This window comes from Carassius gibelio, chromosome A12 (assembly GCF_023724105.1).
Source record: "Carassius gibelio isolate Cgi1373 ecotype wild population from Czech Republic chromosome A12, carGib1.2-hapl.c, whole genome shotgun sequence".
NCBI classification, from domain to species: domain Eukaryota; kingdom Metazoa; phylum Chordata; class Actinopteri; order Cypriniformes; family Cyprinidae; genus Carassius; species Carassius gibelio.
The window spans coordinates 10756015-11044372 of record NC_068382.1 but is presented as its reverse complement, the minus strand read 5'-3'; the positions used below and the strand labels follow the sequence as shown (position 1 = coordinate 11044372).

The window sequence follows — 288358 nt, the reverse complement described above, 5'->3', positions numbered from 1 at the left end:
TGTATTTCAGAAGGAAACCGACTGTACTTCGTACATTTTCGATTTCATTTTCATTTCATCTTGCATGTAATGCTTAATAGGGTAGCTGTTACCGGAGAAACCTCTATCTCTCCTGCTTTTAAAGCACCTCCTGCAGGCAGAAAATGAATTTGCATACATATGTATATATGGGGGTGCCACCACAAATAGAGTGTAAGGCTGTGGGAAACACTGGTAGACCATGTGAGATCCTCAATGATGTGAACGCTGAGGAACTTAAAGCTGTTTACCTGCTCCACAGGTCTCTTGTGGATGGTGATGGGTGTGTGTTCTCTTCTCTGTCTCCTGAAATTGACCACAAGCTCCTTGGTCTTGTCAATGTTGAGTGAGAGGTGGTTCCCTTTCGAAAGCTACAGTCGATGCTGAGCTGCTCAGCGCATTGGGAAACGTCTTACTCGTGACCAGCTGTGAATAATGGGTATAGCCTCGGTTGATGACGTCATTGGAGCGCGCCAGCAACACGGGGCTATAAATAGATAAGCCACAGGTGCATCAACAGGTCTTTTGTTTTCAGATCATTCTGTGCATGTATGCGTCAGAAAGATTATTTTGTCAGCTACAGATCTTCGTAGGATGAGTCAACGAAACTGTAAGTGTTGTGTTCCTCCATGCTCTCGTCCTATGAATGAGGTGGATACACATGATTACTGTTTTGTTTGTTTGGGGGAAGAGCACGCGGTTCTGGCTTTAGAGACAGGCGAGTGCGAGCACTGTGAACTGCTCTCAGTGAAGATGCTTCGCTCTCATCTGAACTATTTCCAGACCGCACCCACCTTTTCATCGAGGGGCTCTTGTGGGGATCTGCATGACGAGCGAGTGACAGGCCAGTCCCTTTCGCTTGCTGTGTCACCCGATCCACACATCCTCTCTCGTGATCTTGAACTGCGCTCCTGTGCTTCTTCGGTTTACGAGTAGGATGATAAATCTCTTGGGTCTTCGGACCACGAGCAGCCCACCTCTGAGCGTTCCTCTCACGAGAGAAAATCGCTCACGGAACTGCTCGAGGTGGTTACTCGCGTGGTGGACAGGTTGCAGCTTGTCTGGCAACGCGAACAAGAGACCCCCAAACGTAGTAAGCTGGAGGATAGGTTTCTGTCAGGTGGTAGGGGAGAGAGACCACAACAGCAGTCTCTTCCCGTTTTCGAGGACATCCATGATGAGATCTCGAAGTCATGGAGTAAACCGTATACTTCTCACATCTTTTTTCCCTCGACGTTGACTTTTTCACCTATCATAGATGCAAAGTCACGGGAGTATTCGGAGATGGCTCGGGTTGAAGAGACGCTCGCAAGCTATCTTTCGCCCGAATCTGTATCCTCGATTAAGAAACCTACTCTGCCCACTAAACCTTGTAGAATAACATCATCGCTAGGGGGTAAAGCTGACCAAGCTACAGGTCAGGCTGGTGCTGCGCTGCACACTATGGCAGTGTTACAGGCATACCAGGCTGACCTGTTGAAGGATTTGAGTGTGGGCAGTACAATCGACGAGGAAGCGTTCGCTGAGCTTCATCGAGCCACAGATTTGTCTCTCCGTGTGACCAAGCAGATGGCTCATGCCATTGGCCGTTCTGTAAGCTTTAGTCAGCATGGAGAGGAACCTGTGGCTTAATTTGACAGGCATTAAAAGGAAAGAACGTTTGTTTCTTTTAGACTCTCCATCTGGCCTGTTTGCAGATTCGGTTAATACGGTTGTCAACAGGTCTAAGGAAGTAAAGAAACATGAAGAAGTGTTCGTTCAGTTCCTTCCTCACCGCACTCAAGGGGAGGGGCAATCAGCCACTCAGCCTCGCCCCGGTTCTTCAAAAACCAGGGAGGTTAAAAAGCAGAGCGTGGCAGACCGTATTCCCCCTCGTAGAGATTGGGGACAGGTTCGCCGTGTTCAGCAACCTCCCAAGCCAGACCTCATGACTATTATTAACAAGCAGAGAAAGTCCTGACGCTCTAGCACCCGTGCTGGTGGGGGTAGTCCCTCACGGGGTGGTGCGTGGTCGAGAGCTTTTCGGCCCGCCCCGTCACCCTCACAAAAACCCTCCATCCCCGCCACTTTTTGTGCTTTGGGGGGCAGTGGTTTCCAGTGAGATATTAGATGTTCCAGTGTTTCCTGCTGTCATTCAGGACATGGAACATCTAACATCCCCTCAAAAGCAAGTGTTAAAATTGGAACCACTCTCAAAGAATCAAGAGAAATTTCTGCATGGGTATTAAGCACAGTACGGATAGGATACAGGATCCAATTTATTCGTCATCCTCCACGTTTCAACAGCATGGTCTCCACTTCCATGAAACCAGACCTGATGCAGGTACTGTCGCAAGAGCTACAAATTACAAACGTGATTGTTTTATCACGATCGATCTGAAGGACACATATTTTCATATAGAAAATTTGCCACAACACAGGAAATTCAGTCCCGGGGGCAAAGCTTACCAATTTTGGGTTCTTCCATTCGGCCTAGCCTTATCCCCCCGCACGTACACATAAATGGTAGGGTCATCAGCTCGATTGGCACATCAATTGTCTGGATGGCTTTTAAATATTTAATTCATCAATTGAGGGGCTGTCATGTCCTAGTACAGGTGGACAACACAGCAACAGTCTCTTATATAAATGCTTATCTAATTCAATCTGAACAAAATAGCGAGGCAGATTTTTCTTTGGGCCCAGGACAAGTTCCTGTCACTCAGAGCAGTTTACATTCCAGGGCGTTTGAATGTGGGAGCAGATTTAATATCCAGAGAAACACTACCGGGAATGGAAACTCCACCCAGAGGTAGTGAAACTGATGTGGAGAAAATTTTACGAAGCGGAGGTGGACTTCTTCGGCTCCCATCAGACAGCGCAATGTCCCCTCTACTCCTCTCTGAGTCACCCAGCCCCCCTGGGTCTGGATGCGATGATGCACACATGGCCCAAAATGCGCCTGTATGCGTTTACTCCAGTTTCTCTGCTCCTGGGAGTCCTAGCCAGAGTTCGCTAACAAACGGCCATGCTGGCCGAACAAAGTGTGGTTCTCGGATATATTATTTCTCCTCGACGGCTTGGCATGGACGATTCCAGGAGAGGAGGGACCTTCTGTCTCAGGCAGGGGGCACGATATTCCATCCCAGGCCCGACCTGTGGAATCTTCATGTTTTGCCCCTGATGGGTACCAACTGAGGAACACAGCACTAAGAATGGTATCAATAATATCCATCAAAAGCCCTAAGACTTCCTCCACCAGACAGAGTTATGCCAGTAAATGGGGTTTCTTTGAGAGTTGGTGTGTGGTACACAATGTGGATCCAGTCAAATGCCATATTGCTTCAGTTATGGACTTCATGCAAGAGAAATTATCAACAGGCACATGCCCTGCCACTCTTAAGGTTTATGTGGCCACTCTTTCGGCTTGCCACGCCCTGATTGATGGGATGCCACTCGGGAGACACCCTCTGCTCTCACTCCCTTCGTGGGGCCAGACGACTGAGGCCTACAGTAAAAACCAAGATGCCTTCTTGGGACTTACTTATAGTTCTTGAGGGTCTGGTTGAAACCCCCTTTGAACCTTTAGAATTAGCGTCTGATAAACTTCTGACTCTAAAAATGTTTTTTTTTTCTCATGGCAATAACTTTTTTGAAGAGAATTGGGGATATGCAGGCTTTGTCTATCTCACTATCATGCTTAGACTTTGCCCCAGAGATGGTGAAAGTGATTTTGCATCCTCATCCTGATTACCTGCCTAAGGTACATCCGGTCATTCTAGAGGCCTTCTGCCCTCCGCCGTTCACAACACCAGAGCAGGAGAAATCTTATAGACTGTGTCCAGTCCGTGCTCTCCAGATCTTATGTCCACCGCACTAGCCAGTGGCGTAAGTTGGAGCAACTGTTCATCTGTTATGGTGGTGGTAACAGAGGAGCAGCTGCCACCAGGCAGACCATGTCTCATTGGGTCAGGGATGCTATTGCTTTGGCTTATGAGAGTTAAAGACACAGAATCTGTTTGTGTGAGGAGTCACAGACTGTATGAGGAGGAGGAGGTGTTCTCAGCTTCTTCTGAAGAGAGGGACATACGGGTTTAAGGTGAGTAAACTTGAGAATTCTATCATTATCTTTCTATTACTAAGACTAAAATAATGTTTGTTTTTGTAGACGTTAAAAATCCAGAGACAAGATAACTTCATTCTTTTGAGACTGGTGTGTTTTTTTTTATTTTTTTTTTATTAATGTTTCTTTTGTGTCCTCCCTTTTACCTTCACATTTTGATGCAACAACAGTGTGATTACATGTTTATATTTTATTGAAACCATTGATGTCCCTCTTTGCAGAACTCAAATTAACTTAGGAGTTAAAGGGGGGGTGAAATGCTCGTTTTCACTCAATATCATGTTAATCTTGAGTACCTATAGAGTAGTACTGCATCCTTCATAACTCCAAAAAGTCTTTAGTTTTATTATATTCATAAGAGAAAGATAGTCTGTACCGATTTTTCCCAGAAAAACACGAGTGGCTGGAGGCGTGACGTGTGGGCGGAGCTAAAGAATCACGAGCGCCAGTAAGCTTTGTTGAGCGCGTCTGGAAACTGTGAGACTGTGAGGACAAAACCAACCAGAACAAACCATGGCTAACAGTCAGATTCAGCATATATTTATGATCCAGAATCAGATACAGAGGCTGAAATTGAACAAGAGCAGCATCAGCAATCAGTCTCTATGTGGTATGTACTGAAACTGTATATATTTGCTTAGCGGTTTTGGAAAATGACTAAGTTCCACTTTGTCGTCTTTTTTTTTTTTTTTAAGATGTACTTGTGGAAAGTGCAGTTTGATGACAACATCGCATGTTGTTTACTTGATGTGCTTACGGGCCGATAGCTAAGTTAACAACACAGAGATATTTGAAGCAGTTTTACTCGTGCAGTTTGATGACAACATCGCATGTTGTTTACTTGATGTGCTTATGCGCCGATAGCTAAGTTAACAACACAGAGATATTTGAAGCAGTATTACTCACCACCTGCGGTTCCAACACACGATCGAGATCCTTTTTCGTTGAAATTGCATTATCCTTAAGAAATAAACGATGTGCAAATCCGGCGTCAAACTGGACCACCTTGTTTGTAAAACAAGCATTTTCGAAATGCAGGGGAACAAACACTTGCACAACTCCGTGGATGCTCTGTAAAAATAAACTCCATCCACTGGTCCCTTAATGCTGTTTCTCTTTTGGTAATCTGTGCAGGGTTGTCTTGCCCTGGCAACCAAAAACACACTCCTTTTGTGACATTTCGCGACGGACTCGCTCTGATCAGTGAAGTCTGTTGTGCTCTCATTGCTCTGCTATACGGGAGCGCGCGCTCTTCCGGCAGACGCGCCCTCAGGACCCATATAAGGAAATTCCGCTCCATCTAACGTCACACAGAGCCATAATCGAAAAAAACTTTCCGAAACTTGTGACAAACCGGAAGTAGTATTTTTGGAACCGAAATACTCCTTCAAACGTACAACTTAATTTTTGAAACTTTGTCCATGTTTAGCATGGGAATCGAACTCTTTAACAGTGTAAAAAACTCAGTATGCTTGAAATAGCATTTCACCCCCCCTTTAAGGACACAGAAGTCTGCTTGTGTTAGGTGGAGGTGGTTTTCTCAGCTTCTTTGGAAGAGAGGGAAAGATAGTTAAAAGCAAATAAACTTCATAATTTCATGTTATCAGTTATTTTTATTTATTTATTTATTTTTGTACTAAGAGTAAAATAATGTTTTTTTTTTTTTTTTTTTTTTTTTGTATATCTTATAAGCCAAAAACATAGGAGAGCATTATTCCTTTGAGATTTTATGTAAGTTATTTTAAGAAAATAAATTTTTCTGTTGTCTCCTGCCTGTTTACTTCACATGATGCAACAACAGTGTGATTACGTGCTCATTTCATTAAAACCATTGATGTCTGTGTTGTTCATTGCAGAACTCAAACCAACTTTGGAGTTGTCTTATTTGGACAGTCATCATTCTTGGTCTTCCCTCTTAAAGGTAAAGTTCACACAAAAAAATTATTTAATTGCCCTCATGTCATTCCAAACCTGTAAGACTTGTGTCTGTCTTTACAACACAAATAAATATATTTAAAATGTTCTCATAATTTTGTCAATCCATTTATTTTCAAGCCTCATAAATACAGAGTTATTGTAGAAGTAATTAATTCCAATATTTATATATTAATAAATCTTAAAAGACCGTCACAGTCTGGAACAGCATGAGGGAGAGTAAAGTATGACCATATTTATTTTTTAGTGAAGTAACCCTTTGAAGAGCAGCCCTCCACGTACATGAACAATTTTGAGGTATGTTAATGTCATGTCTGTTTTAATGTTTCAGTAAAGAAGTAGCTTTCTAGGTACTGCGTTTGAGCTCCGTCACTATATTCTTTTCATTGACTATTTTTTTACTTAAAAATCAATTTTATACATCATCGTTTCCGTTTATATAACGCGTGAATATATCCTCTATTGTATTCTACAACAAAAACAATCAGAGCACCTCGCTATCACTAGTTTTATTTTGATCTCCCGGGTCCGCTATTAGCTTTTAGCCAGTTAGCATCAGCAAGCGTGGTTGCTGCTAACTGCGCTTACATTGCTAATACTCTATTCACACACATTACCACTGCTGTACTCACTGTTACTTGCTTTAATGGCGGATGAATGTCTCCACTCTGTGCAGCTCGCGGGGAAGCAGATTCACGACCTGGAGGTGAGGCAGGCCGAGCTGAGAGAGCCGCGCTGGAATCATCCCGGGCTGACGCTCACAAGTCCGGGGTAAGTATACAGCGTGCTGTTAACAGTGCCACCACGTCTACTCCGTGTGTTTCTCTGCGCAGGCCCGGTGCACCCAGAACGCGATCTTCCCAGATGTCCTTCACTGCAACGCCGGGACACCACGGACCCTGGGTGCATCCACAGCAGAGGACGCGAGCTGGGTCCCGGGCGACGACTTCTCCCCCTCCTGCCTTCGAGATCTCCATCCAGAACTGCTTCGCTCCCCTCCGCGAGACAGGACGCGACGCTGTGATCATCGGAGACTCCATCGTCCGACACGTAAGTGCTACTTTAGCCGAAGGTAAAGTGCACACTTATTGTTTGCCTGGTGCTCGTGTTCTCGATGTTTCTGCGCAGATACCCGCGATCCTGAAGGACGGCGAGAGCCCCAGAGCGGTCGTGCTTCACGCCGGGGTTAACGACACCACGCTGCGGCAGATGGAGACGCTGAAGAGGGACTTCAGGAGCCTGATCGAGACGGTTCGCAGCACGACGCCCGCAGCGACGATCATCGTGTCAGGACCACTGCCCACGTATTGACGTGGACACGAAAGGTTCAGTAGACTTTTTGCTTTAAATGAATGATTGTTGTCATGGTGTAAAGAACAGACACTGCTATTTGTTAATAACTGGAATCTTTTCTGGGAGCGTCCTAGACTGTTTCGCGCTGATGGATTACACCCCAGCAGATTTGGAGCGGAGCTTCTCTCCGACAACATCTCCAGGACACTTCACTCCATGTGACTAGTAAGACAATTCTCAAATAACCATTATGATGAGTTTTGTTCCAACCGCTTAAATGCTAAAAGTACTTGCGCTGTAAAACCTATTAAGACTGTGTCTGTTCCCCGAATAGTGAGGTCAAAATATAAATATAAATATAATGTAGGATCTAGAAAAAATCTTATCGTAATTAAACCAGAAAAATGTAAAGTAAATGAACAAAAACAATTTTTAAAGTTTGGGCTCATAAATATTAGATCACTCACACCAAAAGTAGTTATTGTAAATGAAATGATCACAGATAATAGTTTTGATTTACTCTGCTTGGCTGAAACCTGGCTAAAACCAAATGATTATTTTGGTCTAAATGAGTCTACTCCACCAAACTACTGTTATAAGCATGAGCCCCGTCAGACTGGTCGTGGCGGGGGTGTTGCAACAATATATAGTGATATTCTCAATGTTACCCAGAAAACAGGATACAGGTTTAACTCTTTTGAAATACTTCTGCTAAATGTTACTCTGTCAGACATGCAAAAGAAATCTAATGTATCTCTTGCTCTGGCTACTGTGTATAGACCACCAGGGCCGTATACAGAATTCCTAAAAGAATTTGCAGATTTCCTCTCAGACCTTCTAGTTACAGTTGATAAGGCGCTAATCATGGGAGATTTTAATATTCACGTTGATAATGCAAATGATACATTAGGACTTGCGTTTACTGACCTAATAAACTCCTTTGGAGTCAAGCAAAATGTCACCGGGCCCACTCATCGTTTTAATCATACACTAGATTTAATTATATCGCATGGACTCGATCTTACTGCTATAGATATCGTACCTCAAAGTGATGATATTACAGACCATTTCCTTGTATCGTGCATGCTGCGTATAACTGATATAACTATATGTCGCAGCGTTACCGTCTGGGCAGAACTATTGTTCCAGCCACCAAAGAAAGATTCGCAAATAACCTGCCTGATCTATCTCAACTGCTAATTATACCCAAAAATACACACGAATTAGACGAAATTATTGACAACATGGGCACTATTTTCTCTAATACATTAGAAGCTGTTGCCCCAATCAAATTGAAAAAAGTTAGAGAAAAACGTACTGTACCATGGTATAACAGTAATACTCACTCTCTCAAGAAATTAACTCGTAGTCTTGAACGCAAATGGAGAAAAACTAACTTAGAAGTTTTTAGAATTGCATGGAAAAACAGTATGTCCAGCTATAGACAGGCTCTAAAAACTGCTAGGGCAGAGCATATACACAAACTCATTGAAAATAACCAAAACAATCCAAGGTTTTTATTTAGCACAGTGGCTAAGTTAACAAATTACCAGACGCCACCTGATTCAAATATTCCACCAACGTTAAATAGTAATGACTTTATGAATTTCTTCACTGATAAAATAGATAACATTAGAAATACAATAGCGAATGTAGATTCTACAGCGTCTAACACTTCAGTTTCATCCATCGCACCCAAAGATAAACTGCAGTGCTTTACAACCATAGGACAGGAAGAGCTAAATAAACTTATCACTGTATCTAAACCAACAACATGTTTATTAGATCCTGTACCCTCTAAATTACTGAAAGAGCTGTTACCTGTAGCCGAAGAACCGCTTCTCAATATCATAAACTCGTCGTTAACTTTAGGACACGTCCCAAAACCATTCAAGCTGGCGGTTATCAAGCCTCTTATTAAGAAACCAAAACTAGATCCTAGTGTACTGGCAAATTATAGGCCTATTTCAAATCTTCCATTTATGTCTAAAATTTTAGAGAAAGTTGTGTCTGCTCAATTGAGCACCTTCCTGCATAAAAATGATCTGTATGAAGAATTTCAGTCAGGTTTCAGGCCCCACCATAGCACAGAAACTGCACTTGTTAAAATTACAAATGACCTGCTCCTTGCGTCAGACCAAGGCTGCATCTCATTTCTAGTCTTACTTGATCTTAGTGCTGCGTTCGACACCATAGATCATGACATACTCATAGATCAATTACAAAACTATACAGGTATTCAAGGGCAGGCTCTAAGATGGTTTAGATCCTACCTGTCCGATCGCTACCATTTTGTTTACTTAAATGGGGAGTCATCTCATTTATCATCAGTAAAATATGGAATGCCACAAGGATCCGTCCTAGGTCCCCTTCTATTTTCAATATATATGTTGCCCCTTGGTAATATTATTAGAAAATACGGAATTAGCTTCCACTGTTATGCTGATGATACTCAGCTATATATCTCAATGAGACCAGATGAAACTTCCCAATTATCTAAGCTAACAGAGTGTGTTAAAAATGTAAAAGATTGGATGACACACAATTTTCTCCAATTAAATTCGGATAAGACAGAGATACTAATTATTGGACCAAAAAACACTACACAGAATCTTGTAGATTACAATCTGCAACTAGACGGATGTACTGTTACTTCCTCTACAGTCAGAAATCTGGGTGTTATATTAGACAGCAATTTGTCTTTTGAAAATCATATTTCCAATGTTACAAAAACTGCATTCTTCCATCTTAGAAACATTGCCAAGCTACGAAACATGTTATCTGTTTCTGATGCAGAAAAGCTAGTTCATGCATTCATGACCTCTAGACTGGACTATTGTAATGCACTTCTAGGTGGTTGTCCTGCTTCGTCATTAAACAAGCTACAGGTCGTCCAAAATGCAGCAGCTAGGGTCCTTACCAGGTCAAGAAAATATGATCATATTACCCCAATTTTACAGTCTCTGCACTGGCTACCTATTAAGTTCCGTATCAGTTACAAATTATCATTACTTACCTATAAGGCCCTAAATGGTTTAGCTCCAGCGTACCTAACTAGCCTTCTACCACGTTACAACCCATCACGCACCCTAAGGTCACAAAACGCTGGACTTTTGGTCGTTCCTAGGATAGCAAAATCCACTAAAGGAGGTAGAGCTTTCTCACATTTGGCTCCCAAACTCTGGAATAGCCTTCCTGATAATGTTTGGGGTTCAGACACACTCTCTCTGTTTAAATCTAGATTAAAAACACATCTCTTTCGCCAAGCATTCGAATAATGTATCTTTGTAACTGTGAGTGTAGTTGCATCTGTTCAAAGGTGCATTTTTATTCATTAACTTGGGTTAAACTAATTTTACTTTGTTGGATCAGCAGCTATGCTAATGATGTCTGTATTTTGTTTCTATGTTTCGCCACGGGATTTACATCCCGTGGTAACTAGGATTTAAACAAGCTCCAGTCTGGATCCAGAACACCTGAGAAGAGATGATGCTGACCCTCAGAGGACCCCAGATGATGCTACCTTGAATCAACAAACAGAACTAACAATTATTGCTAAATGTGTCACTGAATCATATAATAACTTAATTAATAATATTGATAGTTCATCGTCTAGCTGACTACGTCTTATATTATTATTATTATTATTTTTTCTAAAATCCTGTCAAATGTGCACAAACTACTAGCTACTACTAAATATTGTAGAAACATAATTTTCTGTAAAGTTGCTTTGTAACGATTTATTTTGTAAAAAGCGCTATACAAATAAACTTGAATTGAATTGAATTGAATTGTTTTAATCATACACTTGATTTAATTATATCGAATGGAATCGATCTTACTGCTATAGATATTGTACCTCAAAGTGATGATATTACAGACCATTTCCTTGTATCGTGCATGCTGCGTATAACTGATATTAACTATATGTCTCAGCGTTACCGTCTGGGCAGAACTATTGTTCCAGCCACCAAAGAAAGATTCGCAAATAACCTACCTGATCTATCTCAACTGCTATTTGTACCCAAAAATACACATGAATTAGACGAAATTACTGACAACATGGGCACTATTTTCTCTAATACATTAGAAGTTGTTGCCCCAATCAAATTGAAAAAAGTTAGAGAAAAACGTACTGTACCATGGTATAACAGTAATACTCACTCTCTCAAGAAAGTAACTCGTAGTCTTGAACGCAAATGGAGAAAAACTAACTTAGAAGTTTTTATAATTGCATGGAAAAACAGTATGTCCAGCTATAGACAGGCTCTAAATTACTGAAAGAGCTGTTACCTGTAGCCGAAGAACCGCTTCTCAATAACATAAACTCGTCGTTATCTTTAGGACACATCCCAAAACCATTCAAGCTGGCGGTTATCAAGCCTCTTATTAAGAAACCAAAACTAGATCCTAGTGTACTGGCAAATTATAGGCCTATTTCAAATCTTCCATTTATGTCTAAAATTTTAGAAAAAGTTGTGTCTGCTCAATTGAGCACCTTCCTGCATAAAAATGATCTGTATGAAGAATTTCAGTCAGGTTTTAGGCCCCACCATAGCACAGAAACTGCACTTGTTAAAATTACAAATGACCTGCACCTTGCGTCAGACCAAGGCTGCATCTCATTTCTAGTCTTACTTGATCTTAGTGCTGCGTTCGATACCATAGATCATGACATACTCATAGATCGATTACAAAACTATACAGGTATTCAAGGGCAGGCTCTAAGATGGTTTAGATCCTACCTGTCCGATCGCTACCATTTTGTTTACTTAAATGGGGAGTCATCTCATTTATCATCAGTAAAATATGGAGTGCCACAAGGATCCGTCCTAGGTCCCCTTCTATTTTCAATATATATGTTGCCCCTTGGTAATATTATTAGAAAATACGGAATTAGCTTCCACTGTTATGCTGATGATACTCAGCTATATATCTCAACGAGACCAGATGAAACTTCCCAATTATCTAAGCTAACAGTGTGTGTTAAAAATGTAAAAGATTGGATGACACACAATTTTCTCCAATTAAATTTGGATAAGACAGAGATACTAATCATTGGACCAAAAAACACTACACAGAATCTTATAGATTACAATCTGCAACTAGACGGATGTACTGTTACTTCCTCTACAGTCAGAAATCTGGGTGTTATATTAGACAGCAATTTGTCTTTTGAAAATCATATTTCCAATGTTACAAAAACTGCATTCTTCCATCTTAGAAACATTGCCAAGCTACGAAACATGTTATCTGTTTCTGATGCAGAAAAGCTAGTTCATGCATTCATGACCTCTAGACTGGACTATTGTAATGCACTTCTAGGTGGTTGTCCTGCTTCGTCAATAAACAAGCTACAGGTAGTCCAAAATGCAGCAGCTAGAGTCCTTACCAGGTCAAGAAAATATGATCATATTACCCCAATTTTACAGTCTCTGCACTGGCTACCTATTAAGTTCCGTATCAGTTACAAATTATCATTACTTACCTATAAGGCCCTAAATGGTTTAGCTCCAGCATACCTAACTAGCCTTCTACCACGTTACAACCCATCACGCACCCTAAGGTCACAAAACGCTGGACTTTTGGTCGTTCCTAGGATAGCAAAGTCCACTAACGGAGGTAGAGCTTTCTCACATTTGGCTCCCAAACTCTGGAATAGCCTTCCTGATAATGTTCGGGGTTCAGACACACTCTCTCTGTTTAAATCTAGATTAAAAACACATCTCTTTCGCCAAGCATTCAAATAATGTTTTAATTTTTAATTGTGAGTGTAGTTGCATCTGATCAAAGGTGCATTTTTATTCATTAGCTTGGGTTAAACTAATTTTACTTTGTTGGATCAGCAGCTATGCTAATGATGTCTGTATTTTGTTTCTATGTTTCGCCACAGGATTTACATCCCGTGGTAACTAGGATTTACACAAGCTCCAGTCTGGATCCAGAACACCTGAGAAGAGATGATGCTGACCCTCAGAGGACCTCAGATGATGCTAACCCTGAATCAACAAACAGAGCTAACAATTATTGCTAAATGTGTGACTGAATCATATAATAACTTAATTATTAATATTGATAGTTCATCGTCTAGCTGACTACGTCTTTTATTATTATTATTTTAATTTTTTCTAAAATCCTGTCAAACTACTAGCTACTACTTAATATTGTAGAAACATAGTTTTCTGTAAAGTTGCTTTGTAACGATTTGTTTTGTAAAAAGCGCTATACAAATAAACTTGAATTGAATTGAATTGAATTTCTGAAAGCAATATATTTATTTAAACAATATCACATGCCCTCACACTAGTGCTGCCATTATTGCATTCTAGAGCGCTGTGGTAGACGGAGACATTAAACAACCACACAAAGTGTTGAAACTTTAAAACCGATTATTTACCTATCCTTACGAATGTGAATACACCTCTATCTGAAAATGGATGGTTTAATTAAAGTTTTCTTTTTTCAAATGTGTTTCTCTTTTTAGGCCACTGATGAAGAGCAGGTGGTGACTGGGAGGAATGCTGGTCAAAGAAGATATTGTCCTTTCCCTAAACTGATGCAGCGGTTTTAAAGGAGGACACTTCCCTGGATTATTTAGAACACACATACTGTGCTGATGGGGCTTCTTCATGACTACATCAATTATGCTAAAGAGATCATGAAAGTTGACATTGATGCATGATCTGAATTCATGGACTATAAAACAAACTGTAAGTGTATAATTTGTAAAAACAATGTTAAAGATCCAGTAAGATGAAAATTCTAAGCTTCCTATCACTGTTTAAAAGTCCTGTACAATAGGTTTAAATCCATCCAAGGTTAAAAAAACATTGTCATTTTCTCAAAATATCATTTTAAAATTAACTCAGTTCTCAGAGATCCCCAAACGGTTCGCGCTAAGCTGTTCAAAAGATTCAGTTTCCTTAAACCCCACCTTTCGGTAGCATACTGTGTTCTGATTGGTCAACTAACATAACCAGTTTGGATTGGTTATTCCGCACACACCTCCATGGTAAACTATGCGTTAGTATCGGTTTGGGGTGAATTAGGTCTTATTCCTCTCCCCGCGAAGCAAACAGTAAAATAAAAAACTTGAACAGTCTCGCAGTTTGAATCTGAATAGCGCGTTCAGCGCTGGGGCGTGGTCACATTGGATATAACGAAGGGAGAAATGAAAAACAGACATTGCGTTGTTTTCATATGGATTACTTTATCACAGAATATCTGTTAGAAGCACTTATTTAGTTTTAAAGTAGACATGTCGAGCTTTCTATAGATATCTCTCTCATGTCTCTTCTTTGAGTATTCACAGAGTTACACTTCATTTTAATGACGTGTTTGTACATGACGATCAGCACAAACAAAGGCTGCAGACAGCACACATACTGATAAGACGCTCGGGAGAAAACAGACACATAATAAAAAATTCATAATCATACTTCGCGTTGTGATTCGGAGATGCTCGTTGTTCTAAATAAAGTTTGTATAGAACCATCTTTTATGGCCAAACGCTTTGAAAATCCCGCTGTACTCACCGAGATTAGAAAAGCAGTCATCAGTGAAATGTTGTGAACACAACAAAAGGGATTTGTTGTACTGCTCTGGTATTGTGGTGAAAATGAATTTTAGCCATTGGTTCTTCTGATCTTCATTCTTTGGCAGTGAAAATAAAACAAACTTGCCTTTACAATTAAAAACACACTGTCTCCTCGACATGATGCTCTCACACCAAACAGAGCGTCTGTGTGGGGGGGTGGGGCAGGTCAGAGTTCCGTTTCTACCAACACGGTAGGTGGAGACTATTATGCAAAGTGCTCCTAGTGACGTACATAGAGATGGGCAAAAGATTTGAAATCTATAACGACTCGTTTCAGCGATTCAGAGTCGACTCCTTACTTTAGAAACCAATAACTTTATAAATTGTGTACTTTTTGGTTTAATTATTTGCACATTGTTTACACAGATGGACAGCTACATCATACACTGTAATACAGGTAATTTTTGATTTCCCATCTGTGTGGCTCTTTAAATGCTTGTTCTGTGTTGTTTAGTAGAAGAGTTTACACTCCTTCATTCATACACATGCTCACATTCTTTCATAAACATGTCTGTTAAATGTTATAATATCAATGTTAATGTTGTGGTTTATTTGTGAACTGTCATGCCAGAATAGTTGGTAAAGAACCTAACTAATTGTACATTTATTGTATAATAGGGTTTTTCGTATATTTTATACAACATATAAAATTTAACAAAATCCAATTTGATCTTAATTATATTCAACAAATGTTTAATGTTTTATTTATGAACTCTGTAGCTGTAAATGCCATAATTTTCTGCATTTCTTCTTAAGTTACTTTTTGACTTTCCTCTTGTTTCTAATAAATATTTTTCTTTTAATAATTATTATTTGTGTGTAAAAGTAATATTTAAAGTGAACAAGATTTGTAGGTTTAATGCCTTGCTCAATTATAGTTCATTTTAGCCTAAGAATGCAGTATTTCCCACATCCTTACACTCAATTGGTGGCGGCACTCCGCAAGTTAATTTTTTGCCAGCAGGAATGCGCTAAGAGCGGGAGAGGTAGGAGTTTCTCCAGTAATGGCTGCAGAGCAGCGCTGAGCTCATAAACACTGCCTTATCAAGCATTAAATGCTAAATGAATTAGAACATTTTCTAAATACAGTAGTTTTCCTTCTGAAATACAGTGATAAAAAACACCCACTCTGGTTTTTGAAACCCTGCAATGTAGTAATTTTAAACTATAAAAAAGCAACCCAGCATGCTGGGTTAAACGTAATAACCCAACTGGTTGGGTTAAAATAACCCAGCGTTTGGTTCGTCCCTTTTTGACCCAGCGCTGGGTTGCCAAAATAACCCAAATTGGGGTTTTAGAGTGTAAGCTTAATGTTAAGTGTTAGCATGGTTTTAGGTCAGATAGCATTTTTCTAGGAAAACTGCTGGTCTTTGATCGTTTTAGAATACCATTCAGGTACTAAAGTTATCTTATATTTTATTCAGTTACTAAATCACTTTGACTCGCTTTGATTTTTTATTTTTTTTTAAATTATTAATTAAGTTTATTTTAACAAAGTTTAGGAGAAACATTTTTAAGATAATCCAACCAATTAGCATCAGAGGAAGTCTATATATTGCTGCTTTTTTCACCTCCATTCCCAGACAACAGCAGGCCAAATTCAGATTCAAGTGAAAGAACATGGACAACACAGTTGGTCCATGTACGTTTTGATTATAAAAATGTGTGCATTACAAATCGGTTTATGGCTTCAAGATTTTATTTGCACTTATCGGCAGTGCCGAAAAGCTGCTTTCATCTGATTGGTCGCTCCACCTTCAGCACGGCTCTTTCATTCACTCATTTGTATGAATATTGTCCCACTAATAAATAAAGTGCAAATAGTTCTGTCTCCTTGAATAAAAATGAAGAGTAAATAAAAATCAGTAATAGACTGAACATTTCCATGATAATATGTCTGTAACATTTACCACTCTCATCTTTTAAGTCAAAGGGTGGTAGGTATGTGTTACAGGTTAGCTGGTGTGTAATGAAGGGTGCATGAGGAAGACGATATACAAAAGGGTACTTTTAATAATCACAAAGAGGAACTCAAAAGACAGGAGGTGCTTTCCATTAGACAGGGTGCTACACAGTGTTCACTGATCGCTACTCCCTGAGCACGGTATATCAGTTGAAGTGGACTTCACTGACAATAACCGCTCATTTGGAACGCCCTGCAAACGTCATCAAAGAAAGTCACTGATGGGGTACCGCAGATTATGATATAAATATATAAGATTACATTCATATTTTAATTTTTATTTACAATCACATTTAAAATATGTACACTATACAATAAAAAAAATCATTGAGTACTATATAATGAAAAATGTATGTTTGTTATACACTTTAATTGACAATTGCTGCTATTACTTGACTATTAGCAGAATTTAAGCCATGCTGTCATGCAAATATGAAAATAAACTTTTATTTGGTTAACTGTATAGCCAATATGTGTTTTTAATAAATGGTCATATAATTGAATAGCGGTCTTGTGCGCCTTCTTCCCGCGCACAGCCGTATAGTAAACCCTGAGGTAAATGAAGTAAAATAAAGAAAAATGGCAGAGCCTCGTCTGCTTCTAGTCACTTTTACATAATCATACCTTTTTACAATCCGTAATGAATATGAACAAAGACAGCGAAGACGGCCGTTCTGACTGGTGATGACGTGCTGCGCGCAATGACAGTTGGGGGATAATCGCTCTCCACTTCCTGTGAAGTGATGTATCGATGTTCCCTTATTCCCTGTGCAGTGCGCAGTGCCCTTCGAACTGAACATGTTCGCTCCCTTCGGATTGGAATCTCACTTAAGATGGCGGAATACCCTGTGAAGTCCACTTCGCAGTACACTTACGGTTGAACGGAACGTACCTAGGGTATTTAAACACAAAGGAGAAATCACGTGAATGGAGACAGGTGGGGATTAATCAATTAAGCAAACAAGAAAAGGAAGATGACCAAATAAGGAACAGAAAGTCACTGAATGTAACAGTATGTGTGTGTGACATTAATAAATAATTGTGAAAATTAATATAGTTACATTTATGAAATAAATGAGTAATATTTGTTTTATTACATACTAAATTTAATTATGTTTCTCTACTCAGTCTTCTTTGTTGGTCTTGAGAAAGCCAACATATATTGGAACATTATTATTATTTACCATGAGAGTAATTGACACCCACTAAAACTTTAATGTTTCACCAAATTCAGCTCAGATCTTCAGACTTGTCTGTATGTGTGAAAGGGGCTAAACTAAATTTTGAATTCCTTAATGTTCATCTAGAAAATCAGTGTGCATTAGGCTCACAGATTTTTTCTCACTAGATTTGCAATGTAAATTATTTATAAAACTTTGCCAATACAGGAGAATACATCAAATTAATTCTAAATAAGTCATCGCTGTCCCGCCCTGCCCCCGGAAAAAAAGATCAGGCTCAGGATTTCTTTTTATTTTTTTTTTATATATTTTTTTTTACAGGGAACCCATGTAGTATAAATTTTTCATTTGTTTCAAGATATTTTTTTTATCAGTTTAATGATTTACTGTTAGTGTCTGTGTTTGCAAAATATTTAAAATGTTTTTCTCAATCTAAATGATGTCACAGTCCTGCTGAGTTTTTTTTTTTTTTAATGATATTTGCAGTCCTGTTAAATGTTAGAAGTCTAGCATTTGCTAAAAAATAAAAACTGAGTTTTGTGGATGCCTAGTTGTGTTAGTGGCTTTGTTGACAATTTCTATGACACGTTTTTGTTTAGAAGGCCCATAGCATTTAACACCACTTTTCATGCAGTGTTAAAGTTTAGTTCCCCTCAACCCACTTTGAAAATGCCTCCTGCACCCTCGTGTACTATAGCAACACCTGAGTGACCAATCAAACTTCATGGACTATATTATATTGCAAAGATGCCCAGCCATGCAGACAGCCACTATACATAAAAAAAAAAAAATTGTGAACACCAACTGCTCAAGATCAGACTGAAGTAATAAAGTTCGACACAGAACAGGAATAACTCATATAAGCCAATTCAGAACAGGATGTCTGTCCAGTGTTGTTGTCCAGTATTGTTGGGGGGTTCTCTCCACATTTTGCTACTATTCCAAGGAAGTCTACTGAACAAGGCCACCTGAACATGCAGCCATCAGCTTTAATAATAATAATAATAATAATAATAATGATAATAATAATAATAATAATAAATAAGCTGTAAATAACTAAATACACGAATAAGGTTTGTAATTGACTTAATAAGAATGTATAACACATATTATGTTTTGGAACAGTGCAAGATAAAGCCTACTGTGCTCCATTGCAATCTGAAATAGGACTATGATAGATTCACAAGCTTTGAGAGCAGTCTCAATGCTGAAACTGTATTCTACAACCATTTGCTCTCGATTGCCCCCATTCTCTTCCTGTTAGCCTCTGGGCAAAATGGCACTTGGGAGCATGAATCATCAAATCAGTGCTAATGACTCTTTCTGTTCAAATGTCGTTAGACAATCAGAGCAGAGAGTGAGTTCTGACAGAACAGAAATGTTGTGTATAAAATGCAATAGAACATGGAGGACAGATGCATAAAGTAATTCAGTTGGCCTAGATAATATAGCCTTTGGTTAAACTGATGTGAACTACTGAAAGTGAAATATAGATTGAAAAAAGACCCACATCAGTGTCTTGTGGTTTTATGTAATATAAAAAATTAATCATGGGGTCTTCCCTCATAGAATATGTCTTCTGGCCCAGATCCGGGCCACACAATGACTTTTCCCTCGGCCCAAGTACGGCAAAGAATGATGGCCTGGAAATGGCCCAGAACTGGATTAAAGACTCTGGCCACACATGGGCCATAGCCCGAATCTCAGCCAGTTGATCAACCATAGCTGGCTCTGGTCTGGGCCAAAACAGGTTTTATTATTGGTGCCAATTCTCAGCTTTACATAAACCAGAATCCCCAAATCTGAGCCACACCTGAGCCTTTTATAGCCCAGACCCAACCCAGACAGCAAGCAGTGTCGACCCAGATCCGGCCCGAATGGATTTCACACGGGCCAGATCTGGACCTACACTTGCTGTCTGGGAATTTTAATATTTCATATTATTAACTTGTATATTACTATGATCACAATTATTCATTCTGTGACATGATTTAATGTAGACAAAAACTATGCCAATATAGTACGTTAAACTGAATAGAAAATCAGACTTAAAACCCACACATCATGTAACTGTGCATTGTTTTTTCTATTTATTTTTATAAAGAACAAATCAACCAATAAAGAGTGAGTGTATAAAGTATACAGTCTATAAGAGAAACGTAACAGATAGACACATGTAACTTAATCATAATAATTTATTACAAATGTGACAGAGCAGTACAACAGTAGTCCAAATTATGATGCATTACAGTTGCAGTCCCCTCTGGCAGAATATAATAGTAGTGTGAGGTGCAGGGCATAATTTAAGTGGTTAAACACTGAAAATACGATCCCGATCCACTCCCTCAAGGCGCGGGTTTCTCATTCAAAACACGCATCACCAGAAACACGGCATGTCGCAATCTCTGTCGAAACCGACGAGAGCCAATGAGCATTTGATATTGGCAGTGTTGGGCAAGCTACTTGGAAAATGTAGTGAGCTAAGCTACCAGTTACTCAACAGTATATTAAGCTTCACTACACTGAATCTACTCCCCTGGGAAATGTAGCAATCTTAGCTACATCAACAGTAGCTTGCTACATCTAAGCTACTTTTAAAATTCTATTTTTATGTTGAATACGTTTTATTACAAGTCAATGCAATCTCAGTGCTCAAAACTGTCAGTCAAACAGTTAGGCAGGTGTAATTGTTTAGTTCAATTGTTTATTGTGTTCCTTATCAATTCGGCAACAAAGACAATCAAAATACATGTAATCCACCTAATAATGTACGCACAAGTATGTGGCAAAATACAAGTTAATTCAAACTCAAGCTCAAACTACAGTAGCACAAAGTGTTGTGTGTGTGTGTGTGTGTGTGTGTGTGTGTGTGTGTGTGTGTGTGTGTGTGTGTGTGTGTGTGTGTGTGTTTGTGTGTGTGTGTGTGTGTGTGTGTGTGTGTGTGTGAGTGAATGTACGAGATTACCACATGTAGGATAAGGCCAGGCTGGACACTGATAATTTTTATAATTTTAAATTAGGTTTCATGTTATTTTATGAATTTGTATGATTGAATGCTAAAAATAGTTTAATTATGTGTGAGATGTAGTTGTACATAATATGTTGCAATACTATCTGCATATGTATTTGCACATTTAACCCCTTTTTCACTAACAACAGGCCATGCCACAACCATGCAGATAAAACTTTATTAGGATCAAGTCAATAGGTTAGAGTAAATAGGATGAGAAAGGGTGTAATGATTCTTCTGAACTGGCTAACCAGGGTGTCTTGTTAGGGAGACTCAGAGTGGGGACTTTGTCTCTGTAGATAATGCGTTAGGTTAATAGAAGACCCCCCCCCCGGATGCAGCCGGGGAATACAGTGTGGGATATAAGGAGGGGGCGGGGGGAGTGGGGTGAATGTACTGTATGTGTTAGAAGGGGAAGGGTGGGGGGACGAGAAACTGAGTCAACAGTTCAGAGAAGGTCGGTCTCAGATAAATAGCTGACGGGGGACGAGCTGATTGGTTGAGGCGTGGCCTGGTCCAGGGCCAGCGGGGCCCTGGTGAAGGTTGTACCAGTGGGCCCTGTTTGAAATTGTTTAATTTGTATGTTGTTGTTGTTTTTTTTGTTTTGTTTTTTTGTGCTATTTACACAATGTTTAAGTTTTTTTCAAGTTTGTAGGTGTCAGGTACAGAAACCAAATAATTAAATGTAAACTAGCCAAATAATTAAATGTAAACTAGCACTGGATAGTCTTCAATGTAAAAATGAAATATACAATCAAACCTACATTTATTCAGACACCTTCAACATTTCTCACATTATTACAGTTTTGCTGTAATCATATCTGGTGTCTGAATAATTTTTGGTTTGACTGTTAAAACTACAAAGTAATTCAGTCAAGAGCAGTGAGTGACTTTCATTTTCATTTTCTTGGATTAACATTACAGCAGCCAGTAGCTAAATTAGGCGCGATCTCTTTAAGAGACAGCACATACATACAGAGAATTGAAATTGCGTTACTCCCAGACCCTTGGTGCATACATAATACAGTAATAGTAGACCATAAAAATACAGATAAAAACAGGCTAAATATAAAATACAACTATACAAATAAGATAAATAAAAAAAAAAAATACAGTTGAATAAAGCAGAACAAGGCACATGGCATATAATGTGCAAACCAGTGAAGTAAACAAGCAGTGAAGATAAAATGATTGTAGTGCAAAAGAGCTTATTTAGATTGATTTAAGGCAAGGCAAGGCAAATTTATTTACGAATACACAATGGTAATTCAAAGTGCTTATAATAAAAGAAAGTAGAATAATCATGAAGAAAAATAATAACAAAAATAAAAACAAGCAATTTTTAATTTATTTGATTCATCTGATTTATTTAAAATGAATTTAAAACAGTTAAAAAAATGATTTTACATAAAATACAGTGCAATCAGTTCTGACATCGCACAGTGCTCATTCAATAAATGCACAGCTAAACAGGTGAGTTTTGAGGGGCATAGTAACTAAAGACGGACTCCCCTTGTTTTGTGTGAACCCTTGGTATTTCTAACTGACTCGATCCTAATGATCTGAGTGGTCTGTTAGGTATATCATAACCAGACATGGGCAGTATTTCAATTAAATGTATTTTAAATATGTATTTAATTACTTTAGTGTATTTTGTAATTTGTATTTTGCAGGTGTGGAAAAAATAAAATGTAGTTTGTAACTAAATATTTTGAGGGAGTGTATTTAGAGTATTTCAAATACTTAAATACTTCAGAAAAATCACCATATGCTTATCACCATAGTAAATGATTTTGCCATATTTTCGGTCCGATTTTGGCAATGGCAATGTCCAGGTTAGATGCACGAAAATCACGTGACACCCAGACCGGGCTCCCTCCAATAAGAGAATGAGTTTTGAACACAGGAGAAGAAGTGGCGCTGCTCCTCTTAAAAACGGCATTACGGTAAAGTGTTTTGTGATGTGAAAAATTATACAGTCTACACACACATATTGCACACTGAACGGCATTATAGAGAAAATAATTGTGCCTTATGAAATCAATGCACTGTGTTGTCATTAATAAAAGGACATCAAACCTATTATGAAACAGCGCCAGCGCGACTGCCGTAACTCCACTGAACGCTCCATGCTAAGCAAGCGTTCACAATATAACATCCATCTGCAGTTTTTACACTTTTTTTAAATGTAATACATATGAAATATATTGATATTCTGTCTGATTTTATATAAAATAATCATCAATCCTATTGTTTTTCAATAATTGCGCACGCAGCGCAATTCTAATTCGCAATATGATGTTTTATAACAAAGTTGGGGAGGAGCAGTCACAGTTCATTAACCCACACATATTATGATTAATATGATTTATCGTATATATTATGATTAAAATGGAACTTTGATTTTGTGATGAAAATTCTCGGTCTGTTATTTTTTCCCCCTGGAGTACTAGCTTATCCCCAACATTTTCTGCAGTAATACATTATTTCTCTACTGATCTGAGCTAATGAGCTGATTACCTAGTGAGGTAGGGGTCCCGGGAGAATAATATATACTACCACTCTCAAAACCTATTTTAAAGGTCAGGCTATAGGCCTACTTTAGTAGGCTTAAAGGCATTAATTTAATGTACATTCAGTAAAGCAATATGGTGTGCATTTTCCTGTAGTAATTATGAAGAAGTAATTGATTTGAAGTGAATAGATTTCATTCTGGCAAAAAAATTTATTAATAGAGCTTACTCTTTGGTGTGTAGTAATTTGAATTATGGCTGTGTAAATTGCAACTGCTACTATTTCTGTTATTGACCTTTCAATAAAGTTTTGCTATTAAGGGCAGCCTACCACACCATTGATGTGAACTCAGCTATACATGCCATTTACGTCAGAGGAAGCTATGTCAGGCCCTGTTGAGATTTAGAGAAATGCCCATGCTTTTTTATTTTGCTTTTTTATTTTTATTTTGAATTTACACATTTCTCATATTTGTGTTATTGCTACTATTTGTGTTATTGACCTTTCAGTAATAAAAAAAGACATATTAAGATTATTGTGAGAGTATTTTTGTATTTTCAAAATACTAATTACTTGTATTTTATTTAAATACATTTTTCACATCAGTATTTTGTATTTTATTTTGTTATATTTCATGAGCCAGTATTTGTAGTTTGTAACAAAATAGTTTTTGATGTATTTGTGCCCACCTCTGATCATTTACATTACATTTACATTTATTCATTTAGCAGACGCTTTTATCCAAAGCGACTTACAGATGAAGACAGTGGAAGCAATCAAAAACAACAAAAAGAGCAATGATATATAAGTGCTACAACAAGTCTCAGTTAGGTTAACACAGTACACGTAGCATGGGATTTTAACTAATATAATAAAGAAAAAGAAAACAGATGGAATACAAAAAGATTAGAAAGGTAGTTCGATTTTTTAAAGAATAGAATTAGAATAGTGAGTGTTAAAGTTAGAGGGTCAAATAAAGATGGAAGAGATGTGTTTTAAGCCGATTCTTGAAGATGGTTAAGGACTCAGCTGCTCGGATTGAGTTGGGGAGTTCATTCCACCAGAAGGGAATATTTAATTTAAAAGTCCGTAAAAGTGACTTTGTGCTTCTTTGGGATGGCACAATCAAGCGACGTTCACTTGCAGAACGCAAGCTTCTAGAGGGCACATAAGTCTGAAGTAACGAATTTAGGTAAATGGGTGCAGAGCCAGTGGTAGTTTTGTAGGCAAACATCAATGCCTTGAATTTTATGCGAGCAGCTATTGGAAGCCAGTGTAAATTGATAAACAGAGGTGTGACATGTATTCTTTTTGGCTCATTGAAAATTAATCTTGCTGCCGTGTTCTGAATTAATTGTAAAGGTTTGATAGAATTGGCTGGAAGACCTGCCAAGAGGGCATTGCAATAGTCCAGCCTGGACAGAACAAGAGCTTGAACAAGGAGTTGTGCAGCATGTTCCGAAAGAAAGGGCTTGATCTTCTTGATGTTGAATAAAGCAAATCTGCAGGATCGGACAGTTTTAGCAATGTGGTCTGAGAAAGTCAGCTGATCATCAATCATAACTCCAAGGCTTCTAGCTGTTTTTGAAGGAGTTATGGTTGATGTGCCTAACTTGATGGTAAAATTGTGATGGAACGATGGGTTTGCTGGAATCACAAGCAGTTCTGTCATGGCAAGGTTGAGTTGAAGGTGATGGTCCATCATCCAGGAAGAAATGTCAGTTAGACAAGCTGAGATGCGAATAGCTACCGTCGGATCATCAGGATGGAATGAGAGGTAAAGTTGAGTGTCATCAGCATAGCAGTGGTATGAAAAGTGTTTTTGAATGACAGAACCTAATGATGACATGTAGACAGAGAAGAGAAGTGGTCCAAGAACTGAGCCCTGAGGCACCCCAGTAGTTAGATGTTGAGACTTGGACACCTCACCTCTCCAAGATACTTTGAAGGACCTATCTGATAGGTAAGACTCAAACCATTGAAGTGTTGTTCCTGAGATGCCTTTCGCCAGTAGCGTTGATAGGAGGATCTGGTGGTTAACTGTGTCAAAAGCAGCGGACAGATCAAGCAGGATAAGTACTGAAGATTTGGATTCTGCTCTTGCCTGTCTTAGAGCTTCAACAACTGAGAGCAAGGCCGTCTCAGTTGAATGTCCACTTCTGTAGCCAGATTGGTTGCTGTCAAGGAGATTGCTGTTTGTGAGAAATGTAGAGACTTGTTTGAACACAGCTCGTTCAAGTGTTTTTGCAATAAAAGGAAGAAGTGAAACTGGTCTGTAGTTCTCTAAAAGAGATGGGTTGAGGTTGGGTTTCTTAAGTAGTGGAGTTATACGTGCCTGTCTAAATGATGAGGGGAAAACACCAGTGTGGAGGGAAGTGTTGATGATGTGAGTGAGTGCAGGTACAACTTCAAGAGAAATGGCTTGAAGGAGATGAAATGGAATTAGATCAAGTGGGCAAGTTGTAGGGTGATTAGAAAGGATTAGTTTTGACACTTCTGCCTCAGAGAGTGAAGAGAAGGATGTAAATGAGTGTAAGTTTGCTGGTGATATGAGCTTGACTGATTGTGGTGTGGAAAATTGTGCACTAATGTGTTTAATTTTATTAATGAAAAACGTTGCAAAGTCGTCAGCTATTAGAGATGAAGCAGGAGGAGGAGGAGGAGGAAAAAGAAGTGAGGAATTTTTTTTTAAAAGCATACGAGAGTTAGATGAATTGTTAATTTTGTTATGGTAGTATGTCCTTTTTAGCAGAGGAGACATTAGCAGAGAAAGAAGATAGGAGTGACTGATACACAATAAGATCAGTAGTATTTTTGGACTTGCGCCACACCCTTTCAGAAGCTCTAAGCATCCAAAGATGCATCCAAAGATGCAAACAGTTTAGGGGAAGGAAGTGAAGATGAAACCATTGCAGATAGCCGGGAGGGTGAAAGTGTGCGTAGGTTACGTCGAAAGATGACATGTGGAGGGGTAAGTGATGTGTCAGGGATCATGTTGAGGTTAAGAGTGAGGAGGAAGTGATCCGACGTGTGCAGTGGAGTAACTAGAACATGATCAGTAGAGCAGTTTCGTGTATAAATAAGGTCATAACATATCTGCAATATATTTCAGTCCTAGGTCGAGTGATTTATAAACCAATAATTTAAAATCAATCCTAAATGTAACTGGAAGCCAGTGTAAGGATCTGAGGACTGGTGTGATGTGCTCAGATTTTCTGGTTCTAGTCAGAATCCTGGCAGCAGCATTCTGGATAAGCTGCAGATGTCTAATGGTCCTTTTGGGAAGGCCGGTGAGGAGCCCATTACAATAGTCCACCCTGCTGGTGATGAAGGCATGAACAAGTTTCTCCAAGTCTTGAATGGAAACAAAAAATCTAATCCTTGCAATGTTTTTGAGATGATAGTATGCTGATTTAGTTACTGCTTTGACATGACTACTGAAGCTAAGTTCTGTCTCCAGAATCACACCAAGATTCCTGACTTGATTTTTAGTTGTTTGACCCCTAGAGTCAAGGTATGCATTCACCTGAAAACTTCATCTTTGTTTTTTCCTTGTTTACCTGAAGAAAGTTCTGGCACATCCCACTATTAAAGCTGCAGTAGGTAACTTTTGTAAAAATATATTTTTACATATTTGTTAAACCTGTCATTTTGTCCTGACAGTAGAATATGAGAAATCAAGCTCCTCTGGCTCCTCCCAGTGGTCCTATTGCCATTTGCAGAAAGTCATGCGCTCCCGGTAAGAAACAACCAATCAGAGCTGCGGTCCGTAACTTTGTTTGTGTTCAAAATGTAGAAAAATTTATATAATAAGCGAGTACACCATGAATCAATTTTCCAAACCGTGTTTTTAGCTTGTCCTGAATCACTAGGGTGCACCTATAATAAGTATTTATATTCGGACTATTTTAGATTCGGGGGCGTAACCCAGTACCTTTTTGATTCTTCATAGACATAAACAGAGAGAAGTAGTTCCGGCTACGATGTTCTACCGCAAGACGCAAGCAGTTCTGTTTATTAACAGCTAAAGCGTCAGAAGTTACCTACCGCAGCTTTAATTTCACCAATACATTGGAAGAGGGAGTCAATGGGGCTGTATTCATTTGGAGATAACTCTAGGTAAATCTGGGTATCATCAGCATAGCTGTGATAGGCAATTTGGTTCTTTCTCATTATTTGACTTATTGGGAGCATATACAGGCTAAACAAGAGTGGTGCAAGAATTGATCCTTGTGGGACTCCACATGTAATGGACATCCAATTAGACTTATACTCTCCTAGACTCACATAATAGCCTCTCCCTTCTAAGTATGACCTGAACCATTTGAGTACCATCCCAGAAAGCCTGACCCAGTTTTCCAGTCTCTCTAGTAGTATGTTATGATTGACAGTGTCAAATGCAGCACTGAGATCTAGCAATACCAGCACTGATATTTTGCTAGAGTCAGAATTTAAGCGAATATCAGTTATTATCTAAATCAGTGCTGTCTCTGTGCTGTGATGTGGTCAGAAACCAGATTGAAAATTGTCCAGGTATCCATTTGAGTTCAAGGGCAGGGCTCTGAACCGGTTCAAGGAACGAAAACGAAAATGGAAACAAACTAAATTTTGACAGGAACAGAACCAGAAACAGAAACAAAATCAAATTTTATAGTTCCAGACAGAATCAAAAATTTGAAATGGCCATTAACCGGTAAATAATGTTATTTTATTGTTCCAGTTCATGAATTCCAGTAGTATGTCCTATGCAAATGTGTCGCTGAAGCCAGGAGTGAAATGTCCGCTCAGCTGTGAACTCATCATGGTCAAGTCACAATGGCAATGCACCGCCCTTAGAATTTATCTGAGGATTGGTGAAATGAATTCAACAGATCACACACCTGCAGCACTTCTGTGAATGGAGAAAACTGAAAAACTAAACCCTATAGGCATGTAAACGAAATATATTTAACAAATCATATTGACAGATTAACGAAATGAAAGAAAAAGTGTGCTAAATTACGGTTCATTGTGACATGTTCAAAAGTTTTCGGAAAGGAAAACGAAAACTGCAGAGAGAAGTTTTCTTTATTTTGCAAAAGCTTACAGCTTTGAATAATGTCTTGCTTCTATATAAGCTTTGGTATGACCATCGCGCTGACACAACATCATTTTGCTTTATTAAAGCCTGTACATTAACAAAATAAAATAGAGTTAAAGAAACAAATAAAAAATTAGACTGCTCCGTTGTACAACATGTTGCGTTTAGCGTGACCGCGCCTCACTGTGCTGATAAAGCCGATTTGAAGGATGATGTTTCATGTAGATAAAAAGTACAAACACTAGCCTATATAAGGAACGATGTTTATATTATGATTATATATAAAAATCCAATGTTTTTGGATTGACATTTTAATAGCCTAAACTTGTTTTGTTTTCGAGAGAAACGAATAGCTTTTTTTCATAATGTTTGTAAACATTTAGCTTTAGATTACAGGCATTTTAGCCTTCATTATTTCATAAAGTAAAAGGGCTAATACAATGCCATACCGCAACTTTAGTTTTTTTTTTTCTTACTTTCAAAATTTCACTTGCAATCTTTCTTCCTTTTTTTTTTTTTTTTTTTTTACAATGCAGCAAATATTTTTAAATATCTTAAAAAAAACGTTGATGTTTTTAAAGTATTGATAGATTTTTTTTTTTTTAGTAGCCTACATTTGGCCAAAATCTTGAAAAGATGACTATAACCACAGCGGGTTATTGACTAATGTTAGATCTCTATTTTTTCTTTTTCTTTTTGAGTAAATAAAATGCTGGTCTTCATTATTAATATATTACTATTATTGTAGGGAGTGAAATTTAAGGGTAAAATTTATGTTCTATAACTTTAACTAATATATAAAGGTAATATCGTGACAACAGAGACCCGCGATTTGAATCGTAGGAGAGAATAGTCTGTGTGCAATTATTTGAGGTAGAGAGAGAGAGAGAGAGAGAGAGAGAGAGAGAGAGAGAGAGGGAGAGAGATGACACACACTCTGTAAACAGATGTGGCTAATTCCTGATGTTCACCCCTTTATGTTTAATAAATCAAGTGTTATGATCTGCCAAGCTCCCTGTCTGTGTCCCCCTTCCAACAAAGCCAACGAGCTAGCACGCGGTAAGAACGGTAAAGACTGCATATAGAAATGATGTGCGTTACATTATTATTAGGCAAATTATAGACACATAACGTTATTTTTTCCTCCCGAACCGGTTTCGGAATGGTAATAATTCAGAGGAACGCAGGAACAGAAACGTTAAAAAATATAGATTCTACTCGGAGTGAACCGATTGAATTTTCTTTTCGTTTTTAAGCCCTGGTTAAGGGTGCAGAACAACCACCCAATAAAGCATTAAAATAATCCAACTTTGAGGTCATAAACGCATGGATTCACATTTCTGCATTTGACATTGAGAGCATAGGTCATAATTGAGATATATTTTTGAGAGGGAAAAATGCAGTTTTACAAATGCAAGAAACATGGATTTCTAAGGAAAGATTCCTATCAAATAGCACAGATAGGCTCCTAACTGACGACAAAGAATTGACAGAGCAGCCATAAAGTCTTAAGACAGCTTTCTAGGTTATTACATGCATAATTTTTAGGTCCTATAATTAACACCTCTGCTTTTTCATAATTTAGCATAAAGGAATTACTGGATACCTATTTTTTTATATTGACTATGCATTCCGAAGTTCAAATTGGTATGTTTCACCAGGCAGTGAAGAAATATAGAGCAGAGTATCATCATCATAACAGTGAAAGCTAACACTGTGTTTCCTGATAATATCTCCCAAGGTTAACATGTAAAGCGTGAAAAGTGACGGTCCTAGTACTGAGCCTTGAGGTACTCCCTTTTGCACTTGTGATAGATATGATATCTCTTCGTTCGCTGGTACGAATTGATGGTGATCAGATGAATATGATTTGAAACACGCTAATGCACTTCCACTAATGACAACAAAGTATTGTAGTCTATTCAAAATAATGTTGCCGTCAATAGTGTCAAACCCAGCACTGAGATTCAGTAGCACTAATACAGAGATACAATCACGATCATATGATAACAACAGGTCATTTGTAACTCTAATGAGAGCAGTCTTGGTAATATGATACGGTCTAAATTTTGACTGGAAATCCTTACAGATAGATTTTTTTTTTCTTTAAGAAGGAATATTATTGTGAGGATACATTTTCTAGTATCTTTGACAGAAAAGGGAGATTCGAGATCAGTCTGAAATTGACTAGTTCTTTGGGGTCAAGTTTTGTTTTTTTAATGAGAGGTTTAATAACAGCCAGTTTGAAGGTTTTTGGGGACATATCCTAATGATAATAATGAATTAATAATAGTCAGAAGAGGATTTATAACTTCTGGAAATACCTCTTTTAGGAGCTTAGATGGAATAGGTTCACACATACATGTTGGTTTAGGTGATTTAACAAGTTTATACATTTCTTCCTCTCCTATAGTAGAGAATGTGTGGAACTGTTCCACAGGGGATCTATAGAGCACTGTCTGATGCGATACTGTAGCTTACGGCTGCATGGTTGCAATTTTATCTCTAATAGTATCGATCTTGGAAGTAAAGTAGCTCATAAAGTCATTACTGCTGTGCTGTTGGGAAATGTCAACACTTGTTGATGCTTTATGTTTCATTAATTTAGCCACTGTATTGAATAAATACTTGGGGTTATGGTTATTTTCTTCTAAAAGAAATGAAAAGTAACAAGATCTAGCAGTTTTTAATGTTTTTTCTGTAGGATAGTTTACTTTCCCTACTAGCAATACAAAATAACTCTAGTTTTGTTTTCCTCCAGCTGTGCTCCATTTTCCGGGCTGCTCTCTTTAGGGTGCGAGTGTGCTCATAATACCACGGTGTCAGACTGTTTTCCTTAATCTTCCTTAAGTGTAAAGGGGCAACTGTATGTGGTGATGCGCTCCATGACAATGATTAGGGGCGGACCAGGTATGCGCGGCAGATATAAAAAGGGGGACGGGAATGACGCTTAAGCGAGGACTGTAAACTCATTGATAAAGTATCCGTGATGGCAAGCCCGTAATTCGCACCCTATTGAGTACATTGAGCGGTGTGATTCACTATTTACCGGTGAGTCATACTCAGGTCAATGTTAAGTTCATGAGATCATAAATGTATAAATTACAATTATTGTGTGTTATATATTCTTTTAGTAATACAGGGGTGGTGTTACAGCAGGCTTGGTGGGAGTAGCTGGGCTTAGTGACGACCGATTGGATTGTGTTTCCCCTTGCCAGAAACTCCTCGACCATTTCTCAGTGACTCTTACTTGAACAGCACATTTGTTGTGATCATCTGACTAACACGTTCTCTTGTCTCTCATCCATCTTGAGACGGCCGGAACAATAGCGCATTTTCGGCCGTAGTTACGCTTTCTAAATCTAGCAAATTCAGTGCTGATCTTTGGGCTGGTGTACAGCGGCGAATAACTGGGTTGTCATTTCTATTTTGCTCTTTCAGCAGAAACATTGTCATTTAAACTATTTACGTTTGTAAAGTTGTTATTGTCTGTTTTTGAATGTCTTATATGTATTTCTAAATCCTACCTGAGAAGGGTGCACTTTTAAAATACTGTAATCATCGGGCGACGCCGTGTTGGAAAGCTATTAATGAGCGTTTGCCGGTGAGTAGTTGTTTTAATTTTTTTGTGTAAACAACTGATTCAATCTGTCCACATGTGATAAGGGTTCAACCAAGAGACTATTGCGTGGAAAGTGTGTGTGTGTGTGTTTGTTTATGGCTGCTTGTGTGGTGGTGGTGTGCTTCTCGCATGCTGTGTTCACAGAGGGTGATTGGGTGCTGTGTGGTGAGAGCAGTAGTTGCAGTGTTTACCGGGCGGGTGAACTGAATCCCCAATACTGAAATGGATAAGTGTTCTGGTTGACATATTTATTCTTATGTGTGTTTGTATTGTGCCTTTTGGTATTTTTCTTATGTGCACTTAATAAACAATTTGAAACGTCTCCTTGTTGTCTGTCATCTGACCCAGTCACTGCGTATCTGTGTGCTTTGCACTTGATGTACAAACGGGTCCCCGGCCCATTTTTACGGGGTGGCGTAGTTTATTTTGTGCCATAATTGGTATTGTATTGCGCTTAAGAGAGCGAACTGCCACATGTATTTAAAATTCTAGAAAAGAGAGAGTCTGTTACATCACCAAGTTGTTCTGAGGTTTTGTAAATGCTATGGAATTGGGGTACATCAGGAAGATTACTTACAAAACAGTCTTTTGTGGTAGAATTGAAAGTTGAGTGGAAGTAAAATGTGTGGAAGAACAAGATGCACAACTAAACGAGAGAACAGCAGAATTATGAGGATTGGCAAGCAAAATAAATTAAAGAATTTGAGTGAACTTCACAAGGAATGGACTGAGGCTGGGGTCAAGGCATCAAGGGCCACCACACACAGACGCGTCAAGGAATTTCCTGAACCACAGACAACATCAGACGCATCTTACCTGGGCTAAGGAGAAGAAGAACTGGACTGTTCCCCAGTGGTACAAAGTCCTCTTTTCAGATTAGAGCAAATTTTGTAATTCATTTGGAAACCAAGGTCCTAGAGACTGGAGGAAGGTTGAAGAAGCTCATAGCCCAAGTTGCATGAAGTCCAGTGTTATGTTTCAACAGTATCTCATGATTTGGGATGCAATGTCATCTGCTGGTGTTGGCCCATTGTGTTTTTTGGTCAGCAAACTCACCAGACCTGTATTGTCAAGAGGAAAATGAGAAACAAGAGACCCAAAAATGCAGATGAGATTTCAAGCCGAAATGAGGCAGAAATTAAAACAAAAGGAGCCCCTACCAAGTATTGAGTACATGTACAGGAAAGCCAACAAGTCACAAATTATTTTTATTTGATTTTATTTGTCATGATCCTGACTCTTTCCTTGTCTTTTCTCATCCCTTGCCTCCCTCTGCTGGTTTTATGTCCTACTTTCACTCTTACCCACTATCTACCCCTCATTACCGTCAGCTTGATCTCATTCTCTCATCATCACACCTGTTCTCTATCTGCCTCTTTTGCCTTGCCTATATCTAGCTCTCTTTTTCGTGTCTGTGTTGTTGGATTATTGTTTAACCTAGATGCACGGAGCTGAGTGTAACCGTGACTTCTCTGTAGTTGTGTCTTGTCCTGTCTAGTCTAGACCAGTCCTGTCTAAGCAGTGTTACACATAGAGCCTCAGTATTGCTGTTGTGTTTACCTCTTCTGTGCTGTACCCAGCGGTCTTCGTTGAGGGTTGCAGAGAACTTCTCATCTCGACAGTACCCCCGATCTTGCCGCTCAAGAGCAGCCCGGATCTTCAGCTGAAATCCTCTGTTACCATTTTGAAGAAGCTGTCAAGCACTCTGAGTTACTTTTGTGAACTTTCAGTTCTGTTAGTCAGCCTTGCGGCGCATCCTTATTTACTCATTAAACAAGACTGTACCCGCTATTTTCTCTGGACCCCTTTGTTTCATTACATTATTGGTCTTATGAAGTATTCTAAATCAATATATATATATATATATATATATATATATATATATATATATATATACACACACACAGGTGCTGGTCATAAAATTAGAATATCATCAAAAAGTTGATTTCACTAATTCCATTAAAAAAGTGAAACTTGTATATTCTATTTATTCATTAAACACAGACTGATATATTTCAAATGTTTATTTCTTGTAATTTTGATGATTATAACTGCCAAATATAGCTGCAAGCAGCGATACTGGGGCCAAGCCCTGAAGGGCTGTAGCCAGAGCAACGAGCAGGACGAAGCAAAATGGCCGAAACGGAACGTATGTCAGCACAACAGATCGGTTCAGAATTAGAGAAGTTTGAAATTGAAAAGAACTACAGATGAGAAAGACCAAAAACAATTTTGATTTAATGCGAACACATGCAGAAAATCCAATGGTTTGAACAGAAGCAACATTAACTGCCCTTGATTCGAACCCAAGAACTCAGAAACAACATTACGTACACTGGTTTTCGAACCCAGGACCTCAGAATTGCAGACGCAGAGGCTTAACAGAGTGCACCACTGAGCTACTACACATCCAACATGATGCAGAAGAAACGTTAAGATGTGCGAATGATGTCACTAAAGAAAGCAGCCTAGCATTTTAAGCAGCGTAATATGGAAAGTTAAGTACATCGTAGTTCAGTCTTCTGAGGTACATGCGGGACATGGTGTTAATTATACCTACCGATTATTGTAAAAATCGTTCCATGTGTTGAAAAGATATAGCTTATAGCTTATAGCTTAACAAAATTCTTAATGTCAGACAGTTAGTTCAGTCAATCCTGACACAATTTGCATCCACGGATTCGGCATGACCCAGGGAATATAAATGACACCATGATTTTGATCATGAAGATCATGATTTTCCAACAAATTGTTTAAAAGCTTCACAGCATCATACCTTTATTTTGTGACAGTCAATCGAAGTATGGCAGAGATACAGCCTGTGAAACAATTTCCATTCAACTCTGTTAACTTCACAGCATCAAACCTTTATTTTGTGCCAGTCAATCGAAGTATGGCAGAGATACAGCCTGTCAAACAATTTCCATTCGACTCTGTTAACTACACAGCATCATACCTTTATTTGTTGACCTGTAGGACATCAGAAGTAACTTCAACCCGGTGCCTCATGGGTTTGGAAGCAGTGCCTTTACAGAGTGAGCCACTTTAGTTGACACATTTGACAAGTCACAGAAGTGAGGTTAAGTTGTGAGAATGAACACAAAGCCTGAATTAGAATTTTAGCCAGATTAGCATGCTAAGCTAAAAAATGATAACAAAGCTTAAAGTTAATCGGATAGCTCAAGAGACCCATTTGAAGGAATAGAAACGTTTTAGCATGTTAGCTAATTAGCATGCTAAGCTAAGCACACATCTAGCACAGGCACGGTCAACTTAAGAGCTGTAGATATCGGGAAAGGGAGTGAATATCAAAAATCTGTTCAGTCATTTCTGTCCGAATTGGTCTGAAGATCATCTGATACAATTTTGAAGAAAATTGAGCAAGCTTTCAGGGAGGAGTAACGAAAAAACAGTTTTTCATTCAATTCAATATGGCGGACAGACGCCATTTTGGAAAATGACAAATGAGACATCATCAGATTCGGCATAACCCACGGAATAAAATGACATAAGACTAACAAAAATGTATGAATGTTTTCAAAAGTTATAAGGGTTTTTGCAAGAATCGTTTTATCTCTTGAACACTAGGTGGCGCAGTCTTCAAACTTCCGGGGCATGGTGTTGATTATGCCTATCAATTTTTTGTGCAGATTTGTCCAGTAGTTCAAAAGATATTGCAATTTATGACAAATGTCAAAATGGTGGACAGGTGGTCCAGGTGGTCTTGACAAAATTATAAATTATATAATGACATCCACAGATTTGGAATGACCCAAAGAATCCATAGATACCAAGATCAGAATTTTCTGACTGATTGTTCGGAAGTTATAAGCAAAAATGTGTTTTTTCGGTATCTCAACACCCATAGGTGGCGCTGTTCCCAACTTTGGTATGGACCCTCAGATCATGGTGTAGATGAAGTATACCAAGTTTGGTTTCGATTGATTAAAGTGTGGCCGAGATACAGCCTCTGAACCAATTTCAGGTTGTCCACTGTTAACTTCAAAGCCTCATAACTTTTTTTTTTTTTTGACCAGTAGGCACGAAAATTCTGTTCAGTCATTTCAATGCATCTTGGTCCGAAGATTACGTCAGCAAAATTTGAGAAGAATTAGGCCAAATTTGAAGGAGGAGTAGCGTTTAAACGGAATACTGTACTTTTCAAAATGGCCGCTACTGTAATGGGTGGAGCCTTAATGTAAGGTATGTATTAGAATCTCTATGAAGAGAGTAATCAGATGTTCTAAGTTTTATTTTCATAGAATTTAATGGTTCAAGAGTTATTAACATTTGGTAGTGGTGGCACTATGGAGTTGGTCCTAGAGACCCCAAAGTTGGTCAGATTGCTAATCATGGCCATCTCTATAAGTGTGCCAAATTTTATCATTTTCCCATGTTCCCTTCATAGGGCTGCCATAGACTCCCATTGGCCAAGAAGAAGAAGAAGAAAAATAAAAAATCCTACCGAAACAATAGGGGCTACATCCCTTCGGGCTTGGCCCCTAACTACATTGTTTCATCTCCCTATCTGATTTGAGCATAAGTACTGGAACAAATGCCTCACATGTCTTTCTAAGTGTTCAGCTGTATCCTGTTGCATTAATTCTTCAGATATTAAAAGCATGGAATGTGTCTTAGCCGTTATATGCATTGCTTCTGCATTCTAAGTCTTTCATTCGATGATGACACACACAAACCAGAATGAAGACAATGAAGACGAGGAAGCCGACTCTGAAAGAAAAGCAAGCAATTTGGAATGCTTAAAGAAAATAAGAAGTCAATTAGAACTGTAGGAAAAACAAAAGGCAGAAGTTTTTTGTGAGGTATAGATTTAGGTGTAGGTCAATAGAAAATATAGTTTGTACAATAGAAAAAAAAATTACTCCTATGGCAAGTCCCTGTAAACCACATATGCAAGAAAGTGTGTGTGAGAGTTCCACAGTGTTGTTTCCACTGGTATCATGTTCGGATAAAAAGGTGCTCAGGCATCAGATTGGCTGTGGTTGTTGTGGTTTCTCTGGGTGCTCAGAAGGGGGCTCTAGGGGCTGGTGATGTGTGACAGTAAAAGCTCTCAACAGGATAAAGATACAGTAGCCTAGCTAAGAGATTGACATCACTGACAGCCACTTACACTCAACAGAGCTGAGCCGACCAAACCACTCCGCACCTTGACTTAAAACACTAAACTGGCAATAATATTTATTAACCAGTGCTTCAACTGAAGACATGGGTATGTAGCCTACACTGTAAAAAATATTCCCTAAAATATACGGTAAAAAAATGGCAGCTGTGGTTGCCAGAATCATACCATAAAAAATATGGTAACACTGTTTTTTGTTGAGCGGTTTTATACCATAAAAAATACAGCAACACCGTTTTAGGTTTAACGGTTTTACCTTAAATTTACAGTTTCATACTGTAATTTAACAGTAATGATATAATATTAACCCTCTCAAGGCAGGTGTTGCTGATTTGCAACAGTTAAAAACTAACTACCTTATTACTCCAGATACATATTTATGTATCTGGAGTACTACAATTTTTTTACTAAAACTTAATTTGAGCCTGAGAGGGTTAATATACCAACTTATTGAAGTAATGAAATCTGTTTTGTACCTTTGTATTAAACTGGTAACCACCAACAGCAGATGGTGATGAGAAAGTCAAGTGATGAAACATAGCCCATCACAAGCAGCTTTTAAATAATAAGATACATAGAAGGTGCAGAGTGTCATTCAAGTCAAGTCACCTTTATTTATATAGCGCTTTAAACAAAATGCATTTCGTCAAAGCAAAAGAAGCAACACTCATTAGGAAAACAGTGTGTCAATAATGCAAAATGATAGTTAAAGGCAGTTCATGATTGAATTCAGTGATGTCATCTCTGTTCAGTTAAATAGTGTCTGTGCATTTATTTGCAATCAAGTCAACGATATCGCTGTAAATGAAGTGACCCCAACTAAGCAAGCAAGAGGCGACAGCGGCAAGGAACCGAAACTCCATCGGTGACAGAATGTAGAAAAAAACCTTGAGAGAAACCAGGCTCAGTGGGGGGGCCAGTTCTCCTCTGACCAGACGAAACCAGTATTTCAATTCCAGGCTGCAGCAAAGTCAGATTGTGCAGAAGAATCATCGGTTTCCTGTGGTCTTGTCCTGGTGGTCCTCTGAGACAAGGTCTTTACAGGGGATCTGTATCTGGGGGCTCTAGTTGTCCTGGTCTCCGCTGTCTTTCAGAGCAGTAGAGGTCCTTTCTAGGTGCTGATCCACCATCTGGTTTGGATACGTACTGGATCCGGGTGACTGCAGTGATCCTCTGATCTGGATACAGACTGGATCTGGTGGCTACGGTGACCTTGGATAAGAGAGAAACAGACAAATATTAGCGTAGATGCCATTCTTCTAATGATGTAGCAAGTACATAGGGTGTTATGGGAAGTGTTCCCGGTTCCGGTTTACCTAATTAATGCAGCCTAAAAATCCATTTGGATATTAAAAGCATATTAGTAAGTTATGTGTAAGCCAGGTTAAATAGATGGGTCTTTAATCTAGATTTATACTGCAAGAGTGTGTCTGCCTCCCGAACAATGTTAGGTAGGTTATTCCAGAGTTTAGGCGCCAAATAGGAAAAGGATCTGCCACCCACAGTTGATTTTGATATTCTATGTATTATCAAATTGCCTGAGTTTTGAGAATGTAGTGGATGTGGAGGATTATAATTATTATTCACACAGACACTAAATACCATCATGGTGAGACTGATTGATCTGAAATATGCAATAAACATTAATTTAACAAATAACCTAATAAACATAACAGATAAGAAAAAAATAAATAAAAATAAGAAGAAACATGGTTATTTCAAAGAAAAAATATCAAATATTTTTTTTTTAAATGCAACGCAGAGAATTCTGGGAATGTAAGTTTAAGGTTTTTTTTATTATTATTTTTTTATTTTATTTTTTTTACAGTGAAGTTTCTTAACCTTTTGCTGCCTGATAAATTTCTGGACAATATCTCATTTTCAAAACAGCATTTTAAAGTGTCATTAGTTTTTCCCCAAAATATGCTGCCTAAAATATGATGCCTGTGTTTACATTCTAAAGCAGCATGGCATGTAGCTATCCATATGCTCAGTGAAAATATTCTCTATACTTTCTAAAATACTTGATTCTGAGTGGTCAGTCACAACATTCTTAGATGACTTATAAAGTGGTGCAGGAATGCACTGGAGGATCATTAGCATAGCAACATGCTAACAGCAACCTATATTGAAATCTTTTGTCAGCTAAATCTGAACATAAAACATAAATAGATTGTAGAAACTATATAACCAATACAACAAACTACAACTACAAAACCAATAACTATACCATTTTGGTGTTGCCTAAGAATTCAGCAGAACATGTAGTTTACTAGGTTTTGATACTGAATATGTGTGTTGTATATTTTGTGGGCTGCACAGTGGTTATGCATGTTTTAGACGTCTTACACCATAATAGCTAATTGGTTTTCCCAACTAAAGTGCTAACCAAATTTGTTAATCTTCTAGGACCAACAGGTAATTAAGCCAAACAGTCCATTTAATTCTAAATTATTCTGTGTATTTAGACACTTACAAACATACCCATAAATTATTTAAATGGACATTTACTTTTTAATTTTATTGTTCCACTTTTCTCCCCTTAAGACAAAAACAATTTCATGGCATAGTTTAATACAGAAAATAGATGTTATCCAGAGATGCTCACAAGTCTCTGAGCTAGAGTACAAATCAAGTCTCAAGTCTCTGAGCTAGAGTCCAAGTCAAGTCTCAAGTCTCTGAGCTAGAGTCCAAGTCAAGTCTCAAGTCTCTGAGCTAGAGTCCAAGTCAAGTCTCAAGTCTCTTTATTATATTAAGTCTCTGGTTATAATAAATGTTGCATCACGTACAGCGCCCCATCCAAGCTGCTTAGAACACTGCATAGCTATATATAAGGAATTCAAAGCATGTAATATGTTATTATGACAACTCCATTTATTAGCATACAATATCAACTTTGATTTTGGTATATAATCAGTGTAAACAGGCTATTGCAACATGACAAAAACACCAAGAATGCTTTACTTTTAAGTTAATATGTTTTAATAGTTAATATTTTGCATTTATGGATTCAGTAATGGCCTTGTGTCTGTCCTGGCTGTATAGCTGCACACCTCTTGTCTGGCTTAAGAATGAACAAAGCTACGCTGACTTATGTTATTCATACAATACCTACTCACAAATAAACATCAAAAACAAAGCCGGCTGCAATGAATTTCTGTGCAAAACAGCTTTTACTACAAACACTTCAACACAAGAACATTGTTATCACACAATAACATTTTGATAGAGAACCAAAAATATTTAAAGTAGATAAAATTAGAATAAATAAAATGGAAATGTCTACATACTATTACTACTGTAAACTTTGCAAATAGGACATCAGCCCCTTCAAGTCAATGAACAATAACAAAGTGGGCTGCAATGAATATCTGTGCAAAACGTCATGGCTCCGCTCCTACCCAATGACAGAGGCACGCAGGTTTTTTTCCACTGGAGTACTCACGTGAAGGATGCGTGCACAACTAATAACTGATATCATCACGCTATAAAGGGTTGGCCTGCGCTGGGTGCGCCCCTCCCCCTATAACTGTTCTGTCTCGCGGAGGAGCTCATTTGTGTGCATCTGTGTGAAACACGCGCTCTGAAACACGCATAGGAAAAAAGAGCGACAGAAAGAACGGCTCCCCTCCAGCCGTGACTCGGCTCCCATCGTTCATGTTTATGAGCCGTTCAAAAGAATCGGTTCGTTCGCGAACGTCACAACTCTAACAGCGAGCTCATCTGACGTTTACTAAAAATTAACATTGTTCACGAGTCCCGGAGCTCGAGTCCGAGTCGAGTCTGAAGTCTTTCGAGGACGAGTCTCAAGTCGAGTCTGAAGTCACTGTTTGTGCGACTTAAGTCGCACTCGAGTCCGAGTCTCAAACTCGAGTCCCCATCTCTGATGTTATCTGATCATGCTTAACTTCAAAGCTTCAAACTATTATTTTTAACAGGGCTTAATATAATTAGTTAGTGGTTGTCACACACCTCTCCAGACCTTTACTGAATCCATAGACATAAATGAAACCTTTGGCTAATGACTGAAACACTATGGGTGCTGGAAGCACACGTCTGTGGATGACTGTTGTGAGTGCTCAATAATGAGTACAATGCGTAGGTGGAGGCTGCAATTTCATACCTGTGTCCAAAACAGAATGAGATCCATCACAGAGAGAGATGAATGATAGAGACTGGAGAGGGAGAATTATTTAGGTGGGGTGAAAAGCACTGCATGAGCTCCTCGCTGTGTTTACTCCATGGAAATAATGAACATACTGTTTACAGAAAGCTCTACAGTGGTTTGTAAAGTGTTGTTGATCATCTCTCCCACTGATAGTGTGAGTGTTTTTGGTCCTTACCTAGCTCCTCTGACCTGTCTCTTCTCCCTCATCACTCACCCACCCTCTCTTCACAGCTAAAGCAGATGGATGATAGAACAGAAGAGGGCTTGTAATAGGTGTATAAAAGCTAGACGAGGCTGTTGCAATTCACTCCTGCTATCTTTAATAAAGCTATTCAGTTTTAATTCTAAAGCCAGGAAGAATTTGTAACATTTTGTGTTTGGTAATACATAAATATATGTGTTTTGATATCCCCCCAAGATATTCACTGTTGTGTTTATCTGTCAAAAGTAAATTGTGTCGACATTTAGAGGTACATTAGTATTTAGATGACTTTAACACAGACTAAAATGCTTTAATTTTATGGGTTTAATAAAGGTTTCAAAATTCATGTTTGACATTTAACTGTGAGTAATTTATGTTGTAGAACAAAACCAATCTTAAATCTCCTTTTTCTGTCTATTCTATCATATTCTAGAAAGGACAGTATCTTCTCTGCAGTGTTCCCTCTTAGAAAGAAATGGTCAGGATTAGTCCGTATAACAGTACTATTATCGCAAAATCACATGGGGAATATATTGGAATATATTGTCACCTCGACAACCACTGGCACAAGACCACTGGAACCAGACAAGTCCTCTGCACCTGTGTTGCAACCTGGAATTAAACCACACCATGCTGGTTTCATCTGGTCAGAGGAGAACTAGTCCCCCGACTGAGCCTGGTTTTTCTCCCAAGGTTTTTTTTTTTTTCATTTCTGTCATCGATTGAGTTTTGGTTCTTTGCCATTTTCGCCTTTTGCATCCTTAGTTGGGGACCCTTGACTGACTGATTGCACAGACACTACTGGAAGATAGCTGAACTGGGCTGCGTTTCCCAAAAGCATTGTAAGCCTAAGTTGATCGTAAAAACGATCGTACGATTGATCTTAATATTATGGTCTGTTTCCCAAAAGCATCGTAGCTTAAGTAGCACTTGAAAATCTTCGTAGATCTGTGAGTGCTCTGGAGTAATCGTACATCCCCAAGTGCATCGTAAGAAGACAGATTTATGAGGACACCTGCAGGACAACTGGCAGATTACACTTTTATCTAGATTTAACACACTGCAACGCGAGTAATATAATAATATTTTGATTGTACTTTATTGTACACTTTATTGTACTCGTTTTTTTGTTTACATGAATTTATAAATGTAATAAATAAAAAGGGGAAAACAAGATAAAAAAACACATCTAAATTAAATGAATGAACAAAAAAAAAATCATAGAAGTAATGTGGGAAATTTGCTTCAAAGACGGGGCAAAATAGGAATGAATTAAAAAAAATCTGTCAATGACTTGCTGACATGCACGAAAACCAGCCATGTATTGGGCATTTCTTGGTTGGCCATGTGGTCCTATGCCATCTTAGTCCTCCACATCCCCCTCCTCCTCCTCCTCCACCTCTTCATCTTCCTCCCTGTTAAGTAAGGGCACTCTCATCTGCACTGCAATGTTGTGCAGCATAGCTGTTACTATTGTTACTGCACAGCACTTTTGTGGAGCAAACAAAAGACCACCGCTGGACTGGTGAATTGCCCAAAAGCGCATCTTCCACCTCCCTATTGTGCATTCCACAATACTACGTGCAACACGTTGTGCTTCGTTGAAATTTGTCTCCCTGTTATTCATAGGATTAGCCACAGGCGTGAAGAGATATGGCCTCAGTGGGTAACCACTGTCCCCAAGCAGCCTCCACTGTCCCTGTAAGTTTTGTGCCTCCTGACCAACAGATGAATTGGTGAACATGAAGCAGTCGTGTGTGCTTCCGGGCCACCTTGCCACAATGTCTGTAATCAAACCCTTATGGTCACAGATCACCTGGCAGTTGATAGCTGCATAGCCTTTGCAGCATATATATACATGGCCATCCACAGATGGTGTAAGGATAGGGATCAAGGTACCATCGATAACTCCAATGACCTGTGAGATGTGATGATGTGTTAAAAAATACTGTTGTATTTCTGTGATGTCCTGTCTTGATGCTGGAAATTAAATGTGTTCCACAGTAAGTGGAAGTAATGCATTGGTGACCGCTTGAACAGCTCTTGAAACTGATGCCTTACTTAGTCCAAGCCCATCACCAAGTACCTGGAGAAAACTGCCTGTTGCATAAAATCTCAAGGCTGATATGAGTTGGATTTCAGGGGACAAGGCAAAATTTCTCCTGGTGGCACGCAACAGCTGAGGTCCAATGCTATTTAGCAATTGGGATATTTGTCCTCTTGGCAGACGGTATCGCCTTATTATAGCCATGTCATCAAGGATATCCAAGGGGGTTTGATGCTGTCTGATGAAGGCATTTAAAGTCACCAGTCTACTTCATGGTCGTCTCTGTCTTTGTCTTTCTCTGACCCTCAATTGAAGAACACACTGTAGTGCAGCCATGATTTCCTCTGCAAGTCTAGTGAGGTGTAAACTCTATACTAATCCTAGCTTAATTGAAGAAACCATGTGAAGGTCATCAGGCTGTGATAATGTTCACATATCCCACTGCCTATCATCAATTTCAGTAATGACATTAGGCCCTACCTTGAAGAAAGTGAAGGTGTGGCATGCTTTGAAACTATATAGATTACATATTATATTCCTTTAATCTATCCTCTGTTCATAATGATGAAAAGTTGTGCTTATTATAAAAATGTATACATAAAACAGTACTGGTAAAAAATGTTGTTGGTTTTTTGTCTATACCTGTAGAAATGTATTGGGTAGATGAAGTATTGTATATATATTTGTGTTATCTGTCACGCCAAATATATAGACTTTATATTAATAATATTGAAACTTACATTTACATTCACATTTATTCATTTATCAGACGCTTTTATCCAAAGCAACTTAGTGATGAAGACAGTGGAAGCAATCAAAAACAACAAAAAGAGCAATGATATATAAGTGCATTAACAAGTCTCAGTTAGGTTAACACAGTACACGTAGCATGGGATTTTAACTAATATAATAAATAAAAGAAAACCGATAGAATAAAAAAATAAAAGAATAGAGCAAGCTAGTTAGAGGTCTTTACACATACACATACATATACAATTGCATAATAAATGAAAAGAAAATAGAATACAAAAAGATTAGAAATGTAGTTAGATTTTTTAAAGAATATAATTAGAATAGTGAGTGTTAAAGTTAGAGGGTCAAATAAGGATGGAAGAGATGTGTTTTAAGCCGATTCTTGAAGATGGCTAAGGACTCAGCTGCTCGGATTGAGTTGGGGAGTTCATTCCTCCAGAAGGGAACATTAAACTATGTATTTAATTTTATATATTACTATTTAATTATGAACTTAAATGCTTATGTCTGAAAATAATCATCAACCATTAGCCATTTACTTCAGAAACATTTGGAAGAACTCATAACAATTATTATATTATTTCATATGGTCTTAGGCCTCGTGTGCATGGTTCAACAAACACATGGACATCAAAAACACTGCATATAGCTTTATTAATAAAAAACATTGCATAGTTTTATTAATTTGGGTTATTCAGTTCCCCACAACCTGCAAAATACATTGTACAGTGAGATGAGTCATAACTACATATAGAAAACATTTCACATTGCACAAATTACTGAAAAAATAGATCACATTACCTCTGTCTTCTGGCAAGATAATTGGCACAGAAATTGAGGGCCTTGCAAAACTCATCTCATCTAGTGCAAGACTCAGTTTGGCCTTGTTGAGCTCAATGAGCTGCTGTTGGAAGTTGTTGTCTCTCTCATTGGCTTCTTGAAGGCATTGCCTAATGTCTTTCAAGACATCTAGTTTCTCTCTCTCTCTCCAGCTGCACTAGGTCCTGACTACAGCTACAGACATTCTCAAACTGCTGAGTTGTTGTGGATGCAGTCTGGACCACTGAAGATGGAGGCTATGGCCTGGGAGGGTTTTTTGGAGGACTAGGAGATGGTAGGTGCTCGGAGATGGCAGATGAAACTGATGGTTCCTCTGAGCATGAAGGACCTGACTCAGGTTCAGGCTCAGGCTCAGGTTGAGTTATCCCTACTCCTCCATGGATGTCAATACCACCACTAATTCCATCTGAAGCACTTGTGCCAAGTATTGACAATGCCTTTTCTTCCTCGGCTGTAAGAAGGGGGGACTCATTGGTCCCACCACCTGTTTTTTTAATTGCAGTCCTCTGCAGTGCCCTCTTCCTTTTTGCCAGGCTTGCAAAATCCTGCCACTTCTTTCGGACCTCCTTCCCTGACCTTTGAACACCCCTGGTTGCAGTTAGTTTGGTAGCAATATCCTCCCAGATGTTTTGTTTTTCTTTATTAGTATGGTGTCCTTTAAATCTGGTAAAAATCACATCTTTGTTTTTCTCTATCTCTTCTAAGAGGACATTAATTTCATCCTTTTGAAAGGTATCTTTTCTTTTTTTTTTTTGTTCAGCCATTTTGTCAGTGTCTCTGCCTGTATGTAGGTGCTTTATATAGACTTGATTGTCTTGATTGGTAATCCAAAACAGATGACAATTATTAGGTTAAACGTTCAGAATACGATTCCATATAAGGTTAAATTTCAGCACTTCATGAAAGGACAGCGACTCGTAAGTAGCACGTAGAGCGCATTCTCGCGCATTCATGTTAAGTGCATTTTTGGGAAACACTCGTGGAATTGCTGCGAGCGTTCGTAAGTTTGCACATAGAAAACACTCTTAAGAGCTAAGATACATCGTTATCGGGAAACCCGGCCCTGGATGATGACATCATTGAATCATAAATTAACTGACTTTAGCAGCTTCTTGCATTATTGAGAAACTATGTTCCTCCTTTCCTTTACTTAAATACAAAACCTTTAAAAACTTCCTTAAGGAAACCATGGTAGTATAGTCTTCCAGGTTGGCATACAAATTTACGTCATGAATGAACCATTCAAGTCTACAATTGTGTCAATTTTTCATTGTACACTACAGTTTAAACTACAGTTTAAAAAAAGTTCCACAAGGGTGTTTTGTACTGTATTAACTTCTATAACTGAATCCATCAAGCCCTTAATCTTAACTGGGTCTTGCAAATGATTCACCTTTTCTTGTTTGAACAAGTACAGATGTTATACGGTGTTTGTTTTGAGCATATGCTCAAATTCAACTTTCATCAAGAACAGCTCAGATTGCATTACTCCTGCATCAGAGTCTTGAGCTCCAGAAGGCAGTAGACAAAGACAAATCAAAAAGAGAAATGTCTCAAAGTGTGAAATCTTCCCATAAAAATGTAAAGGGCTATGCTTCCTCTGAATTTTTTCACTGTGCTTTGTTGATCTCTTGATTCTCTGTGAATGACTGCGTGTTTAAATATTCATTAGTGTTTGTGATATATGCGATGAGGGACCTCCAGGGCCACTTGTTTGAGAGTGCTAGACACAGACTAAACAAACAACTGCACACAGTGAGATTATCAGTAGTACAAGGATATTGTTCTCTATAACACATTATTCCTCCAGTCTTCTCAGCGGGTTTGTTTGAAAATCGAGGTTGATGTTTCAGGAGCTCAGCGGGACCACACAGGTTAAACAGGTGCATTGCACTATGGGGGATACTGGGGACTAAATTAATTTTCCACTACTTGACAAATGACACTGTCATTCTGGAGAGAGCCACCATTATATAGAAGTGCCCTTCAAGAGTGAATTACCTTGCCATAATGTCTTTTATTTGTAGATACAGTTGCATACAACTTACAATCCTGTAATTTAATAATTTATATTTAATCAATTAAATTAATAAATTACTGGCTCCAACCCTAATCAAACACACCTGCCTTTAATTTTTAAGTAAGCCTGAATACCTTAATTAGTTGCTTCTGGTGTGTTTGATTAGGATTGGAGCTAAACTTTGCAGGACAGTCGATCGCCAGGAGCAGGGTTGGGCACCCCTGGTCTAGACTATCTTCCAGATGAACATGCACTTTAAATAAATGCCTCCGTGAAATAGTTAGACTACTAACATTCTAAGAAACTTAATGTGGCTCAATGTACTTTATTACACAGGGCCAAATTCAGCACACATCTTCTTAATAAAGCATACTATTTGCAGACAAGCAGCATAGCTCAGATATGAATGCAACACTCTAAATTAGGCAACCGTTATAAGCTAAATAAAACCTTAATGTGGCTTAATAGTCAATGTAAAATATCAAATCTAGTGTACATACTATTCAAAATATATATTAGGCTATGTACAGGCAAGCATGAGCCCAGAATAAGAACGCAATGTGCAAAGTTAAGTTAAGTTAAGCATTTTCTCACCATATTGAAAACCATTATATAGCTAGAAAACACTTAATGTTGCTTAAATGATGAAAACAGTGATAAAACTATTATTGAAATATACTATCTATAGGCCAGCATATAAACTCACTGAACTGCATGTTAATGAGAGTTTGCGTGTAATGTTAGATTCTGCTGGTCATATTTGCTCCCCTATACATCTATATCTATAATATATTGTATAGAAAAATTGCCCTTTTTACATCACTGTCTTCATCCGTTACGCCTCATTTCTATACGACTCTTATACATGTATTGGTTTTGTATTCAGGTCCCATGATGTGATTTTATTTTTTATTTATTTTTTATTTTTTTCTGAGTTGTACTTATATTGTTAGTATGATTTTAACATAATAAAATTTAGAAATAAAATGCATTTTTATATCCTGATTTTAGTCCTCTATAATAAATGTGATTTTAGTCTTTAGTCCAATGTAGTCTGTTACTACCCAACTCTGAGGACATACAGGGCTTGGTTTACACCTATCAAAATTTCTAGCCACTGGGGGACAATAGACAGGCTAGGGGAACTCATATTAATGTTAGAAAAACCTCATAAAGTGAAATCTTCATGTCATGGGACCTTTAACATGTATCTTAGCAAGTTAACTCATATTCAGAGCTATTCTGCTTGTCTGTAAATAGTAAGCCTATGTTTTATTAATAAGGACTGCACTCAGGTCAGTGTCATTGTTTTAATGCGTTTGTCACATCCACACAAGGAGAGGAGGAGATGGGTAAGTGTTTACGTGAAGCTTTATTAACATAGGACTTTTAACAGAGCAAGTAAGTGTGGTCACAGACGAAGAATCTTCAAGCACTGATCACATAGGTGAGTTCAAGCACAAGGCTAGGCCAGACAACAAAGAGTCACTTCCCTTAATCCCTGTGTCTGAATCTCCACAGAGTCACAATATGATCCACAAGAAGCGGGTAGAAGATCCATAAGAGCGTCCATGCAATCTCGATTCCAGCCGGTGAGTGAACGAGTGAGGTGAGTATTTAAAGGTGTGGTAATTGCTGGTGCAGGTGCAGGTAATCAGTATTCAGGTGACGGTTCACGTGAGCGGTGCATGGGAGATTGAGTGGATGGTGACTGGCAATGGTGACTGGGGCTGAGGGAATGAGCTGAGGGTGTGACACTACCCCCCCCCCCCCCCCACGGGTGACTCCAGGCATCCTAGAGCGACGACGGGGACGACCACGACCTCTGGGAGCCGGGCGGTCTGGGTGTTGTCGGTGGAAATCTTCGAGGAGAGCCGGATCCAGGATGTCATTGCGTGGTACCCACGACCTCTCTTCGGGACCGAACCCCTCCCAATCTATGAGGTATTCCAGGTGGCCGTCCCGCCGCCGGGAGTCGAGGATCTCTTGGACCTGGTAGATGTTGTCTCCGAGGATCTCGGGTTGGTCTGGAGGGGGAGGCGGTTCTGGTTCTGTGGAGGAAGGAGAAACTGGATCAGTGTGACGTTTTAGCAGTGAGACGTGAAACGTGGGTGAGATCCGGTAACGTGGTGGTAGGTCCAGGCAGTAGGTGACGGGATTTATCTGAGAATGGATGGTGAACGGCCCTATGTAGCGGGGACTCAGCTTTTTGCAGGGCAGTCGGAGGCGGATATCCCGAGTGGAGAGCCAAACCTTGTCTCCAGGTAGATAGACGGGATTAGGCGATCTGCGTCGGTTAGCGGTCTCTGTATGCCTCCGAACTGCCCGTTGGAGATGGATGTGAGCTGAGTCCCACACCCTCTCGCTCTCCTGGAACCAGTGATCTACCGCGGGCACTTCAGAGACTTCTCCTGACCAGGGAAACAGCGGTGGTTGATAGCCTAAAACACATTGAAAAGGGGTTAAGCCTGTAGTGGTTTGACGAAGGGAGTTTTGGGCATACTCAGCCCACGGCAGATACTGGCTCCAGGTATCCTGGTGTTGGGAGCAGTAAGTACGGAGGTACCGTGAGATCTCTTGAATCTTCCGCTCGGTCTGGCCGTTGGTCTGAGGATGATATCCAGAAGATAAAGTGACGGATGTTCCGAGGAGTTGGAAGAACGCTCGCCAGACCCTGGAGACAAACTGAGGTCCTCTGTCCGAGACAATGTCCTCTGGAGTGCCATAATTCCGGAACACGTTGGTGAAGAGGGCTTCGGCGGTCTCGAACGCTGTGGGAAGACCCTTTAATGGGATTAGTTTGCAGAATTTAGAAAAACGATCAACAACAACTAGAATGGTAGTGTACCCCCTTGAGGGGGGAAGGTCTGTGGCGAAATCCACCCCTAGATGGGTCCAGGGTCGGCGAGGAATGGGCAGTGGTTGTAATTTACCCACGGGAAGTTGACGAGGTGTGGTGGTAACGGCGCAGACCGAGCATCCGAGGATGTACCGGGTAACGTCACGAACCATGTTAGGCCACCAGTACTTCTGCTGGATGAGCGAGAGGGTTCGCCTGCTGCCAGGGTGTCCTGAGCCAGGTGACGTGTGCGTACTTTCCAGTAGGGGGAGTCGCTGGTTGGTGGGCACGTACATTAGACCCGTGGGTACCTCCGGAGGTGCAGGCTCCTCGAGGGTGGCGGCTCGAATTTCCTCGTCGATCTGCCAGAGGATAGGCGCGAGGAAAACGGAGGGTGGTAGAATTGAATCAGGCTTGTTGGTGTCTGGATCTGGTGAGTACATACGGGACAGGGCATCTGCTTTTGTGTTCTTGTGACCGGGCTGATATGTGATCTGGAAATTAAAGCGAGCAAAGAAGAGTGACCACCGAGCCTGACGAGCATTGAGTCTTTTGGCATTCTGCAGATATTGGAGATTTTTGTGGTCGGTGACAACAGTGAATGGGAACTGAGCTCCCTCTAGCCAGTGCCGCCACTCCTCAAGGGCGAGTTTAATGGCCAACAACTCACGGTCTCCGATTCCATAATTGCATTCGGCAGGAGAGAGTTTCTTAGAGAAGTACGCACACGGATGGAGTGAGCAAGGTTCACCAGACCTTTGGGATAGCACGGCTCCAATGCCGTGATTGGCCGCATCCACCTCTACGACGAAAGGCTTGGACGGGTCAGGATGTCGAAGAATGGGCGCTGAGGTGAAGAGGTGTTTAAGATGGCTGAAGGCTTCTCGAGCTTGGGGTGTCCAGCGCAGCCGGCGCTGACCTCCTTTTAGGAGGGATGTTAGAGGAGCAGAGTGCAGGCTGTAGTTCTTGATAAAGCGCCGATAGAAATTGGCAAAGCCAAGGAAACGCTGGAGTTCTTTCACCGTTGTGGGCTCCGCCCAGTTGGTCACAGCATCTACTTTGGCTGACTCCATCTGAACTCCCTCCGCAGAGATCACATATCCGAGGAAGGAGACGGTAGTGCAGTGAAACTCACACTTCTCAGCTTTTAGGTAGAGGTGGTGGTCTCGGAGTCGTTGTAAGACGTGGCGGACATGGGTTTGGTGTTCTTCTATGTTCCGGGAGTAGATCAGGATATCGTCTATGTAGACAATGACGAATTGGTGGAGATAATCACGGAATATTTCGTTCATGAAACTCTGGAAGATGGATGGACTGTTAGCAAGCCCATAGGGCATAACCGGATATTCGTAGTGCCCGGCAGGGGTGATGAAAGCCGTCTTCCACTCGTCTCCCTCTCGGATACGGATCAGATTGTAGGCACTGCGGAGGTCGAGTTTGGTGAACACCTTGGCTTCACGCAGTTCCTCCAGAGCCGCCGGAACGAGTGGTAATGGGTAGGCGAACTTGCTGAACACATCGGAGTAGGAGGAGTAAAGGGCAGGTCTTCCTATGGAGGTGGAGTGCAATTGAAGGTGCGGTGGCTCGGACTGTGAACTCTGGACTGGTGAACGGTGAATGTGACTCTGGCATCCCGGATCCCATGCCTGGATCTCCCCTGTGCTCCAGTTGATTCGTGGGTTATGTTGGGCCAGCCACGGCCTACCCAGGACGACGTAAACGGTAGCGCGAGGAAGTACGAGGAGGGCCAGTTGTTCCCGGTGTCCGTGGGGCAGAACGGGTTCCAGCTCGTGTGTCCTTCTAGTTATTTTGCCTCCCCCTAACGGTGATCCTTGGATGGTAGTGATACGGTAGGTGGTCTCATTCTGGGTGATGGGTATACGGTGCTTGGTTACGAAGTGAGATGAGATGAAGTTGCTTGCGGCTCCGGAATCCACCAGGACATGGATGGGAAGATTACGTGAGTTAATTGTTATCTGGGCTTTGATATGAGGTATGTGAGATACAGATGGGGTAATGGAAACTGTACTCACCATTGGGCGAGGCGGACGGACCGGGCAGGCGTGGATCAGGTGAGTGGCCTCGCCACAGTATAAACACAGCCGCTGCTGGATGCGGCGTCTCCGTTCAGAGGCATCTAGGCGGTAGGAGTCGGTGATCATGGGTTCCTCCTGGTTTCGTTGAGGCGAGGGCGTTCTGGCTGATGGAGAGATGGTATATGAAGCCGGGGAGGCACAAGCCGAGAGGTGCTGAGCAACATTTATAGTTTTTCTGATGAATGTCTCGAGATCGACATTATCGTCGTAAATGACCATTTGCTTTCTGATCTGGGGCTTTAAACCTTTACGGTATGCAGCTAGTAGGGCAGTTTGGTTCCAACCACTGGTGGCGGCTAATGTCCGGAAACGGAGAGTGTAGTCGTGAATTTCCGTGGCTCCCTGGCGGAGATTTAAGAGTTCATCATGGGTTGAAAGAGGAGTTAGAGCCACCCGAACACTTCCTGGAGGTGGGTGGCGAAGGCATCGAATGAGGATAGAACCGGACTCTGGGAGTTCCAAAGAGCCTCCGCCCATTGTAGCGCTCGTCCGGTGAGGAGAGAGATCACAAAGGCGACTTTGGTGGCCTCATTGGGGAATTTACTGGTATTCGCGTTGACGAACAGTGAGCACTGCAGAATAAACCCACTGCAGCCACTCGGTTCACCCGCATAGCACGCGGGACGTGCAAGGGGCGTGCTGTTGGTGGTGGAAGCACTAGTTTCGGTGGGTGGTGAAACTGACTGTAATACTTGGCGGAGGGCAGTCACCATTTCAGTGAACGGGTCCGAAGCCGCTCCCTGAGCAGCAGCGTTAACATCCATGGGAGATATGAAGTTCTGTTTTATGGGCTGGAATCCTGTCACATCCACACAAGGAGAGGAGGAGATGGGTAAGTGTTTACGTGAAGCTTTATTAACATAGGACTTTTAACAGAGCAAGTAAGTGTGGTCACAGACGAAGAATCTTCAAGCACTGATCACATAGGTGAGTTCAAGCACAAGGCTAGGCCAGACAACAAAGAGTCACTTCCCTTAATCGCTGTGTCTGAATCTCCACAGAGTCACAATATGATCCACAAGAAGCGGGTAGAACATCCATAAGAGCGTCCATGCAATCTCGATTCCAGCCGGTGAGTGAACGAGTGAGGTGAGTATTTAAAGGTGTGGTAATTGCTGGTGCAGGTGCAGGTAATCAGTATTCAGGTGACGGTTCACGTGAGCGGTGCATGGGAGATTGAGTGGATGGTGACTGGCAATGGTGACTGGGGCTGAGGGAACGAGCTGAGGGTGTGACAGCGTTAAGAATTTTTAAAATTAAGTGTTTTTTTGTTTTTTTTTGTCCCATCCTATACATTTTATGATGACGTTACAATCTAACTGTTTTAGTTGTAGTAATGCCTTTGGTTAATTTTTTTTCGAAAAGGACGTATATCCAACTAAAAATACAATATATTTCTTCAGTAATCCATCGGATGTTTCTACTGTTGAGCACAGGCAGGCATCATTTGTTACCATGGTAACCACTTTAGCGGTACATGAAGAGTTCTCATATCATTCATAAGTACAGTATGGAGTGCCACAATGTAACCAAGTCTTAAAACGAAGTCTTGGCATAATAATCCCTTTCTTAAAGTTAATTGAGTCTTGAGATAAATGTTTTAAGCTAATTAATCAAAGTACATTTTCTATGTATTAGATAAAAAAAAGAAAAAAACATCATCTACAATAAGTGATCAAACGCATAAGAAGATAGAAAAAGAGCGATTTTCTCCTTGAAAAAACAGTTCGCACTACAATTCCCATGCTCCTTTTTGTGAGGAGCTGACCAATCACTGAGCTCCAAAGCTTCAGGCAATGGAGCAATTAATGCTGCTAATGTAAGTCTAGCTATCCTGCTAGCTTGGGTGTTCAGTGCTATATGCTCTTGCAAAAATGGATTTATTTCCAGTTGGGTTTGCAAAAGATGCTGTTTTCTATATAAATTTGTTTAAATATGTTTTATATGTGTGTAAAAGGAAAAAAAAGTGTTAAAGTATATGTATGTGAATTTCTTGTCAGTGATTTAAGAGGTCAAATTTTTTAGTGCATTCCCTCAATGTTACCGGTGCAGGAAGGGATGATTAAGCACGCTTAGCCTTACTAGTACCTCCTAGATCTCTATGAATGTTCTTGCATTATTTGTTTTGCACAAATTGTAGCTTTTATTTTTATAGTATTTGTATTGTGAGTTGTTACTAACTTGAATAGCAATAACAATTAATACTTGAAATTGGGTTTGTTTAAAATGAATGAACATGGATGTAAAAGCACTTTAGGATATATTTATAGTTCACTACTATAAACATTTGGATTTGATACGTGATATATTATTGTCATGCGACTGAACCTTCTTGAGAACATGATTTGAACCAGTTGATATAAAGTGAAATGTTATTGATTGGTGATAATTCATGAGATAGACAGAATATGAATGTAATGAGCTTTTGGATTTCCTCTGGCCAACCCATAGGTCAGGTTTTTTTTTGCCAGATTCATTCCAGTGACGCACATGGATTGGAAGTCACGCTCGACCTGGAGTTGAAGCCTTCCGGTTGAATTGGGATTGGATGTTCGTACCCTGAAACCCCGAAAGATTCCCAGCGTACGTTGGGTGGCGAGCCACGGACCCACGGGCATAAGTCTATGCGCAGTTTCACTTTCCCTTCTTCACGGATTGTGTGGTAGGATCCATGAGCACTGGCATACTGATACTGTCACGACACTGATTCAACCGAAGAAAAAAAGGGCCCCAACGAGCAATAAAACTATTTTTGGAACTGGGTTTTATTTCTTTTGTTTTTAAGGGAAACTTATGCCGGCTTTATTATTTTCTTATTTCTTTATGTACATTCTCTGAACTAAATTGTTACACTGTTTGTTATTGTTCCTGTTGTTAAACAAAGAGTGATCACAATAACACAAATTACTGTTTCCTGTCTTTATTGATGTCAAACCACTGGCTCTTAAAGATTTAGCATCTTCTGTTACTGGTCCAAATACTGTTAAAGATAACTAATTACCTGTTACCCTGTTACTATATCGTAAGAAGGGTTACAACAAGGCTCAGTACTAGGACCATTGCTTTTCGCACTGTACATGTTACCCTTGGGAGATATCACCAAGAAACATGGTGTTAGCTGTAATGCTGTTATGCTGATGATACTCAGCTCTATATTTCTTTGCAGTGCGCTGAAAACTGTACATTTGCAAAACTAACAGAATGCATAGCTGATAATTTTTTTTTTTTTTAAATACAATTTAAAAAAACCTGGATGACTAGTAATTTCTTACTGCTAAATTCTGAGAAAAACTGAGGTTTTAATTATTGGACCAAAAACCTCATGTAATAACCTAAAACACTATGTAAAACTTGATGGCTGCTATTTTAACTCCTCAACATCAGTTAGGAACCTATTACTTTTATACTATTATAAATTTGATTGCAATCTTTCATTTTAAAACCATGTTTCTAGCATTTGTAAAACTGCATTTTTTCCATATTAATTTTTTTTTTATCTAAATTATGATCTGTGCTCTCAAATTCAAATGCATTAACATTAATTCATGTATTCATGACCTCAAGGTTAGATTATTGTAATGCTTTATTGGGTGGTTGATCTGTGTGCTTAATAAACAAACTACAGCTGGTTCAAAATGCAGCAGCAAGAGTTGTTACTAGATCCAGGAAGTAGGACCACATTAACCTGGTTTTGTCAACTTTGCACTGGCTCCCTATTGAACAATAAATACATTTTAAAATCTTGCTAATTATTATTATTCTTATTATTAATATTATTATTATATTACTATAAAGCCCTGAATGGGTTAGCTCCTCAATATTTGAGTGAGCTCATTTCACATTATAGTCCTTAATGTCCACTGCAGTCTCAAAACTGGGCATTTGATAATACCTAGAATATCAAAATCAACTGTGGGTGGCAGATCATTTTCCTATTTAGCGCCCAACCTCTGGAACAATCTAGCATTGTTCGGGAGGCAGACACACTCCGTTAGTTAAAATCTAGATTAAATCGTATTTCTTTCATTCAAATCTATTAAAGGATTGTTAGGCTGAATTAATTAGGCCAGATGGAACTGCCGGGAACACTTCCCGTAGCACCCAATGTACTCGCTACATCATAAGAAGAATGACATCTACGATAATCTTAGTCTGCATCCAGATCAGAAGGTGGATGAGCACCTAGAGACAACCTCTACTGCCCTGGATGTCAGCGGAGAACATGTCAGCTACTGTAGATGCGCTCAAGAGACAGATCCCCTATAAAGACCTCATCACCTCGACAGCCATCAGCACAAGACCACGGGAACCAGAGTCCCAAGTCCTTTGCACCTGCGTTGTAGGCTAGAATGCTGGTTTCATCTGGCCAGAGGAGAACTTCCACTCCCAATGTTGTTGTTAATTTATTTTTTTATTTTTTTCTGTCACCGATGGAGTTTTGGTTCCTTGCCACTGTCACCTTTGGCTTGCTTAGTTGGGGATGCTTGACTAATTGCACAGACTAAACTGGATGATGACATCACTGAATCATCAATGAATTGACTTTAGTTTAAAAAATAAATAAAATAATATTAATAATAATAATAATAATAACTCTGTTATTCCCTTCTTGACAATCTATTTTCCTATTTAACACAGTAAAGATGCTTTGACACAATCAGTATTGTATAAAGCGCTATATGAATAAAGGTGACTTAATTTGACCACTTTCTGTTTCTGTAACACACCTTCTCATGCTCATAGAAGAGTATGGAAGAAATACTGAGAATTTATCACTACTGTTATTTAATGATATTATAAACTGAACTTTGTCGATCACAGACTTGACAAAAAGCAACTGTTTTCATGACTGGGCTGTGCTCTTGCATTACACAGCAATGGTATGAGCGGATGTATACATCAAGGGTGACATCCACTGTTCAATATAGAGAATGTATAGAGAAGCACCTAGACTATAGTGCAAGTGCATAATGGGAGTTTCCGGTAAGTGGTGCAGTTTTCCCTCATTATCATTCACTCTACCGACCTCAGTCCATTCCGACAGCTCTTGGCTTTGGTGAACAGCTTGATGCTCCTCCACCTCCTGGCAGACAGTGATGGCACCTCTGGTTGAGAGCAGCCAGCAGCTTGTCCCCCATTCCTTTCTCCTCCCAAACATGGTGGACGGCAACAGGCTTCAGATTCCTGGCGAACGGCACTAACTACTATGCTCCCGCTTGGATGGCAGCTACCCCTCCTCGACCCAGGAGTGCGACAGCGAGCTCTCCATCCCACCTTATCTTCCATCGCTCCAGCATCACTGTCTCGGGCAGCCACTGCCGGTCTCTGCTTCTTCCTCATGCCTGATCTCCTCAGCACCGTGATCCCCCTCAGCAAGGAGAGCTCTCTGACAGAGTGTCCCTCCTTTCTCCTGGGTTTCGGCACCAATGTAACAAAGTTCACAGAATGGGAAGAAGGAGGCAGGAACAGGCACACATTTAAATATAAAACTTTAATAAATAAACAAAAAATGAAAGTAACAAAGCGGCAGCCTCTCACAGACAACTGCCATATAAAACAACAACATGAAGTCCAGGCCTGTTCCTCTCTCATCCTTCACTGTAATTACTCCTCCTTTTATCCTTCTGGAGCTCCTCCAAGGGAGTGGTGCAAGTGTCTCTCATTATCATTTACTCCACTGGGCTGGCTCCATTCCCACGGCTGTCGGACCCGTCCCAATTGTAACATTATTTCAAGAAAGTGTCTTATTATTATGAGAAAGATTTATCGTTATTTAGTGAAAGCGTGTCGTTATTTTTAGAAGGTTTCTCTCCATTTCAATAAAGTTTCTTATTATTTCAGGAAAGTTTCTCATTAATACGAGATGTTAAGTCATTATTACGAGAAAGTTTCTCAATATAATAAGATATCAAGTCATACAGTGGGTACGGAAAGTATTCAGACCCCCTTACATTTTTCACTCTTTGTTATATTGCAGTCATTTGTTAAAATCATTTAAGTATTTTTTTCCCCCTAATTAATATACACGCAGCACCCCATATTGACAGAAAAACACAGAATTGTTGACATTTTTGCAGATTTATTAAAAAAGTAAAACTGAAATATCACGTGGTCCTAAGTATTCAGACCCTTTGCTGTGACACTCATATATTTAACTCAGGTGCTGTCCATTTCTTCTGATCATCCTTGAGATGGTTCTAAACCTTCATTTGAGTCTGGCTATGTTTGATTATACTTATTGGACTTGATTAGGGAAGTTGTAGAAAGTCAATCATCAATGCAGCCCTTCACCAGTCATGGCTACATGGAGCTTGATAAAAAAAACATCTGATGGACTCTGTTCTGATGAGACCAAGATAGAACTTTTCAGCCTTAATTCTAAGCGGTATGTGTGGAGAAAACCAGGCACTGCTCATCACCTGTCCAATACACACGCAACAGTGAAGCATGGTGGTGGCAGCATCATTTGGGGGTGTTTTTCAGCTGCAGGGACAGGACGACTGGTTGCAATCAAAGGGGAAGGTGAATGTGGTCAAATACAGAGATATCCTGGATGAAAACCCTCTCCAGATTGCTCAGGACCTCAGACTGGGTCGAATGGTTCACCTTCCAACAAGATAATGCTTTTTAGCACACAGCTAAAATAACGAAGGAGTGGCTTCATGACAACTCTGTGACTGTTCTTGAATTGCCCAGCCAGAGCCCTGACTTAAACCCAATTGATCATCTCTGGAGAGACCTGAAAATGCCTGTCCACCAATGTTTCAATATAACCCAAGATAACAGGACTTAACAACTACAGACCTGTGGTTCTAACATCTGTCGTCATGAAGTTGTTTGAAAAACTGGTTCTGGCTTATCTGAAGGACATCACTGGACCCTTACTGGACCCCCTGCAGTTTGCTTACCGAGCAAACAGGTCCGTGAAAGATGCAATCAACATGGGATTGCACTTCATCCTGCAACATCTGGATAAAACAGGGACTTATGTGAGGATCCTGTTTGTGGACTTTAGTTCAGCTTTCAACACCATCATCCCAACAGCCCTCCAGACCAAACTGACCCAGCTTTCTGACAGATAGGCAACAGTTAGTGAGACGGGGGAATTCATGTCAAACAGCCGCTCCACCAACACTGGTGCTCCTCAGGGATGTGTTCTCTCTCCTCTGGTCTTCTCCCTGTACACCAACGACTGCACCTCTAAAGACCCCTCTGTCAAGCTCCTGAAGTTTACAGACGACACTACAGTAATCGGCCCCATCCATGATGGAGACAAGTTTGCTTACAGACAAGAGGTTGAGCAGCTGGCTGTCTGGTGCAGTCTTAACAACCTGGAGCTGAACACGCTCAAAACAGTGGAGATGACCGTGGACTTTAGGAGACCCTCCATCCTGGTTACATCCCTGCATCTTACTCAATCCTATTCCATTATCATTTATAGCACAAATGTTTATACACTTATTGATATAAAATGCTTTAACTGGTAGTTCGGTGCCTTCGCGTTGTTATCACCCTCTTCTATGTGGATTCCATCTGATCTTGCACACACCACAACTCACTGTTGCAAAATCATCTCCACTGTTGCAAAACCTCAACTGTGCGCATGCGTCTGTGGAACCAGATCATAGGCTTAAATGTTTCCCGGCTTAACTGTTAAAAGCAGATGATTGGCTTTCCAGCAGGAGGTGTGGAGGTGCATACAACCAGAATTGCAATTACAGGTTTTCCTTACATAGTTGAATGGAGAATTGAGGAAGTGGCATGTCTCTTATAAACTGTCTCTGACGCGGCTGACGGCTGAGTGCAAATGATCATAACTGATGGACGACTATGCCTGGGAAAAGACAACAGTAGTCCGGCACCGAGATAAGGAAAAGAAAAAAATCCCAAGATGAGGCCCGTGCATCACTTTTAGGTACTTTTATAATCCTGTTAAACTTGGATTTTGATAACATTAAGTTAATAGTGTGTTTTAATGTCGGCCACATCTGCCTTAATATTCTCTGAGTTTACATATTCCCTTTCGAAAATTAACCATAATTTTACTATGAAAAAAAGAAGACATGGTTCTTGTAGCAATGGTAAATACAAATTAACCATGGCTTTGATACTTTGATACATTGCTTTAAATAATAATTTACGAATTGTTCAGATATTTTTTGTGGTAATAAAAACAGACTTAAGCGAACAACAATCTTTTTAAAAAGCCATAAAATGCATTATATAAAAACAACGAGGCAATAATTATTGGATAATTAATAATAATTGAATAACACAGCACATTATATCAATTGAATAATTCATAACACATTATGAATTTTTTTACAATAAAATGCATAATGTAACACAAAATAAACAATTTATGTACAATACATAGAATACAAATGCCTGCAAAGGGCGCTAAAAGACCTGATAACTGCTGTTGTAACATGATGATCAAATACTTGTTTAAGTTATTATAACTTAATCAAAACAACCCAACTGCAGTTTGATTGATGTTGCTTGGAGGGTGCAAAAAAAAAAAAAAAAGACAAAAAAATCTCACACACACACACACACACAAATGTATGTGACTGCAACAGAGAGCATTTTTACAGAAATTGGCGAATAAAATAAACATAACTGGCATAAATCTAAAAATAATTACATTTAAATCAAGGTCTGGTCCTAGAGCATAAACACAAAATGGAATGAACTTTCTGTCTCATACACTCTCTCACACACACGCACGCACAGAGAGAGAGAGAAAGAAAGAAAGAAAGAGAGGTAAAAGGTCCTTCTCTCTCTCTCTGTGTGTGTGTGTGTGTGTGTGTGTGTATGAGATATTTATTCATGCTTTATACTATAAATCTATGTATAATAATTTGCAAAATCAGACAAACAAATATATCAGACAACAACAAATTCTAACTTTGACCAAAATACAGATTTGTCTATGTATTTCAGAATGTTTAAATATATATTCACAAAATATATATCATAAAGTTGTGAGGAGAAGTTGAAATGAAAATTAAAAGAAAAGAAGTGAAAATTAAATGAGTCCTTATGGACCTCTATTGGATATATGTTGTCATTGCACTTCCTTTCTTTAATTATAATTTTTAAAGTGTTTACACAAACTAACAGATGCCAGTATTCTATCCCTAACACATAGAGCAATGTCCAAAAACAATTTTGAAAATCATTTTCAAATTATAAAAATAATTTAAATAATTTAAATAATAACCAAAAACGTTATCCTTTTTGAACACTGATTAAAGGATATACATATAAAATGTTCATACACAGCTTGAGTAGCAAGATTGTGTTCAGTTTTAACTATTTCTTCCATTTTGTATTTTTGGGTAAGAAAAGAAGCACTTCTTCCTGTACTAGTGTCTTGTATTCCAACATAAGAAAATATTTCTGGAATCTACATCTGAAATTGCATGTATTTAAAGTTTATGTAACCTATCTCAGAGTGTAGGGGACATGGATCCATTTAAACTTCAGACACAAATGTATAAATAGAACTAATGTTTTGTTTTTAACATAAAACATTGAATACTGATATTTGAAATTATTTAAAACATGAAAAAAGTTAGAAAATAGAAAAATAGTCGAAATGTGAAATTAAAACCGCCAGTAGGTGACAGCAAGATAATTTTAATGAGTGAGTCATTGAGATTCAACCGATTCATTAGAACCGACTGATTCATCCAGAAAATTTGACCATGTTAATGAGTGAATCACTGAATGTGAATGCTGACAACTGTGGGATAGCCAGGTCAGATAAAGCCAAAGGTCACATATAGACCATGTTTTGTTCAGGCTCCCAGTCAAGGTTTTACTGCTAGTTTATATCCTGAAGTAGAGCAGAATCAAATCACCCAGCACAAATAATTCATACAAGCATAGTGAAGAGCTTTGCATGACTGAACGAACAGATACAATTTCCTGTTAATAGGTTGTTCTAGACAATAATGCATTAATGTGTAGATGTGTACCTTTAGAGTCTTATAAACTATTTAGGTCCAATGTAAGCTGTGTTGACAAAAAGTAGGTCTAGTCTGTATTTGCACATTTTCGTCTTCACTTTAATTTATAATTATAGATGAGTCATGCCCATTAAAACTACTATTTTGCACAAAAAATAAAATAAAAAATAATAATATATATATATATATTAGTTACATAAAATGCATGATCAATATCTGCTAAGTTGCAGTTTATTAAATAAAATAATGATTTGTTTTTTCAAGAAGGTCAGGTTTTTAACATCAGCCTGTAAGCTAAATTAAAAAGCCTTTTACATTTATTTAGAGTACTGCTGATGATAACACCAAGTGAGCGAGGACCAGTCCTGTAAATGGCCATCATCTATTTTTCCTGTTTTTAAATGCTATTTATATATATACATTTATACAATACATTTTAATGTTCCATGTAAAGGTAAGACATGTTTGCAAGATAAATGTATTGAACTGTTGAGCAAAGCACTGTGTGTTGGCTGTGTGTGTGATTTTGTTTCGCAGCTTACCTGCAGATGTGGCTCATTGGCTGGAAGTCATAATTGGCCAGTCGCTCAGAACAGCTGCCCACTCATGTAACCCAACAGAGGCCTGTCTACTTATGTAATGTCAATATTAGCTTTTCTCATTAACAGCTAGCACACACTGAATTATCGGAAACCAATGATGTGAATAGACACCCACACATTTTTAGGCAAAGCTCCTTACAAGGTCACTCATTTGTTCCAACTTGCATAGTATACAGCATGTATACAAAAGGAATTAATTAAATAATTTAACAACACTATCTGTCGTCACATGTCACCATTTTTACATGCCATTTAAAGCAAACAAAGAGTGACTCATCTTTTCTGAATTATTAAAATATTAGTGTTTGTGATGCTATAGCATGAGCCCAGGAACTAGTGCAACCCAGGAAAAGCTTTGCTTAAATGTGTGATATCAATATAGCTTTCATAAATGCCCACTGAGTATTCTCAACTGAAATGAGTAGAGGCTTGGACCCAGAAACTGTTTTCCTTACGTCACGTCAAACACAACAAGCAGATTGTGTTTGCACAACACCAAGTGTATTGCACCTGTTCAATAGTTGAGTTTACTTAGCCCTTTTCATCAGGGTTTTAAACTACCTGTTGTGTTCAAATGATGAATTTAATTCAGTGGTCAAATGCTGCCCCTACACAACTTCACAACTTTCAAAGTTGTTGGGTTGCTGTTCTTTTCACAACTCTCAGCTGTTGCCAATATAATTTTACACAACAAAACTGAAGACAGATATATATTAGATATATAACCTGCTAAATATGTCTCAGGCATCTGCAACACATCTTGCTTTGAAACTTCAATCTTTGTGATTGTCTCTCATGAATGAGCACTGATTTGCCTCTTATTTTGGCCTTTTGTCATTGGTCTGCATGAACTGTTTGCATAGTCATGTAGTTTAATGTAATCATTTTATAGGCGGGAGGCACAGATGCCCAATATAGCAAGCACCACACCAATAAATCCTGTTTTTGGTTTGTTTTAAAAGTATTTTCTCCATGTTGCGTTTATATTTAATTCGAACCGCACCAGTGTTCATTTGGAAGTTGACCGAGACCCATCCTTTTAGTGGTCTCTGTCCGATTGTTTGGTGTGCCCCAGAGTTCGGATGGCAGCATTAAGCAGTTAAAACAGAGTTTGTTTTTTTCGACAAACATGACAAGTATGAACACACCCTAAAAATTTGGGGTCATTAATATTTTTTATGCTTTAAAGTAGTCTCTTTTGTTCACCAAGGCTGCATTTATTTGATTAAAAATACAGTAAAAACAGGAAATTTGTTAAATATATTTAGAAAAATGCTAAATTCTCAGCAGCCATTACAGTATTCAGGGTCAGATGATCCTTCAGAAATTATCCTGACATGCGAATTTGGTACTCTTATAAAAACAGCTGAAACTAACTTGTACTTCTTAATATTTTAGTGGAAACCATTTCATTTATGTCTCATTTAGTTTTACATTTTAACACTGCATTTGTTTATGACCATTTAACACAACATTCATAGTGTGGTCACTGCTCTGCCTATTGTTGTGTTTTAAATTTGATAGACTTGTTTTATCTATTATTATTTCTAAGTTTTTATTCTAATCTGTACAGCACTTTGGTCATTTTTTTAATGTGCTTTATAAATAAATATTGTATTGCATTGTATTGTTATGTAATTGTAAAACTAAAAAATAAACTAAAAAATCTCACTGATTTCAAATTTTTTAATGGTGTATGTTCCAGTTACATGAATGCATCATTAAAGCCCATAACAATTAAAAAGTAAAGCCCATAAAAAAAATTAATTCTTGGGAGCAATTAAATAACAGGCCAAATAATAATAATACTAATAATTGATTAAATTTTAAACAGTGTGAGACTAAGATTTTTGTCAATATGTGTGATGTTTGGTATTACAATTAACTAGAGGCAAGTTAATTTGCAATATCATGAAAGATGTCATTAAATATGTTTTGCCTTTCATATTTTAACATACCAAAACTCTCTGTGTCTCTGCTATTTTACTTATTGTTATATCAGTTGGGAAAGGGGAAACAAAAAGGCTATGGAGTTATATAAAATATATATTATAATAAATATATATATATTTGAAACAAAACTTAGACGCATATGAAATACAACCTTACTGCAAGATTTCTTAACACCCCAGTGGCAAATTTAATTTATGACGGTGAGCGATTTTATGCCTGAGCTCTTGGGCTTGGTGGATTGCTGCTCAGCAAGACATAAAATGCATTTATATATTTAGAAAATGTCAGAAAGATCTTGCAACCTATTTGATGAACATTTGTATGCTGGCTAAAGCTACACTCAGCTGTTCTTTCAGATCATGCTCATGGGCTTTGATGGTTATAGTTTTACCCACAGGGTGTTGTGTTGTGCAGTTTGGAGATTTTAGAAGGAAACAAAAAAACTGTAAAAAAAAACAGTTGTATTATTAAATGTATTATTGATTTTAAATCAAGCATTGTTCCGTCAGGCTATAAAATGACTCGTCTCTGATGAGCTGCAGTGCCTGGTGGAGGTTATATTCATTCTTTTAGTCTGTGTTCCAGTCTTTTTGTATTTGTCTTAGACTCATATGGAAGTATTGACAGGTATTTCTGTTTACTGTGCAGATACAACTTTAATTGAGCTATTATTATTGTTCCATGCTGAAATATTTTAGAGGAGGTGATTAAACTCCTGCTCAAATGCATAACATTGGTCGATGTAATTATTTTTCATTGTTATGAGAGATCTTTCCTTGCTAGCTCTTTTATTTGTCACATATTCTAGCTCTGGTGCTGGAAAAAACTTACTGCGTGTATTTTTAAAAAGATCTTGCATTATTAAACTGTCAATTCTGTTTACAGATTTGGTTCAGTCGGACTGAATTCATTCCAATTGATGAATCTGAATTTTTTTACATAAATGCCAAATAATATACATTTATACAACACTTTATTTAAAAAGAAGAGCTGTTCGTTCCGCGCGTCATATGTCATAACGCTATTTCTGTGTCATTGCAGATGCACAGTCCTTTCTGTTTCTGCGTTCAATCCATTCGAGTATTTACATGCTCTCTCTCAATCGTATTAGAAAAATTATAAACCACTCCTTTCAATCCGATCGAAATTTCATTCAAATCGAGCTCAATCCAAAGGATTTTCAGTCCGATTGAGCCTTTAATACGATTACAGACAGATTATTTGGTTGCATGTAAATGTAGCCACTGTCACTTCTGTTGTTTCTCCAAAGTCTCTGGCTTTACTAAAGATTGTGTGATGCAAACTTTTATCTGTAATATAGGAGGCAAAAAAGGCAGAGGCTCCAAATGCAGCAAGTATTAATTGCAAAAGACAAGGACATTGGAAAAAACAGAGCAGAAATCTGGAGACCAGGGTCTCGTTTCAATAAGAAGGTTCAACCAACTCTGAGTTAAAACTTGAACTCTGAGTTGACTTACTCTGAGATAGGAAACTCAGAGTTTTCAGGTTCAGAACAGCTGAATTGCGTAAGTTCAGTCAACTCTGAGTAGGTTGAATCTGAGTTTAGCGCATGCACCATGACTATGAAAAGCCATGAGCAATGAAGCTCCGATATAACGATTCACCATGGCAACAGCTCTCGAAAAGACGCCTGCATACTTCAGACTCAGTACAAGTTTAATTCTTATGACTGTTATAATATCACAGGTAAAACTGGCAGAATGTAGGTTATTGAACTAATAGGCTATTTGTTTCCATAGTCTCATGGGCAAAAAAAATATAAAATAATAATAATAATTTAAGTGCATTTTTCTTATTTTACAATTGATCTGTCAAACAGGGTAAGAATTTACGGCAGCGGCTATTTACACTAAGTGGAATTAACCTGTTAGCCAGAACCCGCAATTATGTACTTCACAGCTGAAAGTGCCCTACCTAACTTAAAATTGTAACAGTTTCTTACTTCAGTGTGTTACACACATAATTTTGGTGTCTTTGCAAATAATACCCTTTGGGCTTTACTTTCTATTAACCAGATTTGATAATGCTCAAAATTATTAAAAGTTATGCACACTGAAGTGCATTTAAATTTATTTTACCACACTGAATTTTGTTTTATTCTTATTTGATATAAAAACACATGAAATCAGCCATGGAGCAATCTAGAAAAGTAATGAGTTGAAAGTCTCATGAGTTTCTATTTCAAATCTGAAGATGATGTCATGAAAAATTTGATTCCTGCAAATATTTTTGAGACTATGATGGCCAGTTATAAAGATGGTAATCATAGAGTTGCGCCATAAAGTCAATAAACCACTCTCTCTATTCATAGAGATTCATAGAGCATTCATCTATAGCTGTGATAGCTGTGATTATACAGTAATAGCGAACTGATTTGCGCTGATTTGTACTCAAACAGATGGTAATCATGCAGATACAGGCATATTCAACATAAAACACACTCACACATATATGAAAACTGTTGAAAAATAAAACAAATAAAGAAAAAGGCGAGTTAAAGTTCATCAACTGACAGGTGTGTCAAAGCGCTGGTCATGAGCCGTCACGAGAGAGTGCCAGAATTCAAATAAATATTTTTTCGCCAATCTTTCACTTTTTTTGTGGATTGTCTCATTCTGTTTGTGACACTGTATGCTACAAAACCATGCTGTTTGTTTTACTACCAAGACACAGTTTCTTAGCATAAGTCATTCCATAACAGACATAGAGAATAAGTGTTGTGCTAGTTACTAAGAAATAGTAACTAGTTACAGTTTACTAGTTACTTCATTCAAAAAGTAACTCAATTACTTTGTTGATTACTTACACCAAAAAGTAATGCATTACTGTTAAAAGTAACTTTTTAGTAAGAACATTCTTTAATGTTCCCATTGATGCCCTTTTATGCATAATGGTCTATACAAACACAAAACTGACTTAAACGGAAAGTAATTTTTTATACACTATTTTGATTAAGTCAGACCAGCACAAACTGAATATTGTATATCACAAGGATTTCTGAAATAAATAACAAAACACCTGAATAATATATTCAGAATCAAAAACTAAAGTGGCTTCTGCATCATAAAAGCTGTTGTGTTGAGCCCTTAACAATGTTCCTTTCACAGCTTAAGCATGAAAACTATCAACAATGTACAACATAACACAAAACATTTTGAAATAAATAAATGAAAGCAATCTGAATTATTCAGAATCAATTTCCAGAAACTCGGCACAAAAAAATATAATAATTTATAATATATATATATATATATATATATATATATATATATATATATATATATATATATATATATATATATATATATATATTATTGACAACTATACATTATATACAATAAAAAGAAAACATAAAAAAATATAAATGTTGTTTAAAAATGAAATCTATGTTATCATGCTAACGAGCTGCCTGAAAAGCCGGCGACTCCACAGTAGAGACAGGCTGCATGTTTTCAGCAATGTTTCACCTATAGGAGAAAAAACATACAATCCGTTTCAACGGTATTGCAATCCGTCCCCTTAGTTTATAAACCGTGGTTAAGAATTCTTAAACCGTTCCATCGGTTAAACACATTTTCAATCCGTGCGCTCAGAGTATTGAATCCGTACCTACGAATTCATTATCCGTGCGCAGATTTCACAATCCCATCCCTCGGATTTGTAAACTCACGGTTTTGTGGCTCCGCCCCCACCGGCAGATTAATTTCTGTTTAATAAACATTATTTTTTCATAGTGTCATATGAGACAATGATCATCTTTTTAACGTTTATTTTACATTTATCACCAATAGGATAAGGCACCACCGTCTGTGTTTTATAGCCTAAAATAAAAGCTAAAAGAAGAAGAAAAATAGTAAAAAAGCAATACAAAACAAATAATGTGCCGGTTATGTTGTCATTTCTTTTCTAACTGAATGTAATGTTATAATAGGCCTTATTATTTAATAATAACATTAACAGTGAAGCATGCATCTAACTCTGTTTGGAGCTCAACAAAATAAGTCTTAATGTTAAGAAAGAACAGTACACAAACATTTCCAAAACTGTAAAAGGTTATTCCATTAATTATTTTATGACAAACATTTTTACTGTCTTAAGTGCACTCATTGATTAAGCCTATAAATTAAAATAATCATAATAAAAATAACTATTATTTTTATCATTATTATATGTTATTATACAGTTTATGCATAATAAACTTTTATCCAAAACAACTTACAAAAGAGGAACAAATTACTCCAGAGTCAGTCAGTCACAATGCCAGGTTTATTTTATAATAATAATCAAGTGCTAAGATTATCACAAATTAAAGATTAAATTAGAAGAAATTAAGATTTTGATGCACATCTTTCTTATTAAATCGTTGTATTCCACCTCTTACTACACTTGAAAGAGAATTACTTAAGACTCTTTGCTGTAAACCTATTCCACATAATAATATTCATTAAAACTGTACAGTATGTAAACACGTAAGAGCTTGCTGCATGCATCCGTGTGTACAGTTTACAAATCCGAGGAAACGGATTGCGAAAGCGTACACATGGATAATGAATTTGTGGGTACAGATTCTAAAACCAAGGGTACGGTTTACAAAATATGAGCCCACGGTTTGGAAATTTGTGGGCACAATTTGTTAAACCGAGGGAACAGTTTATGAATTTGTGAGTACGGTTCATGAACTAACAGGACGGATTGCAAAACCGTTGCCACGGAATGATTTTTTTTTCTCCTACAGGAGACGTGCGGGGCTCTGTGAATTCGAACCAGAAAGACACAGCTCACATTTGACTAAAAGGTTTTTGTCTTTATGTTCAACTAAAGTTAAAAAATGAGCATATGTCCAATTTGAGAAACTCGTGTTGCTCTCGCCTTTACTCGCCATGACTGCCGCACATACTTGAATAAACGGAGACACGCCCACAGTGCGTCTTCGTGTTTACAGTGGTTGGCATCCACCAATTCTACAATGCGTCGCTGCTGCAAACAGGTTAGGCTGTAGGCTGCACCTCAGCCAAAATTAATTAATTAAAAAAGTAACGGACAATCCACCATGTGGTAACGTTAACAGAGTTAATTTATTTAAAAAGTAATGCGTTACAATATTAGTTACTGTCAAAAGTAACTGTGTTACAGTGCTGATAACGCGTAACTGCCCAACACTGCAGACAATACTGTCTCTGAAGAACTCAAATGTAAAAAAAGGAATTATCAGCCATATTACAATGCTATTGCTTCGTTGGACTAAACGTGCTCCATGAGATTCCATTCAGTGGACCCTTACCTTCCTAACTAAACCGGGAGCTATGTACAGCTATGTATGTGTTTATTACTCGTTAATACGACGAATCTGGTATGTACTGCGTTTTCATTCTTAATGTCAAATACATTCTTTATAAGCTTTCCGTTGATTAACAGTGATCTGTCATCGATGTTAGATATTTATAATGATATATAGTTTGTCAAGATTACATTTGTCCCGTGTCATTTAATCTATTCGTAAACATTGACACGTGCGAGTTGAGGGGTGTTGAGGACGCCCGTATCGGTGTGCAGGCTTCCAAGTTCATTTAGATCCCCCCAGGAAACAAGACAAGATATAAGATGGTGGCGCGTCCACACGCAGCAGCTTCTCTCTCTCTAATGATGCCAAACAATTTGTTTGAAAGTCAGCTTTGATTGTTTCTAATAAACTGTTTAACTGCTCCCCCAAGTGGATATTTAATTATGTTGTGGGATAATTAAACATATTCTTAATAAACTACAAACATAAAATTATATACTTTTATTTTGTTCTCACATTCTTTCTTGTAACTCCTCACTCACAGTGGCACAGCTGAATGAGAGGCTCATTATGCAGCTCATTATGCAGGCCTTTGTCTTCTCAGGTGTAAATCACAATGATATTCATGATAGTTGACGCCTACTCGCATATGACTTTTACCAACAAAAAGTGTCTTCTAAAATTTTAATCAATATATTGTTTTCTGTGAGTGAGTAAACAAGATGATTTTCACAAAATTTAGAAAGAAAAATTCTAGGCTACAAGCTCCAGTTCTCAAAAATCCCGGGAACCATTGTTCTTTATGTGTTTTATGGCCTTTTCAAGTGTTTTAACATTTTTAGTTTTTCACGAACCACGCAAAATATTTTTTTTTTCAAAAATACAATCATGTACAGTATTGTTCAAAATAATAGCAGTACAATGTGACTAACCAGAATAATCAAGGTTTTTCGTATATTTTTTTATTGCTACGTGGCAAACAAGTTACCAGTAGGTTCAGTAGATTCTCAGAAAACAAACAAGACCCAGCATTCATGATATGCACGCTCTTAAGGCTGTGCAATTGGGCAATTAGTTGAATTAGTTGAAAGGGGTGTGTTCAAAAAAATAGCAGTGTGGCATTCAATCACTGAGGTCATCAATTTTGTGAAGAAACAGGTGTGAATCAGGTGGCCCCTATTTAAGGATGAAGCCAACACTTGTTGAACATGAATTTGAAAGCTGAGGAAAATGGGTCGTTCAAGGCATTGTTCAGAAGAACAGCGTACTTTGATTAAAAAGTTGATTAGAGAGGGGAAAACCTATAAAGAGGTGCAAAAAATGATAGGCTGTTCAGCTAAAATGATCTCCAATGCCTTAAAATGGAGAGCAAAACCAGAGAGACGTGGAAGAAAACGGAAGACAACCATCAAAATGGATAGAAGAATAACCAGAATGGCAAAGGCTCAGCCAATGATCACCTCCAGGATGATCAAAGACAGTCTGGAGTTACCTGTAAGTACTGTGACAGTTAGAAGATGTCTGTGTGAAGCTAATCTATTTTCAAGAATCCCCCGCAAAGTCCCTCTGTTAAAAAAAAGGCATGTGCAGAAGAGGTTACAATTTGCCAAAGAACACATCAACTGGCCTAAAGAGAAATGGAGGAACATTTTGTGGACTGATGAGAGTAAAATTGTTCTTTTTGGGTCCAAGGGCCACAGGCAGTTTGTGAGACGACCCCCAAACTCTGAATTCAAGCCACAGTACACAGTGAAGACAGTGAAGCATGGAGGTGCAAGCATCATGATATGGGCATGTTTCTCCTACTATGGTGTTGGGCCTATTTATCGCATACCAGGGATCATGGATCAGTTTGCATATGTTAAAATACTTGAAGAGGTCATGTTGCCCTATGCTGAAGAGGACATGCCCTTGAAATGGTTGTTTCAACAAGACAATGACCCAAAACACACTAGTAAACGGGCAAAGTCTTGGTTCCAAACCAACAAAATTAATGTTATGGAGTGGCCAGCCCAATCTCCAGACCTTAATCCAATTGAGAACTTGTGGGGTGATATCAAAAATGCTGTTTCTGAAGCAAAACCAAGAAATGTGAATGAATTGTGGAATGTTGTTAAAGAATCATGGAGTGGAATAACAGCTGAGATGTGCCACAAGTTGGTTGACTCCATGCCACACAGATGTCAAGCAGTTTTAAAAAACTGTGGTCATACAACTAAATATTAGTTTAGTGATTCACAGGATTGCTAAATCCCAGAAAAAAAAAATGTTTGTACAAAATAGTTTTGAGTTTGTACAGTCAAAGGTAGACACTGCTATTTTTTGAACACACCCCTTTCAACTAATTGCCCAATTGCACAGCCTTAAGAGCGTGCATATCATGAATGCTGGGTCTTGTTTGTTTTCTGACAATCTACTGAACCTACTGGTAACTTGTTTGCCACGTAGCAATAAAAAATATACTAAAAACCTTGATTATTCTGGTTAGTCACATTGTACTGCTATTATTTTGAACAATACTGTACATATATGCATTTAACATATTATTATAGCCCATTTTGTGCTGATTACAGTGAGATTAACAGAGGTTAACCCTCTGAGGTCTAAGGGGGTTTTGGGGGTCTGGAAAAGATTTTTCAGTTGCTTATAAACATATACATGGCTAAAGTCTGAAAACACTGTATTTAGTACAAACTAGGGGTGTTAGAAAATATTTATACACGTATCAAAATATTTTGTTTGGTAATTCTGTATCGATTCTCAAAAATGGAATGAATATCTGTATTTTTAAAAAAAGAATCATACAAGATTCATGCTAGTTGTTTAGTTTTGAGTTCGTCTCCCGACTGCTAGATAGCAATCTTCATCACTGACTACGTTTACATGCAGCAAATAACCCGTTCAAAACCGGGATATTAGCAATAACCTGGTCGCGCACAGCCATGTAAACACCGGCAAAACCCCGGATATGCTCATATCCCGGTTTTTAAAAACCGGGATATTATACCTGGGGTACCCCTTTTCTAACCCAAATATTTGGTCTTGTAAACGCGTTTCGGCATATCCCCATCAAAATGTGTGTTCTGCGCATGTTCTATTCGCAAGGAATCTTGATCTTTTGAGTCTTTGGATACAGGAAAAATAATCGGAAATGACGCATATTGCGTCTTGCGTCTAGACGCTAACCGTGCGTCGCCGTTTACATCGGGATATTGGCGACTGATTACACATTCCATTTATACAGGTGTAACTCTCTCTGGTCACGCATGTTAACGGGTTATCTCGAATGTTTCAGAAACCCGAATAGTGACCTTAACCCGACCATAACCTGAATTTTAATAGCTTGTAAACTGAGTCACTGAACTTAAACAGTGACATGAAATACTAGCATTAAGGCACACCACTAGTGTTAATATAGTTAATATAGCTTTCTCTCGTGGTGGGGGGCGTTTTGTGTAGTTGGGCAGTGCTCGCTTTGCGGTCTCTGAAATTCCACGCGGAACATAAATACAAAGTGAAAAAACCTATGAAATCCAAGTTGAAAAGTTCTGAGAATGTTCAACATCTGTATTTATTTTATTGTTTTACAATGGTTTTGTTTGCTTTAGGAATCCTGAAAGAACATTATTTTTCATTGTTATTAAGCAGATGTAATTTTTTGTTAAGATCAAAATGACATTGTCACAACTGTAAACTTAAACTGTGAACCCTTAAAGCAGGGTCTAAATATATATATGGTCTTTATATAAAATAAATTGTATACATATACATTTAACTAAAGAATCCTACAAGCACTTGAGTTTTAACCCAATTTACTTATACTGCACAAAATGTATTTCAATAACAATAATGTATACAGGGACTGATTATTGCAAATGCAGATCCCAGTGTGTTCTGGTTAAACAATTGTTATTTCATTATTTATTGCTAAGGTTTGCATATAGAGGTCTGTTCCCAATAACACATCCTGTAAAAAATATATCCTATTTCTAAAATAAGAAATATCCCAATGTATCGCCTTGCTTACAGTATAGCTATATATCGTATTATAACCCCTGTATCGTGATACGTATTGTATTGCCAGATTCTTGCACAGACACAGCCCTAGCACAAACTGGGCTACAATAATATGTAAATAGCATGTAAGTACATGGTTGTTGTTGTTGTTGTTGTTGTTGTTGTTGTTTTGAGAAAACAATGTTTATGCGTAGTTAGAAAAAAAAAACTAAAACTTTGAAGTTACTGAAATAAGGCCATAAAAAACATACAAAACATTTGTTAACAAGACTGTCAAACGATAGATTGATTTACATTTTCTAAGACACTTTTGTTTCTAAAGGGCATATACGAGTAGCCATGATTGACCATGAATATTAGTGTGATTTACACCTGAGAAGACAATGGTCTGCATAATAAGTTGCATAATGAGCCTTTCAGTCAGGTGTGTGACTGAGAAGGAAGAGTTACCTGAAAGAATGTGAGGACAAAATAAATGTATATATTTTTATGTTTGTATTTTATTTAGAATATATTTATCCCAAAAAATAACTTGAGATTCACTTGCAAGTGAAGTTAAACAGTTTATTTAGAACAATCAAAGCTGACTTTCAAAGCAGAATTTGTTTAGCATAATTACTCCAGTTACATGATCCTTCAGAAATCCTTCTAATATTCAGATTTTCTACTATTTTTATTATTATTATTATTATTATTATTATTATTAATGTTGTAAAGAGTTGAGAATTTTTCTTTTCAGGTTTTTTTTTTTTTTTTTGATGAATTGAAAGAACAACATCGTTTGTAAAATGATTATTGTACACTCACCTAAAGGATTATTAGTAACACCTGTTCAATTTATCATTAATGCAATTATCTAATCAACCAATCACATGGCAGTTGCTTCAATGCATTTAGGGGTGTGGTTCTGGTCAAGACAATCTCCTGAATTCCAAACTGAATGTAAGAATGGGAAAGATAGGTGATTTAAGCAGTTTTGAGCGTGGCATGGTTGTTGGTGCCAAACGGGCCGGTCCGAGTATTTCACAATCTGCTCAGTTACTGGGATTTTCACACACAACCATTTCTAGGGTTAACAAAGAATGATGTGAAAAGGGAAAAAACATCCAGTATGCGGCAGTCCTGTGGGCGAAAATGCCTTATTGATGTTAGAGGTCAGAGGAGAATGGGCCGACTGATTCAAGCTGATAGAAGAGCAACTTTGACTGAAATAACCACTTGTTACAACCGAGGTATGCAGCAAAGCATTTGTGAAGCCACAACATGCACAACCTTGAGGCGGATGGGCTACAACAGCAGAAGACCCCACCGGGTACCACTCATCTCCACTACAAATAGGAAAAAGAGTCTACAATTTGCACGAGCTCACCAAAATTGGACAGTTAAAGACTGGAAAAAATGTAGACATTAAGATGGTAGAGTCAGAATTTGGCATAAGCAGAATGAGAACATCATGCCTTGTTACCACTCTGCAGGCTGCTGGTGTTGGTGGTGTAATGGTGTGGGGGATGTTTTCTTGGCACACTTTAGGCCCCTTATTGCCCACTGGGCATTGTTTAAACTCCACAGCCAACCTGAGCATTGTTTCTGACCATGTCCATCTCTTTATGACCACCATGTACCCATCCTCTGATGGCTACTTCCAGCAGGATAATGCACCATTTCACAAAGCTCGAATCATTTCAAATTGTTTTCTTGAACATTACAATGAGTTCACTGTGCTAAAATGGCCCCCACAGTCACCAGATCTCAACCCAATAGAGCATCTTTGGGATGTGGTGCAACGGGAGCTTCGTGCCCTGGATGTGCATCCCACAAATCTCCATCAACTGCAAGATGCTATCCTACCAATATGGGCCAACATTTCTAAAGAACGCTTTTAGCACCTTTTTGAATCAATGCCACGTAGAATTAAGGCAGTTCTGAAGGCGAAATGGGGTCAAACACAGTATTAGTATGGTGTTCCTAGTAATCCTTTATCATCACTTGTGTGCTAAATAAAAGTTTTAATTACTCCAAGCTTTTGAATGTTATAGTGTATATTGTTACACTTGGAGTAAGACTGGTTGCTGAAAATTTTTGCTTTTATCACAGGAATAAATTACACTCTAAAATATATTCATATAGAAAGCAGTTATTTTGAATAGTAAAAATACTGAACAATATCACTGCAATATCACGAACTGGTATTGCCTGGTATTGTGTATTGTTGAAATATATAAATGAACATAACTAGCATTTCCAAAGTGTATATTGTTTATGTGCTCTCAAATAATCTAAATGATCAACTACATAATTAATATTATTTGGATGATCACTGATACTAGTAGTACAGTAGAACATTTAGATGATGTGAATGAAACTTTATAATGTTTCACTTGATTATACATTTAGTCAGGAATTATAGTTTGGAAAAAGTCTAACTAGTAAAATGTGAAAATGTTGTGTGAAAACTAATACAAAAAGACTTACTCATGTGTATAATCTCTGCTGGTTCAAGTGCTTGATTCTTTTTTTAGAGGAAATCCAAAACTCAAATCCTGAGGTAATCCTCTGCACATCTTCTTGGGGTGAATTATGTCTTATTCCTCTCAGCGTGAAGCGAAGTGTAAAATAAAAAAAATAAAAACTTGAACAGCAGCCTCCCTTCTTTTTTTGCTGTTATGGGGGCATTTACATGTTACGAACTACACATCGTTTATTATAATATCAGCGCATTCAGCACAAGACCATGGTCGCATTAGGTATAATGAAGGGAGGCGTGAAAGACGGGACATTGCATAGTTTTCGTATGGATTACTTAATCACAAAATATTTGTTTTCACTTGCGTATTTTAAAAATAGACATGACAAGCTTTCTATAGATATATCTCACCTGCCTGTTTGTTGAGTATTTGCTGAGTTCTAGTTCATTTTAACGAGGTATTTCTAAGTGAAGATCACCGCAGACCGCAACAAGTTTTGTTGTTATTATGTGTGGATACAAATAAAAGTAGACCCTTTAACGATTCGATTGAGGTGTTGCACTTATCTGTAAAATCAAAACTGAAAGTTTTATTGAAGTTATTTTCGGTTTTATCAGGAGAAGATAACACAAAACACGTATCCGCGTTAATAGAAAGTCTGTATCCAGGTCAGATGATCACTGCAGTCACCTGGATCCAGTACATATCCAGCCCCAGATGGTGGATCAGCACCTAGAAAGGACCTCTACAGCCTTGAAACACAGCGGAGACCAGGACAACTAGATGAGCCCCAGATACAGATGCCCTGTAAAGACCTTGTCTAAGACATCCTCCGGGACAAGACCACAGGAAAAATATGATTCTTCTGCAGAATCTGACTTTGCTGCAGTCTGGAAATGAACTTCTAATTTCGCCTGGCCAATAGAAGAACTGGCCCCCTGACTGAGCCTGGTTGCTCCCAAGTTTTTTTCTCCATTCTGTCACAGATGGAGTTTTGGTTCCTTGCCACTGTCGCCTCTGCCTTGCTTAGTTGGGGACACTTCATTTACAGCGATATCGTTGACTTGATTGCACAGATACTATTTAAACTGAACTGAGCTGGATGATGACATCACTGAATTCAATGATGAACTGCCTTTAACTGTAATTTTGCATTACTGACACACTTTTTTTTCTAATTAATTTTGTTCAGTTTGATTTGACACAATCCGTTTTGTTTAAAGCGCTATATAAATAAAGATGACTTGATTTGACTTTTCCTTTTCCAGAAGATGTCTGAGTGTGCTGACTCCGGCTTCAGTCCACGCCTTATGAAGCTCTTCCGAGGTCTTGAATCAGCTTTTCGTTACAATCTTCCCAAAGCTGTGGTCAGCCCTGTTGCTTGTGCACCATTTCCTACCACACTTTTTCCTTCCAGTCAACTTTCTATGAATTTATTTCGATACAGCACTCTGTGAACAGCCAGCCCTTTCAGCAATTACCTTCTTTGGCTTACCCTCCTTGTGGAGGGTGTTGATGATGGTCTTCTGGACAACTTGTTAAGTCAGTAGTATTTCTCATAATTGTGGTTGCATGTTTTAAACTAGCTCAAGAGGTAACCAGAATTTGTACTCAAAATGTTTAAAATTAATCAAGCTAAAAAAAATTGAGGTACTGAATTTGCTGTAAGTCGTAACCATCAGAATTATGTATAGACTGGAAGTTTTTTTTTGCTGGTTTCCAAACATCTGGGCTGGGTATTTAGGAATAGGGTGTCTTGGTCCTTCATCTGGTTTTTGGCTCAAATCCATAGGCCTCTTAACACTTGACCTTGTGTTGCTAATTTGAATGGAACTTGAAGTTGTACTAGCTGCCGTCTCTGCATCAGCAGCAAATGTCTACGGACTCCTCCATGTCAGAAAAATAAACATTTGAACTGATATCTTCATCCTCAGGCAGAGGTACATTTATGTTCTCATTTTCACTTGGAACGAAATTATATGAGATTGCTTATATTATTTAACTTATATTATTATGAGATCACTTACTCTTCAAAAGGAACTGCTCTATTTATTTTTTTAATGAAATGCTAATACATTATTGTAAAATGCAACCGTGCAGCTACTTAACGTGATGCATCACGCCACATATCAGCTACGCACACACGTGAGAAAAATGTTTTTATTTGATTTGTCATTTTAAAATACTTATTTATGTATTAATAACAATATAGACTGCATACAATAGCTTCCAGGAAAAAATGTTTGGAGGTGTTTTGGTCTTTCTTGGGGGTGCTGAAGCATCTGCTGTCCCCTCCGTAGTGTCGCCTATGCTTTGGAGACAATATTGATTAGATACTTGAAATGTTTTGCATTGTCTGTTGAAGAATGTGGTTCAAGACTTGTTTTGATGTGGAACATGAGCTGTTTTTTTCCCTGAGGTTTGTTTTGCTCTTGACATTCTACCTGCATGAATTATTCTCAGTCAGTTAGCACTTCAAGGCCATGACTGCATTTCATTACAGGATGTTCAGAATATTTTCTTTGTTTCTTTTACTGTTTGTTATATTCAGTCATCAAAGAAGAAATATCTTATTTTTTAACTCCGTGCATCTAGAATGGATTGGCAAAACAAGAGCTTTTGCTTTTGTTTGTGAAGCTTTGACGCACATTACAAAGTTATAATGTTGATAACATTCTAGGGAATAAAACTACATCAGTTTGTCACAAAGGCATTACCTGTGGCTCGTGTCTTAAAGGGATACTCCACATGTCATTAATCACTTACCCCCATGTTGTTCCAAACATGTAAAAGCTTAATTCGTTTTTGAAACACAATTTAAGATATTCTGGATGAAAACTGGAAGGTTTGTGACTGTAACATTGCCTAAAAGTAAAAGTAAAATACACCGTCCAGAAAAGTATGAAAAACATAGTCAGAATAGTCCATCTGCCATCAGACGTTCTAATGTAACGTTATGAAGTGACGAGAATACTTTTTGTACAAGAGGAAAACTAAAATAAAGACTTCTCTATCTCTACCCACATCAAGTACCCCATTTTGAAGAATATGAGCTGACGCAGGCAGCTTATGCTCTTTTGTCTCAGCTGCGCCACAAGGATGCACTGTTTTCTTTCATATCAATGCATAAATACACATAGATGATGGTGCTGAAATTATGCAGCCAAGCGATAATAACTCAGATCATTATCTAGTCTTGTGCAAACTTCATATAGCTAAAACTGTAAATCTAATCTTCTAATCCTTGTTATAAATATGGTAGAACCATAATTTGTACCACAAAAGATCATTTTGTAAGTAATATTTCTGATTTATCTCAGGCCCTCAGCATATCCAAAATGGACTCTCTCTTTTCTAGCATTTTAGATAAGTTTGCTCCTTTACGCTTAAGGAACCCTTACGAAAAATAACCATGGTTTTATTATAGTAAAACTGTAGTAACCCATGGTTTTTTGGCGTATTGACTGCCATTTGTAAAACCACAGATTTACTACAAATACCATGGTTAAACTATGGTTAATATAGCAAAACCATGGTTAATTTGTGGTTACCATGGTTTAACTACAGTAACCATGGTTTTTTGGTTTTATTTGTGGTAAAACCATGGTTAATTTTCGTAAGGGAAGATTAGGGAAACAGTCTGACATCGTGGTATAATGAGTACACTTGCACCCTAAAGAGAGCAGCCCGGAAAATTGAAGAAATAGCAGCTGAAGAAAAAAAAAATTGAGGTAATTTGTATTGCTTGGCGAGAAAGTACCCTATCCTACAGAAAATAATAAAAAACTGCTAGATATGATTATTCGTCGTCTCTTTTGGAAGTAAACAAACATAACCCCAGGAATGTATTCAATACAGTGGCTAAATTAATGGAAAAATAAAGAGAAAAATAAAGCATCAACAGGTGTTGACATTTCCTATCAGCACAGCAGTAAACACTTTATGAACTTCTTTACTTCCAAGATCGATACTATTAGAGATAAAATTGCAATGTATCTGTCAGCTATATATCACATCAGATAGTGCCCTACAGATCCACTGAGGAACAATTCCACTAATTCTCTACTATAGAAGAGAAAGAATTGTATAAATTGTTAAATCAACTAAACCAACAAGAAAGAATGTTAGACCCTATTCCATCTTGGCTCCTGAAAGAGGTGGTTCCAGAAGTCATAGAGTAAATCCTCTTCTGACCAAGGTTATTTTTGTAAACCAAAACTGAAACTTAAACTAAAACTATTGGTCAAAACAACAACACCAAACATTTCTGTAAACTGAAATGAAATAAAAATTTCAATATAAATGAAAAACTAAAACTAAACAAAACTAACAACAGTGACTGAAAAACTAACTGAAATAAAATAATTAGCAAAAATAATCATATTCGTGATGTAATAAGCTTCATTCTATGTTAGAAAATCTTACCTGTGGTTGTTTAGGGAAATACCTGTAGATGGCGCTTCATTCACGTGAGCTAAGTCCTAGGTGGCTATTATATTCACAGAGAATGTGTTTTTGCATTTAAAAGACAAAACGAGAGAAATGAAATGGGAAATAACTATAACATATTAAATGGGAAATAATACCATTAAAAAAATACGTACCATTAAAAGTGTGCTTGATATGTGAGAACAACATGAGACTGTTAAAGTGCACCAGGACGTGGGCACACTGAACTCTCCTTGTTTGCACTCTTCAATCTTTATGAATAGATTACATGAAACGGGACAAATTTATTTTAAAAATCTAAGCCTCAATCATCGACGTCAGATCATTGTTCTTTCAATGGAAAGCTTATAAAGAATGTATTTGCTAGATTTGTGTAAGCAGTACACATCAAAACATGAACACAGTACATAACAGATTCGTTGTACATCACTGCTTGCCATGTCCTGTGTAGCTTTAGAACTGAGTTTACGTGTTTGTAAGAAATTAACTCTTTTAAGAGGGAATTGAAGATTCAAAATCAACCTGATTGAACTGATTCCAAATTTGATGAGTAACCCCAGAGTGCAGTCTGGACGATGGGGCGGGGCGACACATATTTGTTTTCCCCGCCTTTGACATTTTGCTCCGAGCCAGCAGGGGGCAGTTTGCGTTGAAACAAACAGAACGGTGGCAACTACAGCAGCATAGTAATAATGCTATTCCACTTTGATTGCATGAGGTGAGTAAAAGTTGTTGTGTAAATATCTTATAATATTAAATGCGATGTTTGATCATTTATTTATCCATGGTACGTTCAATTTGAATAATTATTGTTAATAATTGTTATAAATTGCTCTTTTATTGTTCTTTGTGGATTGTAACAGTACACTATGTACATGGCTTTAGTTCTTAGGTTTGATTTTTACAGAGGTATTCCATTACATTTGTCAAGTTATTTGAACAGACATGCATGATTATTGTGTGTATATTATTATTATTATTTTTCAGGATGACATGATCAGGAGGTGGTGGTATTCTGTTCTCCTGGACAGCTTCACTCCGCAAATGTATGTAGCTGTTTGAATGTTGCTACATGAAACATTACTCTGTACTATATCTAGCAATATACCTACCTCTTGACATTTGTTCTTTTACAGCTCAACCACTGAGGGGAGGAACTTCACCATTCAAAAGACATTGTCTTCAGGCAGAGTCCAGCAAAGCAGGTTATTTGTGCACATACATTCATTAAAGCTGCGGTAGGGAACTTTTGACGCTCTAGCGGTTAATAAACAGAACTGCTTGCGTCTTGCGGAAGAACATCATAGCCGGAACTACTTCTCTCTGTTTATGTCTATGAAGAATCACAAAGGTACTGGGTTACTCCGCCGCGGTATCCCCGAAGCAATCTAAAATAGTCTGAATATAAACACTTATTATAGGTGCACCCTAGTGATTCAGGACAAGCTAAAAACACGGTTTGGAAAATGGATTCATGGTGTACTCGCTTTTTATATACATTTTTCTACATTTTGAACACAAACAAAGTTTGTGTTCGTAACTGCAAATGGCAATAGGACCACTGGGAGGAGCCAGAGGAGCTTGATTTTTTTTCACAGATTATCTGTCTCATATTCTACTGTCAGGACATATTGATAGGTTTAACAAATATGTAAAAAATATATATTTAAAAAAGTTACCTACTGCAGCTTTAAGAGCTAATAATTACATTGTGTGTACATGCAGAGGTATTTTTGTTATTACTGCTACATAGTTGTTCAGATATGAAATTGCGATTATGTACAAGTACTATATTGGTCAGCACCGTGGATTATTTCATATATAGCTATCAGTTAACATCAGCATCAAAGACATTTAAAAACATTTCAGCTTAATTTTCAGCTTAATTTTCAGACAGCAGCGAGTTTTTTAAATAACTTCTGTTTGCAATCTAATGTGTATTTTGTTCACCATATAAGACAGAAATATTTATATTCAATGTAAAAGATCTTGTGGATCATGCATACAAATATATACAAATATCTCACTGGATTATTACAATTAATGGCAAAATGAATGTGTGGAAATGTAAACTAATATATCCTACTGACACACTACAGCAAAATATAAAAATAATTGGCTTAAAACTATTTTTTTCAATGTGAAAATACTAACATGCCTAATACTTCTGCACAGTACTGTATATATTAACATTTTATTAGTGGTATTATAAAAGAATGAGTATGCAGTTGTGACAACAATCTATAGAGTTTGTTTAAAGCAAGGTTGTCTGTAGTCAATGTTTATATAATGTTTAATAACTTTTATATACATGTATAAATAAACCTATGTATGTTTTTGATTCAAAGCTTCCCCTGGAAATCCTCAGGGAAGTTATTTTGTCAGCGGGTGACTCTGCATATTTGACACTCAGGCACTTTCTCTGGTTTGCAGATGGTTTAGGGATGTTCTCACTCAAGAAGTTTTTTGGAAAGCGGCACACTTTGCCTGGCTAGACAGTAAGATTTCCCCCTCTTTAATGCTCATTCTCCAATTGAATTTTGTAGTACGAGGCTGTTAAACTTTTATTATTATTATTATTATCTTTCCTGTATTTTGTCTTTACACTATAAGTTGTGGCCAACTGGAAGAATTGTCCTCCTGTCTCCCGGAACGAGTTCAGACGGATGTACAGCATCAGGGAATGCTTGCAGTGCAGAGCCCTTTTCAAGTTTAACCCACCAGGGTACAAGGAAGAGGCCGGCGTGGTAATCTTCTGGGCTTTTGTTTACACAGGATTTTGTTCCAAGGACTGTTTTTTTTTTGTTTTGTTTTTGCGGCATGAAACACATTTGTGTGTTAAGTTCATTGAAGGGAAATAGAGAATGAACTGAGATCAACTGGTTTTGATGTATTAATTGATGTCATTTAAAGTTAAACTTTGCAGTGTATAATGTTTTAATAAAAAAGCTATGGCAAACACGTGCATGACAACAAGTTTCAGTCATTTACATTAGTCTATCGTTCTTTAAGGTTTCTAATATTTGATGGTAACATCATTTGCTATGCATTGCTCATAATGAATTCTTAATTTAGTTGTGCCATTTTGTTGTAATATTTCAATTACCAATGATTTTATAAAGTGTTTAAATGGGTGATTAAATGTATTATGTTTTTATATAGAAGCGGGTAACTAAATAAATTCAGGATTAATAAGGTTTTCAGTAGTGCAGTTCAGAAAACAAATAACAGAAAGTGACGAGTCTTTTTGGGCAAGTTCTTTAGAACCTGTATAGTTCCTTCCTTCAAAAAGCAACCATGGATTTATTGTAGTAAAAATATTTGTTGGCATATTAATAACCATGTGCTGTAATTATAAAAACACCATAGTTTAACTATAGTTTTTGTAGCAGAACCATGGTAAATTTTCGTAGGGGCTAAGGGGATGTTCAGTATATTATTGCTGATGTTCAGAGACTGGTGACAATTTGTTACACACACATACATATATATATATATATATATATATATATATATATATATATATATATATATATATATATATATATATATATATATATTAGAGGTGGGCATAGATTATTATTTTTTTTATCTAGATTAATCTCACTGTGATCTTGAAATTAATCTAGATTAATCTAGATTAAAATGGCTCATTCGAATTCTGCCGACGGCATTCAGAATATGTGTGTTACCCAAATAAAAGTCTTTGAGAAGGGGTTTATCAAGCTAGATGGTGCATTAGAAATGTACATCTCCTGTTTCCAAAATGCATCACAAACTGCTTGAAAAAGCTGTAAACTAATTCCACATTGCACAAGCGGGGCCTGGTAAAGGTTGTACCAGTGGGCCCTGTTTGAAATTGTCTAATTTGTATGTTCGTTTATTTTTATTTATTTGTGCTATTTACACAATGTTTAAGGTTTTTTCAAGTTTGTAGGTGTCAAGGTACAGAAACTAAATAGTAAATAGCACTGTATAGTCTTCAATGTAAAAATGAAATATACAATGAAACTTACATTTATTCAGACACCTTCAACATTTCTCACATTATTACAGTTTTGCTATATATATATTAGGGGTGTAACGGTTCACAAAATTCACGGTTCGGTTCGATACGATACACTGATGTCACGGTTCGGTTCGGTTCGGTACGTTTTAGATACAGCAAAATGCAAAAACATCTAAACTTTTCAGAATGCCGCAAGCGCACCGCGGGTCATGTGACAAGAACCAACCAATCAGCTTCATCCTTTCCCATAACAACGTTGAAAGCTCAGCCAAGATGAAGGAACAGCTGATTATAGTTGTATATGGATTGCAATTTTGAAATAAATTTAGTAGCAGAGCTACTGCAAGCGATTTTTAGAGCTGCAAATCCATTTACCCTTTGCTGAAATTTCCGCGTCTCATGGAGAGAGCACGTCATTGTTGCTTAGCAAAGACAGACGCCTCATGAGCGCTTCTGCCCAAGCGCTTTGGAAAGGAGGAGAAAGACGCGCTTAGCGTTTTCCATGCGTTTTTAGGAGCGATATGTGAACGGACTCTAAGGCGCTCGCTCACTCAGCACGCGCTGAAGGCTCATTGCAAAATGTCTAATGCATTTAACAGACCAGAAATATAAGATCCTAAAATAACCAACAGGTCTGGTGTTTGGGTGCACTTTGGATTCCCTGTAAGCTATAATACTGGTGTCTAAATGCTGCAGGCATAGTTTGTTGCGTGCATGTTTCTCCTTTTTTTCGTCTTTTCCCAGATACTGACACAATAAGGTGATGTCGGCGTAAATGAGTTGACATGTTTCAAGTATTCACGCTGGTGTTTTTTTTTTATTTTTATTTTTTTTGAAGCAATGAAGCAACCGCGCGAAGCCCTCACTATATAGGATTTTAGAAAGAATGCAGAGCACTAGTGTAGTGTGCAAACTTACCACAGTGTGGATTTCAGAAAGTGTGCAAAGACTTCACGTGCACACTTACCATAACATGGATTTACAAATAATGTTCTAAGGAGGGGCTCTCATGCCACTCTGATCGAGCAGCTCATAGATGGAATCATGCATCTCAAACAATATGTTTGAGAGTCATCTTCTTTTTCTAGTCTGTTAAACGCATTGGCCATTTTGCAACGAGCCTTCAGCGCGTACTGAGTGAGCGAGCGCCTGACTGAGTCATAACATAACATAAACATATAAGTTGGTGTTTTCTTCTTCTTCGGGAGTGTCAGGGGCGTTGCCTGTTACGTCGTTTGGGTTATTGGGCTACCTTGTTGAACGCATATCATTATATTTCTCTTTTTTTTTTTCAAATATAATTAATTAGTCCAACGAACCGTTCGGTATGCATAATGCGTACCGCGTACCGAACCGAAAGCGTCGTACCGAACGGTTCAATACGAATACGCGTATCGTTACACCCCTAATATATATATATATATATATATATATATATATATATATATATATATATATATATATATATATATATATATATATATATATATATATATATATATATCAAAAAATGTATCTGGTGTCTGAATAATTTTTGGTTTGACTGATAAAACTGCAAAGTAGTCAAGTTTTCATTTTCATTTTCTTGGATTAACATTACAGCAGCGTATGTATTTGTCGGCGCTAGAGCAAAAATAAGCAAATTTTTGTTCAAGTGTTTTGATCAAAACAATTGAAAACGCTTATTTTTAGCGTTTCGAGACACCTTTCTCTGCGTCAGTCCTGAACTCCAGAACACCGCGAGTACTGAATCAGGCTCTTTCACATCTTGTTGTTTGTTTCAAACTGCGATATATATATATATATATATATATAATTTGAATATATAAATCAAGGTACTCCATGACTATCTACATAACCATACTTCGCATTATATTGCCGTGTCATTTTCAAAATCCAGCGAGTAATGCCGAGGTAGCGTCTACAGCCGTTGAGGGAGTAGACCATTTATTTATATTCTGTTCGTCGTAATCCAAAACTCTTTGTATTTATACGGATGTTGTGGAAACGCAAAAATAAATGCAAAAACACAACTTTTATGTTCGCTTTTTCATTTATATTAAAAGTTTATTCATCTGAGTGTCTACTTCCGCATTCCAATCCTGCTCACAGCGTCATAATTCTCTATACCAATAAGCTGTAAAATCGTCTCTCATCTGTACACCAATAAGCTCATCTTAATCATAAACAAATAACCGCCGAGGTGGGCGGGGCGACACGTGTCGCTCCGCCCCAACGTGTCGCCCACCCCGTCGTCCAGACTGCACTCTGGGCTACTACAATTTAATTAGTTTACACTTTATCAACTGCTCATCCAGTGAGACGTTAACATCAGTATATCTTAACAATTTGGATAATTGTATTATTCCCTGGCCATGGGTTAATGCAGTGATCCTCAGATCTGGCTTGATACATCCACTTTGTTGCAGAGTTTAGCTCCAACCCGAATCAAAAAATCTACCTGTGATTGTCTAATGACCCTGATTAGCAAACTCAGGTGTGTTTAGTTAGGATTAGAGCTAAACTCTGCAGGATCTTGTGAGCCAGATTTGAGGATCACTGGGTTAATACATGCTAGTGATAATTTTATAAGCTACGAGCTTGGTTTGCAAGATCTGGGGAACTTTAAATTCCAAATTTTTAGACAATTCACAATAATTTTTATAATGAAACAATTTATTTGACTAATCTAGATTTCATGGATCTAAAACAAATGAAAACACACATACAGTTATTGAAGATGAGAGTTAACAGAGTTTGCATGAAGTCACAGATATCTAGGAAGTTATTTGTTCTTAAATCACACCAAGAAAATTACAAAAGCAGAGATTTGGATTATCTTTAGTTAATTAAGATCAATTTAGGACCAGTTCAGCAAGAGATGTAGCTATGTTTGAGTACTTGTATATTGGTAAAGGCTGAGCAGGGTTTCATGTCAGGGAATCATGGCTCTTCTGATCGGTTGCTGATCTGATGTTCGGATTACGTTTGGGAAAAGCCTCCTGGTGATTGGAGGTTTTGCCTGTTTATTTGAGAAGCTTCAGAAGTCAATTGCCTCAGCTACAGATGGTGATGCTCGAATTTCTTCTGAGAGTTTTTTTGCTCAGCTGTAGACTTTGAGGGTTTGTAGGTCACAAAGCTTCAACCGATTGTTTAGAGTTCTGGATGACAAGAACGCGAGTCGCGTGTTGGTGCAGGCATTTCAGGTCCAGCTGTTTGGCAATTCCAGCAGTTCAAGCAGCGAGTTCCTTTGGTCACCTTGGTTTTAAGTGAGCTGACTAAGTCCATCCCACAGATCATTGTTCAAATCCAATATTGGCTAGATAAATTGTGTTTCTTTGTAAAGAATAGGGCACATTTCCTCTTGGATGCATAGAGAGAGAATGAAGGAATTTCCAGAGGTCCATAAGTGTCACGAGGTGCTGGTCTTGTAGAGCTGTAAATCTGTCTCTCTTGTTTATTGATTTATGCTGAAGGTGGTCAAAGTTGCACTGCACATGTGGTACTTGAATGGTCTCAGAGAGATTGACTGAGTCACGTTATCACTGTTCTTTAGATCTGTTGTTTCTGCAGGCCTGGATCTTGAGGGACAAGAGGGGTTCTATTCTTCTTTTGATTGGATTAAGTTTATCACTGCTTTCTGTGTCTCTTGAGAAGATAACCAGAGTGAAACAGGAACTGCTTGACAATTTGGTGCCTTGGTTACCCATTGATCAATTTTAAGACACGCAAAATGGTTAGGAGCGTGAATCTTCAGATGTCTCTGGAATGTACAGTTTCAACAGCTCACGTGGTGATTCAAGGGATTATTAGTGTCTGTTTAAGGGGCCGTTGACATATCGCGTCTTTTGCACGCTCATTTTCATTATTTCCAATGTAGGCGCGTGGTATGCGCGCTCATAATGGAAGCGACGCGGTCTCGACGCTCACGCGATGCGACGCGCTCGTTTTTTCCAGGCACGTCTGCACCGCATCGAGTTAAAAACATCTCAACTTTTCAGAGAGCCGCGAGCGCACTGCGGGTCATGTGACAAGAACTAACCAATCAGCTTCATCCTTTCCCATAACAACGTTGAAAGCTCAGCTAAGATGAAGGAACAGCTGACCATAGTTGTATATGGATTGCCATTTTGAAATAAATTTAGTAGCAGAATTACTGCAAGCGATTTTTAGAGCTGCAAATCCATTTATCCTTTGCTGAAATTTCCGCGTCTTCATGGAGAGAGCACGTCATGGTTGCTTAGCAAAGGCAGACGCCTCAGGGGCGCAACTACCCGAGCGCTTTGAAAAGAACGGCGCGCCTAGTGTTTTCCATGCGTTTTTAGGCACGATATGTGAACGGCCCCTAACAGTGTAGCATATCTGACCCGAATCAGACAAATTCGATCAGAACTGTGGTTGAAACATGAGCCAAATTCCTCAGGAAGGCAACAGGAGGTCATAAATCTTTCCTAGTGCCAGAGTCAGAAGCAAAATAACCAACCAACCAACTCTTTCACCATTAACACCACTAGAACAATTATTGACAATTTCAATTCGGAGAAGAGATTGTCAAATTTGGGGCAAGTAATCAAGATGCAACGCCGGCCAGCACATGTAAACCCATGAGAGTAATAAACAAGATCCTTGGATTGACTATCAGTCCAACGCTTAACTCCATATTCATTTGTATGTAACCCACACATTTGACTATCATGTTATAATCACTTATTGTGTGTCTTTTAATAACTATTGGATAGCTTAAGGATTCATATTCATGTTTAGTATGTATGCGTTTGAATCTACTTGCTTGAAATATATCTGATCATCAGTTGTCAAATGTATCATATTCTTGTTATAGGAATCATGTCCAAAATTATACCTTGCAAGAGCGGGAAAATTCGGACAACATGCTTGATAAGATAACATATGATTTATGATACCCCCAGCAAAGACGATATCTGATTGGTCAAGACAACATTTGAGGTGTGGCCAACAGGCCAGTTTAAATACTCAGGACGCCATAAAAATTTGGATTTAAGCTTTTAGCTTTGCTTCTGCTATTAGTCATACCTGCTTTTAGCTTTTGCTTTTAGCCATGCTTTTAGTCATCACTAGCATTCTTTGAGCGGAGGTTCCAGCGTGCTTCGGTCTGCACGCCGGCTGCTACTTAGCCACGATGAAAAGAAACACCACCTAGTCTCGTCAAACTGTACTTCTGTCCTTTTACTTTAGTTTCTTTTCTTTTCCGTTTGAGAGTTTCGTGTTCTGAGTTAAGTTTTGTAATGCTGTTTCTCTGAGTCTGACCTCGAATGCCCGTTCAACTTCAACTAGCCCACACAACTCTGAGTTGTCAGTCAACGCCCAACTACAGGCTTCCCAAGACATCACTTCATTGACCTCTGAACTTCCAGCCAATCAGCAACATTGGGAAACCCCCTTTCAACGACTACAAAGGGAACCCCCTTTACACAGGAGACGCAAGTAGTACCTCCAGACATTGTACTGGTGTATCTAATATAATTTTAACTTCATTGAGGAACTCAATGCGAGGGTTAATTAAGTGATTGATGGCTGTTCATGTCTATGCAATTTCACGTATTGCTGTAAACTTGAGACTTCACATTTTCATTCTCTTAAACTCATTCTTCCCTAACTTTCTATCTTCCTGCAATTTGTATGAATGTCTGAGTGCGTGTGCTTGTGTTAGATTAGTTTATATGTCTTAGATTTATATAATAAAGCCTTATTCATATTGAAAAGAGAAGTGTCTTGTGTTTTGTGCTTACAAGTTAATGTCTTAAACTGCCGATCTTGTTACTGTGCTAATTTATAGTGTTCTCACTATACTTTGGATGTTAATATCCAGTGCAGATTTGATGTTAAACGGCTCGTTTAGTGAATCGCAGGGTGTCTCAGTGATCAGCTGTGAAACAGTGATTCTGTTCAAATTCCCTTTAAAATCTTAAATTATTCACTTTGAGCTAAATTGACCTGTTTCCCTTACATTGTTATGGTGGAGAATGATGTGGGCAGTTTAATCTAAATTGTCTTAATCTAAATTAAATTTTATTTTGTTGTGGATGAAAGAAGCTTAGTAGAGACGTGTGTCAAGTCAAGTCAAGTCACCTTTATTTATATAGCTCTTTAAACAAAATACATTGCATCAAAGCAACTGAACAACATTCATTAGGAAAACAGTGTGTCAATAATGCAAAATGATAGTTAAAGGCAGTTCATCATTGAATTCAGTGATGCCATCTCTGTTCAGTTAAATAGTGTCTGTGGATTTATTTGCAATCAAGTCAACGATATCGCTGTAGATGAAGTGACTCCAACTAAGCAAGCCAGAGGCAACAGCGGCAAGGAACCGAAACTCCATTGGTGACAGAATGGAGAAAAAAACAGCCAGCATGGAGAAGAAACAGCCAGCAACAGAGAAGGACAGCAGCTTGTGAGTGTTTTGTCTTGTTTTCTCATTAGACTTCTGTGTGATCGTCATTTCTAGAAAAGTGTTTGGTTTAAATTGTGTGTGTCTTACCCTGGTAAATACGTGCTGAAAGTGGCGCTTGGTTTTGCGTTTGCCTATCTTGACGGCCCAGTTTTGATCTGCTAAATAGTGGGGCATGGCCAGCTGACTTCAATCACAGGTAACCAGGCAAATACAAATGCGTTAGGTTTCACCGCGGCAGCGGCCGTGGCAGCCCTTGTGTGAATCCTCCTTGTGTGAAGACCAACGAGGGTAAAGACCATCGACTCTAACTGCGCGACTCCACCGAGCAAGGACACTTAAGGGCACTTAAGTATTGCTTTTCTCCTCTTTCTTTACTTTTTGTATACCTTGTTCTCAAATATCTCTTACACTTGTAGTCACTATGTGCTTTCAGATCTCTACTATCACTACTAACACTCTATGCACGCTATGTACTTCGCAGGAAGGCCTGTCTGACAAACCTACGGCCTGTCCCTCTAACCTCTACTTCTACTACGCTCTCTATTCCAGTTGGTCTCTGGAACTGCCAGTCTGCAGTTAACAAAGCAGACTATTCATTTCATCTATTGCTACTCATTCCGGTTTCAACCTCATGGCACTGACTGACACTTGGATCAAACCTGAAGACACTGCCACCCCTGTAGCCCTCTCCACTAATTTCACTTGTTCCCACACTCCTCATACCACTGGGAGGGGTGGAGGTTCTAGTCTCCTTATATCAAAAGAATGGAAGTTTGATCTTAAGCCATCACCTACAGGTAATGGTTCATTTGAATCACATGCCATTACTGTAACCCACCCTGTTAAAAATCCACTTTATGGTCATTTATCTTCCCCCAGGTCAACTGGGAAACTTCTTGGAGGAGTTGGATGTGCTGCTATCAAACTTTCCTGATGATGGTAATCCTCTGGTACTGCTTGGTGACTTCAGCTTCCACCTAGATAAACCCCAGGCTGCTGACTTCAAAACTCTGCTCGTCTCATTTGATCTCAAGCAAGTGTCTACTCCAGCGACTCACAAATCAGGCAACCAACTGGACCTCATCTACACATGATGTTGCTCTGTGGACACCTCTTCAGTTGCTCCACTGCACACCTCAGACCACTTCCTCATTACTGCTAACCTAGCACTTACTCCTGAAGCGGCTCACCATCCAACGCAGGTCACCTTTCGACGGAACCTACTCTCACTCTCTCCATCTCGCCTACCTTCTGTGGTTTCATACTCGCTTCCTGCACTCTCTCAGTTTTCAGCTCTGGACACGAACAGTGCTACGGACACTGTTTGCTCCACTTTAACATCTTGCTTGGAAAATTTTTGCCCAGTGTTGTCTAGACCAGCCAGCACCGCACCATCTGCCCCATGGCTGTCCGAGGTTCTCCGTGAACATCGCTCTAAACTCAGGGCTGTAGAGAGGAAATGGCAGAAATCAAGAAACTCTACCGACCTCAGTGTGTATCAGTTTCTCCTCTCTTCCTTCTCTGCAAATATCTTCATGGCCAAAACATCCTACTACCACAACAAAATTAACAGCTGTTGTGACGCTCGGACACTCTTCAAGACTTTCTCTTCTCTTCTTAATCCGCCGCCACCACCTTATCAACTCTTACAGCGGACGATTTTGCAGTTTTCTTCACAAATAAGACAAGAACCATCAGTGACCAATTCTCCACACCGCAGACTGAGGACAACTTCACAATGACTGACGCACACTTTTTCTCCTCCTTCTCCCCACTCTCAGAGATGGATGTTTCCAAACTTCTGTCCAATCATCCTACTACTTGTCCACTTGATCCGATCCCCACTTACCTCATTCAAGTGATCTCTTCTTCAGTCATCCCTTCGCTTACTCACATTATCAACTCCTCTCTTCACTCTGGAACATTTCCCTCAGCATTCAAGCAGGCTCGGGTAAGCCCACTGCTCAAGAAACCATCTCTAAATCCAGCGCTTCTTGAAAACTCCCTTCTTCCATTCTTTGCAAAGATATTTGGACGAGCTGTGTTCAACCAGCTTTCTATGTTCCTTGTACAGAACAACCTCTTGGACAGCAACCAATTTGGCTTCAAAAGTGGCCACTCAACTGAGACTGCTCTGCTCTCGGTTACTGAAGCCCTGCGACTAGTAAGAGCAGCTTCAAAATCCTAAGTACTCATCTTACTGGACCTGTCTGCTGCTTTTGACACTGTTAATCACCAGATTCTCCTGTCCACCCTCAGAAAGATGGGCATCTCTGGAACCGCACTCCTGTGGATCAAGTCCTACCTCTCTGACAGATCCTTCAGTGTGTCATGGAGGGGTGATGTTTCTAAGTCACAACACCTTGCTACTGGGGTTCCTCAAGGCTCAGTACTTGGACCACTTCTCTTCTCCATCTACATGACATCATTAGGATCTGTCATTCAGAAGCATGGCTTTTCTTACCACTGCTACACTGATGACACTCAACTCTACTTCTCATTCCATCCAGATGACCCGACGTTAGCTGCTCGCATTTCAGCCTGCCTGAGTGGCATTTCTAGCTGGATGAATGACCATCACCTTCAGCTTAACCTTATGAAGACAGAACTCCTGGTGATTCCAGCTCACCCATTGCTTCATCACAACTTCTCTATACAGCTGGGTTTGTCAATCATTACTCCTTCGAGGACAACCAGAAACCTAGGAGTTGTGATGGATCATCAGTTAAGCTTCACAGACCACATTGCTACAATGACCCAGTCCTGCAGGTTTGCCTTATACAACATTAGGAAGATTAGACACTTCCTGTCAGAGCAAGCCACCCAACTTCTTGTCCAAGCTCTTGTTCTCTCCAGACTGGACTATTGTACTGCTCTCCTGGCGGGCCTTCCTGCATGTACTGTCAAGCCTCTGCAATTGATCCAGAATGCAGCAGCAAGGGTTGTTTTCAATGAGCCAAAAAAAGCTCACGTTACTCCTCTCCTCATCAGGTTACACTGGCTACCAGTAGCCGCTCGCATCAAGTTCACGGTACTGATGCTAGCCTACAAGACGACCACTGGCACGGCACCGACATACCTAAACTCACTGGTTAAATCTTATGGGCCCTCCAGATGTTTGCGCTCTGCAAGTGAACAGCGGCTCGTGGTGCAATCCCAAAGAAGTTCAAAATCACTCTCACGGACCTTTTCCTGGACTGTGCCCAGCTGGTGGAATGACCTCCCAATCTCAATTCGTACAGCTGATTCTTTACTCATTTTCAAGAAACATCTAAAGACTCATCTTTTTCGACAGCACGTAACCAACTAATACTAGCACTTTTCCTTTTCTTGTCTTTCCATTTATAAAAAAAGTTCTATACTAGACTAACTGAGACTTGTCATGGCACTTGTATACTGTTGTTGTTCTCTTGTTGACCTGACTGCTTCTATTGTTCTCATTTGTAAGTCGCTTTGGATAAAAGCATTTGCTAAATGATTAAATGTAAATGTAATGTAAAACCTTGGGAGAAACCAGGCTCAGTTGGGGGGCCAGTTCTCCTCTAACCAGACGAAACCAATTCAAGCCTAGTTCAATTCCAGGCTGCAGTCAGTCAGATTGTGCAGGAGAATCATCTTTTTCCTGTGGTCTTGTCCTGGTGGTCCTCTGAGACAAGGTTTTTACAGGGGATCTATATCTGGGCCTCTAGTTGTCCTGGTCTCAGCTGTCTTTCAGGGTAGTAGAGGTCCTTTATAGGTGCTGATCCACCATCTGGTCTGGATACGTACTGGATCCGGGTGACCGCAGTGACCATCTGATCTGGATACAGACTGGATCTTGTGGCTACGGTGACCTCGGAATAAGAGAGAAACACACAAATATTAGCGTAGATGCCATTCTTCTAATGATGTAGCAAGTACATAGGGTGTTATGGGAAGTGTTCCCAGTTCCGGTTTACCTAATTAATACAGCCTAAAAATTATTTAACAGATTTTGATATTAAAAGCATATAAGTATGTTATGTGTAAGCCAGGTTAAAGAGATGGGTCTTTAATCTAGATTTAGAATCTAGAATCTAGTGTTGACAGGACCGGGCTAATATGGTCATACTTCCTGGTTCTAGCTGTAGTTTGTTTACTAAGCATGCAGAACAACCACCCAATAAAGCATTACAATAATCTAACCTTGAGGTCATAAATGCATGGATTAGCATTTCTGCATTTGACATTGAGAGCATAGGCCATAATTTAGATATATTTTTGAGAAGGAAAAATGCAGTTTTACAAATGCTAGAAACGTGGCTTTCTAAGGAAAGATTGCAATCAAATAGCACCCGTAAGTACCTAACTGATGACGAAGAATTGACAGAGCAATCATCAAGTCTTAGACAGTGTTCTATGTAATTACAAGCAGAGCTTTTAGGTCCTAAAATTAACACCTCTGTTTTCTCAGAATCTAGCAGTAAGAAATTACTCGTCATCCAGTTTTTTATATCGACTATGCATTTCTTTAGTTTTTCAAATTGGTGTGATTCACCGGGCCGTGAAGAAATATAGAGCTGAGTACCATCAGCATAACAGTGAAAGCTAACACCATGTTTCCTGATAATATCTCCCAAGGGTAACATATAAACCTTGAAGAGTAGTGGCCCTAGTACTGAGCCTTGAGGTACTCCATACTGCACTTGTGATCGATATGATACATCTTCATTCACTGCTACGAACTGATGGCGGTCATATAAGTACGATTTAAACCATGCTAATGCACTTCCATTAATGCCAACAAACTGTTCAAGTCTATGCAAAAGAATGTTGTGGTCAATTGTGTCAAACCCAGCACTAAGATCCAATAAAACTGATAGAGAGATAACACCCACGATCAGATGATTAAAAAAAAACAGATCATTTGTAACTCTAAGGAGAGCAGTCTCAGTACTATGATACGGTCTAAATCCAGACTGGAAATCCTCACATATACCATTTTTCTCTAAGAAGGAATATAATTGTGAGGATACCTCCTTTTCTAGTATCTTGGACAGAAAAGGGAGATTCGAGATTGGTCTATAATTAACTATTCCTTTGGGGTCAAGTGGTTTTTTGATGAGAGGCTTAATAACAGCCAGTTTGAAGGTTTTGGGTACTTATCCTAATGACAATGAGGAATTAATAATAGTCAGAAGATGATGACTTCTGTAAGCACCTCTTTTAGGAGCTTAGATGGTATAGGGTCTAACATACATGTTGTTGGTTTAGATGATTTAACATTTTATACAATTCTTCCTCTCCTATAGTAGAGAATGAGTGGAACTGTTCCTCAGGGGGTCTATAGTGCACTGTCTGATGCGATACTGTAGCTGACGGCTGAATGGTTGCAATTTTCTCTCTAATAGTATCAATTTTAGAAGTAAAATAGTTCATAAAGTCATAACTGCTGTCGTGTTGGGAAATGTCAACACTTGTCGAGGCTTTATTTTTCGTTAATTTAGCCACTATATTGAATAAATACCTGGGGTTATGTTTATTTTCTTCTAAAAGAGAAGAAAAGTAATCGAATCTAGCAGTTTTTAATGCTTTTCTGTAGGATAGGTTACTTTTCCGCCAAGCAATACGAAATACCTCTAGTTTTGCAGCTGCGCTCCATTTTTCGGGCTGCTCTCTCTAGGGTGCAAAAAGAGAGAGTCCATAGTTTCTGTTACATCATCAAGTTGTTCTGAGGTTTTGGATATGCTAATGAATTTTGATACATCAGGAAGATAAATTAAAAAGCAGTAATTTGTGGTAGAAGTGATGGTTCTTCCATACTTGTAACAAGAAGTAGAATTTACAATTTTGGCTATATGAAGTTTGCACAAAACTAAATAATGATCTGAGATATCATCACTTAGCTGCATAATTTCAACACTATCAACATCAATTCCATGTGACAGTATTAAATCTAGAGTATGATTTCGACAATGAGTAGGTCCTGAAACGTGTTGTCTAACCCCAATATAGTTCAGAATGTCTATAAATGCTGATCCCAATGCATCTTTTTCATTATCAACATGGATATTAAAATCACCAACTATTAAAACTTTATCTGCAGCCAGAACTAACTCGGATGTAAAATAACCAAACTCTTTAATAAAGTCTGTATGGTGCCCTGGTGGCCTGTATACAGTAGCCAGTACAAACATAACAGGGGATTTATCATTAACATTTGTTTCTCTGGATAATGTTATATGAAGCACCATTACTTCAAACGAGTTATACTTGAAGCCTGCCCTCTGAGAAATCCTGAAAACGTTGTTACAAATTCAAGCAACACCTCCCCCTTTGCCTTTTAGATGCGGCTCAGGTTTATAATAGTAATCTTGGGGGGGTGGACTCATTTAAAATAATGTAATCATCAGGTTTTAGCCAGGTTCTGTCAAACAGAGCACATCTATATTATGATCAGTGATCATATTATTTACAAAAAGTGTTTTCGTAGAAAGGGATCTGATATTCATAAGCCAAGCTTTATCATTTGTTTATCCATATTGCATCTGTTTTTTATTTGTTGAACCTCAATTAAATTGTTAATCTTAACTTGGTTTGGACATTTTTTGTATTTTCTAGTTTGGGGAACAGACACAGTCTCTATAGTGTGATATCTAGGTGAAAGAGTCTCTATGTGCTGAGAATTAGCTGACCTCTGTGAGGTGAGGCAGCTAGCAGACGGTCGATTTAGCCAGTCTGTCTGCTTCCTGACCTGGGCCCCAGTTAGTCAAGTATAAAGACTAAGACTATTTGCCATATTTCTAGAGAGAAGAGTGGCGCGACCCCAGGAGGGATGAAGACCATCTCTTTTCAACAGGTCATGTCCGCCCCAAAAGCTTGTCCAAGTGTCTATGAAACCTATGTTATTCTTTGGGCACCACTTAGACATCCAGCCATTGAGTGATGACAATCTGCTGTGCATCGCGTCACCACGGTAAGCAGGGAGGGGACCAGAGCATATTACAGTGTCTGACATCGTGCTTGCAAGTTCACACACCTCTTAACTGTTATTTTTAGTGATCTCCAACTGGCGAAGTCGAACATCATTAGCTCCAGCATGAATAACAATCTTACTGTATTTACGTTTAGCATTAGCCAGCACTTTTAAATTTGCAAAGATTTCAGGCGCTCTGGCTCCCGGTAAACATTTGACTATGGTGGCTGGTGTCTCTATATTCACGTTTCATACAATAGAATCACCAATAACTAGAGCACTTTCATCAGGTTTCTCAGTGGGTGCATCACTGAGTGGGGAGAACCTGTTTAATGTTTTGATCGGAACAGAAGAGCTGTGTTTTGACCCATGACTACGCTGCCTCACTGTCACCCAGTTGCCCTGCTGCAGGGGCTCTGTTGCCAGAAGTGGACAATGTACAGGAATCCCTGAGCTAGACGTATCCAAAGAGTATCTAGTAATTTGGTATCTAGAGACTAAACATTCTTACTGTCCTCAATTAAATATTGGATGCGTGTCTCTAATTCTGAAATCTTCTCTGTCAGCCTAACTATTTCCCTGCATTTATCACATGAGAATCCCTCATCTGCGACAGAGATATATAAACTGTACATGTGGCAAGAGGTGCAAATAACAATAGCAGGAGAAGCCATTACTCACCGTGCTTGATGAAATATTCTTACTGCGGTTGTTTGATGAACTTGTGGAAAACTGGAGCGAGAGAGAGGAGAAAAGAAAACAGCGATAGGTTCGAATGAAAACACTAATAGCCGCATTTCCACTGTCGGGCCAGTGCGAGCCAGGGCTTAAAGCGGGCCGGGCGGGGCTCATAGCCCCGGGCCAGTAGCACAAGGCCAGAATAGCGCAGGGTTTCCACAGAGGAGCTTGAAGCACCGCTGCACGTCACTAAAACACGCCCTTTACACGCCTCTCAGAACAACGTCATGCAACCTCATTATTTCACCAACAAAGAGAAGTTATCAGAAAACTAAGAAATAAGCCACTGGAACATGCGCGATCACAAAACAAACATAATAAAAGCGGCCGTTTGTTTGCATGCTTTGTTATATATTCAAATTCAAAAGCATCGATGTTTTAACTATAGAATTGATTTAATTTATCATGACTCAAAATTAATCTAAATACACTTATTACTATTTTATTAATTTATTTATTTTTAACGCTTATGAAAATAGCCTGATTATTCAGTCGAGTCCTGAAAAAAACCTGGCCGTTGGCCCCGAGGAAGCCCCGGCGAGGCACGATCAAGCCCCGGAAGTGACTGTGGAAACGCGACTGGCCCTGGCACGCACTAGCACGCCTGGTCCTAGCTCGATAGTGGAAACACGGCTAATGTGTGTGACCCGTGACGTAAGCAGCATGCGTCCGCTTGAATGGACACCGAGGAAACTGTATGTCGAGTCCACCTCTCCATTGTTAACAGCAGTAAGTGAACTTAAAAGTAAACATCTGAGATCGTACAATAAGGTAGAAATTGAGCATGTTCCTCATTTTTGTAATGCCTTGTTTAATGGCTGATTTGATTTCACTGCGTGTTCCAGTGCCTCTCAAAAGCTATACTATCTCAGTCACTGTTCGCTGAACGGAGCTAAACTTTAGTGATTCAAAAGGGAAATAAATCAGTGAATAAAGAATAGTTTGATCTTGTTCCTCAATCTATTTTTCAAAGCCTCAGTATTCATAGTTTGATTGCCAGTGCATGTTCCAATGCCGAATCAAATTTGATATTTGACTCCCCTAAGTTAAACATTAGAGAATAATGTTTGCCTGTCTGTGTCCATTCACAAAGTGAATGCAATCTTGCGTAACACTGCGTGTGTCCGAGAGTAACTTGAATGGGAGCATTTTAAAAGCTTGATTAAGTAAATTTCAACCGTGTACCAACAGCAAAAAAAAAACCCTGTTGTTTGTGTCCAGAGAAACTGGCACGGAGAATCAGATCAAGATAAAATTAACTCTATACGAACTGAGAGTTTAAGTGCCACATCACAAAACCAACTAAAAGCGGTGTTGTTATTTGTACAGTGCTGAAATGAGCCGACATTTCATATAACATGCTTATCTGTATTTGCAATTATGCAACAATTAATTTGCTAGTCCACTAGAGTTTGATTTGGTTGCCACAGTTACCGTGACACGGAAATCTTAAAGTACTTCTGGAGCAACTTTAAACTGCGCATCGCAGCGCATCGATGCTAGTGTAAACAAACTCCACAGTGTTGCAAAGCTAACGAAACAGTTGCTGTATTTACATTGAAGTATATGTTAAAGCCACTAGCCTCAAAGGTTAGCCATTAGCATTGTCATCCAGTGGTTCAATAGTGTCTGTTTGGGCAACGCTGAAGTGATTTAACCCTTTAAACATCTCAACTAACACTTGTTGCTCTCTTTTCTCACTGAACCACTTTTTTTTCATTTTACTAGAAAGGAAAATACTGACTCACAATTATTGTGTCAAATTCAAATTTAATTGAAACATTACATTTATTTTGATTCATTCCAAATTTTCCTCTCACGTCATTTCATATGATGATTATTTCTAGTATTCTCTTTGGGGCCTAATTATTTTAGGAATGAATAAGCCTTGAATTTTTAAAGTTTAATTAAACCTATTCTACCTAATTTATTTATTACCCATCTGAATATATTTTATATATTCCTGTTTTGGTTATACACTTAACCACTATTGTTTTATTTATTGAATTCCTCTATTTAATTTCATTTTTGCTTATTTTGCCCATTTACTGCTTTTTAATTTTTACCTTTTCTTACCATTTCTTTACTCTGTGTCCTAGCTTGGGAACGACACACCTGAGCCCTAAAAGGAGACATTGTTATCCCTCACTACGAGTTCAAATATATTAGAAAGGCAACTCTCTTTCACTTAAAGTTTATTTTGTTTGATTAGTTGTGCAGCAACTAAAACAATGCTCTCCTCGTAGTTGAGATAACCACTCCTGAGACTTACACTCTCCCTCCTCTCTTTCCTTTCCTCTTGACTTTTAACATTTGTAGGGACAGGTAAGAACCATCAATCAATTGTAAAGTGAATAAAATACGCAATCTTGTCAAAGAACAAAAATCATCCGTATGAATTTGATTGTAATCAACCTGTCCTTTGTTCTTCCTAATCTCCCTACATTTGGAAATGCAGTCCAGGTTTTAGCATCTCATCCAACGTTGAGATCAATTTAATAGAGATACGTGTTGAACATCTGTCACCTTTGCAGCCTCCCTGGTGAGCGGTCCAACTGTAAGGTGTATGATGTTAATCCTGTCAGACTAAGGAAAGAGATATCAGCATTATTATTGTATTCTTTTGTCCAAGACAAGAGATTTAATAATATTGTTTACCTTTTTGATAACATTTAATTGGGAAAAATTAATTTTCCTCATTTGAAAAACATACATTTTTGTTTGTCATTGAATTTGTTTTTCACCTCTTTCTCTCTTTTCCTCTTCCTCATTAGAGTGACAAAGTCTTCGCATCTCTAGTCTACTTAGACACCCCAAAACCAACACAGTCATCATCACACTTCACTAGTGGTTCACAATCACTGATACAACACTTAGTTGTCCCGCAACACATTTGTTTCTCCAGCGATCGACGATGTCTTCAGCTAAACACCTCGCCGATCGAAAGGGGGAGATGTAGCGTATCTGACCCATATAAGACAAATTAAGAGTCGATCAGGACTGTGGTTGAAACATGAGCCAAATTTCTCAGGAAGGCAACAGGAGGTCATAAACCTTTCCTAGTGCCAGAGTCAGAAGCAAGATAACCAACCAACCAACTCTTTCACAGAACAGCTTTCAACATTAACACCACTAAAACAATTATTGACAATTTCAATTCAGAGAAGAGATTGTCAAATTTGGGGCAAGTAATCAAGATACAATGCTGGCCAGCAGATGTAAACCCATGAGAGTAATAAACAAGATCCTTGGATTGACCAGCGCAGCCGTCTCAGCCCTCTCGTCGCCGTGGGAGCTCCCCTGCAGTCTCCTCCACTCCCCCTCGGTCACAGCAGCAGCCTTCACCCCGGCCGCTGCGAGGAGATGGCCGCAGAAGGGCGGCGCAGCCAGTCTCTGCTCCTAAACCTGCCAAGTGTCAAGCCAAGTGGCGTTCCCGAGACGGGCGACCCGGAGTTGGGGACTTCAGCTCATCAGGAGATGGTAGCAGGACCACTCCTTCCCCCAGAGGAGGGCCAGGGGAGAATCCTTTGTTCTCGTTTTCTTTTTGTTCCGCCACTGGCCCCGTGGCCAGTGGTACCCAAACCTCACTAAGAGAGCTGTTTCCCCCACCTCCCGGTCCCAAGAGGGCACGAACGACAGTTGATGATGTGCTTTCTTTGCCGCTCGTTCCCCTCTCTGCTTGCCAGTTTCCATGTAGAGCCGGCTCGAGAACACATTGCCTTCCCATGCCCTCTTTGCCTCTTGGAGTCAGACAAGTGCTCGCATTCCGCACCCGCTAAGGGACGCTATGCCTCCCATGCCGGGTCTGTCTGTTCCACCTCGCTGCCCCACCATGGGTATGCCTGTAGTTCCCTTTATCCCACTGGCTCATCCGAACGATCAGGCTTGGCTACGCAAATCAGTTTGCCCCGGCATCCCGCCAGGTTTTGGGGTGTTCGCATGATGTTGGTGGGCAAGGATGCTCCTGTCATGCACGCGGGGGTTGCGACCCTGCTGGCAAAGGGCGCGATAGAGCCGGTCTTCATAGTACCCAAGAAAACAGGTGGGTTACGGCTAAACCTAGACTTGCGTGCCTTGAACCGAGCTCTTAACAGACTTCCGTTCAAGATGCTAACGCCCAAGCGCATTTTCAAATGCACTCATCTGTTGGATTGGTTTGCAGCAATCGACCTGAAGGACGCGTACTTTCGGTTCTCCATTCTTCCTCGACACAGACGAGTTTGCTTTTTCTTCGGTTTGCTTTTGTCATTCCGGCCTGCCTCCGAACCTTCACCCAGTGGTGGGACCTCTTGTTTCTACGGGCTGGTGTTCCCCTAGAATCAATACATGTTGTGGTGTCAACAGATGCCTCTGCCAAAGGCTGGGGTACCATGTGCAATGGGCATGCTCCGTCAGGTTCCTGGACAGGACCGCGACTTTGGTGGCATGTCAATTGCCTTGAGTACAAGCCACTTGAGGCAATTGACATCGATGCGATATCTGATGGCCAACCAAAGTACTCTGTGTTCCATTGGCTCGTTTTGTTACCACTCGAAGGTGATTGGGCTCTTGGGCGAGATCCCCTTGGTCAGTCTCTTTCTGACATAACCTCTCCGTTCCCTCCTTCAGGGAAAGAGGGTTACATACGTAACCTAGAAGTTTGTAGTTTCCTTTTCACACATTTCATAAAGTTCCAGTGGGTAATCAGTAATTCACACCACTGATTTTCCACTTTCCTAATTCCCTTTTCTCATTTCCTCCAAATGAGCAATGCAGTGTTTGTGTCAAAAAAATAACACCCATATAACCTTATTTCAAAACACAGAAACACTTCAACAGAGATTTTGCCATTGCAGATATTAAGGTTGTTTCTGAGATGTATATTTATAAATATGTAAAATAAGAACATAAAAGAGTGCTGGCTATCTGTGCATTTTTGGTATTAAAAACAAATCTGATGCACTAGATACTTACACCGAGAGAGAGAGAGAGAGAGAGAGAATAAAACAATTAAGTTAAATATTGGAGTTATCTGGTAAATTGTCTAGCAATTTTTTTTGAGAATGGACAGAGGAGCATGACATCTAGGGATATGAACTTGAATAGCATTTATTGTCAACCAAGAGCTGTTGTAGTATGTTTTGGTGGCACAATAATTCTGGTATTGGACAAACAATACACATTCATACCTTTGAGAATCCACATACAGTTATACACATTCATATTAATTCGTTATCTGTAATGCTGACTGTATCACCACACAATACATTAGTCATACTCATTCTTGTGGCAGCAGAGCACTTAAAGTCACAATGTGTAAGATTTGTTTTTATTCAAATGTAAAAAAAAAAAAACGGAAAAAAAACACTAGAACAGTGTTATACATTTTGATGACTTGTGCACTTACATTATCCCAAATGTTTCAAAGAATGTTTAAATCCAGAGAAATAGGCTATTTTATCTAGTAACACGGACCGTTGTCCAGTGTCAATGTGTCGCCTGCCAATGGTATCATAACCCCTTGATTTGTTTTGTAGAAAACATGGAAACACCGAAGACGCTTAATATGTTTTGCGTTTTAATAGATCACTGACGGCCGCACAGAGTAGCATTATAACAAAACTTTCAAACGTATCTAGTATGATAAAACAGCGCTGCTTCCCCCCCCCCACAAACGCATGACCGGAAGGAGCAGAAGCGGTCGATTGTGGCACAATAAAAGCTCTGCTTCTTTCTGCGTGTGTCACGCTCGTTCAGCAGCATCGTTTCGCTTCTGCGTTTTTCAGCCTCACCCTGCTTCATTCTACTACGTTAATAAATCATTAGCTCATCTATATGAACATGATTTTTGCCCAAATCCCGCCTGATTGCATCGGCTGTGGGGATAAAGACCACAACTCCCATGATTTCACACTCAGTCACGGCATCATCAAACTACACTACCTGGTCTGTTTATTTTGAATATGTGCCCTCTAGCGGCGAAAAATTACATTGTGCTTTTAATATTTGCACGATATGGCTTAAAAAGCTATTCACTTAATGTGAATCTTGCAGAGCTCCATGGCTGAGCTAAAGGCCTCTTTTTTTTCTTTTTTTTTTTTGACTGATAACATGAATCGTCCCTCTTAGTGTTTAATGCATTTTAGTATCACAGTTTGATAGCAACAGGGTTAAACAGGGTAAAATAAAATGATACACATTTAAAAGTCAAGCTTGTGCATAGCAAAATAGATTTATGTCCACATGCTTCACACAATTCCCTAAACATTTGCCTTTTTCAAAAGCCTAGATGTGTAGATACTTAAATTGTGTAGAAAAGTCTTGTAACCAAAAGCTACTGATGTATGAAACTGCTACAGCCATAGGTGGGTTCTTCTTTTTAAGATATTTAACTGTACATATTGTTAATGTACATACATGTACATACATTAACATACAAAAAAAAAAAAAAAAGATTTGCTTAAAAAGCACAAAAAAAGCCACATTATTCCTTAGTAATTACTTAAAGTGAATATACAACCGATTGCAGACAAAGTTTCTTTAATTTAAAAGAATCCTTTGCTCTTTTTCAGATTCAGCTGTTTCCAGTTTGGGAGGGCATTAAATTCATCCCTCGTCATCTCCAGAACAATCTGCAAAACAAATACAATATGTCAACATCATCATAATTATTATTTTATATATATATATTTATTAACATAGATCTGCTAACACCATCAGTTTGCAGAAAATTAAAGGCTAATATAACTTGCAGACAAAAAAGCCACACTGGAAAACTATTGAACCAATGTGAGCATTTGCTGATATTTGCTTATACACTTTACTTGACAACCATTTTCAACTATTGACACTTAGGGTGGATTCTGAAAGAGTTTTGCTTAGTAAATGGCATGTGTGAACATCTTTAGGTGAAGTTGTTACCTCGAAGTCTTTATCTGACAAGTAGCACTCAAGGTGCAAAGGGTCCACTCCCTCTGGCAGAGGTTTGGATGTGAGCTCCTCAATTGTGTACTGCTGCCTTCTGAGTTTAGACAGAGCGTCTTTAACCATGATCACTTTATTACGTGCTCCTTCAACCTGCACAAACATTCAAACATACAGTTTTATCATATATGGGCTTCAATATCAATGATTTGGGCTGTATTGAAATCGACCACCAACTATTCAGGTATTAGTCATATAACCTATGAGAGTGCTTATATGAAAATGCAGAAGTTTAATATGTAGTTTTAACAAAAGCCCTGGAGTTTTATTTGTCAGCGAAATTCCACTGGAGAATGCAAAAATCACAAGCTGCATCATCTGATGGATTTTGTTGACAAATAAATGGATATATCTGGGTGCAGGTAGCATGGAAAAATACAAATTGTTAATTTACATAAATTATTAAAATTGTAACAATATAAATCTGGTTGAAAATGTACAAACATATCCTTTAATAAGCACTTTGAAGTTATAATAGTTATAAGTAATAAGTTATACGTAATAATTCAATGTCAGGATACGAGTTTCACTTTTATACTAAATATGGTATGTTTAAGAGGCTTGCAAAGGAAAGTCACTGAGTAAATCGAGAGACTGGTTTAAAAAGAAAAACTACTCTGTGCCTATATTTCTGTAGCTGACTTAAATATATATGTACAGTTCAATGTTTTGGCAATACTTTTTTTGACAGTACAAATATTAAAACATTTATCATTATGATTATTATAATTTAAGATTTATGACTATGGTATTATAAAAGCTATGGGTGAGGTACTATACCTGCACTTTAATATTTGGGTCTTTCTCCCAATAAGGGAAGATGTTGGTAAAGGTGAGTGGCTCTGCACCAGCCAGGATTAGGTAGGCCTGAGGAGGCCGTCTGGAGTTCTTCTCTGAAAAACAAACACAAGTCAGTCAATATACACAGCAAAGCAATTAAATATGCACAAAGCGGTAGATTTACACTCTTTCCTTAGATTATGCTTAAATGTCAAAAAAATATCTACCTACTTACCTATCTATCTATCTATCTATCTATCTATCTATCTATCTATCTATCTATCTATCTATCTATCTATCTATCTATCTATCTATCTATCTATCTATCTATCGATCTATCCATCTAATTTTTTAACCCCAAAAAAAGTAAGAAAAAATCTAAATAATTATCTAAAATAATTATATCAATTTGGCTGAAATTACCCACAAAAGACAATATAAAGCCATTATTGTGTTACATGAGAAATAGATATGACTAAGTATCTTAAAGTTTTCCCCCCCTCATTTTCTTTTTTAAATTTTAATAACATTTCTGGTTGAACAATCCCTTTAATTAGTTTTATTTAATAATATGGATTTTTTTAAATATGTAAATCATTAAATAAGAAACTAAAGCTGCCAGTAGGTGGAGGTAAATGCAGGGATGGGTATTTGAAATACAAAATACTATTTTGTTTTTAAATACCTTTTTGCATTTTAATACATTTAATCTTAGTATTTTTGTATTTTCAAAATACATAAGGTACTTTTAAGATTTTCAACGGTCGCTTTGTCGCGACCAGTATAGATAGACTTTATCTGTTGCTGTCGCATCCGGTGTAGACACAGTGTAATAGAGGCAAGAATCTCAGTGTATTTGTCTTTTTTGCATTTTTATTATGTCAAGAACCATTCATCTAATCAACTTCATGCATGGCAAGTATGTTGCTGTGGACCCAAGGGAGTGTAATGTTGCATTTTGGTGCAATATGGACATGCGACACGTTCAGAATGAAAAAAAAAAAAAAAAACGTTTAATAAACTACAGAACAGCATTTGCCAGAAGTGGCACGCCTCAAGCGGGCAGGGCTTATATGCTCCGAGGACAGACACTGCACTAGTGATACAAAACACACAGATCTTTTAAGAGCAATACTTTTAATAGACAAATTATTATTAGGCTGGGCTACTGTGTTTTTTTTTTTTCTCAAGTATTTTCCAAGCAAATTAAAAATTTAAAAATTAATTTTTTATATTAAAATACAGTTAGTTAGGCATCATCACACAATGCGTTCATCATAACGACTGTTTAATAGTTAAATAAACAAACTTTATTTCACAATAAAGACAATGTGCATAAAAGTTTTAGTGGAAAAAGCTTCAAACAGTCCTCATCTCTGCTTGGACATTGGTACAATGGTAATTCATTTATAGTAAAATGTAAATTGAAATACAGAACTACTTTGCCATTTTAAATATTGCATTGGCATTTTGCATATTTCAAATTTAACTTTGCTACCCATATTCATTCATATTTATTTACCATTAGGGATGTTTAACACTGACAAAAAATTAGCCATTGAGCCATTGAAGTTGTTTGTGTAGGAAAGATTTAATCAATGTTTGGAGTGGTTTTCTGAATTTACAATGTGTTCTTTATCATTTCTAATTTGTTTATTGTTATTGGTTATTCCAGATTGCTGTCATTCAAGAAGTTATTAATTCCTCCCCCATTGTGGCTGAGCTACACATTCTTTTAGTCTCATTTTAACCATAAAACATCCAGAAGAGAAAGGCACCTTCGCTGGAATTCATACAAATGTAAGGAACATATTTAATGAAAATGTGTATAAAGCATTTTGTTGTGTTGCTGTTTAGTTGAAAATAATCCAAGGGCTTGTCACTCAAAAACATTCTGTCATTAACCACTTACCTTGAGAACACAAATTAAGATTGGAATCTGGGAGCTTTCTGACTTTTCATAGACAGCAACTTTATTTAATTATTTATTCTCTTCTGGGAGAAGAGTCTGCCTTAGTCTGCCGCCATAAATGAGAATACCACAACACATGCGTGTGCATTCATTTGCCAATAAACAAGGTGCAGCACATGCGGGGTCTACGTCAACAGCACCACATGCATTAGCCGTGGGTCAGACAGCTCTCTCGGATTTCATCAGAAATAACTTAATTTGTGTTCTGAAGATGAATGGGGGTCTCACGGTTTGGAACAAAAAGAGGGTGAGTAATTAATGACAGAATTTTTGGGTGAACTATCTCTTGAAGTATATCATAAAACATTGTTGAAAAGATCACATGACCGATTGGAAGTTTAGCATTTTAAAAGTAATGTTTGAACTGGTACTTGATAATTCCATCTCAGCCTGTTCCTGCACATTACTCTGTACTTGACTTTCATTCATTTAATTTCTTGTAATTTACAGTCTTCCTATGAAAAATCCTGAACGAGAGTCAAAGGTTCATATGAAGGGAACCTACGCTTCGAAGACTCATGTATGAACAACTTCGAGAATCCATGTAAAATTTGGACTGAACATGCACTTTCCTTAAATTGGCACATGCCAAAAGATACTAAAGCACACAAACACTTGGAGCCCTGTGCTTAATTTAGATTGTATAGTTCTCTTAAGTTTCACATTGAAATGTCAGGCTTGACTGCATGAATCTTTGATTATTTTTGAAATGCTTTTGAAGTGTGTTTTTTTTTTTTTTTTTCAGTACCATATCAATTGTATATGCAGATAATTTAGCATTAATTCAAGGTTAGTAATCTAACTGAAAGGGTTAGTTCACTCATAATATTAATATTGAAAAATCTCATTCCAGTCCAGTTAGACTTTTGTAAATTTTTGGAACACTTAATGAGGATCCTTTTTACTGATATCTGACAGCTATACCATATTGGATCTTGAAATGGTAATTGCATAGGCTGTCAATAGAGGGACATAAAGCACAGAGATTTCATTAAAAAATACTTTTCATTTGTGTTCCAAAGATGAATGAAAATCATGCATTTTTACATGAGGTAAAATTAAACCATGTTCAATTTGTATATATTGTGCTGGATTTATTTGCTACTAAAGATAAACCTATGCTATACTTTTTTTAGATATTTCTGCATAAAGGATTGTCCATTTATGGTACATGGTACATTTATGGTAAATGTGGAAATCGTGAGAAGTCTTGGCCTAGTGGTTAGAGAGATTGACCCCTAACCCTAGGGTTGTGGGTTCGAGTCTCAGGCCAGCAATACCATGACTTAGGTGCCCTTGAGCAAGGCACTGAACCCCCAACTGCTCCCGGGTGCCGCAGCATAAATGGCTGCCCACTGCTCCGGGTGTGTGTTCACTGCTTTGTGTGTGTTCACTGCTTTGTATGTGCACTTTGGAAGGGTTAAATGCAGAGCACGAAATCTGCCAGATTCAAAACATTCAAACACTCACGGATGCTCCAGAAGGAAACAAGATGCATTAAGAGCTGGGGGGGTGAAAACTTTTGGAATTTGAAGATCAAGGTAAATTGTACTTAATTTGTGTACCGGGAAACATACAAGTATCTTCTGTTGCTTACGAAGGGCAGAACTAAATGGAAAAAAATTGTATTTCAACAAAATAAGACAAATTTGGCCATCTTCATCGTGTTCAAAAGTTTTCACCCCCCAGCTCTTAATGCATCTTGTTTCCTTCTGGAGCATCAGTGAATGTTTGAATCTTTTTAAATAGTTGTTTTTGAGTCCCTCAAATATCCTCAGTGTGATAAGATGTATCTCAAAATCATAAAGTCACTGCTGGAAAGGATTCAAATATGCAAAGATGCTGGAAAACTGAAGAATCTGCAGCACCTTAAAGATTTCTCTGAAGAATGCTGCTCAGTTTAACTGTTCAGAACAAACAAGGGACTCATGCACAACCATCACAAAACAGAAAGACAGTCGAGGATCATCAGGTGACCACACACAGTACTAAGAACTAAGGGTTCCCAAACTTTTGAGTGGGGTTATTTTAATAATTTCAGCATTTTTTTTTGTCTTGTGGACTAAATGTTAATATCTTTTATGTACAATATCTTACTCAGGACAGTACTAAATAAAAAATAACATGCATTTAGTATGATCTCTCTTATTTTTTGAAAATTACTTGCATTTTCACAGATTCTGCAAAGGGTGCCCAAACTTTCGAGCCCCACTGTATATATATATATGTATGTATATATATATATATATATATATATATATATATATATATATATATATATATATATATATATATATGTATATGTATATATATATATATATATATATATATATATATATATATATATATATACACACATTCATTCATATATACAGGGGTGCACATTAAGCTGTCCACAGGCCAAAATAAAACATGCACTGTAAACAGATCTGACAGTGCATTTGCGTCCCGACATGGTTGACAGCTGTTGATGCACAATTACCATTTTAGATTGACAAACTGTACTAAATAAGATTTAAGATAAGATTTCTGTTCCATCTGAAAGCATACATCTAGGCTATCACAAGCCATTTACAAAGCACAATGCAATACTGTGACATTCATTCACTGAAGCTCTTTAATCAGCAGCAGTGCTAAATCCGAAAAACTTATTAGCAGACAACACGCCAAAATAAAAGCCTGCTGATTTTAAGTTTGAAAATTATGAAAACACTTATTTACTTTTTGGTATTTTTTGGACGCTTTTATGCAAAGCGACTTAAAAATTGTGGAATACATAAAGCAATTCTTCTTAAAGAGGCAAACAATGAAAGTAGTAGTAAATATTAGCATTTTATTTTTAAGTTTACTATATAATAAATAATTTGTATTTAATACTAGGCCCAACCTTTTAATATAAAATAGTAATATCACACATAATTATTTAGTTTATTATTTTATTTAAAAAATAATAAATAAAGTGTAATAATATTATAACTATTATTAATATTTTTGTATAGTTAAATTGAATGGTTCGTGCTATACAAACCAAATCTCCTGGTTATCTTATGAGTGTGTGTGTGTGTGTGTGTGTGTGTGTGTGTGTGTGTGTGTGTGTGTGTGTGTATATATATATATATATATATATATATATATATATATATATATATATATATATATATATATATATATATATATATATATGCAGGGTTTTTCCTGCGTCAAAACTTGTCTTCGGTGGTGGCTGACCGACATGGTCATCCACACACAGCAAAGAGTACCCTATACCCACATGATCCTCAAGCCCAATATTGACAATAAATGTTACATTTAAAATAAATACAAAGAAACAGTTTGTGATTTTTCTTATCCTATTTATTCATGAAAAAATGATCACTGTCATCCTTTCTTGCCATCTTTGCAACAAAGAGCTGTGATTTAGAAAGATACAAACCTTTTTTGAAAGACCTGATAATTATTTTAGTATAATCATATCAATTAAAACGTAGCGGTAAAAGGTGTAATAGTGTTATTTTTACCATATAAAATTAGCAGCTAGCTAGCAACAGCTTGCTTTGTGCTTTGATCTAGTTTAATCTCACTCCAGTCCAACTTTAAACTAAATTATTTTATAGGTAATTTACTACACATTGTCATAGGCCTATACATATTGATTATTAAGGTTAATAATCCACATTAACACTCTTGCTAAATGATGTAAGCACAATTTCTCATTCCAGATGTGTATGTTCTTCTAAGAAGTAATGATTTGTTATACACCGATTCAGACATTGACGGGCAGACCAATTGCTTTAACAATTCATTATAATGAATCGGCTCAAAAGAGTCATGAGGTCACGAATCGGACTTTAGCGGACGTGTTGTGTGGTAATCCTGGCTGTTAGGACATTGCGAAAGATATGTCAACACACACACAAAACACTTCATAACTGGATAGATTTTTTTGTTACGTTTATTTAAAGTTATGTCAGCTGCATGTGCGGAATTGCTTGTCACAAGTTGTAAGAGAAGATAAGGCAACTTTTTTTGACTGCAATTCACACCCAGCGGTAATTCAGCAGAAATAATTTCCGATTGGCAACACGTGAAACATGGATTCGTCTTCCGACCTTTAGGCCCTGTGTCCACCAAAGCGTTTCCCCACGCGGCTAGTATATATTTTCTGCAGTTCTCAATGGGAGTGCTGCATTTTTTAAAACGCCAGTAGCATGCCGAGCGCTGAGCGTCTTTTTCGCGCTGAGCGTTCGGGCGTTTTTTTCTCGAGCCGAGAGTTGAAGCATGTTCAGGCAAAATAAAACACTGCGTTCATCACTGTCACTTTCTAGTCAGCTAACAAATCAGAGTGCAAGAGGGTTGTATCTCTGTCATTTTGTTACAACGACATGTCAACAAGCGCTACAACAACAAAAATGGAATAAAAATTAATATTGCTGGTTTCTTAGCATCCAGAGCATTTTATTCGGAAAAAAATAATTTAACAAATCAGATAAAAGTAACAGTTTAGCAGATATTCTGTATCATAGCAACCTAAGCGTCTCAACTGAAGAAAACGCTGCGCCACAAAAAGCGCTCTCAAGTGCTCACAGGTGGTCGTTTTCAGCAGAGCGCCTGGCGTTTTCAGCTGCCTAAAACTCTTTGGTGGACACGGGGCCTTAGGATCAGTTGATTTTCAGTAGCCTGCTTCATTCACAAACCCCAATTACAGATCAAATAAGGCTTTGGCGGGACAAAAAATCGTTTTGCCAGCCGCCAAAAATTTTTTATATATATATATTAGGGCTGCACGATTAATCACATGCGATTGTCATGCGTGTCTTGTCAGTTAAGCCGGTTCTGTGATAAGCGTAAATGTCCATCACCTGCTTTCAAATGCAGCGGCACTTAATATACAGAGCCGTAGTTTGCTGACAAGCTACGCAATATCACGTTCATAACCGCATGTGATTCATCTGCGATTATGAATGCAGTTATTGCGTAGCTTGTCAAAAAAAAAAAAAAATCCCATTAACCTCTGCATCCTTTAATCCTCTTTCTTCCCTTGCCTCACCTGACAAGTAGTAACATTAAAAATATATGTGCAAACCATGTTTTCCATAAATTACATTTATACATCCCTTTTTTTTTCCAACATATTGTACATATTAAAATGTTCATGTGTAACATTCATATTAAAACTCATATGTTTTCTCCCTTTTTTTCTAAACCGGACAAACGCCAGTCTCCCTTTTTTGCAGAATGCGATATATCCTCTCAACCAATCACAGCGCACCAATGTAATGGCGGTGCTCTGAATACACGCGGCATCCTAGTTTGCCTCATAAACTTTGTACTTTGTGATCAACAAACAAGGGCTGCACAATAAATTGCATGTGATTGTCATGCGCATCTCGTCAGTAAAGCTGATTCTGTTATTAATAGTACCGGTAAATCTCCATCACGTGTTTTCAGATAGAAATTATTCAGATGCATTTAATATACAGAGCCATAGATCACTCACAAGCTGTGCTATATCGTGTTCATAAGAGGAATCACATTCGATTATGATGACCATACTGCGTAGCTTGTCAGTGTTTTTATTAATGCCATTTATGTTTTTGTTAATCCAGCGTATAGCACTAGTCAACTAAATGAATGTAACATGGCAAAGATGTTGAGTGTAATGTAAATGCCATTTTGGAATTTCTGTGGTCTAATTTGATGTTGTTCATGTTCTTGTTCATGATTAAATTTTATTTTATTGCTGTAATTAATTTATAGCCTTAACAAGATGACCCACTGAATTCATTTTGGAAGTGTTGACTGATGAATCAATTTTTAGTCCAGTGCCTGTACCGTATTTTTTCAGACTATAAGTCGCACCAGTCCAAAAATACATCATGACGAGGAAAAAAACATTATCGTCTACAGCCACGAGAGGGCGCTTTCTCTATGGTGCACAGTTGTAGACTACAGGAGCACTGAGCATTTTGACCAGCCAAACTATGAAAAAAAGTGGGACTTTATAGTCCGGAAAATATGGTATATAAGATTAGTATTGACCAAGTTCAGAGGCTGTCATATGTGGATCAACTTACTATTTTGTTTATTTTCATCAGTAAAATAACTTTCATATTGATTCAATGGATTTATTGCATTTTGAGAAAATAAAAAGTATAATAAAACCTGAATTAAAATGTCTAAATGTTATTATAACCTAAATATGCTATGTGAAAGTTTGAAACAGAAAATAGTGGTTTTCATTTGGCACTTTCTTAGTAAAGAAAACATTTTTACTCAAAAAAAATCTAAAAGGATTTATTCGAACCAAACTCTTCATATATTACTTTACGTATGGGTATATCCTAACCTTGGCAGTACTGTAGTGTTGTCTCCATGGCACACTTCCTCTCATTGTCCCAGCGGATCTTAGCCGAGCCAGTACATTCTGTATCTTCTGGCTGCTGTCCTTGCCACAGGTACACTTCCATCCTGTTATCCACCAAGAACAGGGCTACAGAGAACAAGAAAGATAGAGAAACAATATAAACTTTTGACACCGTATAATGTGAAACACATGATACAATATCAATATCAATTCACATTAAAGAACCCATGATTACAGTCACATTTAATGACATTATATACCAGGCTGAGGGGCTGAATACAAGTTCTCCTGCAGGAATGGCATGGCCATGACAGTTCCTATCACCTGGGCGGGCCCAAACAGTTCCTCTGCCTGAAAAGTCCCACCGCTGGCACTCAGACGGAAAAGACATGGTGTGAAATTATACTTCCCTGGATCTGCAAGTAAAAGGTGAATTTTATATTTAAAAACATAACTGAATCAGATCAAAATCACACAAGCTCATGGGCTCCACTTCAAAACGTAGTAGGTTGCCTACACTGCCAGCATGTAAAGGCGTCACAGCCATATAAAAATTGCACAGCGTTGCTTATTGGTGCACAATAGAGTGTTTAAAATAAGCTTCTTAGGTTTCATTTCAGATACGGCCTTCCTCTGTCAGCAGTAGATGGCTCACTAGATTAGGAACAAAGCCATGGCATTGAAAATGTATGCTATAATAACAATTTAACATCAAGAACAAAGAAACAGACTGTTTGTACCTTGCAGCATGCAGTCATAGGCTTTCCTGTCCTGCTTGCCAAGAGCATCCCAGAATTCCTTGGGCTCAGTTCCTTCCTCTATTTCATGCACTTTCAAACTGCTGTTACTGTTCAAACCCAGCTCACAAGGACAACTGTAATATGCATTTATACACAAATCACCATAAGGTTATAATTTCGGTAAAGAAATTAGGGCTGTTATGGTGATTTACTACTAATCACGGGACCGGCTTTACTGATGCACATGACAATAGCATACGATTAATTGCACAGCCTTCAAAGAAAGTGTGTGTCTGTATGGATAAATCTGCTCACGTTTGAGTGAGGCGCTCCACTGTCCTCTTGCCCACTTTTCGGGCACCTGGATGAGACTTACAGCCGTGCCACAGGTAGAGCTGTCCCTTCTGTACCCCCAGCAGTAGCAAACTAGCTCGAGAGCGCAGACTGGCACAACAGCACTCTACTTCAACCAGCAAGCCTTCCATCTCTGTCTCTCCACGCACACAGAATAAACGCCAGTCTCCTGACAGGAAAACAACATTAAAATCACACATTCACATGCAATTGTTTTAATTATAAAAGAGGTCTGGTGAATTTTGCTGATTGTTGTCTTCAGTTATTACCCGTGTTTTTGGAGCTATCATCCCTGGAGCCCCGGTGGATGACTAGCCCTCCCTGGAAGAGTTGGAGGAAGCAGGGTGGTTCTTTTCCCTGTGTGACCAGCACTTGCGCCCCCCTGTGGTTGCCCAGCTCTACCGTCATAAGGGCAGATGTGCCACGCCCACTGACACTAGAGTGATGTCCCTGCCAAAAGAAACATGCTGTGCGTTCCCTGCCTGGGCCAGCTGTACTCATTTCACCAGGCTTTTGTCTCTTACCCACTGTGAACACATACAATAAAATATTTATCACCTTATTCAGCCATTTTCACAGTTGATACAATTGCTGAGTCCAAACTGAATGTGATTATCAACTTTACCTAGCTGGTCTTTTTTCATCATAAAAAAATCTAAATAATATGCATATATATATATATATATATATATATATATATATATATATATATATATAATTATATTATATAAATATATAAAAGAATTATATTATATAAATATATAAAAGAATTATATTATGTCCACCAAGGCAGTATTTTTGCCTTAAATATAGTAAAACGGCAATTAAGTACCATGCCTTACTCACCAACATTAGTGACAGAGTATTTCCAGCGAATGACATAGGTATCCCCTTCATGCAGTTGACCCACGCTCTCTGGCGGTATCTCGAAGTCATCAAACTCACGTATGTGCCATGCATCCACAGCTAAAGTGGCCAGCTCAGCCTGCCGCCCATCCTCAGACATGACCAATCCATAACCTCTCTGCACATCCACACCCTCCAGCACCATCTTCACAGGGCCTGGGGCTCCTGCCAACATCTCTATAACATCACACGGCTTCAGCTCTGAGTCACTGGTGGGAAGGAGCTGACTGACTGGACTCTTGAGGAAAAATTGAGAAATATTTACATAGGACAGAAGAATGTTTGGAAACCTTTTTGAGTGTCTTGCTATGTGTTACCTTCACTTCCTCCACCACTGGTTCATCCTTGGGGGGCTTCCTCTCTGCCCAGTCTAAAAACTTCTCTTTGAACAGAGCAGTTTCATTGTGTTCTGATAGCCGGCCAAACAGGGCCCAGCTCGGCCTGCCCTCACCTTTTCTGCTCACAAACAATGACACAAAAAAGAAAGAAAAGGAGTATGATTCTCATGAGATTTGGTTCAAGTAACAGTTATTGAAAAACACAAAGCAAAATAAAAACAGAATACTTCACCAGTAATATGCTATAATCAAGTTAAACCACTTGGTGACAGTATTGTGATTGTTATATTTCAGTCTGTTTGAGAGGAAGTTACATTTGTCCTGGTTTCATGGCTGTACTTTGGAGTTTTTGAGAGCTTAATTCAACCACTCTTCTGAAGCTCAGGACATCACATACAAATTCTAACTCCAACAGAGAACATAGTCAGTGGAGAGGTCACTCACTTAGGGGTGTCTTTATTAGCTGAGGAGGGGTCAAGAGGGTTGACCCTGCAAGTGCTGTAGTCATATGTTCCACTCCAGATCTGTTTGCCCAGCTGTACTGCCACCTTCCTGTCACTCAAAGGAACATCCTTTCCTGTCCAGACATACACCTCGCTACCGAAGTCAAACACAAGCACCTGCCACATATACACCGAGTTAAGTTCTATAAGTAATATAATGGGATCAAGTACAAGACACACAAACATGCACACATTGAACATTCACAACAAGAGCCTATACATGTCACACCTCTTTAGAGTTAAGGAGAGACACAGTAGGGATGGACGCACAGGCCTCCTCATAAGGAATCAGCTTATCTTCCACAAGCCTGTAGACACAGTTTGACTCCACTACAGCACTTTCATACAGTTCATCTTCCTCCGGCTCCCCTGCACCTGGTAAAACACACACAAAGAAACATATATATATATACATATACATACATATATATATATATATATATATATATATATATATATATATATATATATATATATATATATATATATATATATTAGGGGTGTAACGATACGCGTATTCGTATTGAACCGTTCGTTGGAGTAATTAATTATATTTGAAAAAAAAAAAAAAGAGAGAGAAAGAAATATAATGATATGCGTTCAACAAGGTAGCCCAATAACCCAAACAACGTAACAGGCAACGCCCCTGACACTCCCGAAGAAGAAAAAAACACCATCTTATATGTTTATGTTAGGCTACTCAGCAGGCGCTCGCTCACTCAGTACGCGCTGAAGGCTCGTTGCAAAATAGCCAATGCGTTTAACAGACTAGAAATGAGAAGATCCTCCAATAACCAATAGGTCTGGTGTTTGGGTGCACTTTGGATTCCCTTTAAGCTATAATGGTGATGGCAAGAGAGTGGTGGATAAAAAAACAACGGTATGTCGCATCTGCAACATGACAGGGTACACCAGCGGGATTACAAAAAAAAACAAAAAAAAAAAAAACAGCGGGAATATCTGGGATATATGCGTCAGTACTATCTGGGAAAAGACGAAAAAAAGGAGAAACATGCACGCAGCAAACTATCCCTGCAGCATTTAGACACTATAGCTTACAGGGAATCCAACCCAAACACCAGACCTGTTGGTTATTTTAGGATCTTATATTTCTGGTCTGTTAAATGCATTAGACATTTTGCAACGAGCCTTCAGCGCGTGCTGAGTGAGCGAGCGCCTTAGGGGCCGTTCACATATCGTGCCTAAAAACGCATGGAAAACGCTAAGCGCGTCTTTCTCCTCCTTTCCAAAGCGCTCGGGCAGAAGCGCTCATGAGGCGTCTGTCTTTGCTAAGCAACAATGACGTGCTCTCTCCATGAGACGCGGAAATTTCAGCGAAGGATAAATGGATTTGCAGCTCTAAAAATCGCTTGCAGTAGCTCTGCTACTGAATTTATTTCAAAATTGCAATCCATATACAACTATGATCAGCTGTTCCTTCATCTTGGCTGAGCTTTCAACGTTGTTACGGGAAAGGATGAAGCTGATTGGTTGGTTCTTGTCACATGACCCGCGGTGCGCTTGCGGCATTCTGAAAAGTTGAGATGTTTTTACATTTTGCTGTATCTAAAACGTATCGAACCGAACCGAACCGTGACATCAGTGTATCGTATCGAACCGAACCGTGAATTTTGTGAACCGTTACACCCCTAATATATATATATATATATATATATATATATATATATATATATATATAAAAAAAAAAAAACACTGACAAATATCTACACATATTTAAACTGGAGAAGCTTAAAATGAACTTGATGAGGACAAACTGAACTTGATTATGCGATATGAGTGAATTCTGGCCCTTGAGTCAATGGTATGCTTATACACAATTACTAATGAATGAGTCTGCTTATAGTGAGTGAAATATTGTCACTTAAACACTGGTGTTCATTATACAAGGCCTGGCAGGTTATGTTCCTGTACCTCTGTAATCAACCTTTCCTCCCAGCAGACTCCAGAACTCTTTGGCTGAACGGTTGTCTGTGTTGATTCCCTCCTCCAGCACAGTGACCTGGGGAGCTTTGCAACCCAGATCTCTCTTTGTCTGGACGTACTGAGCCATCTCTGAGCCCTGACAAACACACATAAAAAACAACTTCGAATATGAGCACAATTTGCAATTCAACCTTATTTTTGACCACTTCTTTTTTATGGTTTATGTTTTTTTTATGTACAGGTGCATCTCAATATATTGGAATGTCATGGAAAAGTTCATTTATTTCAGCAATTGAATATTGTAAAACTTGTGTATTAAATATATTCAATGCACACAGACTGAAGTAGTAAGTCTTTGGTTCTTTTAATTGTGATGATTTTGGCTCACATTTAACAAAAACCCACCAATTCATCTCAACAAATTAGAATACTTCACAAGACCAAAATAAATAAATAATAAAAATACAAAAAATGAATAAAACTTTTTTTTTTTTTTAGTGAACTGTTGGCCATTTACTGTACATGTACTCAATACTTGGTAGGGGCTCCTTTTGCTTTAATTACTGCCTCAATATGGCGTGGCATGGAGGTGATCGGTTTGTGGCACTGCTGAGGTGGTATGGAAACCTAGGTTTCTTTGACAGTGGCCTTCAGCTCATCTGCATTTTTTGGTCTGTTGTTTCTCATTTTCCTCTTGACAATACCCCATTGATTCTCTATGGAATTCAGGTCTGGTTAGTTTGCTGGCCAGTCAAGCACACTAACACCATGGTCATTTAACCAACTTTTGGCAGTGTGGGCAGGTGCCAAATCCTGCTGGAAAATGAAATCAGCATCTTCAAAAAGCTGGTCAGCAGATGGAAGCATGAAGTGCTCTAATATTTCTTGGTAAACGGGAGCAGTGACTTTGGTTTTCAAAAAACACAATGGACCAACACCAGCAGATGACATTGCATCCAAAATCATCACAGACTGTTGAAACTTAATACTGTATTTCAAGCAACTTGGGCGATGAGCTTCTCCATCCTTCCTCCAGAGTCTAGAAACTTAGTTTCCAAATGAAATACAAAACTTGCTCTCATCTGAAAAGAGGACTTTCGACCACTGGGCAACGGTCCAGTTCTTCTTCTCCTTAGCCCAGGTAAGAAGCCTCTGACGTTGTCTGTGATTCGGGAGTGGCTAAACAAGAGGAATACGACAACTGTAGCCAAGTGCCTTGAAACATCTGTATGCCTTGACCCCAGCCTCAGTCCATTCCTTGTGAAGTTCACTCAAATTCTTGAATCGATTTTGCTTGATAATCCTCATAAGGCTGTGGTTCTCTCAGTTGGTTGTGCATCTTTTTCTTCCACACTTTTTCCTTTCACTCAACTTTCTGTTAACATGCTGGGATACAGCACTCTCTGAACAGCCAGCTTCTTTGGCAATGAATGTTTATGGCTTTCCCTCCTAGTGAAGGGGGCCAATGATTGTCTTCTGGACAATTGTCAGATCAGCAGTCTTCCCCATGATTGTGTAGCCTAGTGAAACAAACTGAGAGACCATTTTGAAGGCTCAGAAAACCTTTGCAGGTGTTTTGAGTTGATTAGCTGATTGGCATATCACCATATTCTAATTTGATGAGATAATGATTGGTTTTTGTTTTTGTTAAATGAGGGCCAAAATCAACACAATTAAAAAAGGACTAAATATTTAAATACAGTGTTTGTTATTTAAAACAAGTAAAAACAATATTCGGTACATTAATTAAAATCAAATATAAATATAAGATGAAAAACAAATAAAAATAAATTATGCTTTCTCCCGGAGTTTAAAACCCTGCCCACACCACTTTTGCAGTGTTAACCCAACACTGCAGTGCCACCAGAAATATGCAAATAAAAATGTTAATTGGTGTTCAGAAATGTACAGTGTGAGACTTCATCTAAAGAAAACCCAGGATAAACCCGGGGAAAGTGTGAAAAGTGTGAAACATGTAAAAAGCCCTGTAATAAATAAACTGAAGCACTAAAATTTCTTAAAGCTAAAAATAAAATAAAAAAGCTAAATAAAAAATAAAAACATAAGAGAAAGCAAAAATATATATATATATTAAAACAAACTAAAATGAAAAGAAAATGTAAATAAAAATAAAAATAAAATAGTAAACTAAAAGTACCTTGGCTTTTTCGATTACATTGGCAAATTCTCCACTCCAGAAGAAGCAGTATTTGGGAGTGATAAGAAGATAGCAGTCACCACTGTTTAGAGAGCGGGCTGTGGGTTCAACCAGACGCACCTGAATATGCCTCCGCCCTGCATGAGAAGTCAAGTATTAAAAGAACAACATACACATTTAGGATGTATAGGATTGATTTGAACTGATATTTTGCATGAAAATTGACCACTTTACCTTTAATGTGGATGAGCATAAGCTTGTGGAAAGGTACAGCGCTGTTGTTGGTCACCACCTCAGTGGACTTCACGCTCCGCAGATTGACTTTCTTGAAGTTTTCCTTGCTGGCCAGACCTGCCAGAGCAGCGTCTGCCAAATTTGAGTGCTTGGCCACTGTAGACACACAGAAGACACATTTATAATTAAATAAGTGTTATTTTTTGCTACATCACCATTTTAATTGCTACTTCAATAGTGAAGACAGGAATGTGCCACAACTTAAGCAGCATAGTGGCGCTGCTCTGAAAGCGGACCGGGCGTGTATGCTGGTATTTTATATCTATTTTTTTTTACTAGCTTTATTAGTTTGTTTTATAAGTCTTTATGTGATTGTGAGAGCAATATGTTACGGAACTTACTGGGAATGTGCGCAGGACGCTGTGTCTGTGGATAACCTTCACCATGTGCTTGCTAACAACTGGAATGGGTGCCTCTGACTCTCTACGAATCACTTACACCAGAGATATGCTTCTGTCGCTCGGTTATGCAAATCTTTCTTCCACTGTAGATCTGCTTGAAGCTATTACTACGGCCAGAGTGACACAGAAGACTGCAGAGGAGAGGCAGATGAGGGGTAGGTAAGACAGCGACTCCGGCGGACAAAGAATCGTCCACCTCAACCCTACATGATACGGTGTAATGTCAGGTCACTTCGCAATAAAATGAAAGAACTTCAGACTAACATCACAGGCTACTTTGAGTTTCAGGATTCCAGTCTAATGGTGTTCACAGAAACTTGGCTTCACAAAGATATTCCAGATTCAGCGGTTGAATTAGAGGGGTGTTCTCTCATCCGCGCTGATAGGAATCATACGATATGTGATTAATCGATGGTGCACACAATACACATTAAGAGATACAGTCTGTAACGAAAATGCTGAACTCCTATGTGTTAGTCTAAGATAATTTTATCTCCCTAGGGAGTCCGGGAACATTGTTATTTGTGCTGTGTATATTCCTCCAAGCGGGGATGCAGCAAGAGCTGTTTCCCTCATCACCGACTGTGTCCATCATCAGCTGCAGTGAACTCCAAATGGCAATTTTTATTTTGGGTGATTTTAATCACTTTAAATTGGAACATTTGCTTCAAGGCTCTGGACAATAAGTCAATTGTAAAGAACGTGTCAACAAGATTTTGGACAAATGTTATGGCAACATCAAAAATGCCTTTACTCCCAAACCTGAGCCATTTCTAGCAAACTCGGTCCACAATACCATAAAACTAATTCCAACCTTTAAGACTATGCTTAAGCAAAACAAAACACAGATCAAGCCTGTGTGGTCAGAAGACAGTAAAGAAAAACTTAAAAGGATGTTTCACTTGCACTGACTGGAGCATCCTCCACAGTTTAAATATAGATGATGAGTCAATAACTAGCTTTATCCTTTTTTTTGGTTAGAAAATGTGGTGGAAAGTCATGTGACTTGCTCATGAACCTAGTCGCACTTTAGTAGAGCTCCGTACATTTGGCCCCTTTTTGCTGAATGTTTTGTTTTATTTTAAGTTTTATTAATTAATAATACTTTCCCAGATGGCTCACAATCGGAAAAGGCAGGAGTTGTCTCCGTCGACTTCTCAGTTTAAAAATAAATCCAAGCCACCGACCACGGGCGATATGGTGGATAAGATGGTGAACACTGTGGCGCACTTTGAGGACATTCTCAGAAATGAGTTGATAGCGATGTGGAACGTGTTAGTTTCTCACATGTCAGTTGTTCAGTCACTATGCTCTAAATTGGATCTTCTTTCAGGGGAGATGAGAGAACAAAAGAAAGTGGTCACAGATCACGATAGGTGAGTAGCCGCACTCAAGCAACAGGTTTTGGACTTACAGGATCGCAATAGGTGCAGCAATCTGCGTATAGTTGAATTGCCAGAAAGGTTACGAAAATCCTATTCGCGAAATAGACTGTATTTTATTTTCTACTTTATCTTCAGCTGTTCGTGATGCCAATATCTGTTCCTTATTTTTGTCGGATCATGATTAAATCAGAAATAAATTTGCTGAGTTCAATGAAATAAACCAAGGTTCTGTGAATGATCCGCGGACACTCTAGACTCTCAATCTGACTAGAGATGATCAACGTTGTTTCTCATACAATACACTCAGCAAAATCATGGAGGTTAGGAACTTAATTCATTACTGAGGTCAGGGGGCAGAATTCCTTATTCAGAGATCTAGGCAGAATTACTAATTTCAAGGAAGTAGACCATGGCACCTTTTAGCTTAAAGTTTGCTAATATTTCAGCAGTGAAATCCCAATCTGGGCTCATTATGATAGACCCAAAAGACATTAATATCGCCTTCCACACTTTTTATTCTTCCCTCTATACTTCTACTGATGGTGACCCCTGAGTCTTTTGCATCCTTGATTTACCTATGCAGATTTGGATTACCTGGCAGAACTGTATCTGGCAGATACCTGGCAGAATCTGTATGCCAATCCATCAGCCTCTGTTCTCACAGGTTCTGTTTGCTCTAACCCATTCTTCATACATCAAGGTACTTGTCAGGGTTGCCCGCTTTCTCCTCTGTTATTTGCCCTATCCTTTGAACCCTTAGCTCAAAGCAGTCAGACTATCTGAAACTATCTCTCCAATAATTATACGGAATACTCTAGCATATTTCTTTGTTTGCAGATTTCTTATTGTTTTTGGAGAAGCATTCACATACTATTTCTCATGTGTTTAATTTATTTGACCATTTTGGATCTCTCTCTAGGTTAAAAATTTATTTAAGTCATGTCCACTTCCCTTCAATTCTAAGATGTATCCCATTTCCCTTTCTGTATCTATTCCATTGGTTCATAACTTTAAGTATTTGGGGATAGATATTTTTCCTTCCCTGCAGGAAATTCTCTTAAAAAAGCTATAATAGTATTCTAGACAAATATCTACAGATTTGGAAAACTGGCCTAATCTTCCTACTTCTCTTCATGCTCGTATATCGGTGATTAAAATGAATGTTCTCCCACATATACATTTCTTTTTTCCATGATTCCACTCACTCCACCGGTTGGCTATTGAAAAAAACTTGATGGAAACGTCCTTATATTAAACTGACTAACTAACAACGAAGTTACATGGAGGTCCTTCTTTTCCCAACTTTAAACTGTATGCTCAAGCCTTTTCCCTCCACCCTTTTTCAGGTTAGTTTGATCATGACACTTCTGTGTATTGAAGAGCAATTGAGGAATCTATTGTTTATCAGTATAAATTGAAGCATCTTGCTTTTTCAGGGGTTCTGTTTATTGTAAATCTTGGTTTGGTGCATTATATTGGCCTTACGGGCATATGGGGTGCCTTGGAACTCTCAACTGTATTCATCCTTTATGCAAACTAATCCTTCCCTCTGAGGAATCTCCCTCCTCTGCTGCAGTTATCTATCTCTTTCTTCTTGAGCATTCACACCAACCTTTATCTATGACAACTGTTTGGACTAAAAATCTTAATGAGGAGGTGCATGTTTTATTTTCGGATATAGGGAATGTTTCAATTTTCTTATAAAAATACTAACCACCAAATGATTCATTGGAAATTGCTTCATAGGGTTTACTTGATGTTTTTATATGAATCTGCCATCTTCTCCTTCTGGAGTGCAATCTCTGTTCACAATTATTTTTTTTTGCATTTTTAAATATTTGGGAGTGCCTCTCTCTTTCACCTTTTTGGACTCTTTCACAGGACCTATCTTATTTGATGGATACTGAGATATGTTTGACTCCATGCCATTTTTTCATGAATGACTATTGGGACCTCACCTTGTCCGTCAAACAAAGATGTTTACTGTTAGCTGCTCTGACAGCACCAAAAAAAAGTTGCTAGTCAACCACTGGAATCCTCCTCACACAGTGGACAGATGAACCCAGACTGTGTATTTGTGGGACATTATCTTGATGCACTGGTGTCAAAAGTATTCACATTCATTACTCAAGTAGAAGTATAGATAATAGGGTTTAAAAAGACTTTTGTAGAAGTTGAAGTATAAACTCAAGCTTTTTACTTAAGTAAAAGTGTAAAAGTACTGGTTTCAAAACTACTTAAAGTATAAAAGTAATGTAAGGAGGAAAAAATCCATTAAGAAAAAAAGCTTAGTCCATGCCACAGGGGCCTATTGTGCACAACCCCATCTTCTCAAAAAACTTTTTTTCTAAAAGCTATAGGTCATAATGACTATAATTTTATATTAAAATATTCATATTGAAAATGTTGTTCATGTTGGGATGCACTAGGCTACCTGTTTCAGCCGCATATACTACTTTGATTATGTTTTTCTTACCTTTCTGGACATGGACAGTATACCGTACACACAGCTTCAATGGAGGGACTGAGAGCTCTCGGACTAAATCTAAAATATCTTAAACTGTGTTTTCCGAAGAAAAAAGGAGGTCTTACATGTTTGGAACAGCATAAGGGTGAGTTATTAATGACATAATTTTCATTTTTGGGTGAACTAACCCTTTAAGAATAACCCTAAACTAGTTTCTCTCTCTCTAACAGCATTAGCTCAATGAAATACGTCTTCCTTCCGTTAGAATGAATGTTTTCCTGCCTTGCTAAATGTTGGGCTCGTGATCAATAAGTTGTATTTGCCTCAATCTGATTCAGTAAAGTCAAACCGCAGACACTGAGCGGAGTCCCGCGCACTGTGAGGCGGGAACAGAGGATTCCGCTTGGTCTTAAAGCCTTCCGCAAACGCTATGTTCATAAATAATCATTTTTGGAAAATAATGATTCATTATTATTGATAATTTGTTCTTATGATTAGGTCTTGTGAAAATAATAATATGGGCTGCGAAAAAATTATGAATACAAAGAGTAGTGCTGCTGAGTGCAGACATGTTTCAGCCCAGTAACATGAAAACACATCGTTCTTCACAGCCAAAAAACAGACCAAATTCAGTTCAGCTGGAGGGGGTTGGGTTTTTTGGGGGTTGTTATGTATGGCTTATGGGGGTCGAGATAAAGGTGTGAATCTGTTTCTCTTTCATATGGACAGTGTCTTATGAGGCTTTGACTTGCTGAACTGAATTTCTAGTTCTAGGCGTTCGTATGTTATATTCAACTAATCAGGGGTTTACATTAAATTTACATGATCAAATCTTAATATATTCCGCACTCAAGCACATGCATTAAGTTTGCCACAAAGCACATGCAGAAGTAGCCTAATAATTGTGAAAAATTAGACATTTTATTCATTAATAAAAAAAAATTGTCGGCTGCAAGATGAAATTCACAGTGCTGGCTCTCTCCGATGAACATTCACAGATTACACAATTCATTTTCGTTTAAAAAACATTTCAAGCTTTCTGTGGATATATTTTTAATGTATGTGAGACACCACGATATTGTTTTAATTAAAAAATTATAGATCCATTATCAGGAAAAAAAATTAAAGTGATGAGACGGCGCCTCCCTGTCATTAATGCGCATTAACACTTGCACAAACACTTGAATATGAGCGTCATGTTTTTCACTCGCTCCAAGAGTGCTCCATCACGAGTACAATTCATGCAAACAGCCCATAATATAACTGCATATTCAGCAAGAATTCATGTTGAACATATTTATCTACGGCTTGATCAGAAGGTTATAATGACTGCAATAGTCGAGCGGGATGTTACAGGCTATAAGAGTTTGTCTTTCTTTTACTGATTATTTTCGGGTTAAAGCATGATTTAAACAGATTCACACACAATCATTTTAGTAATAATGCATTCAAACAAATGTGATCTTACAGTGCTACTACATTATCAGTAGGCTATCTGATTTTGAAATCTTGACGTTAATCGATCTGTTTAGATAAAATAACTGACAAAAATGTACTGTTATTTTCATCACAAACAAAATTTTCACAGCAGAAAGCAGCAATTAAATATTTAATGCTTACAATGTTATTAGTTTGGCATGTGATATAAGGAAAAAAAGTTTACACAAAATAGCCTAAGCCACTTTGAAACTCCTGTTATTTGTATTTTTTATAGGCTACGTTATGAACATAACATTTCAAACATACTGAAATACTATCCACGGAGTGAAGGTGGAGCATGTTTCTTGGTATCAGTGCGCGCGGAGGGGAAGTTGTTGCTGCTCACAGACTCTGCTGCGAGTGAGAGAGAGTTCAACCTGACGAAATGAAGATGACCGCGGCAGCACAAGCACAGCACATCCACCAAAAATCAACCTGCAGCAATGCTCGTTCATCGACTCGCCAAGCGTTACTTTTATAGGTCGGATGGCAGTAAATAATACGATAATATGACCATGCAGTCAATACAGATATTTAATAAAAACATTAAAACAAGCAGGGCTGTAACATAAAACAATAAAAAACGCACGCCAGGTCTACACCGGACACAAGTGGAGCGATCCAACAAAAGACATCAGAACACAGTGATGGATACACTGGACACGATCCCCATCAGTGAACTGATGCTCGTTCTGTTTATGATGAAATGCACTGATACTGCGTTCAGATGATTTGACACTATAGTGTGATGTCATCAAGTTTAGACACACTTTTAGCGCAGTGGGGCATGGATGACAACTCGTGTCTGGTGTAGACACACAGAAAGTGTCTGCTCTATTTACAAATAAGTTCTATAAGAAAAGAAAAACATAAAAATAAATAAACCAGCGGCATAACGAGATGGAACTATAGACTAGAAAATATATTAACAGGTCCTCCGTCCATGACACTGACTCACTGCTGAGCTGCCAGTTTTAATCTCAACAGCTCTTAACGCTGAGTGGATGGTTAGATGCATGAAGGGCTAGTAATAAAAATAAATAATAAAATAAATAAATAAAAATAAAGGTCTTTCCAGTGTAGCAGAAATGACTCGAACCAGACAAATTAAAGAGTCGATCAGGGCTGTGGCTGAAACACGAGCTGAATTCTTCAGTAAGGCAACAGGAAGTCATAAAACATTCTGTGCCACAAGTCCCAAGCAAGATAACCAACCAACCAACGCTTTCACAGAACAGCTTTCAACATTAACACCACTAGAACAATTATTGACAATTTCAATTCGGAGAAGAGATGTCAAATTTGTTGTTCTTAATTGATAAGCAACACCGGACATTGTGTGTAAACCCATGAGAGTACTACACAAGAGCCTTTGACTTGATCATGTCCAAAATTAGACCCTGCAAGAGTGGGAAAATTCGGACCACATGCTTGGTAAGATAAACATATGATTTATGATGCCCCCGAGCCAAGACAATATCTGATTGGTCAAGACAACATTTGAGGTGTGGCCACAGGCCAGTTTAAATACCCAGGACACCATAATATCTTGCTTTTAGTCTCTAGCTATGCTTCTGCTATTAGTCATGTCTGCTTTTAGCCTTTAGCTATGCTTCTGATATTAGTCATGTCTGCTTTTAGTTTTAGCTCTGCTTTTGCTTCTTAGCTTTAGCTTTTAGCCATGCTGTTTGTCATCACTGTTCTTTGAGCGCGGGTCCAGCGTGCTTCAGCCTGCTGCTACTTAGCCACGATGAGAAGAAACACAACCTAGTCTCGTCAAACTTTTATTCTTTTCTTTTCCGTTTAAGAGTTTCGTGTTCTGAGTTAAGTTTTGTAACGTCGACCTCGGGTGCCCATTCAACTTCAACCAGCCACACAACTCCATCTTCAGCCAACGTCCAACCAGGGCTTCCCAATACATCACTTCAGTGACTACTGAACTTCCAGCCAATCAGCGACAACAAAGGGACACCTTCAGGCAATGTACCTTCAGACATTCGTGCTGGTGTATCAAATATAATTTTAACCTCATTGAGAAACTCAATGCGAGGGTTAATTAAGTGATTGATGGCTGTTCATGTCTCTGCAATTTAACGTATTGCTGTAAACTTGGGATTCCATATTTCCATATTCTTAAACTAATCTTTCCCTAACTTTCGATCTTCCTGCAACTTGTGTGAATATGTGAGTGCGTGCGTTTATGTGTTAGATTAGTTTATATGTCTTAGATTTATCTAATAAAGCATAATTCATATCGAAAAGAGAAGTATCTTGTGTTTTGTGCTTACAAGTTAATGTCTTAAACTGCCGATCTTGTTACTGTGCTAACTGATAGTGTTTTCACTATACTCTGGATATTAATATCCAGCGCAGATTTGATGTTAAACAGCTCGTTCAGTGAATCGCAGGGCAGTGAAACAGTGATTCTGTTCAAATTCCCTTTAAAATCTTACATGATTCCCTTTGAGCTAAATTGACCTGTTTCCCTTACACCAGCATTAAGGTAATAACATTACTTTTTTTATCATCTTGTTGCAGTTATAAATTTGACTGCTAAATGAATGATAAAGAGCTATATTAAAACTTTATTTAATATTCATTTGGATATTGATTTAAAAATCAGTTTAAATCATAAATTAGATTTTTTTTCAAAAAAAAAAAAAATCTGGGATTTTTTCTTTTTTAGGCCATATGCTATTGCCCAACTTTAAAAGCAAGTAAAGAAGGCTCCCTTTAAAATCACTTAAGTTGTCAATTACTACAGCTCTTTTTTTTAAAAACGAAAATATACAGTTCATGGTGCGTGCTTATTATGATTATTGGGGTAATCTACCGGAATCGCAAAAAGACAATCGTGTGAGTTTATCATTGCATCATGAATTCATTCAGATAACGGCTGTTATTTTCTTCTTAAGGGAAAAAAATAAGATGTCCTTAACCCTCTAAGCGCCAAAGTCGCAAAATTGTGACAAGACGTCATCCTTAATAAAATAGACTGAAGTTCCTTATATGGTGTAATATCTCATTTGTATTCCCTTCCACTAGATGGCAGACATGTAGTACTCTGATTCTAGACCAACATTATGTATTGTTTCTGTTCAAAGTGTTTGAGGAAATAGCAGAGCAAGTGAGCTCCAGGCGGCAAGGAAGTCGACCGGAAGTTGAAGTCGGCTGCGTGCTGCCATCTTGTAGCAGAACTTCACTTGCGTTAGCAATCCCATTGACTCCCATTGATTTTGGCGTCACTTTGACAGCAAATAACTTTACATCTGAGGCGTTTAAAGACTCCATTTGTCCATTATTTATTTCTAAAGATACACGACAATGTATAAAGGGCTCCATTACCTTCTATGTTACATTATGGCCCCGTAGAAACAGTTTTTGTAAAAAATATTGCGTCATAACCACTCGACTCTCTGTCGCATTAACCGTACAGACAGGTGGAGAAGCTCGCAGGCAATTAACTTAATATGGCATACTGGCGTTACATTTTAAAATACTATACAAAATAATTAATCAGAATACTTACTCCTGCTCACTCACGCCAAAGAACTCCCCGCTCAAGCTCGCCGTCTCTGCAAGATTAACGATGGCAGTTTTCACGCACAGCTACTAGTAGATTTACATCTGTCAGACAGGTTGCTGACGTTGTCAAGCTTCGTTCGCAATTCATTTCATAGCATGAGTGTAAATGGTGAGATTTATGAGAGAAAAATCGCTGTGTGGCTAATACAAAGTTGTACCATGAGGATGTGTTGCAAATGTTGTTCGCCGATTCTGACTCTGAAGGGGAATATTTGCCTTTTGGAAATGACGATCAGTCGTCTAATGATCGCGCGTCTTCGTGGTACATCTTTGCAGCGTAATGGTGCTGCCGTGCAAGGCGAGAGTGTTCACGAAGCACAAACAAGTGTGATGGTTGGTGCAGTTATGAGTTGCCCCGCAGTGACCAACTGACTAGGTCTATTGCCCCGTGACCACTGGCGATGTGTTCTTCTGCTCACTGGGCGGCTGAGACAGACCGACTCAGGTGCTGTGATAGCAAACACGCTCTGATACTCAGCATACCAGCCCCTGCTGCCGGGCTAGTAGGGTGGACTGGGTTTTGTCTGGTCTCTCGCCTTTGACCTGTCTGGCTTGCTTGAAGCTACCAGGGGTACAAGGCCCCTGCCAGCTTCAGGGTCATTGGGACTCACAAGCTGTTCTGCCACAACAAGGCACCAGTCCATGGAACAGATGCCATTCTAAATAACAATAATAATAATAAGAAGAAGAAGAAGAAGAAGAAGAAGAAGACGAAAAATAAGAAATAAAGAAATAATAATAATAAGAAGAAGAAGAAATAATGTCATACAAAAAATGCCATTAGCCTGAGTAAATTTTACCAAATTTTATAGAAATGCTGCAAGTTGCACTCAGCATCATGCGCACTGCGCAAATCTTGCACTCTAATATTTTAAGAAATATGATGCATTCCAGCATTTAAACTAGAGATGTTCCGATACCCTTTTTCTCTTCCCGATACCGATTCCGATACCTGGGCTCAGGGTATCGGCCGATACCGAGTACTGATCCGATACCTGGGTGTATATCTGTATATACAGCTGTATATACTACTAGCCCTGTGTAAATTGCTAGAATTTTTTTATGGTGTGCTTCAGACAGATCCCTCAATAAAACATGAACAAATACATGGTGAACTACTGTATTTATTACAGTATTTTTATTATCTAACATGAATTTGACAGTATTATTTATTTTCTTATGCAAAAAAGAACTTCAAATGCAGCCAAAAATCTAACACCGCAAACTAAAAAAGGTATTTAAGTTTTACAATATAACTGTATAAAAAAACTGCAACAAATAAGTCTAGGAATATAAAAAAAGATCTATTAATCAGATAATCTCTAACAAGTAAAAAACAAGTAAAAAACAAGCAACCATCTAGGCATAATTATTATTATTATAGAGATGTATTATTATTACTGTAGGCTACAACAGTAGCTTTATATATTGTCAATTTACTCATGTAAACCAAACATTTATTTTAATGGGCTGCCATGAAGATCTTTGAGTGTCTGTGTTTATGATATGACAGTATTCTCAAATGAAACAGTAAATTCTCATGAAGTGACAGTTTATGCGTTCGTGTCCTCATGACACACAGCAGAGACTACAAAACAGCGAGCTTTCGCGCATCTGTGCCAGTCACCCACAGAGATGTAGATTTTGCGGGAGTAATATTTAAATAGTATTTTGCAGTTTAATATTCACAGACACTAGTATATATTCGGCTACTGTCTGGAGCCCTGCGTTTTGACTTACACGGAAGCGACTGAACGCAGTTGCCGGTACTGAATATACTCGAGAGTCTGTAACTACCGGTACTACAGAGACATACTGCTAACCACTGATCTATAATATAGTAGCGGCTTCACTGTCTTTTGGCAGTTTAGAATGTGATGAGTGATCCAGTCATATATAGATAAGGGCTGCTAACGCGTTTTCATTTCTTCTTCGCTGCTCTAAACAGGGGTTGCTTGTGGCAACACAGCACAACTTCCTGTGTTTTCAATGCATTTTGAGCAGCGAAGAAGAACCGTGCAGCGGTTAGGCAAAGCTTGCGGTCATAACTAGGTCTTTTTTAAGAAAATGGTATCGGATCGGTATATGGGTTCATGTACTCGCCGATGCCGATGCCAGAATTTGTTGTGGTATCGGAGATATTTCCGATACTAGTATCGGAATCGGAACAACTCTAATTTAAACACAGCTGCAATTTATTTAATTACTTAAATTATATGAAAGCAAGTAAAGAAGGCTCCCTTTAAAATCACTCAAGTTGTCAATTAATGAAGCTCTTTTTTACATCGTCTGCATTTTGCTGATTATAATGAGAGTTCAAACGTGAAGATGTTTTATTAATCAGTCCATTCTTTTGAGTTTTAATGATTTAGCTAAATCGTGCAGGTTTCATTTATTAGTTCCTTGTTTTAATTAGGCCTAAAAAATGGGAGCGAAATTATACAGTGCCTCATGTTTTACTACAATAATGGAAATAATTTATAAAACACGCGACAATTTCTTAATCAGTGTACAGACAAATATCTTTTTCCCGAGAAGTTATCTGTCAAAATAAAGGACAGGTAACGAATAATAAAGTATTTGCATGACAAAAATGCATGTTGTTTTATTAAAGGAATTTAAAAAATATATAAATTAAAATATAGGCCTAATATGTGAGAATATTGACATTTTGCAAATAAATCCATGTAGCCTAGCTCAGTAAAATAGGCTACCACTTGCCAATGCTCTGTTGCAAACTAAACCACAATTTCTTTAGAATAATATAACACATAATTCATATTATTCTGTATAAAAAATACTGTACATCTATTAAATGTGTCAAATCTATAATATGGTGTAATACCGAGTAGCTTAGAGAAAATATAAGCACAGGCTACCTGCTGTATTTTATATTATTTATTTTTTCCAGTATTTTTTATGTTTTAAGTGTGATATATATGATTATATATGCAGCATGCACAACACCAAATAAAAATTTCCCTTATGGGGAGAACAAATATATTGAATCGTATCGTAAAATGTACATGTTCAAATTCTGGAACAAAAGACTTTGTGCTGAAATATCACATGCAAAAGTGGAGAAGAAATTTCATGAATTCACTACAAAATGTAAATGACAAACTTACTCCGCTCCATTTGTATCCTTTTGGTCTCCACGGAGGCCACATTGAGTCTCTGCTCAGTGTAAGCCTGTTTGAGGTCATCTCGTGCTGCCAGGGCACGGAGAGGGTTTCTCGAGCTCTTGGTTCTCCTGCAGGGTCGCACAGAACGCTTGTGTTCCTCAACTGCTGATGTCAGTCTGCAATCAATCAGCAATACATTAATGAGAGTATTTTACACTTTTATGCCCCTAAACATTACACAGAATAAAACAAACTGTGACTGGTGACAGGAGAAATAAAATTTCCCTTTAACTTTTGACATATATGAGGTATTTGTACCATAAGAACACTGTGCAAGTTTCATAGCTTAAAACTCCATTATAAACAAAGTATTTATTTAACAAATATCCAAAAATGGCTGGTTTGGATATTGGATATGGATTTTCTGACATCACATGGGTAAATGTATTAGCATATGACCCACTTAGGAGAAAAACATTAACAAATAGTTATACAACATCACACCATAGGCCTGGCCCACTGGCACATGGTTAAAGGGATAGTTCACCCAAAAATTAAAAGTACCCCATTATTTACTCACCCTCAAGTCATCCTAGGATGTATGGCTTTCTTCTTTAAGACAAATCCAATCGGCGTTATATAAGAAAATGTCCTGGATTTTCCAAGCTTTTTTAATGGCAGTGAAAGGGTGTTTTTTTTATATTCCAAAAGATGTCAAATAAAGTACATCCATCCATAATAAAAAAGTGTCCCACACGGCTCCAGAGTATAAGAAAAATTCTTATTGCAAGAAAAATTTTGTTGAGTAGTCATTTTATGTCATATGACCCAATATAAGAGCCTGCAATAACCCGGTTTGACCAGAGTGGCGCTGTAGCATTTGTTCAGAGCAAATGCAGCAGAGCCAAACCTGAGGCTGTTGAGGGACGTTTGAATAATTATGTTAACATATGCAGCGCCCTTCTCAATAACTAAATAAACAACAAAAACTGACCGTGGTGTGAAAGCAGCAGTCTAAAACGCATCTGATTACAGCGATGTGGATGTTTGCATGAGCTCTGCAGTTCGGTACTTCAGTGAAGTCATGTCATGTTTATTTATATTACATTAGTACTTTATTCAATAGTCTTAAATCAAACAGCTTTACAGTATTAAACATGAAAAACCAGAGTTCGTGTCGGTTTCAGTTAGAATTACAACCTGATTTTCTGTTATAAAGCAGCTCTGGAGTGTGAAGCTAGCTAATGATAAAATCTTTTTATTAGTGGGTAAAAAAATATGATTTAACTAAAGTGATAGTTTGGTTTGCAGAGATCAAAACTCGATCTGGCACATGACTGTTTTGATTATCATAACCCTATAAAGGTATTTTAAGAGAGATTTTGTTGTGACAGTTGTGCTTGAATAAAAGAGTTTATCCAAAAATAAAGCGTCTCATCACTTACCTTTATTTTGTTTCGTATCCATATGACTTAAAAAAGGATTATAAACAGAATTGTCATTCAGTGACTTTTTCAAATGGATAACTAAATGGTGAATGAGTCTTTCATCTAATTTTGTGCCAAATACATTTATTTGTATAAATTAACTGTATAATAATTGTAATTACATAATATGCTTTTCAAAAGCTTAAGTAATTACTAGGGCTGGTCCATTTTTTTGTGCTTCGAAGCTTCGGTAGTAATCAACATCGAATATTCGAAACTTAGGTGGAGGTGGTTTCCTCCACAGACCAAACTGTTTTAGACTTTTTTTCTTTTATATATTGAACAAAGAGTAACTTGTTTACTTGACTGTTTGATCGTGCTTCCACGTAGCCAGGCAAAAGAGTGTCGACATCACACACATGCACTCTAACATCTAGAGATGTTCCGATACCCTTTTTCTCTTCCCGATACCGATTCCGATACCTGGGCTCAGGGTATCGGCCGATACCGAGTACTGATCCGATACCTGGGTGTATATCTGTATATACAGCTGTATATACTACTAGCCCTGTGTAAATTGCTAGAATTTTTTTATGGTGTGCTTCAGACAGATCCCTCAATAAAACATGAACAAATACATGGTGAACTACTGTATTTATTGCAGTATTTTTATTATCTAACATGAATTTGACAGTATTATTTATTTTCTTATGCAAAAAAGAACTTCAAATGCAGCCAAAAATCTAACACCGCAAACTAAAAAAGGTATTTAAGTTTTACAATATAACTGTATAAAAAAACTGCAACAAATAAGTCTAGGAATATAAAAAAAGATCTATTAATCAGATAATCTCTAACAATTAAAAAACAAGTAAAAAACAAGCAACCATCTAGGCATAATTATTATTATTATAGAGATGTATTATTATTACTGTAGGCTACAACAGTAGCTTTATATATTGTCAATTTACTCATGTAAACCAAACATTTATTTTAATGGGCTGCCATGAAGATCTTTGAGTGTCTGTGTTTATGATATGACAGTATTCTCAAATGAAACGGTAAATTCTCATGAAGTGACGGTTTATGCGTTCGTGTCCTCATGACACACAGCAGAGACTACAAAACAGCGAGCTCTCGCGCATCTGTGCCAGTCACCCACAGAGATGTAGATTTTGCGGGAGTAATATTTAAATAGTATTTTGCAGTTTAATATTCACAGACACTAGTATATATTCGGCTACTGTCTGGAGCCCTGCGTTTTGACTTACACGGAAGCGACTGAACGCAGTTGCCGGTACTGAATATACTCGAGAGTCTGTAACTACCGGTACTACAGAGACATACTGCTAACCACTGATCTATAATATAGTAGCGGCTTCACTGTCTTTTGGCAGTTTAGAATGTGATGAGTGATCCAGTCATATATAGATAAGGGCTGCTAACGCGTTTTCATTTCTTCTTCGCTGCTCTAAACAGGGGTTGCTTGTGGCAACACAGCACAACTTCCTGTGTTTTCAATGCATTTTGAGCAGCGAAGAAGAACCGTGCAGCGGTTAGGCAAAGCTTGCGGTCATAACTAGGTCTTTTTTAAGAAAATGGTATCGGATCGGTATATGGGTTCATGTACTCGCCGATGCCGATGCCAGAATTTGTTGTGGTATCGGAGATATTTCCGATACTAGTATCGGAATCGGAACAACTCTACTAACATCCCCCAGCTAAGCATTGTTGTCTAACCATGCCGAGAATTCTGGGCCGAGAATGGTTTGTAATCCTCGTGTCGTACCAGGCTCACGTGGAAATACAACTGTAACCATAACTGACAGTCCTTGGAACCATTCAGCCCGATAGTAAAAGAGTGGCTATATTCAAACGCAAATGAAGACATTTTGCAGGTAATGCCAGGTGTTCAAAAAAAAACAAAAAACATTTCAAATATTTGAATCTCAAAATTCAATACCAACCCACCGGACGAATATTTCAATAATCGAACATTCTGATCCAGCTCTAGTAATTACCTTTATTTATTTGTTACTAATTATTTTAACTAATTAAAAAAGCTGAATAATCAAAGTCTACTGATTAATCAAGGGAATTAATTAATGATTAGTTGATTAATCATACAAATAATCATTAGATTCATCAATTATCAAAATAATGGTTTGTTGCAACCCTAATAAACAGTAATCTCTAGCTTCTGCTAACTGTTGTATGTGCATTCAAAACACTGGTCATGAATTAAAAGTCCAAAACCTAGATTTGTAAAGAAAAATGTCAGAGGATTTCGATATAAGCCAAGAGACTGGTTTTCATTTGCTAAAGTAAAGAAAATAACTTCCATTGCTGCTGTAAACAAACGCTGGTTCTCGCGAGACTAGCATATTCTCACTGAACCTTATGCTACGCCTACGTCATCTGCTGGAATGGCATTCAATTGTGAATGCGCATACAACAGTTAGCAGAAGGTAGAGATTACTGTTAATAAAATTTTAAATATGGATCTTTTTTCTTACAAAAACACATTTGTTCACTATACAAGTCCTTTATTCAACCCCGGGGGCCTGTGGGACACTTTTTATGATGGATGGATGCACTTTATTGGACTTCTTTTGGACTACTGTAAAATAACACCCACTCACTGCCATTATAAAGCTTGGAAGAACCAGGACATTTTTAAATATAACTCTCATTGGATTCGTCTGAAAGAAGAAAGTCATATATACCTTGGATGGCTTGAAGGTGAGAAAATCATGGGATAATCATGGGGTCCTCTGACTAAACAAATTAAACTGTTTGTATCTTCCTTGTTTGTATCTCATGCTGGGTAAAAGATAATAGGGCTGATTTTGTGCAGATTTCCCCCCTTCCAACAATCCTAGCTATCTCCCGATTATTTTGATGGTTCTACAGATTATCTTATCATATTTTCCCTTGGTGTGAGGTATGTTAAGATATTTTTGTCACATCATAGCACACCACACACTATAGGACCAAAACGGTTAAATCTAGGATTTTTTTATCCTCATTTTTGTGGTCTATCACATTTTGAAAATCTTATAAGATGTAAAAAATCTTTTGGTGTGTACCCAGCATTAGTACATACATGAGAAGGATCCCAGTCAGATAAGTGGGTAACTTATTTAAATTAAAAATAAAAAAATTAAATTTATGCATTTAGCAGACACTTTTATCCAAAGTGACTTACAGTGCATTCAGGCTATCAATTTTTACCTATCATGTGTTCCCGGGGAATCGAACCCCCAACCTTGTGCCAGCTTGCTTGCTAACGCAACACTCTACCAGTTGAGCTACAGAAACACTAATATTTAGGAATATTTATAATGGCGTCCTCGATTGTGTTGCAGGATTATACATTCATTTGAAGCATCTGACTGCAGATTGTAAATGAGGCAAAATGTCATGGATAGTTTGCAAAGAAACTATTTAAAGAGGAAGCAGCCAACTGTATTGGATCTGACAACAGCTGCATTGCAAACTGTAATTAAACAATTTCATAAAGCTTTGTCTAAAAAAAATCATGGTTTTATATTGACAATGTTTTCATAACACCTACAGTACAACATACAGTAATGAGGGGGAATTGATAATGTTTCCTATGCAATAACATTAGCCAATCATAACAGTTGTCATTTACTGACAAGCCTTAAAGGACTCTTAAAAACAGATCATTTCAGAGAGTCAGAATAAGGGTTGAATATAAATTCTCTTCATACTACTACTAATTTTTTTTTTTTTTTTTTACTTTATTAAGTGATCTTCAAATATTACGTGTAACCATATATGGTGGAGTGTCATGAGGGTGAGTAAATGATGGTAGAAATTTTTTTGTTTGTGTGTGAACCATCTTAATACCCACCCTACCATTTAATGCCCTTCTAACACAGTAATAAGAGCAGTATCTCACTTGGGTGTGTCTGACTTGATGATGCTGAAGTCCTCTTCTTCGACCAGCAGGACACTGGTGCTCAGAGCAGTGGGTGATAAGCAATTGTAGAACCGCCCAAAAGTCTCCTCATCGTCCAGAGTCATCACCTCCTTCTCCTTTTCCTCCATCACCTCAATGGTGGAGTTCTTTGTGCCCGCAACTCCTGCACATTAAATGAAAAAGAAAAACAGACCCCTGCATACAGCTATATTATGCATTAAGATGCAAGTTAATAATAGAGTAATTCAGTAAATGACCTTTACTGTGAAGTCTGTCCAAAAAGGACTCCAGTTTGTCTAGTCTTTTATCTCCTTCAGCATCAGGACGAGTGGAGATTTCTATTAGAAGGACATTTCCAGATATGAGAGAAGGACACATTGTAGAGACAAAAGTCCTAATAATACATCACCTTGGCATCTGAGTATTCAAACAAGATCACAGATGATGTCATAAACTGATACCTTCTAATGGTTTGACTGGTGTACTGTTGCTGGCCTTCTTGCTGAGGATAATGGGAACATCCTCCCTGTTAGGTGACACTAAGCCTGATGGAAAACAGATGTGTCAACATTCTTATCACTGCTTGATCCACATGATGCACACTACAACCTGATTTGCTATTTGCATAATGAAATGTTTTCGCTTGTGATTTGAAAAGGTTCAGGTCTTAGAACAAGGTATGTTCTTTGGCTAGAAACCCAGCAAATAATTTCTTCCCCACCTCTCTTAGCCATTCGTCCAGCCACAGAGAACTGGGTGGAGTCATTATAAGCTCCTTTGCCTTTAGCTTTCCATTGTTCCTCCTTTTCCTGCAAGACCTTCATCCGCTCAGCCAAGGACATCTTTGGTTCTACATCTGCAGAAGACTTCTAAAGAGAGGAAGAAAAAAACAAAATGAATGTGTTAAACTGTTCTACTCCGAAATCCCAATTGTTCTACAAAGCTTAAGAACTCACACAAGCTCAGATTGTAATTTATAAGTTTGTCTTGCAAGAGTAACCTTCTCCTTATTGGCTTTATCTGAAAAAACACTGGAGATGTATTGGAATATAAAAATATCCCAATAACTGAATTAACCACATTAATGACAGGTGTAAAAAATAAAATAAAATAAAAGTAAATAAATAAAAACCCTAAAATCCTCCAGCTAGGCTTTCAATTATGACAACTGAATATCCTAAAATTAAGTAAATGTAACACACCTAAAAGTCAAAAACCAAAAGCTCCACCTTTTGATAGAGGCTTTAGAGGTTGCCAATGAAGTGAATTTCCATGGATGTAAGATTTAAAAATCTGTTCTTGAGATCTAGCAGTAATAATTAGGCTACTTATAATAATTTGTATGGTGTGTTTTACTGTGTTGGCTAAATTGCCTGTGGTCCTTTGGCAAATGGAGAAACATTTATCTCCGCCTTACTTATTCAGTCCCAGTCAGTTCACCGTAAATTGTATTTTGCTAATATGCTATAACAAATATCTTTATAAGGAATTTACAGGGCTTGAAGTTGAAATGGCTGGTTTCTTTAAACAGAAAAAATATCCCAAATGGTTAATTTAGCTGACATGATCTGGAGAGAATTTTAATTAGAGGGACCAATGCATGCGTGGATAAATTTCATGAGACCACAGAGAGATAAAAATGTAGGAACGAAGCAGCTGAAATGCAATATGAAACTGCTCATCAACTCAAATATATTTAACTGCGTCAAATGTATTATTTACTTAATATGAGGAAATAGGGTTTGGATTAGGAGCTCTCCAACTGAAAATATATTCTCCCCCAGCTACAAAGTCTGAGGTAATCTGAAATTTGTTATCTTTCATTTGGTGACTCTAAAACCAGATATTTAACTTTAAATGTAGAGTGAAGACAGAAAATTAGGTAGAACGCGGAAGATGTTGTAAAACAGATTTGAACTTGTGTCATCCACATAAAAACTGAGGCCCAATTTGTCAAATGCTTTTGCAGCAATAGCCAATTTCAGGATTCCAAAACACTAAAATAAGCAGAATAACAAAATTACAATTTAATCAAAATCAGAACCTCAAGGCAAACAGTGCTACAAAGTGAAAGAATGAAATCATCCATCTGTCATCAGTCTCTCTCACATCATGAATCAGACACTTCAAAAATGGGCCCCATGTGGAGTGTGACAATAACAGTTAATCTGATACTGGAGTCTGTTACTCAGAGAGCGACTGAGAATGGGCCCTGAGGACCGAATGGGATGGAGACTGATTTACTAAAATGAAGGCTTGAAGGCCCACATTGCTTACTGCCTCCCCACATCTGGAACATATAGTCATCACAGGTGTCGCTTTCGATGCTGGAGTGGGGGAAAAAGCCCTTGTAAATTCCAGAATGTTTAAAACCCAGTGGATAAATAATATATGTTGTGTCCCCAGTCCACTAAAAGGAATTTGAACATGCACACATGTACACACTTGTGCACATATGTGCCAAAAAGCAGTAAAAATTGTAAGCAAATCATTTATTCCTGGTGTTGTGGGGCAGGAGGAATTGGAGTATTTGCCTCAAAGCCTCACAGGAAGACAACATTTCTCCATGAAACTCTGAAACCAGAGCTATGTTATATTTAGAGAGATAATGACGTTCTCTTAACCATGAGGTACTCAGGTAAAATTAATGAATAAATAAATAAAGCTAAACTAAATGCAAAAGCAGACATTTTCAAGCAAAAATATCAAAGTCCTTGAAACAAGATAAACTTTCTCTGATATAGACAGGGTGCATCTTGAATACAAAAGGTATTTTGTCTTGTAGCAGAAAAAAAGAAAGAAAGTCAGAAACAATCTGCCAGATTGATTAAATGAATTGTAATAGCAGGCATATATATATATATATATATATATATATATATATATATATATATATATATATATATATATATATATTGTGGGATAAAAGTTTTTTTATACTGTACAAACTGTATATTCTATGGCCCCACACCAACCCTTCAACTAACCCTAACCCTCACAGGAAACTTTGTGCATTTTTACTTTCTCAAAAAAAAAAAAAAAAATCTATTTCTGCATGATTTATAAGCCTTTTGAAAAATGGGGACATTGGTTATGTCCTCATAAGTCACCCTCTCCTTGTAATACCTGTGTCATACCCATGTCACACACAAAATATTTGCTCACTTCTCCTCATCCTACGATCTCCGGAGCAGGACCCCCACCTTTGCACCAGGCAAACCTGGGACTCCCACACTTTTGCACAGGTGCCTGGGTTGAAAAAGGTATGACACCAGGGGGTAAAGACAGAGGTCAAAAGGTCATTCTGAATATACTTGCTTGTATCTTTTAACTTGTCGCCTTTATTTACATTTTCCATGAGATTAATTTGGTTAGAAGGTAAATCAATGTAGAGGAGAAGAAATCAGGACAGACAACTATAAGGATCAAACAACTTAATCAAATAAAAATCACCGAAAGCCAAGTTCTCACCAGCCAAACTGTTCATCATGTAAGTCAATGACAGTCTAGAGTTCCAGAGGAGTGTTTAGATGGTGTGACTGGATGTCAGACTCATGACTCAAGAGGAGCAAAGCTAGTAGCACCTCCAAGGGGACTGAACAGAGAAAGAGAGATTGAAAGAGTGTGAAAGGTGAGAGACTGGGCTGAGGTCAGTGTTACAGTTCCTAAGCAGGTTCCCCATAAAATGGAATTTCCATAAATTGTTTTCATCTGGATCCGTTTTTTCAGAGCTCAAATTTTTCAAACAGTTTCTAGTGAGCACTCAAAAAGTGAGACAGAGCAAATAAAATATGAAAAGACTTATGATTAGAAACTGAATCAAAACCCAGAGGTTTGGGAAGATTATCTCTGTAATTTAATTTATCTGTAAAGGGGCAAAACATTAATTCTAATATGTGAGGAATCTCTAATGAAACATTTGTCAAAGTGACCAAATGATTTCCTTTTACCGACCATGCTCAGCAATGCTCCGTGGGAGACCTATGATTTTGACTCTGAGCTCTGTTTAATTTAAAAGGAATTATTTGTAATATGATTGGTAAATCATATTAAAAACTGTATGGCAGAAAATTTGAACTGATCCAAATGAGGATGTCTGCTTGGAACAGGCCTGTCATAAGCTTTATAGCATTATGGTAGTTTGGCCTGGCTAAAAGGAAGCAGCTGTGTGTGGGTGCATGTGTCTGCAATGTGCACCCCTGACACCAGAATTGAACTCTTAATTTTTCAGGGCCAAAAAGAATGACAACATCTGCTCATTTTTATTTTTGTTGGCAAAGATCTCATTATTTGTCCTTCCACAATCATAGATGTTCCCTTCTCTGCATTCAGGCCTGCTTCTTGTCACATTACATGATTTTATAACTGTATGTCTCATAGTGTTTTGTCATGTCTTCCCAAATCTGTTCATACATTTATACATGTTAATTCTATTGTCAAATTACATTAGGGAGATTGTTTTTACAGGCTTTCATTTAGCTAGGACGTTCACATTTATAGAGCCATCAGAAAGCATCACCAGAATCTTCATAAGGGATAATGTAATGAACATCATGTCTAAAACCCGGACAGTTTGAGGGGACTAGAAGACTCCTTGTGACGTTCATGTGCGAGAGATAACTTCCGGCGCTTTCCGCGCTTGCACAGACTAAGCCAGAGCGTGCGCGCGCACATCACATCAGGAAGCACTCATGCACTCAGATCAGTTGGATGTGGTTGTGTACAAGAGGTAAAAACTATATAAATACTGTTCATTTTCTTACACAAACTGCTCGTTTCGTGTCTTATGTCATCAATGTGTACTTATGATGGGGAATTGTTAAATTCTGACTCCACTGTGCATGCTCTTTGAGGTGGTGACCATAGACCTCCATTATTTGAGTCACAGACAAGAATGGATTGACCTAAAAATATCAAAATGGGAAATACTGCGGAAACAAAGAAACCTACATCTTGGATGCTCTTGAGGTATGCTAAAACTTATCAAAATTTAATTTCAAAGTGAACCATCCCTTTAAGGCATTATTTTTTTTACAATCACACACCGACTGCTTATTATGCAGATACTTGCCAAACAATAATAAATAAATGGATACAAAATATTAATCTGATTTGATATGTTATAATGCGAGAAGAAAGAGCAATGAAATATGAAACTAGCACAATGCAAGGTCAACACATTTGCGATCAATCAAATCTGACAGACAATATAGTCATTATAATCTATTTTCTAAAGAGTCAGGTTAGACCTAACATCTCTGACAAAAATTACTGCTCAGGTCTTCAGCCAGCCAGAGAGTGGGTTCCTCAGCACCAGCTTGCGGCCCAGACCAAAAAAAATAAATTATTCACTGAAATTTGGCACAAATTATATCCTTTTCCCCACTCGGATTAATGGAAGCAGTGTGAGATTGGAAAGAATTCATTTAACGTTATTCTTGTTAAGTGTAAGGAGGGCGCTGAGGCTGAGTTTGAATACTTTAACAGAAGTTTATTCAGGGCACTTTCAGCAGCAGACAGAAATGTGAAGACAGGCAAAGGGTCTTTTACAAGGTGTTTTGAAGGCAGATCAACGTTCGCAACAAAAAACATTTTTGTTTTTGTCTGCAAAAATGTGCAGAAAGTCCAGACACAAACATCAAGTCGATCAGGCAGTCGAAACAGAGGGGTAATCACGTAAACTGGCAGATTCTTACACAGAACTGGCAAGCAAGATAACTAGAGAAACGCTCTGTAAGGCAGGTTAACTGGCAATACTTAGCAAAGGGTGTGCGCCTTTGGCTATAAAGCCATCAAACAGGAAATGAGTAGTGAGGAAGAAGAGGGAGTGGAACACCGTTACAGACCTGCCAACCATGATTTTTTTTTGAGTACCATCAGTGTGGTCAAATGGGAGTTGGGGCTAATTGGCTGGTGAGGGGGTGGGGGGTTGGTGTGTTGGTAAACAGTTTACAGTTATACGGTTTACAGTTTTTTATTGTTTACCATAACTGATTAGTTAGTTTTTTGCCATTTATTTATTTGTTATACTATAAAAAATTAAATAAAATAAAAAACCAGTAAAGACTGTGAAGAGTATCTACAACCACACACATAAAATTACAAAAATCCGAAGTACCATAGAAACAACAAAGAGGGAAAATAAACCAACTATGAAATATACAGGAAATATACCGGTATCCACAATATACAGTAACGTTAAGGGTTCTGGGTTTGCTCAAGGCACCACGGTAGCACATATATAACATCTACTTGCCACACATTATAACCAATCAATAATCTTTCAATCCCCACTTATATCCCACAATGTCATACCCAGCTGCAGCTTGTTCATTCGGTTTGGCCGGTGCCACGTTTCCCGCCAGAAGACCGACTACACCCACACAAACAACACAGGGACGAAACAACAAGACAAGTGCAGTGAGTGTATGAAATGACCAGGAAATGGATATGGATGGAGAGTGGAGAAATGGGAAAATGTCCATGTGCTATCGTGATCGCGTGTGCACCCACTCCCCCAAAAGCGGAAATGGCAGGAAGGAACAATACGGAGGATGAATGAGGTAAGTGGGTGTGTCAGTGCCGCTTCCCCTGCGGTGGCAGCTAATGAGAGTTTATAACAATGTTAAAGGGGTGGTAGATCAGCTTTTTTTGAATTCTTGATTGTGTTTATGGGGTGCAATGTAATGTGTTCATGTTTATTTTTTCAACATTTATTCTACACTGCTATTTCTGTTCTTGTCAAAATGGTCTGTTGAGTTCCTGGTTCTGTGAAGCTCCTCCCTCAGAGTGTTGTGTTGTTAATCCCAACTGCCTAGTGTAAATTGTTCAGAAACATTATGCCACCTTACCATTATGAGTAGTTGCATGTGCTCCAGTGTATGATAAACAATTGCGTCAATATTGCCTTATCAATTTGATCCCAAATCAAACCCAGAGAATATTAGTGAAGAGGATTGAGCAGAACCTGTGAAAGCACAGCTCTTAAAAGATGTTTCAGAATGTTTTTATTTTTTTATTTGTAGTTTTATACTTTTTAGATATGCTCTCATTTCTAAATTCTGCAGCTGTTTGTTTGCTTTTGATGTACGGTTTAATCCTGATTAAAGCATTATTACAGCAAAATAAATTATTGCATTGTAGCATTTTAGTAAAATAATTGTTTATAAACTACCACAATATCTCTTCCTCTTCTCTAAAGCAGCCCAACGTGGACTTGCTCCCTTTGTGGGGTTTGTGGGGTGGGGTTTATGTAAAATTCAGGAAGAATCTTGTAGTCTCTACCAGCCTTTTTTTTGTAGTCCTTAAAGAGCGATTTCTTTCAAATAAAATATCTCCCTTTGCACCGAACTTTGAGCGTCGTAACTTTGCAGATGTTGTTTAAGCTTTAACAACAATATTACACACTAACTAAAGTTAAAAAAAGTTAAAATCGCAATCAACCACCCCAACCAAATTTGTTATTCTTTCATTAATTACTCATGTTGTTCCAAGCCTATATATTATTTGCATATAATATAAATGTAACATAAAATAATAATATAAAATATATATATAAATATATATCTATATATTATCTATATATTAACTATATACATTTATACTAATGAAGAATCTTTACACATCTCTTTCGATATAACAACAGTTCCAAAACAGCATTCAAATACCGAAAAAAACAACAACATAAAACTAGTCTACATGACTCATGCATTCCAGCTCTTTTGAATTTGTGTGATGGTACTGTGCAAGGTAAAGAATGCATTCACATTATCTATAGTGCAGAGGTCAGCAAGTAAGTTTGGCATCGGGCCAAAAAAAATTGCCACTAGATGGCAGGCCAGAACATAGTGAAATGATCATTTTAGAAATTAATTGATGATAAACGCAACTAGAATTGCCTGCTACAGATTCTAACAGTGTCTCTGGTAGTGAGCTGTCTGAGTTAAACCTGTTAAATCCTGCAGGAGGGCAGTTAACAAAAGCCACAATTGTGTGGTGGTGTCCGGCAGAACATGTGAGCAGAATTAAGTGTCAACAATTTTCCCTCCGCTCCCGGTTCACCATTCCCTGCTCCTGCTCCACTCCTCGTTCACTGAAATCAGAAACACCGCTCAGCCATCACCCTTCACTGCATGGCTGAAGTATTTCACTATGTTTGATATATCAAAGTTCTGTTGATAATATCTTTAAAAAATAAATATTTTATACTTATTGGAACACTAGTGTGCAAACCTTTTTCCTATCACATGACAAACTAATAACATGGTTGTCAGCATTAAAAGGAATAGTTGCTGCTTTTTGTGCTGCAAATTTTTTTTGTGAACAGATTCATTGAGAACTATAACTTCCCGCTCATGTCCATTGCCATCATCATAGCGAGTGAAAACCACAATGTTCTGACTTTTTAAAAAAATCTGCTCCTACTGCTTTGAATAGCGGGTTGAAGTCTACTGAGATGCCTGCCTCAATGTAGGCTTGGCAGAAGTGCATATTAAGGGTGCATAGCAGCTGCAAAGATTGAGTGTTTCAAACTCTAGTCCAGTAGATACCGTATTTTTCGGACTATAAGTCGCACGTAAGTATAAGTCGCATTAGTCCAAAAACATGTCATGATGGGGAAAAAACATATATAAGTCGCACTGGACTATAAGTTGCATTTATTTAGAACCAAGAGCCAAGAGAAAACATTACCGTCTACAGCCGCGAGAGGGCGCTCTATGCTGCTCAGTGTAGACTACAGGAGCACTTTGGAGCAGCATAGAGCTCCCTCTCGCGGCTGTAGACGGCAATGTTTTCTCTTGGTTAATTTCTCTCGGTTCATGTCAAATTAATTTTGAGAAATAAGTCGCAATAAAGGCTGGTTCACACGGCAGGATAATTAGGCCGATTTTAGCCCCGATTCACCCCTTCCGACAATCTTAGGATGCTTCGATTATCGTAAAATAATCTGATCAAATATTCCTGCCATGTGTGGTGTGTTAAGACTGCTCTCCTCTGCTCGGAAGAATGTTGGGACCGCTCCGATCTCAAATCGGGGTTATCCAACATGTTGGATTTATTTAGCCCGATTTCTTCTCGTGTGTGGTGTCCCCGAGGACAAACAATCATGCAGCCTGTGGAGTGTAGCCAATCAATAAGCGAGGTGACGAGGCGGTGAGGAAGTACCGGGAAACAAAATCAAAACAGCCGAGGTATATAATATGACAAATATAACAAATACAAATAAAGTCGATGGGCATAACTACATCCACATCTGCAGTCCACCAGAGTACATGGAAACAAATATATGAACGTTTATTTCAACGGTTATTAATCTGTGTAGTACGTAACAACATTTCTATGAGATAAAACAACAACTTATCTCCATATTATGATATAGCAAGTATAGTCCATGCTCGCGTTGTCTCCACCTCTTTGACCATCGCCTTTTCTTGTTTTTCTTATGTTTTTTTTTTTTCCGTTAAAAACAAAGCACAAACTATGGCCACTGCATCCTCTTCGTTCGCCATTATTGTTTACTCTAAAGTCACGTTTGATCTCGAGGGATTTTGCGAGATTTCCCGTCTGACCTGGGAATGCTCGGGAGTCAAATCGGTTCATGTGTGATGTGTTGATATTGCCGTGTGGCTGCACACCACACACAGAATGACCAAAACTGTTGGACCCGTGATTTTTTATCGCTGTGTGTGGGGTCTCTCAGGTTTGGAAAATCGGCCGACAATTTTAAAATCGTCCCGTGTGAACCAGGCCTAAGTCGCAGGACCAGCCAAACTATGTAAAAAAGTGCAACTTATAGTCCGGCAAGTACGGTAGTAGATATTTGACTTTTGACACCTGACAAATGGGACGGTCTTTTGAACTTAAAGTGCACCTATCATGGGTAATGAAAGGTTCATATTTTGGTTTTGGGAGTCCCCAACAAAAGGCTCCCATGCATGCAAGGTCAAAAAACACTTTCATTGTCTTAAAATTAGCATTTATTTTTCCTGTTTTGCTCAATGATTCCCAAAACGATTTGTTTAACGATTAATTTTTCTAAACCCCTCCTTTCCATGACACTAAACTGTGTTGATTGGTCTGATGACGGAGTCTGTCATGATTGGTCTACTGCGTGCAGCACAGGTCAATAACAGAATGCCCATCACCATTACTAGCCCACAGCTCGGTGGTAAACACCTAAACAGCCATGACATATTTCGCGTGAACAGATATTGCTGTTAGACAGAGACCTACAAACTGCGCCAAGTGAATGCAATACACACAACTAAATACCGTATTTTCCTCACTATAAGACGCACTTAAAAGCCTTTAATTTTCTCATAAAAGCGACAGTGCGCCTTATAATCCAGAGCACCTTATATATGGATTAAGGCACTCTGTCAAAATGTTTCAGTATTTTTCTTTTACTACATGTTACTGAATTAGGGAAAAGTTCCCCGCCACGTTTGGGAAAAGAGTGAGCAAGGCTGGGAGATATTGTTAATATGCACAGCAATGTCTGAACAACATTACAATGCGAGTGAACCGAGTTGTCAGAACGCTTAACGCTCCTGATAATTTATTCACCCCCATGTAATCCAAGATGTTCAGGTCTCCCTTTCTTCAGATCACAATTAAATTTATCAGTCGCAACTTATATAACAAAATGATCTGTAATTTTCTTTTTTTTTCTTTTTTTTAAATAATAATAATAATTATACATTTTTGCTTGTCTTGTCAAGCTCTGCGATGTGCATGCATACTCTGTGTACAACAGTTCAGACAGGGTGTGTCTAAAAACTTCCAACATTTTTCTCCTCCAACTTCAAAATCGCACTACATCAAACTATTACTGACCAAAACTATTTTCCTGTTTGACACTGTAAAACTGCTTTGAAACAACCAGAATTGTATGAAGCGCTAACAAATAAAGGTGACTTGATCTAGAAATACATGTAACTCGATATCCTGATCAGATTCCAGGAACTGGAAAAGCAGAGTGGAAATCCTCCTCCGCCTGTGCTCACACCCCCTTCTCATAAGGACGGCCCTGCAGAAGAACTTGCTGATTCAGCACCGAAAACTAACTCTTCCTCCCCCACCATTCCCGGTGGATTTACCATCCCACTAACCCCTCTTTAAATCAAGACCAACAACAAACAAACACAGACACTGCACGAACCCCAAACTGCACACAACAACAAAAGTGTTGAGTAGTGTGTAGAGTTTCAATAGGTTAATTCAGCCCATTTTTCTCAGCTACCGACAGAGGAAGTGGAAGCTGTTTCAGAGAGTGTGTGGGTACCTTCTTCCTCCAGGCATTCTCACTTTCCTGCAGCTGGACGCAACGGTCAACCAGAGATGACTGGACCACACTGGTGAGTTTATTCTTCAGCTTGCCCCTCCTGTCATCATCACTACTCTCCAACTCGGCCAGCCTGCCAAACAAAGAGGCTAAGTATTATATTACAGACATAGAGAATTCACTTTCCACTTAAGCAGCTTTTGTGTTTAGACTGTGTCATTGGTATAACAAACATCCCATTATTGGACTTCTGTGGGTTCATTTAAAGCTTGGTAATTAAAAGTGCCCCTTATTGCACATGCAGTAGATGAGGGTTCAAATCCAGTTTAGATACTCTGAAGATTTGTTTAACTTATTTTATTTTATTTATATTTTGATATTCATACTTTCTACTTAAAATATCTTCAGATTAACATTCACACTTGTCCAAGCATAGTATTTTAAACAATAAAAACACGTGAAAATTAAAAATGTATTCAATTATTTAAAATAAACTTGCAAACACAAAACAACTAAAAATAAATCATTATTATTATTAAGTTCATAACACATTTTTTTATTCTTATAGTCTGTCACAGAGTCAAATGATTAATTTCTGTCAAAAGCCATAACAAACCAATTATAAGACTTCAAACAAAGAATTAGCATCAGCCACAACATAATAGATTTGCCAGACACTTTCATCCAAAGAAACTTAGATTTTCAGGGAATGAATGAACTGATAAAATGCAAACATATGGCCTTGGCATTGCTAGCTCAAACAGCTCTACAGTTTAAATTACAGGAATGCTTTTAAGCATAAAATCTACTTTTCCCACTCTCCCCCACACTCATCCCCCAAAAATAGTAACCACAGCTGCCAATCAAACTCAAGAACATTATAAAGACTACTCCCACAATACCTCTCTTTTAGGGAGGAGCTCATGCTCCCGTCCAGGCTGCTGTCTAGCTCCTCCCCTTCTACAGATTGGGAGATGGAGGGAGTTTCGTCCACAGAATCTGGGGAAGGAGTGCGAGGAGTCTCACTCGAGCTGCTTTCCTCTCTCTGAAGCTTCTTGTTTTCCCTATCCTCATCATCATACTCAACCTCCTCATTCTTGTCGTTCTTTCCATCAACAACAGTCAGCTCCTTGCAGGTTATGATGGCAGGAGTTGTGATCTGCTCCAGCTCAGTGGGTTCTGTGTCCAGACTAGTTGAGTGGCTTTTCTTCAGGATGCCTTTGATGCTCCGCTGACCTGAGTCCTGTCTCTGCAGAACTGGTGTGGCGGCTTTTGGATCCTCTGTGCCCTCAAAACACTGCCTTTTTCTCACTTTCTGCTCATTCTGTGCAACCTAGAATACACAATGCCAAGAAAAAATACATTTAGGATAAGATGGAGAATTACTTTGAGATCTTGAATGGATACAGTTTCACACCATCTTATATCCATCTTATACACCTTACAAGTGCAAAATTTTAGATAATAGTTTTGTCTTAGATATTTTGCTTCCTAAAGACAGTTTGCCCTGAGAGATGCATCACTGCATAAAAAAAAATTAAAGAAAACTGAAACAAAGCAGTCTCTCTCTTATCTTTTGTGGTAAAACAACATGCAAAATCAAGTGCTGACCCCCCACCCCCTTCACTTTTTTCATAAATACATGTGTCCAAACTTTGTCTCCTAGTAGGAGATAGAGAGGGACATAAAGAGATGCAACTGGTCACACTGTGAGTGAAGGAATGGAAAACATGGTTGGTGGGCTTTAGGAAGGAGGGAACACAGACACAGCGACCCAGAAAGAAAGGGGCAAGAGAGTGGAGACTCATGAGGGGTGTGAGAGGATGTGTGGAGCCACTGCAGATCACATGAGTACATAAGATGATGTCAGTGAAAATAAAAACAGTAAGAATAAACTAACCTGACCCATCTTCAATTTAGGTTGTGCAACATGACTGCTTACCGTGTTTTCTATCACATTCTCATCTTTCTTCATTCTCACATCCTTCTCTCCTGCAGTGAAAGACTGAAAGCACAATATCTTCTCCTCACCCTCTCCGAGATCTTTTCTTTCATCAGAACTTTTCTCACCTTCATCTGATGAGGAATGGCTGCATAGGGGAGAATATATCATTTTGTGTTCATTTTTTCCATTTAAAAAGCTGAGTATGTACAACAGATGCTTTGTATCAAATAAACAAGTTAAAACAGCCACTCTGATATGTAATGCTGTATGAGGAATCAGCCTGTTATTCATTGTGAGTATTTTCACATATTAAGGTGAGTCATATTAATGATGCCACCAAACACTGAAAGCTAAAAAGAGCATTTGGTCCAAAATCCACAGATTCAACACTCAACTCACACACGTACATAAACAGAACACATAATCTACAATATTAGCTAGGGATGCACGCTCATGATTTTTCATGGCCGATTCCAATACCGATTTTTTCACAAGCAAACTGCAAATTCCGATTTTCTGATTTTTTTTTTCATCTTTTAAGCAACAAACAACAAAGAAGGAAAGTATACATAAAAAATATGTTTATTTGGTATTTAATAGACTGAACTGGCTTTTGGCTATTGAAAACAATAACTGTAACCATCTGAAATTAACAGCAGTAACTGCACAGTAAGTAGCCTACATTCAATACAAACATAGATGATACAGACATCAGCATTTAGCTTTTGTTTTTGAATTGGGTTGAAACTAAATAGAACTGGCCTTAAATTAAAAGATTAACTGTAAACATGTGAAATTAAAGGCAATAACTGCATAGTTCTACAGTCCAAATAACACAATAAGATGTATCTTAATCAGCATTCAGTATTTGTTTTAGTTTTTACATTTGGTTTTAAATAAAACAAACTGATCTTTACCAGTGAGACTAAATAAAAGTATGCTATATAAATACATTATTCCAAATGTTCAGATCAAATAATGTTGGTGTGAATAAAACAAAGATGCAAAGGGTTTCATTCATCCAAATAAAAAAAATAAAAAAATAGGGTAATGATTCACATCTATATTTTTTACTTGAGCCAATGAAAAATAAATAACTTACTGTCTCAAGTAAAAATATAGATATGAATTATTGCCCTAAAATGTTTTAATTGGATGAATGAAACTTTTTTTTTTTCAGTGTGCAACGGCAGGTGATTTTTAAATTCAATTAAGTCTGTGTAATTTTAAGGTAAAATAAAAAATAATCATCCTATACAGAACTGACGTTTACTTCTGGCTTTTAAAACGTGTATGCAAGTTCTAATTAAAAAAAAAAAAAGCATTTAAGTTTTGTCACAGTTTAGTCCGTTTCGTTTCTCATCCAACATGTGAGAAGTTGAGCTGAACAGCTCTTCACGGTCTACTTGTGTTCAGGGCTCGGACCGGTGTAAAAACTAAAGGTGCCTCAGGTATCCTTTTGAGTACCACAGGAACCTTAAAATGTATTTTAAGTGCCTCAAAGCTCTTTTTCTCATAATATGGTTCCTGGAGGAACCGTTATAGTCTTTGCAGTTCGTGCAGGAACTCAAGGGATCCTCGAAGCACTTTGTTCCCAGTTCTGAGGTTCTGGAATCACCCTTTCATTACACGGAGACCTCAAAGTGCTCTGGAGGTTCCTGGAGGAACTCACATTTTAAAAAAGGGTTACTGTAAGCTCTGTTAACATTAAAATGGTTCCTGGAAGATCTCACTTGTAAAAACCAGCATCTGGAAAAACCCAGAGATTTATGTGACAAAAATTTAATTTGACTGGTTATTATTATTATTAATATTCACTTTTTAGGAATGTGATGGAACAATGACTTTTGTGGCACTTTCCATGTGAAAAAAAAAATGTTTGTAAAAATCTTCACACTTGTTCTGTCAAAACATAAATAAATAAATAAATAAATAAAATAACAAAAGGACATACAAAATCTTCTTAACCAGTATATCCAACTAAAATGTTACAATTATTTCTGAAAAATCTGTTCTCTGCAATAGGGAATATATACAAGCAGACCGGCATCCAGTGGCTATACCATGTTTGTCATTATTAGGCTATTTATTAATTCCCTCCCATACTTAAACTTAAATACTGCAATAACTAAAATAGTTTTATTGAAATAGGCTAAATGTTAAATCGAAGGTGGATAGTTTACCTTGAAACTTTAAAGAAAACATAAAAAATATTATTGAACTAGGCTAAATATGACTCGACGCATTAATTTAATAAAAAAATACTCTAATTATAACAATTGGTACAATAGTAATATTTAGAGTTTTTTTATTTCCCTAATGTCAAGAAGAAAATGCACACGGCTTGGCGTCCTCGCGCTCCTGCTGTTTGCTCGCGCTGGCGGGCGCATGCGTGGAAGAGCGATTTCAAATACAAAGAAGTAACGGCTACATTCCTCAAAGAAACAACCGCTGCACAAGGTGAGTAAAGACTCCGAAATAAATACACAGATTTATTATTTGTATACTAATTCATACACTGTATAACTAACGTTTTACAGTTTATCACATTATACTGTATGCTTTTTTTTTATTTAAAATGTTTGTTTTAACCATTAAATTAATAGCCGCGATGCTTACAAGTCTAATGCACGTTGTGGGACGAAATGGTGACTAACGTTACAAAGTACAAACACAAGGTCACAAACAATAATTAACGTTATTAGTTTGGTTTATGCATGATGTTTACTGTACGTTTATTCATTGTAACTCTTTTCTTTAACTTTCTAAATTATTGTTGTTGTTTACGTTCGTTAAATAGTTAACTTACACATCCATGTTGACATACATGTAACGTTAGGCTATTAGCCTATTTTTCGAGTAATTTGCACATAACCTACATAAAACTGGTTTTGATCATTTTCTCTCCTTAGAAAATCAAGTATGACTTCTCTAAGGGCCGTTTCATAGTCAACGCATCTGTACGCATACGCGTCCCCGAGGCTACGCATCGTTACGCTTTGGCCGCCATTATGCGTCGGTGCGTAGCCAAATGTGTCGTCCTAATTTTTGATACACGACGCGCCGATTCACTCAATACTATGCGTTGTCGGTGGGGGCGACATTGCAAGTATTGTACATTAATTCAAGTATATTGTGTTTACTGAAGAAGAAGGTTTGAATAGAATGGCGGGCGAAGAGGAAAAATTATGCGAACTTATACGTATTCATCCACATTTATACGATAGTTCATCAGCAACAGAATACACTCGTCTTCAGTTGCTATTGTGATATGAATATCACGCGACCCGACTCTACTAATATCACCCGACTCTACTACCCCCTGTTGCGTGAGCGGTGTATTGCATACACGCATCACCCGTGATGCTTGCATTCACTGTTTAGTCTATGAAAGGGAGCGCGTAGCTCGCGTTTCTCGCGTTGACTATGAAACGGCCCTAAAAATCTCAAAGGGTTCACAGAACAGCACTATGTAAGTATTTAATTATTTATTTGACATTGAAATAACTGAAATAGTGTTTCAGCTTGGCCTAATCAAAAATTATATATGACTGTATTCACTGTTCCACTGAATTAAACAAAAAAACTACCCATATGTTCTTTTTTATTCATCAGTTAGTAAAGAAATGTGGCTCTGTAGTGGACACCTGTGAGGCAGTGTACAAACAGCTGCTGATGCTGGCTGACAATAAACAGACCTCTCTGGACGTACCCCATCTTTTGCAGGTATGTAAATAAGTGAACGGTTGCAGACACACACCAGAAACCCTTCTAAAACGTTCAGTTATTTATAGTTATTTATTTATTTAGTTTATGGTTTCAGAGTTTATAATTATAATTTCAGAGAAATTCTAACATTGCCCTTCCTGTAACATGATGATCCTGCTGTCCTGGACTGTATATGATGAGGTAAGTATGAGTTTGTCCATGTGTGTATACATGTAGTGTACACACACATAAACACACTGTGCACTTAATTAGCCCACAACCATTAATCAATGCACTAATATGACAAAAATAATTCCTGTGGTGTTCCTCATTTTTAAGATAATTTAAAAATTACCTGTGCTAAATGAATAAATGTAATATTTTATTATTTAATTTGATGTATGTCACTCTTTTTTTCAATGAACAGCCTACACAATCTCAGAACAGCTGTGGTAATAACAGAGGACCCATTTGGTGAGAGCAGCACTACAGTCTTTCCTGATGGTGAGGAGCTTCTTGCTGATGAACCTGCAGACATGAGTTCACCTTACTATGAGTAACTATATTCTGTTCAACATTATATAGAAAAGCAATTAAAAGTACACTAAAGCACACTGTTTTTCTGCTGTATCTGTTGGCCATTCAGGAGGAGATCATGGACCATTTTCACAAGACTGATGATGTGTTTCAGCTGTGTTTTCATCGTAAATCCTCACAATGTTTGTAAATTTTGATTTAAAAAAAATTATGTGCATTTATAACACTATACTTTGTATTATATCACATTCGTATTAAATTACAGAAAAAAATAGTTAATGCTAATGCAAGGGTGTTTCTAGTCCAAGAGTCTTTGGGAGGGATGCTAAATTTGACATTGTTCTTTCTTCTGACTGCTGTTAATCAGTCAGATTTTTCCTTTGATTGAAAGTTGTGAAAATGCTATTGTAGAGTTTTTCATTTTGCTATTTGAGTAAATAAGAATGCAAAAATATATTTTTGATACTGTCCCATTCACTGCTCTAGAAGTTAACCCAACTATAACAACTTATGCTGCTGAGAAACTGGTTTATTAAGCTAAATACATCTATCTTGAGGCTTATCAATTTCTTAAAATATCCTGTGTGAATTCTCCCAATCAGTTACCACTATTAGAACGGGAAATAAAATGTTGCTATTAATTGCATTGTGTCTAAATTTTAATTTAATTTATTAATTTAAATTGTATCATTGTTTTAGGTACATAAAATGTTTTTTAAAGTTCTAGGATAATTGAGTCACATTTAATTGTTTATAATTTTACCAAGATGTTATTTTTGTTGTTGTTGTTTATAGCAGTATTAACACTGATGTTTCCATGAATGGGATTGTGATGTGCAGTATTGACTATTTAAGGTGATTATGGATATTGTTGTTGTTTATCAATAAACTATGTTTTATACGCATTTGTTTTATTTTTTCAGTTTGTTTTTTAAAATCATTAAAAATGTTAATAGCAGGACAAATGAACCGGTTGGGGGGATTTAAGAACTAAAATTAGGGAAATGGTGCCTTGAAGCACCCCAGGTGGTTCCTGGCCATCCTAATAAAAGGGTTCCTCCAGGAACCATTGAAAGTTCCTCAGAGAACCACCCCCATTTAGAGCGGTGCCTAGAGGCTCTTCAGAGGGTTCCACCGGTGTGGCGAAGTGAAGAACCCCAAAAGGTGCCTCCAGGAACCTTTAGTTTTTACTGTATACAGTATACGCTCGCGCAGCTTCATTGCGCACAGGAAGGGGACTCTTATTTGTGCGCCAGTACAACAACGGCTGATCACTTCCTGCTATCTGTGCCTCAGACATGAAGCTCTGCATTTCCAATGATGAACGGCTGCCCGTGTCCTGCGCACAGATTTCAAAATACTTCCACACAAATGACATAGCGAATGATTACAATGTAATCTGTGCACGCGAGCGCACTTCCGGAAGAATCGGCCGAAGAAGAAGATCAAAAACCAGTCAATTGCCGATTCGCGTATTTTAAGCAAAACCCGGCCGGTTCTGATTTATGGCCGGTCAACCGGTGCATCCATAATATTAGCTCACACTAGCAAACAAAATACACAAATTCTATTGACAACATGCAGTTTTAGCTATTTTATATTTAAAGGGATAGTTAATCCAAAAATCATAATTATGTTATTAATAACTCACCCTCATGTCATTCCAAACCAGTAAGACCTCCATTTATCTTCGGAACATAGTTTAAGATATATATATATATATATATATATATATATACATATATATATATACACACAGTACAGACCAAAAGTTTGGACACACCTTCTCATTCATAGAGTTTCCTTTATTGTCATGACTATAAATTGTAGAGTCACACTGAAGGCATCAAGGGCTATTTGACTAAGGAGAGTGATGGGGTGCTGCGCCAGATGACCTGGCCTCCACAGTCACCGGACCTGAACCCAATCGAGATGGTTTAGGGGTGAGCTGGACCGCAGACTGAAGGCAATAGGGCCAACAAGTGCTAAGTATCTCTCGGGGGACTCCTTCAAGACTGTTGGAAGACCATTTCAGGTGACTACCTCTTGAAGTTCATCAAGAGAATGCCAAGAGTGTGCAAAGCCGTAATTAAAGCAAAAGGTGGCTACTCTGAAGAACCTAGAATATGACATTTTCAGTTGTTTCCCACTTTTTTGTTATGTATATAATTCCATATATAATTCCACATGTGTTAATTCATAGTTTTGATGCCTTCAGTGTGAATCTACAATTTTCATAGTCACGAAAATAAAGAAAACTCTTTAAATGAGAAGGTGTGTCCAAACTTTTGGCCTGTTTTGTATATATATACATTTTATTTATTTATTTATTTATTTTTTTACTTAAAGTGCTGCTCCTCTCTGTGCTCGCTGAACAGAGATGCAGAGAGAGAGAGAGAGAGAGAGAGAGAGGTGTGTGCTTTGGGAAAGAGAGACCTCACTTTTACGGTAGTCTCGGAGACTAAATAAGGTTTGTCCAAGAAAGTCACTAGATTTGTCGTTAGGTGCTTTTTTGAAAAAGGTACTAAATCTAGCGACAAAGCTGCTAAGTTGGCAACACAGCGCCATGTCATTTAATTAGCCGGAAGCTTCAGTGGATTCCATTAAAATAGCAAAAGTGGATTTGGACATGCCCTGAATGCACCTGTGCCGTACGCTTTACACTTTGCGTTTAGATTGTTAAAATAGGGCCCTTAATATCTGAAAACTGCAGCTTGCAACAAACTGTGTGCCAATGAACCAGAAACAGCTACCACACACACACACACACACACACACACACACACACACAGAAAGCCCATGCAGCCAAAAATGTGCATAGGACCTGGATATTGTAGATCGACACCACACACACCATATACCAGTCCCCTGCTGCGAGAATGGAGCCAGATTAGATCGGATCCAGAAGCTTTGAGTCTGAAGTTCCGACAATAAGCCTTTTTTTATAGCGGACCTGTCTTTTGTAAAGTAACACTCTATCAAATCTCTAAAACCAACCTTTAGAACAGCAGCTTTGCTAAAATTCTCCCTCCCAGAAGCCCTAGGTTTGTAACTCCAAGAGACATTAATTCAGTCCAGTCAGGGCTCAAGGAGGTCAATATGGAGTGATTGGTCATGATAAAGAGATCCAGTGATAGGTAGCAGAGGTTCTATAGTGCAATAAGAAGCAGACCTCCAATCTTTAATATATTAGCCTCACTACATTCTAGGAACATGCAAGTGTGCCACCCACACATACTATGTACATGACTTCAGACACATGCCACAGTTGAGCTACTGGTTTACTATCTTGAAAGCTTATCTTTGAAGTATGTAGACAGCTTCAAAATAAACACACACACACACACATAAAGAGAGAGAGAGAGAGAGAGAAAGAATGAACAGGCTTCACAGAGATGCTTATCTGACAAACCGGCATTTTGCAATCATCTGCTATGACTCACTACCATCCTGGCAGGAAACACATCTAAACTATACCAACACAGAGGATTATAAACTCCAACAAATAAGCCTTGTGGTAATTACCACAGAAGGGACTACGTGCAAATGAAAGAGATATCATTCCAAACCTATATGAATTTCTTCCTCAGTGGAACAAAATAAGATTTTATTTTTATTTTTTCACATACTATAAGTCAAAGGGGAACAAAAACAATACTGGACCCCACTGACTTTCGCTGTTTGGACAAAAAACAGACATACCTTCATGTTTCACAGAAGAAAGGGAGTCATACAGGTTTGCAACAATGTGAGGATTGGTAAACAACAGAATACAATTTTTTTAGCTGAACTTAACATTCAAACTTAAAATGCTGACTGTTACCTGGTGGAAACTGTCCTCTTCCCACTTATATGCTCTCTTTGTGGCTTTGTTTTGTGAGTAGTGTCTTCAGCTTGGTTCTTTGGATTTGTGGAGATGTTGGTCTTCTCCAACCCCTTGTGGCCAAAGAAAAAAAAAAAAAAACATGAATACAGAAATTTTAAAAGCTCAAAATGAGGAACCATTGGTACTTTCGACATCAAACTAATCCTCAGAGGATGGCCCATTCAACATCTCACAATTAGCCATTCAGTTTTGTCAACAATTTTTTTTTTTTTTTTTTACAATGCCTGGGCAGAGCCAGAGGAGCTGCAGGAGTTTAGGCATGCAAACACATACACACACAGCCTGGGAAAAGTTGTTCTCTTCAGATTGAATGAGGCCAGTGGGATAAAAGGGACTTATGGGAGACCACAGAGGTCAAAGTGGTTTTGACTGCTCTTGATTCACAAGCTCTGAGAATGGAGAGAATTCAGGTGATACTCATTTAATTAATATTACAGGAATGTTTTGGGTTAAAAAGTTAAGCTCAATCGATTAGCATATACAGTAACACACTTAAAATGAAAGTCTATAGGAAAGGGTTTGCATTGAGGTAAAAGCCAAAGTACATACAAACCATGGTTAATTTGTGTTTACCATTGCTTAACTATATTAATCTTATTATTATTTTATTATCTGTAGTTAAATCATGGCTTACTTTTGTAAGGGGACAGACACTGTTATGGCACACACTGAGAGGCACACATAGATAGTTACACTTGGTTGTTTGGCTCTTTTGCACAGCAGCAGTATGTCTTGGTGGTGGATCTGCTTGTTTTGGGCGGATTTTGACCTGTCCTGTCATGCTTACATTCATGAGTGCAGATACTTGCATATCTGCTGATGCAGGACTTTGTTTTCTTACACTCAACAGCATTCATATACAGGTGCATCTAAAAATTTTTGAATATCATGTAAAAGTTCTTTATTTTCTGTAATTTAATTTAAAAAAAAAAAAATAACTTTCTTATATTCTAGATTTACTGCACACAAACGGAAATAAGAGTTTTGTTTGTTTGTTTTAATTCTGATGGTTATGACTTACAGCATAGAAAAATAAAAAAATTCAGTATCTCAAAAAATGAGAATATGACCGCAGCCTTGGGAAGATTGTCAGGAAAAGTAGATTCAAGAACTTGGGAGAGCTTCATAAGGAGTGGACTGAAGCCAGAGTCAGCATATCAAGAATCACCACACTCCGACATCTTCAAGAAAAGAGCTACAGCCGTTACATTCCTAGAACCAAACCACTCCTGAACAAGAAAATTTAAGGAGAGTTGTCCACAGTTCTTTTTTTCCAGATGAAACTAAATTTTGCATGTAATTTGGAAATTAAGGTCTGGAGTCTGGAGGAAGACTGGAGAGGCACAGAATCCAAGCTGCTGGCAGTCCAGTGTGAAGTTTCTCAAGTCAGAGATGATTTGGGGAGCCGTGGGGTCTTCTGGTGTTGGTCCATTGTGTTTTATCTAGTCCAAAGTCAGTGCAGCCATCTACCAGCAGATTTTTGGAGCACTTTATGCTTCTATCTGCTGACAAGCTTTATTGAGATGCTGATTTTATTTTGCAGCAGGACTTTAGCACCTGCCCACCGTGCCAAAACCACTTCCAAGTGGTTTGCTGACCATGATATTACTGTGCTTGATTAGCCAGAAAACTCACCTGACCTGAACCTCCCAGAGAATCTATGGGGTATTGTGAAGAGAAATATACGTAACATCTGACAAACAATACAGAGGAGCTGAAGGCCACTATCAAAGCAACCTGGGCTTCAATAACGCCTCAGCAGTGCCACAGGCAGATCGCCTCCATGCCATGCCGCATTGAAGCAGTAATTCCCCAACCAAGTATTGAGTGCATAATTATACCCGCTTTGGAGGTCTTGAACATTTCTGTTTTGTAAATCTTTTTTTGATTGATCTTTGTGAAAATATTCTAATTATTTTAAAATATAGAATTTTAAATTTCCCTAAACTGCAACTCTTAGCCATCAGAATTAAAACAAAAAACTCTTGAAATATTTCAGTTTGTGTACAATGAATCTAGAATATAAGATTATTTATTTTATTTTTATTAAATTACAAAAAATAAATAACTTTTCCATAATATTCAAAGTTTTTGAGATGCACCTGTATTTACTTGTATCGTCCATTTCTTGTGTCTCCTGTTTTATCTGAGGCAATTTCATGTATGTTACAGTATGTCTGTGGCATGTATATGATTGTTTTGGCAGTAGCAAGTCTCCGTACTGTACTTGCTCTGCTGCAGTAGCTGTAGTACAGCAATAAACCACGACATCAGCAGTGTAGCAGATCTATTCAACCAGGTCCAAATTTATTAACACTGTCATGTCCAAGAGACGACACAACATAAAATCTCTTATAGAGCATCACAGTCCCGCCCACAGCCGGTGCCGGAAGTAAAAATTCAATACAATTTCTGCATTGACAGTTGGGGTATAAGCCATAAAAACGTAACCATACATGGTAGACTTAAACCCAGCTACGGCTGTACTAAGCGATAGTATATGCTCATATAAATGCAAAAAGTTCATGGGGCACTAAACTTGTTTTGAGATAAATGCCTTTTATTTGCAATGTCTTGGATAAGTACTTCATTATAGAGCTGCAACTAACGATATTTTTTTTGTCTGTCGACTAATCTAACGATCATTTTTTTGATTAGTTGACTACGCTAACGATTATTTTTATTACAATAAATAATCTAATGTTGTTGTTTTTTTTGATTAGCTAATGAATCCTTTGGATAACTTTACAAAAAAAATAAGTACAACTTCTAATATAATATTTCAACATTTATTCGTTCAACCAATGTGGTTGAAGTTTTTACAGTATACAAAAATAAAGAGGCAAAGAAAATTATTTTACTATGGTAAATATGAGTTTACGATAGCGCTTATAGTTAAACCACAGTAGCCACAAATTTACAGTTGTCTGAGACGTCATAAAATGTTCTTTAGCATCACAAACCATAAAATGTAGTCAGGGTTCTGCTATGGTTTAGCATGGTTTCCAGAGACCTGGAGCCGATTCTGGGTAGCTCGGTGGTGTCTCGCGGCGCGCTGTCTTTTAAGGGGCCGTTCACATATCGCGTCTTTTGCGCGCTCAAGTTCGTTATTTCCAATGTAGGTGCACGGTACGCACGCTCACAATGGAAGCGACAAAACACTGCACAGCATCGAGTTAAAAACATCTCAACTCTTCATTTTGAAAATATTTTTTGGAAAAACAAATTTTTGTAGCAGAACTACTGCAAGCGATTTTTAGTGCTGCAAATCTATTTATCCTTTGCTGAAATTTCCGCGTCTTCATTGAGAGAGCACGTCATGGTTGCTTAGCAACAACAGACAGCCCAGGGGCGCAACTGCCCGAGCGCTTTGGAAAGAAGGAGAAAGCGGCATGACTAGCGTTTTCCATGCGTTTTTAGGCGTGATATGTGAACGGCCCCTAACGCGGGTTCAAAACCCGCGCCAACACAGACTTACTTTATTTTTTATTTTATCCTTACTTCAGCCGCTACAGGTGATCATATCAATAACTTGTAATCTTTAAAGAATATCAGAATGCAATGAGCAAGTCTGCGTTTATTAGACACTTAATAATATCACATCAGTTTGTGCTTTTAGAATCGCCGAATCTGCTGCGGTCGTTCCATCACATCTGCAGCAGAGACCTGAACCAGGAAGTTGATCACCAGATCAAACGGTAACCAGTTAAACCATAACACCGGAGAGTGCCAGGATGTTTTCCTCTGAGGGTGCTCGTGCATCGCAGTTGTGCTGCCGTGGTACACCATATCGTTTTTCAAAGGGAACAAATGGCCATTTTATTTGGACTCTGAATGAAGTATTCCCATACTTTTGATAACAGTGGTCTCTGTTTTTGTGATAGCATGCAATTTTCTCCATTCCCAGTATGCCATTACGCGAGATGTAAACAGTGTGACGCGTCGACGCATTTCACGCAAGTCAACGCATTTTTGTAGTCAACGTAATCGATGATGTTGACACGTCGTTGCAGCACTACTTCGTTACCCATAATCCTGAACAATCCCACAATCCCACAGTGATGCATCTGATTGGTGGAACTCGTGGAACTGTCTGGTTAAACCCCGCGAAGGTCCGTGAAGACTGAAGATCATTAATAAAAAAATAAAAATAAAATATAAACCTATGTTGCCTTTTTGCACGGTAGACTTATCAGTGCAATCATGATCTCCTTGGCAGTCATGATGGCTTTTTTTCAAGGAGGAAAACAAAAGTGTTCAAAAGGGTGAAACCCACTTCAGATCAGGTCATGTAACGTTAGTTGAGTGTAGCGTGTCCGAGGGTCAGCTTGTGGGTTTTGTGAGGGTCAGCTTGTGGGTTTTGTAAGGGCCAGCATGAGGGACAAGACCTACAAAGTTTTGGTGAGTTTTGCAGGGAGGTTGGTAACATTAGTTAGCATTATCGTTCCCTTTAGCTAGGCTACTGTCGCCTTCATATGGTATGAGTCATATCAGAGAATGTCTATGAAATTTACTTCCGGCACCAAAGCTCTCTTGGGATGTGGGCGGGACTGTGATGCTCTATTAACCTTACATGTGAAAAGTTACATTTTTCAGCTCCTGTAAAGGCAGGAAATACAGTTACTTCCATTAAATATGCACTCCAGAGAGGGAGTGTTGCTGATTTAAAATTTATTGTGCTACAAATAATTTAGATTAACAATATAGTTAATAGCCTATAGTTTAACTAAATTGTAATTTAATACAATTTTGACGTTAACTTCCCAAATTTTTCTGTAAAAATCTGAAAGGTCTGAAAAATAAAATTTTTTAAATGTCCTGCCATTTCTACATTTAACATTCATGTGTCAACCCAGACCAATTTCTTTCTTTTCTTTTTTTTACAAAAAAGTAATTTTTTAACCCAAAGCATTGCTTTAATTAAACTTTTCCTTTTTCCTCACAAGCAATCAGGAAAATTTGTTGTTTTCATTCAACTGTTCTTGAGAACACCTGTACATCTTCAAGTCCAGTATTCAGGTTTTCTTATGACAGTCATTACAGAAAGCTCCTTTCAGGACAATTGCAGAGCTAAGCTGACAATAATATGTTTAATTGATTTCATTGTTCAGTCAATTTGTACACCAATCCAGAAGGCTAATTTACCACAGTGCATTTTAAAACTTGTAAATCAGTATTTTTGAATGAGAAGGAAGAGCTGGAATTCAACTTAGTGCTGCTAGTGCTGAAATACGATCCACCTATTACTATAAAATAGAGTTTATACCTGTGACAGTGAAATCAACATAACACAAATAAGAGAAGTCACATGCTGACAAGCAGATCACATGTCCATTACAGTGCTTACAGATAAAGAGCACTTACTTTAAAAAGAGACGTCTTGGCAGGCATACCGGTTTTGGCGTCATAATCTGCTTTCCTGTCGTCTGTCAACACACACAGGAATGTCTGAGCATGCACATTTGCACATGTATGCACACCAATCAAAGTGCCTGAAGCAATCTTTACTCATACTTCACACAGTATATCACATATATTGAGTGAAGCGATGCTCCCAGGAGGATTGTTTCACAGTTTTAGTTTGTAGAAAAATAACCCATCACACAGACACACACACACTATCTCTCTCTCTCCCCTTCTAAAGCTCTTTTATAAACACTTATCATCAAGTACTGCTCTTGACATTAACCCACTGTGCAGAACTCAAAGAAATGACCATATGAAAACCACCTGTTCAGTGAGTGTGAAATAAGACCAGCTGGGAAAAGGGAATCTGTGAAAATGAGTTTGGATGATACAGTCTTTTATGAAATGTAATTTAAAAGGAATTAACATCGATGCTTAACAGAAAAAAAAATAATAATAATAATAATAAACATTTATTATTAGTATGCTTTATTATACAATTAACAGATATATACTACCGTTCAAATATTTACGGTTGGTAAGATTAAAAGAAAATGCTTACTAAGGCTTCATTGGATATAAAATACAGTAAAAACAGTGATATTATGAAAAATTATTACAATTTAAAAGAACAGTTTCTAATATTTTGTAATATATTCCTGTGATAAATCTACATTTTCAGCAGCCATTACTCCAGTCTTCAGTGTCACATCATATTTCAGAAATTATTCTTATATGCTTATTTGCTCCTATATTTAGCAACTTGCTAGCAATCCTCATTTTCCAGATACATAAAAGCTTAAAAAGATGACAGAACTCTCATGGCCTTATGGAACAGAGAAATGTCCAGTGACTGCACACTTCAGAATGTCAGTGGATGTAGTACAATGCAGGAGTCTTTCACCTACTGAATAATAAGAAATAGCTTTATTCGTCAAGTATGTGCAGACAAACAAGGAATTTGTTGTGGTTTTTAGGATCTCTTGGTACACACATATATACTACATACTGTACATACAAGAAATGAGAACAAAGAACAATTAAATGAAAAAAAAAAAAAAAAAAAAAAAACCTTGGTAAATAAGTATATATTCAGAAACAGGGTCACTTGAAGGAGACTGCATTTTTTATTTAGGTAACATAGTCAGTAGGCAAATGCTTCATTAATTGAGGGAAGCAATTATTGTGACCACAATCACTGCCCTAGTGCAGTGATGAATCTTATTTTATTGTTCAGTATAGTAATAGGGGCAGTCTGTGAGTCACATAACTCTGGTTGTGTTACCTCTGATGAAACCTTTGTAAGTTTGACTTTTCTTTTTCTCACTAAGTGGAAAGCAGACTGCCATCACAGAGTGGGTTGATTTTACAGTAAAATGCCATCTTACATCACAAAAATGTCCAACTCCTCCAGAGACGTCAATGATGGGACAAATCCTACAAGTTTACACATTCATATGAATGCCCTCACTGCAAAGCACTTTAAAGCAGGTCAGACAGAGAACACAGCACAGAAACTGTGACAGAAAATCAAACCAACACATATAGCAGGGGAACTCGAATTACATGGCTTGGGTGCAACCTTGAGATTTGGATAGAGTAATCATACTTTATTCATCTTACACATACAGTTATCACCTCATTCATTCAAGCAGTCACAAATTATAAGTGCAAAAATTACTAAATTTACTTGAATTAATTGGGCACTCGTGGTATAATAGTTAAGAGAGTTGGACTTGTAACCAGAAGGTTGTGGGCTCAAGTCTCAGGTCCGGCAGGGATTGTAGAGTTGGGGGAGTGATTGAACAGTGCATATTTCTACCCTCAGTACCACGACCCCCTCAACATCTGGCAACATGCAGGGTTTCAGTGACAGTAGATGCGTTTCCAATGTCGGGCCAAAAGCGAGCATGCTAGTGTGTGGCCAGGCACATTACCATTGTCACTTACAGGGCTTGATCGTGCCTTGTCGGTGCTGTCTTTGGGCAAGTGGCTTTTTGGCCCGAGGAAAACCTATGGCCAAGGTGGGCCAGCCGGGCCTGGAGGAGTGGTTATGAACAAAGCCTGAGTTTCTCCACATCTGGAGAGCATCAGTGCCGCGGATGATTTCAGAAAGCTAACAACTATAACTTCAGCATTAAAAATGTTTTCAAAAAAAGTTGCAGTTTCAGTCAGCAGTGAGTGTTTGAAATAACTAATCAACATTCAAGGCAGAAATATTTATAAGCAATGCAAAGGACTGCATGCTAGCCATTAATGTTATCATAGTAAACATGGTAAATGTGACCACTTGAAGAAATAAGATGTCAGCTTCTTATTCTCTATCACAATCGTGTATTTATTTAGTAACATATTTAGTAAGTTATCTGTCATAAATCTCATCTTGAGAGTTTAGCTCCACGCCACCTATGTCATAAAAACATAACAATGGTTTTTGTTCGGGAGCTTTTATAAAAATATAGAAATGGTAATTTGATGTATATAGGCTACTGTGACTACAAATAAACAAACAGACTCGACTGAATAATCAGGCTATGTTCATTATTTCTGTGTGACTAATTTTTAATCCTGATAAATTAAATTCATTATCATCAATGTATCAATTTTTATAGTAAAACATTGATGTTTTTGGATTTAAATAATTAAAGCATGCAAACAGGCATGGCGCTTTTTTCATGCTCGTTTTGTGATCGTGCTAGTTCCTGATAACTTGTCTTTGTTGGTAAAATGATGGGGTTGTGTGACATTGTTCCTGAGAGGCATGTAAAGGGCAGGTTTTAGTGAAGCGCAGTGGAGCTTCTGGCCCGACAATGGAAACACAGCACTATTTTGGGGCTATTAGCCCCACCTGGCTTGTATAAAGCACTGGCTCGTACTGGACCGACAGTGGAAAAGCGGCTAGTGACTCAGAGGTAGAGTTTGGCACTTTAATGACTAGAGAATCTGACTTGTAACCCAAATGTTGTAGGTTCGAGTCTCAGGTCTGGAAGGGATTGAAGGTTCTACTACCTTCAATACCACAACTGAGGTGAAACCCATGTGCAAGGCACAAAACTCCCATCTGCTCCATGTGCACCGCAGCAAAAATGGCTGCCCACTGCTGTCTGTGTTCACGGTGTGTGCGTTTGGGTCACACGTCACTTCCCTTCATAAATAGCTACAGTATGTTGAGAATAGCTGTGGTGTACAGGCCACTTAGGGGGCTGGATCTACTTTGAGTATCACACACTTCAAACTGAACAAGTTTCTTAGTGGGACCAGGATGTATACAAATGTGCAATAAAATGTTAGAAGAATATTTTGTGAGTGCAGATCATGCTTTTATATACATTACTTCATCCCAACTCTCTAAGGAAGTCTAACGCATATTGATAGTGACACCCTGATGCCGCAAATGATATACAATATTCCAGAAACTGAGCAAGAGAGAGAGAAAAGCACTGTTCCCAGGCTATAAAGTGCTTTTTCAGTGATCCAGACACAACCTGTAAGCTGAGATATTATTTACTGTTTCTACCCATCTTAATTTGAACACTTAGATTTTTGTCACACTAAACATTACTTCAATTGCTGTGCCAAGAGCCAAGTTTAGGAGCTACTCTATACACCTACTTCCTACTCACCGTGATGCTTTGTGCAAATTATGGGAGTATTAACAAATTACTAACAATAGACCATGAATAACCCCAAAAGATCAAATGGGTGAGTCTTAAAACAGAAATATTATGAACGTGTTACAATATATTTTTTATAGTCAATACTATGTAACAAAATTTTAGTCATTTACTGGAACACTATAGCATGTTGTATTTTCCATCTTTAGAAATATTCCTGTAAAACTACTGTCATTTTGAGTTGAAGTTTTTGGTAAAGGTGGATTTAAGTACTACTAATGAGGCCAACAACTGTCCTCTTTAAAAAGTGAGAGTGTGGCACAATGCAGGCAAGATAAATGAATTCTGTATTTCATAATGGGGCTCTTTGAAATCAATGAAACTTACCCTGTGCAATCTGGGCTTCTTCTGCTTCCAGCAGACTGTGTAAAAGAGAGAGAGAGAGAAAGGCAATGACTCATAAAAGTTTGTGAATTATTATGTGGCAAGCACACAAAAGATGACACAGCTTCACCTGAAACCCTTTTCTCTGTTTTGCTGTCCGGCACTTCCATTGTCCTGCTTAAGTTATAGAAGGATGGGTACTCAGTGATAAACACGAGAAAGCATACACCATGCATTATAAATGCCCATGATGAGGGAAAAATTTAATTAAATCAGCAAATATATTGAATATTCACACTGCATTACACAGCTTTTTGTGCAACCCAATGCTCTTTAGAATAATTGTCCCTCCCACTGATATCCCCTGCAGCTAAACAGCAAGTCTAGAGGTCTGCTTGAACAGACCATAAGTGGAAGTGATGTAGATTTCATAGGGTGTTCCATCTCAAGTGAGATTTCATTTAGAATGGCACTTCAGATGGCATAGGGAATGCTGATAAATCACTTTACAGGAAGAGGAATGGAAGATTTACCCTCCATTGTGCATCACTTTAGCACTTTAAATAAAATTACATAAATGTTTAAATAAAACTGAAAGTGAGTTGAGGCTTACCGTATTTTCCGGACAATAAGTCACACTTTTTTTTCATAGTTTGGCTGGTCCTGCGACTTATAGTCTGGTGCGACTTATTTATCAAAATTAAATTGACATGAACCAAGAGAAATGAACCAATAGAAAACATGACCGTATATATGCTGCTCAGTGCTTCTGTAGTCTATTGAAGACATAGAGCACCCTTTCGCGGCTGTAGACGGTAATGTTTTCTCTTGGTTCTTGGGTCTAAATAAATGCGACTTATAGTCCAGTGCGACTTATATAGGTTTTTTTTCCTCATCATGACGTATTTTTGGACTGATGCAACTTATACTCAGGTGCGACTTATAGTCCGAAAAATATGGTAAGTGTTATTACTGGGTTTAAATTATTCCCAGGTATTTTTTATTTTTATTTTTTTTGTATGCTGCTGTTCAAGGGTATAAGGTGCCCGAGATGCTAGCATTACAATGCAATCATATTACATTTATTTAATATAATAGACATATAACCAAATTACGCATGACAATTTACATGAATTAAATTGATAATATATTCATATACACATGGATATACTGTATAGTGCAAATAATTGGTGCAAACAACACTGGCTTTCATTCACTAATAAGTATGTGGATATTCATATGCACAGGATTAAATCTCACAAAAAAAAAAAAAGAAAAAAAAATGCACCTTATTCACAACATGCAAACACATGTGTTCTTTACCTTGTTCTATTGTTAGTGAATATGGAATATTCTAAATGAGCAAAGTTAGTTTGTGTGCCCTAGGTTATCAGTTTGCATAAAACACATCATCTCAATATAACGGATGTCCAAACAAGCTTTTATTAACAGACTTTCATCACAGCAAGCATATGACTATCCCGAAAGATACTGTATGCAGCAAAATCCTCAAGTAACGTCAAACTTTCCATCCTCCAACAAAATAAACACCTTTAATACATATATCATTTCTTCAAAGACTGTAGATCTTATCCTAAGTTCATAATGACCACAAGGTGCTTATGGAACAGGGTTGAGGGCACAGAATTGCGCTACATTATGAGCATTTATGAGTAACATTCTAATCTGATTTTATAGCTGCTGCAGAGAAACAGATGACTTTGTAATACTGCAGATGGACCACCTCTATGGTGCATTCTTGGAACTTGACAACTCATGATGACCCTGAACTGTTGCGGACTTCTTGTGTTCCATGAGAAGTTGAAAAAACAGCATACAGTTTTAAGACAACTTTAGGGTAAGTAAACAATGACAGAATGTTCATTCTTGGGAGAACTACATTCTAAAAACAAACTCCTTAGTGGCAATGAAAGATGACGAGAGAGAGAGAGAGAGAGAGAGAGAGAGAGAGAGAGAGAGAGAGAGAGAGAGAGAGAGAGAGAGAGAAAGAGCAGGGAAAATTAAAACATTTTATATATGGGAGTAGGTGAGGGGTTGAAACACAGCCTGACCCAACTCATTCATTCATTCATTCAAGATCAGCCTGCAGCTGAGCCCCATAAGTCTAGATGAGTTTTTAGTAGACAGAACCCAGTGACATGCTGCTTTCTTCCCCTTATATATACAGAACACTGGCTTTAGCACCTCTCTATTGGAGTCTATTTTGATGAGATCTTTAATTTCTTTCCATCTCTGTTGGCAATCAAAACATCATTTAGCATATAATATTTAGCAAAATCAAACTCTACAGCAGCTCAAGGCAGTTTAAGTTTGCCATAATATCAAATATTAAAACATTCCAACTTGCATTTTTAACCTTCCTTTACCTCAAGGTACTGTGTCAGATTATCAGCCCAACATGGCTGCATCTGTTGTATAAACAAAGAACAGATTAGGGCTGAAACGATTCCTCGAGTAACTCAATTACAAAAAATGATCGAAGCCTCTTAATTTATTTTAAATCTCACGTCAGGTTCTTTCGCAATGATTTTTTTTCATGTGACAACGCGTTTACATCACCCACAAAGCGGAAGGAGACACAAGTGCTGCATCCCATACACAGGAAAGGATGCATATGTGTATCCTTCGCGCTCTCAAATCACCCACAATCCTATTCGCGCAGCTTTGCTATCTAACGTTAGTTCAAAAATTAAAAAATGTTGAACATTAACGTAGTCGGAGCGTTAACGGCTTTTATTTACGTTACCAAACATTTGTTGTAACTGTAGTAAATACAAGTAAAGTTTGACGTTTGAAGTTTGAATTTTGAAGTTCTGCTACAAGATGGCAGCACGCAGCCGACTTCAACTTCCGGTCGACTTCCTTGCCGCCTGATTCAAATGGACCTTTTCTAATGACACAATTACGTGCACTTGCTAGCCTGTTCCATTTACGTGTTCTCCGTATGCTAAAGAGGACTCTCACCTAGCCTCTGAAGGAAGTGACTTGGAAGGATCAGTCCTACCAAGGAAGTATCCTTGACACTGAGAAACTCCTAGTGTCTTTGATTTGAGGGCGCGGGCAAACGTAAAGAGAACGTCGTGGCATGTGTCCACTGCAAGATAGAGCTGGCATACCACAACTAGGGCCCTATGACTACTGCAATGCAGAAAACATAGAGGGAATCGCGGAATCCAGTCATAAAAACGTAATTTACAGTTTAACGCGGAATGGCACGGAATTTGCCAAATTTTGAATGAATTAATCAAAAATCGTTCATTACACTTACATCAAATCACGATATGGACTAATATATGTAAATATTAAGCCAGAACAGTCTATTTAAATATGAATCCTGCATGTTCTGCGTGTCTCTGTTAATGAATGGAGCAGAAGCGCGACTTCCTTTATTACAGACACTGAAGCGCATGTGACGCCCCGGTGATTTCATCGTCTGCTGCCTCACTAAATAAGGAAGTGAACACATGAACAACATCTCCAGAACTGCTCTGACAGTTACTTCATGAGCATTTGACCGTTTGACTGGAGTAAAACTAGCGTCACATCACATACACAGAACTGTAAAAGTACATCAACCCGTCAAAATAAAAGTCCGGTTTAGTTAGTAAAGACAATTATTTGCCAGAGATGTATTACTATTGTTCAGCAGAATGTACATAGCCTACTACTAAAAAATAAAAAGGAAAAAAATAAATCAAACATTATTTTTTTTAAGGTTTAATCACGCAACATTTCTTCCATGTTTTATTTTTAATAGTAAAGCCCCTTTGTTTACCAAAAAGTTAAGTTTGCTTAATTTTCAATAATTAAAAATAAATTAAATTAATGTTCTATGTGTTTAATGTTTAATGCATCTCATAAAATGCTTTATTTGAAACCCCAACTGAATGGCCACTTAAAAGCACTTAATTCATCTGTCAACTTTCTTTTCATTGTTCACAGTACAAGTACAGATAGAGAAAGAATGGGTAATAATTAAATGTTTATTTTTTATGTATGCATTCTATGCATTTAAAAAATAAAAATAGTTTTTCTAAAAAAGGAAACTTAATTGTTCATTTTAAGAGACCCAGCAGTCTTATTTTCTCTTGCATAATAAAATTGCACTTTAATTAAGCAAAAACACATTTTATCCGATTACTCGAATAATCGATGGAATTTTTGGTAGAATACTCGATTACTAAACTATTCGATAGCTACAGCCCTAGAACAGATGATCAAGTAACCCTTACAAATTGTAGCTTTTATTATGTTTTCTCTAAAGTTATAGACCTTGTTTATAGATCACCCCTTTTCAGTGCTGTCTTCTGTTTGTACCATGAAATACTTGAAAGTAAGTCAATTTGTACAAATTTATGAATGAACTGCTCATTTGAAAATCTTCCTGGTCTATGACATTTGTAATTTATGACATCCGCTTCGAACATTAAAATGCACATTATGACTTTCCTTAATTCTACCTACTCTACCTAAATGCACTCTACCTACTAATTACTCAAACTGTGATGCTACCACAAAAAGAAAAGTTTAAAGACGAATATTCTAAAGATGGCTGCTCACGTTTCTCTGACACAAAGTTTATAATAGTCAAGGGTTTGGACACATATCATTCTTCACTATTAATATTTTCCACAATTTAAATAAATCATCAGAATTATGAAATAAAATAACTTAAGTATGGGAATAATATAGTAACCAAAAACCCTTATGCAAGTTTACCTTTGCCTTATTGTAACATCTTATATATTTAATTTGGTCTTCTCCAAGTAAACTGATGCTGAAAAGTTTACTACCTGTTCCATTCTGTAAATTTGAAGTAAGTTTGGAAACTTTTGACTGGTAGTAGTAAGTAGTGTTGTCTGGTTGGACATTGTCTTTTGCTATGCAAATAACATGGGTTTGACGTAAATGATGTAGGGGAGCTAAAAGGAAGAAAACACCTGAGAAGCAAAGATCGCTCACTCAGAAAACTATAGTTTTCTATTTCACTTTATTTTCTTTCTCTTTATTTAGACAAAAGCAGTTAGAAAGCGTCTAGTTATTTACTAATTGCCATAGTACTTCACAATGTAACAGTAAGGGAACAACTTGTGCAGTAAAATTAGGCTCTGTGCCAGCAGATACAAAGCTAAACGTCATGTTGTCTGATCAAGCTTACAGCCAGCACACAATTTCACTGACACTTGAAGACACCGGAGTAAACAGCTAAAGATTAGTTCTCAACTCATTAATCACATAGTCCTCCACATTGACCCTTATCAATTATATTCTACATCTAGTCCAGTTTTACTTTCTCTTTTATATTAGACCCAGGTCTTACTAACCTTGACAGTGCAGAAAATGAAAGACTAAACGGTGACATGCTGGGGCAGGACTTGCTGGTTTGACATGTAATGGCCGAGTCTGAGAATGAACAATGTCAACATGCCACTCTCCTGTTCACTCTCCAATGTCAACATGCCACTCTCCTATCAACCAGTTATTTTATAAATTTATTAGTCAAATTATTAAAATACTGAGTATTTCTCAAATTTTTATTGAGGATTTGTTTTTTATTATTTAAAATCGGACAAATCGGTACAGATAATCAGCACCGAACAAGGAAGAGAAACTTCTACTCTGTCCGTCATACAAGAACATTCCAAACTAAGACTGAGACTATCATTCCTCTCCCTCATCTGGAACCCCTTTCACATTTGCTTATAATATCCATGTTTGTAATTGCCAATAAAGGAGAAACACTATGTTGGCTGTGCTTTAGTAAGTTAAAACCAAAACAAAAATCTTTAATGTAAAAATCTCCCTGACTATGGCTAAGTTCAAAGTGCCCTCAGTCTGAACTTACTGAGCAGTGAAACATGAGATCTGTGTTACACTCTGAACGGACAATATTTATCATTGCAGGATATTACACTAAGACTTAAACTCACCTGTGATGTTGGCGTGAACATGTTACTTGGTTTTTCTCGTCACTGTGGCTAACGAATGGTGTGGCATCTGTTTTTGCCTCTCCTTGCCTGCTCAGAGCACTGATATCTTTATCGCACTGACTTAGTAGAGAGGAAACCTCGGTCTTCTTCAGCTCAGAGGTGCCTGTGGTTTCCCTATTTTTTTCCCTCCGTGTATATAGGGATGAACTTTCCTCCAAGTCGGCATACCTTTCAGCCAACTCCCGTCTTCTCTCTGCCTTGTAGCGGGCAATACGTTCAGCTTTGGAGTCCAGAGCATCCATTATATCTCAATTCCAGTTACACGTCCTTTGGCTGAGATATAAGCTACAACACGGAAGAGTCTTGCTCACTTCCTAGTGGACAAAGAGTCTGACGATATAATTCCACTGTTGAAAGAGACAAACAAAATGAGTTGTCTGCTCTTGAATCAAAAAAGTCTTTTGTTTAAGCACTGAATAAAGCAAGAAACAAAAGAAGGAAAAAAAACTATATGGACTATATACAAAATACTGGTACAGTCACTAACACACCTACACTCTAATCCTTCTTATGTCAGTTTTTAGTCAGCCATGATGTCAAACGAAAGCCTGTAAAGGAGAGAAGTGATCCTGCTGAAAGAAAACATGCAGGACTCCTGCCCACATTGCTGTGATTCTCATATTACCCTGAACAGCCCCAGAGAAAGAGAGAGAGAGGGAGAGAGAGAGAGATTAGCACCAAAGTGCACTCAACACACACTCATGCTCTTTTTCAGAACCTTTAGCAGCATTGTTATCTGCTGCCTGCATAGGCCGCCTTCTAAGAGTTCGTTCACACAGAACAAACATCAGTCCAAATCTTATTTTTTTGCATATCGGACTGGAATCTGATCATATTAAGTGAATGGCAAAAAAAAAAAAATATGTGGTTTGAATTTTGATTCACACTGCATTTCTGGAAATCCATTTAAGTGATCAGATTTTTCTTTAGCTTTTTCTTTGCCTGTCACTTTCTCATACCCCGCAAAACTTCAACATGTCAGACGTTTTTAGAAAACATGTTGAAGTCTCTGAAGAAACAAGGTTGTGTTGTTGCAAATCAAGCAGAACATGACACTGCTGGTCTACATAACTCTTTGAATTTTGAGGCCGGCAGTGACACCAGCCTGGAAAAAAGCACAGAAAAACGGCAGATAAAGCGCAGTCCAGCTTTTCTGCCATTGGTTCATAATATGTAATATTCCAATGCTAAGGTAACATGTCCAACATCTGTATTGCAAACCGTAATGCTGTTGTTGTGTTTTAGCATTTGTTGCCATAAAAAAAACAATACAGATATTACATTAGGTGAAAAGAGCAGCATTGGACACACAAATCGGATCTGAACAGCTGCAACACAATGTGGACACACGTGGTTCAAGTTAATGTTTTGATACTGAAAGTATTTAAACTTTTAGACTTAAATCAATATTTCTGAGAATTTAATTCATTTATCTCATATTATTATCTCATACATTATTTTCACTGAGCCTGTTTCATAAATTATCTTACATTATGAAACAGACCTTCATGTCAGGGCTGCACCTATGCAGCATAAAAAAATACACCAAGTATGCCAATGACCAGGTGTTGCAACAGGGTCCCCTCCCATAACACCACCATGACCACAGGTAGGCATCACACAAGAACACACAAGTCTTTCTCCACAGATTTGTTTTCATCTTAAATCCATTCAAATACCAGATCTACATGCCTACACATGTCAGCATGAAGCAATTAGAATCATATCAGTGTGCGTGTGTGTCTGTGTCTGTAAACACAACTGTGGGTGATGAAGGCTGGATGGAATTGCTGTGAAAGACGAAGAACTGTGTACTGGTGTTTGCGTTAGTGGGTGTTTGAGGGCACAAAGGGAATTTAGCATTGCCCTCCTGGATTCCTACTGCGGGGTGCATGGGTTAATGGGCCACATCTGGCACCTCACATTTAATAGCTTCCACACAGAGCAAGGGAGAGAAAGCAAAAGGCAAACAAAATGGAAAAATTAGGGTAACGATAACTGAAAGGAAAATAATGAGTTTGCACACAAGAGAGAATGCAAACAATACTGATAAAGACAAAATCTTCAATGCTGATGAATGAAATGATCATGGAACAAAGGGAAAGGTGGATTGGAGGAGGGTGTTGAATGATGGGGGTTAGAGGAACAAGGTAAGAGCAGAATGACATCATCGTGAGAAGAAATGTAGTTTCCCATGACTAGGATAAGTGTCACAAATATGCACCAGTGTGCCAACAGTAGGCATGGGCAAGTATGAGATTTTGATAGTATGATTACCTTAATAAAATCAAATGTATTTTTATTTATTTTTTTTACTAAACACTACTTTTTTGTGAGCGACATTTCTGAAATATTTCCTGAATTTTGTGCTGCCTTGCAATTTTTGATGTGGATGGTTGATTTGCTTCTAGAGCTACAGCTGCCCTAAGAAGAAGAAAAGTACAGACAGACATCTTTATTAAAACTAAATCTGTAATTCCAATTATTTCATTTTAAATTTTATTTAATTTTAATCAAAAAACAATGTTCTGAATAGCTTTGTGAAATTATGCTCCATGCCTGAACAAATCAAACAGCAGATGGGCTGAATGAGAGCGCATATTCACTCTCTGAAAGCAGGAGGTTTCTGGAACAGCAGCAATACTCGATTACTAAAATATTCGATAGCTACAGCCCTACCATGAGCATGTCAGAGTTAAGAAGAATTAATGCACGCCTCCACTCGAAGTTACGAGCGGGCCGTTTGCAGTGCATTAGAACGTTGTTTTCAAGCCGCATCCGCGCTTCATTCTAGAAATTTATTGTTTGCATATAGTAGTGTATACAATGTAATCGATTATGGCCCGGGACAAAACCAGCCCGCGCAGTCGTCTCTCCATAGTTGTGTTGTCTCGGTGTTGTTTGCTGGCTTTTCCTCTTATGTTGGAATTTTCCCGCACGTACATTCTGACCAATCGAAAAGCAGTTTAGAAAATACGTCATGCCCAATGAGTGATGTGGATGTTGTCATGTGACTGCATTTTGGTTTGTTTCAACTGGTTCGGACCAAAGCAATCAGTGTGTTGTGAAAAGGACCCAAAAAAGCAGAAAAATGCTACAATGTTAAATTTTTTGCCCTTGGTTCGGACCAAATGAACCGAACTAGAACCGAATCACCCTTATTACAGTATAGAAACTATTCTGTCTTAATGTGATGTAAAAGTGTTTGTAGTATATAAACATTGATAAATCATTATTATTGAATATTGTCCAGCAGTTGTCTGATTCTTAAGCCAATTGAAAGCTAGAAATTTGAGAAAAAATTAAGTTGCCTATACACTAATGTTACCAGTGAAAAGTTTTTGAACAGTAAAATTGTTCATGTTTTAAAAAAAAAAGTCTCTTCTGTTCAACAAGCCTGAATTTATTTCATCAAAGTACAGCAAAACAGTAAAATTTAGATTTTTTTGTATTTAGAGAAACTAATTTATTGTAATTTCAAAGCACAATTTTTAGCATCATTACTCCAGTCACACAATCCTTCAATAAAACAGGTTGATATTATGAATTGCTGCTTAAAAAAAAACATTATTTTGACGATGTTGAAAACATCGGAGTAGAATTTTTTCACGTTTCATTGATGAATAGAAAGGTCAGAAAACCAACATTTATCTGAAATAACATATTATAATGTCTTTTGTAACATAAATGTGATGATAAATGTCTATATCATACCTTTTGATGAATTTAAAACATCCTTGCTAGATAAAAGTATTAATTTCTATAATTTCTTTTCTGAAAAAATATAATGACTCTTTAGCTTTCGAATGGTGTATTATGTTACAAATGCTTTTTATTTCACATAAATGCTGATCTTTGGATCTTTCTATTCATAAAGAATCATAAAAAAGGTACTCAACTGTTTTAAATATTAATAATTATAATTAAAAAAGGTTTCTTGAGCAGAATTTCAGCATAATAGAATGATTTCTGACGGATCATGTCACACTTAGGTCTGCGGCAATGATGTGTATATATATATATATATATATATATATATATATATATATATATATATATATATATATATACACACACACACACACACATACATTAGTGGTGGGCCGTTATCGGCGTTAACGTGCTGCGTTAACGCGAGACTCTTATCGGGCGATAAAAAAAATATCGCCGTTAATCTATTCTCCAAGTTGGGTTGGGAGCTGGGTCTATACTAAGCAAGCTATGATGACTTTCACCTTGATATTTTATATAACCGACTGGCTGAGGCCAGCCTAACGGACAGCGACAATGAACCAAGCTCTCTTCTGCGAAGTTCTCCTCAAAGTCCCTCCTGCACCGGAATGAACAAATACAAATCACAGTTTGAAACAAACAACAAGATGTGAAAGAGCCCAATTCAGTACTCGCGGTGTTCAGGTGTTCAGGGCTCACGCAGAGAAAGGCATCTCGAGACGCTAAAATAAGCGGTTTCAAGTGTTTTGATTAAAACACTTGAACATCAAATTTGCTTATTTTTGCTCTAGTGCCGACAAATACATACGAAATATGTCAAAATATCCACCTTGGAAATTATGCTCGAAAAAACTGTCAGTTATTTCTTAAGTGAAAGTAAACAGTTGAGGAAAAAAATGGGATTTGTTAATATTGGATGCGTTCATCGTCTCTTAAAGTGACCGCGCCTAATTTAGCTACTGGCTGCTGTAATGTTAATCCAAGAAAATGAAAGAAAGAAAATCACTCACTTCTCTTGACTACATTGTAGTTTTAACAGTCAAACCAAAAATTATTCAGACACCAGATATATTTTTTGATATATATATAGCAAAACTGTAATAATGTGAGAAATGTTGAAGGTGTCTGAATAAATGTAGGTTTCTTTGTATATTTCGTTTTTACATTGAAGACTATGCAGTGCTTTTTCACATTTAATTATTTAGTTTCCGTACCATGACACCTACAAACTTGAAAAAAAAAACATTGTGTAAATAGCACAAATAAATAAAAATAAACGAACATTAAAATTAAACAATTTCAAACAGGGCCCACTGGTACAACCTTCACCGGGTCCCCGCTTGTGCAGTGTAGAATTAGTTTACAGCTTTTTCAAGCAGTTTGTGATGCATTTTGGAAACAGGAGATGTACATTTCTAATGCACCATCTAGCTTGATAAACCCCTTCTCAAAGACTTACTGTTTGTCGATTTTATTTGGGTAACACACATATTCTGAATGCCACTGGCAGAATTCGAATGAGCCATTTTAATCTAGATTAATTTCAAGATCACAGTGAGATTAATCTAGATTAAAAAAATTAATCTATGCCCACCTCTAATATATATATATATACACACACACACACACAGTGGGGCTCGAAAGTTTGGGCACCCTTTGCAGAATCTGTGAAAAAGCGAGTAATTTTCAAAAAATAAGAGAGATCATACTAAATGCATGGTATATTTTATTTAGTACTGTCCTTAGTAAGATATTGTACATAAAATATATTAACATTTAGTCCACAAGACAAAAAAAAAAAAAAAATGCTGAAATTATTAAAATAACCCCACTCAAAAGTTTGGGAACCCTTGGTTCTTAGTACTGTGTGTGGTCACCTGATAATCCACGACTATCTTTCTGTTTTGTGATGGTTATATTTTTTAGATAGAGATAGCTATATATATATATATTATATATATATATATATATATATATATAATATATATATATATATATATATTTATATTATATATATATATAATATATATATATAATATATCTATATATTTATATATATATATATATATATATATATATATATATATATATATATATATATATTATATATTATATATATATATATATATATATATATATATATATATATATATATATATATATATATATATATATATATATATAAACATTACTGCCCCCCCCCCCCCTTCTGAAATTATGGCTATGCCCCTGGTTCCAGGGGAAGCTCCTTCAGCCATTATACATGTGTGACTGACTGCTTGCACCAACAGGAGGGGGAAGGGTCGTGTTACTCCCTACATTGGACTCAATCTGAGGGATTCCAAATTTCCTGCACTTTCACTCTTTGTGGAGACATGAAAAACTGCGAATACCGCAGGAACCCTGAAATTTTCAAATCGCGGTATACCTTGAAACCAGTAATCCGCATGTCTAGCCAGCCAATAGCTTGACTGGCAGCACACTAGAGCAGGAGAGGAGATAATCATTTTCTTTTTAGTGCCCAAAGATATGTGCAACACCCATTGCAAGTGAACAGCTTTTCCTAAGTGTGTTATATTAACTACAGATAGGAAAGGTATTACAGAAACCTCCTAACTTGACAAAACATCTTAAAAATTCTCTTAACTTTAGGACAGGGATAGGCAACTCCGGTCCCGGAGGGCCACTATCCTGCAGAGTTTAGCTCCAACCCTAATTAAACACACCTGAACAAGGCAATCAGTGTTTTCGGGATTACTAGATACAGGCAGGTGAGTTTTTATGAGGGCTGAAGCTAAACTCTGCAGGATAGTGGCCCTCCAGGACCGGAGTTGCCTATCTCTGCTTTAGGACAACCCCACAGCTGTCCTAACTTCAAAATTATTTGAAAGCCAACGGAAAAAATGCTTACGATTGCGCTGTCCAACAATGGTTTTAAATGTTTTATTAACTGAAAATGAAGAATGGAGAGGTTTAGTGGTAGAAAGACTCTTGGAGGACCCTGAAGATGTGTTACATTTTGAAAAAAAAAAAAAAAAAATAATAATAATAATAATAATAATAATAATTACAGATTGCCGCAAACCATGATATTACAGTTAGCACAGGAATGCAACCAGCATTACAGAGACCGAAAAAGTGTCACAGAGCATTACCAGTTATAGTGCAAGTGACAATGCCTTATGTTTTTTTTGCAAAAGGCGATGCTTTATATGAGCAAAATACATTGACTAAATTCAAAAAGTAAAGATCATTGGAATTGTACTTTTTACAAATATTATGTCACACCAACTGACCAAATTAATTTGAAGGTTTGATACAGAAGAAATGGCATTTTAATCTAACTTTAGCAGATTTTTAACACTTTTTAATATTGTACCAGATTTCCATAGGTATTTTTCTCAGGTAGCCACCCTCTTTTGAAGCAGTGACCAAACATGACCATCCATTGAAAATGCTTTAGATTTCTGTTGCAAATTGACAGTGGTGCCAGTGCCTGTACTGAACTGAACTGTTATGGGCAATATGCTGTAGCTCCTATGACAAGGATAACCAGGTATGCTTGAGCATTCTGTCTTTTTATAGGGTCGCATCTTATGACATCACATCCTGTTTTTGGTAGGTTTAAATATCTTTCATGTTGCATTTATATTTTGGTAAAATTGAGTTTGTTTGGATGCGGACAGAGACCACCTTCTCAAAGTGCCTTAGTCCACTCGTTTTGTGTGCACCAAGGTTCGAATGGAAGTGCATCACCACATGAGCTTTTATTATCAGCCAGTGTGTATTTATCTAGACATATGTCAAGGTCTGGTTACAAAGAATGAAGCAGAGATAAATCATATCCTTGCAGTTTAACCTATTGCAGAAGGTAAACACTTAAAATTTGTAAATGTGACTGTCTAAAGACCTCAAACAGTAACGTCATAAAATCATCATGTTGATGAACATGAGCAAAAATGCCAAAAACAACCAAAACCATAATGTGCAATTTTCCTTCCAAGGGAATAAACCCCATGAGAGGCGGAACAGCTTACATTTGACTCTATGATTAGAAGTGTACGTAATTCTACAAGTCATCTAGGGGTCCCATTCTGTGCTCCTTGCTATTCCCTATAAAGGAGTCTTAAAACCAAGCACTCACGTGTTTGGAAAACTATGCTTTATTCCCAAAATCATGGGAAGAACACTTGCTGATATGAGGACTTTGCAAACACATTAGCAGCCACATCAGGAGAGCAGAAAATTTAAGATATCATACAAGAAGTTAGAACTGACATAAGAGTTAAATTTACTATGTACAGTGGGTGGCCAACCAGACGCAGGTGTGCATTTGCAGCTTTTGACCACTGGGTGGCTCTTTAACCACAAGTTATCAAACAAGCGCGTCAAAGCACATTTTCGCAAATAGATGTCAGCTTTGCCTCACCGATGTGTTACATTTGACAGCTGCAGTCAAGAAAAATGAAAGAAAAACACTGTAGTTCAAATATTTAATATTCACAAATGAAAGTTTATTACTTATGAAGTTATGTGCGTTTCTTAGAACAAATTCAAGCAGGATAAATATCAAGCCTATGAGCCTGTGCTTATATTTTCTTTAAGCTACACAGTATTACACCATATTTTAGATTTGACACATTAAATGGTGTGCAGTATTATTTATATAATATGAATATTATTCTAAAGAAATTGTGGAATCAAAGCATTAAAAGTGGTAGTCTATTTTAGTGATGCCTATATTTAAATTTTTTGTGAAAAATATATTTGTCTGTACACCGATTAAGAAATTGTTGTTTTCTATAAATTATTTCCTTTATTTTAGTAAAACGTGAGGCACTGTAATTTTGATCCCATTATTGAGGCCTAATTAAAACAAGAAACAAATAAATTAAACCTGCACGATTTAGCTAAATCATTAAAACAACAAAAAAGAATGGACAAATTATCCTTACATTATCCTCACACAAATATCCTCACATTTAAACAAGTTCTCTCATTATAATCAGCAAAATGCGCACGGTGTAAAAAAGAGCCTCATCAACTGACAACTTCAGTGATTTTAAAGGGAGACTTCTTTACTTGCTTTCATATAATTTAAGTAAAAAAAACCGCACAGCATTTATTCTTATTTGTCTACTTTTTTATTATTATTATCATTTATTTATTTTGGATAATTGCATGTAAAAATTATTTACTTTGTAATGCATATGCAAAATGTGAATTATTATTCATATTCAAGTGTTTGTGCGAAAATAAATAATGCGCATGCATGACAGGGGGGGCCCTCTCGATCACTTGAATTTTTTCCTGATAATTAAATAACTTAAAATTGGGGTGTCTCGCATACAGGAAAAATATATCTACAGAAAGCTTGAAATGTCTACTTTAAAACGAATCGATTCAAAATGAAAGCATAATGTAATCTGTGAAGGTTGAATTTCTCTCTAAATGTGCATGGAGAGAATCAGCACTGTGAATTTCATCTTGCAGCCGACAAGAAAACATTTGTTTATTAATATATATTTAAAATGTCTCCCTTTTCACAATTATTAAGCTACTTCTGCCTGTGCTTTATGGCAAGCTTAATGCACGTGCATGAGCGCGGAATATATTAAGGCTCATTATGGAGTATAGATGTAAATTTAATATAAACCTGTGATTAGTTGAATAATGACAAATTAATGACCAGTAACTAGAAAAATATTACGTGGAGGCAGACCTATTAAATAACCTCTAGACATCTCTATTAAAGTTTTTAAAGCATTTCTTATGCATTTGCATAAATTCTGCTTTCAGGACCCTGTAATGGAGAGATGCCTTAAAGGGGGGTTGAAATGCTATTTCATGCATACGGAGTTTTTTACACTGTTAAAGAGTTGGATTCCCATGCTGAACATGGACAAAGTTTCAAAAATTAAGTTGTACGTTTGAAGGAGTATTTTTGTTCCCAAGTTTCGGTAAGTTTTTTTCGAGTATGGCTCTGTGTGACGTTAGATGGAGCAGAATTTCCTTATATGGGTCCTAGGGCACTTCTGCCAGAAGAGCGCGCGCTCCCGTATAGCAGAGCACTGAGAGCACAGACATTTCACTGATCAGAGCGATTCACTGATCAGAGCGAGAGCGTCGCGAAAAGTCACAAAAGAAGTGTGTTTTTGGTTGCCAGGGCAAGACAACCCTGCACAGATTACCAAAAAAAAAAAACAGCATTAAGGGACCAGTGGATGGAGTTTATTTTTACAGAGCATCAACGGAGTTGTGCAAGTGTTTTTGTTTGTTCCCTGCATTTCGAAGACGCTTGTTTTACAAACAAGGCCCAGTTTGACGACGGATTTGCGTACCGTTTATTTCTTAAGGATGATGCAATCCCAACGAAAAAGGGTCACGATCGTGTGTTGGAACCGCAGGCGGTGAGTAAAACTGCTCAAAATATATCTGCCTCCTTGTTAGTGCGTCCCCTCCCATGCCGGAGACCCAGGTTCGAGCCCCGCTCGGAGCGGGTCGTTGCTGCTGCTGCTCTCGTTCAGATTCAGCCTCGGGATCTGATTCTGGATCATAAATATACGCTGAATCTGACTGTTAGCCATGGTTTGTTTTGGTTGGTTTTGTCCTCACGGTAAAGTCACAGTTTCCACATGCTCTCAACGCAAAAGCCTACTGGCACTCATGATTCTTTAGCTCCGCCCACACACCACGCCTCCAGCCGGTCGTGTTTTTCCGGGAAAAATCGGTACAGACTATCTTTCTCTTATGAATATAATAAAACTAAAGACTTTTTGGAGTTATGAAGGATGCAGTACTACTCTATAGGTACTCAAGATTAACAGGATATTGAGTGAAAACGAGCATTTCACCCCCCCTAAACACAGATTTTTCCTCTGAAACACAAAAACAAAAGTTGAAATAAAATTGATATTTTATGTTTTGAGAATTTTTTTTTTTTACAATTTGTGTATTGTAAATAATAATAACAATAATAATAATGTTAATAATAATAATAATGTCTTCAAAAAGTGTTCTTTGTCACGTCAGTATGCATGTGTATTTCCCAAATCTAAAACATCCTATAAAACATGTTCATAGAAGGATACTTTACTGGTGTCTGGACTCTAAAAAATAATGTTTGGACGAAGGCAAGTTGCTCTAAAATGAAGTAATAATAATAAATAAACTTTATTGCGCTATACAGTAGTCAACATTTGAAGTGGATCAAAACCTTTCTTTAATGTTATTCTAAAACCAAAATAACGAGGCAATTCTTCTACTTTGGCTAAACCGGCTCTGCAAATCCTCATAAGACACTGTCCATATGAAAGAGCAAGAGATTCACACCTTTATATCAACCCCCACAAGCTATACAGAACTACCCCAAAATCCCCAACCCCCTCCAGCTGAACTGAATTCAGTCTGTTTTTTGTCTGTGAGGAACGGTGTTTTGTCATGCTACTGAGTTGAAACATGCTTGCACTCACAGCAGCCTTACTCTTTTTATTCATTATTTTCTCACAGCCTATATTATTTTTACAAGACCATAATAACAACACATTTTCAATTGATAATTAATAATTATAAAAAAAAAAGACCAAGCAGAATCCTCCGTCAGCTGCTCCCGCTTCACAGCGAGCGCGACACGCACTAACTGCACCCAGTTTCACAGTCTTTTAAAAAATCAATTTGAGGCGAATACAACTTATTGATCATGAGCCCAACATTTAGCAGGGCAGGAAAACATTCAGTCTAACTGAAAGAAGACGTATTTCAATGTATGTTAATGATGTTAAATTGATAATATATATATATATATATATATATATATATATATATATATATATATATATATATATATATATATATATATATATATATTAGTGTAGGCTATTCTTAAACATGGACCTCATTATACTGAAGTACAACTCCAAACACCAGAAGCAACCTACACTCTAAGTGTTCTTTCATTGAAAAGTAAGCATTTTGTTTATTCACAGCAGTGTTAATTTTGACACGAAATTTTAATTTAGTTTTAGTCTTAGTCTTTTGACTATAATTCTTTTTAGTTTTAGTCAAGTTTTAGTCATCTGATTTGTTTTAATTTTAGTCTTATTTTAGTCGACTAAAATTGCTTGGTATTTTAGTCGACTAAAATTGCTTGGTATTTTAGTCGACTAAAATAAGACTAAAATCAATAACAGATTTACTAGACAATTTTTTACAGCTGGTATAGGAAACAAACTTAACCAAAATATATAAAACACAAATTCAACTTTATTTCAACACAACTGTGTCTTTATTTCGATTCAAAAGCTTTTATGCAGCAACAAACACTGTCATGATAATGTAAACAATAACTAGCTGCCAATTGACCATCAATAAAAGAAAAATAAAGTTAGGTCCAGGACCTTAAAGCTTACAGCTGAGCTGAACAATAAGTGCATACATTTAAAGTAAATATTTAATAAGTTGGCAGCTAGGTGGATAAAAAAAGTAACAAGATTTTATAAGGTATTCATTTGTCTAGCAATATTGTATGTTTTAAATACTACATTATTGCTAGATTTGTATGTATAATGATAGGATGTGAACATTCATGTTTCACATGACTAATATAGAAATATGTGTGATATTGTCAACAAGTAGAACATTATAAAATATACTAAACATTAGTATTAATCAAATGTATTTATCATGATATTACGTATTAGTATTGTGCTCGCATCTAATTTGAAGAAGGGGCTATTTTACAGTACTTTTCAGTTCGTAATATTTAATGCTACAACATCTACGCACTGCACTATTCCAATTTTGCTTAGCTCAATAAACAAAAGAACATCGTTGTAAAATTACATTTGAGAAAATGTCCGGGTGGCTCGTCTGTTAATGTCTTTTCAAATTGGTTGTGTTCTTGCCACGAATGAGCGCTCTGCGTGCTTTACACTTTGTTTTGTTTTGTTCGTCGTCAAACGTGAAGTGAGCTGTGGACATTTTGTCGCTCTTTTAGACTGTAGGGACAGTAGGGACAGTAGCAACAGCTGCGAATGGAACGGCTACAGCGACCGGAAGTTTGCCGTCACACCGCTGTAGCCAAGAACGTAAAAGTCACGAAGCAACGGTAAAACAGAACAGCGCAACGCAGCATTAATTCATTTATTGAGATCCAAAAAAATATATAATTTAAAAAAGCAGGAGAAGGATTGCTTTTGGCGTTAAATTACAATCTTTTGTCAGAAGAGGAGTTTTTAATATTGTATGATGTAAATAAGTCTAAAAACATAACATTTATTTACCTAACCTCTCACGTTGTAGCGACTCCGGCAAATCAGCTGTTCTCCCGTAGTAGACCGTTAAATTAGAACGTCACAAAGTAGCAGTTAAATTCGCGCAGGCGCAATACAACGCCAGAATGGCGTTGCCGTTCCACCAGAGGCTGTTGCTTAAAGTCCCTATCACCTCTTCGAATGCCGACTTCCCGGGAGCTCATAAAAACTGAAAACCTTCGCTTCACGTCTCAATGAGTCAGGCTCTGATTGGTTCTCTTCTCTCATGCAGTCTGTTCTTTTTTGCCGGTTCTTTTGCTCATTCCTCGCATCTCTCCCGTCTGCTGATTTGATTTTCGTCACAGTCTATTTTCGTCTCGTCCTTTATTCGTTGACGATAATGTCAATCAATTTAGTCATAGTTTTAGTCTCCATCAGTGCCTTCTATTTTAGTTTTCGTTTCGTTTTCGTCCGCAAAAATATATTCGTGACGAAAATAATGACGAAAATATTTAGTCAACGAAATTAACACTGATTCACAGGCCATATGGTTGAAATGATATTTTAGTTCAAAACTATAAATGCCATGCCAACAGGATATTTTTAGTTTCCTTCACTTTACAACAAATCCTTTAAATTTAACAAATTTATCAGAACAGAACAATAATGAAAAATAAATAATTCTAATTGATAAAAATATTTGCAGTATATAATAATATAGGCTTATCTATAAACAACCAAAAAAAGAAATTAATAATAATTTAAAGCGAAACATAAGGCCGGGCATACACTGTGCGATTTTCATCCGATTTTGAGCCGAATTCTGACTCATGCGACTCTTTTTTGGGTCGGGCCGATTTTCAGCATTTTCGTGCGTCGTTTGTCGTGCAGTGTTCGTGCAGTGTACAAGGGGAAACGAGAGGCGATTAACCGCTCCCGACCGGCAATCGGTTGGTCGGATGGATTTCTGACATGTCAGAAATTTTGGTCGCCTCTCGTGAGGGATCGCACTATTGAATCAGGGCTACGAACTGACTTTCTGCGTTTCCCTCACTGCGCGTGCGCGAAACCATAAACGAAACCATGGTGACACGTGATGGAGGGAAAACTTGTGGAGTTATGGCAAAGAAAAATAAAAAAGAGGGAAGAAAACACCTGCTTACCTCTAGTTCACGTTGCAAAATGGATAAACCATATTGGCCACTGCCTCCGAGCCACCTGCGCGTCTAGATATGCCTACGCCTTTTTTTTTCTTTTGACATTTCAGCAAACAGAATTGCGCATATCACCAAAGCAGTGCGTTTATCCTGGGAAATCATGTTAATTCAGAAACCGCCACAAACATCCGGGTTCTGAGGGATCCTGCGTGTTGATTCGGTTGATTCATCACGTATAGTGTGAGCAGTCAAATCGCAACTCGACAGACCGTACAGTGAGCACATAAAAATCGTGAGCTTTGGCTTTACATCGCAAGCGATCTACTCGTACAGTGTGAGTTGGTACCTTGCAGAAATCGCGCCGAGATCGCACAGTGTATGCCCGCCTTAAGGTAAGGTTGGGCTCTCTCATTCAGGACAAATCCAAATGTTTCCATATTCGTGATGTAGCCCATTTCAAGCTTAACTATAATTAATTAGGTAAAATAGGCATTGTAGTTCACGCGTGTTTCAGTAGCCTATCGATGGAAAAAAAAATCATACTAGCAAAAATATGCCAAAGTGAACCACTGCTCAGGCCACATGGCACGGTGAATGGCTGCCGTTTCCAGTCAATGTGTGCGCATGAGACACCAGCAAGATCAAACCGCTGAAACAGATAATACTCAATTTGTGGTCACATAGAAAACGCATATCTCTAAAATGCGAAGTGTTAGCTGTTTGAAAAATCAAGAATAATAACAGGGTTAATAGGAATTATTTCTAAATGCTGGACCGTTCTCATTTCACTCTGTGTATGGAACTTGAAGATTGTTTTTAACCAAGAATGAATCGAAATGAAAACATTTAGCTTTTAATACATACACACACACACACACATATACATACACATCCACACACACACATACATATATACATATATATATATATATATATATATATATATATATATATACATATATACATATATACATATATATATATATATATATATATATATATATATATATATATATACACTCACCTAAAGGATTATCAGGAACACCTGTTCAATTTCTTATTAATGCAATTATCTAATCAATCAATCACATGGCAGTTGCTTCAATGCATTTAGGGATGTGGTCCTGGTCAAGACAATCTCCTGAACTCCAAACTGAATGTCAGAATGGGAAAGAAAGGTGATTTAAGCAGTTTTTAACGTGGCATGGTTGTTGGTGCCAGATTGTCCGGTATGAGTATTTCACAATCTGCTCAGTTACTGGGATTTTCACGCACAACCATTTCTAGGGTTTAGAAAGAATGGTGTAAAAAGGGAAAAACATCCAGTATGCGGCAGTCCTTTGGGCAAAAATGCCTTGTTGATGCCAGAGGTCAGAGGAGAATGGGCCGATTGATTCAAGCTGATAGAAGAGCAACTTTGACTGAAATAACCACTCGTTACAACCGAGGTATGCAGCAAAGCATTTGTGAAGCCACAACATGCACAACCTTGAGGCGGATGGGCTACAACAGCAGAAGACCCCACTGGGTACCACTCATCTCCACTACAAATAAGAAAAAGACGCTACTATTTGCACGAGCTCACCAAAATTGTTAAAGACAATGGAAAAATGTTGCCTGGTCTGAAGAGTCCGGATTTCTGTTGAGAAATTCAGATGGTAGAGTCAGAATTTGGCGTAAACAGAATGAGAACATGGATCCATCATGCCTTGTTACCACTGTAAAGTCTGGTGGTGGTGGTGTAATAGTGTGGGGGATGTTTTCTTGGCACACTTTAGGCCCCCTTAGTGCCAATTGGGCATCGTTTAAATGCCACGGCCTACCTGAGCATTGTTTCTGACCATGTCCATCCATTTATGACCACCATGTACCCATCCACTGATTGCTACTTCCAGCAGGATAATGCACCATGTCACAAAGCTCGAATTTGTTTCTTGAACATGACAATGAGTTCACTGTACTAAAATGTCCCCCACAGCCACCAGATCTCAACCCAATAGAGCATATTTGGGATGTGGTGTAGCGGGAGCTTCGTGCCCTGGATGTGCATCCCACAAATCTCCATCAACTGCAAGATGCTATCCTATCAATATGGGACCAACATTTCAAAAGAATGCTTTCAGCACCTTGTTGAATCAATGCCATGTAGAATTAAGGCAGTTCTGAAGGCGAAAGGGGGTCAAACACAGTATTAGTATGGTGTTCCTAATAACATACACACACATATATATATACACACACACACACACACACATATACATATACACATATATATATATATATATATATATATATATATATACATATATACACACATATATACACACACACACACACACACACACACACACACACACACATATATATATATATATATATTAGGGGTGTTGAAATTAATCATTGCATCAATGCAGTAATAGACCTTAATCGATTATAGCCTATGACGTCATTCGCATATACGCGTTTCAGTCATGAGAGTTTTAAATGGCGGAAGGAGGCAAAACACATACGAATATTAAAAAATGCACCTAAAAATTTTTAATCTGGGCACATTTTGGTTTTTATAAATGAATTGGTAGGCACAATGAGCTGAAGAGGACGCATGCGGTGTGTAAAACCTGCCAAGCTGAAATAAAAAAATGTTGGGAATACGACTAACTTAAGAAATAATGTTAGACGTTTTTCACCCTGAGATGCTGATGGCAGCTGACCCAAAGGCCAACCCAGCTCAGCCAATGATAGTTCAAACAATATCAACCCTGCCGCACAACTCTGAGAAAGGGATGAAAATAACCAGATCAGATATGCATTTATTAGTTCTAAATGCTCTGTTGTGTGCAGACTTAAATTTAGTGTTAGTTTTAGTTTTGAAGACTGTACTATTTAAATTAAGTACATTTTATACATTTGTTAACATTTAAATACTTTTTGAAGTAGTACACTGCACTTTAAATGCATGTAGTACTTGACAGTTTCATGTGCCTTTAGTATTTATTTACTAGTGTTTACTTAATACTAGTGTTCATTTACTAGTGTATTTACTCTGTTCAGACTTAAGCTTTATTTGAAGCAGATAAAATCAAAGGGAGTTCAAATATCTGACTGCTTGTAGACTATTTACTGATGAAAATGTAGCCATGTGCAGGATTAATGAAAACCGAGGTTGCAAAGAACGCATCGTGAAATCAAATTGAATCGTTGACATGATAATAATAATTGAATTGAATCGTGAAACCAGTGCCAATTCACAACCCTAATATATACATTTGTATATATACACACACACACACACACACACACACACACACACATATATATATATATATATATATATATATATATATATATATATATGACTGTTTAATAACAATAGCATGCACAAGAGACTGTGTGTAAAGGTCTTTCTTTTAATTTTTAATGCGTTTCGAAATTAAGTAGCAGTATCTTTTGTAATGGTTTTTAAAGGATGTTACAATGTTATATTATAAAGTTTTTTTTTTTTACATCTTCCTTTCATCTCCGTTTACAAACCAACATTTTACAATTACATTCTGTTCGCAATCCGGTCACTTTGCGGCACCAGGCGATAGTTTCGCAAATGATTTTAACACGCGACTGACTTTCAGTTACACGTGGCGGTATTACCCATTCTGGTTGTGTACCTACAGTAAACATACTGAAATATTCAAAAATCTAAACTTCCATGTTGCGTTCCTCCTCAGGTGAATTTATTGAAACTAAGATGCAAATGTGTCTTACTACATACATTTGGTAATCATGCAGGAAGGAATGAATATGCAAGATACTGAAAAAGAATGAACAAACTAAAAATTTCAAAGGCTGAAAACATTATCTCTAAACACACACTCTGGGCACCTTAAAGATTCAGCGGTAAATACCACTATTTATTAAATGTTCAAAGGCTTGAGGTATCACAAAGTGTCACATCACATCTGATTTCTTGCCAAATCTAAAATAATACAGCCCTAAAGAACTGTCTGGATGTTTGTGACCTTTGATGTCTGAATTCACAAAGGAAAAGTGAGGAAGTGTTGCCTGAAGAGCAGCTTCCCTCGTGGCCTAATATCCTAAAAGTGCACAGTAACCTAGATGCTTGCCAAGCAGAGCCATCAGACCTACATTTAACATATTATTTGGAAATATGTAACATTTATATCATTGCATAACCAGCTATTTGAAATGAAACAAACAGTTAATCCTTGCTCATCATTTTCTCAAGGATAAAATGGCATGGAGCAGCACTGGACCACTTTCAAAACCAGATTTCTCCTGACACCGAATGAACAGGCAACATTTTTCCTTCCACTTCACAACAGAGAACAACTTCCTTAGATATACTGTAGGGTTGTGCCGACAATATGGATAAAAATATGAATAAAATAAAAATTCACGCAAAAGACACTATGCACACGTGTTGGCCAATTCACATGAATGAATCCTAATTTACATGCACTAAAAAAAGAAAAGAAAAAAACTAATTTTCAAAAAATTCACTTTCACAAAATAAGAATAGATATTCATGAAATACCTTTCAGAAACACAATTTACAGATGTACAACATTTTTTAAATGTTTAAAATTAACAAATTTATCTTGGACTGTTAATATGCAAATCACCATTTATATGTTAATCACCTTGTGGGCAGCAAGCTCCTCCTAAGCAGGCCACTCATACTCTTTAGCCAATCAGATTTGACCCTGTAAATAGATCAATCAACCCGCTGTGGGGGTATGAAGCCCGGGCCTGCCTAGATGTTACGTCATCAGTGCGAGACCACTGTTCTAGTGATGATTTTGCAGAGGTATGTGCAGTTGATCATTTCCTCTGCAATCGACGATGTCGGAGGTATCGACGATGTTGTAAATCAATTACTACATTCCCCACCTAAAAGAAAACAACTAGACTGAAATTCCTAAGGAGACCTTTCAATCTCTGGTCTCCACAGAACGTCCTTATGTCAAAGAATGGCACAGAAACGGTAATTTACAGATGTAGATGCACCAAAATGAACTCAAAAAGACTTATAAACGAAGACCAGTCCATTGCTTGACTCCATATCATACATGTAACCCACATATATGACACATATTTGACTATCATGTTTCCAATTGCTTATTGTGTATGTTGTTTAAAGGCCATATTGCAGGTTAACCACCACTTTCGATTAATAGGTACATAAATCACTCAAGATATGTATATCATTTTTAAAATGTCTCAAAAATGGTCTTAAAGACCAGTTTTTTTATGTTTTTGTTATTAACGTTTTTTTTTTTACGCAACTCTGTGATGACGTCACATTGTGGAGAAGTGGAGGAAAGGTAGCCTCAGCCTAGTATGATGCCGCGTTCCAGGCAACCCGTAACCTGTGTTTTTCCAACCTTAAACCCATGAAAGTGCACTGGAACGGCAGTCAAACCCGTGACTTCCCACCTGTGAACTTGTACTAGATCGATCTACTCCAAGTTCCGAGGTCACACAGCACGCGAAAAAACGATGGCAGCCCCTACGAATAATAGTGCCTACGGATGCAAGTGGTACATGTGGAAAAAATGATTTTAGGTCAATGTAATGTTGCAATAAAATAAATAATCTAGCTACAATTCCTTGCGCTCAGAAAGTTTGTCGTAACTTGCCTGGAATGGTCGTTAGTCGTGGTATGAAATAGTGATTCAAGCTCAAAAACCTGCCTGGAACGCAGAGATGTATAGTAACGAAGTAGAACTACTTCACTACTGTACTTAAGTACTAAAAGGTGGTATCTGTACTTGACTAGAGTATAATTTTTTTCTCCTACTTCCACTTTTACTTCAGTACATATTTTCGATGAGTTTAATACTTTTACTCCGATATTTTTTTTTTTATGTGCTTCATCATTACTCGTTACGTTTATAAAAATGTTACGAATCATTCCATTACAAACCCACATTACCACTGCCAGAACTGTAGATGGCAGGTTTGATGAAGCTGGCACATCATAGAGTGAATCAAGCGATTAAGAAGACTGCGCGTGCTGACTGAACTGCTGTGAAGAGAGAGATAAACACGCTTAAAACAGAATAGTAAAGCGTTTAAAGTATACAGCGCTTACGGACACATAAATCAGTGGCTCTATAGGCTAATTAACATAAAAACAGCAATCACACTGCCTGTGCATTTTAATAATTTATCAAAAATACAAACTGTAACAGTTACATGTCAAAAAAAACAAAACAGTTTGAATAAAATAAACTAAAATTTGTTCTTTAAAATAAATTAAATAAACGTATTAGCAAATTAGGCCTAGTACAAAACAAGGCAAAAAAATAAATAAAAAAATACTGTAGCAAAAACGCTGTTTGGTACAAAATTACAGTGGAAAATTAGTATAATTTTTATATTGTTCAAAAGGATAATTAACAAAAACTAACAATTTAATAAATGCACATGGCACATCGCACAACGCCAAAACTTAGAATAAAAAAGAAGGCAGCAAATAAATCAACAGCCTAAGTATTTGATTAAATTGTTTAGAACTTATATCAGAGCAAAGCCGCAAACTGCCATTAAGACGACGAGTCAAATTGCAAACATCAGACTAATTTTTCTTACAGAATAAAAAACAACTTCTGCATTTTATGAAAATGAATAAATAAAAATAATATGTACTTATTTATTTGTATAGCCCAACTGTTATAAAAATACCCGTTTTTTTTATATATAGCCTAACAGATAGCAAACAGAAACACTACAAAAAGGAAATTAAGCATTCTTACCTAAGCTTTCAATTCGATTTTATTGTTTTCATATTATGTGAGAGGAACACCAGTTTGTCTACATTGTTGGGAAGAAGGGAGCTTCTCGACTTGTTCACAATGAAGCCGGCCTTTGAAAAGATGCGCTCTGATGGAGTGGATGTGGAAGGGATACAGTGGAGGCGTTTAGCTGCTTTAGCGAGCTTTGGATATCGATGTTAATTTTTTTGCCACCATGCCAATGGTCCCGAATCAACCTTTGTTTTATCTGCCAAGTACATTTTTAGTTCATCCTTTTCTTGCATGCTCTACCTCATCAAGTGCGCTTTGGTATACCGTGAGGCACGAGATCTCATTGATCTCTCGTTGCTTTGATGTCTGCGCAGCCCCTGATTGCGTAATTTTTTCTTCACGTGATTTTTTTTTTTTTTTTGCGATTAACCAACTAATGAAAATGTATTCGACCAAGCCCTCTTCATATCGACTAATGTTTAGTCGACTATTTGGGGGCAGCCCTAATGCACAGTACACCATACACACAGATTCAATGGAGGGACAGAGCTCTCGGCCTAAATCTAAAAATTTTTAAACTGTGTTCCAAAAATCTTACGGGTTTGAAACAACATGAGGGAAAGTTATTAATGACATAATTTTGCAAATTGCGCGAACTCTTTAATCTGTTTTTTGTTTACAAAAAGTTACAGTCAAAGGAATTGTGATTGTCCTTTAGGTTAATGATTTGAAATAATAAAAACAGTATGTTCAAACTTTTGACTACTTTCTTTAACAATTACATAACACAATACTTGTACTTTTACTTTCAGTACTTGAGAAGTAAATTTTAAAATAGACTACTTGCAATACTTTAGTACAAAAAATGTTGAATACTTTAGTACTTCTACTTAAGTGTGGTGCTTAAAGAGCACTTCAACTTCTACTCAAGTAACTTTTTTTTATAGAGCACTTGTACTTTTACTCAAGTCTGGGTCTCTAGTACTTTATACATCTCTGCTGGAACGCAGCATCAGAACTATAGCGACTGACAGGGATGAGGAAGAGGTGGCAAGAACCAACATGTATGATGGCCTGCAGCCGTATAATTTCAAACCAGCCAGATGTGAGAGGGCAAACAAGGAATTGCCAAGAACTGATGTCCATCAAAGCCAATTAAATGCATGGTCCCAGAAGATTGAGTCTCCACACAGTTTGTGAAGTGTCCTGGTGAGTTGCTACCATTTAGCATCGCAGCAATGAGCACTGGAGCTAGTCTACGAGCAGCAGTGCACAATAACGACACATATATTTTTTACAGTCATTGAATAGCACTGAGTGAAAAATCAACGTTTTCTTTGTCATCTTGAAATAGAAGGCATCATGCTAGCTATATGGACGTTTCTAAGCGTTTATCTCTTCCTCCGGTCAAAATGTTGTTGCAAACGTAGCTGCGTGTCTGTCGCTGTGTTTGGCAGGTGCTTGTGTGGGTGCTGTCCCATGGAAACTGCGTTGAAAAGCTTGTGCTGTAGGGAAGTGAGTGCGTTTAGGTGGCTGTTGGTTGATATCTCTCTATGTATCTATATATATCTATGCATCTATAATCTGCGCTATCTAAATACTCTCGTCTACTACTCGTATACCCTGCAAGACCAGGAAAATACGGACCATGGAATTGATAAGATAACATAAGATTTATGACACCCCGAGCAAAGACAGACTAAGCTAAACTGGTGTATCTAATATAATTTTAACCTCATTGAGGAACTCAATGCAAGGGTTAATTAAGTGATTGATGGTTGTCCATGTCTATGCCATTTCACATTTTGCAGCTTGGGATTTCACTTTCCATTCTCTTAAACTTGTTCTTTCCTAATCTTCTGTCTTCCTGCAACTTGTGTGAATGTGTGAGTGTGTGTGCTTATGTGTTTCTATGATTTATATGTGTTCTAGATTAGTTTCTATGATTTATCTAATATAGCCTTATTCATATTGAAAAGAGAAGTATCTTGTGTTTTGTGCTTAAAAGTTAATGTCTTAAACTGCCAATCTTGTTATTGTGCTAATTAATAGTGTTTTCACTATACTTTGTATAATAATATCCATTGCAGAGTTGATGTTATATGGCTCGTTCAATGAATCGCTGGCCATCTCGGTGATCAGCAGTAAAACGGTGATTCTGTTCAAATTCCCTTTAAAATCTTAAATGATTCCCTTTGAGCTAGAGTGACCGGTTTCCCTTACAAATGCATAAGCTTATTGTTTTTATCCACAAACAAAATAATAAATAAATCTAGCTTAATTTGTATTCATTTTTACAAACAGAATGACATAATCAAACAGTTTGTCATTTCTCTTTATTTCTTTTTGTTCATATTTTGATTTGTTGTCAAATCAAACTTAAGTCATTCAAATAAAGAAAAATTACAATCTCAGGGTCAGTATTATTAAAAAATAACTAGTTTGATCTGATCATCTTAAATGAGTCATATCTATCATATATCATGCAATTCTGACCACTGGTACAACCTGCACTGGGGCCCTGCAAACCCCAGCAACGACCCTGTCTGAATATATATATGAACTACCTGTTTTTATTATATTTTTCAATATATTTATTAAATATATTTTACAGTATACTATTTTTATATTTAACATGTTAATTTTTCGGTATGTTTGAAAGTATATTATTTCGATCATTGGTGCTTCCATAGGCTCTCTCTCGCATGTGTGCAATTTAAAACACTAAATAGTTATGAAATAGCTTATGAAAAGTAGAGACTCTCTCTTTTGCCCCATGCATGCACAATAATATCATGTATTGACCACATCGCCCAAGACTAATAAGCTAATATGAGAAATACTCACCCTGTGCCGAGTGTGAAAATACAAGGAAAAGATTTAATATTGTGAAATAATATGATGTAAAATCACGTTTTTATTTATTTAATTTTTTTTTATTTTAATATACATTAAAACATTAAAATCGAATTTATTCCTATGATGCAAAGCTGAATTTTCAGCATCATTACTCGAGGCTTTAGGGTCACATGATCCTTCAGAAATAATTCTAATATGCTGATTTATTATCAGTGCTGGAAACGGTTGTCCAGAAATTAAAACTTACTCAACAAGGATGTGTTAAATTGTTAAGAAGTGATAGCAAATATTTATGTTGTTAAAAAAATATTTTTTATGCTGTTCTTTTTAACCTTTTATTCATCAAAGAATCCTGAAAAAGTATCAGTTTCCAATAAAAAAATAAAATAAAAATAATAATAATAATAATAATGATATATATAATATTTGGCAGCACAACTGTTGCCAACATTGATAATTCTAAAAAGTCAGCATATTATAATTAATTCTTAAGGATTATGTGAAATTATATTCTGGAATATTCTTTTCCTCATGTGATCATATGTTGTTCCTTTGCTTTATAGTATGTCATGTTTTTATTGGTTTATTTTCTTGTCATGAAGTCAAGAACATTAGATTTTATTTTGTCATTCAAGTAAAAATTACACACATACTATCAATTCTTAATTATGAACTAGCATGAGTTCTCAGAGTTCTCAGAATCAGTCAGAACTTATTTGAAATTGTAATCCTGTACTACCGAAGATTAGCCTATAAGCAGGGATAGACAACTCCGGTCCTGGAGGGCCACTATCCTGCAGAGTTTAGCTCCAACCCTAATTAAACACACCTGAACAAGGCAATCAGAGTTTTCGGGATTACTAGATAGATACAGGCAGGTGAGTTTTTATGAGGGCTGAAGCTAAACTCTGCAGGATAGTGGCCCTCCAGGACCGGAGTTGCCTATCTCTGCTATAAGGCTTAAACACATTTCTGTTATCTGTGTTCCTGATATCAGAATCTGTTAGGGCTAATCAGACCTGATGCTAAATCCACTGACCGGCTTCATTGGAGGTGCCTTTTGGGTGCGTTCAGTTGGAACATTGACATTGACCACAGTGAGCACAAGCTGGTACACATACAAGCTGTATGTGAATAAATAATCATTAAAATTAGCATTGCTACTGGTACTGCTCATTCATTGTCACTGAGAACAAAATATTTGATATTGTTTGCAAAATAAGGATAACTTTGATATGTTAATAGGGACTGGGTCGTACTGTTGACGGAACAGTGATATGTCTAACATAAACCTTCAGCAAATCTCAATGCAAATGAATTACATGTTTCAGTATATAATTTATTGATGCTTCTTTGGTCACAAGGTTGACTAATTTATTTCTGCCTTTTTTTTTTCTTTTTTTTTTTTTAACAGAAGGGGGAAAAAAATTATTGTGGCCTGTCCTGCAGCTATAGATGTTAGGTTAAACAAAGACTGACATGTGGATTTAACCAAAATCTTTAACTACAGATTTGGTTAGAATAATCAACCTTTAATTACAGATTGATTCTTCATGCATGCATGTGTATTTATATATAATGCCAAATGGCAATTTAATTGGCTGGCGCTGATTTAGTACAGTCCCTGTTTTGATTTCAGCAAATCAGTTTGATCAAACGCAGACAATGTGATTAATATTCATGAACCAATCAATTCATAGTGCATTGTATATACATTAGTATGATAGTAGAATTAGTAGTAGTATTTAGGGCTGTGACGGTGGTAGATTTTTACCACCGCGGTAGTCATGTACCAACAACTGCCTGCATAGTGTTGGTAAAAAAAAAAAAAAAAAAAAAAAAAAAGTATTTTTTATATATATATATATATATATATATATATATATATATATATATATATATATATATATATATATATATATATATATATATATATATATATATATATTAGTGTCAAAATGTGCTTGTTAACGAAGGCGATAATTTTTTTTTTTCCAATTTAACGTATTCAAAATATTTTAAGTGACAAGAAGTGAATTTAATCAGTCGCAGAATGACTGAACAGGAGACGTTTCAAACACGCGCTCCACTTCACTTTATCATCAGGTGCAAATTAAGCGAGCGCGGACAATCCTGTGCTCAAAGTCGCCGGTGCGCGCTTCCTTTGTGCATATGCTTTCATATCAAACTGCGAAATAAACTATGTGCAAGTAGTGTCGTGGTCAGTTAAATAAATATCAAAGAAACAATGCAGTTAAACAAGAAAGTAGCCTAAATAAGAAAGTCAAATACACCCTGTCTAATGGACGCGAGCGACGCAGCGCGACAAAGACTCATTATAATCAGTGATGCTACACTGGAAGCTGCACGACGAGACATGAATCCCTGTACGGTCTGTGAGGTACTAACACAAAGTTCAAATGTCCTGTATAGACACTAGATAGACTAAACCTGTCGCAACGCGGTTGTGTTGAATCCGGTTTACTTTTCCGCCACCAAGCAAGCTCAGTAACTCATCATCTGCACGGGCTCTCTTTGAAATAGGAATCGTTGCCATATTTCTTGTTGCTATCTTTTATTTATCCCTGTCTCGTTTTTATTTGGCCAGTTTGGAGAAAGCATCACCAAACCTGACCAGCCAGCGTTTGCGATCACGAGAACTTCTTCAAACGCTGATGGGTGAACATGAATGCAGATGACTCCAGATCGGCGATGTGGTATTTGCTTTTCCAACAAGATCCATCGCCCAACACTAAATTAATTTGCTGAATGCATAAACTGTATTTTCCTGCGCTCAAATCTGCCAATCTAAAGGAAACGCTGTCTTTGAGGTAATTTGTTAATTAACATAGACTTAGAATTTGCAACTATTACATTATTATTAAACTTGTATACCAAACTTTGTATTATGCTTGCTAAAGAGTTTGTGACGTCACGTGCACTACCGCCGGTGGCAGTAGACAACCGCGGTAGCAACCGACCACCACGGTGACACGGTTGTTAGGGCAACCGTCACAGCCCTAGTAGTATTATCTTTTAATAATAATTAATATGATCTATTACTATTTTTTTACAGAAACCCTCAATGACCAAAAATATCTTAAGCATCACCACCAGTCTTAAGTTCAGTTAAAATGACAAATATGCATTCATTAGGCCTAAAAGTTAATTTTTACAAAAATGTAGTAAATGTATGTGATACTGCTATTACTGTTGAAAAATTTATAAAACTTTATTATTAAAGAAATAAATCACAATATTTCTTCCATGTTTTAATTTTAATAGCAAATCCCCTTTATTTACCAAAAATAAAATTTGCTTAAATTTCATAAAATAAGAGACAAATTAAATTTGGGTGAAACTTGTTTACTGTTTTACATGATTATATAACTTGTAGAAAAACTTTGATTAATGAATGAATAGATGTGATTACGATCATTTGATAAAATGAAGAGGGCGTGCCATACGTTTGAGATCATTTTACTTTGTTGACTGTTTCCTATCAAGGAGACCGCTGAATGCGCCTCTTTAAATGGTTTCGTGGTGCTCACTGTTGTATTTTAAAACGCAATAGCAATATTTTCAAATTACACTATAGTATAGTACAGTGAGTTTGCTCTGCCTGCTACAGTATAACCTCCTCTTTGTGTCTATCTTCAGTGTCTCTTAACTGCCGTTTACAGGTTTTATAATATTTTCACACAAATTACATATTAGAAAATAATTGCAATGCAGTTTGTTCAAGTCCAGAAACCGAGATTGGCTGAAATAAAATGTAAAAATTTGCCCATATGTTACACATCACATAAGTTCCAGGGATTCACCTAGTTCAGCCATTCTACACACAGCTGACTGACTGCTCGCACCAACAAGAGGTGAAGGGGTCTTTTTTTCACTCTATGCTGCACACAATCTACCAGGGTTCTTTGACCAAGTATCGCCCAGACGGTTATTATAGACTTCCATAAAAAGATTCTTTTTTTTTTTTTTTTCAAACTGCAGGCACTGCAGTGCAATCTCTGTGAGTTCCGGAAGGGCGAGCACTAACATGCTTTCGTCATCATGCGTAACACTTATAGAGCGATTGGTAGGAACAAAATCTTTAAATAAGAAATATGAAGTCAGGGCTAGTCTGTGTATGGGCTGAAATAAAGCAAAGTAGTGAAGTTTATATGGATGATGATTGTAATGGAGGTAAAGATGATTACAGTGACTAACGTCGTACATTATTAGAAAAGCACGTCTTTAATGTGCAAATAAACAGATCATGTATGTGCGTTCTCCAATAGCTTATTGCACAAGCACATTTTTAGTATGCTCAAATGTCTGGCAAGTGTTTTATAATGGACACTCGCTAAAGAAGATCAGCCTCAATCTTTACCTTGATAAAGGTAACTGCAACCTATGCTATACTTTCCATCTTTGATGAGACATATAAAACTGTGTATGCCGCAGGAACGGTATAATGGAAAAAAATAAGTGGTTTTGAAACCATCAAATGTTCAAATCGTGGTATAGCTTGCTTTAAACTGGCAATCGGTCAATGCATGTCACTTTACAGTTAGTAAAACAAATATTTGCAGATTTAAAATCCCACGTGACACACTTATTGTCCAACTACAAATATTTTAGCAAAGTATATATTTTAGTCAGAATTATTTCTCCTACTATTTTAATGCATTTTTTTTTGCCATGGGATAGGTGATAGGCTGTGTGGAGATGAGGTACGGCATGCATCATCAGCCTGTATTATCCAATAACATTATCAGACAATTGCATTTGCTAAGCTAAGCTGTGACTTCGACATGGTCCACAAAAAAAGCAGTACCAACACTGCTCTATTAGGAAGAACGTGTTTAATTAAAGTCATGTGACCTGCACATGATCTGTCAATAATGCACCATTACTTAAGTTGAAATCAAAAAGTCTTTTGCAAAACATTGTGTGTGTGTGTGTGTGTGTGTGTAGTAGTAGTAGTAGATATATTAGTTGTTTGGATAACACCATCTGCTAAAGTTCCCACAGATAGAATGACAAATAGTTCCCTACAGTTCCCTTTCCCTTTCCATTATTTCCCCAAAAAGCTAGATTTACTCACAGGGAAAGAACAAACTTGTGCAGCACAAACAGGGTTAACCTGACAGATTTCCTTCAAGTCACAGAAAATGGCACCAATCCAGTCTGTAAAAGTCATGAATATATAGAAAAAAAATTCTTAAATTGAACAGTGAACCTATACACTTACCTAAAAAGGTTTAACAAAACACACATTTTCCCCTCAAACTAAGAATGAACCATATGAACAACCACTCGGAGAGTCTGCGACCACGTACTACAAAGGAAGACACTGGCTGACCATCCTGTCCATGTAGGGTACTTTTCTGTTCACTATAATCCCTGATAAATCAGCCATATAAAAAAAAAAAAAAACTATATTTAAGTACAAACTAAACATGGCTTTCACCTCATTAGGGAATACTGCCCCTCATGTGTTCCTGCTCATTTCTCTGAGCTATCGCAAACATATCCCTGTCAGATTATTTTCTAAAGGATAAGCACACAGAGACACTTTAATTAATTGTGACATGCAACAAGAGCAGGGAGAAAGATAACAGGCCTTGTTATAATACAGTGCTCAGTCAATACAACACATGGCTGTAGGGTACAGGGATTCCAGCTCATTCCTTTTACTGATGAGTTTCACAGCTGACTCAGTAAAGCCAGAAAACTGGAGACCCTTAAGAAATAGTCCAAGGAGAGAAAGAATAGGAATTTCCATGAAAAAGAAACAGGAGCAGTGAAGAAAGAAATGTAATGTTTTTTTTCACAATCATGGGGTGTCCAAAGGCCATCTGGAAGACAGGACAGAGTAAGATGTAAAACTGATATATTCCTGAAATGGGAATTCCATAAGTAAGCATAGCAGCTGTTTTACTACGCAATGATACTATGTAATGTGGACATTGTGCACAAGTAAACAAGTTTAGGCATGTACATCTTTCCACATACTGCTTTTTCAATAAAGTCAGGAACAAATACATCCATTACCTTATATATGCCCAAACAGATGTGAAAATTACATTGAACAGAACTTATTGAAAAAAAGCACTGATGTGTCTAAAAAAACTGGCTTAGAAACCATCAGGGCTAGGGCTAGGGGTGTGACGGTTAGTATATAACCGTGAGACCGGCGGTTATAGTTGAACACCGTCATTAGAACTCTATAACCGCCAAAACCGTGTCATTAAAATATTTTTTACAAACATTTTTTATCAAAAATTATTTTCATTTTTTAGATAGGATCATAAGATGCGCAATATATAGGGAGACATGGTTTTTACCACTTAATGAAGTTTTGTAAATCGTCAGACATGATATTTACCACTTCATAAAATTTTGCTTTGTAGAAAACCTTTCTTAAAAATGAATTTCGTTTTGTACAAATTTTATCTTAATTTTAATAAACGTTTCATCAACCAATTGCATGTATTTTAATAAATAAAAAGCAAATAAAGCAGACAATGATAACCGTGACATGGAAGCACCAGCGCGCCGCGTTCACTTGCACTGCACTGTGACCTAGAGCACATCTCATCGTAAATGAAACTCAGCGTAGGCCTATGCCTCATACTTTAGCATTAAATATCTTTGCTGCATCATTTCTAGAACAGACAATGGCTTTTTTTTTTGCGGCTCGCATCAGCAAAGCATTGCATCGCCATAGACCGCAAAACAAGCAGTGGATGGCGGGCGGATGCGGCTTTGAAATTTGCTCTATGATTTCCATGAAGCAAAAAACAAGGACGGAATCTCGAAATCCAGTCATGAAAATGAAACTTGCATTTTAATATGGACAGTTTTTTTAATATTTTGACAGAATTTGCCAAAGTTAGCATAAAATAATCAAATCAAATCTCCATATGGACCAGTATCTGTAAATGTTAAGCCGCAAAAGTTGTTTAAAATATAAATCCGTGTTCTGCGCGTCTCTGTGTGAATTAATGAATGGCAGAGACGTGCAGGCTTGTTTACTACATAGACTGAAGCGCATGACGCTCGCATTAATTTCAGCATCTGAGCTTCAGAGTTCTCTCTCCTTCAAGCGATCTGAACTTTTCAGCTCATCTCAATGGACACACAGCGCACCTGTATTTGACACTCTGTAAACTCTTTGTGAATGCGCACGACTCACCGTCACTTTACTGTTTCATGTTTTGCTCACACATGCAAAGAGAGAGAGAGCGAGAGTCTTACCACGCTTAAACAACACGCTATATGTAAACTATTCTTTGTTGTCTTCTCCTGTCAAAATAATGGATTAAATTTAGAATTATTCATATTCATTTTCGAACAAGCAGAAGACATACCAGTTTCTCCGGTAGTGGGCGGAGCTAATGGGCAAATGGCAATGGCTTTTTTTTGCGGCTCGCATCAGCAAAGCATTGCATCGCCATAGACCCCAAAACAATCAGCGGATGGCGGGCGGGTGCGGCTTTGAATTTTTTTTTAAAAAACGTTGGCGCGGATGATGAGTTTTGTGACAGATCTCCTTAATAAACGGAGGTCTGAAATCTCTGCCCCTTTACCGATCAGAGCGCGCGCTAACACGGAGTTAACCCGCTATCTCCAAGAACAACCAATTGACTTGGACCCCCCCCCGACGGTTATGTTATGAACCGTCACATTTGACTCACATCATAACCGTCATCACCAATTCTGAAACTGGCACACCCCTAGCTAGGGCTGTCACAAAAACTGCAATATCGCTGTGGCGAGTGGGGCGGGGCCAAGAGACGTGGGACTCGATACTAGCGGTGGTGCTCAGGTGTAGCTCATCTCCAATCACTACACCTGGCCTCACTCCTCGTTCCCACGCCTCTCGGCCCCGCCCCACTCGCCACAATCGCAATATCGCGCTATTGAGGAACTAGCTGCATAGGAATGCAACAGCCACTGCAACCCCAATTTTTGCATGTTTTCTTTTTCTTGTTCATTTTTCTTTTGAGAATAAGAAGCTTACATCTGATTTCCTCAAGTGGTCCATCATGATTTTTCATGGCCGATTCCGAAACCGATTTTTTTTACAAGCAAACTGGCCGATTCCGATACATTACCGATACAGCAACAAACAAGAAAGGAGGGACAATATGCATAAACAAGATGTTTATTTGATATTTAATAGGCCAAACTGGCTTTTGGCTATTGAAAACGATAACCAAAACCATCTAAAATTACCAGCAGTATCTGCACACTGCACATGCACAAGTAGCTTACATTCAATACAAACATAGATGGTACAGACATCAGCATATAGCTTTTGTTTTTGATTTGGTTTGAAACTACATAGGACTGGCCTTAAATGAAAATATTAACTGTAACCATGTGAAATTAAAGGCAAACAGTCCAAACAACACAATCAACACAAGGTCTCTTAATCAGCATTTAGTATTTTAGTTTTTAAATTTAAGGGTAACGGTTCACATCTATACTTTTTTACTTGAGCCAATGAAAAATAAATAACTATTGTCTCAAGTTAAAAAATATAGATGTGAATGATTACCCTAAAATGTTTTAATTGGATGAATGATTTTGTTTTTGTTTTCCAGTGTGCTACGGCAGGTGATATTTAAATCAAATTAAGTCGATGTAATTAAGGTAAAATAAAAATAATCATCCTATACAGAACTGACGTTTACTTCTGGCTTTTCAAACGTTAATGCAAGTTATACTTAAAAAAAAAAAAAAAAAAAAAGGCATTTCAGTTTTGTCACAATTTAATTTGTTAAGTTGAGCTGAACATCCCTTCACGGTCCACACGTGTGCCGGGCACGGACAGGTACAGTATGCTCGCACAGCTTCAGTGCACACAGGAAAGACTTTTATTTGTGTGCCAGTACAACAAAGGCTGATCGCTTCCTGTTATCTGTGCCTCAGACATGTAGCTCTGCACTTCCAGTGCTTAACAGTGGCCCGTGTCCTGCACACAGATTTTGAAATACTTCCTCACAAATTACATGATAGTGAATGATTACAATGTAGTAAGTCCACGCAGACACAATTCTGGAAAAATCGGCCGAAAAAAGACCAAAAACCTATTTATGGCAGGTCAACCGGTGCATCCCTAATATTTACCATGTTTACTATGGTAATGTTAATGCCCGGTGTGCACAGTGTCTTTTGCATCGCTTATAAATATTTCTGCATTGTATGGTGATTAATTCACATCGGATCAAGTTATTGCAAGCACTCGCTGCTAACTAAGAGTAAGTTTTGATCACAAAATATTTTTAAAAAGTCTTTAATGCTACATACATGTACACGTATACATATACATAGACATATATACACATATACATACATACACACACACACACTCTCACTGGCCACTTTATTAGGTACACCTTGCTAGTACAGGGCTGGACTGCCTTTTGCCTTCAGAACTGCCTTAATTCTTCGTGGCATAGATTCAATGTGTTTGTGTTATGTGTTTGTTGGCTGCACAACCATGATGCAAATCTCCCATTCCACCAATTATTAATTAATTAACTGATGGTGAATGTGGAGGCCATTTGAGTAAAGTGAACTCATTGTCATGTTTAAGAAATCAGTCTGAGATTATTTGAGCTTGACAAGGTGCATTATCCTGCTGGAAGTATCCATCGGAATGTGGGTAACACTGTAGTAATAAAGGGATGGAAATGGTTAGCAACATTTCTTAGGTAGGCTGTGGCATTTAAAGGTATCTTTTTTCGCGCTTTTTTGAAGCTTTGATTGTGTTTACAGTGTGCAATATAACATGTGTTCATGTTTCGCATGTAAATAAACACAGTATTTTTCACACAATTCACCTATCTGTATAACGCTCATAAAAACGGGCTGATGACTTCCTTGTTCTATAAAGTCCCTCCTTCAGAAATATATAACGAGTTCTGATTGGGCCAGCGGTTCCTGTGTTGTGATTCGACACCAGCTTAGAGCAGGCGGCCTCCTGAAAAATGCGATTGGACTAGTTTTCAGAAGCAAGTGGGCAGGAGCATGTGCTGGAGATTTTTACTGACGAGATGCGCATGAAAATCGCGTTAAATTTTTTTGCACAGCCCTAACATCTAGTTAACAAAGCTAAACAGTGTTGCCCTTTGTGTAATAAGTTACAGAAACTGTTAAACGCACCAACTTAAATAATAAAATACATTTACCGGTTGTGGTCCATAAACAACACCTTCTCCAGACAAAGAGGGAACTGCTGTGAATCCGGCATTAAACTGATTGAGGAAGTTGTCCTCAACAAGCTGTCCTCAGCAAAATGTGCTGCACATAGGTTTACATGTGGATTATAATTTTCGGGAACAGAGTTAAACATAAATTGTAACCATTAATCTCCAAATACAGCGTCCCTGGGAAGGCTAAACAAAGATGATTGGACTCAGAGATGAAAATAACAGCATTTCAACGACATGGCGGCAAACACAAACGCAGCTCTGTTTGTGTATTCATGTGGGCGGAGGTTAGTCAAAAAACTGTTTTAGTGATGACATTACTGCAGGAACTAGCGGGATGTAGTCCAAACGGGTCGTTTTTTGTAGGCGAATTCTGTTAAATAAAATATCTCGATTGGCATTGAACTTATATATAGGGCTGCGCAAATAATCGTATGCGATTGTCATGCATGTCTCGTGAGTAAAGCCGGTTCTGTGATTAGCGGTAAATGTCCATCACCTGCTTCCAAATGGAGCGGCTCTTAATAGACAGAGCCGTAGTTCGCTGACAAGCTATGCAATATCGCATTCATAATCAAAGATGAATCGCAATATATATAAAAATCAAGGCATTGATGTTTGCCAACAAAACCACCACTGGCTCTGCACCACTTTACCTAAATTCATTACTTCAGAATTATATGCCCCCTAGAAGCTTGCATTCTGCAAGTGAACATTGCTTGGTTGTGCCATACCAAAGGAGCAGTCACTTTTATGGACTTTTAAATTCCCTCCTGGAAAAATGACCTGCCCAACTCAATCCGAGTCCATCTTCAAGAACTGGCTAAAAACACATATCTTCCATCTTTATTTCACCCACTAACTATAACACTCACTATTCAAATTTTATTCTTAAAAAAAATTCAGAACTAGCTTTGTAATCTTTTTGTATTATATCTGTTTTATCTTAATTTATTACACAATTGACAAAAGCAAAAAGGGGCTCTGTAATTTCCTCTACCCCGGAGCCACACTCAAAAATGAACTCTCTTCTCTCACCTGGCCCCATCCCCCCAACTTTACCCCCCAGACACCTCCCTCCATTAGCATGCAGTACTGAAAATTACAGCAAGGAAAATTCCTTATGACTTTGCTGTAGCTCCGATCTCTGTATATTTTGGTTGAAATGCGATATACGGTATAAATCTGTATTTTCCAATCCCAATTCTATTTTATACCCCTACCCCTTCCCGTTATCCCTTGAAACAGAGTGTCAAGGGGTAGGGGAGAAAATATTCCCCTAAGAATTGGGACACCACTACCATGACGTCACACGCCATCATTCGTCGTCTAGCTCTTACAATACACACATATACTGGTGTGCTGGTGTGTATTAGAGACTTTAAATTATCGTACTGTATTAATGAGCTGCTTACTGACACATATCGGAAATCGCACAGCTCACACATCCAGGAGAAAATAAACTTGCCAACACTGCCCCATGACTTTTATTAAATACAGTTTAAATACTGAATCGCTACATTATATTTTCCAGCGACGAGAGGATACAAACACTGTTTTTAAGTAAACTCACTCTAAAAAGATAAACACACAGACGCGAATACACGCAACTTCCATGTCTTTCTCTTTCTCTCTCTCTCTCTCTCTCTCTCTCTCTCTCTCTCTCGAATAGGCAATATTTGAGAAAATGGTTTAGAGATTTCTAATTATTGGGGGGATTAGCCTCATCAGTGTCTACAGCAGTTATCGCCCTGATCAGACATATGCTGAGGCACTATCATGCAGTCTGTAATATGACGTTAGCAAATATTAGCAATTTTTTGCAAACATTTCTTTGAGTAAAATGACCGTTAATATGAACTCACAATTGAATGTAACATAAAACAAATTATTACTTTTCATAAATCTTTATTTATGCCAAAAAAGCTTACATTTATATGTCTTTTTGTTCGCTGTAGCAGCCATGATTCCGAGATCATTCGTACCCCTTCGTTTGAAGTCCCCTTCCCCCTACCACTCCAACCAAAAGAGAATTGAGACACCCCTACCCCTTCACGTGCACGTGCACGCGCGAAACGGAGAGGGTAGGGGGAAAGGGGAAGGGCTAAGGGGTAGAATTGGGATTGGGCCTTTCTGAGCTTCGGTTAGTATTTCAAATGTTAGCTGCCTATGGATGATCAAACAATGGATGACATTGCATGAGCAAGATCATTTGTCATCTCAATAATCTAAGTTGTCCCTGAGATGATAAATGGACTTTGGAGCATGAGAAGATGAATTATTATTCGACTGAGTATCATTACGGTTCGCATTTCAACATTGTTTTCATGAAAGGTCTGATTTTGGGAATGCTAAACTTTTGCCAAATTAAATCCCAGGTGAACAATTCTCACCTATTTACCAAGTAACTTAACTTTGATTTACATTTATGCATTTAGAACACGCATTCGGGCTATACATTATTTTTTTAACCAGTATGTGTGTTCCCTGGTAATTGAACCCACAACAAATGTCTATATATACGTAGCTTGTTAAATTATGTTAAGTTAGCTTGTTTAAAAGAACAACAATCACAGTCACTCAATGCTGCTTAAGATGTTGATTCACACCATGAATTCACATTGATCCAACTTAAATAGCAAATAAGACACATAACACATTTGCATGACCCTTTTTTTCCAGACTGAACAACCTGATGAAGATCCAGTTCTAATCTAATTGCTTCACAAGTATAAACGTTACATTTGTAGTCCACGTTTAAAAAAATGCCAGTTCTATGATAGTGCTTTTTAATTCTAATAATTTTGCCCAACATATGAAAATCCATGGTCATGTTCCTAATGCTTGTTAACGCCTGTTTCACATATACTACATCTGCAGTGCGTACAAGTTTTTTTTACGCACCCTAGTTAACGGATTACAGCGTTCACACTGCACGCGGTTGTGGTCCATCAGTGCATTCCAGAAGCGGTGCCTCTGCAGCAGTGCAGTGATCATTTACGTACAGAGTCTATTTTTGCTGTGCTGCACGTGCTGAATTAAAGTGACAGCGCATTGTTCGCAGTAAAAATGAACATAGATTGACACAGAAATTCAATGATTTGACAATAAATGTATACTAATTAAAGCCTTTAGAACAATTAAATTAAACAATTAAAGTTTAATTGTTTGTATGAAATGTTTGGGTGAACAGGTGGGGAATCTATTTAGTAACTGATGTGTGTGATGTGTTTCTTGTAGAGGATTGGTTTGGGGATGTAGCAATTGTTCCTCAGCTGTGGATGTTGCTTTGTGCTTGGACCAAAAACCCTGCTTATACTACTGGAGTACTATATGATTCGTTTGACGAGAGAAATAAAGCCTCACCAAACAACTAAGCATTGGACAAACTTACCTCATCATGGTCCACACTGGCACCTACAGATAAGACTGGCATTTTTCATTTTCTGAGCTATTGAGGATTGTGGACCTTGGATGACTGTGTTGGACATTTCGATACACCCATATGTATATATAAGGGCATGACTGAAAATAATGAATTGATCGCTGTATAACAAGTGTATGTTTTGTGATATTCCTTTCCCACCAAATCCCAATATGAGTAAAACTTTGAATATATGAAGAAAGAAACATTGCACTCATTTGTGGAAGTGTTAATTTTAGATCTTAATTTTAGATTCCAACTGAGTTCAATTGAGTATTGCACATAAGATTACCCCTTTTATATATATATCTGGACTAGTGCAAAGAAGCTGAGACAGTCACACTGTAGATTGCTTGTAATAAAGATTTAAATGCAAAGGGCACGAGAGTCGACGGCTTTTGTCAATGGTGCTTTAATTTTAAATATTTGTGATAGTCTAACAGGTAGGTTAAATGTTTTGTCACATGCTTGAGCAGCTTATTATACAAACCTAGAAGCCAAATGCATGAATAAAATGTTGTTTATATTTATTGAGTTTAAAATAATGTCTATGAAAGATTGTTACTGTACTGTGATAAAAGTTTATCACAATTATGAAAAAAATTATTTTAATGAACAAATGTTGTGTTTTTGTACTAAACCGCCGTGGATCAGTAGCAGACTGCAAACGTCCTGTGTGAAAGCACAATAAGTCCTTGCTGCTTTTGCACCACATACGAAATGCACACGGACTGCATACACCCTGCAGTCGGAGTATGTGTGAAAAAGGTGTTATCCTTCATGCAGATATCAAATCAAATTTATTTGCAACATATTTTATGTCTTGGTTCTGTTAGTGATGGTTATGCTGATATTCACCACTCCATCTGATATCCAGAAGCAGGGAAGGAAATTAGCACCCGTCACCAGCCAAATGCGGGTGATTTCGTGTTGTGGCGGGCAAACTCACTTCACCTACCAGCCACTGTGTCGGGTAAATAAAAATAGCATACGGTTTCACCCGGCCAGTGGACAAAAAAGTTAATTTCCATCCCTGGTGTGTGTACAACACGCAATAAAGTGTAATATCATCTGAAGCAGCTCCGTGGAGAAAGGAGGTGTAAACCGGGCTCGAAACTGCGGCGTTGTTCCCAGCTCAGTGTTTGCAGCTGAAGTTAGTGCCGTCGGCGGAGTGATATATTTGTTGGTTATTTAACAGTACGTTTTATAGCACGCTCTTGTAAGGTCAAAATGATCAAAGACGGTCACAAATGATCAAAAACTTCTGTTTTTCCTGTCCCAAACTATCTTGAGTAACAAAGGGTCCATTCGGCATTCCTGATGGCATTAAAGTGATGATATCAATAGCCGTCTTTCCACTATCGAGCTAGGACCGGGCGTGCTAGTGTGTGCCAGGGCCAGTCGCGTTTCCACTGTCACTTCCGGGGCTTGATCGTGCCTCGCCGGGGCTTCCTCGGGGCCAACGGCCAGGTTTTTTCGGCCCGACTAAATCCTTGGGCCAAAGCGGGCCAGCTGGGGCTAGAGGAGGGGTTAAGAACAAAGGCGGAGTTTCTCCGTGTCTGGAGAGCATCAGCGCGGATCATTTCAGAAAGATAACAGCTTTAACACCAGCATTAAAGACTTTTAAAATAAGTTGAGCTCAAAACTCACTCTTAGTTAGCAGCAAGTGTTTGAAATAACTTGATCCGATGTGGATTATAATCATTAAACAAGGCAGAAATATTTATAAGCGATGTAAAAGACTATGCACGCTAAACATTAACGTTACTATAGTAAACATCCTAAATATGACCGCTTGGATAAATCAGACGTCCACTTCTTATTCTCTATCACAATTGTGTATTTATTAAGTAACATTTTATCTGTCGTCTGGTTTCAAGAGTTTAGCTCCGTTGCATATCATCAAAATATAATAATTATTTTAGTTTGGGAGCTTTTATAAAAATAGAGAGTGCGCTGAGGATCATTTCAGAAAGATAACAGCTTTAACACCAGCATTAAACACTTTTTTTTTTTAATAAGTCGAGCTCAAAACTCTCTTTCAGTCAGCAGCGAGTGTTTGAAATAACTTGATCTGATGTGGATTATAATCACTAAAAAAGGCAGAAATATTTATAAGCGATGAAAAATATATGCACGCTAAACTTGTTACCATAGTAAACATGGTAAAATATGACCGCTTGAAGAAATCAGACATCAGCTCCTTATTCTCTATCACAGTCATGTATTTATTAAGTAACTTAATATTATCTGTCACAAGCCTCGTCTCGAGAGTTTAGCTCACGTTGCCTATCATAAAGGAATATAGCCTAATAATGTTTTTGTTCGGGAGCTTTTATAAAAATAGAGATATTATCATTCATTCTAAATATGACGGCTATACTGTGGCTAATAAACAGAAACAGACTTGACTGAATAAGCTGGCTATTTTCATGAGCGTTAAAAATAAATAAATAAAATAGAAATAAGTGCATTTATGTGTGAATAATTTTGAGTCCTAATAAATTAAAACAATATGATCAATGTATCACTTATTCTATAGTTGAAACATGGATGCTTTTGAATTTGAATATATAACAAAGCATGCAAACAAACGGCCGCTTTTATCATCTTCGTTTTGTGATCGCGCATGTTCCAGTGACTTATTTCTTAGTTTTCTGATAACTTCTCTTTGATGGTGAAATTTTGAGGTTGCATGACGTTGTTCTGAGAGGCGTGTAAAGGGCGTGTTTTAGTGACGTGCACCGGTGCTTCAAGCTCCACTGTGGAAACCCTGCGCTATTCTGGCCTCGTGCTACTGGCCCGGGGCTATGAGCCCCGCCCGGCCCGCTTTAAGCCCTGGCTCGCACTGGCCCGACAGTGGAAATGCGTCTAATCAAGGCCTGTAGGCCAGCATGTGTTTATATCGGGGGTCTGCTAATTGTCACACCTTTTGCACAATGGGTGAAGCTGTAGTCTGCTGATTGGTCAGGTTGAATGTCTCACATTTGGGTTTCAGTCACATGGTCAAGGAAGGGATAAAAGAAGACTGTGAATGTTGCTCAAGGCTTTTTCTCTCTTCTGGCTTTTCTTTGCTGAATCTTTCCTTTACTGGAGCTCTCTCCCTCTATTTCTCCCTCTCTCTATCTCCCTCTCTCTCTTTCCTTCTAAGGTAATATTTTACATACATGTTGGGTACAATTAACTATATGTTTTACCACCCTTCATTTATTTTGAAACCAATTCAAGTGTAACCATATCGAAATATTGTTATTAAACCATTTTAATTATTAATTATGTGCTAACTAGTCTTGACTCAATATTAACTTTGAAGTGCTACCTATTGCAATACAATATAGTCACTTAATAGCAATGCTCTCCCACATATTTAGCTATTGTAACTGCGCTTATTTCCGTCGTTGGTATAAGTGGCAGTGGGTGGTAATAGACTAGAAATGTACAGTTTTATAACATCATGCTGATAACGTTTCTTTAGTCCTTTCGGCAATCCTACAGCCTGAACCTCTGTAGGCAAACCACCCTTACACACTCATGTTATACAAGATTGTAGAGTTTAATTTGGTATCACGCACAAGTTTCCGCATACTGTCACGTCTCTGTCAGACCCCGGTAAGTTCATTTTCCTCCAGCATTCTGCATTCTATATGCACAGTTTGTGTTTATCTTATTGTTTATAACGGCATAATAAGCAAACTAACAAATAGTATTATCGGTCGCGTGTCTAATAACTGCTGTCCGGGGGATGCATTTTATTTCCAGTCTTCAAGTACTTTTTCGGAAGTTAGCTCTGTGGCTAGTAAGTCAACCCTCTACATTGCGAGTAAATCACTCTCATATGCGACTAAATCTTCCTTCTGGCTACTAAATGATGTCTAATATTAGCCAATGGCTAATAAATTATCTGATTTTTCTCGCCAGTGTGTTAGTTGGAGGCTAAGTTTAGCTCAAATATATTCACTCGCGAACACGCTCTGACTCTCTGTCAGACGATCTGTGTTTTTTTTATGCTTTTTCACCTGTATAGTGTACCGTGAACTCTAGTGTTAAGGAGCACAAATCGCCGTCGCTTTCGCTCATTCTCACATAGAGAAAGAGAGAGAAAGGGGGATTGAAGTGCTACATTTAAATAATATTATTTGTTGTATTTTCCTGTCAAAAATAACGGTGTTCCTATGGAAAACTTCAGCTTTTAAGAACAGCAGGGTTTTCCGGTAGTGGGTGGAGTTAATGTGCGAACGGTAATCTCATTGGCTGGCGCTCCCCTATTATCATTATTTTATACATAATTATGTTTTGATTTCAACAAATCAGTTCGAGTGAACACACAAAACCTAATTAATATTCATGAATCCAACGTATAATAACTGATTTTTCCAGAATTCCCTCCACATTTTAAAGTATTCTGTTTAACCCCTTAACTGTCACTCACGTTTTTAAAGATAGACTTGAATGTGTATGATACAAACCTAACTTTTTAAAGTTCATGACTGAAAACAAATAATGTAACATGTAACATGATATTGATGTACCATTTACATCAGGGGTGTCAAACATACGGCCCACGAGCAAAACACGGCCCACGGGTGTCCAATCCAGCCCGCAGGAGGATTTCAACAATAATATAAATAATCAATTAAACGTCATAAGTTTAATCACAACAAGACTAATATTAAATTACACCATGTGATGCGCTGGACAGCTTCGTATGGAGAAAATAAATGAGTAAGGAGTGTGCAATATTTATCGTGAACTAATATCCTAACTGTTGTTTTAATGATGTGAGAACTGACATTTTGTTACTTTGCGAAAAAAAACAAAAACACATTGTGAGAGTTTTTCAGTGTCAGATGAAGGCTATCAGGTTACAATATAATTCAAGATATGAGGCAAAAATGACCTGTATTGTTTTTAATATTTATGTCATGATCGTTAAGTAATGTCTAACTATATCAAGAGTGTTGCTTTCCTGAATGTCAGCGCAATCGCTTTTATACAATAGCTCAACTAAAAAGATGCTAGTATTAAGTGTGTTACATTAGTCACAATTCTGTCTATCGCTGTTTCACCAAGGAAAATTTTTTAACAAAGCCAAAAAAGACCAATTGTGTGTGATTATTTTGTTACTGAATTAATCTTTGCATTTGAATCTATGATTCAGTGGCCCATTCATAAAGGCTGCATCCGAAAACTAAAAAATGCTGCCTTCGGAGGTCGCATTCCAAGGTAGGAAGGCATCAAGGAACGTCCGAAATCAATGTCAGCTTCACTTCCTGTCTCCTGAGAAGCCTTCATCTGGCCGGTTTTTTAAGGCAGCATAGATGTATCCTTCACTGCTTCTGATATCCCACAATCCTGTGCGTTCCATTCTGTGACAGTTAAGCCAAAAAATAAAGATGGCGTCTGAAAGTTGCGGTCGGGGGTCAGTTTGTGTGTAAATGTATGTTTCTGAACAACGTTTTCCACTTTTTATGTAATTTCTAGTGAGAAATTAATATTGCAGTAATGAAATATCCACTTAGTTATTACCAAAGCTCTCTATATTTTGCTTTAGATCATTAAACCATTACTCCGCCTCAGAAGCATGTCCGAAATCCGTTTCATGAGGTGCCTTCGGGCAAAAAGAGTGCCTGCCAAGTCATTGCCTGATTAGACTGCAAGGCAGCAAGTCACCTGCCTAAGTTTTCGGATGCAGCCAAAGACAATCACTAACTTCATTTCTAAATGAATCAGCCGTTTTGAAGGAGTCAGTTGATCACTCATAAAGAAAGCGATGTGGTGCCACCTACAATTTGTGTCAATATTGCACACTGCTAAAATAACCTAGCATCTTCTTCAAAAACATAATTTCCTTTATGTTTATATATAAAGGAACACACACATATATACATTTAACAAAAAGGTAATTCGGCCCACACAAGGGGACATTTTCTCCGATCCGGCCCTCAACCTTAAATGAGTTTGACACCCCTGATTTACATGGTAATGCAATGTCTGATTTTAAAATGGGTTTTAAAGGATGAATTTTGAGATTTTAAGTTTTCTGTTAATATATAATTTGATGATTTCTAAAATGTAATAGAGAAAAAGGCAACAAAGTCGTCTTTTTTTTTTAAACAAAGGTCAAAACTGTTATGATGTAGATTTTTAAGGGTGCACTCTTGTCATAAATTAATCTATTACTTTTCATACATAATTTTTAACAAAAAACATTGGTAAAATATATATTTGGGGATCTTAGACCTTTCCAACGATATATAGTTTGTCAAGATTAGTTTAGATTTGATTGTAATATAAGTGAAGTAATATAGGTGTTAGGGGTGGGTGATATCTCGATATTTAAAATATATCAAGATATTTTTTAAACACGATATGGATTTTGAAATATCGTATATATATCGATATATTGTTTATATTTAATTCTGATTCCGCCACTTTGCTTGTTTGTCTTCTCTGTGCTGTGCTCGCCCCCCGCCTCCTTGGGCCCTCCCCTCGCGTGTTGTCTCATAAACATGGCGGCATCCGGAACCAGCCCGGAAGCTATGAACTAGTCAAAAAAAAAAAAAAAAAAAGGACAACTGGCTCCATTATATGGGATACTTCGGTTTTAAAGTGTCGGGTGAACAGCAGGCAGATGTCTACTGTAGGGCCCTATGATTTCTGCGATGCAGAAAACGCGGACGGAATCGCGGAATCCAGTCATAACAACGGAATTTACAGTTTAACGTGGAATGTCATGGAATTTGTCAAATTTTAAATGAACTATCAAAAGTAGGTCATTGCACTCAAATCAAATCGCGATATGGACTAATATCTACAAATATTAAGCCGGAAAAGTATATTTAAATATGAATTCTATATGTTCTAGCGTCACATCACATCATAGACTGTAGTATCACATACACAGAACTGTAGAAAGCCTACTACTATTAAAATGAAACTAACATAATTTAATACTTCCATGTATTATTTTTAATAGTAAATCCCCTTTGTTTACCAAAAAATAAAAAATAAAGTTTGCTTAATTTTCAATACTTAAAAGATAAATTAAATGAATGTTTTATGCCTTAATTTGATAACCAGAAAAATGTGAATAGACAGAATTTCAGAAGGGAAAAAACATTTCTCACAAGGCTATTTTAAGAAAAAAATGTAATAAATTAAGTTGTTTTTATGCATTTAAATAATTACACTTGCTTAAACACAGAATTAGATAACAATAAAACATATGGTGAAGAAAAAAATAAAACATTTCATAGGGCCCTAAACATGTTATATTTGGCATATTTGTTTTTACAGTAGTTTTTGGGGGGTTTCCTGTAAAGATAGAGATATATATCGAGATATAGCAAAATATATTGAGATATATTTTTTTGCTCCATATCCCCCAGCCCTAGTAGGTGTCCCGTATTCAGGACATGGTTGACAGTTAAGGGGCTAAATAATCATGTGCGTTTTTTTTTATAGGTTTTGTTATCAGTTGTACGTTTGTGCTTTATCTTATGTTTTCTGTTGTTTAATGAATGTTTCTTTGCATCATTTAAGTGTTATGTGTGTTTTCATGATGATGTTTAATGTTTGCATGAATGACTCCGTCCACCTTTTATATATTAGTGTATAGTTCTGCTTGTTACAGACTACACTCTTTAAAATAAAGGTGCTTCATAGGGCTGGGACAACGCGTAGAGGTCATCGATGACGTAGACGTAAAAAATACGTAGACGCAAAATATGCGCATCGATTCGTCGGCCTGTTTTTATTTCTCTAAAATAAAACAGATGGCCGGATCAACATTCTGTCCAACGTTATATAACCAATCCAGGGGTTTTTCTGCATTGATCTTTTTTTTGGCAGCTGTCAAAGCCTTATTTGATCGGTGAGTGATGTAGAATAGAATGACTGCTGCGCCTGACAGTGCGTGTACGAGAGAGAGACCCGGCTGTGCGCGCACACTCACAGTCGTCAAACAACACGAGCGCTTCTTGCTCTCTCTACCTTGTGCATATTAATCCAAATCATTAAACACGATAGAAAAAGGGCGAAACGCCAAAGTTTCACGCGCGCTCACGCACTCACAGTCTTCAAACTACACAAGCGCAGTCTTGCTCTCTCTCTCTCTTTCTCCCTCGTGCATATTAACCAAAATCATTAGACACGATAGAAAAAGGGCGGAACGCCAAAGTTTCACGTGGAGCATTCTGAGATTTTGTTTTTCTCCATGACAGGCTGCTGGCTCCCACTGTTAATTTTTATTTTTATTTTTAGTGGAAAAGCACTCTCTGTATTAGCTTAAAGCCCTCAAGTTTACATTGGTTACTGTATTCTTTCAATTGTTCTAAACAAGTATTTTGGGTGACCTTTTTTATTGAATGCTAGACATCAAGTTGTTGTTATTTTCATCTGAAAGAAGTAGGGATGCACCGGTTGACCGGCCATAAATCGGAACCGGACGATTTTTTCGGAAGTGCACTCGCTTGCACAGACTACATTGTAATTGTTCGCTATGTCATTTGTGTGGAAGAGTATTTCGAAATCTGTGCGCAGGACACCGGCAGCCGATCAGCACTGGAAATGCAGAGCTTCATATCTGAGGCACAGATAGCAGGAAGCGAACAGCCGTTGGTGTACTGGCGCACAAATAAGAGTCCCTTTTTCTGCGTGCACTAAAGCGGTGCGAGCGTTTACTGTACCGGTCACGAGTAGACCATGTTCAGATCAACTTGTCACGTGTTGGATGAGAAACAAAACGGACTAAACTGGGACAAAACGGAAAGGTTTTTATTATTTTTTTTATTAGAATTTGCATACACGTTTGAAAATCCAGAAGTAAACGTCAGTTCTGCATTAAAATTATTATTTTTATTTTACCTTAAAATTACATTTAAACTTAATTTGATTTAAAAATCACCTGCTGTAGCACACTGAAAAAAGTGTTTCATTCATCCAATTAAAACATTTTAGGGTAATGATTCACATCTGTATTTTTTTTCTTAAAACAAGTTATTTATTTTTCATAATATAGATGTGAATTATTAATCTTTTCTTTTTTTTTAATTGGATGAATGAAATACTTTGCATCTGTGTTTTATTCGAACCAACATTATTTGATTTTAACATTTTGGAAAATGTATTTATATAGCATACTTTTATTTAGTCTCACTGGTAAAGATTTTTTTTTTCCAAATTTAAAAACTAAAATACTGAATGCTGATTAAGAAACATCTTATTGAATGTGTTGATTTTTTTGTTTGGATTTTAGAACTATGCAGTTATTGCCTTTAATTTCACATGGTTACAGTTAATCTTTTATTTAAGGCCAGTTCTATGTAGTTTCAACCAAATTCAAAAACAAAAGCTAAATGCTGATGTCTGTACCATCTATGGTTGTATTGAATGTAGACTACTTATTGAGCAGTAACTGCTGTTAATTTCAGATGGTTACAGTTATTGTTTTCAATAGCCAAAAGCCAGTTTGGCCTATTAAATACCAAATATCTTCTTTATACACACTTTCCTTCTTTCTTGTTTGTTGCTTAAAAGATTTTAAAAAATCGGAAATTGGTATCGGAATCGGCCAGTTTGCTTGTAAAAAATCGGTATCGGAATCGGCCATGAAAATTATGATCGGTGCATCCCTAGAAAGAAGAACTTTTTTCAGTAAGCTAGGCCCTATGTGTTCAGTAAGCTTGTTTCAGTAAGCTATGTGTTTTCAATGCTTCAAGGTTTTATTGAATGCTATCTCTATACAAGTGCAAAGTAATGCATTCTTAGTCAGTCTTTTATTTTGTAAGAGCAATAAGCATATATTGCAATGTTAAGGAATTCATGTTTTTCTTTTTCATTCAGATATGTAAATCAACATGTATAAATTGTTAGTAGTCAATTAATGGGGAGATAATCGAAATCAAATCGGTCTGAAAAAATTAACCGCTAGATTAATCGTTTAAAAAATAATCGTTTATCCCAGCCCTAGTGCTTCACTATGCCATTAAAGAACATTTGTCTAAATTAGGGCAGTAGCTATTGAATATTTTAGATTGAGATTGAGTATTTTATTTTAATCGAGTATTCTACCAAAAATTCCATCGATTAATCGAGTAATCGGATAAAATGTGTTTTTGCTTGATTAGTGCAATATTAATTATGCAGGAAAATAAAACTCCTGTGTCTCTTAAGATGAACAACTAAGTTTCCTTTTATAGAATTATTATTAATTTTAAATGCATAGAATGCAATGCATACATCAAAAATAAACATTAAATTATTACCCATTGTTTCTCTGTCTGTACTTGTACTGTGAACAATGACAATAAAGTTGACAGATGAATTAAGTGCATTTAAGTGCCATTCAGTTGGGGTTTTAAATAAAGCATTTTCTGAGATGCACATTAAACATTAAACACAAAACATTAATTTAATTTATCTTTTAATTATTGAAAATTAACTTAACTTTTTGGTCAACAAAGGAGATTAACTATTAAAAATAAAACATCGAAGAAATGTTGTGTGATTAAAAAATGTTTGATTTTTTTAGTAGTAGGCTATGTACATTCTGCTGAACAATAGTCTTTAACCAGACTTTTACTTTGACGGGTTGACGTACCTTTACAGTTCTGTGTATGTGGTGTGTCGCTAGTTTTACTCAGATCAAATGGTCAAATGCTCATGAAGTGACTGTCAGAGCAGTTCTGGAGATGTTGTTCATGTGTTCACGTCCTTCTTTAGTGAGACAGCAGATGCTGAAATTACCGGAGTGTCACGCGCGCTTCAGTGTTAATAAAGGAAGTCGCGCTTCTGCTCCATTCATTAACAGAGACAAGCAGAACATGCAAGATTCATATTTAAATAGACTGTTCCGGCTTAATATTTACAGATATTAGTCCATAATGTGATTTGATGTAAGTGCAATGACCTATTTTTGATTAATTCATTCAAAATTTGGCAAATCCCATGCCATTCCAGGTTAAACTATAAATTCCGTTTTTATGACTGGATTCCGCGATTCGCTCTGCGTTTTCAGCATCGCGGAAATCATAGGGCCCTAGTCGTGGTATGCCAGCTCTATCTTGCAATGGACACACGCCAGGACGTAGGGCTGGACGATTACGGCCTAAAGTCAAAACCTCGATTAATTGAACATTTTACCTCAATTATGATTAATGAACGATTATTTGTATCCGTTTTGTTTTTTTGCCCTCATAGTTCACTGACAAGGTTTGTACTGTAAACAGGGCAATAATTGGGGTTTGCGGGGCCCTGCTTCAGGTTGTACCAGTGGGCCCTGTTTGAAAGTGTTTATTTAGTATGTTCGTTAGTATGTTTATTTGTTCATCAACATGACCGCCACGTCCCAGAATGCAACGCGGTGCCCAAGCCCTATTAGGCGTGGTCACTTTAAGAGACTATTTTTAATGTATTTGTCGGTACAAGAGCTAAAACGGGCTCTTACACATCCTTTTCTGTTTGATTAAACTGCGATTTGTTTTTGTTCGTTCAGGTGCAGGAGGAACTTAAAGGAAAACTTTGCAAACGAGAGCTCAGTTCAGTGTTGCTGTCTGTGAGATGCGGCTCTCTCTCCGTGTGTGGTTACAAGTGGCAAGGCTTAATAACACATGAAAATGATACGCTTTCGTGTCGACACGCAGCAGCGTTCTGTCAACTGTCCTGAGTGTCTTTTTAGACTGGCCTCAGCCAGATGGTTGAGATCGACTAGTAAAGGTGGGATATTTTTTCCTATTGAAAGAGCGATCATAGCTCACTATCAGCAGTTATTTTATCTATGTTCGTAACATTTCTTACATTTTATTGCTCGGTGTAAGAGATAAATAAAGATTAAAGGTAAACAGTACCAGTACGAGTGATTGTGTGTGTGAATTAGTCATACCGTCTCTATATTACTGTCAAGCTGGGGGTTGTAAATAGCCTAGTTCCTTCAAACGTAGGAAAATATGCTATAATAAGTTTTGAGATTCTAAGATACTTTAGTGATAAATCACAGGACAGCGCGATATAATAATACACATCCGATCGTCTAATCGCTAGAATGACCAAACCATAAAACAAATACAACTGACAAAGTTTGGTGAAGACTCAAGGATCACCGCTCGCGCTCCATCACTATGTGTTGAACCGGCGTTCACCTCTGTGTAGGGCTGCACGTTCTCAAGTTTTTCATTAACCGTTAACCGAGGCCCTTAGCGGTTAATACTCGGTTAACCATAGTGTGCCATAGTAACCATAACCATAGTAATTTCCGGACATTGGCCGAAAAAAAAGGAATGTCCGACAAAATGTAATCTCTCCGGTCAAATTGTCCTATTAAAACTGCCTAATAATGCCGCCCATTAACACAATCTGAATTTGAGAATAAGCCTAAAATGTATAAGGCAAAAGGTAACAAGCAGACTCCGCGGCCGCCTCGCTAAGGCTATGACTATGTTTGACACGTACAATATTTGAAAATCGACAATTATTTATTTATTTAAATTACATTTATATCTGAATTTATGTCAACCTATAGACTTTCAAATATCAAAATGTCATGAATTAATATGTATTTTTGTACAAAATGACATATAAACATATTTTCCTATTATACTTTGCCTGGAAACGCTTCCAACAAGGCGTCGGTTCTATTTCTAGCATGCACGCGTCGAGCCGCGCCTGGGCCGCGCGTCTCACGCAGGCAGTCGGCAAGCTCTAACCTGTTAACATGGGAACCGAATTAAAAACAGACACGCCACGCAGCTGAGATACTTTCGCCACGCATCCTGTGTGTCCTGACCGGCCTAATGATGCCCGGGTGTTGGCTGTTGAGATTACAACAACGAGGTTGTACTTGTATCTACGCACTGTATTGCAATACTTGCATTTTGCCCCGTCACTCGTATTAGCCCGCTCACATTAGAAAAATGACTTCTTCTTGTGGACATTACAAATGTCTGGGAGCGCTCTGGCGGTCTCTGGTGGTGCAAAAATGTATTACAACTAAATTCAATGCACGCCATTGACGTCACTTAACCGAGCAAAATTTTTCACTCGGTTACACGATTTTTAACAGTTAATCGGTTAACCGGTTAACCATGGACACCCCTACCTCTGTGTTTTGCTTTTATGCCACTGACTGGTAGAATCATGTGGCAACACAAGCTTTTAAGGGGGAAGTATTAACAGGAAATAACCGAAATAACAGACATGGGAAAATTAAGTTGGTTAAGAGGTTCTAAATTTCGGTTTCGATTACTTTGATTAATCGTCCAGCCCTACCACGACGTTCTCTTTATGTTTGCCCATGCCCTCAAATCAAAACACTGCTGACTCCTTGCAGTATGTGATTTCGGACACAGCGCTTGTATCTCCTTCCACTTTGTGGGTGACATAAACGCGTTGTCACATTTTAAAAAATCATTGCGAAGAACCTGACGTGAGATTTAAAATAAATTAAAAGAGGCTTCGAGGCAGAGGAATTTGCCTCGATCATTTTTTCAAGTTACTTGAGTTACTCAAGGAATCGTTTCAGCCCTAGTCTAAATGGTTCCATAAAGAACATTTAACATCCAAAAGTAGGTTCTTCAGATTATAAAAAGGTAAGAAAGATAAGGTTCTTTAAATAACTTTTGACTGAATGGTTCTTTGTAGAATCAAAAATGGTTCTTCTATGGCATCGCTGTGAAGAACCTTTTGAAGCAACTTTATTTAAGAGTGTACTTGTGATGAGCTTTGATTCTTCATGTGGTTTTCTTTTTTCCACCTGCATTATTATGGTGGTTGTCAGTATGTTAAAGGTATAAAACATTTTAATAGCAGTGTGCATTGTTGAAATTTACTGAGTTGAGTTTTTATTACTGTAAAATTTACAGTTTTGGGCAAAACTTACAGAATGCAGTTTTAAGACATAACAGACTTTTTTTTAGATTTTTTTTTTTTTTTTTTACGCAATAAAACTTGAAAGAATATAATTTGGTATTTGTGCATTGTCTGAGGTGGCTTATCAGACTGAGCACAAGTACCATGTTAAGATCTTTTTCTTGTAATCTTGTGCTTTAATCATTTAAATGTTTAAATCAGGAAGACTTAGGACAAAAAAAAAAACATGTGCAAATGTTAAACCTTCCTACACCGAAACAATTCTGTCAACTTTCCCGAGCATCTTACATACACAGGGCTTTTATACTTCAACCAAACTAGTTTTGCACATTTCTAATCACTCCACTGACATCCCATTATTAACACTCCAAGTGTTAAACTATAAGCAGAATGGCTCTGTACAATGCCGCTCAGGCTCTATACACAAGAGCTCCTAATACTAAACAGCATTGAACCCCCACACTTGAGCCGGTGTAAATATTTACTGTAAGAACGCCCTAACACTCATTACTGTAACTGGACAGGAAATGGTGGGACGTAGACCAGATAAACAGAAACTGATGGAAATATAAGGGTAATATTCCCTACTCCAAAAGAAAAAGTTTAACTCTGACCTTTTCACTTAGTAAAGTGTGATTTAAAGAGTGACTGCAACAAACAGCCTTAAATTTAAGAATGCTGTATTTGCTGTGTTTTCTGCTGCATATGCATGCCCTGACATGTATAAATACTCTAAAGCAGTATAACAGGGGTCTCCAACATTTTTTTTACACAAAGGACTGGTTATATTTTTTAAATATTCTCACGGACCGGCTGGAGAGGGTAGGATTTATATCTTTCTATCTATCTATCGAAGTACAACGTTCCTGGATAAAAATCCTTTTTGATCCTGAAACAACATTCCAATCCACCAATCAGAATTGAAGTATAAGTTTTCAAATAACGCTAACAATCTTAGGGTTGGATGCTTCTATACCCCTGTAATTCACCTATCATTTCCCTCTGATTTTAGGAATAAAATTATGGCTAGGGTTAGTTTTAGGGGTAGGGATTGGGTTAGGTCTATATTTTTGCACAGTAATGTTGATCCAGGAACATGTCTTGGCAAAACCATGGTGACCATTTACATGTATATATACCTGGTACATTTCAATATTTTACCTGGAGTGTTTTCTCAAGCTTTCCTCTCCTCTTATAATAAAAAAAAGCAGATTTATGTTTAAACCGGTAGGTGCTAAAGCTGGGAAAATAAATCAAAGCATCACGAATCGAGAAATGATTCAGCATCGATTCTGAGATTTTCCGAATGCATCACAATTCTTTCTTGAATTGATTCTGAGATTAGTTTTGAACAGCAGATGCTTTAGAAACACCCGTTCTCAGCTCGTTTCCAAATCATTACAGACACTTGAACCTAAAATAATCATTCATAAAATTTGAAAAGTTTGAAGCGAATTGCAAAAGGTGTTCACAGTTGCTTTGTTTTCATTAATCTTGCATCATAAAAGCATTCTAAGATGAAGTGAAATTACATGACTCAGCCAGACGCACAAGCACTCTTTAGCACTCTTCTTCATGAGCATTTGAGTGTGCGGATAAAAACAAGATTAGTGTGCCATCTGCTGTTAAAATCTAAGCTACGAATCGATTCTGCATTGATTTATCGTCCAAGCCCTAGTAGGTGCCCATTGTCCACATTGCATAGTGCACACTTGTAATATCTAAAGAGAGAGAGAGCATACAGTTTTGACATAAAACAGGACCCACAGCGCTGCTGTCACTCACTAATATAGTGAGGGAAATCCACCTGCATTCCTGAGGTTAGGCTACTTACAGACTCAATATGGGATCTGCAATGATAACGTGATCGATTCCGGGACAGTTTTTAAGTTCTCATCTCCATAAACATAAGATGCCGTTGCATCTCTGATTTGTTGTTGGTCTAGCATTATGCTCGTATTTCTTCTTCGCTGTGAATTACAATTTCTGTTCATCTGACCATCCACAATCTGGGAAGCGCCACCACAAGAAGTCTGGAGTTACTGGCGTTCTGGTAAGCCAAAGTGGTAAACAGCTACAGTGTAGGTAAGGACTTCTTTGACATATCACATATCACACATGCTGTAAGTTATACTTTTCATGATTACTAATTAAAAAATATATATTGTAATCATAATGATTATTTTCAATTAATTGGCAGGGATAGCCTAATGGTTAAAATCTCTTAAAAATCTATGCTGAATGATAAAGACCCTTTATTAATAATTTACTTGGGAAAAAATGGGCAAAACTAAAATATAAGTACATAAACCGATTAATCGATTAATCGTAATAATAATCGACAGATTAACCGATTATCAAAATAATCGTTAGTTGTAGCCCTAGTAGACAGTCTTAAAGGGGGGGAGAAATGCTATTTAAAGCATACTGAGTTTTTTTACACTGTTAAAGAGTTGGATTCCCATGCTAAACATGGACAAAGTTTCAAAAATTAAGTTGTAAGTTTGAAGGAGTATTTTTGTTCCAAAAATACCTCATCCGGTTTGTCACAAGTTTTGGAAAGTTTTTTTCGATTATGGGTCTGTGTGACGTTAGATGGAGCGGAATTTCCTTATATGGGTCCTAAGGGCACTTCTCCCGGAAAAGAGCGCGTGCTCCCGTAGTGCAGAGCACTGAGAGCAGAGACATTCACTGATCAGAGTGAGAAACCGAATTGTCACAAAAGAAGTGTGTTTTTGGTTGCCAGGGCAAGACAACCCTGCACAGATTACCAAAAAAAAAAACAGCATTAAGGGACCAGTGGATGGAGTTTATGTTTACAGAGCATCAACGGAGTTGTGTAAGTGTTTTTGTTTGTTCCCTGGATTTCGAAGATGCTTGTTTTACAAACAAGGCCCAGTTTGACGCCGGATTTGCACATCGTTTATTTCTTAAGGATAATGCAGTCCCAACGAAAAAGGGTCACGATCGAGTGTTGGAACCACAGGCGGTGAGTAAAACTGCTTCAAATATCTCTGTGTTGTTAACTTAGCTATCAGCATAAGCACGATCAAGTAAACAACATCCAATTTTGTCATCAAACTGCACTTTCCACATGTAAGCTTAAAAAAAAAAAAAAAAAAGACGACATAAAGTGGAACTTAGTCATTTTCCAAAACCGCTAAGCAAATATATAGTTTCAATACATACCACATAGAGAAGTCATTGCTGATGCTGCTCTTGTTAAATTTCAGCCTCTGGATCTGATTCTGGATCATAAATAAACGGCTGAATCTGACTGTTAGCCATGGTTTGTTTTGGATGATGTTTTTCCCTCACGGTAATGTCACAGCTTCCAAACGCTCTCAACGCAAAAGCCTACTCGCGCTTGTGATTCTTTAGCTCCGCCCACACTTTACGCCTCCAGCCACTCGTGTTTTTCTGGGAAAAATCGGTACAGACTATCTTTCTCTTATAAATATAATAAAACTAAAGACTTTTTGGAGTTATGAAGGATGCAGTACTACTCTATAGGTACTCAAGATTAACAGGATATTGAGTGAAAACGAGCATTTCACCCCCCCCTTTTAGAGCTGCACGATTAATCGTTAAAAGATCGCGATCTCGATTCAGACACCCTCTCGATCTCATTTCTAAAAGACGACAATTCCCCGAGTCTGTTAAACCTTTGACAAAGTCTTACCGGATCATTCAAATCCGTGCGCACACTGCCGCTGACACAGAGAGAGCTCTTACCATGTTTGGTTAAGAAACATCTTCACAAACAGTCTTTTCAACTACACAGTATTATATCTGTCTTACAGTCATTTATATTATCACAGAAATACTGGGATAAAGTTTATAGTTTAAATATAAACATTGATGTCTATATGGCAGCGATCAAAATATAACAAATCCCCTTTTGAAAGTACTGCGCTTTAAATAACGTTTGTGTCGATTGCATTGTTTCACCAATAGGTGGCGACAAGTGTCTTAATTTATTTGTCAATGAATTAATTTTTCATTCAAGAGAATCGTTCAAAAACGCTGATTCATCCAGAAATGAAACAAGTGTAGTAGGTTTATGAGTGAGTCGTTGAATCAGTGATCTAAACAACTTTTTCATCATTCTAATATTAAAAAAAACTGGGGTTTTAAATATATTATATATACACTACCAGTCAAAAGTTTTTGAACCATAAGATGTGTAATGTTTTTTTAAAGTCTCTTCTGCTCACCAAACTATATTTATCTGATCCAAAGTACAGCAAAAACAGTAAAGTTTTGAAATATTTTTACCATTTAAAATAACTGCTTTCACTTGAATGTATTTTAAAATGTAATTTATTTCTGTGGTGTGCAGCTGTATTTTCAGCATCATTACTCCAGTCTTCAGTGTCACATGATCTTCAGAAATCATTCTAATATGCTGTTTTGCCATTCAAAAAAAACATTATTATTATTATTATTATTATGTTGAAAACAGAGGAGTAGATTTTTTTCAGGTTTCTTTGATAGAAAGTTCAGAAGAACAATAATTGTGTGTAATAGAAATATTTTGTTATAAATGTCTTTGTCACACTTGATCAATTTAAAGAATCCTTGCAAAATAAAATAATTAATTTATATACTTGTGATAATGATAATGTTAATAGTAATAATAATAATAAAGAATCGTAGGAGAATCTTGATCTCTATATGAGATCAAAAAATCGTGATTCTCAATTTATCCAGAATCGTGCAGCCCTACCCCCTTTAAGCTAAAACTTTCACGTCCAGTGTAGACACTGTAAGGAGCGATGACTGAGAACTAGGGATGTCAACGATTAATCGATGATCGATTAATTGTCGATAAGAGATGCAATCGATTAAGGTTATCGATGGTCGGTTAACCGATTCAATGTTGGGCTGCGTGCGGCTCATGCGCACTCAACACGTGCGAGCGGCTGTGAGTGACGGTGACGATATATAAAAGCATCATCATTCATTCACAATGTACAAATTAAGCTTTTAATGTGATTTAAACTTTAAAGTACATTAAAATAGAAACAACATAAAAGTTCTTCAACATTAAATGCAATAGAAATGTAGTTACTAATCATTTCATCAGATAACTGTTTTATATCGTGCGCTTTGCAGGGCTGCGGGACACAGTGACAGGACAGGTAGTCTATTCATTCCTACAACTTGTTAATTCATTCCTACGAATTATTAATGTGGCAATTGTCCATGTTTCATTAATTTTGTTCCCTAAATAACCCATGATTTAAGTGAAATAAGGGAACAAATTAATAAATCGAACGAATTCTTAATTCATGAAATCTTTAATTTCCCTTCCCATGTTTACCACAGTAAGAGATGCGAAAACAGTTATTAAAAGCGAAAGATAATAAAATATGCTGTATGCGGGTTTTTAAAAATCTGACATTTTCTAGGACAGAATCCAGCAGGATCAAATTAATGTGAGCAACTGTGTTTTGGTGCAGCAGCGCCGATGTAGTTCACTTAATGTGCAGCACAGTCACACGCGCTCCACATTTCGGATAATTTTATACAATAATGTCAGTTGAAAACATTGCAATTGTGCTTTAAAATACAACAACGAGCACCACAAAACCATTTAAAGATGCGCGTTCAGCGTTCTCCGTGCGGGATTGGAAACTGTCAACAAAGTAAAATGACCTCAAAAGTATGGCGCGCTCTCTTCATTTTATCAAATGATCATAATCGCATCTATTCATTTTATAATCCTGCTACTAGCATTTTATTCAGACTAAAACCTCTTTAATTCAAGTGAGAAAGCGTTTTGTGTGTGTGTGTGGCTTTTGCACATCCTGTCATACCGCTGACTGCGTGCCTGCAATAGACGCATTTTGCAGTATTATGGTTAACGATTAATCGATTAATTGATCGTTAATTTAAACGACGATCGATCATGGAAATAATCGAAATTTGACATCCCTACTGAGAACGATGGCGAATGATTTGCAAAAAAAAAACATGCACAGATCAAGCACAGTTTACAAATTGTTCTAAACAAAAACGTTGGTGAATTTTGATGTGACAGAACACAAGACTTTTTCCACTGGAGGATGCATCATGTATTATGAACTTTTGGCCAAAAGTAATGGTTTAAAGTTAGCGGTAAGCACCTCAATTATAAATCTGTTTATTATAAACACACAGCTTTCCACACAATGTTAACTGATGCACTAGAGTCATGTGGATTACTTGCGGATTAGGCTTATTGTGATTTTTTTTAATACGCTGTTTAGACTCTCATTCTGACGGAAACCATTCACTGCGGAGGATCCATTGGTGAGCAAGTAATGTAATGCTAAATATCTCCATCTTTTGATGAAGAACAAACTCATCTACAGCTAGGCAAATTTTAATTTCTGTTTGAGGTGTTCCTTTAAGGAAGCCGCCTTTTAAAGAGCAGGTCAAATGGTATTTTAAAGTGTCCTAATATTGTGTTTGGATTCTCCTACAACAGGTTTAAATACATCTAAGGTTAGAAAATGTAATTTTCTCAGAATATACATTTAGTATTAGAATAGTTTCTCATTGATTTCGAAACATTCTGTTCAAATCAGTTCTGAGCTTAAGCTTGGCCAGAGGACAACTGGCCCCCTGATGGAGCCTGGTTTCTCCCAAGGTTTTTTCTCCATTCTGTCACCAATGGAGTTTTGGTTACTTGCTGCTGTCGCCTCTGGCTTGCTTAGTTGATGACACTTAATTTCCAGCAATATTGTTGACTTGATTGCACAGATAATTAAACTGAACTGAGCTGGACGATGAAATCACTGAATTCAATGATGAACTGCCTTTTTGCATTACTGACACACTTTTTTTTATTTAATGCTGTTCAGTTGCTTTGACACAATCTGTATTGCTAAAAGCACTATATAAATAAAGGTGACTGTACGAAACTGTTCATATTTTGTGGGCAGGCGGGGATTATGTAAATGTGTTACCTTGTGTAGTAAATAGGTAACAGGCAGAAACTTAAAAAATACGAAGACTCGTTAAGGTGGTGTATTTATCATGCACTTTTTTGATTAACAACTTTGCAGACTGTTTACATTGAAGGATACATTCATCTTTAAAAACAGATCATTTCAAACAGAAGGCCAGAATGAGGGTTGAACAAATATTATTATTTTTTTTGTGCAAAACTTTTTAGTGAAAATCTTGTGCTGTTGTCACATTGTCAACCCTATGACTTTATGCAAATGGCAGGAATGATTTGCCTACTTGACTTTGTGGAAAATACAAAGCCTGTATTTTAGGCACTAAATTCTATATCGGTCTACTGTACTTAATCTTCAGTTAGGCTACTGAATAGAAAAAGTGAATTTTCACATATAACATTCACTTTTCATTAAACAATCAACCCTTGATGGATAAAGTCTGGACCTACATTTTTGTTGTTTTATTCATATCCAGATACGGAAGATAAATGAGTTTAAAAATAATATTTGATTAAACTTCTAAATAATATCACTAAAATTCCAAAATACATTTTTCCTAAACAGGCTCAGCTAAGTAAAGGCCACAAGGTAAAAATCTAAGAATGGATGTTACACACTCTCAATAAATTAAAAATATTAAAGCTGCGGTAGGGAACTTTTGACGCTCTAGCGGTTAACAAACAGAACTGCTTGCGTCTTGCGGAAGAACATCGTAGCCGGAACTACTTCTCTCTGTTTATGTCTATGAAGAATCACAAAGGTACTGGGTTACTCCGCCGCGGTACCCCCGAAGCAATCTAAAATAGTCCGAATATTAACACTTATTATAGGTGCACCCTAGTGATTCAGGACAAGCCAAAAACACGGTTTGGAAAATGGATTCATGGTGTACTCGCTTATTCTATACATTTTTCAACATTTTGAACACAAACAAAGTTACGGACCGCAGCTCTGATTGGTTATTTTTTACCGGGAGCGATGGAGTTTCTGCAAATGGCAATAGGAGCACTGGGAGGAGCCAGAGGAGCTTAATTTTTTTCTCAGATTATCGGTCTCATATTCTACTGTCAGGACATTATGACAGGTTTAATAGATATGTAAAAAAAATATTTTTTTACAAAAGTTCCCTACAGCACCTTTAAGCTTTTAATATCAACACTTAAATGCTAAAATTGAAAATGTTCTTTAACATTCACCTAAGCTTACAAATGATTTGATGTCAAACACAAGTGATGTAAAACTCTATTTACTACTTACATTAAATGTCTTTGACACTGTACGAGAAGTGAAATCATTACTAGCTTCCCTCCCTCGCAATGCCTTTGTCTTTGTAAGAAGTCCCTTTCCAAACAGTTCATTGGGGAATCATTGTTTGCTAAGACTCAGACCTCTGAACTCAATGAGAACAATTTGTTTGTATCATGAATCACACAAGGGTGTTCTTGGACTGGGTTACAAACAGGTTGTAGAATTGAAATGGCACAATAAGTCAAACACATGAAATTAAGGTCGATTAATGATTTGAATAGTTGGAACATGTTCTCAACAACAAAAAGAAAAGAAACTGATAAACAGATCAGATATTAAAAAAAAAAAAAAGAAAAAGAAAAAAGTAAACGCAAAGACACAAGCAAAAGACTCACAATTCAGCCATAACAAAGAATTTACAGGGAACATTTCAAAAGAGACCTTTGGTTTCAGTTGAATTAAGCAACACACTCCGCCCATTAGCTCACTGATCTCTCAGTTGTGGCATTGATCCAATTTTCAAACCATATTAAACTAGCAATACTGTTCAAGTAAAAGCCTGTTCTGAATAACATAATTGCAAAGACAGAACATGACTCGATATGCAACTTTCAGTAAACACATCAATGAGAAATGTAACACTTTTTGAATGAGATACTCACCATTAGATGAACACAGCGAGTCATCAAACAACAGCATAGATAGGCCCGGAGTATTTTACAAATAAAAAAATACGCGTTAAGTAACAGCCAAATATATAAGCATCTAAAATTGCATAGCAATCTTTAGGTCTTAAGGTCTTAAGAATCAGCGACAGAGAGCACTGCCGGGATTAAAGCACCGCATGTCCTTGTGTTGAAAAACTAAAATTATAACTTCACACTAGGCCCTACTCCTTGAGTACGAACATAAAAACTCGCACTAACACACAGTAGAAAGACTCCGAAAGACAGCAAAACACGAGCGCATTAGCCTGTCGTGTTTGAAAGTTGAAATCCCACCCCCATCCACGCCAGTAGTGGTTAACATTTTGATTCATCCCAACGACTCGACTCTTTTGAATCGGTTCGTTCACTTGAATGATTTGTTCAAAAACACTGATTCGCTAGCGAAAAGCAACAACCGCATCTGTTAGCCTATGTACTCAGTGGAAAAGTTTGGAATTCTAATGCTTCTATACACAATTTGAATCTAAGATTTAATATAATCTTTATTTAAAATAACATTTATTTACAAATTGCATAGACACTTTTTAAAGAAAACAGTCAGAATTTATGATTTATTTATTTTTTATAATTAATGTGTAGAAAGTTTTTTTTATTTTTTTTTTGGGGGGGGGGGTTGTAGGTTTTCTTGTTGGGTGTCAACCCGATTGTGCCACCTGGTGTTGCCTTATAGATACTACACAAAACAGTGCTGCACGTTCAGCTCTGTTCATGTGGGTAGACATTCTAACAGTTGTTTAGTCTATGAATTAACATCAGCTCTTAGCATGAACAAGCAAACAAACAACAAATAAATAAATGTGTCTGCTTGTCGTTTCCATTATTTGATGTGACACACAGCTAGCACTACAATACAAGAAAGTTTTGGGCCAGATTGATATTATATTAATTACTCTTCACAGTTAAACCACCTGTGGAATACAAATAATGTAAAGAACACATTTCCATGTTCTGTTAATATGAAAAAGGTAACTTTTGAGTTATGTAAAACTTTTTTTATTATTATTAAAATAATATTAATAACAATGTATGTTTTATTTTAGATGGAACATGAGCAGCAATCCTAATCTTTAAATTATAATATATATAAATATTTAATTTAAATAGATTGTGTAATGTATACTTATACATTCATTATCTTTTATATATTTTTTTTTTTTTTTTGAATGAGCAGTACTGAGTAAAACTATAGTGCTGAAATCTGTAATGTAATGTAATGTAATGGACAACTTTATCAATAGTAAAGAAAGAAACACATTCATGCAAGTTTCATCATGAGAAATTTTGATTTATTTAATATGTAAGAAAAGTGTGCTATATGATTGCTTATGTATTTTCATTGTCCATTTGTGCACAAACTGCCTTTACTTCAGCACAACACCCACCTGAAATATAGATACAAAATATTACTCTTTTTGAATAAAAAAAAAGGTTTAAACTATCACAGACTGCTTGCTTACCTTGTCTGAGGCCATCTCAGGGCATCTCCAATTGTAAAGGTAATAATGCTTGTGTACATCTCCCATTCTGAACTTAAGGGGCTCCAAAAAAGACTTATTATCCATTACATCCAGAGCAGAAAACACATCAAACTTTCTCTAAACAGAAAAGCAGAGAGTAGGAGTGGTGAGACCAGAACAAATAATAAATGTAAAAGAATCACAAATATACAGGCAGTGCCATTTCCAGCCATAGGCGAGCTGAATCAGCACTTGTCATCTGATAACAGCATTTAATGGGAACAGCGTAATTCACATAGAGAGCTGAGTGGAATGGAATGAACAAAGGATTAAATAGCTACATTGCTTACTTTTATGCCAGTGATCAGGCTTTTATAGTTTGCTGTAACAAAGGGTTTTTTTAGGGTTGACTGAAATAATAATGCAATAACTGACCATTTAAATAAATTTTTCAAGCAACAACAACAAAACAATTGAATAAAAAACAGATAAATACAAAAAGTAGCCACTGATCATATCTAAACGTATCCAAATCCAAATGTAATAACATTTATTTATGTGTGATGTATGTGGGGGATTTATCGCCATTGAAAAGCACAAATAGGGATTTTGTCTAGGGCATCAAAATGGCTAGAAACAGCCCTGTCTATAGGTTAGGGTAGTTTGGATGTGACAGATGGGTAGTAAATGTCTTCATATGAGGCACAATCAATGCAGTCAGCTGTATTATGTTGATATTTCATTTGACTTACTGCTTTACAGATGATAAGGATGTCCTCCATTAGCTGCAGCAGTGGGGTGGCCTTGCTGATGCAATAAAGAACACAGGCTGCCTTCAAGCCTTTATGCACAGGGTGGTTCAGAGCCAGTGAGGGAAGTGTGTAGAAACTCACCATGTCAGTTATGGTCTCGGCCATGCTCTGCATAAAAAGTGACATTAATACAGAACATGACAGTTAGATGTCTTAATAAAATGGTAAAAAGATCAATTTCATCATACTGACCTCCACAACATATGTGTCAATCACACCATCTTTAGGCAGAAGCCAGTGCTCAATATCCTCCAGGGTCAGGGAAGGAGAAAGATGAAAAGCCTTTAGATGTTCTCTCAGAAGAGCCTGAACCACTGGCATATCCTGCAAAGTCATGGGGCGAAGGCCTGTGGTTTTTGTTGACTGTTGTTATAGATAAAGAGGAGAGAGATCATTGATGTAATTACAGACTGTGCAAAGTCCTTGAAACTTACTCTTGAATCTCAAAATTGACTCCAAACAGAAGCAATGTAATTATATCAAAGTTATTTTAATGTGTTGCAAAAATGAAAATTACTAAATAAAACGTTTCCATAAATAAATAAACAGCACGTGCTTATATATTTATATTTATTCATTAAGCAGACGCTTTTATCCAAAGTGACTTACAATTGCTACATATGTCAGAGGTCGCTCTCCTCTGGAGCAACTAGGGGTTAAGTTTCTTGCTCAGGGACACATTGATGTCTCACAGTGGATTCGGACCCGGGTGGGTGTGTGTGTGTGTGGGTGTGAAGAGTTTGGTTCCAAAACGTGATAAACGCCATAAAAAAATATTGTGTGTGTGTGTGTATGTGTGTGAAGTTTGGTTCCAAAACGTCATAAACGCCATAAAAAAATTACACCGGCGTTTCTGCCCAAATCAGAAATATATCTGGTCATAACGAAAATTACATATTTAATTTCATGCAAAATGTGATATCCGACGAGTAATTCTGTCATGGTTTCTCCCTTTCTTTTCAAACCAAGACAAATGCTAGTATCCCTTCTCTGCAGAATACAATATGTCCGCTCAACCAATCATAGTGCACCATTCCACGCACTCTAGGCAGTAATGGCTATACTTTGAATACATACCCGGCATCCTATTTTTCCTCATCTACTTTGTACTTTTCAGCAAACAAACTTAGGGCTTCACAATAAATCACATGTGATTTATTAGATGCTCGTCAGTAAAGCTGGTTCTTTGAGATCTCACAGATCTCATCAGTAAAGCAGGTTCTGTGATTAGTAGTAAATCTCCATAATGTGTTTTCAGATGAATACAAAGAGCTGTATCACTGACAAGCTACGTATGTATACACTGCGTTCATAATCTCAGATGAGTCGCATTCCAGTTCAGAGGCTGTCATATGTTGATTAACCATTTTGTGCTTTCAATATTTTCAACAGTTTCAACATGAAAAATAACTCGTATATTGATTCAATGGATTTCTTGCATTTGGAAAAAAGAGTCATGGATTTATAGAATTTTGGAAAAAATAATAAAAGAAAAGAATATTATAAAATAAAATGTTATAATAAATCTTTGAATATCAAAATCTGGATTTAAAATTTTAATGTTATTATAACCTGAAGATGCTATGTGAAAGTTTTAAACAGAAAATAGTGGTTTTCATCTTGCCACTTTCTAACTTGCCACTTTTTTTGCTAAAGAAAACAATTTTTTTATCTAATTAATCAAAATGGATGGATGAGTGTGTGTGTGAGAGAGAGAGAGAGAGAGAGAGAGAGAGAGAGAATACTTAAATATTAATTTAAAATGATGCCATAACATTTTAAAACTAAACTTTGAACTTTATGACGTTGTTTTTTTAATTAAAATATTTACTATGATTGTCACGGGTTGCTACTATGAGGAGCACAGAACAAGGAGATGCAGAGTCCAATTCAAGCATACAGTCTTTAATAAGGATACAGGAAAACACATGTAGCAAAAGTAGACATGAACAATTCCAGACAAGGGAGAACAGAATGGGCTAGAACTCAAAGAGGGCAAATCACGAGGAGAAGACCAGTGAGGGGATAACTAATAATGGGAAACACGTGGAACTAATAGAGTGAAATGGGGAACAGGAAAGACCAAATAAGGACAAACAGGAACTAAATGGGAACATACACGTGACATTACTCCCATTGACATATACTTTGCCATTACTTGACGCGAATAGAGCGTCAAATTCGCGTCTACCGCGTCTAGTTTGCCGCTTGACCATTTTGAGATCATTCGCTTCATTCGAGCGAGTAATTCGCTTCATTCGCGCGTGAAATTAACTTCACAACAGACACGAATTTGCGTCATGGGGGGGCTTCTGCCAGCTGAGTTCACGCAGCATTTTCAACCGCCATTTTTATTCGGATAATTTTCAAAATATTACTGTTATTGTGTCATGAAATGTAGTTTTAAAAGTATTCCAGGCGAGAATGTAGTTGTTTTAAACTCAAATATGCGATTTATTTATAATGACAGCGTCTATTTAAAAAATGTTTTTCGCCGATCTCGGAGATGAGCTCCATGCGAACAGCAGGAGCTCCGTCATCATGTATCCACCGAGAGCAGCCTCAACTCGGCTAGATCTTCTGACATTTGCCGCTGGCTCTGGTGTCTCTTTAGTGGTTCAAGATAAAATATAATTTGTTTGGCGTAAAATGAAACGTTTCTTATTTTTGGCCTTTATTCAATTTATCTATTAATATGTTTTTTATATATATAGGTCCTTTTTATTCCTGTCTCTATAGAAATATGAACTTATGTCATATAGCTCAGGTTGACTGCTCACATTATTAACATCAGTCGTTCCTCCTTGTTGAATGAGTGGAGAAGGGTATTCCTGCACAACCGGAGGCTGCAGGAACAAATATCCTCTATTTGGGGAAGTCGTGGCCTAATAGTTAGAGGGTTGGACTCCCAATCGAAGGGTTGTGAGTTCTAGTCTCGGGCCGGACGGAATTGTGGGTGGGGGGAGTGCATGTACAGTTCTCTCTCCACCTTCAATACCACGACTTAGGTGCCCTTGAGCAAGGCATCGAACCCCCAACTGCTCCCCGGGCGCCGCAGCACAAATGGCTGCCCACTGCTCCGGGTGTGTGCTCACAGTGTGTGTGTGTGTGTTCACTGCTCTGTGTGTGTGCATTTCGGATGGGTTAAATGCAGAGCACAAATTCTGAGTGTGGGTCACCATACTTGGCTGAATGTCACTTCACTAAACTGTTGAATGAGTGACTCCTAGCAGGCTCCTGATTGGTTAACGCGGCGCGAATTGACGCCAAAGTTCGAATTTTTCAACTCGGGCGGCAGCCACGAATTTGCATCAAACGCTAAATGCACAAAAAGCATCATTCGCGCGAAGCACCCTATTCGCGAGTCAATTCGCGTCATTCGCGCGAACTAGACACGCAAATGAGGCGAATTCGCGTCTTCCGCGCCGCGCTTAATGCCCTATTCGCGCCGCGATACCTCCAGACGCACGTAAACGCGCCTTTGCATTGACTTAACATTGAAATCATTCGCGCCAGATGCTCTATTTGCGTTTGGTGTGAACACAGCATAACAATATCATAGGGGTTGGCGCCTTGCTGTGGTGCAAGACAGGGACATAGGAAGGCCTCCAGGACTAATCAGGTAGCTCGAGAGCCATGGTGGTGCAGGCAGTTCAGGTTTCCATGGCAGAGTTGGTAGCTAAGGGGGCCATGGCGGAGCAGGCACTTTGGGTTTCCATGGCAGAGCAGGGGACTCAGGTTGTCATGGTGGATCAGGCAGTCCAGGAGGGCCATGGCAGATCAGGGTACTCAGGAGGCCATGGTGGGATCAACCAGTCCAGGAGACCATGGAGGATCAAGGGACTCAATAGGCAATGGCAGAGCAGGCAGTTCAGGTTGCCATGGCAGATCAGGCAATCCAGGAGGGCATGGGAGATAAGTAGATGCAGAAGGCCATGGCGGATCTTCCGTGACCTTAGCCAGCTCTCTGGAGGAGTAGGCATTTGAGGGCGCTCTGGTGGTGCAGTGCTGGTTAACTCTGAGGAATCAGGAGATGATGGAGGGCTGAACGGGACCAGTGTAGATGAAGGAGAACTTTCTGGAGCAGATTCTGAGGTGATGATAGGAGTGGAGAACTCTAGAGGTGAGCTAGAGGTGAACTCTATGAAGGGAAGATCCCTGCGGTCTTCTGGGGAGAACTGAGTTGCTATTTCCATAGCCATGGGGAAAAACTGGGGAAACAAAAAAACTTTCAACAAATGAAAACAAAACGGGGAGAAAAGGTGCCGCTTACTTATTTTCTTTAGGTCTGGAATTATGTCATTGGTTGCTACTGTCAGGAGCACAGCACAAGCAACAAGGAGATGCGGAGTCCAATTCAAACATAGAGTCTTTAATAATGTCCAAGGAAACAGGAAAACGCGTAGCAAAAGTAGACATGAACAATTCCAGACAAAGGAGAACAGAATGGGCTAGAACTCAAATAGGACAGATAACGAGGGGCAGACAAGTGAGGAGGACAACTAACAGTGTTGGGAGTAATGCATTACCAGTGTTGGGCAGTAGCGTCGCTACAAGCAGCGAAGCTACTCGTTTAACTACATTTCTCAGTAGCTTGGTCGTAGCTTCACTGCTTTCTGAATCAAATAGCTTTTCGGTAGCGAAGCTCTTTTTTTTTATCAAGTAGTGCGGTAGCGTCCACACAAGCTACATGTTCGCAAGCATTTCTGAAGCTCAAACTCAAATCGGGAAATACAACCGCTAAGATCGCTGATCCTGGATCAGTAGTGACGCGACGGCGCTACTTCATCTTGTTCGTGTTTATGGTGGATAGCAACCAACCATCTTTATGATGCATTACCGTCACCTTCCTTGGCCAGTCACGCAAAAAATTATTTGATGTCATGATGGCATAGGATGAGGTCGGAGAACAGTTTATCCAGAGGAGTGAGTCGCCGTGGCCGTACCTTGACAAGTACATGACCCTGACCGAGATAACAGAGAGAAAATATGTTTTCAGATGCTGCTTGTAAAAATTATCAGGGTCCCCCTTACGAAAGGAAAATATATTTACCAATATATTTCTTAAAATATATTGTGATATATTGTAATATATTATTTTCCCTTTTTATTTCTAATATTTTATATATTTGAATACATTTAATAATATATTGATGACACATATATTATATAATATATTGCAAAATATATAAATGATTGCCGCTTTCAATATATTGCAATATATTGGAAAAAATAAATATATATATAAGAATATATGCCTAATATATTACATGATATTTTCCAATATACTGCAATATATTTTTGTTTCATAAGGGCCAGCCTGGCCATTTTTTTGTACAGTTTGGAGGTCTTGCATTTTGTTCTGCAAAGGCCTACAGTATATTAAGCATGCCCATGCAACAGGTGCATACACTTCCTTGTGCGCACATTGTTAATTAAATGTATTTTGATTGTTTTTGTTGCCAAATTGATAAGGAACACAAAAAACTATTAAACTAAACAATTACAACAAGCTTAGCTTTTTACATTTCCCAGGGGGGTAGCTTCAGTGTAGTGAAGCTTCATTTACTGTAGAGTAACTGGTAGCTTAGCTCACTACATTTTCCAAGTAGCTTGCCCAACACTGCGCATTACAAAAGTAACAAATTACAGTAACATTACTTTTTGCTGTAATGCAGTAGTGTAAGGCATTACTAATACATTTTTTAAGTAATATTTCACTCTGTACATATTCAGTAACGCTTGTGCTACAACACACTTTTAGCCCAAAATGTAATTGTTCTAAGAAAAGAAAAAAAACAACAAAAAAAAAAACAGCAAGACCGCAAGACATTAACGAATGAAAAATGAAGCAAATAAGTTATATTTCCTGTTTGTGGTCAGTCAATAGCTACGTGTGTTGTCTACCTCTGATATATTTGTTTAGAGATTTTTTTTTATTCATCTCTCTTGCTGGCAGATATCTGTGTTGTGTGATGTAGTCCAGTGAAGGCATGTTTAGTGTGGGTTTTACAGGAGAGCCGCATGGATACTTGCATTGACGCGGCAGGATTTCGGCCTCTGTGCTCGAGGTCCGAGGCTATTAGCTCTGCCCGGCTCGCTGTTAGCCCCGGCTTGCACTGGCCAGTGGAAAAGCGGCTAATGGGTGAAGATAGCAGAAGACTGTACATTCACGAGATGGACGTATGTGCATCTTGTCATTTTACATTTGCATATAGCATTAGAGCTTACATATAGTCATGTTGTGTGTAGTATGAATAGACCCAAGCAATTCACAGATATTGACAGATAATCACTCTGCCCATACCATACTTTTAACAGACTTGGATTGTTTATGATTCTGGCTGTCATCCTTTCTTGCATTGTCTTGTGTCTTCACTTTGCCAATTATAAACTATATATTGTTAGTTGCCTGGATAGCCCACAGTCATTATGCTACTTCAATATGCACTCTACTTGATGTAAAATAATCTGCAGCACATTTTGTCATTTTAAAATGTTAAGTTCTACTTCTGTAATTATTTTGGTGAAAGTAACTCAAAAGTAACACAGGACTAATGTAACGCATTATAATTGTGGCACAGTAATATTGTAAGGTAACAAGTAATCTATAATGTATTGTTAGTTTGAAAGTAACTTGCATAACACTGATAACAAATAATATAAAAAAGACATATAAGAAGATAGAATAAATGTGGACAGGAACAGGAAGAAACAAGTAAGGACAAACTGTCATGAATCTGGTATATGAACTTCCATTCATTCACCACCAGAGCTCACTACATGGACTCCGGCACTACACCCACTGTTGGACTTCACCCCGGACTACAGTTCCCATCACTCATTGCATTAATTGCACACACAGCTCTGATCACACACACACATCTGATTATGCTGATTGCACAAAGCTGTTCCCTAACACACTCACTATATAAACACTCACTCAGACACCTTCAGGCTGCTGAGTATTGTATGCGCTTATCGCTAGTTAGCTGATAGCTACGCTACAAAGCCTGCTTTGGAGTTTAAAGTTTAGTCTTAGTCCTGCCTTGCCTGTTTCCCTGTGTTCTCTTCTTTGCCTGCTTGCCTTGGATTACCTCAACTGTTTGGATACTGTTTGCCCCTGCCTGGACTTCGCTTGTACCTGAATTATCCCTTGTGTCTCACCCTGCTGGATTACGTTTGCCGTGGACTGACCCTTGCTTGTTTCTCACAATGCTCTAGCCTTTCCTTCTACATGCCTGTTTGCCATCACCTGATCTATGCCCATTTCTGACCATGTCTTGTCAATAAAAGCTTTGCGTTTGGATCCTCACGCCTCCCGTCTGGTTTGCCCAGTTACAAACAGGAACATACATGTGACAATCATGAAATACATGTCATCTAAATGGAAGCTTCTTACAAACTGATCACTGAAGAATCATGCAGCAATTTTATGAATCGGCACCCATAATTCATGAAGCAAAGTAAATATATAAATACAAGCAGGTTTTCATAAATATTGTAAGGGAAAGATTTTAAAAAATGTTTTGTTTGTTTGTAAACTGGGGATCAGGGGCTATCAATAAGGAGTTTCAATCAACTCTGAGTTGAAACTTGAACTCTGAGTTGACTTACCCTAAGACGGTAAATTCTGACTTTTCGGTTTCATAACAGCTGAACTGAGTAGGCAGAACAGTAAGTTAACGAACTATTCATTTTCATAGTATGCCACAGGCAAAAGAAGCCTAAAAAAGCAGCTAAACATTAAGTATAAAAACATAACTTAATCAGGTAAAGCTTTAATCATAAAAGGTTCAAGGGTGTAGGCTACATTATTTGATAAACATTTGACATATTAAATAAATAAACATTCAGTATCTATTTCAAAGTGCAGTAGCCTTTTCCACAGTCTAATGCTATTTTCACATAATTAAATGTTCTCTAATCCAAACGATTGCATTACTTAATAAGAGTAATTAATTAACATTTTACTCCTACTCAGCCAACAGCAAGAAGGCTAGCAAAATAATGAAGAACAAATGAAGCCACAATACCAAGTATTGGAAGAATATTAAAATACAACTAGAAAAATGTATAGGAAAATCAAAAACCAAATACCAAATAAATTTAACAGCTGTGGTGGTGGTTACGGCATCGGCATATATATCTAAATACTTTTCCATCTGACATCCTTCCATTCCATGTAGCAATCAGCTTCATTTTTGATGGGTTTATGCTCAGGAAACTACACAAATATTTTCATCGAGAGTGTGACAGCATGACACACTTTCCTTAACGCTCTATATAGCAGCCTTACTAATGTAGCGATATTTGCTTTCCCCAACCTAGGGAGGCAAAATAGTGTAGTGATGGGTACTCACGTCACCAATGACATTATGATATTTGGATCATGGTTAGGAGTACATCACATAAGAAATATTGGTGGGAACTCTAACTCGTAGAACCTCTTCTGTATCACCAAAACAAGGAAGACACAAGTGTAATAAAATACATTTTAACAAAAGATAGACAAGAGTCAAAAACTACTAAATGAATACTATAAATGACATGGGAATAAAGTGCATAAGACGCATAAAATGCAAGACATTATGTTGGATGTTGCAATGTCAGAGCTATGTTATCTGGAAAGATAAACTGGTGCTACTCTGAAAGAAATAAGGTGAAGAACACTATTATGCCTCAAACAAATACATGAAAGATTTGCTATAAACTGCAATCAGCTATATAATATCTAATGTTAATTAAGAAAAATTATATACTGATAATAACTAATAATGCCAAGGTCTCTGGAAGAGGTTTGGATAAGTGATATTTACGTTCTCTGAGTGAGCAGTCCGGTAGCAGTGACTTCATCCACTGGTTGTGCTGGTAACAATGCAGTGGGGAAAAGAGCAGGAATCAGTTTCGACAGTCTTGAACGTGAAATGCTGGAGGATGCTGGTCTCCTGGAGAACCAAAGGGTCCTAAAATCTGGAACATGCAAATGCGGCCCTACAGTAGGTGCAGAAGGTCCTTAGCCTGGAACACGAAAGCAAAGGTACCTTGGGAAGAAGGTTTGCTCGCCAGAGCTTAACTTTGTTGCAGATGTCTGTGTCTTCTGCCTCTCTGGGCTAGAGTCTCAGAACTAAGTCAATCCGCTTCATCTCTCTAGGCTGGAGACTCAGGACATGCTGCATCTGTTTTTGTCTCGCAGGACAAAGACTCTAAAGTCTAAACATAGATTATCGCTTTCCTTGCAGGCTGGAGGCTCAGAATATGGTTGTATCTGTTGCTGCCTCAAAGCTGGAGATTTAGAACTTGACATATTTTATTTCCACTTCCCTCATGGGCACAAGGCTCAGATTGTTGGTAATTTGTTGCAGTCCTTTCCTTCACAGGACTCAGACTCAAGAATGGAGGTTGATCTGTTGCAGTCTCACCTTCACATGCTGGAGATTCAAAACATTTGGTGATCTGTTAGTGTCTCCTAGATGTGTCAGAGACTCAGAACCGAGGTTGATCTGCTATCGTCTCACCCATGCAGGCCGGAGACTCAGAACTTGCTCTGTTAGTGTCTTTTCCCTGACAGGACTCTGACTCAGAACCGGTGTAGCTGTTATTGCCTCTTCCCACATGGGACTCAGACTCAGTACCAGAAGTGTGTTTTGCCAAGGTACATTTATCTCTTTTCGATAAGCAGGAGATTGCAATCTGGCGCTTCTCCATTTCCATGCTGTGATTGTCTTTCCATCAGAGTTCCTTCATTCCTCCTGTGGAACTTATTTGCATAGTCCAAACACACATTCAGAAAAGTGTCACTAAAGGTTTGCAAGTGTAGTTCTCACATACCAAACCAAAACCATAATACCTTTGGCAATATTACAAACACATTAAGTCTAAATATGATTGGAAAAGATTGAACTGTCATGCATGACTTCATTTGTCCAATAACAGCTGAGTTTGTGTAAGATGTTGCACTACACGTCACTGTCACTGAGAATAATTATTTCTCTGAATACGACATGTGTGTTGTAGTTTGCATCAGTTTAAGGTTTGAGAACATAGTTATGAGTGGTTTTGGATGGAACTCTTTGTTTCACCCATTGCTGCTGTGTCCAAATGAATTAATTTTTATGGCGGTCACAGGCCAAAACCTGAGGAATAAGTCTGTTGGTGGGGGAAGGGCAGAAACTGCATTTGGACCTTAAGGAAGTCCTGTCCTTCCTGGGCTTTGTACCAATCATCTTTATTTGATGGCGTTGGACAGTATGCTTATGTTAGTCCACCAATATCCAATCAAAATGTAGCAAACCTTTGTCCACTATTGTCATCAGAGAGTGGCCCCGCCATAAACTGGGCCTTGGAATGTGCCGTCCACTACACTAATGTACTCAACATCCACGATGTTATATAAAAAACTACCATGTGATAATGGTACCGTTCAAATAAATAGGCATGTGGATAAGGCAAAAAACAAAACAAAAGAAAATTATAAATAATATTCTCCCGGTGTAAATGTAAATCCCTGTGAATTAATGAAGCCTCCTCATCTAAAAAAAAAAGTTACATGACATTCAGCCAAGCATGGTGACCCATACTCAGAATCCGTGCTCTGCTTTTAACCCATCCAAAGTGCACACACACAGCAGTGAACGCACACACAGAGCAGTGGGCAGCCATTTATGCTGTGGCGCCCAGGGAGCAGTTGGGGGTTCAGTGCCTTGCTCAAGGGCACCCAAGTCATGGTATTGAGAGAGCACTCTACATGCACTCCCCCCACCTACAATTCCTGCCAGCCCAAGACTCGAACTCACAACCCTTCGATTGCAAGTCCGACTCTCTAGCCATTTTGCCACGACTTCTCCTCGACTTCTACAGGATTCTATATAAAAGAAAATGCCTTTTTTTATGTCTGCATGATGAAAATATATGCAATGAGTGAATGTACCAGCACTGCAAAAAATGTTTTTTTATGATGTGTTTTTTTTTATTTGTCTTGCTCTTTCCAGTCAAATATGTAAAGATTCTTAAATAAAAATAATTGTCTACCTAAGAAAAATTACATAAGGTATTTAGTCCTTTAAGTCTATTTTACTTATTTTACAAATGATCTGCCAGTTGGGTATTAAAAATGATCTTGTTTCCATTTGCATTACGATTATTGTTCTTGTTTTAAGTAAAATGCATTTAAAGCTGCAGTAGGTAACTTTTGTAAAAATATATATTTTTACATATTTGTTAAACCTGTCATTATGTCCTGACAGTAGAATATGAAACAGATAATCTGTGAAAAAATCAAGCTCCTCTGGCTCCTCCCAGTGGTCCTATTGCCATTTGCAGTTACGGACCGCTCCCGGTAAAAAAAACAACCAATCAGAGCTGCGGTCCGTAACTTTGTTTGTGTGCAAAATGTAGAAAAATGTATATAATAAGCGAGTACACCATGAATCCATTTTCCTAACCGTGTTTTTAGCTTGTCCTGAATCACTAGGGTGCACCTATAATAAGTGTTTATATTCTGACTATTTTATATTGCTTCGGGGGTACCGCGGCGGAGTAACCCAGTACCTTTGTGATTCTTCATAGACATAAACAGAGAGAAGTAGTTCCGGCTACAATGTTCTTCCACAAGACGCAAGCAGCTAGAGTGTCAAAAGTTACCTACCGCAGCTTTAATTTAGATTCCAAAAAAAAAATTAAAATAAAAATATCACTAAGAAAATGCTGCCAGAGCCTCTCCACGTCTCTGCTGAACTACATGCCCTGTCGGCTCTGCCCTGTGCCCCTGAACTTTCTATTCCCTCCGGGCCTTTTTGTTTTGTTGTTGTTGTTGTTTTTTTTTTTTCTGTTTCCCTCTATGGACCTGGCCCTCTCTCCCTCCCCCTGGCCCTCCGGCGAGCCACCTCCCTCCTGGTCTCCTTGTGGTTGTTGTTTTGTTTTGATGTGTTTTTAACTTCCTGTCTCTGTTTACCGCTATGGACCTGGACCTCCGTCTCTCCCCCATATCCTCCACCAGTCCACCTCCCTCCTGTTCTCTGTGTTCCTTGGTTTGTTTTTGTGTTCGATGGAGCATCTGGTAGCTGCTCCTTGGAGGAGGGGGTAATGTCACAATGTCTGGCGTGTACATGACGTACATCGTCTGCAGGTATAAGGCATTTTATTGCACTTTAACAAGTATTTTGAACAGCCTGCATATGTGCAATATTTTAAACGAGCCCTCACTAACTGAGTTAAATGCAACAGTTAGCTATGTTAGAATGCATCTCATTCTTGTTTCTGTGGCGGTGCGTCGAGCTCGTCATGAGGTGCATGGTCCGGAGTGCTGTTTGACTGATGCATCAGTTCAATTCAACTTTACTCCAAATTAATGAACTTACCTGTTTTCAATACTTTATATTTAACGTGTTCGTTTATGTCTAATATTAGTGTTAAACTGTTGGACTTTTGAAATCTACTATTGATTTTCACCGGTGACTGATTTAGACTGGTAACTTCTGTGCGCAGATGCGGCAGATTTGTCACAGGACGTGTGATATGACAGTTGCATTCGACTATATATGAACTAGCTTTTTTAAATGCATTATTTTTATAGTTAACGTTAGTTTATCAGTATGTTTGAAAGTATATTTTTTCGATTACTGGTGATTCCATAGGCTCTCTCTAGCGCACCTGCATGGTTTAAAACACCAAATAGTTATGCTATGACAAGAACAAAGAGTCTCTCTTGCTCTACCCATGCACAATAATATCGTGTATCGTCATTTTCACAAGATGACAATTTGAAAAGTTACCATATTGCCCTACACTACTTGACATCACTGAAACGTTCGTAGAATTTGCACTTGTTAAGGCATGAAAAACAGCCATAAAAGTAAGAAGCACTAGCGCAGTAGTAAGAGTGACAATATCCCTAGGTTAAGTTGATCTGATTTAGATTTAGTTAAATTTTTCAGACAATTGATATTGAATGTTGATGTTGCATAGTTTGATGTTAATCTTGAGTTGTTATAATAATACGTCATTATTATTATTCATGAAATTATATTATTATGCAGCGACAAGGAGCTCCCAGCACCCTGAAACAAGAACCAAGGTTACTCTACATGTCTAAGGCACGTTGGCATCGCCGAGTCACCTTGAGCAAGCGGATTGGGTTTCCCCTCAGGGAAAACCCCATGGTCTTGAGCCACCACAGTAGGGGTCTCATGTACAGCATGCCAAAAAGATCTCCCGTAAGAATCCCACACCACGTCCAGATAAGTGGTTCTCTGTACTGGAGAAAGCACACTTTTCTTGGCATTAAGTCTAAACCCCAGTTCTTTCATGTGAGTGAGGATGACATTTCGATGCCGAACCGCCATCTGCTCAGACTGAGCTAATATCAACCAATCATCGATGTGGTTGAGTATGTGGATGCCCTGGTGTCACAGTAGAACTAGAGCAACATCCACACTGGCATACCCAGATCCACAACTCCCTTTTGTAGTTGAAGTAGACACATCTATGATCTGGGAGCAGTCTTATCCCAGCATAATGGAGCCTGCGTCTATTTTGCATGCTCAAATGCCATTGGCCAGTGAACTCCCCCAGACAGGATTTTATAGGGGTTTATTATTCTCAGAGAAAGGAGGTACCCTTTAGTGTTGGCTAATGATGCAATATCTAGCTCGCTCCTCTCAGGGAACCAAGGTTATGTTAAGTAAGTGCATAAGTTCTCTCTCTCTCTCTCTCTCTCTCTCTCTATATATATATATACATAATAAAATATAAATACCTGCTAGATGAAAACAATTAATTCATGGAAATTCATGGAAAATTTATTCATTTTCAAAATACTACAATATTTTTTTATCCACTAACCTCAGGGAGCCGATTTAGCTTGATGGCACGCTGTAGGGTCATGTTACGAGTGAGAGAAGAGAAATTCAGCTCAATCAGCTTGCGTGGGTTCAGGGACCTGTGCCAATACCTTTTAACAACCAAGGGGAGAAACAGAATTTAGTTTAAACGATACCACAAACATCAGTGGTGATATCCTTAGAGATATCCTTTTAACTTCCATCATACCTACAACTTGCAATAGGTTTTGGTAGGACCGCACTGGTGCTATAGATTGCTTGAGATATACCCTGCTGATGAACCCGCCTGGTGAGCTCCTTGATTAGGACTGGTGCCACTCTTTTTGAGCGAAGTTTTTTGTGTACACACAGGAAGTTCACCTCCACCATCTTTAGATCTCTGTAGATTATTTTTACATTTACATCAACCAAAATTGTTGAAATCATTTTAACAGATTAAGAAAATTCTGCACTTACGTGTCTAATACTTTAATGGTAGCAGGAATGGCACTTATGAATCCCACTAGTTTTTGACTTGACTTAACTCGAACTCCACAATGCCACTGTGATTGCCATCCAGGGGGGCACAAAGTCCTACATTCCATAAAACATTAAGACAAATAAAATGGTTATAGTTAATTTGTAGATATATGTAAAGAAAAAAAAAAACAGAAACATACCAGAGCAAGAACTGTGGAGAGTAGTGCAGACGAAGTGTGTTGTCATCCTCCTCTGTGTAGTTTTCATTCAGCAAGACACACAGTTCTCTCAGCTACAATTACATATAGACAGATAAGCTAACATTAGAATGTCGGTCCGCCAAAAAAAAATAAAAAATAAATAAAAATAAAATATATATATATATATATATATATATATATATATATATATATATATATATATATATATATATATATATATATTGGATGGCAAAAACGCAGTGGCTTGCCATGAGCTTGCCAATTGTCTAGAGCATTACTGCGCTATAATGGCTAATTTCCACTGAGCTGTATAGTACAGTACAGTTCAGTACAATACGATTAGGGTAACCCTGATCAGGCTTGTGTTTCCACTTTTAATAGTACCCTTATTTGGTAGGCGTGGTGTCGGAAAGTAGCGATCGAAACAGCGACAATAAGCGCAACTTTGCCTCGTTTTGTTAAATGTAAGTTTTAATGAACAATAATAGCCATTTTAAAAGTTTATCTACAAAGTATAAGAGGCTTATATAAGAGGAAATAAAGACAAAAGCAAACAGTTCAGTCAAACATAGCTTATGCTACAGCGCTGTACTATGGTAAAGTTCAAATAAAATATATAAAGTTAAACATAACTTTGTGCTCAGCCAAAACGATATGACCAGTAACAAATAATAGATTCATAAGACCTTTAAATATAGCCAACCCAATGGCCTATAAAATGGCTTTTGTCTGTGACAAAATTCTAGAATACACAATTATATTTGTATGTGCTTGCGCACTCTGATGCAAATAAGTCCAACACTCATGGGAAGCAGAGCGGGAATGAGTGAAGGATATGCTTTATCCTCTTGTATAACACAAAAGTAACATTACTGGTCGACCAATCGACGTTCTGTGGTCAGTTTAGTGAAAGTGAAAGTCTTGACATTTGCCAAGTATGGTAACCCATACTCGGAATTGGTGCTCTGCATTTAACCCATCCAAATGCACACACACACAGCATCAGTGGTGTAATGTAATAAAGTTTTAATTAAATGTATTTAATTAAAAAAATTACTTTTACTCCACTACAAAATGCTTCTGTATGCTTTTTTATATCTATATCACACAAAGAGTACCGTTTTTCTGCAGATGCATGAACACATTTAATATATTTTACACATTTAATAATAATTTTATACAAGTTAAGTAAAGCAATAAGTGACTAACATTGCTTGTTTTTGCTCAGTTTTGCTAACGAAAATAGTTCCAAACAGATTACAGCACTGCTTTGCATCTCTGGGCAATGGACGGTGTTTACTTATTGAATGAATCAGCTTTTTGAATCGGTTGAATCTCAATGATCCACTCATTAACATTCACTTGCTGTCACCTACTGGCGGTTTTAATTTTTACATTTCTGTCACCGTCTTCAACTGGTGTGCCCGTCTTCTGTGAGTGTTGTGTTTGTTTGATGCCATGTGCTTTGTTCTGTCTCTTTTCTTACCCCGCCTATCTTGTCACCTCATCGTTTTAGTTGCTACACCTGTGTTTCTCCCTTGCTCCCGGACTCATTTACCTTCACTCCGCACACCTGTCTCTCAATCACACACACAGCTGTTGCTCATTGTCATGTTCTATATATTCTCATCTCACACCGACTCGGTCTGGCAGTATTAATCATTGTTTGTGTATGCTGTGGTTTTGTGTCTTCATGTCAGCTGCATCCGCGCTTGTTCCTGGTGATTTTGTTTTTGCCGTGTTGGCCTTTTTGTTCCTGTTTATAATTAAAGGATAATTTCCCTGAATTTGGACCCAGACCCTGTTTCTACCGCGCTGTGACAATTTTGACTTTTTTTGTTTTTCATGTTTTAGATTATTTCAAATTTCAGTTTTCAATATTTTATGTAAAAAAACTAAACATTAAGCCTTTTTATACATCCGTATCTGTAGTTTTAAAGGATTCCTTGTCTCTTCTTTGATACATAAACTGTGTAAATACTTGCTATTTCAGTTGCAGATTCCAGAAATGTTTTCTTATTTTGGAATGAAAGACACTAAGTACCGGATGAAGTGCTTCCTATTCTTGCCCAAAAATACAAAATAAAATGGAATAAATAGTCAAAACTAAACACAGTCTTGCTACTCAAGCTGTGTATGAACACACACACACACACACATGCTTCTTTTCCATTTGCAGTTTCTTGTACTTTTATTTTCTATACTTAAGTACGTTTAAGATTTTAAAAAATACTTTTTGTAGTTAAGTACAATAAATATCACATACTTTAAGATTTTTGCTCAAGTAATATTCTAAACGGTGACTTCATCTTCAGACTACCAAAGTCATTTTCTGGTAAGATATCTGTACTTTCACTTGAGTATGACTTTCAGGTACTTTATACACCACTGCGTAGTAGTAAGAAATGAACACACTGTGAACACAAACCCAGAGCAGTGGGCAGCTTTATATCCAGTGCCTGGGGAGCAACTGGGGGTTAATGCCTTGCTCAAGAGCACTTCAGTTATTGGTTCATTCATCAATCACACTGTTCATTCATTCCCTCCCCCACCTACAACTCCCACCAGCACCGAGACTCAAACCTGCAACCTTCAGGTTACAAGTCAAACTCTCTAACTCTTAGGCCACAGCTGCCCCACCCTTTTGGTACCCTTTGCTGTGCTAGGTACCCCAATGGAAGGGATACCAAAAAAGGTTTTCGATTTTTTGGTACCATTCACAACTTCTGCCAATGGAAACAGAAATAATTGTGCACCGTACCGTACCGTGCCGAACCATACTGCTCAGTAAAAATGAGCCAGAACAGAAAATCTACAATCATAAAAAAAAATAAAAACCACTAGTCCTACTACGATGTAGTGGTGCCATTTATCACCTGCAACTACAAAATTAGTTTTTGTACAAACTTTGTTATTTAATAATGCAATAAGATTGTTTTATTATTATTATTTTTTGCTATGTTAAATATGTAGTTCTTGATGTTGAACATTCAAGTAGCATTCCAAACTGATGGGCGGAAACAGGGCAACAGCAAAACAACTGACAAACAGCTTTTATGGCTTACAGGTAAGTTGATTTTCTAAAATCACAAAAATTATACATAATTATACATCAAACATGACACATTCCCTTACTTCAAATTGATGTGTTTCAGTTTAATATTTACTTTATATAAATAGCAGTGTCTTTGGAAAATTCTATTTTCTTAGCTACACTTGTATATAAATGCAAACATTTTTAGCATTTAATACACCTGATTTATTTTGTAAAAATGTGAATTTTAGATATCTATTATGCGATTTCGGCACTGATTTTTGATAACTGGTATTAAGATACCTACAATGTAATTATGACTAATATATGTATAATCCTGGGTCCTACTACTTGCACCTGCTCCAAGCAGGAATCAAATCCGGGTAGCTGGCATGGGAGGCAGGCGCACTAAATAAGTTATGGCTGATAACAAATATTTCTGAACTCTTTTAAACCAAAGCTGAGCTATCTCAAAGCCTCTCGCTCACAAGCGCTTGTCAATGTGGTCATTTATTGTTGCAGTCTCCGCTATTTTTATGTTATTTCGTCTGTTTAGTTTTGTTTTCTACTGTGAAACAACAGCCTGGGGACAGTGTTGCCACCTTGTGGAACATTGGGTTACTGCAAAAATAATTCAATGCACACGCACAGGTCGCACATGCGCATTGATTTAATTTTTTATTATTGCAGTAATCAGATATTCCATAAGTACTTTAAGTATAACTTTAAGTATGCACAGTTTTAAAAAATTGGGTGGTGCACAGGGGCATAGCCATCTTTTCAGTAGTGAGGGGGACCGAAATGACATACTGTATACACACACACACACACACACACACACAGGCGAGCTATAATGACTTTCACCTTGATATTTTAGCGTGGATGTATACCTAGCTGAATTTCACTGTAGGGGGCGAGAACGAGTCTTCAAACCTCTGTGTATGCCCACTGTGAAATTACCACATGAAACGTGATGTGCTAACATGGATGCAGCTGAAGCCGCCGGGTTTGCTTCAGGGATTTTTTTTTTTTTTTTTTTTAGAAGCTTCCCAATGGAAACCTCGACAAATGCACGCCTGTTTCACACATAATCCGTCTGCAGTGCGCATGCAGTCCGTGTGCATTATGTATGTGGTGCTGAAGCAGCACAGACTCATACTCATTGTGCTTTCACACAGGACGCATTTGCAGTCCGCTACTCGGTACGTAAACGATCGCTGCACTGGTGCAGACGCACAGCTACTGGAACGCACTGATGGACCGCAACCACGTGAATGCTGGAATCTGCAGATGAAGTATGTGTGAAACAGGCATAAGGTTGTTTGCACCTTGTTCAATGTGGAATTCGTTTACAGCTTTCTCATGCAGTTTGTGATGCATTTGGAAACAGGAAACAGCCTCTGGTCTAATGCACCACCTGACTTCAGAAACCCATTCTAAAAGACTTACTTTTAGTCATTATTTTATTTGGGTAGCACACATATTCTGAATGCCTCTGGCAGAATTCAAATGAGCCATTTTAATCTAGATTAATTCCAAGATTACAGTTAGATTAATCTAGATTAAAAAAAAAAAAAAAAAATATGCCCACCCCTAATATATATATATATATATATATATATATATATAGCCTACTAGTCAACAGTTGACAACAGTTGAACAGTAAGATTTTTTATGTTTTTAAAGTAGTCTCTTCTGCTCAGCAAGCCTGCATTTATTTGATCTGAAGTACAGCAAAAGCAGTAAACTTGTGAAATATTTTTACTATTTAAAATAATTTTATATTTGAATATATTTTAAAATGTAATTTATTCCTGTAATCAAAGGTGAATTTTCAGCATCATTACTCCAGTCTACAGTGTCACATCCATCAAAAATCATTCTAATATACTGATTTTCTGATTATCAATATTTAAAACAGATAAACAAATTTTTTTTCAGTATTCTTTAATGACCTGCGAATTCGCATCAAGTGAAGACGTGGGACCAGTAGAAGATCTATACGTCACTGCGTGACCTCTCTGTACAGAAATTTTAAATTTAAGGAAGCGCTAATTTTTATTGCTTAGTGTGTATATATTTATATATAGTGAGAGAGACAGAGAATACAATATAAGGGGGTTGGCACTTCCCCCACATAATTTACGCCACTGCTGTAATTAGTATGAACACTATGATAGGATGTGTAGTTATGCATCTCTTAGCTCTGTATCATGATGTTTCTGTTTGCACTTTGATTTGAGTATTGAGAGAGTAGCCTACTTTGAATATGGTTGTACTTAAGAAATTATTATTATTATTTTAATGATGAATTTGTGAAAAAATGTTCAGATAGGAGGTCAAAAATTTTAAACTCGTAGCCTGCAATTACTATTATAGGTCTGAAGAGGCTCATAAAATAATACAAAAGAGAAGACAGTTCTATATTTGCGGCAAAATATTTTAAAGTGCTTGAGAATTGTCTGTTATTCATACTCAAAAAGCAGAACTGAGATGAATCTTTATTGCAAGATTTCAAATGCACTTGCAGACTATTTTTACAGACTAATGTCATTTTCATAACCAGGTGATTTTGCTTAAAGCATTAATCTCACTAAATGTTGATACATTTCTCTTAAGCAATAGTTAAACTTTAATTTAAAATGTTAAACTCTTTGGCTTTAAAGGTTTGCTTAAATGGGTTGTTGACATGACAAAAAAATATTGTCATTTAAAATGAATTAGTCTTACATGGACCCATTGTTATAAAAACTGCTTTGTTATTAGATTTATTATTATTATTATTTTACATTTTTAAGCTAAATCTCAAACTTGTCCGATGGTGTGACTTGTCTCAAGGAAGTTCAATAAATTGCAACTTTTATCAATTAAAAAGAAAAAGCATACAATTGTTAATAAATACCTCAGGCATAATTTTACAAGTCTCTATTTTAGTAATCTTTTAGTAATCTTTTTTTTTTCTTCATCCATATACTTCTTAAAGCATACGAACTTGATACATTACGTCACTGAAAACTTTGTCCTTTTTACTTTGATTTTAATTTGTCAACTACCCAAAAATATTTTCCTATCTAAACCTTGAAAAATAAATTTACTAAGTAAAACAAACTGGTAAAACTTCACAATTAGGTGGCTGTGTAGGATGTGTACATTGGGATGGGATGTGGGTGGTTAGGGGAAACTGTAGGTATGGGAACCCTTTTTAAAACCTGCTTATGGTCCACAAAATGCAAGGGTTGGCCCTGTTTGCAGTAAGCCACGGACAGTTATGAAATGTTGAGAGATTCAACAAAAATGTATCAATAAATAGAACAAAATAAAAAAATTAAATAAAGACTGCAAGTGACGTCGCTAGCGGAAGCACAAGTGTCTGAGAGTGCAAGTTTGAGAATGCAAGTCTGAGAGTGCAAGTGAAAGTCTGCAGCCAGACCTTTCTCAGCATTTCAGTACAGTGAACTCATTGTCATGTTCAAGAAACCAATTTGAAATGATTCGAGCTTTGTGACATGGTGCATTATCCTGCTGGAAGTAGCCATCAGAGGATGGTTACATGGTGGTCATAAAGGGAGGGACATGGTCAGAAACAATGCTCAGGTAGGCCGTGGCATTTAAATGATGCCCAATTGGCACTAAGGGGCCTAAAGTGTGCCAAGAAAACATCCCCCACACCATTACCCCACCACCACCAGCCACACATAACGAGTGGTTATTTCAGTCAAAGTTGCTCTTCTATCACCTTGAATCAGTCGGCCCATTCTCCTCTGACCTCTAGCATCAACAAGGCATTTTTGCCCACAGGACTGCAGTGTACTGGATGTTTTTCCATTTTCACACCATTCTTTTTATAGATTGTGAAATACTCAGACTGGCCCGTCTGGTACCAACAACCATGCCATGCTCAAAATAGCTTAAATCGCCTTTCTTTCCCATTCTGACATTCAGTTTGGAGTTCAGGAGATTGTCTTGACCAGGACAACACCCCTAAATGCATTGAAGCAACTACCATGTGATTGGTTGATTAGATAACTGCATTAATGAGAAATTGAACAGGTGTTCCTAATAATCAATAATCATAGATTATTCATAGATCCTCTTCTAACAATTATTAATTCCTCATTGTCATTAGGATATGTCCCCAAAACCTTCAAACTGGCTGTTATTAAGCATCTAATAAAAAAAACACAACTTGACCCCAAAGAACTAGTTAATTATAGACCAATCTCGAATCTTCCTTTTCTGTCCAAGATACTAGAAAAGGTGGTATCCTCACAATTATATTCCTTCTTAGAGAAAAATGGAATATGTGAGGATTTCCAGTCAGGATTTAGACCGTATCATAGTACTGAGACTGCTCTCCTTAGAGTTACAAATGATCTGCTCTTATCATCTGATCGTGGGTGTATCTCTCTATTAGTTTTATTGGATCTTAGTGCTGCGTTTGACACAATTGACCACAACATTCTTTTGCATAGACTTGAACACTTTGTTGGCATCAGTAGAAGTGCATTAGCATGGTTTAAATCGTACTTATATGACCACCATCAGTTCGTAGCAGTGAATGAAGATGTATCATATCGATCACAAGTGCAGTATGGAGTACCTCAAGGCTCAGTACTAGGGTATATAAAAAATTGGATGACGAGTAATTTCTTACTGCTAAATTCAGAAAAAACAGAGGTGTTAATTATAGGACCTAAAAACTCTGCTTGTAATAACCTAGAACACTGTCTAAGACTTGATGGTTGCTCTGTCAATTCTTCGTCATCAGTTAGGAACCTAGGTGTGCTATTTGATCGCAATCTTTTCTTAGAAAGCCACGTTTCTAGCATTTGTAAAACTGCATTTTTCCATCTCAAAAATATATCTAAATTACGGCCTATGCTTTCAATGTCAAATGCAGAAATGTTAATCCATGCATTTATGACATCTAGGTTAGATTATAGTAATGCTTTATTGGGTGGTTGTTCTGCACGCTTAATAAACAAACTACAGCTAGTCCAAAATGCAGCAGCAAGAGTTCCAGGAAGTATGACCATATTAGCCCGGTCCTGTCATCGCTGCACTGGCTCCCTATCAAACATCGTATAGATTTTAAAATATTGCTTATTACTTATAAAACCCTGAATGGTTTAGCACCTCAGTATTTGAATGAGCTCCTTTTACATTATACTCCTACATTATGCTACATTATGCTACATTATGCTACGTTCTCAAAACTCAGGCAATTTGATAATACCTAGAATATCAAAATCAACTGCGGGCGGCAGATCCTTTTCCTATTTGGCGCCTAAACTCTGGAATAACCTACCTAACATTGTTCGGGAGCCAAACACACTCTTGTAGTTTAAATCTAGATTAAAGACCCATCTCTTTAACCTGGCATACACATAACATACTAAACTGCTTCTAATATCAAAATCCGTGAAAGGATTTTTAGGCTGCATTAATAAGGTAAACCGGGAACACCCATAACACCTGATGTACTTGCTACATCATTAGAAGAATGACATATGCTAATATTTGTCTGTTTCTCTCCTATTCCGAGGTCACCGTAGACACCAGATCCAGTCTGTCACCGATGGAGTTTTGGTTCCTTGCTGCTGTTGCCTCTGGCTTGCTTATTTGGGGTCACTTCATTTACAGCGATACTGTTGACTTGATTCCAAATGATTGCACAGATACATCATTGAAACTGAATTCAATGAACTGCCTTTAACTGTCATTTTGCATTACTGACACACTGTTTTGCTAATTAATGTTGTTCAGTTGCTTTGATGCAATCCTTTTTGTTTAAAGAACTATATAAATAAAGGTGACTTGACTGGAAAACTAAATCAGCATCTTCAAAAAGCTGGTAGGCAGAAGGAAGCATGAAGTGCTCCAAAATTAGTTGGAAAACGGGTGCAATGACTTTGATTTTCAAAAAACACAAGGGACCAACACCAGCAGTTGACATTGCAACCCAAATCATCACAGAGTGTGGAAACTTAACACTAGACTTCAAGCAACCTGGGCTATGAGCTTCTCCACCCTTCCTCCAGACTCTTGGTTTCCAAATGAAATGCAAAAATTGCTCTCATCTGAAAATAGGTATTTGGACTACTGGGTAACAGTTCAACAGTCCAGTTCTTCTCCTTAGCCCAGTTAAGACACCTCTGACATTGTATGTGGTTCAGGAGTGGCTTAACAAGAGGAGTACGACAACTAGACAAAATCCTTGACACGTCTGTGTGTGGTGGCTCTTGATGCCTAGACCCCAGCCTCAGTCCATTATGAAGTTCACTCAAATTCTTGTATCGATTTTGCTTGACAATCTTCAAAAGGCTGTGGTTCTCTTGGTTGGTTGTGCAACTTTTTCTTCCACACTTTTTCTTCCACTCAACTTTCTGCTAACATGCTTTGACAAAGCACTCTGTGAACACCCAGCTTCTCTGGCAATGAATGTTTGTGGCTTACCCTCTTTGTGAAGGGTGTCAATGAATGTCTTCTAGACAACTGTCAGATCAGAAGTCTTCCCCGGTATTCCCCAAATTTTATTGGATGAGCTACTCGATAAAAGTGCAACACAACAGCTACTATGGCAGAGCAAAAGAGACAAAGATGGCAGCCGCCAGCAGTTGAATTTTGGGGCAGAGAGGGTAGCTTTGTCAAGTTTGTCTATTTTTTTTTTTTTTATAATTTCTTTATTTTTATTTTATTTTTTAAGAATTGCAGCTTAATTGAACAATGGGTGTATCACTTCAGAATTACTTTCGTGTAGACTAGATGTAAAGAATTGTGAACTGTCAACAATGATAAGGTATATAACTAAGAGTGGTCCAGACCAACCTTACGAAAGTATGACTTCAAGGAAGGTGTACTTAAAAAACATTTCGGGAAACACTTATTACCGATAAGGTATTGCTTAAGGTATAACTTAAGAATGAAGTAGCGTTAAGAAGGTTTTTTCGGAAATGCAGCCCAAAAGGTACACTATGTTGCATATGTTGCGCCCCGCAGTGGGGCAAGCTCCTCAGCAGACTTCCACCTGACAGTCAAAGTGGTATTATGTCATGAAAGTGTGAACCATGAGGGTTTTTTGCAATTTGGGACAGGGCCAAAGACTACAGAAATGCAGTGTCTGTATTGACGGTAAATTTGTTAAAATGATTGATGTACAATAAATAATTTAATTCATCATTTTGTAGATGTAGAGTTTACTTTTTTTACTTTTTTTATGTATTAAAGTTAAATCAACATCTTGTTCTGATCAAAGTGATTTGAACACACCTGACTACGCAATAAGGACTTGTCAACTCGTAAATGCTTACTTCCCAGGAAGACTTGAATGCCATTATTTTCTACCCTGAATATATTCACCTGTAACTTTCTAGTAATCTTGAATACCTTGCTTAGAACATAATACGTCTTCAAGCTATGACAGAGAAGTTCCTTTTTTTGCCTTTTAAATGCTAAATTTATGAACATAGTAGCCTTATTAACATGCACTTGTTGTCAGGGATGTAAAATACTTGAACATTTTACAATTAATTATTTTTACTAAAATTATTTTTCAGTCTAAATAATTACTAGGGATTAACAATGATTTGATCATTATTTAATCTATCAATTGCAAATAATTATAAATAAATATTTAAAGAGAGAAAAAATTACTTTCTTCAGATGACCAAAATTAATTTTAAATAAATACAATTTATTTTTATTTATTGGTTATTAACATTATTAATACACTATAAAAAATGCTGGGTTGTTTCATCCCAAATTTGGGTTAAATATGGACTAACCCAGCTGCTGGGTTAAATTTTTTTACTAAATTTTTTGGATCTCCAAGAGAAAATAAGCTTAGAAATCATACAGAATGAAATGTTTTGAAAATCCAAAAATGCAGTTTTTAAAAATGCTGATGTTTTGTCTGAGGGCTATGTTTCGGGTAAGGGTTAGCTTAAGGGGATAGAAAATACAATTCGTACAGACTAAAAACCATTACACCTATGGAATGTCCCCATAATGATAGGAATATGTGTATATGTGTGCTTGCTTGTGCATGTGTGTGTGTGTGTGTGTGTGTGTGCGAGTGAGAGAGAGAGAGAGAGAGAGAGAGAGAGAGTGATTGACGAAGAACTAAACTTTCATGTTTCTTAAAACACTTACGTAGATCATACCTTTTTAAAAAGTACCTTTAGGAATAATGTCAAATTGAAAGTTTTACTTTACAATATATTTTAAATCATAATATTTGAACCCTTGCGAGCTCCTCATTTGGCAGTCAGGTCAAACGTGACCGGACACCTGAAATGTAACTTTTTTTTTCTACCTTTTTTTACTTTTGTATTTTGAAAATAGTAAATTTATTTTTCTCTCTCTATATATATATATATATATATATATATATATATATATATATACTTTTTTTTTTTTTTTTTTTTAATTAATGCAGTGTTTCAGATTAAAATATAGGCCTTTGAAGGCAGAATAGCCCCTCCTTTTGAGAGACAAAAAAAAGAAGAAAAAGAAAAAGAAAAACCTGTAATTTCATGGTGTAACCACTAGATGCCTGTATAGAACTATATTAAGAGGCCTGTGAATTCCATAGTTGTTTTTATACATAATTGTTTACTTTTATTAGGTTGGAAATTCAAATGCATGTTAAGGCATCCTGAAATACTACTTTGTCAAGGTTTGTATTTTTTGTTATTTTAAATGTTGATTTGAAGTGTTGTTTTTTTATTTTTATTACTACATTCAAATCTGAACATACAAAGCATTTTGTTACACAGAACATTAAAATTCTATAAAAATGAAGCTTAATCCTTCTGGGTCTGATCTGATTTAAATCTCTTATTTCAGTTTTCTGACTCAGTTCATTTGTGTGTTGTCTGTGAATGTAATTAACTGTGTGTGAGTGAATGTATCTGTTTTACACTCTTGATTTTTTAGGCTGCATTTACACTTGCAGGTCTTGATGCCCAAATCCGATTTTCTGACTATATCCGATTTTTCTGACGACCCGCTTACATCATCTTTTAAACGTGTCCCGCATCCAATTTTTGCATTTACACTATACACTGCTGAAACTACCAAACGTAGACGTTCTGACCCGGAAAAGAAAGTTAAACAGCATGAAATACAATGGATGCAGATGCAAAGAAAACTATACAGTGTTTTGCTTTCCACAATATTTTCAAAAGTCAACAAAAAAATCAGCAAAACATTGGTCTCGTACGGCGGAGAAAAAAGAGGAGCCCTTGTTGCAGCCTAGGCGAATTTCGTGCCTATAATAAGTCATGTGATCTCAGTTGGTGGTGTCCACCTGAGTTGACGTCACTTTCATTATAGTGATATAGTAATATTTCATTAAGCCATAGCAAAAGTAGGATTTGTATGTCTATCACTGGATTTCAAGGAAATTTTTGTTCACTCTTGTACAATAAGTAATTTTGGGACTGTGTTGGTTCACAGAGACCTCTCACTCACCTGCTCTTGGTTGTCCAGGTTGAGTGTGTCCCAAATGAATTCTTGTGGCAGTGAAAAGGGCTCTTCTCGAACACTGGGCCTCTCTGATTCTATTGGTCCATGTGATGTCACTTTCTCATCTATGAAAGAATAAATGTCGTTTGTAGATATGCACACAGTTTCTACATTTTGTTTCTACCTGTGCACTGTGCATGATACCTATCTTAGGGACTGGCTGAGTATCCCAAAAGCGGTATGTGTGTCTCTGAGCCTCTTGTAGGTTCTTTGGAGGCCCATGACCAAAAGAAAACAGGTGTAGGGCTTTCTGAATCTCTTGTTGCTTCTCCTCAGAAAGAGAGTCCAGCTGGGAACAAATTAAACTGATAAGAAACAGGTAAATGTATTCATACTTCTCATAAATAATATAGCACATTAAGAATATCAGTTACCATTTCAAAAGGGTCTTGTGGCCCTTCTTTAGCCCATGTTTGGTCTTTGTGTTTCTTTGTCTTCTTCTTGCTTTCAACTCCCCTGTCTTCCTCTAAGCTCTTTTCACTGTAACAAAAAAAAAAAACAAAAAAAACAAACAAACAAAAAAAACAATACAAATATAAATAATAAAAGACAAAAATGTAATTAATAGATAGAGGACTTACAGATTTTTCTGATCAGCCATGGAAGTGTTTTCTGTTATTAGAGCAGCAACGATGTGGTCATTCAGCTGTACAGTTTTGGGTGTTTGAGGAGTAGGAGCTTATCTTAATGTGCAGTGAGGGCAGGAGGGAGACACCCAGGCTCCATCATGAGTATCCACCAATCCGTTGCATTCCACACCCTCATGCAGTGATCACTTATCTTAGTGCAGCACTTCAGGCTGGCCTTCAAAGCCATTAACAAATTAATTTAAACCATCAAATATCATGTTTTGCAAGTAGTTTTAGTACCTTTGCTTGGGGCAGTATTACTTTCCCCTAATCATTACTTTACATTTGAAAATTATTTTTAATCCTAATGCTGTGATTTAAAAGTTTGTTGTAAAACAAATAAATAGGTTTAGTTTGTTATAATTTTACTGTTGCCAACTAATTTTCAGGGGAAGTTCCTAAAAAAGGTAGATTTGTTGTTAAAAGTTGCTAAATGTTGAAGTAATGGCATTATGTTATCATGACGCAAAATTGTGTCATTATCAAACTATATTTTTATATGTTAATTTAGATTTGTTTCTTTGTTTCTACCTGCATTTTAAATTATACATTTTATTTTTTGTGTTCTAGGTTAAATGTTTACAACAGATAATGGATAATGGAAAATGTTCTAGAAAATTACTAGTAGCCAGGGGCGGACTGGCGATCTGTGTGATATGGAGAATCACAGAACGGCCGATAATCCAGGACGGCCGGCCCGCGCACGCAGTCATCACCTGTGTTTTTCCCCATCCATCTGTTTTACACTCCAGTACTGTAGGTGGCAGCAATGCACCTTTAAGTTGGATGCCAGCTGGACTGGCCATGGCCGCCAATTAATGAGAAGAAGTGGAAGAGTAGGAAGAACTGAACAGCAAAGATGTTAACGTTAGATAGAAGAAGCATAGAAACAAACAAACAATATACATAACGCGGCCGCGGGTAAAAACCGGAAAGAAAAGGGTGGGGCTGTGAAGGTGAGGGGAAAAAAGGTGGAATTTAGATACTGAAGCTTCTAAATGTCTCAAACGAACTGAAATACAGTATATGGGTGCTTTCACACCTGCCTCATTTAGTTCGGTTGAATCGTACCAAAGTTTGTTTCCCCCTTTGGTGCGGTTAATTTGGGCAGGTCAAAAAAAGCAGAAATCGCACTCGGGTGCGCACCAAAAGCGGACCAAACAAGCATACCGAGACCTGCTTGAAGAGGTGGTCTCGGTATGCTTTCAAACGAACTCTGGAGTGGTTTGATTGTGGGGAGAATATGATCCGACCTCGAACAGACCCAACTGCAAAAAGTACTGAATTTGGTCTGATGACCATGAGCATGTCAGAGTTAAGAAGAATTAATGCACGCCTCTGCTTGAAGTTACGAGCGATGCCCGCTTGCTGGGCCGCATTAATGCAAGGGTTTACCTGGGCTTAAGCCTCAATGATAGGGCTGTCACTTTTAGTTCGAAAATCGATTGCACAATCAATCGGACCAACCAAAAAGTTTAGAAAATGAAAATAGGGAATCGATTTTAACAAAATATGTACACTATTAATTTTTAAAATAATAATAAGTGCAGTATGCATTGCGAAAGCTAGACAGAAAATTCCAGAAATTTTAGGCGCCTATAAGACCCAGTGACGTCGAAAGCGTCCTCTTATGTTGCGTTCACACCAAACGCGAATAGAGCGTCTGGCACGAATGATTTCAATAAGTCAATGTAAGGGCGCGTTTACACGTGTATTGAGGTCTCGCGGCGCTGTAGACGCGAATTTGCATCATTCTCGCATCTAGTTACAGGAAATTCTGAGTTATGAAAAGGACCATTGGAAGCTGACAGTGACCAGTGGAAAATTGGCAGTAATACCCCCACCTTGCATAGCTGTACCTGAGTGTCCCTGGGACATCAGTGCAGTAGGAGCGTGTCTTTTCAACAGCTGGACACATAGTGAATAAAAAACGCTCTGCCCTGGACCCCGAAAATGTTGATCGCCTTGTTTTCCTGTCCAATAAATTTGTAATGGCCCTAGCCTTTTTGCGCGTTTCATGCCTGCCTAGTGCAGCTATAGCCTAATGTCGGTTACGTTCAATAAAAAAATAACACAGCTGTTCTAAAGTCCATTTAAAGTTTCATTTTTTTAACAGCTGTTTGAAATGGATTGAATCATTATTTAAAATAATCTTGGAGATTTTTGAAATGCCTAAATCATAAATGCAGCCGGGTTGAAGACCGCAGTGATGGCAGCCATCCCCTCTGCATATATATATTTTTAGAGAATTTTGCACTCCTGATGCTTTTTGTTATTCTGCCAGAAACTTCATGCCAATAAATAAGAAATATTGCTGACTTGTGCGTTTCCAGCGTTTCCGTTATTTGACGTTGAAAAAGAAAACTTCTTTTTTAGACATGGAAAATCGATTTTACATTCGATTCAATGAACACTTGTGTCTTAAAAATCGAAAATTCATTTTTCACAAAAGTGACAGCCCTACCTGATGATGCCGGAAAATATTGTAATCGGATTTTATAATTCGTTGCTTTGGATGCACGTGCGGGCGTTGCAAGTCCTGCTCGAGAAGTGTCAGTCAAACCTCTCACTCAATAGAGCATCACAGTCCCGCCCACAGCTGGTGCCGGAAGTAAAAATTTAATGCAATTTCTGCATTGACATTTGGAGTATAAGCCATAAAAACGTAACCATACATGGTAGACTTAAAACCAGCTACAGCTGTACTAAGCGATAGTATATGCTCATATAAAAGCAAAAGGATCATGGGGCACTAACCTTGTTTTGATATAAATGCCTTTTATTCGCGATGTCTTGGCTAAGTACTTCATTACCCACAATCCTGAACAATCCCACAGTGATACATCTGATTGGTGGAGCTCTTGTAACCGTCTGATTAAAGCCTGCGAAGGTCCGTGAAGACTGAAGATCATTAATAAAAAAATAAAATAAAATAAAAACCTGTGTTGTGTTTTTGCACTGTAGTCTTATCAGTGCAATCATGATCTCCATGGCTGCCACGAGAGTTTTGCAGGGAGGTTGGTAACATTAGTTAGCATTATCGTCAACTTTAGCTAGGCTTCTGTAGCCTTAATATGGTATGAGTCATATCAAGCATTTTATAATGCCACTGTCAAAACAATATTTAGCCTAGGCATACCTTTTTGTGCATTTACTGAACATTCGTGTAATGGCAACGACATGTGTTGACGACTGAGCGGTGATTGCAGTCAGGTACAAAGCACTGCACCATTGCTGACTTTATTGTTAACCACTTTCACACATGCACACAATATAAAATACACGATGATAAATATAAAAATCAATACACAATACATATATAAAACACTATTCATTTACACGATTAATACTGAAAGAACTGCTATCACTGCACATTCACTATATAAAATAAAGTTCACTGGAGAAAAAAGCTTGCGCAGGCGGCCGTCATCAGATTTGGATGTCGCTCTAAAGGCTCGTTGCCTCGTTCGCGGTTGTGGCTTCAGTCGATTTCAATGAGGCACGGTGGTTTATGGGATGAGTAGTTCCTGCGCTCGAAATGAAAATATGTACACAGGATTTTGTCTTAATTTTTTCACTTGAAATGATATGTTATATGCTTATGATTTCAGCCGTAGTTGGTTATCCTCACACATGCTCTAAAACTCTTTAGATACAGATTTTTCCGGAAGTCAATGGGAGAAATGAATGGGAAATTTACTTCCGGCACCAGAGCTCTCTCTAAGGTTAGTTAGCATTATCGTCAACTTTAGCTAGGCTACTGTAGCCTTCATATGGTATGAGTCATATATCAAACATTTTAAAATGCCACTGTCAAAACAATATTTAGCCTAGGCATACCTTTTTGTGCATTTACTGAACATTTGTGTAATGGCAACAACATGTGTTGACAAATGTTGCTGACATTATTGTTAACCACTTTCACACACGCACACAATATAAAATACACGATGAGAAATATAAAAATCAATACACAATACATATAGAATACACTATTTATTTACACGATTAATACTGAAAGAACTGCTATTCCTGCACATTCACTATATAAAATAAAATTCACTGGAGGAAAAAGTTCGCGCGGGCGGCCGTCATATTTGGAAGTCTCTCAAAAGGCTTGTTCGCGGTTGTGGCTTTAGTCGAATTCAATGAGGCGCGGTGGTTTATGGGATGAGTAGTTCCTGTGCTCGAAATGAAAATATGTACTCAGTCTTGTACCTTTGACTTTTTATGGATTTTGTCTTTTTCACTTGAAATGATATGTTATATGCTTATGAGTTCAGCCATAGCTATTTATCCTCATACATGCTCTAAAACTCTTTTGATACGGATTTTTCCGAAAGTCAATGGGAGAAATGAATGGAAATTTACTTCCGGCACCAAAGCTCTCTCGGGCTGTGGGCGGAACTGTGATGCTCTATGAACCCTGCAATCATCAGTCACAATGGGCATTATTTAATTGTCTGAAATCCAATAACATTCATCATTGTCTGAAAGAATTCAGTTATTGGCCTGTATTGAACTTACGTGACATACTTACGTTGAATTCTTTACATAATAATTGAAGCCTTCTAATGATGGCAATAACTAATCTAATAGCTAATCTAATGTGACAGCAATGTCTCGTAAATATGAAAGTGGTTCACAAAAAAGAAAAACAGCACAAGATACTTTACTTTCTTTACTTTATATACTAACATTCTTCTTTAGTACTTCCTACGATAATCTTAAGGGCATCTAAGTGTACTCGACTGCTATTTTTAGACACCATGAATATTAACGAAAATGTGCTTTTAAATATACTGTCTTTGTATTTTTAAAAAAAAGTATATTAAAGGCACATTTTAGTTCCTATTCTTGGGTGTCTTTAAGTACATAATGGAAATGTACTTTTTCACTTGGGTATATTTGTGTATTTTATATGACAGACCTATACTGTAGATTTGGATGTTTTTAATACCATTTATTCACGTAAAATAAAAGGCTTTGTGATTAAGAAGAGTGAGTTAAATTGAGAATGATTCCATGACAAATGCATTTTTAACAGTCACTTGTTGCCACCTGGTGGGGTAACGTTTAATAGATACAAACGTCCCAACAGTAAAAGGGGTGGAACCATAACTTTTAACGACTAATTATGCTCCAATGGATGAAGGCAGGGCTCAACCCTGGTCGGGCCAGTGATTCACCACAACAAAAAATGAATAAAAGTAAAAGACAAGAAAATGGGCCTATAAAATAAGCATAGATATTGTTTTCATTGTCCTTGTTACATTTAACCTCAGTAATAGGTTAATGACAGTAAAAGCTTCTAGATTAACTTATATTTTAAATATTGTTAGATAAATAAACATTAAGTAATAAAATAGTTACAAATAATCAAATTACGAGTAATAGCACAAATAAATACAACAGAACAAACATATAAATTAAATAAATGGTGCTTTTCAAGTTTTTCATGTAGGTTTAAACAAGAGATTTTCAGGTACATGAGTTGTAATCTAATGTATAACTAGAATAAACTTTATTAAAAAATTGTCAGTCAAGAGAAGTTACAGATGCATAAAAATGTTTTTAATGTTGAAAATATAAAACGTTAAATACTGTGGAATTATTAAAAAAATTGAAGACACTTTAAACCGGAAATTAATCCCGCCAGTAGGTGGCAGCGAATCACATGCTGTGTCCGAAACCGCTCCCTATCAGGCGGCAAGGAAGTCGACCGGAAGTTATAGTTTTACTGTCTACGCTCCCTATCCACTATTTAGTGCACTATATGGGGTGTCAGCCATTTTGTAGTGCTGTCCGTATTCCGAGTGAACTACTTCATTCCCTACATTTGTCCACTACTTTTTACCAACAATTCATTCTGATTTCGAGTGTACAACCGATGTACACCATAGACAGTAAAAGAAATGGACACAAGTGATGACGCAAGAAGCGCTGCTTCCGGGTCCAAGCCTCCTCAACTCGCTTCACTTGAGAATACTACCTAAGCAGCCGTTTATGAGCACTGTTTATGCATATTAATCATTTAAGCTAAACGCTTTCAAACTTACGGTATACACTACAGTCTCCGTGGTCACAGCATCCCAAAAACAAATAATTTTTATATATTTTTTTATATTTATATTTTCATTGTCTGGCTATCTGGGACTTCAGTATGGAGTTAAAGGTTAAGATTATAACTTGTTCGCTAGTATTCTATCGCATTGTGAGTTTATATTAGCACCTTTTGTTGTTTTTACGTGGTAACTGATAGAGCGTTTTTTTTTCAGAATTATACATCAAGTAGTACAGTGAATACAAATATTTAACAAATAATATTCTAAATGATTACAAAGCATCATAAGACAAAAAGAAAAAAAGAACACATACACATACAAAAACATAACGAAAAGGGGTGTACATATATAATTAAAATAAAGAAGAGCAATTTAATTATTTGATAATGCCCATAGTTCTTATTGCTTTGCAGTTTGAAAGTCCTTTCAGTGTTTCAAAGTAAATCTTCATGTCAGCCTTAAAATGGTAGATGTTGGGTATCCTTTCAGACCATTTACATTTATGTATGTTAAACTTGCCAAGTAATAAAATAAGATTTAACACAAAACTGTGATTTTTATCTGTCTCTTTTTTGTCATAATAATAAAAAAACATCCTTTTTCTCTATGCAAATTTTAATTCCACTCAACATATTAAATAAATATTCCACATCAATCCAAAAAAACTTCACATACAAGCATTCAAAGAAAAGATGTAAGACAGTTTTAGTATCCTTTTTACAAAATGTACAGGATTCAGAAAGGTCATTTTTATTCGTTTTAGGAACTCATTTGTTGGGTAAATTTTATGTATAATTTTAAAGTATATTTCAAAAACTTTATTATTAATACAGTATTTATTATTATAAGTCCAAATCAATCTCCAATTAATATTTCCAAAGTGTTCATTCCAAAAATATTTATTTTGGGGCGTAGCAGGGCAGTGAACCAAGCATCTAAAGAACTTATTATTACATTTACTATCTTTTATATCAACTCCGTTTAAAAAGACCTGTTTTTTATTTATTGACCTCTCAAGAGTCTCAATAAACCTTCTGGAATTGCATCAAAGACAATACTATACTCCCTTGGAGTTATTGGAATCCTAAATATGTTTAAAAATTCAGTATATGTTAGTAAGTAACCCTCATTATTCATCAGTTGTGAGACCATTAGAATATCGTTTTTAATCCAGTTGTCATAGAAGATTAATTTATTCTTATATTTAACAATTTTATTATTCCAAATTAACTGTTTGTGAGGGGAGAAGTTATGTTTGTATATAAGAAGCCAACATAAAAGAGCCTGTCTATGAAAATTGGATAGCTGAATGGGGAGCTTGTTAACCTCAAAGTCGCATTTTAAAAGGAACTCTATACCACCAACTTTTTCAAAAATAAGATTCGGAATGATATACCATAGTTTATCAGTATGCTTAATATAGTGTTTAATCCAGTTCAATTTGAAGATTGTATTAGAAGTATCAATATCAAGCACATTTAAACCTCCTTGATTCATGAGCCACATATCGAATCTCTTTTTGGTTTTCACTATATTTTCACTATATATATTTTTTACAGATATTGATACCAAGGTACGTAACTTCCTCCCTAACTGGAATACCTTCAAATTCAGTTAAAGGAGTATCATTGTCTTTAAGTGGAAAAAGAGTACATTTTTTAACATTTAAAGATAATCCGGAAGCTTTAGAAAATATATTGAGACATTCTATAACTTTTTTAACCTGTGAAATGTCTTTTAAAAAAATAGCAGTATCATCAGCTAGCTGACAACATTTAATTTCTTTTTCCATAATTTTGATACCTTGAAACGAGTCATTATTTATATATAAAGCCATAGTTTGCATGACCAGAAGAAACAAGAAAGGATCCGCCGGATCTCCTTGTTTTATGCCCCGGGAGATGCTAAATCTACGAGTAGTTCCCCATGGAAGTTTAACTGAACTATTGCAATCACTATATAAAGTTAGTATTGCCCTTTTAAAGTATTGACCAAAACCAAAAAAATCTAAAACATCAAATAAAAAATAATGTGTCACAGTATCAAAGGCTTTGCATATATCTATAAATAGAATGTAACTATTATCAGTTATTAAATCCTTATAATCGATTAGATCTAAGATTAATCGAATATTGTTACTAATATGTCGTCCTTGCATAAAACCAGACTGACTGTCATCTATTCTTGTATCTAAGCATAACTTTATTCTTTGCACAAAAATATGAGCCAACAATTTTGCATCATTATTAATTAAAGTTATAGGCCTCCAATTGTCAAGACGCAAACGATCCTTATTGGGTTTAGGTAACAATGTAATTAAGCCTTGACACATAGTTGGGGGAAGCCTACAGGTTTCTATAACCTCCTTAAAAACTAATAATAAGAATTCAGAGATGTAATCTTGAAATGCTTTATAAAATTCACCTGTTAGGCCATCATTCCCTGGGGATTTATTATCTTTTAATGTACTAATGTTCTTTTTAAGTTCTTCTAGGGATATGTCTTGATCACAAATGTCTTTCTGAGTTTTATCAATACCTTGAGCCACACTTTTTATACATGAGAGGAAATATGAGCTCTGACAACTGTTATGTTTGGAATATAGTTTTATATAAAAATCTTCCACAAAATTAGAAATTTTTGAGGGATCTTCAGAGATCTGATCATTAGATCCCTTGAGTATTCTATCTTGTCTCATTCTTTTTTCCTTAGATAATTATTTTGCCCTTTCAATGGCCATATTACGAATTAGAAATTTTGTATACTCCCAATATTTTCCATATATTTTGTATTTTTTTGCTTCTATCAAATTTTCATTTATGATTGTTTTGGCTTTTTCTATTCTCTATTCTATGTTTAAGCTTTTATCACTCAAAAGTGTATTATTTAATTTCCAATAGTTTGGTTTATATTTTATTGATTGACCCCTTATACATATTACTAAAGTGATCATATTTTGATCCGAAAATACTGAGGGCTGTATTTTGGTTTCTTCCACATTGTCTGACAACTCATTTGAAATAAGCCAGAAGTCAATCCTGGATCTCTTAGATAAATCTTTGTTAGTCCAAGTGAACTGGATTTGCTGTGGATATTTTAGTCTCCATATGTCACAACAATTTAAATGCATGCATAGATTACTAAACTCTCCATAATTGCCTTTTAAGGATCTTTGAGGTTGGCATTCTTTGATGGGGTCACCTATGCAGTTCCAGTCACCCCCCAAAATTAATTTAGCGTTGCTGAAAGAAATCAATAAGTCATTTATTTGTTCATCAAATTCTGCAAAAAGATGTGTATTTCTAAGACTATTATTATGACCATATATATTACCCAAAATGAAAATATTTTCCATAAATTCGATAACTAAAATAACCCATCTTCCTAAATCATGAACAACATTTTTAAGGATTTTTCCCTGAAAGGAGCCCTTTAATATGGCAACGCCAGCAGATTTACTGTTTCCATAAGCCATCCAAATATTGTCTCCCCACTGATTTTTCCAGAAATTAAAATCTGAAGCTAAGGCATGTGTTTCTTGTAGAAAATAAAAATCTGCCTTGAAAGTTTTACAAAATAAAAATACTGCTTTCCTCTCTGTATGTTCTCGTATACCCCTCACATTAAGTGAATAAAATGACAAAGACATATTGAGAAGTAGAACAGGCTAACTAAAACTATAACAAAAAACAAACAAACAAAAAAAACCTTGAGTTTTAAGTGTAACAAAGACAGGAAATGATTTTCTTCACCTTTTGAATACTGATTATAACAAGCAAACTTGGGATTATAAATCTGACCTTTTAACTGTCAAACATTAAATATAACAGCACACCACTAGATGTATATTAGAATACAACTGAACTTCTCAACTAAAGTCCATAGCAACTTCAGAGCTTGCTTCTGTGCCTCTTCAATCTGTGGCCATAGTTTAGTGCGAGTCTCTTTGTCTTTCGTGGTCAAGTCTTCGCCGAATTTTAACTTCTTTATTTTGAGGAATTCCGAATTCTTCGAGCATTTCCATACCTTTTCATTTGTCGATGTATGTAAATCTTGTTATCACCGGTCGAGTTTTACCATCCTCTCTCCTCCCGATCCTATGGCTTACATCAATTGTGTGAATGAAAGAGTCTTGTTTGTCTTTTTACCTTGATCTCTTGGCCTTTTGTCTGTCATCTTTTCTTTCTTTTTATCAGCTATGCCAACTTAGATGGTCTGTTTAAATTAACTCACGCTTGAAAAAAAAAAATAGCTCAAATCGTCCTCTTGTTAAGACAACAATATAAATATATATTTCCAGTTGTTTGCACTAATCGAATTTAACGTTTAAGGTGAGAAAATAATTTATCTTTCCTTAGCCTTGAATACCGCCAACTGCCTCGGTCGCCATCTTGCGCGCCCCCCAACTGAGCGTTTGGACACGGAAGCCCTGCTACGTGACGTCAGACTTAACAAGCGAATTGAGACCATAGACAGTAAAAGAAATGGACACAGCGACCCCATTGGAACTCAATTGAGACAAGTGAAGCCCATTTTTAGCGTTTTTTAGCACTTCCGTTTCTGACGCGCAGACTCAAACGAAGCTTGACGACGTCAGCAACCTGTCTCACAGATGTAAATCTTCTAAGTGGCTGTGCGTGAAAACTGCCATCGTTAATCTTGCAGAGACGGCGAGCTTGAGCGTGGAGTTCTTTGGCGTGAGTGAGCAGGAGTAAGTATTCTGATTAATTATTTTGTATAGTATTTTAAAATGTAACGCCAGTACGCCATATTAAGTTAATTGCCTGCGAGCTTCTCCTCCTATCTGTACGGTAATGCGAAAGAGAGACGAATGGTTATGACGCAATCGTTAGCCTATTTTTTACAAAAACTATTTATACGGGGCCATAATGTAACATAGAAGGTAATGGAGCCCTTTATACATTGTTGTGTATCTTTAGAAATAAATAATGGACAAACAGAGTCTTTAAACGCCTCAGATGTAAAGTTATTCGCTGTCAAAGTGACGCCAAAATGAATGGGAGTCAATGGGAATGCTAACGCAAGTGAAGTTCTGCTAAAAGATGGCAGTCCCCACCCGACTTCAATTTCCGGTCGAGTTCCTTGCCCCCTGATTGAGACAAGTGAAGGCCATTTTTAGCGGTTTTTTATTTTTTTATTTTTATTTTTTATTAAACTTCAAAAAACACAGTCAAAGTACAGTTACAGCAACAATAATACACATGAAAACATAAAACACAAACAGAATATAAAGAAAGAATACGCATTCAAAATACACATATAGCCAGGGGGTGGGCTAAACATTACATACATATATTAAAGGATTTACAAATGGAAACTGTCTTAATTGCTTTCTTATTAAGTGAATAAAAAATCATCTTCAAATAAATTCGAATTTCTTTTTCAAGAACCAAAAATAAAGGATTGGTTTTACTGTACTTAAATTTGTGGATATGAAATTTTCGCAAAAATTTAAATTAAATTTATAATGTAATACTCTTTGGTTTTATTTGAAGGGATATTAGTAAAACCAAATAAAACGTGTTCTAAGCACAAAAGAAAAGTGGGGTCAATGTTATCAATTATAAATCTAGTCAAATCTTTCCAAAATATTTTAACATAATAGCAATGCCAAAATAAATGAAACAAAGTTTCAGTACTCGTATTACAAAAAGAACAATTCAAATCAATGTCATTTTTCAATTTAACAAGAAAATTATTTACAGGGTAATATCTATATAAAATTTTAAAAGATACTTCCTTGACTTTATTTACCAATATGTATTTGTTTGGCAAGGTCCAAATGTCCTTCCATATTAAACCTTTAACTAATCTGTTCCAATAAAATATACAGTTAGGAGAAGAAACAATATATTTTTGAAGTAAGGAGCGAACAGTTTTGTTAACATTAATATTTCTAGGGCCAAAACAAAGTTTTCCAATATGAGTATCAAATAAATCAAAGGTAGAGGGGGGTGTAATACTGTTCTGGGTATTAGCTCTGAATAATGCCAAAACTCCTGTTGGAATTGCATCCACGACAATAGAAAACTCCTTTGGTGTTACTGGAATTCCATGAACAGCTAAAAACTCTGAATAAGTGAGTAACATGCCTTCTTGATTTAATAATTGACTGACTCGTATTATGCCTGCTGAAAACCAATTTTCAAAAAATAAAGATTTATTTTTATATAATATATTGTAATTGTTCCAAATCAGGTACCTATGGGGAGAAAAGTTATGCTTATATAATAGAGACCAAGCCAGCAACATTTGCTTATGAAAGCAGGATAAGCTTAAAGGAATTTTATCAATTTTGTAACTGCAAATCAAGAGAAATCTAAGACCGCCTAGTTTGGAAAAAACTAAATTAGGCATAATTCCACAGAGAATTTGGATTTAGAGTGAAATGTCTGATCCAGTTAATTTTAAAGGTATTATTTAGAGTGCAGAAATCAAGAAAGTTCAATCTAAGTGACAGTGGCTGCACTAAGTGAAGTGGCTGCATAAACTAATCTTGACAGTCCCTCTGCTTTACACAACAAGACTCTACCTTTTAGGGATAAATCCCTCAAAAGCCAATGATTCAGTTTTGCCTTAGTCTTCTGAAGAATAGATTCAAAATTAATCTTACACCTAGATTTCTGATCTTTCGTGATAACAATCCCCAAGTATGTTACAGAATCCTTCACTGGAATATTAGCAATTTGTTGTAAGTCACAGTCTTTAATAGTTACAATTCACATTTATTAATTTAGAAAAGGCCTCTATTACTTCAAGAGCAATTGGGACCTGATAATGATTTTTCAAGAATAGTGCAGTGTCATCTGCTAGTTGGGATATGATAATATTTCTACCAGCTACAGATATACCTTTTAAGTGGCTTGATCTAACATAAATATTCATTAGCTGAACACAAAAAAGAAAAAGGTATGGGGAAATGGGACAGCCTTGTCTGACACCACGTTTTAAATCAAATCTAGAGGAAGAACCTCCTTTAAGTTTAATAGAACTGTTTGCATTCGTATACATTGTTCGTACAGTTTTCCAGAAAAACTCTCCAATCCCAAATGTTTTTAATGACCTAAAAATAAAAGCATGTTCTAAAGTGTCGAAGGCTTTATAAAAGTCTAAGAAAAGAATAAATCCTTTATCCATATATAAATTAGAGTAGTCCAGCAAGTCTAAAATTAGCCTTATATTATTTGAGATATGCCTTTTCCTTAAGAAGCCAGATTGGGCCTCATCTATAAGGGGGTCTATAATTTACTTTATTCTATTTGCAAAGATCAGGGCAAAAATCTTATAATCGTTGTTTAATAGTGAAATAGGTCTCCAATTGTCCAAAAGCAACAGATCTTTTTTTGATTTTGGAATCAGTGTTATTAATCCTTGAGTTAATGTAGGTGGAAGAACTCGTTTTTCTATACTTTCCATATAAACTTCTTTAAGAAAGGGAGCAAATAAGATCAGAAAACGTTTGGTAGAACTCGGCCGTGAGGCCATCAACCCCAGGAGATTTATTAACCTTAATATGTGAAACAGCACATAGGACCTCTTCAATAGTAATTGAGCTTTCACAAAGTTATTTTTGCAGAGGGTCGATGGTCTCACAACCGAGCCCAGAGATAGAGTTAAAAAATTCAGAAGCAGAATGCTCAGAAAATTTGGATGAATATAATCTACTATAAAATTCTGTACAAAATTGTGATATTTTAGCATGATCATCTGTTACAACCCCATCTATTTTAAGTTGTTCAACTGAGTTATTTTTAAAGTGACATTTCTCTAAACCAAAAAAATACGCAGAGTTTTGTTCTCCCTTTTCCATCCACTGCTTCCGTGACCTAATGAAAGCTCCTTCTGCCTTATTTTTGTATAATTTATCCAATTCCAATTGTAGGGTTGCTAACTCCGCTTGTTCATCTTCATTTTGACATGATAATGAGAAGAGACTAGCTAATTTTGATATAATATTAGCCTCCTGAATACGTCTCTCTTTTGCCTTTAAGCTTCCCTGCTTTCTAAGGTACTTGGCAGTCTCAAATTTGAGTAGCTCCCAATTACTGCAGAATTTCTTTTCTGTAAGTGCTTTGTACCAGTGATTTAAAATTATATTATTAACATCTATCTTAATATAATCAAAATGCAGCAATGAATTATTAAGTTTCCAGAATAAACTTCTACCCACAGAATATGAAGAGTTTTTGAGGTTAATAGAAATAATAACAGCTTTATGGTCACTAAAAGGTGAAGGAATCACATTAACATAAATATCCGAAGAACCTAGATTTGCAGATACCAGCCAGTAATCTATACGAGATTGTCTGTTGCAAGCTTTGTCTCCAAGTGTACAGTGATAAATCAGGAAACTTCAACCTCCATATATCAACCAAATTAAATTTCTCCATAAAACGTTTAAGATTTTCATTCTGAGTATAAGATGTTTTTGTAGGAAAACAATCAAGTAATCCATCCAAAACAATATTGAAATCACCCCCTATTACCAAAGTTAAATTTGGGAATTGTGACAGCCCTTTGAGAATATATTCTTCTAAGGTTTGAAGCAAACTGTCATTTTCATTTTTGGAATTATAACCATAAACATTTGCAATTAACAATATAGTACCGTGAACTTTTATAATTTGACACACAAAATGACCTGACCCATCACAATCTGTATGCAAAATTTCCCCGGTGAATCTGTTCTTTAGAGTAACAACGCCAGCAGAGCGCTCATTTCCATGAGCACACCAGATATCGTTTCCCCACTGAGTTCTCCAAAAATGTACATCATCAGCAATCGAATGAGATTTTTGACAATGACAGAATGAGAATAAAGGTAAACGCAATCCACAAACAAGAAACGTGTTTGCAAGAACAAACGTAAGGAAAAAACGCGTTTAGACTGTTATAGAGGCGAGAAAGGATTCAATATTTTTTTAACCAAATCTTCATTTGAAAGCAAAAGTCTAAATCCTTCGTTGGCTTCAAGGGCAACAAACCAAAATTAGCAATAGGGTTAGCCAGAGTCCTGGTCCAAATTTTGGCAAAACATAACCAAAAAATTGAGTTGAAGACAACAAAAAATTTACGGATCCCAGGACAGCTCATATCAACAAAATAAAGTTATCCTGAAGTTTGCGAAAATAAAAAATTCCCAACCTTAGCCATCATGTCAGATTAATTTCAGTCCCTGCAACAAAAGCTCTTCCGCCAACAAAATAAGCAGTTTTCGCTTGGAGACGGGCTTCGTGTACTGCTGGCCACAGCTTGAGACGACGTGCTCTATCCACCTTCGAAAGATCTTCAGCAAATAGCAGGCCCTGACTTTTTAGGTACTCCGATTTTTTCGCCGCTTTCCACAGAGAATCACGAATCCACCCTTACGAAAAATAACCATGGTTTTATTATAGTAAAACTGTAGTAACCCATGGTTTTTTGGCGTATTGACTGCCATTTGTAAAACCACAGATTTACTACAAATACCATGGTTAAACTATGGTTAATATAACAAAACCATGGTAAATTTGTGGTTACCATGGTTTAACTACAGTAACCATGGTTTTTTGGTTTTATTTGTAGTAAAACCATGGTTAATTTTCGTAAGGGCACCTTGATGTAAACTGGATGATTGTCCCTCTGGGTTTGTCAACGTTGGACAGCTCATTTCTCTTCTTCTTCGATGAGATTGGGGAGTCTGGTCTTCTCTGTAGGCAGGACCGATTGACATATACTGATAACTTCTTGTCGCACGTCTTGTTTGTCCGCCTCAGGTACCCCGAGTAAACGAAGATTCCATCTTCGTGAATAACTCTCCAATTCTGCCACACGCGATTCAACTGAATCCAGGCGCGCCTCATCATTACAGATACATTTCTCAAGGACTGCAGATTTATGCTTAATGTCCTTTATCTCAGCGCACGCGTTTTCTTGAGCCCCTCAATTTGCAGAGTATCATCAGAGATCAGTTTTTTCAACCCATCGGATCTAGAGTTAATGAGCTGCGAGAGCTGTTGAACTATGTCAGAAGTCTCCATTTCAGCGGCTGAGGTGGGTGAATGCACCGATTTACCTTTCTTTGGTACAGGTGATTTGTTGGGAGTAATGGACAGAGGGGGAAATACTTCGTCAGCCGATATATAATCATGAAAGTTGTCCTCCAGAAAGTTAATGGTAGGTCTATCTGACATGACTGTTGTCCCCGACTTTGTCTTATTTCTATCCCTTTTCCTATCTGTAGTTGCCATTTAAACACATAAAATATGTCTAAAAGGTAACAGCCAACACAATATGACTATAGGTGTAATAAAGTAGTCGCTTTATATCAAATATCCATCCAAAATCAAGCAGTTTTCCTTTACAAACGCTTAAGGCGCCATTCTTGGCCGACTCTCCTGAATCACCCATTTTTAGCGTTTTTTTTTTAAGCTTACTCAAACTAAGCTTGATGACATCATCAACCTGTCATGCAAACTGCCGTCGTTAATCTTGCAGAGACGGTGAGCTTGAGCGTGGAGTTCTTTGGAGTGAGTGAGCAGGAGTAAGTATTCTGATTAATTATTTTGTATAGTATTTTAAAATGTAACGCCAGTACGCCATATTAAGTTAATTGCCTGCAAGCTTCTCCTCCTGTCTGTACGGTAATGCGACAGAGAGTCAAGTGGTTATGACGCAATCGTTAGCCTATTTTTACAAAAACTGTTTATACGGGGCCATATAGAAGGTAATGGAGCCCTTTATACATTGTCGTGTATCTTTAGAAATAAATAATGGACAAACTGAGTCTTTAAATGCCTCAGATGTAAAGTTATTCGCTGTCTAAGTGACGCCAAAATGAATAGTCAATGGGAATGCTAACGCAAGTGAAGTTCTGCTACAAGATGGCGGCACGCAGCCGACTTCAACTTCCGGTCGACTTCATTGCCGCCTGATGTACACTCTCTGAAGCACTATTTCCCACAATCCAATGCGGAGTACAACGAGCTGGAAGCGACAGCGGGAGCGAGCGAGTTTGAATGAGAGATGAAGTCTACATCTTTATTATTTCTGTTTTAACGTTTTTCCTACATTATTTATATTAAAATATGTTATGTATCAATAACCCAGTTTAATATTTGACTAATTTACTGAGGTGGCATCGTTGTTAACTTACAAAAATGATGATAATTTGGTGGATAATTTAACCCATAAGAACCCGGACCAATTTCCCCTATAGGAAAATTATGGGGCATATAAAACAGACTAAATGGACCACTTAAAACATGTTTCTGCAATTGTTTTTTAAATACAACCACTCCTTGTCAAAGATCTGTAATTTTACATATATGTGACATTGGGCGTTTATGATAAATTTTAATGTTACATATTTGTCACATTGGGCTTTTATTTCTCATTTGAAAAAAATTGCTAAATAACATTTATTTTCTATTTATTTTCTTTTCCACAACATTTTCAAAATTATAACTTTTCTGGGAAGATAAATAAAAAAAACTTTTTCTGAAGTAATACAGTTTTTGCATTTTATTTGCTTTTCCACATATTTCAAAACCACATAACTGTGACCATTCAATTTTACAACAACTTTTTTGTAACTTATCAAAATTCTACCTTTTCAGGTGTACAGTTTAACCAGAAATAAAGTTTTAGAATATTTTCAACTCAAAAATGTGCAAACTGAATAAAAATAAATAACTACTTCACACTGGAGGTCAACATGTTGAACATGCATGTAGTGCAATAACATTGCAAAACTTTACCTTTTCAGGTATACGGTTTAACCAGAAATACATTTTTAGATTATTTTTTCACAACTCGAAAATGTGCAAACTGACGCTTGGCCCTTTGAATGTGCACTCAGGGGTTTCAAAAGGTTTCTTTCTCCAAGAAAATGTTTTTTTTTTTTACCCTGGCTGGTTGTATTTTGCTTCCCAGAGTTTGTGTTTGGTTGTGCAGCTTCTAAATCTAAAACACTGGATCCGCTATCTGAATCAGATCCACTTGATTAATTTTCCTCCATGTTCTTCTTTGCAGGAGTATATTCAGGGTCATCAATGTATTCATCCGAATCACTGTCACATCCCTCATACTCACTGTCGTCTCCCAGGATAATCTTCAGTACATTCTGAAGATCAAGATGTTTCCTGAATCTATTCATATTATTCTCACTACAAAAAAAAGATAAAATAACCTTAAAATAGTACCAACATATGATATCAACATATGTTATACCTGTTTTATACCATATGCTGCATACCTGTTTTAGTTACAGGTAAAATGATTGAAGCAGTTAAATTATTTGAGCAGCTCATTACCATTTTTCTTAAAGTGACACATACGTCACATCAAAATTCCACCTACTGTTTTAAGGTTAACAGCCCGATGTGACACATATGTGTAACGATAAAAACTTCCTATTCATCGGGAAGAAGGAGGCGGGAACCGGCGCACAATCAAAAGACATTTTAATAATCACAAAATAAATACAAAATAAAAACAAAACAACACACCAGCCCCTCACGGACGACTGGTGCGCTCAAAATAAAAACCAAAACATAAATAATGTCCCAGGCCTGGTCCTCTCTCGTCCTTCACGGTCGTCGCTCCAGTTTTATATCCTTCCATCTCCTACGTGGGACTCGAGACCGGTGGTGGGGCGCAGGTCCAGCTCATTTTCAATCACTACACCTGGCCCCACTCCTCGTTCCCACGCCTCTCGGCCCCGCCCCACTCACCACAATATGTCACCACAACATTTTCATATCTTTTTTTTATATCAATTTGTACAAGACATGTTTTAAAATCAGGTCAAGTGTAATCTAGGATGTTATTAAAACATTAGAATTGTTGCATGGGTTGAAACATACCTTTAGTAACAAAAACAAGCATTTTTAAAAATTGCTGACACTGCAACATGTGCACACCAGGCAGGCCACCATTTTGGAAATGTTACCATGGCAACAAAAATGCACAGATTGTCACATGACTGAACCTGGATGTTCCTTAAATGTCACTTAGGGACTTCCTGGGTTGAAAGTAAGGGATAATGCTTTAAAAAGACCTTTCCAGATAATCACCAGTGTTTGTTACACCCACGTCACCACGGGTTCTTATGGGTTAAATTTTTTTCGTTAATAACAGGTAGTGTATTCTGATGTAAAATTAACAGTCGCCTGAGGACGCTCTACAACCATCTTATCTGAGCTCAAAACGCTGCTTGAGCAAGTGTCAAGATACTAAAAATAATAAATACATAATTATGAATGTGTTTATGTGTGTTTATTTTTGTTTTCAGTACGTTATTTTAATAGCATTTCATGATTATGAACATAAAAGCATTACAAAAAAAAATAATAATAATTATATAACGTTACCATCGATGAAACCACAAAGGTATGACGCGGAGGTATGTATAACTGCAATATAAAGTAATTTTGAGTATTATTGCTTTTAGTATTATTTTCTAAAATTAGGTACATGTAACATAAAAGTACATATGGCAATGTTTTTGCAACAGCTCCAAGTCTCACGTGCAGTGTAGGCTATACGTCACTGTCCGAATCCGTTCACTTATTTATTTGTTTACTTCTTCCTGATATAGTGAACTCAACTGCCATATATAGGGATAAGTGAATGAGTGAATTCCCTTCCCTTGAGTTGTGATATTAGACTTTTTTTTAACTGCTCCTGTGGTGTTGAGCAACCACAATTCATTTTAATCCTATAAATTTATATTATAATTTATTTAAAGTGAATAAATTGTAATGAAAAATAAATGGCTAAAGTAAATAGTAAGTGGAAGTGCATCTGTCAATTCTTTCATGAGCATACATCAGCAATTACACATGTTTAGGGGAATAGGACATTATTAATATACCATGTAAGGTAGTATGTGCTAGAAATGGGTAAACCACTATCAGTGAGTCTGCCCATGGGGCGTCCCACATTGTCCCTCAGAAACATACCCCTTGTCCCCCCTTGGGATTATTAGCAGGTGGTCACCCTAGTTAGCTCATTCTTTCAAGTCAAATGTATTCAGAGTGAGCCTGACTATCACTGTATTAATTTCCAAGACATTTTATTGTATAGTTTTGGAAAAAACTAAAAGCATACTCTCCCAAAACATCAAACTCGCTGCAACGTGATCTCATGAGAATATGTGTGTATTTTTACGTTAAATGTGGTTCTACCACACGTACATTTACTTACGTTTTCATGCACAAAAAATTTTACAACATTGACATATTTATAGCAGTAAAACGTACAAATACTTACGTGTTAGCAGCTAAAAAACTTAAATCTAACGTAAAGTGTGAATGTATATGAATTCCCATGTATTAATATTAAAATCGTGGCTTCAATTATTTCAATATGTTGTATTTAATTGTCATATCAATACATGTTTTTATTGAATTTACTGAAAGCAGTTTACTCATCTACTTAATAGGAAATAACATTTCTGTGCATGCTGCGAACTCGTTTTGGGGGATTACATTAAACGAGACTACACTTTGAAACCTTAAAATGAATACAATTTATGTAATTGTTTAACCATTTTGTAATATTTTGCTGTGCGATTTTCTCCTATCCAATGACTGACAATACAACCATAGATACACAAAAGCACAGCATAAAATTACAAATCACATCCATTTTATTTGTTTGCTGTACTCCATATCTTTATAATCCAGATGTTTGCAAGGAACATATCCAAATTCAGCCCTTTATCAATCGATCTTCATCTTCATTCTCAGCAACAGTGACCGTCACAGTCAAAGCCCTTGCTCGTTATGATTCGAATTTGAAAATAGCGTCAGTGCGCCACTCTCGAGAAACGTTATGACTTGGTTTACGGCACTGATATTGAATGCTCATTGGTTCTCACCTAATTTGTCAAAGATTGCGACAC

At 37.5% G+C, this 288358-nt stretch overlaps 4 protein-coding genes and 1 long non-coding RNA gene across 9 annotated transcripts; 2 read left to right on the top strand and 3 right to left on the bottom strand.

The window, feature by feature from the left end:
* Positions 1-24512: 24512 nt before the first annotated feature.
* Positions 24513-25318, bottom strand: LOC128025742 (uncharacterized). The gene has a single exon (XM_052612281.1). It carries the CDS (start codon positions 25316-25318, stop codon positions 24575-24577), a length of 744 nt encoding a protein of 247 aa, XP_052468241.1. The 3' UTR covers positions 24513-24574.
* A 32440-nt stretch (positions 25319-57758) lies between these two features.
* On the top strand, positions 57759-95238 carry LOC128025636 (uncharacterized). The gene is made up of 4 exons (XM_052612130.1): positions 57759-57848; positions 58910-59020; positions 93837-93951; positions 94153-95238. The coding sequence occupies exons 1-4, from the start codon at positions 57759-57761 to the stop codon at positions 94935-94937; spliced, it is 1101 nt and encodes a 366-aa protein (XP_052468090.1). The 3' UTR covers positions 94938-95238.
* Positions 95239-104371: 9133 nt separating this feature from the next.
* Positions 104372-237734, bottom strand: svild (supervillin d). Of its 2 annotated transcripts, none has more exons than XM_052612193.1 (28): positions 237339-237734; positions 177149-177555; positions 171201-171235; positions 167158-167219; positions 161731-161843; positions 153660-153807; positions 152620-153050; positions 151718-151850; positions 141155-141302; positions 140895-140978; positions 140691-140771; positions 140413-140596; positions 135061-135233; positions 122556-122711; positions 122322-122458; positions 120152-120299; positions 118449-118594; positions 118161-118336; positions 117696-117834; positions 117319-117616; positions 116742-116999; positions 116434-116641; positions 116119-116252; positions 115639-115794; positions 115361-115504; positions 107043-107155; positions 106200-106355; positions 104372-105910 (listed from the first exon to the last, which is right to left on the bottom strand). In XM_052612193.1, exons 2-28 carry the CDS (start codon positions 177448-177450, stop codon positions 105824-105826), a joined length of 4350 nt encoding a protein of 1449 aa, XP_052468153.1. In that variant the 5' UTR covers positions 177451-177555; positions 237339-237734; the 3' UTR covers positions 104372-105823. The 2 variants fall into 2 exon arrangements, with proteins under 2 accessions (XP_052468153.1, XP_052468155.1); XM_052612195.1 differs by lacking the exon at positions 237339-237734 and adding an exon at positions 177700-177834.
* On the top strand, positions 156873-158546 carry LOC128025747 (uncharacterized). Of its 2 annotated transcripts, none has more exons than XR_008186213.1 (5): positions 156873-157134; positions 157278-157388; positions 157507-157571; positions 157798-157874; positions 158017-158546. It is a non-coding gene; the product is annotated as an uncharacterized LOC128025747 (long non-coding RNA). The 2 variants fall into 2 exon arrangements; XR_008186214.1 differs by having other exon boundaries at positions 157798-157926.
* A 934-nt stretch (positions 237735-238668) lies between the features above and the next one.
* On the bottom strand, positions 238669-267469 carry nmt1b (N-myristoyltransferase 1b). 3 transcript variants are annotated; one of them, XM_052612252.1, is made up of 12 exons: positions 267338-267469; positions 267131-267236; positions 266901-267045; positions 266703-266821; positions 254174-254265; positions 253971-254087; positions 253723-253893; positions 253516-253624; positions 239866-240036; positions 239614-239781; positions 238862-238999; positions 238669-238786 (listed from the first exon to the last, which is right to left on the bottom strand). In XM_052612252.1, the coding sequence occupies exons 1-12, from the start codon at positions 267355-267357 to the stop codon at positions 238766-238768; spliced, it is 1377 nt and encodes a 458-aa protein (XP_052468212.1). In that variant the 5' UTR covers positions 267358-267469; the 3' UTR covers positions 238669-238765. The 3 variants fall into 3 exon arrangements, 2 of the variants coding, with proteins under 2 accessions (XP_052468212.1, XP_052468213.1); XR_008186209.1 differs by lacking the exons at positions 238669-238786; positions 238862-238999; positions 239614-239781; positions 239866-240036 and adding exons at positions 246685-248125; positions 248493-251794 and having other exon boundaries at positions 267338-267397; XM_052612253.1 differs by lacking the exons at positions 238669-238786; positions 238862-238999; positions 239614-239781; positions 239866-240036 and adding an exon at positions 246685-251794 and having other exon boundaries at positions 267338-267397.
* Positions 267470-288358: the final 20889 nt, after the last annotated feature.

Coding starts and splice junctions, on each gene's coding strand:
- LOC128025742 (XM_052612281.1), bottom strand. CDS start 25,318: ATGATGGACCATCACCTTCAACTCAACCTTGCCATGACAGAACTGCTT.
- LOC128025636 (XM_052612130.1), top strand. CDS start 57,759: ATGCCTGATCTCCTCAGCACCGTGATCCCCCTCAGCAAGGAGAGCTCT. Junction 59,021..93,836: donor ACCTCAGACTGGGTCGAATG/GTTCACCTTCCA, acceptor TTACTGGACCTG/TCTGCTGCTTTTGACACTGT. Junction 93,952..94,152: donor CCTCTCTGACAGATCCTTCA/GTGTGTCATGGA, acceptor ACCCGACGTTAG/CTGCTCGCATTTCAGCCTGC.
- nmt1b (XM_052612252.1), bottom strand. CDS start 267,357: ATGGCTGATCAGAAAAATCT. Junction 254,088..254,173: donor TCTCCACAGTTCTTGCTCTG/GTATGTTTCTGT, acceptor TATGGAATGTAG/GACTTTGTGCCCCCCTGGAT. Junction 253,894..253,970: donor ACCATTAAAGTATTAGACAC/GTAAGTGCAGAA, acceptor AATAATCTACAG/AGATCTAAAGATGGTGGAGG.
- svild (XM_052612193.1), bottom strand. CDS start 177,450: ATGGATGCTCTGGACTCCAAAGCTGAACGTATTGCCCGCTACAAGGCA. Junction 140,772..140,894: donor ACCAGTCAAACCATTAGAAG/GTATCAGTTTAT, acceptor TCCTTCTAATAG/AAATCTCCACTCGTCCTGAT. Junction 116,253..116,433: donor GTGGAGCGCCTCACTCAAAC/GTGAGCAGATTT, acceptor TGCATATTACAG/TTGTCCTTGTGAGCTGGGTT.